This window comes from Elephas maximus, chromosome 2, assembly GCF_024166365.1.
Source record: "Elephas maximus indicus isolate mEleMax1 chromosome 2, mEleMax1 primary haplotype, whole genome shotgun sequence".
Taxonomy (NCBI): domain Eukaryota; kingdom Metazoa; phylum Chordata; class Mammalia; order Proboscidea; family Elephantidae; genus Elephas; species Elephas maximus.
The window spans coordinates 130,795,358-131,083,715 of NC_064820.1; the positions used below are offsets into that span (position 1 = coordinate 130,795,358).

Consider the following 288,358-nt stretch of genomic DNA (forward strand, 5'->3'; position numbering starts at 1 on the left):
GTGTATGACCTATTGAAAGGATTATTTCCTAATGTCTGACTTGTCTACACGATTTTAAGTTTGGGGGTGGAGGGAGTAAGGCAGCCGATTTTGTTCATACCTTGTTCCTCATTACCTAGCTCAGCCCTGACCAAGGGGAAATCCTCCCCCCACCCAAAAAAGACCCGAAGTGAATTTCGGACCAAGAGGTGTGGGAAGGTAAATATTAAATTAACAATTGAACGAATGAGTGCAGGGAGGGGTTAAATGATCTCAGAAAGTTGGCTCTCACGCCAGAGCCTACCTATTACATAGTCCCCCAAACACACAGGGTCACTTTTCTGTGGCTTTTTTTTTTTTTACATTTTGGCATTGGTTTTTTGTATCACACCTTTCACGCGTGACAGCCCTGGTGTGACCACCCTTAAAAAAGACGATCCGGGTGAATCTGAGATAAAGACTAGAGCAGCCGACAGGCGGGACAGCTTGGGGCGGAAGTGCCGGGTCACGGGCGGAAGCGGCGACGTTAGCGGCGGGGAGGCTCAGGTGGGTCCCGGTGGCCTGGCGCTGGCGGTTAGGCGCTTGCGGCTCCGCGGCCCCGAGCCAGATGCGGCGGGGGTGTGGGGGGCCCGCGAGCCCTTTGGTGGGTCGCACGCTGCCAATTTCGATTGTCTTTAGAGGGAATTTAATTACACCGGGAGCCATAAATCCATGAACCACCGGGGAGGAGGGGAGGATTAGAAGCATGTACGTGTGCGTGTTAAATAAGTGAGTATGAGAGTGTGTACGCACGCGCGCAGGCGATGTAACTCTGCGAAGTAAGCAAAATAACCGGCGGGAAAAGGCAAGAGAAAGCAGAAAACATCTCCAGACAGATCCCCCATCTCGGGTGTAATTGAATTCTGTGAAGTAACAATATAAGCATATTTGACACCCCGCTGAGATAACTGCCTTTTTAAATACAGTAAATATTTTCAAGCAGCCATATTGACCTTTAATTGAGGGTGTAAAGGTTGAAAAGTTCATTGGGGAACATTGTGAGCTCGGGGGCTCTCTGGATCCCTCTCTGGGCCTCCTCTCTGCCTTATTGGGTAAAAGCAACCCTCTGGGTGTTGAACAGTGAGAGAAGGCAGAGACTGTACAATGCTCAACAAATACTTCACCTTGTCATCATCACTGACAGATAGCAGCTCATACAATTTTTAAATAAGTCTAGGGGTAGAAAACAAGCAAATACAGTACCATAATGATGAAGGCAATAACAGTAAATTACTGCTAAGTGACTTTCTAGGGCTGTGGCCAGATGGGAATTTTTTGCCTGGATGATCTTTATTCTTTTTTTCCATAATGTTTTATATAGTAGGCACTTTGATGGTGCAGGGGTTAAGAGCTATGGCTGCTAACCAAAAGGTCAGCAGTTCGAATGCACCAGCCACTCCTTGGAAACCCTATAAGGCAGTTCTACCCTATCCTATGGGGTTTCTTTGGGTACCAGTCGACTCCACCACAGCAGGTTTTTGGTCTCCTTGTCGTCACAGTTCTTTATGGAGTCCGGGTGGTGCAGTGGTTAAGAGCTCGTCTGCTAACGAAGAGCTCGTCTGGTAGTTGGAATCCACCAGCCACTCCTTGGAAACCCTGTGGGGCAGTTCTACCCTGTCCTGCAGGGTCGCTATGAGTTGGAATCGACTGGATTGCAATGGGTTTGAGTTTTTTGTTGTTTTTGTTTTAGTGGCCTTTAAAAAATCCATGCTATGGCCCAATCTGACTCCAAGATTCTCAGCTCCTCAAGGCCAGGGATAGTGTGTTTTTGTTGTTAGGTGCGGTGAGGTCGGTTCCGACTCATAGTGTGCCTGTGTACTACAGAATGAAACACTGCCTAGTTCTGCACAATCCTCACAATTGTTGCTATGCTTGAGCCCATTATTGCAACCACTGTGTCAATCCATCTCTTGAGGGTCTTCCTCTTTTTCACAGACCCTCTACTTTACCAAGCATGATGTCTTTCTCCAGGGACTGATATCTCCTGACACCATGTCCAAAGTATGTAAGACATAGTCTCACCATCCTTACTTCTAAGGAGCATTCTGGTTGTACTTCTTCCAAGACAGGTTTGTTTGTTCTTTTGGCAGTCCATGGTACGTTCATATATTCTTCACCTACACCAGAATTCAAAGGCGTCAGCTCTTCTTCGGTCTTCCTTATTCATTGTCCAGCTTTCACATGTATATGATGCGATTGAAAACACTGTGGCTGGGGTCAGGCACACCTTAGTCTTCACGGTGACATCTTTGTTTTTCAACAGTTTAAAGAGGTCCTTAGCAGCAGATTTGCCCAATGCAATGCTTCTTTTGATTTCTCGACTGCTGCTTTCATGGATGTTGATTGTAGACCCCAGTAAAATGAAATCCTTGACAACTTCAGTCTTTTTTCCATTTATCATGATGTTGCTTATTGGTCCAGTTGTGAGGATTTTTGTTTTCTTAATGTTGAGGTGCAATCCATAGTCAAGGCCCTGTTATATCCCCAGCAATTTCTAGCACATTTCCCAACATAAGCAAGGTTGTGTAACTATACATTGTCTTGGTTATGCAGCCGCTACAGCCATGTCTTACTGTGCATAATGACTGAGTACATTGAGTTGGCCTTTAGACCACAGTCTTTAGTGATCGTCTTTCTGAGGCATAGCTTATAAAATACCTGTGACGCTATCTACCAATATTTGGAGCTGTATAGTTTGAGTGTATTGTAGGTAAGTAACAGGGAGAAATTTAAAATGCCTGGAAAAGGAGTTGGACCCTAGAAGCACTGAGTGATTACAGTAATATTCAGGCAAGGCAGAACTAATCACAGTTCTGTGAAACGTCATAGCCTAATAACTCAAGTTCTGCTCTGTGAGGAATTGCCTAGAACCAGAAAGGTCCTGTTGTGAAAATGAAGATTAGTGGGGCTGGTGGTTTAGACAGGAGGAATTCCCAAATTTTCTTTCTCTCCTGCTTGCTGTGGAAACCCTGGTGTGTAGTGGTTAAGAGCTACAGCTGCTAACCAAAAGGTTGGCAGTTGGAATCCACCAGGCACTCCTTGGAAACTCTACAGGGCAGTTCCACTCTGTCCTGTAGGGCCACTGTGAGTTGGAATTGACTCAATGGCAATGAGTTTTCTGCTTGCTGTGGTCAGTGGTGAATACCTGTCAAGGAAGGATCAATATATTTTTGTCCCTTCACCAGAGGAATATGTGGTTAGATGGTCTTCTGTAGATGGACTGATGGCAGGTAAGTAAAAAGAAATGAAGATTTTCAAACTTGGGAATTTATTAGACCATGTTTTTGTTTTGTTCCGTATGCCTGGCTTTCTCTAACTATTAAGTACCCAGAGGCATTGTGGAGAGATGCCTTCAAAATAAGGACTTTTTTTATTACTAAAGTTTTTGTATTTCATACACTTGTGTATACTCTAGCTGGCTGATGCATTCAGTTGCTCTCGTACCAGTACTTGGGGTTTCAAACATAGCAGAACATTGACGTGACATAATACAAGTTGTGAAGTTTTTTATGTTCCTTATTTTAAATCTAATTTTTGCCACTGTTTTATTCAAAGAGTGTACATCAGAGGAAGCCAAAAGCCAGCTGGAACAGTTTCTGCATGTGGTTTAATCCTGTTTGCAATTATTTTGAAGGGGAGAAACCATCTGGATCAGGGATGTGTAGTTACACAGATAGCAGGGACTAGATGAGCTTCCTCCATCCTTCCCTGAGTATTGCATAGCAAATTCTAGGGACAAAATCAATTGGAGAAAAATGTGCAAAATGAAAATTTTGGGCTAAGTTTACCATAGATATTATCCCACGCCCCTAACTTCTCATCCCAGTCATAGCCACAGGGAACAGGAGACATGAAAGCATTTCTCTCTTTTTATTCCAATCCTTATCACTGTTAAGGTTTCCAGAAATGGAGGCAAAACTCAAAGTACTTTCCATTTTTAGAAAGTATCCACCCCTAAGGATTTCAGAGCATTTCACCAGTACTGTCTAGTAACAAGTATTGTACTGCTATTGCCTTCATCAACTGTGGTACTGTATTTGTTTGTAAATCTTTCTCCTGCCAAAGGTGTGAGTTCCTTAAGGGCAGGTACAGTATCTTAACAACTTTTATATTTCTAGCACTTGGCACAGTGCCTGGCGTGTTACAAACACTTAGTACATGCTATGGAAATGAAAAGACAGTATCCCTGAAGGGAGGCTGGATTTATAATGCGTGTTAAAACATCACTGAGAATGCAACAAGGTAAAGAATATTTACCAGAGCTCCTTTCAAGGGGTTACTAGATGTAGTTGAAAGGAATGCTTTGATAAGCAGCTTTGAGTGGAGAGGAGCATATTTATGAATCCATTGTTGTTAGCAGATGTTCAGTCAACTCCTGCTCATGACAACCTTATGTATGACAGAATGAAACATGGCCTGGTCCTGCACCATCTTCACAATTGACAGTATGTTTGAGCCCACTGCTGCCGCCACTGGGTCAGTCCACCTCATGGAGGGTTTCCCTTGTTTTCACTGACCCTCCCCTTTACCAAACATGAGGTCCTTTTCTAGCAGTTGGTCTTTGCTAATGACGTGTCCAAAGTAAGCAAAAGAAAGTCCATCCTCACTTCTAGGGAACATTCTGGCTGTACTTCCTCAAAAACTGATTTGTCCACCCTTCTGGCATTCCACTGTATATTCAATATTCTTCATCAACACCACAATTCAAATGCGTCAGTTCTCCTTCGATCTTCCTTTTTCAGTGTCCAACTTTCACATGCGTAGACACCACCAAACAGCCTTCCATGGAGATTTGGCCTGGTCAGATGCAGGGCCTTTGTTGTATTGAGGGGAGTAGGCAAACTGAAAGGCTTCACCAGCCCTGTGATTCTACCCTTCCCCCAGGCCATCGGTGCTCAACTCTTCACCCAAATACCAGTTGAGCAGATATTTGAAGACTATCTGTTTGAATCAAACCAAACCAAACCCGTTGCTGTTGAGTCGATGCCAGCTCACGGTGACCCTATAGGACAGAGTAGAACTGCCCTTTAGGGTTTCCAAGGAGCACCTGGTGAATTTGAACTGCCGACCTTTTGGTTACCAGCCGTAGCTCTTAACCACTAGATCACCAGGTTTCCATCCATTTGAAGGGGTACCAAATTATTAGCCTACTTAGGGCACCTATATCTTGGTTTGGTCCTGCCTTAAAAATAGAAGCCCTATATGTGGTCACTATTTTAAGGCTAGGTTGCCCAATTAATATGGAAGGAAATACACAATTGTCTTTCCTACCTTAATAACAACATTCCAAAGGAGTTCAAAGTTGATAGCTTTTTGTGTTGTAATAGGGTAGACGCGTGGTATATGCTGCTTCCTTCAGTTGCCAGTGGGATTGCAACAGAAACCAGACTGTTAACTGGAAACAAATGAACTTCCTCTCATTGTTTCAGTACTTTTTCAGATTAATCATGAAATAATGGGAAATGGGTTCTAGTTTAGTCAGAAGGGATGATATGAAATTGAATTATTTAATTTTTTTTAACTCTTCTCAAAGTATGTAGTTCTTCCAGTCAGTAAAGAGAAAGGATACTGTTTACTAGAAATTCAGTCAGCTGAGGCAGCTTAGAACATAAGACTGAAAAAAAAAATTTAAATACAGCTGTGTTTTTCCAGGTTCAAATTGAAATTAATCTGAATTTTCTTAGATTTAGAGATACAAACCTCATTCTGATAGTAAAAGAATTCTACCCTCTCAGGCTGAGACCTCCCTCATTCTCTCCATCCTAATATTAAGCCATAAATGGAATGTGGTATTTGTTTTTTAGTATACTGTGGAGATTAGTGTATAAAGCTTTTGAGAGTTTTTGGAAGAAAGGAGGTTGAACTTGGAGATCCTTTTTAGTTCTGAAAATTTCTGTATTGGCCCCATTATGTATAAATATAGGCAATTGCTCAAGGAGAAAATACCAAGAAATAAATAAAAGACACAGTATGAAGGACTTAAGTTAAACTTTAGTTTCTTTATTCATAAAACAAGGGGATCTACAAAGTCACTTCTGAGTTCCAAAATATTAAGATATTCTGTCAGTGATAGCTGTTAAGCAACAAGATAGGAATTCAATAGGAATTCAGAGGATCGTTCTGTCGTTAGTTGCTGGCTCCAACTCATGGCGTCCTTATGTATAAAAACAAAATGTTGCCCATTCGGTCTTACATCATCTTGATGATTGTTATATGTTTGAATCCACTGTTGCTGCTATCATGTCAATCCCTCTCATTGAGGGCTTCCCTCATTTTTACTGACCTTCTACCAGACATGATGTCCTTTTCTAGCAATTGGTCTTTCCTGATGATATGTCTAAAGTAAGCAAGCTGAAGGCTTACCATCCTTGATTCTAAGGAGCATTCTGGTCATATTTCTTCTATGATAGGTTTGTTTGTTGTTCTGGTAGTCCATAGTATATTCAATGTTCTTTGCCGACACCACAGTATGAATGCATCAATTCTTCTTGTGTCTTCCCATTTCATTGTGCAGCTTTCCCATGTTTATGAGACAATTGTAGAAGCTCATATAACTGAGGGTTGGTGGGGCCTGACCTCAAGAGTGGATGGTTCCCAAAGTTGAGACTAAGCACTGTGATTCTGCAGCCTACGTCTTGCTGGCATTACAAGCCCAGGGCAGTGCTGGATTTAGTAACTCAGACGTCCAAGGCCGTTTGCTACAAAATGGCTAAGAATGAATGAAACATCTTTCAGGTCTTGTGTAGTCATGAGGATAATTTCATCTCTTTGATAAGATGAATTGAAAGTGGGTGGAGTGATAGTGATGGGTGGGATATTAGTGACAAGTGGAAGACATTGCCTGGGTGGATGGATTTTTAATAACAAACGGTTTTAGAAATGGGATTGGGTGCTTTTTAAATAGCAGGGAAACCAGCATTACTAGCTGAGTATAATAAGACTAGAATGCTTTAATAAAATTGCCTTCTTTTTGGGTCAGCATGATGTATCAGAGATATCTTCAAAGGAATGGGTCATTTTGGTTAAGAAGGATAATGTGGAAAGGAGGCTGTGTATTTCATTATGTACTTTGTTCCTGCCCCTTGAACTGGAATGGTTTTGCCCTTATCTTAATGCTGTCTTTATGGAATGAAGGAATTTTAAAATTGGTTTTTTAAACTGTATTAAGCCCTCATGTATGATATAACCCAACCACATTATTCAGGTTTTCTTGGCTTTTAGGAACAGCTTTGCAGCCATCATGTCATAATTGTACTGAACGTTGTTGCACATTCTGAATTCGGAATGTGCTGCCCTGGCTCCAGGCCAGATGCTAAGTCAGTGTCTTTGGGTCTGGGGATGGAGAGAAGGGGTGTGATGAGCACTGTGTACAAGCCCATGGTGTTCACAGGAATTAGCCCAGAATTCCCTGTGGAGTCCTGGTGCTAGAGGGAGTGTATAGAGGGAATATGTTACTGTTCTTGATTAGCATCATCATTTTCTTTTTCTCGGCCAACCGTTACTCCGGAAACATGGTCATGTGCACCAACCCCATTACTGAGTGGCCTCCTCTGAAGCAATGGTCTGGAAAGAGTGACTGCTGAGGTTTAAAGTTTCTTCTAAAACAAACTTCTCACACTAAAGATTCATGTCCTCTTCCACTTCCTGTTTGTTAGCTTGCCACACACCTAGACAAAGACAGCAGTGATTCAGGATGTGGAGAAGAATGCCAAGTTGAAGTGAGCCTGCTATCAAAAATAATTTTTAAAATGTGTTTTCTAATTAGAAGGAAAAATGCATTATTCTTCCTTTTGGGAGGAGCTTTTCCATATCAGATGATTGTCCAGCCACTCTAATGTCACCTTCTGGGTCCTTCTGACTCCAGGGCTGCCCAGTTGTGATTGAGGAGCAAGCTCCTTTATCCTTCTGCCTGGATCTACACATGAATTTTAGTCACTATGAGTTGGAATTGACTCAACGGCAATGAGTTTTGTTTTGTTTTAAGGGCCTACCACTTTAGGCTCCTACAGGTAAAAACTACTTCAGATTCTTTGTTCAGGGCTATTCTCATGGCATTACTTCAGGGTGTGATTTCCCCCTTCTCTCATCAGGAAGATATTTGAGGCTCAAAGCCTTTCGGCACAGTTTCCTGGGTCTCCGTAAAATGAGAAATTAGGAGGTGTACGGGACAAGTCCGCTACTCATCTGTCAGTTTGTTGTACCGTGGTGGCTTTAATGTTGCTATGATGCTAGAAGCTATGCCACTGGTCTTTCAAATACTAGCAGGGTCACCTATGGTGGAAAGGTTTCAGTGGTGCTTCCAGACTAAGACAGACTAGGAAGAAAGGCCCGGCAAACTACTTCCGAAAACTAGCCAAGAAAACCGTATAGATCACAACAGAATTTTGTCTGATATAGTGCTGGAAGATGAACCCCCTATATTGGAAAGCATTCAAAACACACAGTGGTTACAACAATGGACTCGAGCATACCAATTATCATGAAGATGGCACGGGACCAGACAGCATTGCTTTTTGTCATACATGAGATCACTGTGAGTTGGAGCCAACTCAACAGCAGCTACCAACAAAAACAGGCCAAGTGGTAGCATTTCCATTTTACAGTTGAAAACAGAACTTAAAGAGATGAGGATTAGCCCAATGTCTCAGACTAGTTAGTTGCCTGTCTCTTTGGGGTTTCTTTTTATAAAACCTTATCTAAAAATGCACTTGGGGATTTAAACATAATGACTTCCAACTAAAACTATGTGAAGAGTAATTTTAAAGCTGTAAATGAAGAATTATACCATTTGTGCTTAATTCCCATGATTGATGAGTTAGTGGGAGCTATTTCATTTAAATGTATTTTGACCTCTCTAGACAATTTATTCAAAACTACTACTTGGATCAAGTTTTGTCTTTAAAAATTATCAGTAAAGTCCAACTGTATTGGCAGCTTCTGTTTGCACATACATGGATTGAGGATATCCATGGGTAAAATAATAGTGAATGTTTCCCTCTTTGAAAATAAGGACAAGCATTGGGAAAGAGCAACTGGAAGGGAACTGGCTTTTGTGTTCTACTTATCAGAAGAAAATCTCCATTCTTTGAAAATTAAATTTGTTTGTAATTTTGTGAATCCGTAGTAAGGTAAGCCAATAACTGGAGCTGAGGTATTTGTTAGTCTAGATATTTAGCCTTACCTAGACTTAGGTTGGTAGGTAGACTGAGTGACATCGTTAGTGACAACCAAAAACCAAAGCCATTGCCATCAAGTCAACTCCGATTCATAGTGACCCTACAGGACAGGGTAGAACTGCCCCATGGAGTTTCCAAGGCTGTAAATCTTTATGGAAGCCACATCTATCTGCCACATCTATCTCCTGCAGAGTAGCTGGTGGGTCCAAACCGCCAGCCTTTCGGTTAGTAGCCGATCACTTAACTAACCCCTGTGCCACCAGGGCCCCTTTAGTGACATCCTTAATAGTGGATGAATATTTCAAATCTTTAATCAGTGATATCCTGTCTTAGAAATTTCTCTTTAAGTAGTGTTTACAATCTGAAATTTTCAGCTATTTTTTTCCTTTTTTAAATTTTATCGTTGAGGATATACACAGCAAAACATATACCAATTCAGCAGTTTCTACACGTACGATTCAGTGACATTGATTACATTCTTCGTGTTGTGTGACCATTCTAACCCTCCTTTTGTAAGTTGTTCCTCCCCATTAATATAAATTCACTGCCCCCTAAGTTTTCTATCTAATCTTTTGAGTTGCTGTTGTTGATCCCATGTAGATCTTAAAAGAGCATAATGCTCAAGGCAGACATTTTTTACTACTTAAGGTAAACTGTTGTTTGGTTTTGAGAAGACTTCAGGGGATATTTTTGGTTTAAGGTTTAAACATTATCTCAGGGTGATAGTTTCAGGGGTCCAGCTATTTCTTTTTTTATTTTATTTATTTATTTATTTTTAGTTTTGTAATTCTCTATTTCTGAAACTGTTATTACTAGAAATTTAAATCTTGTATTTGAGGCCAGTAAAAGCACATTCCAGTCAATAAAATCATTACTGTTATTAATAACAATGCCTTACTTTTACCAGTCAAGCCTTATTTCTCTGTACTGCTTTATAACCTGTGATTTTTATATTTATTATCTTATTTTAAGATACCAAGTCAACTTTTGTCTTCATTCTTCTCCCCCAGCCTCCCAGCCTCACCAGAAACATCCCTTTTGCTTAAGATGTTAAATTAGGCAGGAAGCAGACAAGGTACTTCATTTTAGGATAGGCATTGGTTGGAAGATTTAATTCCTTCCATGCTATATCAGGCACATCCTAGCTCATCTGATTTGTGATAGATTATTTCACTGTTCCTCTTCTAGTCCAAGCCCGCATCACTCTGCAAGACAATGGACCAGTCCCTCGTCCTGGAAATACTTTCTCCAGTTGGCTTTTGTGATGACACAGGCTCCTGGTTTTCCTTCTACCTTACTAACCATCCTTTTTGCCTCTTTTGCTGGCCCCTCTTTTCGCTACCTCTAAATGTTGATTGCCTCAGGGCTGTGTCCTGGGCTGTCTTTTCTCTTAATTTATTTAGACGATGCCATCTAGTTCCATAGCTGTAAATACAGCCCTCAAACGATAGAGTCTCATATTTTTATTTTCAGCTCTGGCCTCTGCTAAGTACCAAACCTGTATGTGCCACTTTCTACCTGAGCTCCATAATGTCCCAAACCATGCACTTGGTTCCATGCATCTGTCAATCTGTCCTTCCAGTTTTCCTCACTTTAGTAAATGGCACCGCCACCCACCCAGAGGCTCAAGACCAAAAACTGGGATTGTCTTGATGGCCGTCTTTTCTTTAATTCCTCATATCCATTTCACCAGCCAGTCTTATTGGCTCTGTTTCCACCTAGTCCATGCCATCATCCTCTCTCATCCAGACTACTGCAGAGGCCTCCTAACAGGGTTCTGCTTCCACTCTTGCCCCCCACAATCCATTCTTCACACCACAGCTGAAGCAATCTTTAAAAATATATGTGAGATCATGTTACTTCCCTCCTCTAAATCTTCTAATTGTGCTTAAATTCTCAATTCCTTAACAACGCATAGGTCTTACATCATCTGAGCCCTGCTGGCCTTTTTTTTTTTTAACCCCATTTCCTACCACTCCTCCCCTTGTTTACTGTGCTTCAGCCACAACATTCTTTTGTGTTTCTTCCAATGAGTCAAGCTTTTCCTCATCTTAGGGCCTTTGCACTTACTGTTTTCCCTCCCTAAAGCGCTCTTTCAAATCCTTATGCCTTCTCAACCTTTACTCCCAGCTCAAATGACACCTGCTCAGAGTTACTTCAAGAACCTACCTTAGTCACTGTCACCCTCTTCTGTACTTGTCACTCTTCCTCATATTGTTTGGCATTAAAGAGTTTCTTCATTGGAATGTGGACCCGTAAGGGCAGCTACCTTGCTTTCTTGTTCACCACTGTAAAAAGCACCTGTAATAGTACTTGATACATGGAAAACATTAGATAATTGTTGAATAAATGAATGACTCTCATCCTACTCCTAGATTATTGCAGTTGACCTCTATGTCTTTTCCGCCCCCTCTCTCCTTTCCTTTGCATTCCATCCTGTGTACTACTGCTAAATTAATCTTCTGAAACACTATCACATCACTCTCTTGTTCAAAACAGGGCTTTGAACTGGTTGTAAATGTGCAGGCATGGCCGACAGAAACAAGGCAGGACTTTGAGCCAGTTTGAAGGGTTCAGACATGGCTGAAGGAATTGTATGTGTTGCAGAGCAACCAAATCTCTTGCAGGTTGAGTGCGGTGCCCCACTCAAAGATGGCGGCCAATTGCCCTGCTTTGAATGTGTGCCGCTGTCCATAGTCCTTCAAATAATCCAATCTCCTGCATCAGGAGACTTTCAGGAGAGATGCAGGAGACTGGATTATTGGCAGGACTGTGGAGAGTGACACCCATTCAAAGTGGTGCAGTCAGCCACAATCTTTGAGCAGGGCACCAATGCCTGTTTCCTACTCAGGTCAAAAGCTGACAAGAGATTTGGTTCCTATGAAACATGCCCACTATCCTTGTTTCCATCAGCCATGGCTGAACTACTTTGAACCAGTTCAAAGCCCTGCCTTGTTTCCATTGGCCATGACTGAATCGTTTAGAACTGGTTTGAAGCCCTGGTTCAAAATCCTTCGGCAGTTCCCAAGATACATGCAACAAATCACACATTGCTTAAAACAAACAAACAAAAAAAAACCCAAACCTGTTGCCCTCCAGTCGATTCCAACTTATAGTGACCCTATAGGACAGAGTAGAACTGCCCCATAGAGTTTCCAAGGAGCACCTGGTGGATTCAAACTGCTGACCTTTTGGTTAGCAGCCATAGCGCTTAACCACTACGCCACCAGGGTTTCCACATATTATTTAGCCATCATTAAAGATCCTCCACAGTCGCATCCTAGTATGCCTTCCAAACTTGTTTCCCATTGTTCTTCAACATAAGTCTCTTTACCCCATTCAGGTTTTCCACCATCAAACGGGCCATGGCATTCCTAGCTGAGCACCTTTGTGTCTAACTCCAAATTTAGAATGCCTTCCCTTTTTTCTTCATATCCAAACCTTCAGTGATTCAAGATCCTTCTTTTGTGTGAATCCACCTCCAATCTCAACGTAATACTCTTCTTTTCCTTTCTCTTATAGCACTTGATGTCGCTCATCATATACCCGTTATAATCTGCCCTGTATTTCTAATTTACCTTTACATATACATGTCTTATCTCCCGATTAGATTTCTTTAACTCTTCATGGGTTAAGATAGTCTCTTATTCATTTTTAGCCCTTCTCTCCCCACTGTGGGACAAATGAGTGAATGGTATCACTGGTTTACTAATTGCTGTGAAGCCTGACATAATTTATATTGTTTCAGTTAAGAATTTAACTCCCTTTTCCTAAATTCACTGAAATACTTCTCTCTGTTGTTCCAGTTGTTTGTATCTAGTTTGTGGAGTTGATTTCTCCATGTGACAGCTTTATCTGGGAGGGAAAGTAATAGGCTAAACACCAGACAGAATGAAGAAAATTTCTTATGTCTTAGTTTTACCGAGAATTAGTAGGGGTTCAAGAGGAAATATATGAACTAAGTAGTGAATATGTAAAAACCATATACCTTCTGTGAAATGATTATTTATTGGATAGACAAGCTGCACACTTCAAACAGTTGAAGAACATTTTCACAGAGTAGTGTGCTGAGTACCAACAGTGGAATTGAGACATTCAGATACTTGAAAATCTGCAGTCATGGTAATAATTTGAAGGGAAACAAAAAGAGCTTTTGTCTCTAGGCACCCCTTTTGACCAGTTATTCTTTTCTAGAAACATTATCCACTGACTTCTCTGGCCCTCTGGTTGGCGAACTTGTTGGCACTGAAATCTGGAAGTAGAGGCTACAGGGAGTGTGATAAACGTGAGGTATGAGGAACTGGGTCTCATTCCCCAGGGCTGGGGCTTGACGTAAGCTCACGCGTAGTTTAATGTGCTATGTGGGAGCAAATCAGCGGTCAAAATGTGATAGTCAGAATGAAGCTGAGCACAATGCCCTGTACAACTGGGCCCGCAGGTGGGTGGTTAGCTTGGGATCTTTGCTGCCACATCTTGCATGAGTTGGCTCCACCTCCTTGCAGTTCCCCTGACCAGTTACCCTGATTGCTGAGGTTTAAAGAAAAGCACCTAAGATTCCACCCACACCAGTGAGTTAGGGGCCCTACTCCTGTGGCCTCATTCTACCACTGCTTGGCCCTTGGATTTGACTGCTCAAAGTACCTGCTCAATTTTCAGTTTTGTCCCCATACACTGCCTTTTCTTGTCTCTCTTGGATTCACAGGGGCCTCTCTTTCTTATCCTTGTAGCCAAGATACCAGGCTAGGCTCCCATTTGTTTGGTACAGAGGCTTGGACACAGCTGACTGACCAAACGCTCAGAGGAGCCCTGGGGAGGCATCATTTGTCCCTGTTTCCCTGGAGTGGGTAGAGCCCAGTGACCCAGGTGAGTCTCTACCTTACTATATAAACTTGCAGTCATCTAAAATAATGGATTTTGTTCCCAAAAGAGAGGGGTAGGGGTGTGTGTGTGTGTGTGTGTGTGTGTGTATAGTCATTTGGGTAAAAATAGGAACCATTATACTTCGATGGTAATGAATGTGAAATGGAGCACTTAACATCTCACATGGCACAAATGACTAAACGGAAGCCCTGAGCCTCTCTTTATGGAACACAGGTTCAGCAAGAGCTTCGGTAATAGTGTTTGGTTAATGTCAGCTCAGCATTAAATTTACATTACACTCCTGTGAAGAAGCTCCAGCATTACCTGTTAATAGCCAAGGCGGTACCTGGGCTTGTATAGCCCTTTAAATTTTGCACATGAACTAACATTTCAGCTTGCTGATGAGAGATCATGTGAACCTGGAGATTTGATGTGCCCACGGATTCTTTGTAGGAATAAAAATTCTGGTCAGTGAAGGTCAATTTCTCTACTCAAGCGAGAACAATGTTGTTTTCCTTCTAATCACACACACACAGGACTTAAAGTAGCCCAGAGCCCCATGTAAGTGATGTGCAGCCATAGCCTGGGCAGCCCCTCATGCAAGAAATGAATAATCCTTAATAAAGGCTCCAACAGCCCTGACTTCTTTCTGTGCTGTAATCAGTTGCTTTAATGGTGTGCCCTTCAGTGCTCACAGGGAAAAGGCTATAAAGTTAAGCTGTCGTCCTTATCTTGCTTCAAGGAGGGCTAAATTGGGCCAATTCAGTCTTCCCCCCATGTTGTATTTGATTCTGTCATAAAGACCACTGAAATCGGCCTCAGTTTTGTTGAAAGGCCAGCATTCACTTTCTCTTTCAGGGTGAGCTGTGCCTCTGTGAACGGCACTGGACTTGAACCAGCAGGAAGTCACCATCTTTATTGTTAGGCTGTGGAATTTGTTTTAGGCACATTCTAAATCCAGTCTATGCCTTTTGCTTTTTTTTTTTATGTCTGTGACAAAGGTGACCCAGTTGTATTTCTTTGATACTATGAACACAGCCTTTTTTGCTCATATCACAGAAGCATATGACAAAATACAAAGGATAAAACTATGTGTGTGTAGTAAGGGCACATATTTCATGACTAAATTGAATGACATAATCAAAAAAGTGTTGTCCTTTCACAGTCATGAGCTAACAGGCAGAGACTGTCTCTCAGGATATTTTTTTAATAGTGCTGAAATACCATTCAAAAATAATAGAACTAATGAAAATGTCACATTGACAGAGTAGCCCATATTAAGATTTTACTTCAAGAAGGCATTACTCGGTGAATGTGACATTGACAGCAATGGTGTTAGGGTTTACAGACTTAGTAAAATGTTCTAAGAAGAGTATTACAGAGTTGCAGCTGGAGTGTGTCATGTTTTCATTGTACTTTCTCTTTTCTAGAATTAAGTGGACACCAGTGTTCAGGATTTCGGCCTTAATATTCTTATTTCTGCCTAGGAAAGGGGTAGTGAGCTTTTTCTTCATATCAAACTCTAATGCAATTGTAAAATATAATGCTTTCAACGAAATAAGTTAATTTTACAATAGGGTAAAATGCATGTGCCTTAAGGCATTTGAAAAATATGCAGGTAGTAAAATTGCATAATGCTGGTGCATTCCTCCGTAAGCAAATATGCCATGTTTAAGTGATTAAAAACATCTAGAAAGGTGGAAATGGAGGCTAACAGTGGAAAGGGACTTAGGTTGTAAATAGATTGGTTGTAGCATCACTGAAGACTTTACTTAGCTCTCTGGGTTGGTTGAACAAATATACCAACAAATCTGGAATGAATAGCAGCTCTGTTTACTCTGACAGGTTTTATTTGTCTTGGGTGCAACCAAGACCACATGCTGTGTTTTGTCATGTTGGAAATACTGAAGCAGATTTCCATTGTGGAATGTGAGTTTTTTTTTTAAAGCCTTAACACCTCAGTCTCAACTCAGCTGGGTAAAAGCAATAAGTTTTCCTTTCCTTACCAGCCAGACATCAATAAATCTTAAATCCTCCACCAAAAGCATGTAGCTACGGTTCACTGTCCTGGTTGTAGTCTTAGGTCACTGCCATAAATGGCCTCATCCTTCTCATTTCTGCCTTTACTCTAACAAAGCCGATTTTTAAATTTTCTTTCTCCTCCGTTTGTAGTGCAGCTTCTTTAACTCAACACCCTGTGAGGGTGCGCCACTGTAGGCATAGGGCCTTCCCAAATCCAGTGATGTGGAAATTTCTACCTAGCCTAAACATAGTCAACATTCTGTTTTCCCCCTCATTTATATCCTGTGTGGACAAAACTATGTTTATAAGCTTTGTCTCCAACCACATCCAGTTACTGGAGTTATTAATTCTGCTGAATTTATGGAAAATGTGTATTTGTTGTTGTTAGCTGCTGTCGAGTAGACCACTGACTCATGGTGATCCCATGCACTATGGGATCAGACTGTTGTGATCCACAGGATTTTCACTGGTTGATTTTTCAGAAGTAGATCACTAAGACTTTCTTTCTAGTCTGTTTTGGTCTGAATGCTCCACTGACACCTGTTCAGCATCATAGCAACACACAAGCCTCCATTGACAGACAGGGACAGGCTGCATGTGAGGTGCATTGGCCAGGAATCAAACCTGGGTCTCTGGTGTAGAAGGCAAGAATTCTACCATCGTTTAACACTTACAATAGCACAGCATACTGTTAAATTGTGTACATTAACTTTCCACCTTGGGACAATGCTGGGTAGCCTATCCTAGTGAAAGTCTCATCACATTCCTTTCTTAATGCATTATTAGAATCGTTCAGTTAGCAGGGAGATCTGGAGAGAAGTGGAAGAGTAACAGTTTAAGAGTGTGGGAAAGACCATTGTTTTCATGGATTAGTATCTGCTTTTTTTGCTCCTATGATCCTTACTGTAGTTTCATATGGGTTGGTGTTTTTCTCCAGGGTCAATATCAGCCTGTTTAAAATGAGTTTAAGGCTATTCTAACATTGAAGATCCCAGGAACTAGTGGAGATTTGGCCTTTAACTAATACAGTCATCCTTTGTAGAGTGGGGGTAGGTTTGAGGTGGTACTGGAGGGGCTGGAACCACCTACAGTGCCCCAGCCCTGAGGAATGCTGCCCTCTAGGTATGAGATGAGATAGGCCCAAATATGACTACTGTGCACACTGAGTATCTTATCAGGATGGTGGTTGTTGTTAGATGCCTTCAAATTGGTTCTGATTCATAGTGACCCTATGTACAACAGAATGAAACACTGCCCGGTCCTAGTCCATCCTTACAGTTGTTGTTATGCTCGAGCCCATTGTTGTAGCCACTGTGTCAATCCATCTTATTGAGGGTCTTCCTCTTTTTTGCTGACCCTCTACTTTGCCAAGCATGATGTCCTTCTCCAGGGACTGGTCCCTCCTGATAATATGCCCAAAATGTGTGAGACAAAGTCTCACCATCCTTGCTTCTAAAGAGCATTCTGGTGTACTTCTTCTGAGACAGTCTTGTTCATTCTTCTGGCCGTCCTTGGTATGTTCGGTATTCTTCACCAACACCATAATTCAAAGGCGTCAGTTCTTCTTCAGTCTTTCTTATTAATTGTCCAGCTTTTATATGCTTTTGAGGTGATTTGAAAACACCATGACTTGGGTCAGGGGCACCTTAGTCCTTAAAGTGATATCTTTGCTTTTTTAACACTTTAAAGTAGCAGATTTGCCCATTGCAATGCATCGTTTGATTTCTTGAATGCTGCTTCCAGGGTTAGAGGTAAGACTAAAGAGAATGAGAAACTCTCTCTCTGACATTTTAACATTCAAACAGATATTTGAGCACCTAATATGTGCCAAGCGTAACTGTGGGTGCTTGGGGATATAGGGGTATATAAGTACCTGCTTATATGGAATTTAGAAGTAGTAGAGGGGACGTGTAGATAAATAACTTTAGATAGTGAAGCCTCTAAAAAAAGGACTTAATGTTTGCTAAAGTGAAAGGTCAGCAAAAATGAGAGAAACCATCAATGATGTGTATAATGGATTGAATCATGTCCCCCCAAAATACGTGTGAACTTGGTTAGGCCTTGTGTGGTTGTCCTTTATTTTATGATTTCCCTGTGTGTTATAAATCATAATCTCTGCCTGTGGTTAAAAAGGATTAGGGTGGGATGTAAGATACCCTTGCTCAGGCCACATCCCTGACCCAATATCAAAGGAATTTCCCTGAGGTGTGGCCTGCACCACCTTTTATCTTGCAAGAGATAAAAGGAAAAGGAAGCAAGCAGAGAGTTGGGGAAACTCATACCACCAAGAAAGCTGTACCAGGAGCAGAGCATGTCCTTTGGATTTAGGGTTCCTGTACAAAGAAACTCCTAGTCTGGGGAAAGATTAATGAGAAGGGTGACAGAGATGGCACAGGACTGGGCAGCATTTTATTCTGTAATACATAAGATCAGCATGAGTCAGAGCCAACTCAACGACAAGTAACAACAATAACAGATAGTGAAGTATAAAAGAAAACTATAGCAAGGTATGCAGACAAATTGCGATAGGCTGGCCAGCATCGGTAAGGTAGGTGGTTACTAAGACCTCTTTAAGGAGGTGGCATGAGCCCAGGCCAAATGAGGAGGAGCTACTTAAGAGCTTTCCAGGCAGAGCAACAGCAAGTGCAGAGGTCCTGATGAAGAAATGTCTTCGGGTATTCAAGGAATACAAAGATCTTTGTGGCTGGAGTATGGTAAGGGAGGGGAAAATGAAAGATGAAGTTGGAGAGAGAGAGAGTAAAGCAAGGTTAAGAAATGAATATCCCAGGAAAGAATTCATCTTGGGAAGCTTCATAAATAATAAAGTCAACTGTGCATATAAAGTTACATAAGTAAAATTATCATATTTGTAGTTTTAAGAACAAAACTGGAGGCTCAGTAGAATAACTAGGAATAAGTAGGTGTCTTATGTCAAGCAAGGTAGCAGGATGATGGAGCTTCAAAGCCTAGTGTTTGACTTGCTGCAACTAACAAATTGTTCTTGTTAGAATATCTCCAGAAGAAACACTAGTACACTCGTGTATGAGGTTTTTGAAAGTGATGGCAATCTCCTTTTAAAATAATTCTTAAGCAGTTGAGTAGATTTTTTTTTCCCTTGACAAGTTAACTCAGCCTGATTCTTCACTGTAGTTCCTCTAAGTACAGCTCAGCATTTCCCCATCTTTTGCAATGGAGAGGCATCGATCTTCCAAGAGGTAGCCTGAACCTTCAGCTGGGGACTTGTGCTGCTTACTAATAGTTTTCTTTATAGTGGCAGTGGTTCAGTGTTATTGAATGCTTGCCCGTAAGATAGTCTATCCCTGTGAATAAAAACCACCTTGGGAAACCTCTGCATTTTAGAAGATCTTCATGATGCTGGCAAAATGTGCAGGTGAAATTTAATTTTGTATTCAAATTAACAAACACATGCAGTTTGCTTACAGAAACCAAATAATTAGGTTCACAGCTATTCTATTTACATGAATAAATATGGATTTTCCACCTATTATAAATTCTGTTTTGTTTGGAAGACAGTGAATATTGAGGCATCATGGAGACTTGCCAAACATCTGGGCATCTGACACTCCTGGAATCCAAGAAACAAGCCTGAAGTCTTCAAATTCCATCATACAGCTTGCAGTGTACCGTTCGTATTGTAAAGAGCAAAGTGTAGAGTGTGTAAGTTTACTGGTTTATTTTTCTTTTGGCAGAATTAAGATGCTTTGGTTTCAAGGCAATAGAATACAACTTGCCAAATACTCTTTTGGATTCCTCTTGAGAAATCTCTCTGCCTCTAAGACTACTCTGCCTGTGCTGACCTTATTCACAAAGGTACAGAATGAAAAACTAAAATTACTACTATAAAAATGTAAAGTATTAAAATTGTTGGGTAAAGAAAGTTATACATTTAGGAAAGAGAAAACATACTGCAAGGAAAGGCAATAGAATGAACTTTCTTCAGACCTGCTCCCCAATTTTTCCATCATCATAATAGTAGTAATTCTATTTTTTACCCAGACACCTCATTGTTTCACAAATATGAGAGGATCAATTAATGTATTTAATGGTCATTTGACCCATACACTGACAAAATGAACTATCAGGTTATAATAGGATGCTTACAAATAAATCATTTAGAAGTACTGATTTTCCCCTCCCTTAACTAACATTAGTTTTAGGCCATGAATCTTTTTCTAAAGAGCTTTTTTTCCCCCCAGAAATTTATAGTAGGAACATTACTGATTTCCTTTTGCTGTTGACATTTGTGTGATTTATAATCATAAAAGAAATAAACTGCAAGGTAATAGAATTAACTTTAGTGAGTAATACTGCATTTCAAACAAAAAAGGCCTCTAATAGATTTTTCATGTTCCAGGCATTTCAGCAGTTTGAAAATATTCAGCAGTCAGTTATCTAATAACAAAGTTTAAGTAGTTTTTCAAAATGAATTTCTTATTGAAAATGCTTAATCTAAACTACTTCTCATGTCTTTAAGTATATATTGTACTGTTGGAAATGACTGAACAAAAATATTTCATCAGAGAGTCTACTATGGGAAATGTATGTGTGAATTCATCACAACAATAAAATAGTCCCTTAGGGCTGGTGGTGCTCACTCAGCCTAACTGTTCTGCACTGCTTTTCAATCTGAGCAGCAGCTCAGATAGCCAAAAATATTTTCAGCACATACACATACACACACAAACACACACACACACACACGCTAACTTATTCAACTCAATATATGTACTGAGTCCTTGGTCTTTGCCATTAGGCATATAATATCACTCTTCCCTTCAGAGTTCACAATCCAGTTAAAGAAAGAGATACTTAAACTATAGTATCAGATCTTTTTCAGATAATAGAAAGTATTTCCCAGAATGCTTAAAGGGACTTTATGGATTTGTCTGGTTTCAGAAGGAGCTTAACTCAGAAACTGAGCATGGTACCAGTCTCTTCAGCTCTGCTTCCTCTGGGTTAAGTCCATTCTTAGTCCAGTTCTCCTCATGGACAACTACAGCAATCTCAAGTCCCAGATTCCACATCTCAGAAACTCAGGCAAAAGTCCCATGGCTTTCTGTTGGCTCTGATTGGCCTATCCCTGAGCCAACCCTAGCCAAGAGAGATAGGATTCTGATTGCCTCGGACTAAGTCAGCTGTTCCACCCTTACTGCTCAGGGATGGAGTCAGCCATGAGGCATGAGCTAAGAGTAGTTTCTGTGAGTAAAATCACAGTACTCTTGTAATAAGAAAGGGGAGTAGGTGGTGGACTGAAGTAAAAACAGTTCGAAGGCAGTGTCTGACTACCTCCAACCCCACGAGGAGGAAGGAGAACCAAGATCAACAGTGCAAGGCTGATTCCCATGATGTGGAGGCCAGACAAGCCTCCTCTCTCCGTCATCCTTACTAATTCTGACACCAACCATCCCTTGCATAGCTGTCTCTGCTGGGTTTGATAATTCATGGCAATGCCCACACAGAACTCACAGACCATACCCAAAATTGTGGTATTTATTAGGGAAGTAACAGTTACAATTCAGGCTCAGGAACATGCAGGATACAGTTCTTCCATCAGGACAGCCTCTTCCCAACTGTGCTCACAGACATGCCTCTCCCTGGCCCTAGGCCTCTCCCTAAAGGTACTCAGCTTTCTCTCTCTGTGAGCCGGGAAGCCCACTGCACAGTCTTCTGCTGCAGGGTCTCTCCTGCTACTGCTTCTCACTGTCTTCAAGGTTACAGTTTGCTCTCTCTTTCAGTCTCCTACTTCCAGGAGCTTCTCAGCGCAGGGATCTCAGGTCCAAAAACATGCTCTCTGTTCCTGGCTGTTCTTCCTTGGCGGTGGTAGGACCCTCCTGTCTGCTCTATAACTGGCTCTCTTTTAAGGCAAAACTGACCAATCCCCTTGGTGGGCCACAAGTACCCTATCACACAGTCCTGCCCAATCACCTGGGTGGGAGTTACCAGATCATGGCTAGAAAGGCCACACAAATGTAATCAGTCGCACCACAACTGCCAACCCAATGAATGCCCACTGCATTGAGGGATAGAGTAAATAACAAGTGCTGTGTTGGTGCCATGGAGAATCCCAGAGGAGGATGATATTAATGCTGCTTGGAAGGCACTCTTGTTTCATAACTTTTAGAAAAATTAAAAGCTTTCTTCTCCAAATCTACAACCCTTAGTTCATTCCTTCTCTTTGTAGACATAAAAGTTAGTGATTCTATAAAAGCTTTAGTCCTTTAGCCTATAAAACAGACTTCCCACTCCAAAAAAAGTCACCAAAATCTTCAGATTAGTTGGATTTTCATATAAATTACAGCTAATATTAAATATTGAAATATTATTAAAACAAAAGATAACATTTATTTTCATTATTAGAATTAGCCTGGCTATTTTTTTGTGGTGTTTAAATGTTCCAGACCATGGGATCTTACCCTTTTTCAGTTTGTAGGCCCTTTAAAATCTGATGAACCTTTCCACATAAAAATGTATGTACACATAATTCATATGGATTTCCATAGACCTCAGGTTAAAAACAAAAACCTTGTCTAGGCTCTTCTAAATTTTTTTAATATAAGAGTAAAATTGTGATACATTTGTTACTTCTGCAATTTAGCATGTTCTCCTTTTCCTTTTAAGATCCTGTGTTTACTTTTTAAAATGATTATCTTAAAACATCACAGACTATCCATAATAATCTATTTATTGATAATGTTAATAATAACACGATACGCCTAATTCTCTGACCCAGGAAATTACAGCCAGGAAGACAACTTCTTTGTGAAGGAAAGTGGTCTTTTGATGATCTGGGTCCTCATTCCAAAACCAGTTGTGAGTTAAAATGGAGGAAGGAATGCTTTTCTGTATCACAGACCATCTCTTACCATCGCATTAAAAAGCAGGTTTTATATAAGCGTCAGTGATGCTGAGTCTATTTTAAGCTCATCAGGAGAACCTATAGCTAGTCCTTATTCACAGAGTCAAAGGCCGAGACACCTTTAAAACCTGCCAGTGATCCACAGTATTCTTGAGAGAGTTCTCCCAAGGTGGTTAGGTGTGCAACAGTGGGCACTGAAACCTGCTTGCGCTTCAGGTAAAGAATTAGTCTGGAAGCCCTATGCCTGATGAGAAAACAGGCAAAACGTTAATGAGTTGGTATCATCGTCATCCGGAGTAGAGGCTTTCTCCATCACAGAATAGACTTTAGGCCATTCTGGGGGTGTCAGCCAGGCCAACTGTCTGAGGCCAGGAAGGTGCAAGGGCCCAGGACCATAGATCAGTGAAAAATAATCCTCCCAGATACCAATTCAGTGAAGCTATATAGGGTTGCTATGAGTCGGAATCGACTCGACGGCACTGGGTGGGTTAGTAACAAATGTAAAGTAGTAACTTATTATATATTTATAAGTATATAAATATATATTAAATAAAATTTGTGGAAAGAAAACAAAGCAACCAAAAAATACTGAGAGCCCATCCACCATGAAAAATAAGCTATTTACAAAATTCTGTGGCAGTGTTATTCTTCAGAAGTAAAGCAGTATAATTGACCTGATAGACAACTGTCCTTTAAAATAAGTATAATTTGTTTCATCTGGTTTTTTTGTTAGGTTACATATCATTCTTTGGATTTAATGGCTTTTTTTTTTTTCATGTAGGATCCATGCCCCCTTTGTGATGAAGCCAAGGAAGTACTCAAGCCTTATAATAACAGGGTAATATAATACAGTTAGCTTTTATGTGTATGGAATGGATATTATATGTGGTATAAAGAATCTGCCCAGATCTTTTCTTTAGGAAAAGAGATTAAATGATTTTTCATTTAAATTTTCTTTCTATTCTTTAGAGAGAGATTTTAGTGCTGATTTCCATAAAACTCATTACCCCTAAGTGTTTTTCTCTGAGCATACTGGTTATCTTACTCTGACTCTTAATATGAGTCAAAGTTAACTAGCAGGTGCAGTATTCATGCTTTCTTTAAGCTTTTGTCTCCATTCCTTTTATCTTGTTGTGCATTTTCCATGGAAGTACTTTCATACAGCACACCATCACACCTTTTGCATTCTTACAACCAAAACACTCCTATCCTGAATCTCAGGCAGCTTTCTTGATGGGGTGTCCCAATTAGATCATTTTATTTCATTTGGAAATGAGTAGTGCCCTGATGGTAAATGTAACAGGTGTAATAGAAAAGTAGCCAAGATCACAAGTTAGGAAATATAATGAAACCAATCAGGTTGTGGAAATCAGGGGCATTTGATCACTATGAACTTAAAAAAATAAAAGCTCTTAGCAATAGAAAAGGTCTAGGGATCATTATATCACTACAATTGTTGCATTTTTCCATGTTCCCTAAAATACAGAGCTTTAATATGTCTTTGTTTCAGTTTATTTTACAGGAGGTGGACATCACACTTCCAGAAAATTCTGCTTGGTATGAAAGGTATAAATTTGACATTCCTGTCTTCCATTTGAATGGCCAATTTCTGATGATGCATCGAGTAAACATCTTAAAGCTTGAAAAACAGCTCCTGAAACTTGAGCAGCAAGGTGCCAGAGGCTGACTAATGCCCTCATGATTTTTCACCCCCTCTGTCCACAAGGCATCTTCCTGAGGAAATGACCATGGCCGCCACATACTCCTTTTGCCACTTTTACACAGCCCTGAAGGGTGTTCTGAACTCAGTGGGTGCCAAATAAACGTTGCCATTCCTCTTCTGATTGATAGAAGCACTAATATGGGAACTGTTTACCTGTTGGCATTTTATAAAATAAGAAGAGTGCGTTGACAGGGACGGGGATGATGGAGGGAGGGAGAAGTTGATTTGTCTTATTTATTTTCCCGTTTTGCATTAATGTGGAGGTACTTTACATTCACTGGCCAGTGTCGTTTAGAGGTAGAACACTGCGTCCCTGCTGCTGCCCTGGAGGGCTTAACTTTTTAATGAAAGAATAAATGCTCTTCTACTCAGTAGATAAAGTGAAATGTGATTGTTAATACACTGTGCACAGTCAATAAAGGTGTGTTTTAACGAATACACCTGCATGAAGCCTGTTTCAGTGGGGTTTAATAATACCCGTTTAAAATTAGAGTTCATTTTTGTTGGGTAGGAGAGAATAGTGATCCTAGCCGAAGAGGCTTCATTTGAGAAAAACAAAAGACAGACAACCCCCCAAAAGGTATAAGAATTTCAACGTGCTTTACGCATAGTCAGTGAATTGATTCGTAACATTTCAGGACTGCCTTTGATAGTTATCCAGTTATCATCAATCAAGTTCATTAAGCTTATTATAATAAAACAGTAGCTTTATCAAGTTTTAATATCTGGGGAAAATTCACTTCTAACCATAACTGGATGGATTTGTCATCTAAAGACAAAATACGCTTTTCACCATTTTATGTCAAGTGTTAAAAATACAGGTGGGCACCCTTATTTATATTTAGTCAGATTCAGCCAATATACAAATGGATCCATTTAAAAGTAAAGCTGGCTTTTCCTCTTAAAATCACATCATTGCAGTTTCATCTATAATGAAATTCTTTGATGAACTATTTTAATGAATCTGGATATTGTGAGTCATTTGGCTACGTTTTAATTTGAGCAGTGTGATTTAGTCTTAGAAACTATAGTCTGTTAGAGCTGGCACACCTTAGACTTTGTCCAGTCCAGCCCCCCATGTGAAGGGGAAGAATCTGAAATTCAGAGAATGCCAGAGACTTATTCTGAGATCACACAGCCAGTCAGCTGCAGGGCCAGGTTTTGCCCCCAGACCCTAATTGCAGACCACCTGGGTTCACATCAGGGACCTCATTGTATTATCTCCCTACAGCATCAACTATCTGGATCCACCACAAATTTAGAAGAAACTGTAAAAAGCCCTCTAAAGTAACGATAGAAAAAAAAATCCTATAATCAAATAGCAGTTTTTATAGTTTACAAATTTCTGGAACACGTATTATTTGGTATTGTAGATATTTTTTGAGCCTTGTGGTAGGCAGAATTCTAAGATGACCCCAGTTACCCTGCTATTCATGAAGTTTTCACTGGCCAAATTTTTTTAGAAGAATTGATCAACATTCAACCATTTCAGGAGGTAGCATATGATCAAGAACTGATGGTATTGAAGAAAGAAGTCCAAGCAGTACCGAAGGCATTGGCAAAAAACAAGGCTCTAGGAATTGATGGAATTCCAATTGAGCTATTTCAACAAATAGATGCAATACTGGAAGCAGTTACTTGTCTGTGACAAGAAATTTGGAATACAGTTACCTGGCCAACCTACTGGAAGAGATTCGTATTTGTGCCCATTCCAAATAAAGGTGATCGAACAGAATGCAGAAATTATAGAACGATATCGTTAATATCACATGCAAGTAAAATGTTGCTGAAGATAATGCAAGAACCATTGCAACAGTACATCAACAGGGAACTGCTAGAAATTCAAGCTGGATTCAGAAGAGGACACGGAACTAGGGATCTCATGCTGATGTCAGATGGATCTTGGCTGAAAGTAGAGAATACCAAATAGATGTTTACCTGTGTTTTATTGATGATGCAAAGGTATTCCACTGTATGGATCATAACAAATTATAGATAACATTGTGAAGAATGAGAATTTCAGAACACTTAATTGTGCTCATGTGGAACCTGTACATAGACAAAGAGGCAGTCATTCGAACAGAACAAGGGGATACTGCGTGGTTTAAAATCAGAGAAGGCGTGCATCAGGATTGTATCCTTTCACCATATTTATTCAATCTGAGAAGCTGGACTATATGAAGAAGAACACGGCATCCGGTTTGGAGAAAGACTCACTAACAACCCGCAATATGCAGATGATCCAACCTTGTTTGCTGAAAGCAAAGAGGACTTGAAGCACTTACTGATGAAGGTCAAACACCACAGCCTTCAGTATGGATTACACTTCAACATAAAGAAAGCAAAAATTCTCACGACTGGACCAATAAGCAACATCGTGATAAATGGAGAAAAGATTGAAGTTGTAAAGGATTTCATCTTACTTGGATCCACAATTACTGCCCATGGAAGCAGCAGTCAAGAAATCAAATGACACATTGCATTGGCTAAATCCGCTGCAGAAGACCTCTTTAAAGTGTTAAAATGCAAAGATGTTACTTTGAAGACTAAGGTGCACCTGACCCAAGCCATGGTATTTTTGGTCGCCTCATATGCATGCAAAAGCTGGACAATGAATAAAGAAGACCGAAAAGAATCAATGCCGTTGAATTATGGTGTCGGAAAAGAATATTGAATATACCACGGACTGCCAGGAGAACAAACAAATCTGTCTTGGAAGAAGTACAGCCAGAATGCTTTTAGAAGCAAGAATGGCAAGACTTCATCTCACATACTTTGGACACATTCTCAGGAGGGACCAGTCCCTGGAGAAGGACATCATGCTTGGTAAAGCAGAAGATCAGCAAAAAAGAGGAAGACCCTCAATGAGATGTATTAACACAGTGGCTGCAACAATGGGCTCAAACATAGCATTGATTGTGAGGATGGCACAGGACCGGGCAGTGTTTTGTTCTGTTGTACATAGGGTCGCTGTGAGTCGGAACCAACTCAGTGGCACTTAACAACAATAGCCATTACCCTTGTATAATCCCCTCCCTTTTGGAGTGTGGGTGGAACCTGTGAATATAATTAAATATCACTCTGCGATTATAGTACATTATATAGAAAAAGGGAGATTATCCTGGTGGGCCTGACCTAATGAGGTGAGCCCTTTAAAAACAGAGTTCTCTCTGGATGGTTGCAGGAGAGAAAGAGAAACACACTCCAGCTAGCCTGTCGGAACACAAACATCTAGGTTATGAACTCTCTAGGGGGCTAAACAGCAAGGAACTGAGTGGCTTCTAGAAACAGAGAACAGTCTTTGACCAACAGTTAACAGGAAAATGAGGATGTCCATCTTCAGCTTTGAGGAAATAAACTCTGCCAATAATCCATGATCTTGGAAGAGGGCCCCAGTCCCCTGGCCAGCACCTTGATTTTAGCCTGGTAAGACCCGGAGCAGAGAATCCAGCCACACCGGGCCAACTTCTGATCTACAGAAACTGTGAGATAATAAATTTGTGTTGTTTTAAGCTGCTAAGTTTATGATAATTAGTTTTCCACCAAGAGAAAACTAATACAAATCCCTATGTCCTGAAGCACAATGGTAGGTGTTGGACATACAAAAATGAATAAGACACAGTCCTTGTCTTTGAGACACTCACTGTCTCTTAGGGAACAGGGAGAGACAAGTTAATAAAGCACTACACCATAGTGTAGTGAGAGCCAGAACTCAGGTATATGTAAAGTGGGACAGCAGCAGGAGGGGGGCAAAAAATGAGACTTCAACAAGGTCTTGATGGTTGAACAGAAGCAATGGAAGGGAGTTTTAGGTAAGGAGGATATTCCATCCTGGGTGAACAATAATTGCGAAATATGAGAGTGTAGAAGGGCCTGGCAGATTTAGGAAATGGCATGTGGTTTCATGTGGCTGAAGTGAAGGGGAGGAGAGAGAAGGAGATGGACAAGATAAACTGGGGTCCAGAGGGGACTGCTGAGCTTAACATGCTTAAGGGCTGGAACGACTGTGACATACTAGGGCAGGAATGCCAGATGCCCCTGAGGAATCAGGAACCAGGGGTACGGACTCTGGATAAAGGAAGGAAGCAACGGAGGCCACCACTGCTGGGAAAAGAACATAATGCTCAAGGCAGACTTTTTTTTAATATATATATTTTTACTATTTTTTTTATTGGGAACTTCACATGAAGATTTACAGAACAAACTACCTTTTCATTAAACAGTACACATATTGTTTTATGACACTGGTTATGATATGTCAGCACTCTCCCTTCTTAACCTTGGGTTCCCTATTACCAACTTGCCTGTCTCCTCCTGCTCAAGGCAGACATTTTTTTACTAGTCAAGCTAAACTATTTGGGTTTAAAAAGAATTCAGGGGATAACTTATCCTTGAGAGAGAAGTGTGGTTATGTGGCTAAAATTACTGGAGATCTTCAATCATCTCTAGTCCCAACAGTTGGCAAACTGAAAGGCAGATATCTAAAACATGGCATCCAAAAGCTGATTTGATTATCCCTCTGTTGATATATACCTAAAAGTCTTCAGTCACTTACTATCGCCATTTTCAGGTGGTATTTTTTTCTGTTTGAGATGACTTTTGCAGGAATCAACTTGTTCTTATATAATGACTAATTTTGACCCAATAAGCTCATAATATTACCCCCCCAAAGGAAAAAAGTGACCCAACCTCTTTTCCTAAGCTAATGGTTTCAGAGAGAATAGAATAAATGTTGAGTTGGGACTTCATATTTTTGGAGCTCTGGTGGCACAGTGATTAAACACGGCTGCTAACTGAAAGGTCATTGGTTCAAATCCATCAGCCACCCTGTGGGAGAAAGATGTGGCAGTCTGCTTCCGTAAAGATCGCAACCTTGTAAACCCTTTGGGGCAGTTCTACTCTGTACTGTCAGGTCGCTATGAGTCGGATTCAACTCGACAGCAGTGGGGATTTTTTGCTTTTTTGTTTTTAGTTGTTTCTCTTAGAACAGCTACATTGCTGCTTTCTTCCAGATGTCTCATCATGACATATAAGGACTTACAGGAACACATAAGCCTTTGGCCAATTTATTTTAGGAAGCAATGGTTCACTCACACTGGGGCCCCACTCAGAAGGGTGGCTCCCGGAGGGTTTGGTAATAATAAAGGAATCTGACAACAGGAATCACAATATTGGCAGGACTTAGGAAATATTATTAAGAAACCACCAAAAACTAAGCCTGTGCCCGTCTCACAGAGCTTCAGCTTCTTTCTCTCCCGGTTCTCTCCTGGCTGACTAGCTCCCCTGCCTACACAAGGTTTCTGCATCTCGTAACTGCAGCTCGCTCATGCTCATCATTCCTGCTGACCTTTCCATTCAGCAGTACAGTGGTTTGAGTACCTCAGCTTCTCTATCCTAAAATCCCTCAAGAGGGATTTTACTCAACTTGTATTTTATAACCAGTCACCCAAGTCATAAATTGGGTGATGAAGCCTATACGAGGAGCCATGCTTGGGTCAGCTGCCCATCCACGGCCCAGTCAGCTATGAGGGGTAAGGTCATGTGGTATGCAAATTATAGTCATTGCCCACTTAGCAGACAGTAGAAGCAAGGCTAGCAGTGATCAGTAACTCTGGTATGCATCCAAAAAGTTTAAGAGTGTGTCATGTCATATTCAAGAGAAGTATAGTTTAGTAAGCTCATTTATATCTTACTCCATAAGATTCCTGTGGGAGTTATGAGAACTTGAGCCAAGGCATTGGCACTGCAGCAGAAAGAGATATCAAGAGACATTAGGAGTGTGGCCATCCAAAGTACAGTAATTGTCTCTCTTTGAATGGAGCAAAAGAAGGAGAGTCAGGAGTAGGAGGAGGAAATGGAATGTGTGGCTAATTGCCTCCATGAACAACTGCCTCCTTTGCCATAAGACCAGAACTGGATGGTGCCCGGCCACCATTTCTGAACACTTTGATCAAAGATTTCATAGAAGAATCCTGATCAAAACGGGGAAACTGTAGAACAAAAATACAATTCTTGTTGATTACAGATTTTCTGGAGCCATGGAGCTTGAATGAACTGCTGAAACTATTGCTTTGAGGTAATCTTCAATCTTTAAACCAAAAATATCCCCTGAAGTCTTCTTAAAACAATAATTTAGCTTAACTTGTAAAGAAAGTCTGCCTTGAGCATTATGCTTTTTTAAGATCTATCTACATGGACTGTTCGCAATACCCAAAAGGTGGAAACAACCTAAATGCCCATCAGTGGATGAATGCATAAACAAAATGTGGTACATATATACAATGGAACACTACTCATCCAGTAAGAGAAGTAAAGTCTTGATACATGCTACAATATGTATGGAGCTTGAAGACATTATGCTGAGTAAACAGTCAATCACAAAATGACAAATACTGTATGACCAGACTTATATCAAAAGTCAAGAACAGGCAAATGTATAGAAAACAAAGTTTATTAGTGGTTACCAGGGGTGGGAGGGGGAAAAGGGGGGTTATTACTTATGAAGAGTACTGAGTTTTAGTTTATGGTAATGGAAATACCACATTAAGGATAGGGTTGCACAGCCAATTATAATTGCTGTCAATAAGTTGTACACCTGTAAAAAGTTGAACTGGCAAAAGTTGTGTGATATATTGACAATGACAACAACAAAAGATTAACTTCTGAGGCTGCTTATGTACAACCAAACACCGTATGGGATTTAGTTTCCTGGTTTGAAGGTTTAGGGTCATGGTTTCATGGGACATCCCAGTTAATTAGCCTAATATTGTATTCATGGCATATTGCCTGGGGTCTTAAAAGCTTGCAAGCAGCCATCCAAGGTACAACTGGTCTCTATTTGCCTGGAGCAACAGAGGAAGGAGACTCAGTAACAGGAGGAGGAAACAGAATGTGTGACTGATTGCCTCCATGAAAAACTGTCTCCTTTGACATGAGATCAGAAGAATTGGATTGTGCCTGGCTGCCATTACTGAACATTTTGATCAAAGATTCTATAGAAGCATCCTGATCAAAAGGGGGAAAATGCATAACAGAATTTAAAATTCTTATGGACTCCAGACTTTCTGGAACCAGTGAGGCCAGATGAACCACCGAAACTATTGCCCTGAGATAATCTTTAAACATTGAAACAAAAATATCCCCTGAAGTCTTTTTAAGACCTATCCATATGGGATCAAATTAACAACAGCAACTGGAAAGATTAGATAGGAACCTTAGTGGGTAGTGAGTTTGTGTTAATGCGGGAGGAACAACTCAGAAAAGAAGAGTGAGAATGATTATAGAACTCAAATAATATAATCAATGTCACTGCATTATACACATAGAAACATAAATTGGTGTATGTTTTTGTTGTGTATAGTCTCAATAACAACAAAATTAATATTTGTAAAAAGAGGAGATATTAGGAATGAGGTTGACAGAACTTCAAAACTGACCTGATTAGGGGTGAGAGGGAAGGGAAACAGAAGATGAAGTCTGGGATGACTCTCAGTCTTCTTGCTTTGGCTATTCACATAGGTAGAAGAAGAGCCATTGAAGGTAAATGAGAATGAGAGGTGATAGAAGTAGGAGTGAAACATTATTTGATGCCTTACATTATTTGATGGTGCCAAGTACTAGTCTAAGTACTGTGGATAGGGCAGCAAGCAAGATAGTCAAGGTTGCTACTCTCATGGGGCTTACATTCTAAAATAGCCCAGTGTCCTACTCTCATGCGGCTTACATTCTAAAATAGCCAAGTGTCCTACTCTCATGCAGCTTACGTTCTAAAATAGCCAAGTGTCCTACTCTCATGCGGCTTACATTCTAGAGGGAGAGAGAGCAATAAAGATATCACATCTGTGGAAAATAACCATATCCCGAAAGTCAAGGGAGGGGCTTTTCCCACTGCAATTGACAGTTTCAAATATCAAGAGAAATAGGATGATAACTGAAAAGAAGACATTGGATTTGACATTTAAGAAGTCAGTGGAGTGGTCGAACTAATGGCCTCCAAAGATATCCAGGTTCTAATCCCTGGAATTTGGATGTCACTTTATATAGCAAAAGGGACTTTGCAGATGCAATTAAGGACCTTGAGCTGGGGAGATTATCTTGGATTATGTAGGTGGGTCCTAATTGCAATCACAAGTGTCCTTGTAGGAGGGAGACATAGGGAGACAGAAGAGGAAGTAGGAGACCTGATGACAGAAACAAGAGGTTGGAATGATGTGAGGAAGGGGTCGCAAGCCAAGGAAGACAAGCAGCCTCCAGAAGAAGAAAAGGCAAGAAAACAGATGCTCCCTTCAAGCCTCTAGAAGGAACCATTCCTGAAGACACCTTGACTTTAGCCCAGTGAAACAGTTTCAGAATTCTGGCCTACAGAGCTGTAAGAGAATAAATTTGCATTGTTTTAAGTCACCAAGTTTGTGGTAACTGGCTACAGCAACAAAAGAAAACTAATAAGAATGGTGACTTGACCTTATTGAGAACAATTTTAGTGATGGTAGGGGGTGCAGACTGAAAGAAAACTACAATAGAGTAATGAGTAAGGGGTTCAGAAAAGATCGCACAGTATCAGTCTCTCAGGGATTTTTCAAATATTTCTCATTTGACCATCTAAGAAAAAGCATCAGAGAGAAGAGCTGAAGACCTGATCTAACTGATTAGCTCAACACCCAAAAATGGTAGGCAATATTGGGGCAATACCAGGACAAAGCAACCATAACTTTCAGCTTCTCTTAGAAAAGCTAAACAAATGCGCAGCAGGATTCAAGGCAGCCTCACCACAGTCTTGGGGGACATTGAGGTCAATTGGTGTAGCATAATCCATATAGACAAAGTTCTATATCCTACCTTGGTGAGTAGCAACTAGGGTCTTAAAAGCTTGTGAGCAGCCATATAAGATAAAACAATTGGTCTCTTGCCGTCTTGTGCAAAGAAGAGTGAAGAAAACCAAAGACTCAGGGAAACAATTAGTCCAAACAACTAATGGACCACATGAACCATGGCCTCCACTAGCCTGAGACCAGAAAAACTAGACGGTGCCCAGCTACCACTACTGACCGCTCTGACCTTAGGTCATGGACAGAGCAGGAGAAAAATGTACAAGAGAATTCAAACTCATAAATAAGACCAGACTTACTACCGGTCTGATAGAGACTGGTGGAACTCCTGAGACTATGGCCCTTAGACATCCTTCAGACTTGGAACTGAAATCACTCCTAGAGATCACATCATAGCCATACAACAGACAAGCCTTTAAAATGAACAATAACACCAGTAAAGAATGTATACCTCAGAACAATCAACTATACGAAACCTAAAGGGCAGCACTTGCCCAAAAACGAAGTTATGAAGGATGGTTGGGGCAGGAAAGATGGGCGAACGGACAGGGTGAATCCAAGTAGGAAGCGGGGAGAGTGCTGACACATTCAGGGGTTTGCAACCAATGTCACGAAACAAGCTGTGTATGAACTGTTGAATGGGAAACTAATTATCTCTGTAAACTGTCACCTAAACAACAAAATGTTAAAAAAGAAAAAATTCAAGGCAGCATCCAGAGTGACCCTGACACTGGAGACTGTTTACCATGGCAACATGTCCTAGTCCACAGCCACACGCACCGTACTAGACTCTTGTTCATCACAGAGACCAGGATACTTTTATATTGTGACTCCAAATCCTGCACGTGGCACAGCCTAATCTCTCCATTGACACAAAATCCATGCCAACCATCAAGGTGGAGTTAGCAGAGAATGGCCTCTTTCCACCATTTTTGGTTTAGCACCAATGTTTTGCATTAACCTTCCCTCTCAAGTTCAAACAAGTTCTAAATTCTAAAGCTTTGATGAGCAGAAGAAGCTGCAGGAAAGTGAAAAAAGGACTAAAATCATAAAGGAAAATGTAGAAAGCAGCACATAGGAGCAGTGTCAGCCAATAGAGTAGAAGCAGTAAGAAGAATCCAGCCAAAGGCCCATACTGAATGTCAAGGGAGTCCTCTCTTCATGCTGAAATTTACGTTTCAGCTATTTCTAATGGACAATCTTCTACCCTCAGAAACAAGGTCCCACACCCAGTGCAGCAAGGTAGGCCTAATATAGTTGCAACTTTTCTTAATGATTCAGGAACACCCAAACACAGAAAGGATACTAATTAAAAGTAAGTTCTTTTTTTCAGCCTATGGCCCCATTGTGCTACTCACAATGACCAATGTGACTCCTTCAGAAATGCTGATGGTCTTACTGCAACATTGTATTGTACAGAAGAACATGGCAATGACCCTGAGTCCTTAGGACAAGGTCAACCCACGCCCTGACCACTAAGACGGGAGAGAAGGAAACCGACTTCAGAAAACATTTCCCTCAAAAATGAGTTAAAATTTCATCATGGGACTAGGTTAACTTTCAGCTGGGAAACTCTTTTATTCAGAACAACTTATTCCTTGACCAGGAAAGTGAGGCATTGTTGTATGTCCTTTGTTACCAACTTAATGCTAAGAAAATGGGCATCAGTTCACAGTGTGGGTAATAAAAAGGTGTTCAGCGTTGGAAAGTAACTGCCAGAGGAGCTAAGTTTTAAGATTTAATTCCACCTCACCTTCCGTTTTCTTTATAAAGTAATCCTTAAAATAAGGCTAGCATCTCTTTTAAGGTTTGAGGAGATCAATGCATTCAGAAACCACAGATTGTAGGATTTAGTTCCATTGTGATGCTGACTTCTAGTATTAGCCTTCTGTGCTGCATGACAGCTCTTGTCTTGCAAACTAGCAGGGATCCTGAATTTGGCAAGGATCCTGCTCTGTGGAGCATTTACAAGATAGGGTTTTTAGCAACATCAGATTTCTCTAAACCAGTAATAGAGAAAAGGTTGAGAGGGCAAAGGATGCTACTGAGTTCTCACCTAACAGCACAAAACAATAACCTCTCAGCTGTCACATGTAGGCCAATATGTCCAGGGTGGTCATGGCCAGTCCCATGATGAAATTTTAACTCATTTTTGAGGAAAATGTTTTCTAAATACATCCAGGGTGCTCATGGCCTTTGAGTTGGAAAAGTGTTTTTTTGTTGTTGTTGTTTGTTTTTTTAATCTCTTTACCTTCCCAAATAAATTTAATAGATAAAACAAAATTTAGATATTTCCTCCTTTGGGTCTATCCATTGAAAATGTTGTTTTCTATTTGTATATGTGTGAACACATGGAAAATACAATATTGTGTTTCTTGGTAGGTTTTATAACCTGTTCACAATGTGAGGCCAAAGGATGCCTTCAAGAGAAATAAAGGACACTGCTGTCATTCTAACTAAATTGTCCAGAGGGAGAAGAAAGGGTAGAACAGATCATTACAAATACTTAGAAAGAAGCATTGCTTTGCTGCTGGTGCAGAGCCTGTAATTATGTGTAATTCCCCACTTAGACTTTCTAGTTATGTTGAACACTCAAATGATGGGAAGAGAAAACAGAAAAGAGAAGATTTAAACATTCGAAGTAAGGTGCCGGTTTAAATGGAGACATCATCTCACCATAAAGGGCAGTTAAGAGTTTGGTAGTCTTGCTGGCATGCTATTATTATCAAATCTTTTTTTTTTTTTTTTAAATCATGGATTTGGTATCCTTATAAATCTTCCTTATTATTTTAAAGTCAAGAATGGTTCCTTCTGCTCACAAAACATGATCACTTTTCATCGACATTTTTTAACGCTCTGACTGGTTTTGCATATCTGGAAAAGATAAATCTTCAAACCCTGGAAATAAATCTTCTTTTTCCTCCCTGCCAAATCCATAATATGACCCCTTTCTATCACTGACAGCACCATCAGATAAGTGGACGTGCCTTGCTTGGTTAGAAGTGTGCTATGATTTTCAACAGGGATAAGAATGTAGTTAGAGACCCAGACTAAGCCATGTTCCACATAGGTTTCAGATTCTTTTCAGTTCTGTCCTGAAAGTGTCCCTGAAAACTTACCCATCTGATTGTGGGAGTGCTCATTCAGGGCCAACATCCTCCCAACTCCTGTCTCATGGCGGGGAGAAAGGAGACCTTCAGGGCTTGGGCTGCACAGGACATGAGAAGACGGGAGAATAGATAGATTCTAAGGAGTTCCTGGGTCGTACAAGTAGTTAAAGCACTCAGCTGCTAACCCAAAGGTTGGAGGTCTGAGTCTACCCAAAGGTGCCTGGGAAGAAAGGCCTGGAGATCTACTTCCAAAAAATCAGCCACTGAAAGCCCTACGGAGCACAGCTCTACTCTGACCCTCGTGGGGTTGCCGTGAGTCAGAGGCAACTCCCAGCAACTGGTTTAGGTTCTTCCTCCACTCCTCAAAATGGAGATGAGTTTATACCAGAATTGGTGCTCTGAACAAGCTGGGAAGAGGAGGCCAAAGTGAAGATGAGTAAACCACAGAATCACTCGGAGGCATCAGAAAATGAAGTTTGAGATCCTAGAACAGCACTGAATTTTTTCCTGTTCTCTTTTATCATTTATAAGTCAAATGTGGAACAGAAGAAGAGGAATAACATTTATGTTATTATATCCTACAGTTGTATACCATTTTCTATTTTTCCCCAACTTTTATTTAAAAAAAATATATTTTATTCTTTCAGCAACCCCATGATATAAACAGAGCCAGTATTATTATCTTTATTTTTGAGATGAGAACAGTGAGGCCCATAAAGGGGAAATATCCTTCAGAAGGTCATTCAGTGTCTCCTCTAAGACATTTGAAGGAATATACCCAATTCTGCTTTCATTTAATCCAGAACTTTTACCCTACTGGCTTTAAGCATCCCTTTCTGCCTTCTCCCTTTGGTGGTTCCCTTTTGAACATGAAACCTCACCAACTGTGGAAGGGAGATGGATCCATGTTCAGAGTTGCAGAGAACTGTTGTTTGAAGATCCCCAAGGGACCTGTCTCCATTGCTTACCAGCAAAACAGCCGTTTGAACCTGTGATGGAAGTCCCTTAGACGTGGCTTCTGGGATTCCTCCCACTTGAGACTGCTGTAATTAGCTCTGCTATAACAACTGTGATTGAACACGGCTTGTCGTAGTCATTGCTCACCAAGAGGAAGAGATGAGCCACTTCTCAGCGAGTGGTGTTCTAAATGGCGTTCCCTGGTTGGCGAACTCGTGTGAGGCACTTGTCAGAGACACTGTTCCCAACCTCTGTTAGCAGCAGGCAGTGTCATTGCAACACCTTCCGAAGCTGACAAAGGAGGCCTTAACAGGTCCCAGGGAGTGCACTGCCATGCACTGGGAGAGACTGTTTCTATTCTGACCTTGTCCAGGATCTGGCTGCCCTTCCTTCTTCCGGAAAACATAGGTGTGGCTTTGCATGATTAAGAGAAAAGGCAGTCTTTGTCTTCCTTCTCCTAAAGACTCCCATGGTTTCAGATCTTCCCAGTAGGAACACTTGTAAGTGAAAGTTATAATGGTACATTCAGCTTATGCTGTTCAGAGCCTGTGCCCTCATTAGAAGCAAAACGAAGTGCTGCTTACAAACACCTGCCCAAAGGGACAGGACAGAGCCAAATGGTAACGTGGGCGTTGGATGGGAGGTGTTGCCCTGGCAGTAAATCCAAGTTGCTCATACCAAAGGAAGTGTTTCTAGGGGAGCTATCTGAGCAAGAGGTAAATACTTAGTCATTCAGAACAGCCTATAAATGACTGCTGCATCTCCAAGAAGGGGAGGTTTGATTTAAAATAGCTCTCAGAACGGGACAGCATTTCTCTCTTCTAAGCTACCCTTTATTAACAATACGCATTCATTTGTTAAGAAACTTAAGGGTCTCTGTAATCAAAACCTTATCAATAAAGTGTTAAAGTGCTACAATTTGGTTGCTTGTAGTTTTTGCATTATGATTCTAAATAACTTATCAAAAAAGGACCCAAGCCTTTATTTGATCTGAGATACTATGCTGCACATATCCTGTGCCTTCTCACCAACTCCCCGTCAGTGTCACTGAGTTTTATGATTCTGCTTCTTAAATGTCTTACCAAGTCTGTCTCCTTGTTTTAGTCCTCACTGCTATACCATAGAGGACTTCATCCTCTCACCTAGGTATTGCAATAGCTTCCTAAATGGTCTCCCCTGACCATAGCCCTCCCACCCTATCACCCATTCACCTCTTCACCACTTCCAATTATCCTCCCAAATCACTCACAAGCCATCATGGCTCCCCATTGCTTACATAAATGAAAATCAAACTATAGAACTTAGCCCAGCAGTAGAACCCTGCATTGAGCCCCATCTACTATACCCTTCATACATCTTAAAGTCCGTCTACTCCAGACAACCTGCCCTGGCATGAAAGTGCCATCACTTTGAGCATAACTTTCCTTCCCTCCTCCCACTGTACCTTACAAAATGTAGTCAGGAAATTTTCCGCCAACTTCTTCCAGTTCAAATTAATTAATCATTCCTTCCTCCAAGTTCATATAAATTTATATAACAGCTTTATTGATATATGATTCACATGTCATACAAGTCACCCATTTACAGTATACAATTCAATGGTTTCTAGTATAGGTAGTCCCTGACTTACAACAGGGTTCAGTTCCGACCACTCTGCCATAAGTTGGTTCTGATCTAAGTTGAATACTTTTTTTAAGTTTTCAACATTATTGCCTTTTATTATCAGTATCTTTATAAATCCTATCTTTGTCTTTGGGGGGTTGGAAACACATATAAACTTACAGATATATTTTAATGCAAAAAAAACCAACCCATTGCTGTCAAGTCGATTCTGACTCATAGTGACCCTATACATAAACCATATAAAAATTTATTCTGATGATGGTGAAGAGTTAGACAGTACTGTTTTGTCAGTTGTGGTAATAACTCCACTTGTGGAAGGTTCTGGATCATCTGGATTATTCCTGGAAATGGGGATGGCGTTTTTAGTCAGAAAGTTAGTGAGAGTTTTCTGTATGGTCCTTTTCTTTTTTTCTTCATATATTTCCCGGTAACATCTCACTGTTTTCTCAATCTGCCTGACTTTCGTAAAGCAGTCAGTGTTTGGGTCCATGTTTTCAAGCAACTGAAGCCCCTGGTTCAGTTTAGAAAAAACTCCAGCTAATCCTTTGACTGTAAAATTTTTGACAACTTCTCTCCTTCCTGGTCCTCATTATTTCTTTCTTCAGTATTTCTTTCAAAATCCATTAGATTCTGATCTGTCAACTCCCCTTCTTCATGATCTATGAGCTGTTCCACATCAGCAATATCAAATTATGTGCTGGAACACTGCATGTAGTACATGTTACTAACGATAAGACAGCTGTAAGCATGCATCTTAGTCATCCAGTGCTGCCATGACAGAAATACCACAAGTGGGTGGCTTTAACACAGAGAAATTTACTTTCTCACAGTCTAGTAGGTTATAAGACCAAATTTGGGGCGTCAGCTCCAGGGGAAGGCTTTCTCTGTCTGTTGGCTCTGGAGGAAGGTCCTTGTCCTCAATCTTCCCCTGGTAGAGGAGCTTCTCAAGTGCAGGGACCCTGTGTCCAAAGGATGCACTCTGCTCCTGGTGCTGCTTTCTTGGTGGTATGAGGTCCCCAACTCTCTGCTTGCTTGTCTTTCCTTTTATCTCTTGAGAGATAAAAGGAGGTACAGGCCACACCTCAGGGAAACTCCCTTTACCTTGGATCAGGGAGGTGACCTGCGTAAGGGTGGTGTTACAATCCCACCCTAATCCTCCTAACATAAAATTATAATCACAATATGGAAGGGAAAGAAGCCCTGGATAAGCAAAGCATTACTGAAAAAGAAGAAGAAAGTGGGAGGCCTCACTCTACCTGATTTCAGAATCTATTATACAGCCACAGTAGTCAAAACAGCCTGGTACTGGTACAACAACAGGCACATAGACCAATGGAACAGAATTGAGAACCCAGATATAAATCCATCCACGTATCAGCAGCTGATATTTGACAAAGGACCAGTGTCAGTTAATTGGGGAAAAGATCGTCTTTTTAACAAATGGTGCTGGCATAACTGGATATCCATTCGCTAAAGAATGAAACAGGACCCATACCTCACACCATGCACAAAAACTAACTCCAAGTGGATCAAAGACTTAAACATAAAGACTAAAACGATAAAGATCATGGAAGAAAAAATAGGGACAACCCTAGGAGTCCTAATACAAGGCATAAACAGAATACAAAACATTACCAAAACTGATGAAGAGAAACCAGATAACTGGGAGCTCCTAAAAATCAAACACCTATGCTCATCTAAAGACTTCACCAAAAGAGTAAAAAGACCACCTACAGACTGGGAAAGAATTTTCAGCTATGACATCTCAGACCAGCGCCTGATCTCTAAAATCTACATGATTCTGTCAAAACTCAACCACAAAAAGACAAACAACCCAATCAAGAAGTGGGCAAAGGATATGAACACACATTTCACTAAAGAAGATATTCAGGCAGCCAACAGATACATGAGAAAATGCTCTCGATCATTACCCATTAGAGAAATGCAAATTAAAACTACGATGAGATTCCATCTTATACCAACAAGGCTGGCATTAATCCAAAAAACACAAAATAATAAATGTTGGAGAGGCTGCGGAGAGATTGGAACTCTTATACACTGCTGGTGGGAATGTAAAATGGTACAACCACTTTGGAAATCTATCTGGCGTTATCTTAAACAGTTAGAAATAGAACTACCATACAACCCAGAAATCCCACTCCTCGGAATCTACCCTAGAGATACAAGAGCCTTCACACAAACAGATATATGCACACCCATGTTTACTGCAGCTCTGTTTACAATAGCAAAAAGCCGGAAGCAACCAAGGTGTCCATCAACGGATGAATGGGTAAATAAATTGTGGTATATTCACACAATGGAATACTACGCATTGATAAAGAACAGTGACGAATCTCTGAAACATTTCATAACATGGAGGAACCTGGAAGGCATTATGCTGAGCAAAATGAGTCAGAGGCAAAAGGACAAATATTGTATAAGACCACTATTATAAGATCTTGAGAAATAGTACAAACTGAGAAGAACACATACTTTTGTGGTTACGAAGGGGGGAGGGAGGGAGAGGGTTTTTTATTGATTAATCAGTAGATAAGAACTGCTTTTTGTGAAGGGAAGGACAACACTCAATACATGGAAGGTCAGCTCAATTGGACTGGACCAAAAGCAGTTTCCGGGATAAAATGAATGCTTCAAAGGTCAGCGGAGCAGGGGCGGGGGTCTGGGGAACATGGTTTGAGGGGACTTCCAAGTCAATTGGCAAAATAATTCTAGTATGAAAACATTCTGCATCCCACTTTGAAATGTGGCGTCTGGGGTCTTAAATGCTAACAAGCGGCCATCTAAGATGCATCAATTGGTCTCAACCCACCTGGAGCAAAGGAAAATGAAGAACACCAAGGTCACACGACAACTAAGAGCCCAAGAGACAGAAAGGGCCACATGAACCAGAGACCTACATCATCCTGAGACCAGAAGAACTAGTTGGTGCCCGGCCACAATCGATGACTGCCCTGACAGGGAGCACAGCAGAGGACCCCTGAGGGAACAGGAGATCAGTGGGATGCAGACCCCAAATTCTCATAAAAAGACCATACTTAATGGTCTGACTGAGACTAGAGGAATCCCGGCGGCCATGCTCCCCAGACCTTCTGTTGGCACAGGACAGGAACCATCCCCGAAGACAACTCATCAGACATGAAAGGGACTGGTCAGCGGGTGGGAGAGAGATGCTGATGAAGAGTGAGCTAATTATATCAGGTGGTCACTTGAGAGTGTGTTGGCATCTCCTGTCTGGAGGGGGGATGGGAGGATAGAGAGAGAGGGAAGCTGGCAAAATTGTCACGAAAGGAGAGACTGAAAGGGCTGACTCAAAAGAGGGAGAGCAAGTGGGAGTATGGAGTAAGATGTATGTAAACTTATATGTGACAGACTGATTGGATTTGTAAATGTTCACTTGAAGTTTAATAAAAGTTAATAAAAAAAAAAAATTACAATCACAAAATGGAGACAACCACACAACACTGGGAATCATGGCCTAAGCAACTTGACACATATTTGCGGAGGGCACAATTCAATCCATGACAGGACGGTTCCTCATAACTCAAAGATGTCGAAAGTTGGGGACTATCTGTATAGTCACAGAGTTGTGTAACTATCACCACAATCAATTTTAGAAGATTTTCATCACCCCGAAAAGAAACTCTATACCTATTAGTAGTCACCCCCCATTTTCCCCAAACCCCTCCAGCCTGAGGCATCTACCAATCTACTTCCTGTCTCTATAGATTTGCCTATTTGGAATATTTCATGTATATGGAATCACACAATATGGGATCCTTTGTGTCTGGCATCTTTCCCTTAGCATAGTCTTCATAAGGCTTATCCATGTTGTAGCATGTATCAGTACTTCATTCTATTTCAGTGATGAATTACAATAAAATCACATTTTATCTATTCATCAGTTGGTGGGCATTTGGGTTGTTTCCACTTTTTAGCTATTATGAATAATCCTTCATGAAGAACTTTGATTGTTCTTTGTCATTATCATTTAATATGCATGGATGGTTTTGTATTATAGGGTCTTTGCTTGTTTTTGCCTGTGTCTGCATTAGGTCATAAACTTTTCGTGGGCAAGACAGTTATTTTCACTCTGAAATCTCCACGTAGCAAGTGTTAATAAATGCTTACTAGATGGATGAATGAATGGAGATTACAGATTTTTACTATGCCTATTATCATCAAATACGAGGTACTCAATAATAACATTACCGAAGAATGGCCAATAAATTATAACATTTAAGGACTGGTGGGTTTTAAACACACTTTAATCTATGCTATTTCCTGAAATTCCCTATAGGGATACTACAGTTGAATTCTTTTGCTAATAGTTGTGAACTGGGTAGACAGAAGCCTGAAGATACCAGACTTCTCTCCTGAATTGACGCTACAACATCTCACTGTTGCTCTGGGCTTGACTGAAGTTATTACTCTAGAATAATTACTAACACTAGCTGTACATCAGAATCCCCTATGGGGCTTTTTCAAGATACAAAATTATCTGGGTCCCACCCTTGAATAGGGGCCCAGGTACTCACATGTTGTAAAAGCTCTAGAGATGTTTCTGGTACATAGCCAGGTTTGAGAATTAATATTTCAGAAGAAACCCTGAGGTTAAAAAAAGAATATTATAGCACATGTATGAGCACTATACTCTCAGAGAGTGTTTTACTCATCCTAGGATCATGCCCATTAGTACTACCAAACATTTATAAGGCACTTTTTATTTGGAAAAAGCTTTGCAATTGTCTTTTATTAGCTAGGCTTTCATGCTGGGTGACCTTGTACAAATCACATAATCCCTTTGTGTCTTAAATTTCCTCAAATGTAAACTGTAGACGGTAATACTGATGTACCCTCAAGGGGTATTGTGGAGTCTAATAGGGACTATGAAGCACTTGGCAAACATAAAAATGTTACACGCATGCTTATTAGACAGCTATGAAGTCCTAGTCACAGCCTTTTAAAATGAAACAAATACTGAAATAAATACTTAAACAAGCCTTCCTGCAACCTTCCTCATCATCTGAAAGATCCTTTCCCACCACTAAAGTATAGCAATTTCCTTTACCACCAGGACTAATAAGCAGACACAGATGGTCCAGTCACAAAGGGCCAATGATGGCAGCAAATAATATAAAAGCTCTGAAATACAGTTAGTTAAATTTCTCTTACACATTACTTATAAAGAAATTAGAGTGCTTATAAATGCATTCTTCTGAAAAATATTCTTAGTAAATATTTGTACACATTCACACAACTTACCCACTTCTGATGTTAAGACTGAAGTTGTTTTCTACTATTGCTGATGGGTTTTGCATAGTTACATTTAGCCTCTTCTCATCTCTCCCAAGTGACTGAAGGAGTAAAAAAAAAAAAAAAAAAGAAGGAGTACGTGGTCAAAATGAGACCTATCTCAAGTTGAGGGTGAATGAGAGTGGGGAGGCAGAGACGGAGTTTCTAGCCTTGGAGACAGATCTTGTAAAGGTTTTGAGCCTACAGCTAAGGGCTCATTACAACTGTATTTTCAGCTTCTTGGAAAAGAGAGGCAGAAAACAAACATTTTTTTTTTTTTTTCCATTTTGCTTTGAAAGGGCCAGGTCCATTTTAACATTCCAGTTCACTTCCATTAAATGGGTTATGTGACCATGAGCGAGACTTAGTGCCCTGACCTCCTCCTCCATAGATGATTTGCCCATGAATCCTAGGCAAGCATGACTCTCCTGGGCCCTCTTGACCTTGACCATGCTCTTTCCTTAGACCTCCTAAGGGTTTAGGTTGTATTTCCACAGGCAGTTTTCTGCTTTGGTTAAGCTCAGGACCTGCTAACAATTAAATCCTATTTAACAAATATTTATTTAGTATGTATCCCTGTGGATAACACTGTAGTCAGTGCTGTGGATGTTATTAAAAGTTCCTTGAGACACTTATGTTGCTCTAACTAAAATGACCTTGTGTTCCTAAGTCAGGACAAAACCAACAACCTCCCCACAGAGACTCTCAGGGTTTGGTCAGCTGACATGAAGGTTTCCTGGGAACTCCTGGACTGGCCTTCAGCAGCTAGCAAGTTGAAATGCTACTTAACTTCTCACACATTTTTCTACCTATAATATCCATTAGAGCTCAATCAGATTCAGAAGCTCTATGAGCAAAGACTCAGTAAAGTTAGTCTCATTGGTTGGGAAAATGTTCTATTATGCACAGGAAATGTTTTTAAAATAAGATTAATTATAGCATGTTTCTACCTTAATGATCTTTTTTTATTAAGAGTCTCAGCATTTTTGTTGATCATTTTAGCTAGAGAAAGAAGCACACAGGCTTCATTTCAATAGTTAGGGGAAATGAATGCTAATACATGCCTTCAGCGGGATTCATGTAAGTGTCCCGAACACTGTCTTCCATCACTATGGGAAATTCCAGAAGTGTGCATTGTGGATTTTTCCCCTGTAAAGAGATGCAAATGGTTACAGTAAGTTATATGATTTCCTCTGAGTCTTTCAAAGTCCTGTTTTTCCAATATCTCAAGATAAGTGTTCCCCTGCCTTGCAGTTCTAGATGCTAAGGCATCATTAATTAATTTTATCGGTTTCCTCAGTGAAATATAGATCACCCATGTCCCAGCCCATTGCTTTCCTTTAAATCAGAGGGAAAAGTCACGGACTTCTAAGTCACAGGAGGAATCAGGTACAATTTTCTGGTCTAGCGCTTGCTTTGATATCGAAGGGAATCCTTGACATCTTAGATGAAACTTGATCAGTCTTTAAAGTTTACTTTCTCTCTTTCAGCTTCTGAAGGGGTGGAAAAACACTCAGCCATTTACTCATGATTATCCATGACTTGGGTCATAAAGTGCAGGCTGGGCAAAACCAAATGAGGCACTGGAGTGTTGGAAGACCAGGAGAACGTTGTATATTGGATTTAGCATTTTAAAATGTCCCATTTTGGTGGTTTCTTATTTGCCTTCCTGTAGAAGGTCAACATTGGCCTGTTATTCATGGAAGATATTTGTTTTAGAGGTAGACTTTTCTGACTGATCATAGAAAGGAATTTTCTTCAAAAAACAAACAAAACTCCTCCAAATCTGTGAAACATTTCATAATATGGAGGAACCTGGAAGGCATTATGCTGAATGAAATTAGTCAGTTGCAAAAGGACAAATATTGCATAAGACCACTATTGTAAGAACTTGACAAATAGTTTAAACTGAGAAGAAAACATTCTGTTGTGGTTACGAGAAGGGGGGAGGGAGGGAGGGTGGGAGGGGGCATTCACTAATTAGATAGTAGGTAAGAACTACTTTAGGTGAAGGGAAAGACAACACACAATACAGAGAAGGTCAGTACAATTGGACTAAACCAAAAACAAAGCAGTTTCCTGAATAAACTGAATGCTTCGAAGGCCAGTGTAGCAGCGGCAGGGGTCTGGGGACCATGGTTTCAGGGGACATCTAAGTCAATTGGCATAATAAAATCTATTAAGAAAACATTCTGCATCCCACTTTGAAGAGTGGTGTCTGGGGTCTTAAACGCTAGCAAGCAGCCATCTAAGATGCATCAATTGGTCTCAGCCCACCTGGATTAAAGGAGAATGAAGAACACCAACGACACAAGGGAATTACGAGCCCAGGAGATAGAAAGGGCCACATGAACTAGAGACTACATCAGCCTAAGACCAGAAGAACTAGATGGTGCCCGGCTACAACCGATGACTGCCCTGACAGGGAACACAACAGAGGACCCCTGAGGGAGCAGGAGAGCAGTGGGATGCAGACCCCAAAGTCTCGTAAGACAGGACTTAATGGTCTGAATGACACTAGAAGGGCCCCGGCGGTCATGGCCCCCAGACCTTCTGTTGTCCCAGGACAGGAACCATTCCCGAAGCCAACTCTTCAGACATGGATTGGACTAGACAATGGGTTGGAGAGGGATGCTGGTGAGGAGTGAGCTTTTTGGCTCAGGTGGACACTTGAAACTATGTTGGCATCTCCTACCTGGAGGGGAGATGAGAGGGTAAAGGTTAGAAGCTGGCGAAATGGACATGAAAAGAGAGAGTGGAGGGAGACAGAAGGCTGTCTCATCAGGGGGAGAGTAATTGGGAGTGTGTAACAAGGTGTATATGGGTTTTTGTGTGAGAGACTGACTTGATTTGTAAACTTCCACTTAAAGCACAATAAAAATTATTAAAAAAAAAAAAAAGGCTAGAAAACAAACTTCTCCACAAAAGCGGATCAATGGGAAGTACTCTATTTAACAGATGTTAAAATTTTCACTGTTTCAATTTTTGTCACTTAAATATCCACCCACCTCCTTAGAGCATCTCTTTATTTCATTGCAGAAAGATTTAAATCAGCAATCTGTTTCCTTTCTAAATATTTTTAGTTAACGATACTTCTTTTTCACTTGTTATTTTATTTTAGGCCTGATAAAATAGTAAATGTGCTAATTAGTTCTATCTAGAGAAAAAGCTATTTCTTAATGGGCGCAGCTTCAAGTTGAGATGGAGACCTCATAAGGGGCTAAGATTAATGGGTTAGGTTGCAGTACTAAGGGGAAGGGATTAGGGATCAGAACTGGCCAACTCCAGAGAGATTCTGGCTTAGTGAAAAGATTACACTGAGATCAGAATGTATTAAACACATTCACAAGACTAAAGTTATCAAAAAACAGACTTTTATTTTTAGTTTTAGAGCAGACAAAATACAGGGAAACAGTCTTTGTCTTTCATTTTGACCTAGGTTGACTTTCACATAAAATGATCTACATGTGAAGGAATTACTTTTATTTCTCTCCAATGTACTTAGTATTTCTAGAAGGACACTGAGTCAGGGTAAGGGGCATATTATTAGATGGGCATCCTGAGCAACTGCCCTGAGCCTGCACTCATTCTTCCTATGAGTCAGGAAGCCAGGAGTCCTGCTTTCAAATCCCACATCTGTTATTAGCTATATGATCTTGGGCAAGTCTCAACCTCTAAGCACATCAATTTTTTTTTATCCACTAAAGGAAGACTAATGATATGCATATATCACTGGAATCCTGTGAAGGTTAGAAAAGCCTGTGTATGGGAAAATACCTGTAGCCTAAGCATGTATTAACACTCAGCACATTAGATTAATGAGCGAATGGCAGACGTCAGGGCCTGAATCCAGCCCCCATTGCCCACAGGCTGAAATCCTTATATTCAGCTGGTAAAATCTACTCCTTTCCACTCTCCAGCCCTTTGCCCACAAATGCCCTGCTAGAGTCAAACATTCCCTAATACATCTTGAATTTGCCCACCTTTGTTTTTCTGTTTGTATCTTTCTCACCAACGGTAGGCTCCATCTGTCAAAATTCTACCCATCACTGAAGGGCCTGTCCCAAATTCCACTGCCTCCAGGAATCTTAGAAAATACTCACCTTTTCCTCTAAACCCTGGTCCTTTCTGTCTAGAGCACTCCTGGAGGCATAATCCATGAACTGCCCCAGCAGACTGCAAGTTCCTGCAAGACAGAAGCCACATATACAGTACCCACTGCTGTGCACCTCCACCAAACAGACCGAGGTGCTGGGCCAAGAGGAGGTGCTGAATAGATGCGGAATTTAATGAATGAACAATTTCTCACCCTGCCCCTGTGGTGCCCTTGGACAAAAACATCCAGCCTCTTTCAGTCTTCACTGCCTCAGCTGCGAACAGAGGATAACAGCATGGATGTACTCCCCAGGTGTGCTATGAAGAATAAACCAATGACTGAAAACCAATTTGAAAATGTAAAATAAAATGCTATATAAAAATGTTACATAATCAAAATCATTTCTCTCTGTATTATATTTGGCTTTATATCTTGGAATCCTTTGTGGGTTTCAGAATTTCAAAGATGCCAATACCATCTACGTTAGCACCTAAATTCTCTTGGGTAATAAATGATTTTGTGTATTATAGCTCACGGCTACTTTTCCCTGGCATACTTACATGTGAATCTGTCATAATCTGGGGGTATTCATATTAAATAATGATACAATTCATTTCTAAGGTATAATCCATTTTTCTTTGTTTGGCTGGCCAGTTACTATTCTTACATTGATGCCTCAAGGGAACTTAACTCCTACCTAAATTCAAAATTCAGATGAGGAACATGGTTTAGAAGCCCAAATCTTCTAAAAGCTTACAATTCAAGACCTGGAAAGTGGTTGGGGGTTTTGAAGCCCTATCTTGTTTTTTATGGTCCTCTTTGGAAACCCTGGGCATAGTGGTTAAGTGCTATGGCTGCCAACCAAAGGGTCGGCAGTTCGAATCCGCCAGGCGCTCCTTGGAAACTATGGGGCAGTTCTACTCTGTCCTATAGGGTCGCTATGAGTCAGAATCGACTCGACGGCACTGGGTTTGGCTTTTTTTTTTGTTTTGTCCCAAACTCTGAATTCCTCCTTCACTTTATTGTAACATACCTGCTACAAAGAGCTCACTGCAACCTGGCCTCCTAAACCAGTAGCAAGTTGCCATGGAGTCAACTCCAACTCATGGTGACCCCATGTGTGTCAGAGTAGAACTGTGTTCCATAGGGTCTTCAATGGCTGATTTTTCAGAAACAAATTGCCAGACCTTTCTTTGAAGGTGTCTCTGGGTGGGTTTGAACTGCCAACCTTTCTTTGGTTGGTAGCCACACACTTAATCATTCTGTGGCCACCCAGGGATTCCTAGGTACCAGGAAAGGTATGAATTATCCCTTTTCCCATGAAGGCAAGCCGATGCCAATTTAAAATGCCATTTTCTTTCTTAATGTGTTCAAGAAAGAGGTTGTCCTGTAGAAAAACAAATTTTCTTGGAATATCTCCAGTTGCTATAAAAAGAGGCTTTGATGTTTAGCACATAGCATGATATCATACCTAGAACAGTCCTTCAACTTAGAAACTCTGAGGAAGAGCAGATGGAAGGGATATCACACGGTTGTTGTGAGGATCAAGTGAGTCACTACAAAAGGTCTAAAACAGTCCATGGTACATAGTTAAGTGCTCAATAAATACTAGAGATTGTTATTAGCAACAGGGGATCTACTATGAGCCTGGCCCTATGCTAGGAGTTACATAGAGCCTCTTGTTTGAGTTTCACAATAAACCAATAAGGAAAATCTAACTACCCTCTAACCCCATCTCATTTGACTCAGAGAAGCTAAGCTACTTGTCCAAAGTCTCAAAGTTACTAAGGAGTGGAAAGAAAAATCCAAACCACAATCTGTACTGTTCCCAAAGCCCATAGTCTTTCTACTGTTTCTGAGAACTCTCTATTGTTCTTACTTTTGGAAATCCATTTTCCTTCCCAAATATATTGTTATGGATTGAATTATATCCCCCCACCAAAAGTTATGCTGAAATCTTGACCTCTGTACCCACAAATATAACCCTGTTTGGAAATATGGGTTTTCTTTTGTTATGTTAATTAGATCAGACCAGAGTAGGATGGGCCTTAAACCTGATCACTTCTCAATGGCTTTGTATAAAAAGAACAGACACACACAGAAGAGGAGACAAGAGGGTGGAGACAGATGCATGAAGAGCCCAGGAATGCCAAGAATTATCAAAAGCTACTAGAAGCTAAAAGAGACAAAGGACTTTCTCCTGGAGCTGATACTCTGAATTCTGACTTCTAACCCTCTTAACTGTGAGAAAATAAATTTCTGTTATTTAAAGCCACCCACTTGTGTTATTTGTTACAGCAGCACTACGTAACTAAGACACACGATCCTTACTTTCCCAACAGCTAATTCCTCAGTGTTACTCATTGTGTTATAAAGTTTTAAAATTGAGTACTTTTATCTCTTGCTGGAGTCTTTGCCAATTTATCTAGTTTACATCAGGCCATCATTTTCCAAGATCACTCTAGTCTTTTATCAGGCTTGTACTCAGTGGCATCCATTTTTAAGAAGTTCAATGTACTTTTTCTTCTGGGGAATGTGTGAAGAAATTTGAGTTTCTGTGGAATAGGAGCTTCCCCTTCTTACTCATTTCGTTTATCACACTTTAACTTAGTTCAAATTGTGGCAATATTATCTTTATATGGGCCAGTTGCTTTGTCATTCAGATGCAATGGGGTATCATTGTTTTGTGGGTGGCATCACCCTGGCTGCAGATACTGGGCAAGAGCAAGCTCTCTGTTACAAAAATATCTCCTAGTTGTGGTGTACAAACTAACACCACACTTTAGTTTGCCTAAAACACCTACATGGTATTTTGTAGACTGCACAGCAATTAATGTTTCAAACTCCCTTATCATTAGTTATCTGTCCCATCTCTGAAATTAATCAAAAGTATCACTGCAGTTTCATTGACAGGAAACTAAAACATGGGGAGGTTAGTGACTTGCCCAAGGCTTCAGAATGAATCCGTGGAAGAGCTGGTATTAGAATCTGCAGTTTTTGACTTTACATTTCTTTGCTAAGATCTTTAGCACAACCTCTTCAAAACGTGAACAATTTTCAATGTGAATATATGTTGAGAGAGATGGTAGAAAGTGGGGAGAGGGGAAGATACTATTTACTTAAGTAAAATTTTCCTCATCCCTAGATCTGCTTCTACAACCCTTTCCATTAACAGCTTCCAAAACATTTTGTAATCAAAGAGTAAGGTCCTTTTTCCTCATTTCCATTTACAGAATGAAAGTACAACAACCCAATGATATTAAAATAAATAGAAATTTTAAGTGTAAAGAGAAATTGTTCAGATCTCACTATTTTCCCATTTCAACATCATTTTGTTCTCCTTTTCAGCTGTCAGTACTGCTATAAATGCCATGCATTTGCAGTGTTTTGTTACCACTGTCCCGATGTCCCCTTAAGCAACTAAACACAGAGGGCCAATTCTGCCACTGCTGTTTTATCTCTGAAGGAGCAAGGGTACATGGAGGTTATGTGACTGCCAGGAGCACTCACCGTGGCAGCCACTCAGATTAGAACCCATACCTCCTACCAGCCACACTCTACTGAAATTTAGAAAGCTCCAAAATATTGTTTCCATGACAGAGCAGGGCAATAGTGCCTGAAGGCAAATTTGTTCAACATCCACAAAGCGACCAGCTCTGCTTCCATGGTCCCATCTCAGTCTCCTTATTCCCAAACCATTCCATAAACTTCCTCATCATTTTGAAGAAAACAAATTTTCTTTCGTAAAATACATTAGAACTAAACAGATGACTTCCATGTCCAGATTTTCATGATTTTCTGTATGTTTTTTTACTAAGATTATCATGGTTCTTGAACAAAACCAGATTTTCCCTTATAGAATGGATGGAACGGAAGAGAAAAGCAAATTTAGACTGCATTTATATTTCAACACCATTTTCTTTTGTAAGTGGTACTCAATCACCAAGAGCCTATCACAAGACTTACATTCGTTTGGTTGCCAGACCCTCTAATAATCTTTTGATTTGGGGCCATTGCCACATTCTCCAAGGGAAAACGAGATCTATTTCTTGTCCAAGAACCTATGGATGGTCATGTCTTATCAAACAGAAAATCATGAGAATCAGAACTTGGGAGTCACCTGTTTAGTTCTAATCTATTTCATGAAAGAGAATTTCTTTTATGTCCTTTTTTCATCATCTGATGTAAATACTAGGAAACCCTGGTGGCGTAGTGGTTAAGAGTTTGGCTGCTAATCAAAAGGCTGGCAGTTCGAATCTACCAGGCACTCCTTGGAAACCCTGTGGGGCAGTTCTACTCTGTCCTATAGGGTGGTTAGGGATCAGAATCGACTCAACAACGATGGGTTTGATTACTATTATATTTTTTTAATGTAAATACTATGGCAAGTACAGTCACCAGCCAGTGTTTGGTTCCTATTACCAAGATGATTTTTAAAATTATCATTAGCATTTCTGAAAAACCTTCACAGAGTGGTAATATGATAAACACTGTTGGCAAAATTTTTCTCTAGTTAGATCCAGGCGTGGGGAAAAAAAAATCCAAGGAAATATATTTCCTCCTTGAGAAGTTTCTGATAATTCTAAACAAAGTTGATTTGTTTCATGGCAGCCTTCAAGGGAGAGGCTTACCAAGGTTCATGAAAGCAAAGAGAAAACATAATTTGTAAAACAGATCAAAGTGGAGTGCTACTAGAACCAGGATAAGGAGTGGAGTCTTCTATTCCCTTGACCTTCTCTCCTTCTCTATCTGGCACTTCCAGTCCCTCTTCCCCCCTTCCTAACCTGGGCAGAGACCTGATGGATATTCCAGTAATGTGGTCTACATCTAACATCTTGTAGACAAAGGCCAGCTTGTCCATTCTCCCAAGCCACTCAGCCACACACTAAGTAACCACTGGAATTGAATCGGATAGTCTTCCTCACTGGTACCATTCCTTTAGTTCAGCAGATGAGGACAAATTAAATATGTGCAACTGCTGGATTACTAACTAGTTTTTCAGGGCCTGCTAAAGGCAGTCCAAGCCCTCGTCTTCTTACCCTTCTGACCACCTGTATTATATATCTTTCCTCATTGAGAGAGTCAGCTGTAGAGATAGAGTAGAAACTCAATCTACGGTGCAGTTAGCCTCAGAGCTGGGTAGCTATGAGCTGCCAACCTTTTGGTTAGTAGTCCAGCACTTAACCATTTGTGCCATCAAGGGACTCCACAGGGTGTAGGAAGCCCTTGAAATAACACCTGCAGAAGTCCATACTGCTTCAAACATCATTTCCATGAATAGTTGCCCACATCGAGATTAAAACTTTTAGAACTTCTAGGATGAGTGAGATAATGATCTTTAACTTAAATGGGATTGGGCTAGAAGCCAGAAGATCAGTGGCAAAGGTGAGGTTCAGGGCACCAGGAGGACTGACCCCTTTCCTGTCATGTGTTCTTTCATTCTTCTAATATGAATTGCCCCCATGTCTGTCAGTTTGTCATACTGTGTGGGCTTGTGTGTTGCTGTGAAGCTGGAAGCTATGCCACTGGTATTCAGATACCAGCAGGGTCACCCATGGAGGACAGGTTTCAGCTGAGCTTCCAGACTAAGGCAGACTAGGAAGGACCCAGCAGTCTACTTCTGAAATGCAGTCTACTTCTGAAAGGATGAGCCCCCCAGGTTGGAAGGCACTCAAAAGATGACTGGGGAAGAGCTGTCTCCTCAAAGTAGAGTCAACCTTAACGATGTGGATGGAGTAAAGCTTTCGGGACCTTCATTTTCCGATGTGGCATGACTCAAAATGAGAAGAAACAGCTGCAAACATCCATTAATAATCGGAACCTGGAATGTACAAAGTATGAATCTAGGAAAATTGGAAATCGTCAAAAATGTAATGGAACGCATAAACATTGATATCCTAGGCATTAGTGAGCTGAAACGGACTGGAATTGGCCATTTTGAATCGGACAATCATATAGTCTACTATGCTGGCAATGACAACTTGAAAAGGAATGGTGTTGCATTCATCGTCAAAAAGAATGTTTCAAGATGTATCCTGAAGTATAACGCTGTCAGTGATAGGATAATACCCATATACCTATAAGAAAGACCAGTTAACACGACTATCATTCGAATTTATGCACCAACCACTAGAGCCAAAGATAAAGAAATAGAAGATGTTTATCAGCTGCTACAGTCTGAAATTGATCGAACATGCAATCAAGATGCATTGATAATGACTAGCAATTGGAATGCGAAAGTTGGAAACAAAGAAGAAGGATCAGTAGTTGGAAAATACGGCCTTGGTGACAGAAACAATGCCGGAGATCAAATGATAGAACTTTGCAAGACCAACGACTTCTTCACTGCAAATACTTTCTTTCACCAACATAAATGGCAACTATACATATGGACCTCGTCAGATGGAACACAGAGAAATCAAATTGACTACATCTGTGGACAGAGACGATGGAAAAGCTCAATATCATCCGTCAGAACAAGGCCAGGTGCCGAATGTGGAAAAGACCATCAACTGCTCATATGCAAGTTCAAGCTGAAACTGAAGAAAGTCAGAGCAAGTCCACGAGAGCCAAAATATGACCTTAAGTATATCCCACCTGAATTTAGAGACCATCTGAAGAGCAGATTTGATGTATTGAACACTAGTGATTGAAGACCAGACGAATTGTGGAATGACATCAAGGACATCATCCATGAAGAAAGCAAGAGATCACTGAAAAGACAGGAAAGAAAAGACCAAGATGGATGTCAGAGGAGACTCTGAAACTTGCTCTCGAAAGTCGAGCAGCTAAAGCAAAAGGAAGAATTGATGAAGTAAAAGAACTGAACGGAAGATTTCAAAGGGCAGCTCGAGAAGACAAAGTAAAGTATTATAATGGCATGTGCAAAGAGCTGGAGACGGAAAACCAAAAGGGAAGAACACGCTTGGCGTTTCTCAAGCTGAAAGAATTGAAGAAAAAATTCAAGCCCCAAGTTGCAATAGTGAAGGATGCCATGGGGAAAATATTAAATGATGCAGGAAGCATCAAAAGAAGATGGAAGGAATACAGAGGGTCATTATACCAAAAAGAATTAGTCGATGTCCAACGATTTCAAAAGGTGGCATATGATCAGGAGCCGAGGGTACTGAAGGAAGAAGTCCAAGGCATTGGCAAAAAACAAGGCTCCAGGAATTGATGGAATATCAATTGAGATGTTTCAACAAACAGATGCAGTGCTGGAGGTGCTCACTCGTCTATGCCAAGAAATATGGAAGACAGCTTCCTGGCCAACTGATTGGAAGAGATCCATATTTGTGCCTATTCCCAAGAAAGGTAATCCATCCGAATGTGGAAATTATAGAACAACATCGTTAATATCGCACGCAAGCAAAACTTTGCTGAAGATCATTCAAAAGCGGCTGAGCAGTGTATCGACAGGCAACAGCCAGAAATTCAGGCTGGAATCAGAAGAGGACGTGGAACCAGGGATATCATTGCTGATGTCAGATGGATCCTGGTGGAAAGCAGAGAATACTAGAAGGATGTTTATCTGTGTTTTATTGACTATGCAAAGGCACTCGACTGTGTGGATCATAACAAACTATGGATAACACTGTGAAGAATGGGAATTCCAGAACACTTAATTGTGCTCATGAGGAACCTTTACATAGATCAAGAGACTGTTGTTTGGACAGAACAAGGGGATACTGATTGGTTTAAAGTCAGGAAAGGTGTTTGTCAGGGTTGTATTCTTTCACCACACCTATTCAATCTGTATGCTGAGCAAATAATCCAAGAAGCTGGACCACAGGAAGAAGAACGGGGCATCAGGATTGGAGGAAGACTCATTAACAACCTGCGTTATGCAGATGACACAACCTTGCTCGCGGAAAGTGAGGAGGACTTGAAGCACTTACTGGTGAAGATCAAAGACCACAGCCTTCAGTTTGGAGGAAAACAAAAATCCTCACAACTGGACCAATGAGCAACATCATGATAAACATAGAGAAGACTGAAGTTGTCAAGGATTTCATTTTACTTGGATCCACAATCAACAGCCATGGAAGCAGCAGTCAAGAAATCAAAAACTGCATTGAATTGGGTAAATCTGCTGCAAAGGACCTCTTTAAAGTTTTGAAAAGCAAAGAAGTCACCTTGAAGACTAAGGTGCGCCTGACCCAAGCCATGGTATTTTCAATCGCATCATATGCATGTGAAAGCTGGACAGTGAATAAGGAAGACAGAGTAATTGATGCCTTTGACTTGCGGTGTTGGCGAAGAATATTGAATATCCCATGGACTGCCAAAAGAACAAATAAATCTGTCTTAGAAGAAGTACAATTGGAATGCTCCTTAGAAGCAAGGATGGCCAGACTGCATGTTACATACTTTGGACATGTTGTCAGGAGGGATCAGTCCCTGAAGAAGGACATCACGCTTGGCAGAGTATAGGATCAGGGGAAAAGAGGAAGACCCTTAACGAGGTGGACTGACACAGTGGCTGCAATAAGGAGCTCAAGCATAACAACGATTGTAAGGTTGGCTCAGGACCGGGCAGTGTTTCCTTCTGCCGTGCATATGGTCGCTATGAGTCGGAACCAACTCGACGGCACCTAACAACAGCAACAACAACAATATGAATTGGGTGCCAACCTGTAACAGCTGCAGTTCTAGGCAGAGAGGCCCCTACCCATCCGCAGCTTACCGTCCAGGGTTTGCTTACATTCTAGGTCTCAGCCCGGAAAGCAAGAACACTCAATGTCTGCCGTTTGATTCTTCACAGTAGTATCTGCAGCTAATTGTGTGTGTGCTGCTGCGATGGTAAAGGCTTAAAGCCCGGCTGAAGAGATCAGCCGCCAACAAGATGAGCAGCAGTGACCTAACCATTTTCCAGGGCTGCCTGGGGCTCAGGCTCCTGGTATCCGCCTGATTAAGGAAGTGTCTGCGCTCGCTCTAGTCTCCATCTGAGTCAGCGACTTCTGAAGAGGAAGGGGGTGAGAGTATGCAGACAGGACAGATGTGGTACATTCTGCGACCTTCCTCTCCGCAAAGACGGGTTAGTTTGGTTTCTCCGGAGTCCTGGGGGACCTAGGGTACAGGGGGAGAAGGGGCCGCCGCTGCAGATGGCACCTCGCAGGACAACCAGACAGGAAGATGGCTCTCGAGGGTTCCGGCGCCGTCGAACGCCCGCGCCTCCCGCTTGCTCCCGGCTCTGCGCAAGTGCCCGGGACTTCCGAAGGCAGGAGGAGAGGGCCGAGGCGCCGGGCAAGTGCCCGCCGCGGGTATTGTGGAGGGCAGGAGTGGGGTTAGGGTGGAGGGCGTTTTATGAACTTCCCCGCGGGCATGCGGAGCCGGAGCTGTGTTTCGGAAATAAGAACAGACCAAAATCAGGACCTTTTCCGGGGAGCCCGGAGCTCTCAGTCCCGGGCCTCCACTGGCGGCGGGGTGACCCGGCCCGGGACTCACCCTTCGTGGGCCCTCGGTTTCCTCCGACTGCTGGGGCCCCTTTGGGGCCGCCGAGCTTCGCGCCTCCTGCGGGCGTCAGGTACCGGAGTCGGCCGTAGCGCAGTGGGGCTTCTCGCTCCACAGCGCGCCGAGACGCGGCTGCTCGGGGGCTCCCGGCGGCGTCCAGGCCTCTCTCCGAGAGCCAGGGGCCGTCCGTGGTCACCATGTTCCTCCAGAGGCACCCAGGTCCTGCGGTAGACGCTTCCGCAGCGCGTGCCAACGGCCTCTGTGCCTAGCCGCTGCGAACTTGACGGCCACGGGCGCGTCTCTCCGGCCAGCCCCCGGCCGTGGGCGATTGGTTAACGGACGCGGGGCTGGGCCAGGCACTAAGCACCGCCCGCGGCCGCCCCGGGCTCCGGCGCCGCCCCGATTGGCTGCCGGCTCAGCCAGTCACGGGCCGACGACCGCCCCGCCCCGCAGGGCGGGCCATGGCTGGCTCCGCCCCCCGCTCGCTGCCCGGCCCCCCGCCCTCCCGAATGCGGTCGGCTCAGCCGGGCGTTCCGCCTCATTCGCTGAGCAGGTCCCTGAATTGCCAGCGCGCTCCGGGCGGCTGCTGAGCCGAGGCGGCGACCGGGCTTGCCGAGCTCCCCTTGAGGTGTCCGCCTGAGCCGATGTGCCTGGGTCCGCCGGGGCGAGAGCGGATTCGGGGCAACTTGGGATTCAGGACCCGGAGCAGGGGCGTCGGTTTGTGATCGGAATTCGGCGGGGAGGGTGAGTAGCCGCGCGGAGGGCGAGTGGTTCCTCTCGGTGCTGTGCGGCGGCGGGCGAGCTGGGGGACGGGACGAGTCCGGAGCGCGTCGGTGGGTCCGTCGGGCCGTGGCCGCGGTGAGGAGGTCAGGGCCGGGCGGGATCTATTGGCTGCCCGTATCCCCACTCCCGAACTTCTTGTCTTCAGAGCATCCCAACTGGGCGCGGGACGCACTCTGCGTACGCACGAACTTGGCGCGTTAGAATTACCGTCTTTAGGTGGGTCCGGGACGCGTCCCCTGCCCTTCTGCGGCGGCGACACGGCGCTGGGGGCGGCCTCCGTGCCCGGGTGGTGCGCGGACAGCAGTTCCTAGATGGCGTGCGGACCGTTCCTGAAAAATTACCCAACGCAGAAGCCGATGCGGTGTGATACCCCGGCTTCCCGGTCCGAATCCCTCGGCTGAGCAAGCGCTCATCATGTGCGGGTGGGTCTTCAGCGGTCAGGCCACTTAAGTGACCGGCTGGATTCTGTGTCAGGGGCTTAGGTGTTTTGTAGTTATTGAAAGAAATTGACAGCGCGGATATTAAACTTTGTAAAGTAATTACTTTCTATTAGCACATGACTCTGCTTCCTTGCGGAGGTGCTGGGACCTCCGCATCCACCCGCAACATGTGTCCGAAGGTCTTGGTTAGGGCCGGGGGCGGGGGGCGGGGGGGACTGTCGTCTGTTCGAGTGCTCGGAGCCCCGGAAAATCCAAGAGGATACTGTGAAAGGGACCGCCAGGATCGTCGGCTGGTGTTTATTTAAGCACCTGTGTTGAAGTGGTGAAGTTGTGGCAGGAACTGACAACAGAGGATTCCAGGTTAAACCTGACACTTCGTTTGTGGCTCAGTGAGGGATAGATTTTCTTCCCCCCTTAATGGTAAGGAGGTATAAAGCACCTTGTTTTGCTGTGGGGGGGCGGGGCTACAATTACATACATGTAGTTAATGGGGCAGTTCTACTCTGTCCTGTAGGGTTGTATGAATCGGAATCGATTTGATGGCAACGACTTTGGTTTGTTTTTTTTAGTTTATGTTATGAGTGGACTAAATATAATTCAAGTTACTCTTTTCTTGTAATTCTTATTTGACATGAGTGCGAGCTTATTGAAAGTACTAAAGACTTGGGTACAGAATTTGGGACTATTTTAATCTTTGAAACCATAACAACATTGAGATACATAGTTATACATATGTATGTGTATGTATATACGTATAGTTGATAGGCGAGTGAGGTAGATGTATGCAAAGGGGAAACTCAGCCTTGAACTTCCCCTTGGTAATGGAGATTGATCCTCTGAGCTGTGGGGTCAATGGCGAGAATATGTGCATGTGTGTGTGAGTGAGAGAGTGTGGTGTGTAGGCAAACATGTCTGGATTTGCCTGTCTGGGTCACTGTATGTCCATGAACTTTACAAGCATTCAGTTCAGTACCATTCGGTGCAGATTCCTTGTTCCTGGTTTACAGCCCAGCAGCGGCCAGCCAGCCCATCTGTTAAAACGTAACTTGTACACTTCAGTGGGGGCCCTGAGGTGGAGCGTGGGTGGGGGCAGCCCTCCGCAGAAACAACATGCTGCAAACAAAGCCCCGTCTCAAGTTCTGTTTTCATTCAGTGTTCAGCCTGGACTGTGATTTTGGTGAAGGGGTACGGGGAGTGCTGTCTCTTCAGAAATGTCAAGCTGCATTTTGTGAAATAATTATAGCCACGCTCTGGGGAGTGGGGACCTTATAGGAGGGAAAAAAAAAAAAACAAAAAAACTCTAGAGAACAAATATGGTGCTTGTCACATCACCATGCAGCACTGGTTTACTGCTTTGCAGTAGCACGTATATCAGAAACAGTTTTTCTTTTGCTTTTTAAGAGAATGCATTAAAACTGAATTGTTTTGTGCAAAAAAAAAAAAAAACTTAACAGAAGTAAACAGAGCTTTCTTGCAGAGGCTGTTTAGTTTACTAGAGTTAGGACTGCCTTAGCAATTCCAATGAAACCTGTTTTTAGCAGTTTACAACTTGGATATAAATTCATATTCAGCCTAACCACTAGTTGCTGTGGTTCAGAATTTATAGTTTAAAAAATAATAAAAAGCCTTTATCACAAAAATTCTTATGACTAAAAGGGCATGGGAGGGTATAACAATTTAATAAGTTCCTGCATCCAAGTGACAGATACTTTAAAACACTATAAATCCCTTTAATAGCATAATTATTTTGGGTGACAAAATAGAGGCGGTATTATGGAGAAGCATAGTTGATATTTTTCCCAGTAATTTTATAATTACATTTTAGTAACAGTGTTCATTATATATGGGGAGGATAAACTAGAATGTTTTTTTAAGAACTCCTCACAAGAAGTATTGCTTTCATTGCTATGGCATTTTGGGGAATGCAAAGCCTTAATCTGTGCGTGTCTTTAAATTTCTGGTGGACTGTATAAATACATTAATGTTCACACCTTAGTGTGTTTTATCAGAATCAATTGTGTGGCTCCATAGAATTCTGTTCTTGGACTGCTCTTCAGTCCCAGGGACTCTAATTCAGGAGCCTGGAGTGGTATTTAGGAATCTGCCTTTTTGACAAGCACCTCCAGGTGATCCTGATGCCAGTGGTCCCCTCACCATAGTTTGAGAAACACAGGAATGATGTTTATGAGATAAAAGAATTATAGTCTTCGAGTTAATTAAGCATATGTCAGAAATTTCCAGGTGGCATTTACCAGGATTGTAAAATTTATGGATAATGCATTAAGTCTCTCTGTCCTCAACAATGGGCATCTTATGTCCAGTGTATGAAGGTGTTTTGGAATCCTCAGCAGTACCTATTCCAGATTGACCCCAGTTCTGACGAAGCCTGCCTGGGGCAGCAAGGTAATTCACAACCCCTTCCCAGTCTTAGGGCCTCCATCTCCTACTCTGAAGCCAGTGGGTTTCTGGTGTGCTCTGGGGTGACTTGCCAGACCTGACTCATAGTTGTTGGGCAGTTCTCTCTGGAGGATAGAAGGATGTTAGACCTTGAGAGTTACCTTTGTCTCTTTAAAAGCCCCCCAGCTTGAGGATTAGTACCAAAGTACGTATCTCCCACCTCAGCTGGGCTAGTACAGACTTACAACGGTCTCCTTGGGAAACTGGAGCTGGCCTGCCTCTCAGCCAGGTGAATGTCCCAGGCTATCCACCCAGAGGTCCAGAGATTCTCATTTTCTGAAAATCACTTCAGTAGTATTTTGAGCTATCCAAATTAATTACGTAGATAAATTTTCTCAGCGTCACAGAAATATGTTGTGAATTGATTGCTACCTTTCCTTTCACTGAAATCAGTGTGAATTTTGATTTAATTACTGCCAGTTGATTTTTTTTATCTATAGTTTGATACTGATATTTGGGTTCTATCTTTCCATTTTAAACTGGCATAATTCTCAATTTAAGACTTCTAGATAAGGCTTAAAAGAGAAAGGATCTATCAGATATTGTCCTTCCCTCTTTGTACCACTCATTGACCTAAAAAATAAAATGACTTCTCCTCAGAGGTCACAAGTACCCGGAATATTTACTTCTTGATGACGAAAGGACATGGATAGGCTGGGGCACTGAACTTGGATTTTTCCAGACCATTGGATCATCACTGGGACTTCTACAGAGCAATTACTGTTTTAAGAAGCACTTGGCAGCTGTGTTTATAGGTCTCTTATCTTAACAATCCTTTGAGTACAATGATCTTTTTTTTTAACTTTGTTACAGATGAGCATACAGCAGCCACAAAAGGATAGTAATATTTAGATCTTGTCTTTCATATTCAGAGATGACACCAATAACTGAGACGTCGTCCTTGCATTTTGAATTGTTTTTGATTTAGCATTGTGGTGATATGATAGTGTTCTGCTTAGTCATTCATATCATCTACAGTTTTTTTATTTACCTGTTTCTTCAAATATGTTTTTATATTGAATGTGACCTTAGGACAGTTTTCTTTGTAAAGTTAACCACTGTGTAGGATAATTTGTTCAACAACCCTGACCCTAACCAGCCAGCCTTGACCCAGAGAGGCAAATTATTTGCCAAAGGTCACAGAGCACCAGGGTGGCAAAGACTATGTGTAGAATTCCTTGGACCTGTATTTTAGATCTGTGCTGTTTGCCTGTTGAGTGATGTTATGCTGCTAAGGATGTTTTTACTCTGGCCGAAGACAGTTGCTTTGATATTTCATTTCCCCAGCGTTTGCATGATTGGGTGGACTTAGAAAAATTAAAAAGCCTAAGGTATATCACATCCCCTGATCGATGGAACCAATTTCTGTCCAGTTGAAAAACTGCAGTACAATGCTACTTATTTTGAAACTGGGTCATAGGTCGTTGCAAGCTTCTAAGCAACAATTCTAACTTTTTTTTTTTTGGCCATGGTATACTTTTGGCATCCAACTTTCATTTGACAAATTCTTTCCAAGTTTTTAATGTTTCTTTCTTTACTCTTAGCCCATGGTCAAATCTTCTTATAAAAAATTCATGTTTCAAATCTACTAATTCTTATATTTTGACCATTTTTACTATTTCTCCTCCCCAATGGCCCCTCAAGCTCTTACCTTTATCTTACTTTTTGGGTTCCAGTAACATCCTCTGAGCTGCAAAACAGTCATTGAGCTACTGAAATTTTATACTAGCTTTAGCTTTGTGGGTTTAGCTATGACACTAGTAAGAAAAAAAGAAGAAGGAGGAGGATACTATTAAAGTCATGTTGATATGTATGTCATATTAGATATCCCCAACTTAGAGTTTCAGTGGGAAATTTAAGATCCAGATGAATGAAGTGACAGATGTACTCATCTGTGACCCTACAGACACTCTTCTGGTACAGGCTGAAGACTATAACTGAAGACGGCACCCTGGGTTATAGAAGAAAAACAAATGTTAAGCTCTGAGAAAAAAACAGGACAAAAGCTGAATGGTCAAGGGTAGGAGTGGTCTGTGGAGAGTGGTGGGAAAGAAATACCTCTAGTAAACTGCCAGACAGGGTGGTAAGAAATTTATAGAGGTGCTGATGGTTTGAGGTTTCTTGGGGGCATTGATTCTGTTTTATATTGTCTTCACAACCAGCTCGCCCTGCTTGCTTTAAATAATTTATTATAGCAGCAGGCCTTCCCATGGTTAGTTTCTTTTTTATAAGTTTTCCTTCTCATATCTGGGTCTAATCAGAAGCATATATAATAGCATGGCTGCTCTGGAGTACTTAGGAAAATCATGATCAATATCACCACATTATAAACCCATGGCTGTTCTGTTTTATTTTGTAGTGTTTTCTTCCCTGTTCTATTAACTCAGTATCTATGTTTTAAACAATATTTTATTAATCTTTGCACAATGAGACTTCTGGGCTTATTCTTCTTGGCTGGAACTGTCTTTTGAGTAATCCATCATCAGACCAACATTGATCTAATGATGTATTTATTGCTCACTATTGCAGCACTGGCAAGAAACCCAGTATGGTTCTAAAAATTTGATTAAAAAGAAATCAAGTTTTTGCAAGGCGTAGCCATCCAATTATGTTAGGAGCTGCCAAGTATGTTTTATGCTAAAATATACACACACATTTCAAGTGAGTAAAGTGTGTTCTTTTCGAAGGCTTTTAATGCTTTTTGCTATGATGTAAATAGAACAAGAAGGTGTCTTTTCCAATTACGAGTACACTCCCTTTTTTTTTTTTGATTACGTACCTGAACATGAACGTGGATAGGTTTATCTTTTTCTTTGAAAATAATAAAAACAGTTGTAAGAACTAGCTCCCAGTCCTTAAAGAGTCTTTCAGGTAATCATTACAAATTAAAAAAAAAACAAAACTGAAATTAATTAATAAATATTGAGTACCTACCATGGGTAGCATCTCTTCTCAGCTTCACAAAACTTGGTTCAAGGCTCAAAATCCATCATATGGGGAAAAGACAGTCTTTTTAACAAGTGGTGCTGGCAAAACTGGATGTTCATTTGCAAAAAAATGAAACAGGACCCATACCTTACACCATACACAAAAACTACTTGAAAATGGATTAAAGGCCTAAATATAAAGCCAAAAACTGTAAAGATCATAGAACAAAAAATAGGATCAACACTAGAAGCCCTAATACATGACATTAATAGGATACAAATCATAACTAACAACATACAAGCTCCAAAAGATAAGCTAGAAAACTGGGATCTTCTAAAAATAAAACACTTAGGTTCATCAAAAGACTTCACCAAAAGAGTAAAAAGAGAACCTACAGACTGGGAAAAAATTTTTGGCCATTACAAATCCGACAAAGGTCTAATCTATAAAATACAGGAAAATCCAACACCTCTACAACAAAAAGAGAAATAATCCAATTAAAAATGGGCAAAGGAAATGAACAGACACTTCACCAAAGAAGACCTTCAGGCGGCTAACAGACACACAAGGAAATGTTTGCAATCACTAGCAATTAGAGAAATGCACATCAAAACCACAGTGAGATACCACCTCACCCCAGCATTACTGGCACAAATTAAAAAAAAAAACAAACAGAAAATAACAAAGGTTGGAGAGGCTGTGGGGAGACTGAAACTCTTATGCACTGCTGGTGGGAATACAAAATGATACAACCATTTTGGAAAACAATATGGCGCTTCCTTAGAAAGCTAGAAATAGAAATCTCATATGATACAGCAGTCTCACTCGTAGGAATATACTCTAGAGAAATAAGAGTCGTCACACGAATAGATATATGCACACCCATATTCATTGCAGCATTGTTCACAATAGCAAAAAGACGGAAACAACATAGATGTCCATCAGCAGATGAATGGATAAAAAAAACCATGGTACATACACACAATGGAGTATTACGCAATGATAAAGAACAGTGATCAATCCGTGAAGCATTTTATAACATGAATGAATCTGGAGGGCATTATGCTGAATGAAATAAGTTAATCACAAAAGGACAAATATTGTATGAGACCACTATTGTAAAAACTAATGAAAAGGTTTACACACAAAAAGAAACATCTTTGATGGTTACAAGGGAGAGTAGGAGTGGGGATGGAAAAACACTGAATAGACAATAGATAAGTGGTAACTTTGGTGAAGGGTAGGATAGTACACAATGCTGGGGAAGCCAGCACAGCTTGTACAAGGCAAGGTCATGGAAGCTCCAAACTCCCTGAGAGACTGAATTGCTGGGCTGAGGGCTGTGGGGACCATAGTCTTGAAGGATATCTAGCTCAACTGGTATATCATAGTTTATAAAGACAATGTTCTACATTCTACTTTGGTGAGTAGCATCTGGGTCTTAAAAGCCTGTGAGCGGCCACCTGAGATATTCCACTGGTCTTACCCCTTTGGGAGCAAAGGGAGAATGAAGAAAACTAAAGATACAAGGGAAAGATTAGTCCAAAGGACTAATGGACCACAAGTACCATGGCTGCCACCAGACCAAGTCCAGCACAACTAGGTGGTGCCCAGCTACCACCACGGACTGCCCTAATAGAGGGTCCCAGACAGAGCTGGAGAAAAGTGTAGAAAATTCTAGCTCACAAAAAAAGACCAGACTTACTGGCCTGACAGAGACTGGAGAAACCCCGAGAGTATGGGACCTTGGCACCCTTTTAGCTCAGTAATGAAGTCACTCCTGAGGCTCACCCTTCAGCCAAGGATTAGACAGGTCTATAAAACAAAATGAGACTAAAGGGGCACACCAGCCCAGGGGCAAGGATTGAAAGTCAGGAGGGGACAGGAAAGCTGGTAATAGGGACCCTAGGGTCAAGAAGGGAGAGTGTTAACATGTCGTGGGGTTAACCAATGTCATAAAACAATATGTGTACTAACTGTTTAATGAGAAGCTAGTTTGTTCTGTAAACCTTCAAAACAAAATTAAAAATATTTTCTAAACTTAAAAAAAAAAAAAAACTCAGTTCAAGCCTTCACACATTTGGGAAACTTTTCCATGTCCCCTCTTTGGCCTGGTGCCTTCTGCCAGCAGCGTCCTTATCTCCTGTTCTGTAATCTCCCCTCTCCAGACTGGGAGCCTCTTGAGGGCACACATCTTTCATCTTGAGTGCCTTCTCAAGAAAGGATGCTAGGTGCACTAGTGTCTACAAATAATTAAAGGGAACATGGCGAGGGCTCGAAAGGAATATGCACAAAAATGTTCACCAAAAATGTGAATGGTAGCAATCACTAGAATCTTAGTGCTGAAATTTCAGCTTTAGCACCAGTCTCAGCACTTGGTATAACTATCGTCCATTTCTGCCCCCTCCATCTTCAAAGTCCCCCTGCTTCATTGTGTTCTTCTCACTACCTCCCTCTTGTGTTGTCTTTAAGAATGTCTCTAACTCCCACCCTAGTCTAAGTCATCTCTCTTAATTGCTGTTTTGTTCCCATACCCTTTGTCATATCTTGAAAAGGCAGCTGACTAATTGGGCCCTGCTCTGAGACCTGGGACATACTTACTGTCATGTCTTTTGAAGTCCTGTTGGCATTCGGTGCAGATGGCTAGCTAACTTTGGTTGTGGGAGGTTTGAGGGGTCTTTGATGAGCAAGATGGTGCTGGGCCTAAAGGTTGCTGATGTTCAAAGCTTGGTATGATGTGGAAGCTTGACATTTGTTGAGGGAAGTTTTTTGTTTGTTTTAAAAACTCCAACAGAGTATTTTTATTTCAGAGACTAACATTTGTAATAGTTCTCATTTATAAATCTTCCTTTTGTTGAGAAAGCTGTCCCTACGTAATCACATTTATCAGATAGTATGATGGCTTTGGTAAGCACCAGTCCTGGGATCCAGGTTCTTGCAGTTTTGTTGACACCATGTCTCCAGGAGAAGTTATGAACCATCTGAATTAAGCTTAACTTCCTGAGGTGAGGACCGTTAGGATAGCCCTTTAATGTCAGATCTTACAGGGTTGGGAATGAGAGCAAGAGCTCAAGGACCCTGATTTTCTGTCTCATCTGGGAGACTGAGCCTCACTTGACAGAGTGCTTTCTTCTCATACTGCCCAAGAAAATATCATTAGAAAATTGAGTAATTCTGTCTAAAAAGCAGTTTGATGTCCAAGGCCACAGAGAAGGTGAGCTACTCTAGATTAGGTAGGTCATGGACTCAGACACTGATTTCTTTCAGATGGTGGAAATCAGGAGCACCTGCCCTGCGTAGCCCAGGGCTTCTGCTTTTACGTTTGGATCTGGGGGCCTTGGAGGACTTGAGGGAGGCTACGGATGACAGTGTCAAGGCAAACATCTGTGGAACAAATCACCTGGCTCCCTTCCCTGCAACTAGTGGAGGTTCTCCCTGCGGCGCTCTGCTTTGGCATTATCACAAATCTGATTTTCAGTGTCCTAAGTACCAAATCTATTTGTTCTTAAACTTCACAACTATGTTACACACACAGAAGTTCTCACAGAAAGTTCTTATCCCTTAACGTTTTTAGTTTCCCTAATTTCAATTTCTTCTTAGTTTACCCCTCATCCTCCAGTAATGTTACCCTTTCTTTAATGTTCTCTTTCCTTTCTTTTCAGGTAAGAACTTAATTTTATAAAGTCTCTCTTATAATCAGTATTACCATTAATCTTTTTCCTTACTGAAGTAACTCTACACTTTTTCTCATTCTTCAAGGACTCTTCTAAAGCATTCCAATGTGTCTTTCTAATGCTAATAAAAAGATCATAGTAATACAGCTCCTCTTCTTTTGGGGATATTACATGCTCTGGCAGCCTTACACAGTGCAAAAGTAATTAGTCTCACAAAACCTCACTTTTCATCATCCTTACTCATACTTGCCAATGACACCTCCCCTTACCTGCCTAGTTACTCTTACCTCCTCCTGCTCACTTTTTTATCATTAAGAAACAAGATTACAAGACTCTACTAGCAACGGGCATATTCATTATCAAGTAGATGAAACTTCCCACAAAACCAAAATAGGTGTACGCAGAAGGGTGAAAAGGGCAGACCTATCCTGATTTCTTTAAAAATAGGACATGTGGGCAAATGCATCTTTTGCTGACAAATTCTTAAGTTGTTAACTTGCCATGACCTATTTTTCTTTCGAGGCTGATTTATTGCCTTGTAGTTAATGTCAGGAGTTTTCTTTTTTTTTTTTCTCTTCTGAATATTGCCACGTGATTTTTTAGTTTTCTTTCCTTCATTTATTTTATGTTTTTAAAATTTTTGTGGTTTCAGCCTGCTTTTCCTGATTTACCTAATTAAGTTGTGTTGTTTCTAACCTCTTCTGACATTTTTTTTACCACTTTCCTGCCCCTGCCAATGTCTCACAGCTGCCATTCTCACATTGAATGAATTTCCATTTTTGGTGCAGATAAGTAATGAAGACATTAAGTGGAATCCTGATAGTGACCCTTTCAAGAGCTAAGGCACCATTTACCATTGTTTTAATTATGCTCTCTTAGCAAATTTTCACCAGTTATAATGTTCACCCCATTTCCCAAGTCATGTTTCTCAAATACTATACAAAATTATGAAATCTGTATGCATTACGTTTTCTGCTCTCCATGAAGTGCTAACTTTATAATTCTAGAATTTTCTTTTAGAAAAAATGCTTGTTAGACTAAACCAAAAAAAAACCAAACCCACTGCCGTTGAGTTGATTCCAACTCATAGTGACCCTATGGGACAGAGTAGAACTGCCCCACAGAGTTTCCAAGGAGCGCCTGGCAGATTTGAACTGCCGACCTCTTAGTTAACAGCCGTGGCACTTAACCACTACACCACCAGGGTTTCTAGAATGTTTAATTTGGTTTCAAGCCATACTGCTTTTTGCTTATTGTGAACCATTAGACATTTATGTGATGTTTTATTTTACTTCATTCCCAAACTCTGCCATCAGTTCCCAAGCAGTAATTCCACTCCATATCTTCCCTCCTCAGTCAGTTATCATCTGTGCTTTTTTGTAAGGCTGATAGTTTATTTGACTGGCCTCTGATATTTTCAATATCAAGATTACTCTACATAGCTGAAAAAATAACTAGTGTCTTTTGATTCTCAAGATTTCCCCCCTTCCTTTTCAGGAACAATCACAATATCACACTTGCTCTCTGGAGTGCTTTTCTCTCTTAATCCTCTTGTCTCAGTGAAGTGTGAAGCTGGTTCTGCTTCCTTAACGTCTGACCTATCTCTGGGAACTGTGATAGTTCTGTGTGATCACTTCACTGAAACTTGTAATTGGGTAAAGGCTTAGAATTAGTAGCCTTATGGAATAAAAGACCAATGAAAGGTGTGCTTCAGTTCAGTTTTGGGGAATGTCCCAGGGAGGTGGGGGATGAAAGTCAAAATTTTTAAACAGGTAGAGAAAGCCACACACACAGAGACCATTTGGTACTACCCATGCCAAAAGGAGCCCTAGTGGCACAATGGTTAAGTGCTTGGCTGCTAACCAAATGGTTGGCCATTTGAACCCACCCAGCGGCTCCACGGGTAAAAGACCTAGTGATCTGCTCTGGTAAAGATTACAGCCTAGAAAACCCTATGGGACAGTTCTACTCTGTCACATGGGGTCACTATGAATCTAAACTGACTTGAGGGCACCTAACAACACCAACACCCAGGCCAAAGCACCATCGTCCTGTTGTGATTTCTAGGGGTTTTTTTCCTTGGGCTTTTCCAAGTAACTATCCCAGTGTGGTAAATTAAAATGCATTCTTGGAGTTCACTGAGCTAGATTCAGAAGTCCTACTTTCAGTCCTGGACCTTCCTAGAGAAAAGAAATGAGTTATGTTTCCAAATGGAAATGTGCAATTGGAGATACTATGGTACATCTGCTAGGAGACCACCTGCTGCACGAAACAAAAGACCACAACTGAAGTTTACATCAACAGTGAAGAAATTTATTATCCCATGTGAGAAACAGCTGGTGGCAGAATCGGTTGATTCAGTGGCACAATGACATCATCAAGTATACAGGTTTCTTCCATCTTTTTGCCTCTGTTGTCCTGAGGGACCACTTCACTCTAACACTGGTTCCTTGCTTCATTGCAGGATGGCTACAGCTGTTCAGATGTCACTTGCAGTCACTTCAGACACAGCGATATCTATAGCACGGAAAAGGGATCCTCCCCTTTTGAAGTACATGAAGACATTACCTAAAAGAACCCCAGGAGACCTCTCTTCTGATCTTATTGGTCAGAACTAGATCACATGCCCATGTGTATACCAGTCACTGGCAAGGGACTCACCATGATTAACTGAGAGAGGAGGAGGTGGAACTTGAACAAAATCAGGATTCTGTTAGCAAGAAAGAAGTGTGTGTGTGGGGGGGATGGTGGTGATGGGGAAGACCAGACTAGCTGTTGGGAGGCAATTGTAAGTGTCTGTTACATGTTATGCCTAAGAAAATAATTATGAAATTTCCCTCTGACTGCTGTGTAGTTGGTGGGTACCATTGAACACATTTCTGGATAAAAAATGGCAAGGCCTAGGTAGACAGGGAGAGAAAAGCCACAATGTAGACTAATTAACGACAGAGAAATGAGCCAAGATCAATATTTGTTCTGATTAGAGTCGCAATAAACCCTAATGGATTCGAATATACTAATTCTAGTCTGTTTATACTCAATAAGTATATGATCTTTACTGAATAAAAAAGATTAAATAATTTGCTAATTTCTCAATTTTTCTGTATTTATGATGTATTATTTTGTAGTGTAGGCCTATTCGAAGTGTAGGTAAATTTTTTTTTTTAATTAATTTACATGTCATAGTATTAGGAAACCCTGGTGGCATAGTGGTTAAGTGCTACGGCTGCTAACCAAAGGGTCAGCAGTTCGAATCTGCCAGGTGCTCTTGGAAACTCTATGGGGCAGTTCTACTCTGTCCTGTAGGGTTGCTATGAGTCGGAATCAACTCGAGGGCACTGGGTTTTTTTTGGTCATAGTATTAGCAATGGAAACCCTGGTGGCATAGTGGTTAAGTGCTACAGCTGTTAACCAAGAGGTCGGCAGTTCGAATCCGCCAGGTGCTCCTTGGAAACTCTGCTGGGCAGTTCTACTCTGTCCTATAGGGTCACTATGAGTCGGAATCGACTCGACAGCAGTGGGTGGGAGTATTAGCAACAATGGTAATTGCTGATGATTGTAACTGGTCATTATTTATTGAACACCCTTTTATAAATTGGGAATTTAGCCTCCGAGCTGAAACCAACCCATTGGCGTTGAGTAAATTCCGACTCATAGTGACCCTGTAGGACAGAGTAGGACTACCCCATAGGGTTTCCAAGGAGCAGCTGGTAGATTCGAACTGCCGACCTTTTGGTTAGCAGCCAAGTTCTTAACCACTGCACCACCAGGGCTCCTGGCATCTAAGAAAACTTTCTTGATGGTAATTTGCCTAGGTCACATAGCTAATAAGTAGCTAAGCTAGGTCCATCTATCATGTCCCTTCCCTGCTCTCCATGGCTTCCCTTTGACTTGGAAAACAGTCCCAACACTATGCCGGCCTACCCGCCCTTAGGTGGTGGGCCCAGCCCATCTCTGTGACCTCATTAACCTCCCTCTTGCCCTCCCTCAGCCTTCCAACCACACTGACATCCTTGTTGTTTGTGCAATCAGCCAGTCTTATTCCCACTGCTGATTCTTTGCGTTTGCTGTTAGCTCTGCTTGGATTCCACACCCACGGTTCTTATAGCTAAGTCCTTCCCATTCAGGCCTTGGCTTAAATGTCTCCTCTTCAGGGCACCCTTGGGATTATCCTTTCTAATAGTATTTAGGATTCCCCACTCCTCCCTGTGAGCCCTGGTGACGCATTGGTTAAAGCACTTGACTGCTAACCAAAAGGTCGGTGGTTCAAACCCACCAGTTGCTTGCGGGAGTAAGGTGTGGCAGTCTGCGTCCGTAAAGATTTACAGCCTTTGGAACCCTATGGGGCAGTTCTGAAATTCTGTATCTGCCCCTTTTTTGTTCCCTTTATAGTATTTGTCACAATCTTGTAATTATATGATAGACTTATATACTTGTTTTTGCCTGTCTTCCAACTAATTTATTAAGTTCCATGAGGGCAGAGACTGGCTGTATTTGTAAAAATGGATGAATGAACAACTGAATAAGTTAATAAAAAAAAAAAAAGGAATGACTTTTTAAATGTTTTGACCTCTAATAATCCATAGTTAATCTTTATCTGCTGCGTTAGGAATGAGGTAGAATGTCCATTGTCACTTGATCTGAGTACATGTGCCTCAGATTTTTTCCTATAAAAGGAAACTAACAAAAACCTTCTTTTATTTGTTTATCTCTTTAAGGGTAAAATGAGATAGATACCAAAGTTCTTTGGAGAGAAGACACACTACAGTAGTACTGCGTAAGAGTTTCAAGAGAGGTTGATACAATCAAGAGAAATTTGAGTAACACTCTTAACTTTAGTTTTTGTATTAAAGTTTTAAGCATGCCAACTCCTTTAATTCAACTGAAACCCTTAAAAAAATGAAGGTATAAATCTATAAGGCTAAATTGTAAACGGGGAGAATTGTAAATGCATGATAATTTGCAGTGGCAAATTTACTTAAAATAAAATTGCTTTCTCTGATTACACATACTTTTTCATTTGAACTCATATCTACTAAAATAGTTTATTCTTAGAGCTGTGTTCTTAATTATTCTGAGGGTTTGGCGTTATGAGGGTACAAGTTGAGAAAGAGCTTTACCTCAGGTATTCATTTGGGAGGGATTGACAAAACAAGGGCAGAGTGCCTTTCTTGGATCCAAAGCCTCTCCTCTCAGTTTTCAGCTCAGGACCTTCTCTGCTAAAGTGCGGGTATTTGTGTGTTTTTTCTTTCCCTGTTACTGTGTAGGTTGTTGTGTCATCTGCTAAATGTGTTGTGAGGCATTATTTTCTGAGGCTTGCAGCTTTGGTGCCAGTGTGACTTTACCACTCAACTAAATAAATCATCATTTCAACTTTGATGGGATTTCCCATCCCCCTCCTACCTGCTCATCTTCCCCATGCCTTTGCCCAGGTGACCTCGCAAGCTGCTGTCTCTCAGCATAGTATCGGTCTCAACCTACTTTTACACTGCTTTCTGGCCTTCTCATGTTCCTGCTATCAAAAAAACCTGTTAGAGTTGCTTACTCTGAAATACACTTCTCAGTTAAATGCCCGTATCCTATCTAGCTCTTCTAGATTGTTTTCATGTTTTGCATGAGAGGCAAGTGAAAAAAAGTGAAGGGGAAAGAAAAGGAAGAGGATGTCTTGATGTTGTTTGCATTGGACTTTATTCTTGTGTGTCCTGGGGTGGGGAGTGGGGGGCAGGGGGCACCCTTTCCCTCCTCACGTTATAACCTTGATGGGTTTGGGCATGTGATTGTGTAAGAGCTCATCAGAATCTAGGTGAAAATGAGATTGGTAACTAAAGGCTGGGGCAGTGCATCATTATTATTTAAGTTAGGTGCATGGTCTGTGTAAGCCCTTGACAGCCTGCCTTTGACAGGGTGGCTTTCACATACAGTGATACACTGGGTTGGCCCTTTTATGGCTCATTGAAGGCTTTCCTTGTTTGTTTTTTTTTTTCTTGCTAAGCTGTGTGGGTGGGAAACAGCATGAGGTTATAGAAATGTATAGCAAAAGCAGTTGCAATGAGAAAGAATCCATAATGGGTAGCACATATTGCTGGAATGCTTCCCAAGCAGTTGGGGGCGGGGGTGAGGCTTCTTTGGCAGAGGCAAAGTAGAACATGTGCTTTTCCATGTGTGAACACTGTGCTTTGAAAGGTCCTGTATGATTCACAAAAGCAGCTGCTTTCAAGCTGGTGTAGCCACAGAGTTTTGGAAATTCACTTAAATAGGTGTAGTGCAGATCCTGACATCTATCTGTTTTGGAGATTTGGTGGACTATCTGGGAATTTACTTATTTACCTGTGATGTCGAACTAGTGTTCTGCATTAGAATGTTGGATCCTTTGTTAATTTCTTTAGCGTTTGTGGATCAAAGCTAACAAGAAAAGACTTAAAATTTTGAACAGCCATTTGCTATGTTATGTGCATGTATACATAAATTTGCAAAGGTGGCTTTCTTGTTAATTTTGAAAACTATGAATGACAATTTTACTTGGCCTAGTAAACCAACTTTTCTGAATTACTCTCAGGCATATTCTGTTTTATTATAAAGTTTTCTTGCTAAGTATTTGTAATCGTACTCAGCGTTTCTTTGTAATAAGCTTTTATTTTTTTGCCTCTGGTTTTACTGAAACAAATCCCATAACTCTTGTCTTTTTATACATTTCTGTTCCATCTCTGAGTATTAGTTGTTTACTCTTTTATCATCAATGATAAGTTATTTTCATGTTTCTAAAGATTTCAAACTCAAATGATACTAGCAGTGTTGTTTCTTGTCACTTTCAACAAAGGCCATTTGGGGCCAGTTCTTCAAAGAAGATAAGTAACTAGGATATGATTTGTTCACTTTTTGCCTGTTAGTTTTCATTTTATTAGATGCTGACATCATATAGCATTTTCACAGATTGCTTTAATAAAGAAGGTGAAAGCTTTCTTTTTAACGAGTTGTAACTTATTAAGTTTCTGAACGACAAAGCAAATAAAAAATATTACCACAATGCAAGACTGATGTGGCTATCTTGAGCTAGAAATCATTTGAAATGTTTCATGGCTACATTTTGTGCTAAATATAAAAATAATTGTGTTTCCCATGTGTAAGCCTCGGTTGGTGAAGCAAGTAGGTCACTATTGATGATAGAACATGAGACAGGAAATGTCACAGCTCAGATTAGAGGCCCAAGCAACATGTCTCACGGTGCTTGGTGCATTGTTCTTCCTAAGAAGTGGAAGGACTCAACAGGGTATAACTAACTTTAGCCCAATTTGGAAGTATTAGCAAGGATTGCCTTTTAATCTGTCATCCCCATTTGTTTCTAGATAACTCACTTCCCCAGTCCAGCAAAATAATTGAACTGCTTGGGTTTGCACATTGCAGGTCTCTGAGTGCCAATTAGAATGGCAGGCTTTACATTATAAAAGTATAAATGGTAGGCAGTAATCAGCTTTGTTGTTTTGTTGTGAGCTGAGGGGCAAAGTCAGGCCCCCAACTCACAGTGATTCCCTATGTTACAGAGTAGGACTGCTCCATGGGGTTTTCTTGGCTGTAGTCTTTACAGAAGCAGCTCACCAGGCCTTTTCTGCCACGAAGCTGCTGGGTGGGTTTGAACCACCAACCTTTCAGTTAGCAAAGCTGCTGAGTGGGTTAAAACCACCAACCTTTCAGTTAACACCCGATCGCAAACCACTTGCACGACCCAGGGTTCTTAATGATCAGCTATATACAGTCGTATCTGTAGATTTACCTGATGTTTGAAATTGCTGACAAGGAATAACCAAACGGTTAAAACGGAATTCTCTTAAAATCTCATTTATCTTCGTATTCGAGGTTGAGGTGACATGGGAATACAGGGGAAGGGTATACTCTCAGAAAATCCAGTTGCCTTTTTCCTTTCCTTGTGGGCAACAGGAGGAATATTTATTATTTATATGTGGGAATTTTTACTGCAGAAGTTGCTTCATTTTTGGTAACATATTTACATAATCTAATTTTTAAGCAAAAGCCTAGGGGGAAAAAAATGCTTTTTGTGTCTGCCCTGATGAGAGATAATACCTCATTTTTGGGAGCCATACCAAGATGGAACCTTGAATTCTGAGAGAAGCCATCTCCTCACGCTAGATTAAGCAGTTGAACACATGCCCAGAGAGCCTGCAGTTATTTGGATGAGTAGATGGAGGCATGCTGTGATGATTGAATTTAAGTCTGTCGTTATAGAGTCAGTATTCATTCACTTTGAGCACAGAGCCCTTCACAGAAGTACCCTGGTGTATGGATTTGTTATACTCTGCGTGGATGTTTTCATTTCTTGAATCTCAGAGACCTGTCTAGGCTCATACTTTCAAAGGTCATTAATGCAGATTAAAACATTCTACTTTTTAACTAGGATTATTTCATGCAGGTTATAACTTTTAAGAGGGGAAGTGAGTAGCGTGGAGACTCAGTGGAAAAAGTAGTTTGGCAGTTCTTCTAGTCTTTATTCCTTCTCCAGCTTCAACACAGGGATGGTATGTTGGGATAGAATTTGCAAGCACAGCCCTCACAGATACCCCTCTGGAATGAAAATTCTGGGAGTGGTTTCCAGTTGGCTGTAAGAGGCACGTTGGCTTCTTACTGGAGAAAACACAAGAGATACGGCAATCGGGTTTGGTTGCGCTATTGTGTGTGCTTGGTTCTCACCCATCATGAAGCAAGCTGGTTGTGAGCTGTAGAGTTCCCTCATTTTCTAAACCTCAGTGAGGGAGTGTCAGTTGACAGAGGCTGGTGGGAAAATTCTGGAAAATACTTAGGAATGTCTGAAATAGATTTTTGCTTTGAAATAAAAGTTTAGATTTTGGTTCCTCTTTCTAATTTCAGACGTGTGAATGACTGATAACTATTTAAAAGTTTTATGAGCTTTGGTGAACCTCTTCCTCATGAAATTGTTCACCTGCTTCTAGTTGTTGCTATAGGATTTCTCTTTGAAGTCAGTGTAAATGTCCGGGTCCCCCACTCTGCTTTGACCTCAATTAGAACCCTGAGGCCCGGTCCTGGCTCTGCTTCTAACTCGGTGGATAAAGGCTAAGTCACCAGATGCCTTTCTCTTCTGAGAAAGGAGTAAAGAACTGGATCATTTCTATGGGATTCTTCTAGTGCTAACACTATAAGTATGATTCTCCTCATCTTTCAAACCTGTGTGTTTGTTTTCTGTTTTCATGGACAGAGACGTAAAATTTTCTAGTTACCTTTAATTGTAAGGACAGTAACTCACCAGGTTACTAGTTGGTTGCTTATGTTGGTTTTTTTTTTTTTGCCAGTGTTGTACAGAGGAGTTCAGATGAATGTGTCTGATCACAAATTTGATGTAACAGTAACCAGTTGGTTTCATACTTCAAGGCAAGAAGCAGCAAGGCTTTTATGGGGGGTGGGTGGGGAGACTGGGGTTGGGAGCCTGTGGAGGAGCTAATTAGTTCCACGGAAAAATAGAGGGGAATCCAGTATGCAAATTGTAACAGGAAGTCAGTCAGGATTTACACAGTTCATAACCTCTGTCCCCTCATCTAGGAAATATAATACTGGTGCTTATAAACTTGTGTGCAAGGAATTAGCACAAATACAGATGTCATTTATAAGAACCATCTTGTAACTTTCTTAAAGGCCTAATGGAAAGGGTATTATAGCTTAAAATGAGATACAAATAATCCTGTATTTTAGTCTCTGTTATGATAGATAATATTGGTAGAATCTCTAAAATACAGAAAGCAACCTAGATTGGATTGTTTTTCCTTTTGCTAACAATAAGACTTTTTTCCCTCAAGAAAGAAATACTGAATGGCATTTATATTATGTCTACCTCCCTTTCCGCAAACACTGACATAGCCAATCAACTTAAATTTCCCAATGGTGAATTATTCTTAGCTTTTGTGAAGGACTCTCTGGTGGTGAGAGTTGTTAACCTCTGAGAGGAAATGGAAGCTTTGGAATCTCCCTCTTGAGAGCTGTCTTAGAAGAGGAGAGAAACTGGTTTTCATGGAGCAAATGTGACTGTGCAAATTCTAGAGCACACCTTTTGGTCATTATTCTTTGATTATTTAAAAATCTACTTGTGTTATTGGAAGTTAGTACCTTAAGAGCTTTTAGTTATGGGTAACCAGATAGTTCCTCCTAAATATTTATGGCTCTCCTTTCAGCCTTTTGAAATGGGCTTTGGTCACTGGACCAGGTTGATAGGTTCGTTGCCTAGAATGGGACTTTGTAACAACTGACTATAATCATTGTACACTGGACTTCCTGAGCTCCTGCCCCTCAGGATGGCAAATGTAGACAACCAAGTTCAAAGGGAAAAATCCAGGTGATAAAGACTCTAAATTTAGAAAACACTTACTTTCCACATAATAGAATATAACTTCTTTCTTCTTCCCACACAAAATAGAGCTGTCCAGAAGAACAGCCAGGAAAACTCATGACCCCATCACATCCCTCCCACTTGCAGCTGTTAAGGCTTCCAAGTGCAGATTGTGTGTGCCGAATAATTTTGCTCTGAGACACATCACAGACACATGTTTTGATGTTTGTCAAGGCTGCTAACTCCTAGGCCATTTGAGGAGTAGGTGAATGCAGGCTAATGGAGAGACAAGAGACTTGTTGACATTCTTCTCCCAACCCTGAGAGCATTCAGCCAGATTCTTCTAATTGACAACAGGAGAAAACACCTAGGAACCTTCCTTGATTCTTTACTCAATGCGATTGTGCATAGAGGGTTTCTCAAGAGCCCTCAGCAAACAAAAGTTTGGGAGTTACCCAGGAGTTCTTTGAGCAAACAGTGAGAGAACACGTTTATTTTCAGTTTTTGAATTGGAAATGGCAGTAAAACTTATCTAGACCAGGGTTTCCAGAGTGAGTTTGCAAGATAAACCATTGGGGAATGGGAAGAAAATACTAAGACTTATATTTATATTTCATATAAAATAAGAAAAAGTAAGTCTTTTGTATATGAATTGGCATTTGCACCCTGCCCTGTTCTCTAGGTCATAAAGCTGTGTGTTAGGTAAGGTATATGAGGTGTTCTGAGGGAGGACTGGGTTTCCCTTAACATGCAGGGGTCAACAGTGGTTCCCTCACTTGCTTGTAGCATGTTATGATATATTAGTATGGGTCCAGTTAAGTTAATTTGCAGAATATTAGTTGGTGTCAAACTAGCCCTCAATAAATGGGCAAGTAGTTTAAAAAAAGCTTCTGGAAAAAAAAATGTGGGTTGAAGATAACACTAATTGTGCAAACCAGCGCAAGTGAACAATATAAAAATGGAGGAGCTAGAACTTTCATTCTAGGACAAGCTCTTTGTCGACCAAGTTGTGAGTTAAAAACATTAACAATATAATCAGACATGACAAGAAGTTAGCCCCCAGATCTCAAAACTATAGAGATGACTAATTGAATATGGATTTATATCTACTATCGTTAAGACTAGGAAGCCCTGGTGGCACAGTGGTTAAGTGCTTGTCTGGTAACCAAAAGGTCAGCGGTTCGAACCTACCAGCTGCTCCACGGGAGAAAGATGTGGCAGTCTGCTGCCATAAAGATTACAGCCTTGAAAACACTATAGGACAGTTCTTCTCTGTCCTGTAGGGCTGCTTATGAGTGGGAATCGACTTGACAGCAACAGGTTTGGTTTTATCATTAAGAATGAACACGTTGGAATGACGTACTTTGCCTTGAGAAATTTCCTAATGATGATATGAAGGCACCACAATTAGAAAGATATTTACTTTTTTCATCAGTGTTTAAAGTCAGCTAATAGTCTTTACATAATTTCACTAAACTACGTGTTTTGAAGCCTCTTTTGAAATTTTTTTTTCCTTTTATGCAAAAGTAAGAAAGCTGCATATTTAGGAAACCCTTGTTTTTCCTCCTAATGCAAGACAAAGTGAAATAATATGTTGGAAACAATATCTATCAAAAATGAGTTTGTCAGCAAATGCTGTCGGGAGTATTATAGAAAATGTGACTGAAATCTTGAAGAAACAATTACTGCATTAGAACAGATTATGGAGGGTGAAAGGTTTGTTTAACATTTGGAAGATGCTGGATCTTTTTCTAACATATCTCAGCCTATCACATTTGTGAGATCCTGTTTCATTAGTGAAATACAGCAAGAGCTTCCTTTTGCTAAGCCACCACTGAGATTTCCTCACAATCTGTATAAAAATGTTTTATGACAAAAACGAAGTCGCATTTCCTCTTAAAAAGCAGCTGTTTCTTAGAGAAGGATTCCTGGGTAAGGTTACATGAGATAAATGCATTCACTGCATCATTTATAAGCAAGCAAGTGCAGCAAAAACGTTGACGCCAGAGGTATACAAAAATGCTGCAGGTGTTACTGACGTAGTTAATCTTTATAAAGACAAACCTTTAACATACTATATAGTAGAGTTCATACAATGCTTTGTATTGAGATAAATGACCATGAAATTCTTTCGTACCTCACAGAGGTTTGCTGGTTATCTTGTTGAAAAATAATTGAGTTGTCACACTTACAGATAAGTTATTTTCCTTTTTTTTTTTTTAAAGGAAGGCATTCTGTATTTTGATAACTATTTCTGTGATAAGAAACTTTAGTCATGTGCTACCTAGCCATCATTTTTTTTAAAAAAAGCTAAACATAATTAATTTGCCCTTTTAAGATAAAGGTGTTATTAAGAATAAGAAAATACCTGAATTTTGAAGAAACTAGTATTATAGAAAGAACATTGTGAAAAACAGTGTTTGGACATGTTTACATTTTATGTGTTTTTGTTGCTTAAAACTATGACAGCTATTAAAGTCCAACTGTATAAAATAAATGAACTTAGAACTAGACCTTCAAATTAGCATATCACAAATAGCCTGGATTTTCAAACATAATAAAGCATACTCAGTCTTATTGCTCTCAATGAAAATGATGATTATTTTATAAAAAGGGTTTGTAGTATTAGATATATTTAGACAAAATAAGTATTTTAAACTATTGCTTATATGTTTATCTCCTACTTTTGTAATCTCTGTGTTGTAGAGCCCTGATGGTGCAGTGGTTAAGAGCTTGGCTGCTAACCAAAAGATTGGCAGTTCAAATCCACCAGCTGCTCCTTGGAAACCCTACAGGGCAGTTCCACTCTCTCCTGTAGGGTCACTATGAGTCAGAATTGACTTAACGGCAATGGGTAGTATGTTTGTTTTATAATGTACCTAAATAGTATATGTGTGCATATCTAGTACATGAGCGTGGTGTATGTGCTCAAGAGTTGTTAGTGTCCAGATTCATGATCTAATAATTTTGGAAACTTGCTCTAGGCCAAAGATTCTTAATTTGGGGGCAAGAAACAGTCATATACACACATTTTGCCAAACAAAATTTTGCCCACAATTTCAGTGTGATTACATGCCCACTGTTGTCATGGACTATGCTTTAAAATCCCCTGAATGGGGCCCTAAACCCTCTAGGGGTTATGTGACTTAACCAGGGTCACACAATGACATAATCTGATCTTTCATCTAAGACTTCCTGAGCGTGTACGTCTTTTCAGGACTTGGTCTGGTTGTTGAGGAGCAAACACGAATTGGAACTCTCTCTGGGCCCTCAAAGAGTTCACAAGTTCATTGAGGACTCCAGCGTGCAAACCAGTACAGAGGATCACAATATGGTTTATATTTAGGAAAAGCTTGGTTTTTATTTGACCAGCATTAATTGAGTACGGACGGTGTGAGAGCATTAAGCTGAACTCCATAGGGGAACAGAGAGATCGTAAGGCAGCATTTGTGGAGAATTGAGTCCCAATTATTTGCTTCACCATCCAGTATTTTTTCTAATGCTTCTGAGGTTTTGTATTCCTGAACCCCACAAAGCCCTTCACTGGGGCTTTACAATTCTGTTTCCTTCATGCACTACATGATAAAGTACAGGTAAAGGAAAGTGGGGAAGGTGGACACACTTCTTCTTATTTCTGAGCAAACCCAAACTCTCTCCTTGGGTTTATGTGCACTAACATGTACTTTGCCTGTGGGATAGAGAGCTGAACTCTTGGATGAATTTGCAAATGGAAGAAAACAGGGAGTAGTAAGGGAGGTGTAGAGTTTTGTAAGCTTCATGATCTCTTTCCCCAAAGGTCTGAACCTGTGTAATGAGACAATAGAGCAAATTACGTGCCAAACCTTAATTTATTTCTATAAAAAAAGGGATGATAAGAATAAAATCAATGTAATTTTTTTTTTCTGCCTTGGTCATTACCTGGTAACGTTCTTGAAGGTGATATGGAGTTTTCCCTACAAATATCATGCCCTATGTATGGGGCTAAAAATAAACAGCACAGTGAAATGGGCAAGCATTATTGATCTGTGTCAGGGCCATTTTCCACTTTAATGTTTGCAAAAGGCAAACACAAAGTTTTACAAACCTATTTATAGAGAGCAGATCATTCATCGCTATATTAAAAAAAAGAAATCGAGAGGATAAAATCACAAAAGCAAAGTGGATTGTTGAGTAGGTTTTGGGTTATATTATTAAATAGGACTAGAAGGGATCTCCTTTGGAATTAGTGAAAGGAGCTATCCATCGTGTTCCTGTGGAACAAAGGAAAGCTGTGGAGTTGTGTTGGGAACTGTGTTGCCCAAGGGGATGCTTCTGGCCTGGGTACTGCCTCCAGTGGGTGTTTACCCTCACTGGCTGCTCCAGCCTCCTTCAGCCACCCCCTGCCCTGGAAGCAGGGGCTAAAAGAAATGGGGTTCTTCCCAGACCCCTTCTGCCTTTCAGTCCCTCTAGCAAGTTCCAGCTTCCTGTTGGCATTTACTATCTGTTTGTGTACTCATAAAGGAGCTCTTGTAGTGCAGCGATTAAGCACTCAGCTGATAGCTAGAAAGGTCAGCAGTTCGAACCCATCAGCCATTCCTTGGGAGAAAGATGCGGCAGTCTGCTCCCGTGAAGATTACAGCCTTAGAAGCCCTATGGGACAGTTCTACTCTGCCCTGTAGAGTTACTGTGAGTCAGAATCGACTCGACAGCAATGGGTTTTTTAGTTTTTTGTGTGCACGTAAGTGCATTTGCACACCTGTATATGAACATGTTTTTGTAGGATCCTCTTTGACATTTCATTCTTCATCTGTTTTTGTAAATTTTTTTCTCCACTCATTTACTACCAAAATTGTTTACTCCTCTAGTACCCGCAAAGCGTTATTTCTCTCCAGTTTCTTTCTTACCCCCAGTCACCAAGCTTCTACCCCTGGACTTTTTTTTTTTTTCCTTTCTTTTTTACAATTATCAGTTCAATTCAATGAGCATTTAATGAGTGCTGGACACCTGCTAGGTTCTGGGGCTACAGAGACAAATAAGACAGACTCTTCATCTTACAGTTCATCAGTCCAGTGGGGCTTGCGGTCATTGCTCCTCTCTCATCTCTCTGCCCTAGTTATCGATCTCTCCCTCCAGCCAGTTTCCTGCCAGCATACTCCACTGGAGTAATAGCTAAGCATTGGTTCAGTAGACATTAATTCAGTCTTAAACCCCCAGGTATGTCTGGTTTATGGAAAGAGCTGGGCTTGTAGAAAGGGGCTCACCCACCCTGAAATGTGGTGAGACAAGACGTTGGATTCTGTGTACGTTAGAAATGCCAAATGCTAATGGACCCGGCTACCTTCTGAACACTTTTCTGATATGATGTTGTTTCACCTGAGGGCAGAGTTGTCCAATCTCTGGAAAATGGCTCTTTGACAGTTTCCCCATAGATGTGGTGATCTTCGTGCCAATGCAGCAATAGATTGTAATGCTAAAATAGCTAGTAACCATTTTAAAAGCAATACATGCAGGGGAAAAAAAGAGAGAGAGAAAAGAAAACCCTGAATAACCATGGTAACTGTTTACTCCAAATTGCTTCCTGGCCCTGTGGCCATTTCTTCTCTTTAGATCTTTCATATGTCTTAAGTTTCTCTGCCTATCTAAGTACAGCAAATGATATTTTTTTCAATGAAGGAGCCACCAAGAATAGTGACAGGCAGGCACATCTTTCACAGTTACAAAACTACGTTGGTTCTGTATAGGCCAGACTTAAAACAGAGGTGGGGAAGGTACTTAAAAACTAACATTTTGAATATAACCCTCATCTCTGTTGCTCAGTCTTCTTATAGTCACCAGACAAGTGGTATCAGGGCTGAGATAACACAGGATCTTTTCCCTTCAAGGCCTTGCTGTTCAGATGGAATTCCTAACTGGTTCCAGTACTCATGATAGAGCTAACAACATCTTTCTGGTGGCTGGGTATCATTGGTTTCATAGCTTCATTCTTTAAATCCTTTTGCACCATGTCATTCTTCACTAAGTCTACATGATTCATCCTTGGTCTTCCTGCTTCTCATTTCATGCCCTCTGGAATGTGTCACTATGTGTAGTATCCATTCTGTAGTGGCATGCATCCAAAGGATTACTGCTGTCTTCCTTGAGCCTGGGGTCCTGGTAGTGCAGTAGTTAAGCACTTGGCAGCTAACCAAAAAGTTAGCAGTTCAAATCCACCAGTTGCTCCTTGGAAACCCTATGGGGCAGTTCTACTCTGTCCTATAGGGTCACTATGGGTTGGAGTCGACCGAATGGCAATGGGTTTGTTTTTTTTTTTTGGTCCTTGAGCCTTATATAAAATAACTCATTCTTGCCTTTTCAAAGTGTAGTGATGCTATGTGATCACTGGTACTACCAAATCCAAAATTATTCCCCATTTTCTTGCCTAGTCCTCAGGCCTTATAAAAGTTGCTGGGACCAAATTCACCAGGATTCCGTTTCATGCTATGGGCAACCTGATCACTAGCTGCTGTATAGGGGGACTAAAGCAGAAGCAAGGTAGCCAATTAGGAGGTTACTGCAGTAAATTAGGTAAGATTTGATGATGGCTTGGATAGGGTGGTGGTAGTGGAGATGGAGAGAAGTGTGTAATTTTAAAACATATTTTAGTGTTAAAACCAATAGGACTTGGTAATGAACAGGATATGTGGGGTGAGAAATGGAAAGGAAGCAAGGATGACTCCCAGGTTTTTGGCCTGATTAACTGGGTGCACAGTGGTACCATTTCCTGAGATAGGTAATACTGTGGGGAGAGATAGGTTTTGTAGATAGAATCAAGAACTATGTTTTGTCCATGTTAAGCTGTAGCATTTTATTAAAAACCTATTGCCATCAAGTTGATTCCAACTCATAGCAACCCTATAGGACAGAGTAGAACTGCCCTATAGGGTTTCCAAGGAGCACGTGGTAGATTTGAACTGCCAACTTTTTGGTTAGCAGTTGTAGCTCTTAACCACTATGCCACCAGGGTTTCTGTAGCACTTTATAGACAACAGTAAAATTCAAATATATGTAGAATTTAGATCTGAAGCTTTAGTCTAGGGTATCTGAATGAAAGAAGAATAAACTGACCCATTATTGTAAAATGACAAGAGTAAGCCTGAATTAACAAATTCCTACTTCCCTTGACAAGCAATTTAAAAGCTTTTGTAGTTCTACCAGTCCCTCGGTGATAATAGTTAATGCACTCAGCTGCTAACCAAAAGATTGGAAGTTCAAGTCTACCCACAGGCACCTCAAAAGAAAGTCCTGGCAGTCTACTTCCAAAAAATCAGTCATTGAAACCCCCTGGAGCACAGTTCTGCTCTGACACACATGGGGTCTCCATGAGTCAGGTTGATTTGACAGCAACTGGTTTTTTAGTGGTAGTTCTACCAATAGAACTTTTAAAAAGTACAAACTCAGAGTCATAAATCATCACTTTACTTGCTCAAAGGTAGTTACAGATTCCTTTGGTTCCGCCTGGTTGGAGATGTAAGGCTGGATGGGCTTTTAAGTGCACTTTCCTAGCTTTAATGAGTCCCCTTCGTCACAACTAATACTCCTTCCAGTGATGACTTGGTACTGTTAGGTTTACCTGGAGATGTAAGGAATCTTTGAGGGAGTCTGAGGTCCCTTAGCTCTGCTACCCTCCAACTCAGTGACCTTCAGCCAGTCGTGTAGCCACTCCAGGCCCATTGAACTCTCCAGTCTACGTCAGATCAGTCATGTTACTTTGGGCCCTGAAATTCTGTTTCTTCTAGTATTGAGAGGCACAGGCTGAGGGGAGGCATGGAGTGGGGGTGGGGGAAAGGCCTAGGAAACCTGTTTCCAAGAAGATTCTCACTGGGGCTGCAGGAGGGAGGTTAAAGAGGGAAGTATGCTAAAGAGGGGGTGGGGGCGGTAGAGATAGCACAAATAAAGTTGCTAAATGCTGTTAAGGATCTCTTTTAATTCAGTAATGACAATTTGACTTAAGATCATTAATATTGAAGTATATGTGAAAGCTGTTTCAAATGAGTCTGAGGTATTACTGTTGTATTATTTATATTATTGATGTTACGTTATTGTTATTATTTTGCATCTCTCTATTTCTTGGTTCCATAATATGGCTTTGATGGGGTGGGCTGATTTCTACTCAGTATGGTGTATTAGGGAACCCTGGTGGCACAGTGGTTAAAGTGCTTGCCTGCTAACTGTAAGATCAGCTGTTTGAACTCATCAGCTGCTCTGCAGGAGGAAAATGTGGCAGTCTGTTTCCATAAAGATTTACAGCCTTGGGGGGTTTGGGGACCATAGTGTCAGGGGACATCTAAGTCAATTGGCATAATAAAATCTATTAAGAAAACATTCTGCATCCCACTTTGGAGAGCGGCGTCTGGGGTCTTAAATGCTAGCAAGTGGCCATCTAAGATGCATCAATTGGTCTCAACCCACCTGGACCAAAGGAGAGTGAAGAACACCAAGGACACAAGGTAATTATGAGCCCAAGAGACAGAAAGGGCCACATAAACCAGAGACTACATCAGCCTGAGACCAGAAGAACTAGATGGTGCCCAGCTAAAACCGATGACTGCCCTGACAGGGAACGCAGCAGAGAACCCCTGAGGGAGCAGGAGAGCAGTGGGATGCAGACCCCAAATTCTTATAAGAGCAGACTTAATGGTCTGACTGAGACTAGAATGACCCCGGTGGTCATGGCCCCCAGACCTTCTGTTAGCTGAAGACAGGAACCATTCCCAAAGCCAGCTCTTCAGACATGGATTGGACTGGACAAAGGGATAGAAAAAGATGCTGGTAAAGAATGAGCTTCTTGGATCAAGTAGGCACTTGAAACTATGCTGGCATCTCCTATCTGGAGGGGAGATGAGAGGCCAGAGGGGTTCAGAGGCTGGCGGAGTGGACACGAAAAGAGAGAGTAGAGAGAAGGGGTGTGCTGTCTCATTAGGAGTATATAGCAAGGTGTATATAAATTTTTGTATGAGAGACTGACTTGATTTGTAAGCTTTCCATTAAAGGACAATAAAAATTTTTAAAAATTACAGCCTTGGAAACCCTATGGGGCAGCTCTACTCTGTCCTATAGGGTCACTATGAGTCGGAATTGAAGGCAGTGGGGTTGGCTTGGTTTTTGTGGTGCATTAATAATGGCTAAGTGTTTTGAGGTGAGGACAGTACCTTATTTGTTGTCCCTTTGGGCTAACAATCTTATAAAAGTAGGTGTTTGGTGTGTTTGTTGAATAAATAAGTTATGCTCTATGTTTCATTTACAGAGAAGTTGACCATCTGGAAACAAATGGCAAGTTTTGAAAATAAATCTCTCTTTGAAGGGGAGTACTACCCCCGGAGTGCGTAGGGCCAGAGCACCAGAGATTGAGTCACCTGGGAGACATTACCGTAAGGTGTCTGGATGAGCCTGCAAAACTGTAATGGAGGTGAAATAAATTTATGCCTGGGAATAAAACAGTGAGGGTCAAAGCTGAAAGTCACTGAGAGATTACCTCAGATGGATGGAAATCTGGAGCTTAAAGGCACAGGATGCAGGTCAAGCAATCTAGGACTTTGCCCTGTAAACGGACTCCCTATCCCCAAGGGGCGGCCTGCCTGGGGAGTTGTGCTGGGCTGGCTGGCTCTAATGGACTCATTGAAAGCTGGTCTGGGTGTAATTGCTATACAAATGGGCGTTGTATAAGAAAGAAAAAGTCTGGCATCTGGAAGAAGAGAGAAAGCGGACCCATTTTCTATATCATCTACATTAGATAAAAACTTCTTATCCAGGTTGGCCGTGTTTTATGTGTTTGCCCCAACTGAGGCCTGTAGCTCACAGACCTGATGGTATTATAGGATCAGTATAATAATTCCTGTTGTTCTGCTGACTTGGGTATTCACTGAGGGATTATTTGGGAGACAGACCTGAAAAGCAATTATGTGGAAAGTGCAGTATGCTGGTTCTCCTTGAAGGGGGTTGCTGAGAGGGAACTTTCTGGGAGCCTCTCCAGTGTCTTGGCATACATACTTTCCTCCTGATGTCTTACGGCGTGTGGTAATATTTCTTCCCAGTTTTTAGTCAGTCCATCACTTTGGGGCCTCTTTAGGTAACATCCACAAATATTTTGGAGCTTGCTCTTTTAACCACCATTCTTTATAGCTTCTCAGTTTGTTTTGGCCTGGTCTAGGGATTGGCAAGATGGGAGTGGTGCAGGCGAATGACTGAGACTTTTGTTCCTTAAAAGATGGCTTTTCTCAGTTGATTTCCGTCAAGATATCTGAGTTGTCCTCCTGGGGTGGATCTAAAAGAGTTCACGAGGCATACTCCTCCCCACCCTGTTCTTGACCTCCCCTCACCCCATCTCACCCTGTTCTCCCCAATGCGAGAAAGTGTGTTCGTGGCCATCTCCACATGATGGCCTCTGTGCCCTCAGCCATGGAATGCTGACTGTTTACATGGGGTTTGCTGAGAGCCAAGTTCAGGAAACAAGCTCTGTTGGTGCCAGGCCAAGTGCCCATCTAGCATAGCTGCTCTGGTTTCACTCATGATCCAAGCTGGAGCACAGTCTCCAAGTTGAAGAAAGCCAAAGAGTGGTTTGAAAAGGGACCAGGAACTTTGGACTTTATTCTTAGCTACTAGAGCAGAATTCGGGTCCACCATAAGTCAGCACTTTCTGTTTTCTGATGAGCAGGCTGGCCTGGTTGATTCTTGGTTATATGGCTCATCTGCTGCCACATTGGCCTCTTGGAAGCTGCTGCCTTTGTACTTCCACAATCTACCCCCTTCCCGGCGCACATGGAGTTTTCTAACTTACTGTATGATCTGCCCAAAAGAAAACAAAAAAATGCATGAATTCCATGAAGACCTAAAACTTCCCATGTTGTGAGATCTATTATTTCTTGTCATTGAAGAGGTTGTTTTGTGATTCCAGCGCAGAGAGTTTTTAGGGTATAGGGTATTTTTCTTTCCTCCCCACCCCCCGCCCAGTGTTTCGTCAGTTATTCTTACACTGCCTATAGGCGCCAATGGATTTCTCTAATAAAAGTGCTTCAATATTTTCTTTCTAGTGATAAGCAATCAGCAGAGTATTCATTCTCATCATTTTCCAAAGCAGCTGGCTGTGGCTATGTTTCTTTGCTATGCTGATAACATCACACAAATGATTAATTTCTGAAGAGTGGTAGAAATCAGGCCTAGGTTGACCAGATGTACCAAATGGATAAGAGAATTTTTGCTCATCTGGCATGATTTCTCAAAAGAGAGGGGAAAAAGTTAAGAAAAAAAGATAATCTTACCAGAAAAATAAGATATCCTGTTATCTTGGGTAAACTAGCATGTAGAAAAATAAAGTGTTATGCTACTGTTTCTGTTAGGAACAGGATCTGAATCTACAGAACAGACTGCCCTGAGGCCTCTGATCCTCCCATTTTAGGGTACCAGTGATGGTGAAAGATATCAAGCCTATTGATTAGGAAGGGGATTCTTCTCTTCTTGCTTCTGTCTTTACTCTTTGCAAAAGAAGGACAGTGTATTTTCTAAAAAAAAAAAAAAAAAGATTAGAGCACTAAGCAAATACATTAATAAAGAAAACAATCCATTTAAAGGGAGAACGGCCACTCTAATCAAATACTGTTTCAAATATGTGGCAAAGCTTTTTATCTCTGGCTCAAAAAAAAGGAAAACATAATTTGTTTTAAGATGTTTATATGCGTACAAGCATGCACTCAGACATGCATGTGTGGGGAAAGAGGGATCTCCTTAGGGTTTTCTCATTACTGAAGTTAGTTCATGGGTCTTGGCCCACATTTCTTCAGTCTTTCAAATTTTTGGTGGAAAGGCATCCCCTTTTATGTCTCAGAGGGGTTGGAATTTTTAGATTTTTGGACTCTTTCTTGCTTCCAGTATTATCTGGATTTGAAACAGAATTGAGAAAGGCAAGTGTCTGTTAGTCTAAAATCACCCTCAAAGACCAGACTAGTTGGCACCAGCATCTCTAGAACACTTCCCAGGACCATGGAGAGCAATCAGCAAACACTTTGGTATGCCCCGCTGAGCGGATGTGACTCTCAGACCCAACTCAAAAAAACCAAAACCAAACCCATTGCTGTCCAGTCAATTGCGACTCTTAGTGACCCTATAGTCAGTGCATGAGAAATACTGCATTTTATTTTCGTTAAATCAACTGAAATCAAACACTACATGCCTAATCTTCTGTATTGATTAAATTTGCTGTTATTGGGATTTCTTCCCCTGACCCCAGTCATGCAAATTTCCCTGGCTCTTAGACAGTGCCCATGTATCCAGAGACCTCTCCTTATCACCAGTCCCACCCTAGTCCACCCTATTTAACTGAGCCATGCAGTCTCCCAAAACCAAAAACCCACTGCCATCGAGCCGATTCTGACTCATGCAGTCTCCCAGCACCCATATATTCCTTTCTGGTTCAGTGTTTCTCAAGAATCCTGAAGGAATCTTGAAATGGGCCAGGAGCCCAGTAAGGGGTCCAACCTCCCTAGAGCAACATTCCGCCATCCCTTCTGAGGTAGGTCTACACCGCACTGACTTTCCTTCTCTGTCAGCTGAAGGGCTCAACACTTTTTTGTTCGTTTTTTTCTTCTCATTCCATTGTCCTATGTTTCCTCTGATTTACCAGTCTAAATCCTAATACTCTCCCCACGAGAAGTCTTCCCTGAGTGCCTGGCTTTCACATGATGTCTGTTGTCCTTCTCTTTGTCTTGTCACTGCACTCTATGGTTAGCTGCGGACAGATTGAATCATAATATACCCAGTAACTAGTTACTAAATTAAACTGTTTAAAAGCATTAATTTGAAGTTCTAGTCCCTATTGGCCCTTTTGCAACAGTAGCCACTAGTCCTCATACTAAATAGCAAGTCAGCCCCAGGAAGTACTATAAATATTCTTTAAATTAAGCATCATGATAAGCACACGTTGTTAAAAATGAACTCAAATGGCTTCTTGCACCCTATTGCTGTTGAGTCAGTTCCAACTCCTGGTGACCCCATGGGTTACAGAGTACAACTGCTCCATAGGATTTTCTTGACTGTAATCTTTATGGAAGCAGATTGCCAGGCCTTTCTTCCGTGGTGCCTCTTGAGGTTTCAGCCACCAACTTTTAGGTAGTAGTTGAGCACAAACTGTTTATACTACCTAGAGACCTTAACAAAAGGGTGTAAATTGAAAAGCAAAATTTTATGTTTCTCTTACCTCCCATTTTCTCCCCAAATATAACCAATGTTAACAGATTCTGTGTATCCTTCTAGAAGTTTATATGCATATGCAAGCATAAATGGGAGCCATTATGATACTTTTCTGCACTTTGATTTTTAAATAATTTAAGTAATATATCCTGGAGATCTTCCCATCTCTTCACACTTTTATATTCTTACTGGCTCTGTAGTATTCCATTGCATAAATAATGAGCCATTGATTTAAGCAGTCCTCTGTTGATGAACATTTAGGTGATTTCTGGTTTTTTGTTAGTAATGATAATGCTTCAGTGAATGTTTTCCTGCATTCATTTTTGGTTTTTTTTTTTTATAATACCACTCCCCAAGGGAGTTAAAGATCCTGGATTCATGCCTCACCACAGAAGGGCAAATGCTCCAATCCCTCTTGTGCCATTTTCTACTTTTCCTGTTGTTTCTCACTCTGGACTCTCCACAGCTCTGTCTATACTCAACCACAAGCTATCTGCTTAGACCGGGTCCCCCACTGAAGAGTCTTGTGGACAAGGCAGATAAGTTAAACATATGAAGCTGTAGCATGTGAGAGAATAGGATGTGGGAGGCTTATGGAGAAATGGAGAGGCCTGAGGCCTGAAGACATTGAAATTCCGAAAAATTTTAAATACCTGTGGCTTTCAGGTTCCAGGATGTCAGCGGATGATTATTGACTTAAATTCACACTCACAAGGCCCTTCATTAAAAGCAGCCCCTCAGCTGGGAATGTCTGCTATCCCACATGGTAACCTTCCTTCAAGGGCCTTTAATTCTACCTTTCCAGATTGTTTCAGTGTTCCCTCCACCTTGCTGCCATAGACTATACTTATGCCTCTGTTTATAATACATCACACTCTGCCTTCCATTTGAGTTATTTGGGTAGAGGTAATAGGCTGCTGAAGGGCTGGGTCTTTGAGTTTCTCACTCCTTCTGTCCTTAGCAGTTATTTCCGTATAGTGGGTTTTCAGTAAATGTTAGGCTGAATTGTCTACTGAGAGAGGCCTAGGAGGAAATAAAGCCTAGTTTCAAGTCACAGCCATTCAAAATGGAGACAGTATATTACAGCCATGGCATTCAATGAAAGATGAAACAAAAATCTTTGAATTTCCAGGACATGAGTATTTTTCTGCCAAAAAAAATTCTGTGCAACTCATCTATGAGAATATCACCAAATTAAGGAAGTCCTTTTTCTCAGTGCTAAGTCCAGTGGGAATAATAAAGATTAATCTGCTTCATCCTAGAAAACAGAAACACGGGCAGGCTCGAATTCTCAGTCTGAAATAATTTCCTAACGCCAGTGATTGTGGAGGCAGTGGCATCCAGGCAGTTAGAACTCCAGGCAGAATAAGGTGGGAACCCATGCAGCACCTTGCAAAATGAACAGTGCCTTAATGTGAGAATGTCAGAAGCTGTCACGTGAAGAACAGGCTTGAAAACATCCTAATGAGTAGCCCTGTGGGCAGTAGCATGTGTTGCAGCTGGCATATTGACTCGATTGATTTACATATTAGTGTGTCATTTAAACTGTGTCTAAGAGTAACCGACTACCAGGCCCAGTTCAGAAAAAACCTCCAGATCTTGAAGTAACTGGGACATTTATCAGCTGTGTTAAAGTCAGTCTTTCTTTAATCATGGGATGTTTTATGGTGAATTTTTTTAAAGTTGGGTTTTAAGGTATAACTTACACACAGTGAGATTCACCCTTTTCTAGTACATGGTTTTATGTGTTTTGACAAATGCTTACAATTGTGTAACTACCGCCACAGTCAAGATATGGAACAGAACCATCATCCAAAAAGTTCTCTCATGCCCTCTGCTAGTCAGCTCTCCCCCAGCTGCTGACCTGTTTTCTGACCCTTTAGTTTTCCTTTTCCAGAATGACATATAAATAGAATCATTTTGTCTAGCTTCTTTCACATAGTATAATACATTTGAGACCCATCCATGTTGTTGTGTGTATCAGTAGTTCCTTCTTATTGCTTAATAGTATTCCATTGTGTGGGTGTACCGTAATTTATCCATTTACCAGGTGAAGGACACTTGAGTTGTTTCCAGTTTCTGGTCATTAGGAATTAAGCCGCTACAAACATTCACCCATAGGCCTTTGTGTGAACATTCGTTTTCATTTCTCTTGCATGAATACCTAGGAATGGGATTTTTGGGTTGAACGGTAGGCGTATGTTTAGCTTTGTAAGAAGCTGCAGGTCCACTTCCAAAGCAGCTGTACTATTTTGCATTCCTGTGTTATCCACTGAGACTGTAAAGGTCTGGGACTAAGGTTACATCTACACCATCTTACGCCATTTCAGTAGGATTACATGTTTTAGGTAGATTGAAAGTCCTTTAATGGTGCTGGTTGGGTTGTTCTGCCTGGGCTATGGGTGCTGTGAAAGAAAGGGAGAGAAGTGGAGTAGGAATGTAGACTTCATCTCAGTGGGTTAAGCTTTTTTATTTATATATGGATTTTTTTTTTTTTTTTTTTTCCTCCCTGAAAATGATTAAAGTGAGCAAGTGACTGCTTGGCAAAACTCTGCCCTGATATTCAGGGGAGATTAGAGCAGTTTTACAGATAAGCTTGAAAATCTACTTGGCCACAAAGTCATTTCTCAGGCCCCAAGGCAGTCACCAGTGTTGTGCTGATGACGTATGATAATGTGGAGGACTGGGAACCTGAAGGTTGGCACATCTTTTAGAAGGTGATATTTGTAAGTTTTGTTCAAATGCTCAATTGCCTACTAACTGACTTCTTTGAACTTCTCACCAAAGTGCATTCAGAGTCCTGCCACTAGAAATAGTTTGCTTGTAAGGCTTCTTATCTGGGTTTCTTATAGTTGAAATAGAGAATTTTAGACTTGGCCTGTACATCTTGCTGTGACACCTCAGCTCTGAATCAGGAGGGGTATATCTGTGTGCTTTCTGGCTATTGCTATAATCAGTACCTTTTGTACTAAACAGGGAAATCAGTTCAAAAGCCATTTGGGTTGAATGCCTTGTCCTCCTATGGCCTATTGTAGGCCTTGGTGGTCTGCCTTAGAATCAGCTGGGTATCAAAAACAGAAGGAAGAAAACAATCAGTTACTTGTGGCCTGTGATGTTCCCTCGTAACCTTCAGAGTTCTGTGGTAACCGTATCAGTACCCTGACCTGGAAATCTGGCATAACCTTCAGGAGCCAGTAATGTGCAGTGTGTAAATGGGAATTAACTGCATGATCCTGACTAAGGGAAACTTTCAGCCTTGAGCCCTAAAGTCAATGGAGTTTTTGTATTTTACCCACAGCTCCACTTTAACAAACTGGAAAGGAGAAGAAAAACAAGTGAAAAATGGGTGTTTTCTGTCTGATTTTGCTCCAGGGGAATGCCCATTAAGGGACTGCCTATCAGCCACAGTGCTACAGGCCCCCCGCCCTATCCTGTGTCTCCTTCGAGGTGCCCTAGAAGGGGTTTGTAGCATCATTAGGGAGGTGCTTGTGTCTTATGCTGATTTGACATTCTTCTTAGAAATACCAGTTTGGAGAGGGTGGTAAAGACCAATAAATATGACACCCTGTGGTATGGAGAGGAAGAAATTTGTTTTGTTTCCAGCTATGGATTTGATTGCAGGTAAACTCCTTAGAACTAAGCTATCAGAATGTGAGAGCAGAATAGAAGCTGGGTGGATAGTACCGTATACCCTGAGGCACCCAGCAGCTTTGTGACTGTTCGCTCAGCATTAACTAAGCCCACAGGATGCCTTTCCCTTTGGTCACACCGTAAATTGTTCCCCCAGAGCTGCCCCTGTTTGCAGCCCAAGTGAATTGTTCAACTTTGTATATTCCACGTGGCCTGAATACTTTTTTTTTTTTTTACTACCCGATTGGAAGACCCTGTAGATCAATTCAGAAAGGCAACAAGTAAATGGAAGTATCTTTGGGGACTCTTACTTGGAACACATGCAGAGAGTTCACCAAGCTAGACATTTTATCAAGCCAAGGAGTACATTTGCCAAGGAAAAGAATCCAGTGATAATGGATGTAAGGAGAAGAAAACGCAGTAATGGAAGAAGCTGTCAGACCGTTAGATTTCTTTCTCAATAAAAGCAAGTTGATATTATGGCAGAAGACACAGAGGATCGTAGCATAAAATGACAGGGAGCTCTTCACGATGATCATCGATGTGCGTTAAGTGTTGTAGTTAATATATTCCTACTGGTGCTATCTGTAAAAATACTCCTTTTCTCTATATTGTTAAAATTTATGGTTTGCTGAATCATGGTAGTACTGAACACCCCACAAATCTCACTTCCCACCCAAGGGAAGGCATCGAGATGAGTCTGTGCCCTAGCATGTGAAGCATTTCCCATTCTTTTACTAAGATTTACAGTGGACTAGCCCTCACAGGCCGACAAGAACTACCATAAGAACTATGGCTTCTGGTGTGTGTGTGTGGCAAGGGGGTACTAAATTGTTACTTGTTTTTCTTTAAAAAAAAAAGACTTCCTTTGCATCCTCACAAAGAAGACAGTTCAGAAATTTCCAAATTGTCTTCCTGCTTGAGCCTCTAACTCTGCATTTGAAGTTGTTCCCCTTTAGTCTTATTATTACAGGCTTTTTTCTTTACTAAAGTATGTTGGTGATGTCAGTGGGAGTTACCTCCATAACGCTAGCGCCTTTTTCATCCCTGAGAGAATAATTTTGAAGAAGCTCCTTTTCTTTATTACCTTTTTAAGTTTTTGTGAAAATATTATATACATCACTTAAAAACTAAAACAGCACGAAAGTGCTTGTAATGAGAAGTCATGATCCCCTCCCGACCCTCGATCCCTTTCCTGGGACAACTATTTCTGTTTCTGCTAATAGACACTCGCTTGGTTACTTGCTTGATGTTTAATAATAAGCTAACACTGCTATTTCTTGATTCATCATGTCAATTATCTGTTGACTTTCTGCTATTTGTTCACTTTTATTACCCTTTTCCTTCCTTAGTTGATAGTTACTATTTTGATTATTCTTTTGATAATCTTTGTACCTTTAAATAATAGATGTGAACCTCTATTTCTTGTTCCATCAACTTACATAGTTGATTGACTCTCTAGTCTATTAGATGAAAATATTAATAATCTTTGTGGAAACAGATCATAGGCTCTCTTTAAAAGTCTCTTACGTTTTCTGAATCACCTCTTTTTCTTAGGAAATCAGATGTCACGTTTAGTTACTTAACTTCCTTTTAGACGCTTCTGTTTTGTTTTTAAATATGAGTCGTAAACTTTGATTATCCATCCATATGTAAGAACAAGGGACTGAGTTGATTATTCTTTTTTTTTTTTAATTGTACTTTAGATGAAGGTTTACAGAACAAACTAGCTTCTCATTAAACAGTTAGTACACATAATGGTTTTATGACATTAGTTAACAACCCCACGAAATGTCAATATTCTCCCTTCTCTACCTTGGCTCCCTATTACCAGCTTTCCTGTCCCCTCTTATCTACTAGTCCCTGCCCTTGGGATGTTGTGCCCCTTTAGTCTCATTTTGTTTTATGGGCCTGTCTAATTTTTGGCTGAAGAGAACCCCAGGAGGGACTTCATTCCTGAGCTAAAGTGATGTTTGGGCGCCATACTCTCGGGGTTTTTCCAGGCTCTGTCAGGTCAATAAGTCTAGTCGTTTTTTGTGTGTGTGTGAGTTAAAGTTTTGTTCTACATTTTCCTCCAGCTCTGTCCAGCACCCTCTACTGTGATCCCTGTCAGAGCAGTCAGTGGTAGTAGCTGGGCACCATCTGGTTGTACTGGACTCAGTCTGGTAGATGCTGTGGTAGTTGTGGTCCCTTAGTCCTTTGGACTAATCTTTGCCCTGTGTCTTCAGTTTTCTTCATTCTCCCTTGCTCCCAAAGGGGTAGGACCAGTGAAGTATCTTATATGGCTGCACACAGGCTTTTAAGACCCGAGACACTACTCACCAAAGTAGAATGTAGAACATTTTCTTTATAAACTATGTTATGCCAGTTGGGCTAGATGTTCCCTGAGACCATGGTTCCCACAGCCCTCAGCCCAGCAATTCAGTCCTTTAGGGAGTTTGGATGGAGCTTCCATGACCTTGCCTTATACAAGTTGTGGTGGCTTTCCCAGAAGTGTGTACTGTCTTACCCTTCACCAGTTACCACTTATCAACTGTCTTATTTAGTGTTTTCCCATCCCCACCCCTCCTCTCCCTTATAACCATCAAAGTTTGTTTCTTTTTGTGTGTAAACCTTTTCATGAGCTTTTACAGTAATGGTCTTATACAATATTTGTCCTTCTGTGATTGACTTATTTCACTGAGCATAATGCCCTCCAGATTCATCCATGTTATGAGATGCTTCACAGATTGTTCATTGTTCTTTATCGTGGTGTAGTATTCCATTGTGTGTATGTACCATACATTGTTTATCCGTTCATCTTTTGATGGGCGTCTAGGTTGTTTCCATCTTTTTGCTATTGCTACAGTGAACATGAGTGTGTATATGTCTATTTGTGTGATGACTCTTATTTCTCTGGGATATATTCCTAGGAGTGGGATTGCTGGATCATATGGTATTTCTATTTCTAGCTTTCTAAGGAATGAGTTGATTATTCTTAATGGATGGTGTAGGTTTGACATCCTGTTTAGTGCCATTCCTGAATAGGAACCTGCATGTGAAGCTGATGAGGTAGCTAGGGCCTTCCCCCCTGGTAGTTTCACTTTAGGGTCAACACTGAGAAGGGCTAGGTTTTAGGCAGGAGTTTATATGGGTGTGTGTGGTAAAGCTCCAAATTCCTGAGTGGAGGGCTTTACACTAGGTGATGTTGGCACATTCTCTACCTTCCTCATTCTTGCCAAGCAATTTTTTTTTTCTTTTGAACTAATTTTAGACTTGGAAAAAAGTTACAAAAATAGTAGTTTCTGTACATCTCCCGCCCAGCTTCCCCTAATGTTAATGTCTTACATAAAACCAAAAAAAAAAAACAAATCTCTTGCTGTCAAGTGGCTTTCAGGTCATGGTGACCTCACCTGTGTCGGCATAGAACTGTACTCCATGGGGTTTTCAATGGCTGTAATCTTACAGACTTAGAGTGCCAGGGCTTTCTTCTGGAGCACTGCTGGGTGAATTCAAACTGCCAACCTTTCAGGTAGTAAACCAAACCAAACCTGTTACCATCGAGCTGGTTCCAACTCATGGCAGCCCCGTGTGTTACAGAGTAGAACTGCTTCATAGAGTTTTCTTGGCTGTTATCTTTCTGGAAGCACATTACCAGGGCTTTCTTCCACGGTGCTGCTGTGTGGGTTTGAACTACCAACATTTTAGGTTAGTAGTCAAGGACAGACTGTTTGGATCACCACATAACCATAGTACAATTTCAAGGCAGTTTTTAAATTTCTTAATAGAGAAAGAGTCCTCTGGGCATATTTTGCCCAAATATTAGGCCTCCAACAGAGTGCATAGACCTAAGGTAGGGGATGGGGAGGGAATTGAGAGGTGCCCATAGGCAGCTGTATCTTACAAAGCACAGACTTCTAATTACAAAAAAAAAAAAACCCGTTGCCGCTGAGTCAATTCCGACTCATCGCAACCCTGTAGGACAGAGTAGAACTGTCCCATGGAGTTTCCAAGGAGCACCTGGTGGATTCAAACTGCCAGCCTTTTTGGTTAGCAGCTGTAGCACTTAACCACTGCGCCACCAGAGTTTCCCTTTAGCCTTTCTGAATTCTACACCCCTGCGAAATCTCTCTTGCAGCTCACTGGGGTTTTACTGGCATATCACCAGGTGGCTTGCTTTCACCCTCCTGCTTTCCCAAAGTTTTCTCCTGCATATTCTAGGCTCTTAACATTCTCCCTCTATTCTACTTGCCATCCTCTCCTGACCTCATGAGATTTGTTGAAATCTTTCTTCTTGACGTTCCTGTCTCAGTCGCTTCTCTGTTCTATCCCTCACTCTTCTGGGGTCATATTATTAACGCACAGCAGGACAAATGCCGGCACTCCTTCCATAGTCTACTACTAAAAACCAACGTTTATTTTTAAAAGAGAACCTGATTGTTTACGCAATCAAAGCTCCTCCACCAGATGTTGGTGTGTCAACAGAGACCAGCAGTCCTCATAAGATTAAAAAAACAAAACAAAACACATGATTCAGCCCAAGTTTGCTTGCTTTACTTACTACCTTAGACAAGTTCACCAGTGTTGATTTTTAGATATCTATTGCAAATGTAAAAAAAAAAAAATTTTTATTGCAATGTACTTATTTAAAATTTTTCAAATACTCATTTTATTTAAACTGACATATCTAAATGAAACTATTTTGCTATTTGTTTACATGAAAGTCCATCTGATTTTTAAATATTTCTAAAACACTCCGTTTTGTAATCTAATCCCTAATTATTTTGATTTTTAAAATCATAAAGATTTTCAAAGGGTTTATTCATCTCTATAATTCATATCACCTAGAACAGTGCTTTGTCCCAAATAGGTGCTCAAAAATTGTTTTTAATATACTTAAATTTTTCAAAAATACTCATTAGCTTTGTACAATAATGGCATAATTTAGTATGGTACTTTGGAGATTCAGAATGCTTTAGTTTTTAATATTTCATTCATTACTCACATCTGATGCTCCTTGTGGCAGGCATTTTTAGTCTTATTTTACAGGTAGGACATTGGGCTCTGAAATGTTAAATGACTTGCCCCTTTGCCCGAGGTCATACATCTGACAGTTTCAGAGCCTGGTTCGGACACCAGGTCTTCTAACTCCTAATCCTGTGCTCTTTATTTTGCATATGTTACAATACGCTGAACATATGCTTGGGTAACATTTGACAATGAACGTATTTCTATAAATCCCAGTGCCGTGAGATATGCTTGCAAATGGGCTCACGCATAGGGTGTGTTCTGCTAATGAACTAAAACTACATCTTTCTTAAGTAAGAAGGAAAGAGTCCTTGGACAGGCAGTCCACCCCACTGTGTCCCTTTCATGTTCTGTAGCCATGGACCAAATAGAGTCACCCATGAAAAAAATGCTCCCAAGGTCAGATTCTCTTCCTGGCCAAAAGTGTGTTTAAGGACCCAAAACCTTGCATTTTCAGAAACAGAGCCTCCTCTCATCCCCCACTTAAAATTTATCCATACATAAGAGACTTGCTCTAGTATTAATACAGAAACATCAAATTAAAACCTATCACATAATTCACTAATAACACACAGAGCTGTAACTCTATCCCATACCTCTCAAGGTATATCTTTTCAAAACTCAGGTTGCAGTTTAATTAAATGACTAGGTGAAAAATCTTCCCTTTCTTGAAAGACGCTCAGTGAGATGGGCTGAGCCAGTGGCTACAACAATGGGCTCAAACATAGCAACAACTGTGAGGACGTCATAGCACCAGGCAGCATTTCATTGTTAGGGTCGCTATGAGTCAGAACTGACTCAATGGCACCTAATAACAACAGATTAAAAGTAATGATGTCTCTGTGAAAAAAAAATATATCATTTAAATATAAATTCAGACTCACTGTCACTAATACATATGCCCCCCCCCCGCCCTTTTCTCTCTTTTTTACAAATGCTATGTGCTTTAATTTAGTAGGAAATGCATGTTACAAAAGCCAAGAGTAGTCCCCAAAAAGAGGCCTCACCATCCAGGGACCATTCACCACTGGTCTGAATTAATGTTCTCCTACCACCACCTGGGGGTAACCGGGGGGACAGTTTCTTCTCCAACACCCATCTTTGGTCTCCCAGCCTTCCTTTATTTTCACTGCTTTTCTGGGCTGCTTCTGAGACCTTCCTCCAGTCCCCCAACCCTCCAGCCCTCGCCTTTCCACTGGACTGTAGCCCACACTGTCAGCTTAAGTGCCTAACTAATCTTTGCTGCAAATTATGTATTATTAGACCAATTTCATCTCATATTATTCCACTTAGTTTGCCAGAGGTTTAAAGGATTAAACAATCCTTTGGGTATTTCCTGTTGTCCTTTTCTTCTTTTACACACAGAAGCATCCTTTGGACCTGGGGGTTAATAACCTTGGGTCTGTGGCTAGCTTTAGGGAACCTGTGAGTCCCCATTAGTGGAAAGCAGAATTATGTGAGCATAAGCGTGTTTTCCTGGGGAGTGGCACTGTAGTTTTTCTCAGATCCTAAAAGGGACCCATGACCCCCAAAATTGAAGAAGCATGGCAGCTATCAGAGACCTTGCCCTTGGAGCCCATGCTCTCGCCAGGTCCTTCTGTTTTCACTTGAGGCCTGGGCTGGGCTCTGGTTTTTGTCCGTCAGGCCCTGGAGAAGCAGCCTGTTCCCATTGACCTCTCCCGACCTGCTGGGTTTTGCCTCCTGTGCTGTCTCTCCAGTGCCCTGCCCGTCAGCTGGACCTAACGTTAGATTGACTGTTCCTTACCCCTTTCCAGATCCTCATCCTGCGTGTAAGGTATTCTTATCTCGTTTATTCCCTAAGCACCTTTGCTTTAAATGGTTTATCCTAGTTTCTTTTCTGAATGTAGAGTATCTGCAGAAGTTTCCGTCACCCCTCTGCCTTCTTATCAGTCTACCTGGCCCATCCCAGAGCCACTGTTCTCCTTAAAGGGTGACACATTTCCTTCTCAGGTGGTCACTTAGCTCAAAAGATGAGTAGCATCCCCATGCCCTGAGAAATCCTGGCATTGTCTTCCCTCACACCGAAACCAACCAAACCCATTGCCATCAAGTCAATTCTGACTCATAGCAGTCCTGTAGGCCCCCTACAGTTTTAAGACCCCCACATTTAAGTGTCACCTAGAGTCAGCTGCAGTTTATAAGTAGGCTTCACTTTGCCACCATCTGACTTAGTAACATCTGTCACTCAGTCTTAGGATAATGCCTGCTACATTTTCTTGTTAATTTTTAAATGTTGAAGTTGGGAATAATTATACATCACTGATTGAATATGAAAAAGATAAAACTGGAACATAGACTTCCCATGCTTTCTTTTGATTTGTGTTTTGTTTTGGTTAAGGCCTCTTGTAAGAGAATTTCTTATATCCTGTGCTCCTTCTGATTTGCCTCCTGTGAAGTGTCTGAGGTGCAGGAGAGAGCACAGTTAGCTAAGGTATCTGGCGCCTAGGCCATATGAGCCTCAGTGAGCTGACCCCAGCACCATAAATCATAAGCAGCAGCTAGGGTGGATTTGGAACCCTGAGTAGACTGCTGCTCCAGTTCCAAGTTAGCTATCCATGAGGTCTGCGTTCCGAGCTTGCTGACATTTTCTTTAGCCCTTGCTGATAATCCGAGTGGGAGATCCGAGCCCTGCCGTATTTAGATCCCTGACCCAAGTCAGAGTGCTGAGCTGCTCTGTTGCTGTTTCTGATACACGATCCTGTGCTGAGAAAGTGACCAGCCTGCGGCCTTGCAGACTCACAGGAAAGCCTAGTCCAGGGCAGCAGGGCCAGTTCCTGTCCTCAGGGACAGAGACACCATGGCACTGCCAGATCACTTTGCCCATCCCCACTCTTTTCAGAAGGGATCATCTGTCTCTTCATTAACTGGGAAGTAAGCCATTCTCTTGTGAAGCCAAAGCCAACTCCCTTTGGGGGCCCGTGGGGACTGCTGGAGCAGTCCCTGTGCCATCCAACTCTGTGATTTCTCTGCATGTTTCTTAAACCAGCGCTCCTACTGAAGAGGGACGATGGAAGCATATGAAGGAGTGGACATCTGACTCAACAAGAAGGCCCTTCCCCTGCTAAGAATCTTAAATGGGACTTTTCAAACTATTTTAGAGCCCACCATTCCCAGGCATTTCAGTCTATACTGTTGAAAGAACCTGTGGGAAAAGAAACAAATATTACTAGTTTTTAGTTAGCTGTGTGGGCGGGGTGTCAGGAACAACACATCACACTGCTTCCATGTGCCACTGCAACTTCCCACATTTTAAGAAACCAAAACAGCACAAAATGTTGAGAGCTGGATAAGACCCTGTGTCAGGATTTGTTTAAGGTATACAGCACCCTCAGTCAGCTGAGTCATTTTACCTCTCGTGAAAGGAGTTGTGCAGTGCTTGTGGGAGAAAAACAAAATGGTTCTTGGTTACCACCTAGCCATAGTAGCTTATTAGTGACAAAGGCAATGCAGAATAAGGCATATATGTCCCATTCCACCCTCTACTTTCTGAGTGCCTTCTGTGTGCAAGACACTCTACTTCGTGCTTCACATCTGAGTTACTTAATAGAGCATTTCTGTGAAGAAGGCATATTTATCCCATGTTACAGATGAGAAAATAGAGGCATAGAGAGTTAATGTGCCCAAGGTATCACAGCGCTAGTCTTTGGCAGAGCTAAGATTTGAACCCAGGTGTTCGGGCTGTAGAGACTCTGTTGTCCTCCTGCACCATGTTATTGTGGCAGTATTAGGTCCCTGAACTGCATATTAGAATCATCTAGGGAACCTTAAAAATAATTAAGTCAGAATCCCTGCAGGTAGGGCTCCAGCCACTTAGGGAAGACCTGCCAGGCTGGTCAGCTTCCTGTCCTGCACTGGGAAGACAGCCTGCCTCACCTTCATCTGGGAGCCCAGCATGGGTTCTAGCAAAACCACCAGCTCCGCCTGCTTTTCTTCCCCATCTCTGCCCTCCAGATGGTGTCTTTCACTTCAGTTCTATTCCATTTAGGGCTCAGCCATGGTATAGAGAAGATTGGAGTAGGAGGTGACTGCAGGAAGAGAATTGAGTGGCCAAGGTATGATGAGGTTAGCGAGGTAGTGGCAGTGGTTACAGGGGAAGGCAGGCAGGAAAGAGCTATGGAGGCAGAAGAGAGAGAACCTGTATCTGCACAATGATGAGTGAATTAGCCTTGAATGCAGTAAAAATGACTGAGGTTTAAAGTTAGTGTGGACCCTATTATAAGATCTCAAGAAAAGTTTTAAACACAGAAGAAATCATTTTTTGATGGTTACGAGGGTGGGGAGGCAAGGAGAAGAGTATCCACTAACTAGATAAGTAGACAACAATTATCTTAGGTGAAGGAAGGGATAACACACAATACAAGGAAAGTCAGCTCAACTGGACTAAACCAAAAACTAAGAAGTTTCATGAACACATGAACACTTCAAGGGACAGAGTAGCAAGGGTGGGGTTCTGGGGACCATGATTTCTGGGGACATCTAGGTCAATTGGCATAACAAAGTTTATTAAGAAAATGTTTTGCATCTCACTTTGGTGAGTGGTGTCTGGGGCCTTAAAAGCTAGCAAGCAGCCATCTAAGATGCAACAATTGGTCCCATCCCACCTGGAACAAAAGAGAATGAAGAACACCAAAGACACCAGAAAAATATGAGTCCAAGAGACAGAAGGGGCTACATAAACCAGAGACCCCATCAGCCTGAGACCGGAAGAACTAGATGGTGCCCAGCTACCACCAATGACTGCCCTGACAGGGCATACACAGAGGGTCCCTGACAGAGCAGGAAAAAAGTGGGGTGAGAACTAAAATTCTAGTAAAAAGACCAGATTTAATGGCCTGACTGAGACTGGAGGAACACCAGTCTTATAACCCCTGGACTCTCTGTTAACCCAGAATTAAAACGATTCCCAAACCTAACTCCTCAGACAAAGATTAGACTGGACTAGAAGACTAAGAGTGTGCTTCTTACTTCAGGTGGGCACATGAGACTAAATGGGCAGCTCCTGTCCAGAGGTGAGATGAGAAGGCAGAAAGGGCCAGGAGCTGGTTGAATGGACATGGTAAACCCGGGTTGGAAAGGAGGAGTGTGCTGACATATTATAGAGATAGAAACTAGGGTCACATAACAATGTGTGTATAAATTTTTGTGTGAGAAACTAACGAGCTGTAAACTTTCACTTAAAGCACAATAAAAATACAGAAATAAAGTTAGTGTGGGCAGATAGTTGTATCATTAACAAAAGTGGGTAAATAAAGAGGAATATTATGTTTGGGAGAAGAAAAATGCTGCATTCATGTAGTACATTCTGAGTTTGAGGTGCAATAGGAACTTGAAGTGGAGGTGTCTACTGGTAATTGAAAAGCTGAGATGAGAGAGGACAGGGCTTTTTCATTTTCCCAAAGCATCAAGGTTGATTCGAACTCTTTAAAGAAGGCGAGAAAGTTAATAGCACACATCCTTATGGAACATTCAAACAGTGCTCTGTGGAGAAAGGATAATATCCATAATGTGTGTGTGTGAATGGCACTTATTTTAATTAAAATATATATATATGTGTGTGTATATAAACATGGGTGAATCTTGAAGACATTATGTTAAGTGAAAGAAGCCAGACACAGAAGACCACATGTTATATGAGTCCGTTTATATGAAATGTCCAGAACAGGCAAATCCGTAGAGATAGTAAGATTAGTGGTGGCAGAGGGTGGGGGAAGGGAGGAGTAAGGACTGACTACTAATGGGTACAAGATGTCTTTTTGGAGTGGTAACAGTGTTCTAAAATTGATGATGGTGATGGTTGCACAACTCTAAATATATTAAAAACTTCTGAATAACACACTTAAATGGGGGAAATGTATGGTACGTGAATTATATCCCAATAAAAAATATGTATGTATGTATCCTGCTCTTGGAGCTCTGGTGGCTCAGCTACTAACCAAAAGGTCAGCAGTTCAGATCCACCAGCTGCTCCATGGAAACCCTATGGGGCAGGTCTGCTGTGTCCTGTAGGGTCACTATGAGTTGGAATTGACTCGATGGCAACAAGTTTGGGTTTTTGTGGTGGTTGTTTATATTGTACTCAAATTGTGGATTCAAGTAAAATGAAATTCTTGATAACTTTATTATTTTCTCCATTTGTCATGATATTGCTCATGGGTCCATTTGTGAGGATTTTTGTTTCCTTTTTTTTTATGTTGAGGTATAATGCATACTGAAGGCTGTGGTCTTTGACCATCAGTAAGTGCCTCAAGTTATGTGTCATGCAGATGACACAAACTTTCAGCAAGCAAGGTAGGGTCATGTGCATATGGCAGGTTGTTAATGATTCTTCCTCCACTCCTGATGCCACATTCATGTAGTCCAGCTTCTCGGATTATTTGCTGAACATACAGTATGGTGGAAGGATACAACCCTGATGCACACCTTTCCTCATTTTAAACCACGCAGTATCCCCTTGTTCTGTTCAAACGGCTGCTTCTTGGTATATGTACAGGTTCTGCATGAGCACAATTGTTTTGGGATTCCTGTTCTTTGCGATGTTATCCATAATTTGTTATGATCCACACAGTTGAATGCCTTTGAGTAGTCAATAAAACACAGTTAAACATCTTTCTGGTATTCCCTGCTTTCAACCAAGATTCATCTGACATCAGCAAAGATATTCCTCATTCCACATTCTCTTCTGAATTCCAGCTTGAATTTCTGGCAGTTCCCTCTCAGTGAACTGCTGCAACCATTTTTGAATTATCTTTAGCATAATTTTACTTGCAGATGATACTAATTAATTAATATAAAGTAATGTATACGCCTTATAAAATTAAAAGGAGCATGCCTGGCAGCCTGCAAAAAAGAACTAAATTTGAGTCTTTTAACATCACTCTAAACACAATATTTGATATTGTCTACACTTTAGTGCTCTGTTACTGTTGGCCTAGCTATCTGATGTGGTATTTTCTCTTGCTATTGTTTTAAAAAAAGTTAGGAAAATTCCCAATTTGCTGGTATGACGGGAGGGAAATTTTGTGCGTGCATAAACATAAATCTCTCTCCAAACTAAACACATGCACAACACCTTCAGTTTGAAGAGAACACTCTATTTAGTATTATTTCCCAAAGCCTTGCAAAGTAAGTTAATATTCTGTGTTCATTTTATTAATGTTTTTAAAGAAAATAAGGCCTGAGAAGTTTTCTTCAAATACAGCTTTTAGATCTGGAGCGAGAACAAATTCTTACAAGTCTCAAAGCTTCTGCCTTTGCGTGGCTTCCTCCATCAATCCCTCAGAGGTTTTGCTTTCCAAGAAGCAGGCTGAGGCCTTGAGATACTCTCTTGCCGGAATAGATCCAGATTTATTCGTGTTTTGCACAGCTTTGCTTGTCAGTGTAAAAGGAGAAATACCCGTTGCAGTTGAGTTGATTCTGACTCATAGTGACCCTATAGGACAGAGCAGAACTGCCTCATAGGGTTTCCAAGGCTGTAAATCTTTACGGAAGCAGACTGCCAGAACTTTCTCCCTCGACAGCTGGTCGGTTCGAACCTCCAACCTCTTTTTGGTTAGCAGCTAAGTGCTTTAACCACTGCGTCATCAGGGCCCCTTAGAAGAGAAGAAATAGAACAACTGTATTAGGAGAGGTTTCCATTCTTCCCAGAAACTGTTCTTCCTTGCTCACTGGATGGCTGCTATCCAGAGAAACCCACGAAGCAGTGGTTTGTTCACTGCTGCAGGCTGATCTCCTGCCCCTCAGAAGCATATGCAATGCAAGAGGACTTGCGGCTGGTTGTGGATTTTTCTGCAGATTCAGCAGAGCACTGCACGTTAACAGTCAGCTTAAAGAATGCTGAAGTCATGTGTCAGTGCATACCAGGCTAACTCTCTGCAGCCAAAACTTGACTTCAGGTAGGAAGTCACACAGAAATGTTACTACCTGCTCTTGATTCTCCATTTGGGGCCATGAATGGCATATTTCAAATCCACAGATAGTCCAAAAACAACCTTAGCCTTTCTTGCAACCACTTCCCTCACCAAACCTCTTAGTAAAGATAGTAATGAGCAGCAAAATTGGAAAATATTCATTTCACTTCTCCTCCATATACTTAATCTGCCCAACTGGCCAGAAGATGGTTCTGGATGTTCCATAAGTGAAAGCTGAGTTTGCAGACTAGGGGCCTAGAGGCCTACCCAGCCCATGAATGATGTTTTATTTGGCATTCACTGTGTTTTTAAAAACATTTGATTGAGTTGTCAACATTTAATTATTATCCACAGAACATCTACATTTCTGGCTTCTCTTAAGAAATCCCAAAATGTGGTCTCCCTGAACCCACATTTTCAAGTAAGAATGGTGCAGTGAGGCCAAAGGGCAGCTCTTCCCCTCATGCTGAGTGTAGCTCCCTTCCAGTGCTCACCAGCCCACTTACATCACCACTTCCGTTACCTACTAGTTCCTGTAGGCATTTGATTTGGGGACCTCAACAAGAGAAGGAGCTCAGAAGAGGGAAGATTTTGCTTTACTTGCAAATGTTCGTGGTGCCATAGTGCCTGCCAATATGAAATTTGAGCTACTGATGAACAAGATTATCAGACACATACCAGAGTCCTAGATTCAAACACAAGTGAAATGAGGTCAATTTAGTATACGGGACTTTAGTTCCATTTCTAATAGGGAGTAAAGACTATTTTAACTTAAAGCGGAGTTAGAAAAGTACAGAAAAAAGCACAATTAAATGGAAAACAGGTAACTTGAGTTTCTGATGCAATCCCTGCTCCCTTGCCAATACCTCAGTTTTCTTACCTGCATGCTGGAAGTGTTAGTAACTATCACCTGCTCATCTCATTGAACACTTATTCATTTTACAAAATTTATAGAGAGGGGCTGACATTGAGGATTTACAGCCTTAGAAGCGTGACTACACACTTAGTTTCATTTTCCTCATGTATAAAATAAGGATGATACTAGTAAACACCTTAGTGTTTGGTGTACTCTGAATACTCAGTACTTGTGAGCTTTTATTATTCATCAAGTACTAACCATTTGCCAACCTTTGTGCTAGGCTTTTGGGAATATAAAAACAACAACAAAGATGTGCCCATGTCCTGAAATAACTTTTGTCTAGTTGAGGAGGAAGATCCTGGGCTAGCAAGTGGAGACAGTAAGACAAAGAAGTTCTCCTCAAAGTGACTGTACTGTTGAACCATAAACATACTAGCGAGGCCATGACCTGTTACGACATAATACTAAATAAAAAAGTTTGATGTAGAGCACCTCCCTTTAGTAATATATATGTCTGTACATATCTAAATATGACGGAACAAAAAAGTCTTCAACACGAGACTTTTTATAGGGGTTCCACATCAAGCTTGTAAGTCAGAGGGTGTCTCTGACATTTGAGGGAGTCATCCCCTTGGTTGAGTCAGCCAAGACCCCCCTCCCAAGAAAAATGCATGCACACAATGGTTTCCATAACCTTCCAGGCTATTTTGGGAGCTCCAGGAGCCCACCTATGGAAGCAGACCCCACTTATGTCCTTGCTGAGTTTCTACACAGGATGTGGACTAAGTAGTCATTCTGGAAGAGTGGTCAGTTGCTAAAGAGACAGATGAAGCAACACATAGAAACAGGGCAGTTCTGTGTGAAGGCAGGAGGCTGAGTCGCATAGAGGTGAAATGGGCAGTGAGGGGAATTTTTGTTTGTTTGTTTTTCCCACCATATATTTCTTTCTTTGAGTCAAAACTGAATTAATAAGGCTCCTTATCTAACTTCTGATTTTAAAATACTGACTCATGTCTGTTCAAAGACCACTGTTGCTTACATATTTCTCTTCTGGGTCAAAAGTGAATTTGTAAGGTGTCTGGTCTAGTTTCCTTATTTTATTTTATTATTGTACTTTAGATGAAGATATATAGAATGAACTAGTTTCTCATTAAATAATTAATACACATATTGTTTTGGGACATTGGTTGTCAACCCCAGGACGTGTCAACACTCTCGCCTTCTCAACCTTGGGTTTCCCATTACTAGTTTTCCTGTCCCCTCCTGCCTTCTAGTCCTTGCCCCTGGGCTGATGTGCCCATTTAGTCTCCTTTTGTTTTATGGGCCTGTCTGATCTTTGGCTGAAGGGTGAACCTCATGGGTGACTTCATTACTGAGCTGTAAGTGTGTCTGAGGACCATATTCTCAGTGATTCTCCAGTCTGTCAGACCAGTAAGTCTGGTCTTTTTTTTTTTTTTAATGAGTTAGAATTTTGTTCTACATTTTTCTCCAGCACTGCCTAGGACCCTCTGTTGTAATCCCTGTCAGAGCAGTCAGTGATGGTAGCCAGGCATCATTTAGTTGTAAGGACTCAGTCTGGTGGAGGCCGTGGTCATTGTGGTCTGTTAGTCCTTTGGACTGAACTTTCCCTCGTGTCTTTGGTTTTCTTCATTCTCCCTTGCTCCCAAAGGGGTGAGACCAGTGGAATATCTTAGATGGCCGCTCACAGGCTTTTAAAACCCCAGATGCTACTCACCGAAGTAAAATGTAGGACATTTTCTTTATAAACTATGTTATGCCAGTTGAGCTAGATGTTCCCCGAGACCATGGTCCCCAGAGCCCTCAGCCCAGTAATTCGGTCCCTCTGGGAGTTGGGATGTGTCTGTGGAGTTTCCATGACCTTGCCTTGTACTGATTGTGCTGGCTTCCCTAGTATTGTGTACTATCTTAACAGAAGTGAGGGGAATTTTTAATGAAGAAACAACAATTTTTTTTTCACATGAAATATTCCTGTATCAACTAATGTAGTCAGAGCTAGCACTTTGTACATCTGTAATTAGTATTATTGTTGGCACTTTTTATTTTTTATTGTTGTATTATTGTTGCTATTGTTAAGTCCTGAAACAGTCTTCTATCCTGTTATCTTTTTGCCTTTTCTCTAAATTGCTGTCTGTCATCTTGGGCATGAAAGGGAGTCTCAATATTTCTTAAACCAGGCCATTGCCCTTGCATAGAGTTAATTTGGCTTATTGCTTCCATCTCCCTCCCCGTACTCTGGTTCTTTTCCTAGTCTTCAACCTACAGTTCCCAAGGTGCACAGAACTGATTATACGTGGGACTTGATTATCTGTTGGTAACCTGAACTGGGCTGGCCACTATGAGCAGACTCTGCCGTTATTGTTGGATGAAACGCTTTATCATATCCTTCCAAAACAAATCCAACTACAAAAATATTGGGAAATAATGTAGATTTACCAAGGGTTTGGGAGGTGGAGTGAAAAGAAAACTTGCCACATTCAGCAAAAATATCACATTAGACAATCCTCAGCTGCCAAAACCTCTCTCTTCAAAGGCCACCCCACTCATCTTTCCGTTCTTTAACTCTCCTCTTTTCATTCTTACTCTGTACTTTGGGCTCTTTAATTCAGATAGTATAACTCCTTCAGTTCTTCAATTTTGCTTCCTCATACCTATTATTTAATACTGCCTTAAATTATGAGAAAGCCACTGTGCTGAAAATAACGGTTTTGCTTGTAGCAGGCTGTAAGCAGCAAGCCTTCCTTAGTATCCATGTTATTTGTGGTGGGGTTGAGAGAAGGTTTACATAACAAATAATTCCCCCAAACCACAAATTGCCTTCTTCACTTAATATATCGAAGGCATCCATGATATTAAACCAAAACCAAACCTAGTGCCGTCAAGTCAATTCCAACTCATAGCGATCCTATAGGACAGAGTAGAACTGCCCCATAGAGTTTCGAAGGAGCACCTGGTGGATTCCAACTGCCGACCCTTTGGTTAGCAGCCGTAGCACTTAACCACCACGCCACCAGGGTTTCCATGATATTAGGACATGTAAATTTATTTCTCAGTTTTCAGGGGCTTCATAGTGTTCCATTATATGCATGTAACATGATATATTTAGCCATCCCTGGACATTTATCTGATATGTTGCTTTTTTTTTTTTTTTTTGGCTATTACAAATAATGCTACAATCAAAACATATTTTGCACACTTGAGTGAGTATGTCTGTAGGGTAAATTCATGGAATTGGTATTTCTATGTCATAAATATGTACATTGTAACATTTGGTGAATATTGCTGTGCAAAAATTTATCTTCCCATCACAAGTGTAAAAGAGACCATGTTTCAGTTTTTCCATAAACTGCCTCATTTTCTGCGTTTGTTTATTCATGTCCTTCTTTGATGCAGGAAGAGTTTAAGGTGGCTGGCAAGGAAATATAAGTAGAGATAGATGGGAAGAAAAAATGGAAAGCAAAGATAAGGACGTAAAATGGACTGGTGAATAAGGTTATTATAAAATTTCATTCCGTGCCTCAAGCAACCCTCAGATTTGGCACTAAGCATTCCAGCAGCTGATGCAAAAAAGGGAAAGCTGATCAATTATAGAATCCATGGCTAAAAACAAAGCCGTCGTTTGGGGGCATTGTAAAGAGGACATTGTATGATGCAACAAATTGTGTCTTCAGCATTGTGACCCTGTGTGATCCTCCAGCACCCCTGTATCTCCCCGTTTTCTCAGACCCAAAACATGTTGCCCGAGTATAGCCTGTTTTTAGGAGCATATGTGCCGATTAGGTCGGGTGGGGAGCAGTCTGGCCAAGACTGATAAGCCAGCCTCCTGCCGCTGAATGAGGCTGACAGCAGTGTACCCAAGAGGAGGCACCGTCCCTTGTACGCAGACCCTCCTTTCTCCTAAAGGACTCTGGGAATTGCCTGGGAGGATGGGTAGAGAAGAAAGTCTGTGTATGTAAACGAGGTCAGGAAAACACTTAAAAAAAAAAAAAAAACTGTTGACGTTGGGTAGATCCCGACTCATAGTGACCCTGTAGGAAGACACTAGTGCAGGGGAATTCCCAGGCTGGATGTGTGGCTGACAGCCAGGGAAGTGGCCAGAGTGCCGGGTGGACCTGTTCATGCTGCCCAGGGTGGAGGCAGGGATCCCCAAGGGAGTGAGGAACCAGGCACCAGCTGTACAAAGTGCAGATGCCAGAGAATGGGCTCCTGAAGGAGCTCGGGGTGTTTCAAATGTTTTGAAACTCTGACAGAGAGAGGAAATGGGGGAAGCCAGGGTGAGCTGAGTTGGGGTAGGGAGACTGGGCTAATTAGCTGCCTCAGGTGAGGGGTGGACAGAGAGTAGACTGAGGATGTGAAGAGCCTAGAACACACTGACTGATGAAAAGGAGGTCCACCTTTGAGGAAAATATGAGGGGGCTGAATACCCTGGAAAAAAGTGACATGGACCAGCAAAGAAGCCAGTTTGAGCCTTTATGTTTTTTATTTTGATGTATAGGATTATTAGTTTCCCTTGTGGTTACCTTAATATTTACCCCTGTTTTTCTAAGTTTAAACCAATCTTTTATTTCTTTATATCACCTTGACTTCCTCTCCATATGAAAGATCTGTGACATTTTTTAATCCCTCTTTTTTATTTTAATGTTGTCATCTTTTACATAACGACATCTCTGTTTCCCTATTTTTGGTGTTTTAGCTTTGATTTATTTTTGTGGTTTCCCTATCTGCGTTGATATCTGGTTGCTCTGTCCTGCATTCTAGCCTTGGCTTGTTATCTGATGTTATTGATTTTCAAACTGGAGGACTCCCATTAGTACTTCTTATAATTTTGGTTTGGTTTTTGCAAATTCTCTAAACTTCTGTTTATCTGGAAATGTCCTAATTTCACTGTCATATTTGAGAGACAGTTTTGCTGGATATATAATTCTTGGCTGGCAGTTTTTTCCTTCAAGGCTTTATATATATCATCCCATTGCCTTCTTGCCTGCATGGTTTCTGTTGAGTAGTCTGAGCTTAGTCTTATTGACTCGCGTTTGTAGGTGACTTTTCATTTATCCTAGTCACTCTTAATATTCTCTCTTTATCTTTGGTTTTGGCAAGTTTGATTATATTATGTCTTGGTGACTTTCTTTTGGGATCAGCCTTGTGTGGGGTCCATAGAGCATCTTGGATAGATGTCTTCTCATCTTTAACGTTATCAGGGAAGTTTTCTGCCAACAAATCTTCAATGATTCTCTATGTATTTTCTGTTATTCCCCCCTTTCTGGTACTCCAGTCACTTGTAGGTTATTCCTCTTGATAGAAAAAGAAAAAAAAAGTCCCATGTAATTCTTAGGGTTTCTTCATTTTTTTTAACTCTTTTATCTGATTTTTCCTCAAATATATTGGTATCAAGTGCTTTATCATCAGTCTCACTAATTCTGACTTCCATTGCCTTAGTTCTGCTCCTATGACTTTCTCTTGAGTTGTCTAATTCTGAAATTTTATAGTTAGTCTTTTGGATTTCTGTTTGCTGCCTCTCTATGGATTCTTGCAGCCTGTTAAATTTGTCATTATGCTCTTCTTTAACCTTCTTAAGTTCCTCTATTACTTTGTCCGTGTGCTCCTTGGCTTGCTCTGTGTTTTGCCTGATCTCCTTCCTGATCTCTTGAAGAGTTCTGTATGTTAATCTTTTGTATTCCACCTCTGGTAATTCCAAGAAGTCATCTTCATTTGGAAGATTTCTTGAATTTTTGTTTTGGGAGCTTGCTGAAGCCATCATGGTCTGCCTCTTTATGTGATTTGATATGGAGTGTTGTCTCCAAGCCATCAATAAGTTATTGTATTTAATTTATTTTATGTTTGCTTACTGTGTCACATCTTCTTGTTTTGTTTTGTTTTGAATATGCCCAACTAGGCTGCTCATGTGAGCTAATTTGATTATTGGCACCTCTGAAGCTCTAACATCCTGTCACCAGGTGGTTAGAGCTGTTACTAGGTATGTGAGCCCAGGAGTCCGTTTACTTTTCTTGTATGGATTCAGCTCAGGTATCCAGGTAGTCAGTCACCAAGAGTGTGGTACAGGCTCTCACCTGCAGTCCTAGGCAGGCAGGGGTTATTGGTGTAGGCACAGGTGTCTGACTGTGGTAGGGGTCACTCGCTGAGCAAGGCAGGGGGCTGACAGCTGCCCAAGTGTCTGGGAGGGAAGCATGTCCCTGTTCCCTAAAGCACATAGGTGGGTGGGTTTTACAGCTGCAATATGAGCACCCAGTGCTGTTGGCTGTAAGGACTGGGAGGCAGTGCATATTCTTGGACCCCTGCCTTGGGTGGCTAGATGGGAGGGAGTAGAACTAGAGACCAAGTAGAAAAGGAGCTGAGAGAGATCCCAACATGGACTTGAATTTGGAGTCAGGGTGAACTAGCAAGAAAAGGGAGTAACTCCAAGGGTCAGAGCTGGCAGGTCGGCTGGCAAAAATACAAAACAAAACTGAGTCACAGAAGTTTTTTGTCCCCAACTCCACTGAGCTGTGGATAATTTTACACTCAAGGTACCCACATACTATAGTATGAACAGCTAGGCTCGTCCTGTAGAGAACATGTTATCCGGATATATCAGGGACAGGGAAAAAGAAAAGAACATGTGCCTCGGTGCCATGAATAAAGGGGAAATATCCCCCTTTGTGATTCCCTAGGTGATAGTAGGGGAAAGTTACCCAAGGAGAGGTGTGGGGGAAAGGTAGTAGAAATCTGATTGAAGGGACTTTTTTTGAGCATTACCCTGGGGAGCCACAAAAGGGAGACAAGGATATAAGAACAGTAGGAAGCTACAATGGGAGTAAAAGAAACCTAAAGAATCATTGGGACAAGACTACTGGGGATACACTGTGACAAGGGGAGAAAACGAGGTACGTTTTCTAGTTAGAGAAGATTGATCCATTCAAGGGGCTTTAAAATAACTTGATTTTTTTTTTTCAAGCACATCCACAGGAAAGTTTGAGTTTTGAATCATCGTGAGTTTTGACCAGTGCAGATGTTCTGGATTTTAGCTTCACTCACATGGATCCTGGTCCACTGTTTAAAACCCTACTGCCCTTCTCATCAGTCTGCTACCTGGCTGCTTTTACTATACCTGGCAGCATTGCTTCCTCCTCTTCCGCACATGCAACCTCCCTCCAGGGTGTCTAGCTGATTGCACTGGCAGAATGTGGCTGATGAGGAAATATGATCCAAGCTTAGGCTGTTTTACCAGAATATTATATAAGTTAAAAAATAATTCAGATTTACATGTGGAATAACATGAAAATGTAATAGTAAAGTTTCAATGTTGGGATACCGTCTTCTATTTTAAAAGAGATTTAAGAATGAATATGTTAGCCAGATGACTTCAGCTGTCTCATGTAATTTAAATAGCTTTTTATTAAGACTTTCAAGTCACAGATGAAATTAATTTATTGGAATAATGTGCAGAACATGATTGAATATGTAAAATTTTAATAAGAAATGGAGCAAAGGTTACAAAAAGAGACCTATTTTCTTATTGTCTAGATAGCCACCAGACTTAAAACAAACCAAACCCATTGCTGTCCATTCCATTGCGACTTATAGCAACCCTATATATAGGACAGAGTAGAACTGCTCCAGACAGTTTTCAAGGAGCGGCTGGTGGATTCGAACTGCCAATCTTCTTGGTTAGCAGCCGAGCTGTTAACCACTGTGCCACCAGGGCTCCCTAAATAGCCACAATTTTCATTAATGTCATGACCTGAAATCTTGATGAAGACTCCTGAAATCCCTTTAAAATTTATTCATCCAATGAACAGTGCTGGAAAGGTCCCAACTTTGATCAATGTAATGATTTTGATTTCAAACTCCCACCCAGTTAAGATTCTTAATCATTTTCTTGTAACAGAGAGCTCTGACCAAAACACAGGGGTAGGAGTATTACACAAAGGTTTTTTCTCTTTTTCTTCATCTCTGATTACCCAGAGAACAACCACAGCAAAATGTGGAGGAGAGCAGAGGGCACTTTTGCTCAAAAGAACAGAATTCGGTAGTAGAACATACTGGTGAGGCTTCTCCTTCCCAGGGTGGTTTTCGTGAAGATTTTGTTCCCCTCAATTGGGTGTAGCCTTGACAGGAGAAGGTGGGGAGCCAGGAGCCTGGACCATCAGCCCCAACTCAGATGCTCTTAGGGCAGGAGAAGGCTCCCCATCCTTTTTTGTTTATCCTTTATTCCAGACCCCTGCCTTGAAAAATAGTTTTTGCTTAGTATGTAGATTAAAAAAGGAAAAAAATAAAAAAGTGCCATTGAGTCATTTTCAACTCATGGCAACCCCATGTATGACAGAGTAGAACTGTGCTCCACAGGGTTTTCAGTAGCTCATTTTTTGGAAGCAGATCAACAGACCTTTCTTCCAAGGTGCCTCTGGATGGACTTGAACTGACGACCTTTCAGTTAACAGTTGAGTGCATTAACCATTTCACTACGCAGGGACTCCACCTTATCTCGTATCAGTATGCAGTTCCCAGTGGTCTTGAGTACATAAACCTTTGAGTAAGAGCACTTATCAAAGTTTCTGACTTTTTTGAGGCCTGAATCCAACAGCTGCAAGTAATTTTCTCATGCTTCAGAAACAGTGAAAAACAATGGAAGAAACATGGATTTTGGAGTTAGACCAACCTGAACTGAAATCCTGGCATCTCCTCCACTTACTGAATATATAAACCAGTTGCCACCCAGTCAATTCCAATTCATGGAGACTTCATGTGTGTCAGAGTAGAACTGTGCTGCATGGCGTTCTCAATGCCTGGTTTTTTGCAAGTAGATCAACAGGCCTTCTGATCAAACCTCACCCTTTTTGTTACTGGCTGAGCAAGTAAACCATTTGTACTACCCAGGGATTCCAGTATATGAATACCAAGTATATATTTCTCTAAGATATCTTTTGGCGCTTCAAATTATAATGTTTTAAGATAATGTCCTTTTCTACCATGATCTTAAGCAGCTTGTATAGTGCTGAACTTCAAAAATGTATATAGCATGTATATTCTGACTAATATAGGTAATTTACTACTTCATAATTTCAGCAGCAACAACAGTCCACACTCAAACTTCTTCCCCAGCACTACTGAACTGGAGTCATTGCAAAGCATTTTAGGCAAAAGCGTTGTGAGAGTTGAGGATTGTTCTCCCAAAACTCCACCACCTTCTGCAGTTCTGGGGTTTTCTGCCTTGGCATCTAACTAGGCGAGAGGTTCAGGCACACTTGAATCAGAACCCGTGCGACCTGTGGGCTGCCGAATTTGCAGGTGGCGTTCTCCTCCAGGTGGAAGTCTTACTTCCTCTGGTTCACAGCACCTGGCAGGAGCCCCAGAGAGGTGGAATTCCACTGGATTGTGTTTGGGCCTCCAGAAACTACGGCAGAAGGTATTTACTGGGTTAGTATGACCCAACACACAAATATGTGAACACAGAGTAGTCACTTCCCACGGCAGCCAGAAGGAGCTATGCAGTTCAGGTTGTGAAATAGCACCTGTAGTTACTTAGAAGGGCGTTTGGAATTCACAGAGAGGTTGGTTTTGTTTTAAACTCTGCTTATTGCGCTAGTAGTAGACAATGGGTGTTGATTACGCTTTATTCTCCTTAATATAAGTGCTTCTCAAGGGAGGCGTTTGCCGTGTTTCTCCAGGGAGACGTGGTGACGTGGAATTAGGTCTTGAAACCAGGTGTATGGCAAAAATAAATAACCCTAGAGAAAAAAATACCGAAATTAAAAGTAAATGTGAAAATATGAGACTATGAACAAAAGTACATTTGCATTCAAGACAGGAAGATAGAAGAGAAAATATTTTAATACTCTGACATTATATGACGTAGAGAAATAGGTACATAATTTTTGTTGGGTATGAGGGAATGAGATAAATTACGCAGAAAGCAAATTTTCTCCATTGCTGGAGGGTACTTGGGATTGGTATCAAAGATCTCTTGAACTTGCACGTGGATTCAGTGTTGTTTTTTTACTTTGTCTCAACATACAGGTCCCAAATATTGAACTTGCTCCCCCATTTCTTTTTTTCATTTGAACAAGAGGCAGGTGAGAATAAATGCAAACATACAATTGTAAAAGCCTCTCTCTTCCTCCACGTAACTTTTGACAGCAGCTACAGACAATGAAACCTGCTGGGGATGCAAGTGGATCCTGGTAAGGTATTACCAGGTGGGAGGAACATGCTGGTGGAAGAATCCAGCCTTCATTTAATGAATGATGTCAACGCCTGTGATTTTGAATGGCATCCTTGGAAATCTCGGCCCCTCCCTAGGTGCCCAGGGCTAGGTGAGACAAGTAGGAAGAGAAGAGAAAGATTATATCTTGTTAATTGACCTAATCTCATCTCCTCCCGCATGACTATAGATGATTTATAACACAGAACTTCCTTTAATTTCATCAGACTGCCTCACCCAGAAACAATGTACGATGTAGGGTGGTGATTGTGAACAAGGAGATACTTTGCCCTTAACTCTTGTCATTATTTCCTCCATGAACTTAGGAAAAGCTGACGTGAACTCACTTTGTGTTTTTTTTTTTTTTTGTTCAGTGCAACTTTAATCGATCAAATTCTCTGTTCCAAACAGAGTGTGAAGCCCACCCATTATATTCCTAACTTTGTATTATAAATGTTGGACTCTGCAAAAGCCGCAACAGTAGTGGTGGAACGGTGTGGATAATGAAAGTTTTGGTCTTGGAAAGAAAAAGGAAAAATCTGTTCAGAATTGCAAAGCCAAGGAGTCTGGCAGTTATCCTCATATTTCTAGGTGATAGACAAATTGTTAGTTACCACATATGTAATTTATTAGTAATTGCTCTAATTTGCCTCCTAAATTTCTAAGTTGCCAGTTCACTGAGATCAACGATTTTGTATCCATAAAATAGAAATCATGTGATAATTTAATGAAGTAGCTAGCCAGTTAGGGCGGTTTCTGTGCAAATGCAGTTATTGCCAGTGTAGTTTAGAAAGTAAGGGAGAAATAAGTGTCCAACGTCTTAGCAACCTAGTGACTGATATCACTCACTGGGATGAAAATGTTACACACAAATTTTCCTTTTGTGGATGCATGGATACTAAGATAAATGGCTTCCCTTTTGGTTGTGTTGCACTCTAAAAGGAAAGGCATTCTTGCTCCATAGAGCATTGTAGGGACAGCTGTGTGATGGGTGCTGGAGCCCTCCGGTGGGTGGTCTGGGAGGCTGGAAAGTCTGCAAATGAAGGCAGAGCAGTGCTAGACCCTCAACAGGGATGCTGCAGGCAGGGTCAGCATAGGACTTTTATTTTTTATTCTCAAAGCAGATGTTCTAAGTCACTCAAAAAATAATGAACTGACTTCAGGTAGGACTAAAAGAAAGTAAACGCAAAAATGTTTTCTTGTGGCCAGCCTGTCAGGTCCTTGTCTTTTCCTGAGTCTCCTCAATTTACTAACAGAAACATTTTTTACCTACATTCTCTACTGAATAGCCAAAAAAGCTGAGGTCTCATTCTTCCGCATGTGCCATCAACAAAACCATAAAGTCCCTTCTGCGGCCTGAGGTCTGTTCTTGCTGATTTGTAAGAGGCAGGAATACAGCTTAACATTTGGTTCTCAGGTTTGAGCTTGTGGGCCTGGAAATGGCAGAAAATAGCAGAAAGAAGTTTTAGCTGACCTTTCAGAAAATTTGAATGGAGGTGACAGGACAAATATGAATTCATCAGGATGTTTTTGGAAAGCCACTCATTTGCCCAGCTTAGCTGGCAACCATCCTGGGACTGATAAAATTCCCTTGCAGTTCATCAGAATTTAACTTTGGCTCAATCTGTCAAAGTCACAACCACATCTCTCATGAGTATCATTTGGCCATAGGTCAAGTACATTATCACAAACAGAGTGGGTGTTCTTGAAAAGCATTCTTAACCCACAGCTGATGTCCACATACACTGAGCAATATAAAATGCCAGAAAATATCCGAAAAACAAAATAATTTAGATGATCCCTGCTAATTTTATAGAATTGAGACACTTTCCTAACGACCAAACGACAGTTGGAAAAATGACTGTGGGCCTGGAAACTGAAATGAGACTGTAAATGCCTGGAAATTTTAACCCGATTTGGAAACTACATTTATGGCATCTGAAATTCCCTAGTATACTGTTATATTCATCACCAAGGAGGACCACCAGATGAGCCTCCTGGCTTACTGCTTGCTTGATCAGTGTTAGGTAAGCATCTGGTCAGGATGGTCTGCCCATTTCTGTAAAGCAGTGCTACTCAAAGTGTGGTGAGGGGCCAGCAGCACCAGCAGCATCTGGAAGTGTATTAGCAATGCAAATGTGTGAGCTCCACCCTAGCCCACTGTAGCAGAATCTCTGTGGACGGAGCCCTTGAATCTGAATTTTAACAAGCTCCCAAGGTGATTCTGATGCTCACCCCGGTTTGCGAAGCACTATTCTTAGGGTCTCTGGAACAAACTGTCGCCAGCAATCGATGGTTTGTGGTTGTGCTTGAATGGCTTTCTTTCTGAAGATGAAGCAAGAGTGGCCATCTATGCCGTCCTGTCTTGGTTGGAAGCCAGGTCCCAGCTGCTGACTTTTTTCTTCTTTTTTCTACACAACTTTTCTCAATGCCTGGACCAGAACCGTGAAGCACCATACGCTGAAATTGTCTTAAGATTAGCAGTCTGTGTTTTTAAACTTGGAAATAGAAGAAGCTCCTCCTAACCATTTTTGGACAATTTTAATTTGTGTACTGAGGTTTGACCATACATATAAATAATAATATGTACTTTTCCAGAATAAGCTCTCTGGATATCTTAGCCATCTTCAATGTAGCAAAAAACTAGAACATAGATTTAAAAAAAAAAAAAAAGGCCTCTGATTATCCAACATATGTATCATAAAAACTCTGTACCAAAGCTCACAAATTTTTTTAAGAAGAGGAGAAAATATATGCAAATCATATATCTGGAAAGATTCTAGTATTCAGAATATATTTAAAAAACTTTAGAACTCAACGATAAAAAAGACAAATACCAGTAATTCAATTTTAAAAATGGGCAAAAACTTTGAATAGATGTTTCCCTGAAGAAGATATACAAATGACCAGTAAGCACATTAAATGATGCTGAACACCATGAGTCATTAAAGAAATGTAAATCAAAACCACAATATCACTTCACACCCACTAGGATGGCTATGATAAGAAAGATGGACTTAAATAACAGGTATTGGCAAGTTTGTGAGAAGTTAGAACCCTCATGTATTAATGGTGGGACTGTAAAATGGTACAGCCACTGTGGAAAACAGTTGGGCAGTTCCTCAAGAAGTTAAACATAGAGTTACCATCCAAACAAAAAAAACCAAACCTGTTGCCGTCAAGTCAATTCCAACTCATAGCAACCCTATAGGACAGAGTAGAATTGCCCCATAGGGTTTCCAAGGAGCAGTTGGTGGATTTGAACTGCCGACCTTTTGGTTAGCAGCCGAGTTCTTAACCACTGCACCATCAGGGCTCCAGAGTTACTGTATGACCCACCAATTCTAGCCCTAGGTGTATACCCAAGAGAATTGAAAACATATTTTTACACAAATGTTCATAGCAGTATTATTCATAGTAGCCACAAAGTGAAACAACCCAAATGTCCACCATCTGATGAATGAACAAACAAAATGGTATATTCATACAATGGGACATTATTTAGCCATAAAAGGAATGAAGTACTGATACATGCCACAACACGGATGGACCTTGAAAACAGTATGCTAAGTGAAAGAAGCCAGATACAAAAGGCCATATGTTGTATAAACCCATTGCCATCAAGTCGATTCCAACTCATAGCGACCCTATAGGACAGAGTAGAACTGCCTCATAGGGTTTCCAAGGAGCGACTGGTGGATTTGAACCACCAACCTTTTGGTTAGCAGCCGAGCTCTTAACCACTGCACCACCAGCACCCTGTATGTTATATGAGTTCATTTAAATGAAATGTCCAGAATAGGCAAATCCATAGAGACAGATTACTGGTTGGTAGGGACTCAGGGCAGGGGGAAATAAGGAGTGACTACTAATGGGTATGGGATTTCTTTTAGAGTGATGATAATGGTATAGAATTTGATAGTGATGATTGTTGCACAACTTTGTGAATACGCTAAAAACTACTGAATTTGTACACTTTAAAAATGTGAATTTTATAGTATGTGAATTATATTTCCACCTCCCCAGAACTCTGTACCCCTTTGCAGCCATTCGTCCCAATCTAACACCTACCTTGCCCTAGGCAACCGTTGATTGGATTTCTGTCACTCTTGATTAGTTTTGCCTCTAGAATTTCATATAAGCAAAAATCATACTGTGTAGGTTCTTGTGCTCAGCTTCTTTCTTTCAGCATGCTATCTGTAAGACTTAACCATGTTGTAGTTCATTCTGTTTTATTTGCTGAGTAGTATTTCTTTGTATAGATTTACCATAAATTGTCCATTTACCCTGTTGTTTCCTATTTGGGATTATGAATAAAAATGGTACAAGTCTTTTTATGGACATGTGTTTTCATTTCTCTTGGATAAATACTTAGCAGTGAAATTGCTGGTCATATGTTAAGTATATGTTTAACTTTATAAGAAACTGGCACATTCTTTTCCCAAGCGTTTGCACTATTTTACACTCTTACTAGCAATTCATGAGAATGCAGTTAGAGCCAATAATCTTGACCTATGAGTTAATAGAGAGAAAATTGTCTTTCTATCCTTTAATGGTTTTCCCCTCACATTTGCTGACTATTTTGTCTGCTGCTTTAGGAACTTCATCCTGTATGTCTTAGTTTCCTAGTGCTGGCATAACACCAATACCACAAGTGGGTCGCTTTAAAGAACAGGAATTTATTTTCTCACAGTTCAGGAGGCTGTAAGTCTAAATTCATAGCGTGGCTCTTGGGGGAGGCCCTTCTAAGTAGCTCCATCAGGTCCTTGAAGTTCCTCAGGTTCTTTGGTGTCTGTCTTTCCCGTGTGTGTGTCTCTGTGTCTATTCTCATTTTATAACTCACAAGTGATTGTGTTTAGGACCCACACACTCCTGTAAGATCTCATTAACGTAACAAAAGAAAACCCTTATTTCTAAACAAGATCATGTTTACAGTTTTGCAGGTTACGATTTTAACACATGTATTTTTTTGGAGGGGGGCACAATTCAATCCATAACACTGCATTTATATAAACCTTCCCCGTATGGTTCCAGACCCATCTTAGGCTTCAGCTGTCCTTACTATTATTATACTCTTAATTGCGTGGCACAAATGGTTAAGTTCTTGACTACTAGCCAAAAGGTTGGCAGCTCAAACACGCCCAGAGGAACCTCGAGAGACAGGCCTGGCAATGTGCTCCTGAAAGGTCATGGCCTTGAAAACCCTGTGGAGCAGTTCTACTCTGCACACGTGGGGTTGCCATGAGTTGGAATCAGTTCAACAGCAACTAGTAACAACAACGGTATCTCGACTAGAGTTTTAAGCACAAAATGTTTTTCTTCCAACACTGATAGCTGAAAGCTGTAAAAAGTGTTTATCTTTTTTTTTTCTAATTAGTAGGCAGTGTATCTGATTGAATTCTTGATCATCCAACATTTTGGTGATTTTTATTTGTTCACCCTTTTAAATGTCAATATTCTGTGGATGTTAGCACCTCTTTTCATGAAGAGGGGGCACTATAGTTTAGCGACAAAGAGCTCTAGCTTAAAGAGGACCAGCATTAGAATCTTGGCTTATTTCCATGGGCCCGTTCTTTAAATTACAGAGCCTTGGTTTTCTCATCTGTAATTTGGGTGGCTAGGGATTGTATTTAAACATATAGCATATGAGAGTTACAAACACAATAATCTCATGTATGTACAGCGTTTGGCAGTGTTCCTGGTCCATATTTATTGCTCAACAAATGAAAACCTAAAAAAGATGTGTTCTAATGTGTTTGAAGAAAGAACTCACCATAAGAAACACAGGCATATCAAAAAAAAAAAAAACTTGAAAGTAGAGACTCAAACACAAATATTTGTTGCAGCACTATTCACAATAGCCAAAACATGGAAACAACCTAAATGCCTAGCAGCAGATGAATGGATAAAATGTGGTACATACATGCAATGGAATACTACTCAGCCAGTGGGAGAAACAAAAAGTCTTGATACATTAAAAAAAAAAAAATTTTTTTTTGATACATACTACAATATAAATGGAGCTTGAAGACATTATGCTTTGTTAAATAAGTCAATCAAAAAAGGACAAATATTGTATTACCTTACTTACATAAAAAGACAAGAACAGGCAAATGTATAGAGACCAAAGTTTCTTAGTTGTTACCAGGGGCAGGAAGGAGGGGGAAAGGGAGAATTAACAGTGATGGAAAAATCACATTGATTAAGGTAGGGTTGCACAGCCGATTATTGTAATTGCTGTGAATAAGTTGTACAACTGTAAAAAGTTGCATTGGCAAAAGTTGTGTGATAGATATAGTTACAACAACAACAAAAAAAGCATACTTGCTGAGGCTGCCTATCTACAACCAAAAACCTCATGGGATTTTGTTCCTTGGTGTGGAGACTAGGGTCATGGTTTCATGGAACATCCTAGTTAATTGGCCTAATAACATGTTTAGTGCTTCTGTTCTACCTCCTAGTTCCATGCATAGTGCCTGGAGTCTTAAAAGCTTGCACACGGCTATCCGAGACACCACAATTGATCTCTGTTCACCTGGAGCAACAGAGGAAAAAGGAGTCAGAAGTAGGAGGAGAAAATGAATTGTGTGGCTGACTACCTCCGTGAATAACTGCCTCCTTTGCCATGAGACCAGAAGAACTGAATGGTGCCTGGCTACCATTACTGAACATTTTAATCAAAGATTCTGTAGCAGAATCCTGATCAAAAGGGGTAAAGTGCATAACAGATTTTCAAATTTTCATGGACTTTCTGGAGCCATAGAGGCTGCATGAACCCCTGAAACTACTTCCCTGAGATAATCTTTAAACCTCAAACCAAAAATATCCCCTGAAATCTTCTTAAAACCAAACAATAATTTAGCTTAACTAGTAACAAAATGTCTGCCTTGAGCATTATGCTCTTTTAAGAATTTCTACGGTATATGGGATCAAAGTGACAACAGCAACTCGAAAGATTAAATAGGAACCTTAGGGGGCAGTGAATTTATGTTAATGGGGGAGGAACAACTCAGGAAAGCAGGATGAGAATGGTTGTACATCTCAAAGAATGTAATCAATGTCACTAAATTGTACATGTAAAAAAAATGGTTAAATTCGTGTATGTTTTGCTGTATATTCTCAACAACTACAACAACAAACATACAGACAGATACACAGACACACAGATGTATTTTTAGAATATAAATTCCCTTACCTTTCTTGCTTTGAAAACATGCAGGAGCATGTTTTCTCTCTCCCCTTTGAGGTCAGACAGGCTCACATTCCACTAGCCTCCAACAAGTCCCGTCTTTTTCAGGGTTTTTCTTGACCCACCATTCACTTCTGCCAGGGCTAGCTCACCTGATCATAAGCCTGGAAACAAAACTGGCTCACTGTGTTCCTGTCTGCATCAGTTTACAGCTAATTTCAGACTGAAACATCCTGCTTCCTTCCAGAAGTTGGCTTTGGCCTGCCATGTGCTCAGGAGACATATAAGACCTATGGTCTGAGGGATTAAGATTCATTTGTTAAGTGGAGCCCCCAGCCTAGGGGTTGGAATCTCTCTTACCTCTTTTTCTTGAAAAACAACCCTTATAGGACAATAGGAAAAAACTCACTGGACTCACATCTTAAAATTCCAGAAAACCACTTTTAATTTTCCAAGGACCTAAACCATAAGAGAAGGAGACTCCCCCGTCTTAGGTTTTCCATTTAAATATTATTTTGCATCTGTTTCTCTTTGCACTTGTGCTTAGTGCCTTTATGGAGTCAATATTGGATCTTCCTCAGCTGTTGCATCTAGAGGAATCAAAGTCTGTCAGGAGATGAACGAATCAATGGATCATACCAATAAATGTTAATCAAGCAACCCAATGTGTTTATGTATAACTAGCAAAAAGAGCAATCAGGGAAACTCAGATTGAGCCAGCCTATGACATCGGACTATTTGGTTGAACACTATGTTGAGGCAAAATCTTGTTATCCTCCCCCTTTATATGTATTTTATATATATAAAATAGAGATATATATGTGTATATATAATTATATATATATTTATACATATATATAACTATATGATTTCAGTAATGGCAACAATAGTTAAACTAAATATGCCCTTGTGAGTCTGTAACTTGTTACCAGGTCCATTTTTTTATATGTATACCTAATTATGTATCTATTTTTATGTATACACTCATAGCGACCCTATAGGACAGAGTAGAACTGCCCCACAGAGTTTCCAAGGAGCGCCTGGCAGATTTGAACTGCCAGCCCTTTGGTTAGCAGCCATAGCACTTAACCACTACGCCACCAGGGTTTCCAAATTATATATACACATATATATATTTAGTTATACATATAAAACTACATATAACAAGGTCATACATATATGATGATCTTGTTGTTGTTAGTTGTCATTGAGTCATTTCTGACTCATGGCGACTCCATGTGTGCAGAATAGAACTGCTCCATAGGTTATTGAAGACTGTGACCTTTGGAAGCAGATCACCAGGCATTTATATATATGTATTTTTGGATCCACCAGCGGCTCTTCGCAAACCCTATGGGGCAGTTATACTGTGTCATAAAGAGTCGCTGTTAGTCAGAATCGACTCAATGGCAACGGGTTTGGTTTTTTGGTTTTATGTGTATGTGCGCGTGTGTGTGTGTAATTGTTATATTAGACTGGAAGGGAACTACCGTGGAACATCTAATACCCTCATTTTCCAGATGAAGAAATTAAAATCCAGGAAAGTGAAATGACTGACCCACAGAGAAACAGCCAGTTAATTGAATTTCAGAATCAATCAGCAGATATACATTGTGTACTTGAATTCCATGAACACTGGCAGTTTGTCCAAAGCTTTATTTCCTGACTTCTCACATTGCATAAAGACCATGTTAATGGCAGAGACCCATCTTCATTCATTTACATGCTGCTGCCTCCCTAACTCTGTAGAACAAGGAAATATATTGCATATTTATATTAAGTTTTGTAGATGACTTTTTGTTTACATTGTGAATGGGTAACCATGGTAGCTTTGTGTTGTCACTGTCAAGCCTGTCAATATAATTGTGTAGTGGTATCGCTGGAGTTGGGAAACAACAATTAATATTCTTCATTGTGTTTATATTTAGCAGTGACTGTCAATGGTGTAATTATAGGATGTAAACAAGCTACACCCAGAGTGAGCCCAAACGACTAAATGATTGCCTGGGGACCTGAGTTGCCCAATGCATATTGCACTCTGAAATGAAAATATCCAAGCACAGACAACTTTATTTTGACTATAAGTTTGGCTTCCTCCTATTACCACTTCAAGCCAAATTATATATGTTTGATGAGGCATAATTACTTTTTAGATCCAGAGAATACCAGGACAGAATACATCATGATGAAATTATAATTTGAATTTTAATCAAGTTTTGTTTATTCCCAAATACAAGCTAATGAAATAAATTCAGTACTATAGTTATACAAATAAATACGGGGTAAAAAAGGAACAAATTGTATTGCTAACCATAAATATTTTTTAATAATAGTAAGCATAACTGTTGGCATTTTTTTTTTCTGACTTTTCCATGAACCTTTTTTCATCAGCTTTATGGTGGTGGTTTCTGAAAGACAGATGTCTGACTCTGAGTTTTGGCATCTCTGTTTAGGGATTTAACACACTGAATTCAACCCTCTAACGATTCTCTAAAATTTAATTTTGATAACCGCTATGCAAATCCTGCAAGTAGATCAGTGTTCCTCATTTCTGACAACGAGACTGTCTTGAAACCTTTCCAACAAAATACCATTAGTGATGGGGAGGGGGGAATTTAGTGTGAAGGACTTTGGTTTTGCTCGATTCTGCGTGCTATATGTCTCTCTCCTTTTCATCCAGCACATCCGGGATTCAGACATTTGAACTAAATGTTTATAACAACAAGAGATGCCATTGAATCTATGAAGTCACGACTGGAATAACCTCTAACACATCATTTTAATATTTGTAGCAAACATGCCAACAGTTAACGAGAATAATATAATAGAGACATGGAGTTAACCTCAATAATGAGCCACTCTTCTTCATCCAAGCTACTTTTAATTCATTCTAATCCAAGTATTTATTGTATATTTATTTATCTTACTTGCAATAACGTATTTGAGTATATGAACAATTAGCATTTCATGAAGCTTAAGGAGTAAAGTAGAAACAAGGTGATATAATCTTTACATATTAAATTTACAGTATTTGCCACACTGCCAAACATTTTCATAACACATGGAAACTGGCAAAATATCATTGTCATAAGTGGCTTGAGGGTCTGGTAATACATTGTTTTTCTAAAGTATTTAAGTCATCAGAACTGTAGCAGGAGGTCAGCATCTAGTGTTGCTTTGTAGCTGGAGGCAAACCAGGAAGATCTGAGACTTACTTTTCAAAAACATTTTTCACAAGGGAAAAGATCAATAAATATTAATAAAAAAATTAAAGGAAAATTTTAGAGTTTGCATAAAATAAGCAAGAATGAGATTTATACTCTGCCTGGGTAAGAGTATTGAAAATCATTTTAATTTGCAAATGTTGATACAACTGCCATTTTATTTTCAGCTTCCAACAATTTTGAGTTTTTTTTTTTTTCACTTGAAACATTACCCCTAGGGGTGTTGTGACTGTTAAACTAATCTTTATTCATGATTTATACAGCCTGAACTCAAATCTCTGGAACAAAATTAATAAATCATGTGTCCACTAAGAGAATGGCAGAGACTGTAGACAATTTGATGAACAATTTCTACGTGAATGGTACCACTTAAGCCAACTTTTAATTTATGGAAATTTTCTATTTAAAATATAAAAACTTTTCGGGCATCCTGGAAACTGTAGAAATTCACTTTCTTACCTGATTTATTCCAAGATGGGCTGGATCAAACAGCAGTATGGTCAACTTGTCCTTTAAAAGATAATTAGCTCTCCCCACCCCCAAAAAAAGATAATTAGCAAAGACTATTACATGCCTTGACTTCATACCATACCCAAACTCTAACTTAAACTTCTCCTTCTGCGATTTATATCCACTTGTTCTTGCTGTTTTCTCAGAGGAGCTCTCAGGGCATAACTGAGTATCCTCTGTGGAACTATAGCTGAGCAATAACCTAGGAGACAAAGGTGCATCAGGAGTTAGTCTGGGAAGTGATGCTGGTTGGAATGGAATACCAAGCAGTGCTAGCTGTCTGTTAGTTACTGAGATGTTCACCATGGAGGAATAGTAGCTGGAGCTTTAAGAACATGTAGGAATTATTGGCAATGATCCCTTAAGATGCGATTATTTTTTAATAAACCTTATTTTTTACAAAGTTTTATATTTACAGAGAAAATGGAAAGATAGTACAGAGTTCCTACATGCCCAGCACCCACTCTCCCTTACTATTAGTATCTCACATTAATTTAGTACCTTTGTTACAATTACTGAACCAGTATCAATACATTGTTAGTAACTAACATCTATACTTTATTCAGATTTCCTTAGTTTTTACCTAATGTTCTTTTCCTGTTGTAGGACCCCATCCAGGTTATCAGAATGCATTTAGTTATCATGTCTCTTTAGGCTCCTCTTAGCTGTGACAGTTTCTCAGACTTTTCTTGTTTTTGATGACCTTGACAGTTTTGAGGAGTCCTGGTCAGATATATTGTAGAATGTTCCTCAATCAAGATTTGTCTGATGATTTTCTCATGAATAGACTGAAGTTATGGGTTTTGGGGAGGAAGACAACAAAGGTAAAGTACCATTTTTATCACATCATATTAGGAGTATGTACTTTTAACATGACTTATCGCTATTGATGTTGACTTTCATCACCTTGCTGAGGTATTGTTTGTCAGGTTTCTCCACTGTAAAGTTCTTCATCTCCCCCCTTTCCCCCACTCCCTTCATACTATACTCTACGAAAGGAAGTTACTATATGCTACCCACACTTAAGGAATCGGGAGTTATGCTCCACCTCCTTGAAGGTGGTGTATCTACATAAATTATTTGGAGTTCTTTTGCACAGGAGATTTGTCTCTTCTCCCTCATTTATTTATCCAGTTATTTACTTATATCAGTATAGATTTATAAAAATTTGGGAGGTTATAACCCAATACTGTTTTCTTTGTTGTTGTTGCTCAAATTGTTCTACCTTGGGGCATTGTGGGAACTCTTTCAGTTGGATCCTATGTCCCTTTGAAATAACTCCATCAATGTGGATTTTTTTTGAGTGATTATTTGTTTTTAAGTTAACTTGCACATAAAAATCAATCAAACAGTAGTTGTCAAATTTTCTCTATATGCCAGAAATCAATCACTTTCTATTATGTGAACAAGTAGCATTTTTAAAAAAATGACTCACCCTTAATTTTTCTTCTTCTATATGCTACTCAACTATAAAACCCTTTATGGATTCAAAGATTAGTTATTTTAAAGGCACTGATGGACAGATTGTAGCCCAGGTGGTACAGTGGTTAGGTGTTCAGGTGCTAACCAAAAAGTCGGTGGTTCAAGCCCACCAGCTCCTCTGTGGGAGAAAGATATGGCAGTCTGCTTCCCTAAAGATATACAGCCTTGAAACCCCTGTAGAGTAGTTCTACTTTGACCTGTAGGGTTTCTGTGAATCAGAATTGACTCCACAGCAATGGGTTTGGTTTGAGTTTAGATGGACAGATTAGGTCAGAAGTAACTAGGAATTTGGGGTAGAATATGAAGGAGCCCTGGTGGCACAGTGGTTAAAGTGAAGGTTGGTGGTTTGAACCCATCAGCAGCACAGTGGGAGAAAAATGTGGCAGTATGCTTCTGTAAAGATTACAGCCTTGGAAACCCTATGGGATAATTCTACTCTGTTCTGTAGGGTCTCTATGAATTAGAATTGACTCAACGGCAACAGGTTTGGCTTATGAAGAAATTTTCAGTGCCATCGAGTCAGTTCTGACTCATAGCGTAACAGAACAAACACTGCCCGATCCTGTGCTATCCTCACAATTGTTATGCTTGAGCCCATTGTTCCAACCACTCTGTCAGTCCATGTTGTTGAGGATCTTCCTGTTTTTCACTGACCCTCTACTTTACCAAGCATGATGTCATTTTCTAGGGATGGTCCCTTCTGATAACATGTCCAGAGTATGAGAGATGAAGTCTCACCATCCTTGCTTTTAAGGAGCATTCTGGCTGTACTTCTTCCAAGACAGATTTGTTCATTCTTCTTGCAGTCCGTGGTATATTCAATATTCTTCACCGACACCATAATTCAAAGGCAACAATTCTTCATTCTACCTTATTCATTGTCAGCTTTTGCATGGATATGAGGAGATATGAAGAATTAGATGACCAAAAACAAAGAGTACAGAATACAAATACAGTTGTTCGGTGCTGTTGAGTCGGTTCTGACTCATAGTGATCCCATGTACATCAGAACAGAACACAGCCTAGTCGTGCACCATCCTCATAATCATTGTTATGCTTGATCTCATTGTTGAAGCCACCATGTCAATCCATCTCGTTGAGTGTCTTCCTCTTTTTCACTGACCCTCTACTTTACTAAGCATAATGTCCTTCACCAGGGACTAATCCCTACTGATAACATGTCCAAAGTGTGTGAGACGTTGTCTCGCCATCCTTGCTTCTGAGGAGCATTCTGGCTGTATTTCTTCTAAGACAGGCAGTGGGCTTTTAGAAATAAAAAGAAAACGCTGTGAGAAAGAAAGCTTAAATCTGCAAACTAGGCTGTTTATTAAACTAACGTACACCTGTCAGGGATTGAATCATGTCCCCCAAAGATATGTGTGTCGGTTTGGCTAGGCCATGATTTCCAATGTTGTATGATTGTCAACCATTTTGTCATCTAGTGTGATTTTCCTCTGTATGGTAAATCCTATCTCTATGATGTTAATAAGATGGATTAGCAGCAGTTATGTTGATGAGATTTACAAGATTAGATTGTGTCTTAAGCCAGCCTCTTTAGAGATATAAAAGAGAGAGGCGAGCAGAGAGACAAGGGGACCTCGTACCACCAAGAAAGCAGTGCCTGGAGCAGAGCACATCCTTTGGACCCGCGGTTCCTGTGCAGAGAGGCAGGAACCTTCCTGGGAAAGATTGATGACAAGGACCTTCCTCCAGAGCCAACAGAGAAAGCCTTCCCCTGGAACTGACCCCCTGAATTTGGACTTCTAGCCTATTAGACTATGAAAGAGTAAACTTGTGTTTGTTAAGCCATCCACTTGTGGTATTTCTGTTACAGCAGCACTAGATGACTAAGACAACACCTTAATAGAGTCAAGAGTATCTAGGTCAAAGACCTAAAGGTTAGAGCATACTGAATGATACACTCTGGAAGCACATCATTAAAATTAGGAACAATCATTCAGTATTGCTCTAGAAGCCACACCCATCCAAGAAATAGAAGTCAGGGTTACCATTATTGGAAAGGAGGAGAAAGATAAACATTATTTTTATGTTCTATTTCTGTTTCCTTAGAAATATAAAAGAATCAACAAAAAGTAATAAAAATTCAGTAAGGTGACTGGGTACAAAATAAACCCAAATCAATAGCTTTCCTGTGTATGGCAATAAGTAATTACAAAATATAATGGAAAAGATCCCATTTACAAGAGCATAAAATACTCAGTGATCTATATTCAGAAAACTGAGATACTTTACTGGGGGAAATAAAAGAAAAGTTGAATAAATACCATGTTTCTAGATTGGAAGATTAAATATTCTTGAGAAGTCATTCTTTCTATATTATTGTGCAGGTTAAATACATTTTAAACAAAATCTCAACTTTAAAATGGTGATTCAGAAAAAAAAAATCATTTGCAAGAGTAAACAGTCAGAAATGATTAGTAAAATCTGGCGGGAAATAATGTTGGGGATCTTCCTTGACCAGTTATTAAAAGGAATTATAGAGCTATAATAATTTTTAAAATGAGTTGCTTTACAAGAATAGACAAATTCATGAAGCAGAACCTAGGGCCAGACTCTAGTATACATAAGAATTTACTATAGATAAAGGTGGCATAACAGTCTATATAAATGAAGAATTTATCAGTAAATAGCATTGAACCAATTGATAAACCATTTGGAGAAAAAGGTAGCTTTTAACATTACACCATACACCAAAATAAATTATAAGTGCATTGCAGAGTTTATGAAATCATAAAAGTCATAAAATATATTGGATGAAAATTCATCTGAACTTGGAATGAGGAAGGCCCTTGTAAGTACAGGAGTAATGGAAGGGACCACAGAGAAAATGATTGGTAGGTTTAACTTCTAAAACCTGTATGTCAAAAAGACTACAAACAAAATTAAAGGATAAATGACAGAATTTTTTAGAAGTTAAACATGGGGGGGAGAGGGAGCCATTGTTTAGGAAGAAGTGAGTTTTCTGTTTATGGTGATGGAAAATTTGTCAGCGATTATGGGTGATGGTTGCACAACATGATTCATTTAATTGGTACTAAATTGTACACGTAAACATGCTGAATTGTGTTATATATTTTTTTACAACACTAAAAAAAAGTTAAACATATGACAAGGCATTACTATCATATACATACAGAATTCTTAAACATCTCTAATAAAAAAGCAAAAACTCCAATAAAAAACTGGGGGAAAGACATGAACAGACAAATCAGAAAGATGAAATACTGTGGCAAAGAAACATATGATAAAGTTTTAACCTTTATGTAAAGAAAGACTTATTAAAGAGACTGTAAAAATAAAATATCATTCTTCACCTGCCAATTTGAAGAGATGTTTTAAAATGATGAAACCCAGTCTTGTCAAAGGTTTGGTAAAGATGAGCAGTTTTATTTACTGTCAGTGGAAGCAAAAGTTTGACAGGAAATGAAAATATTGAGGGGGTGATAGTAGAAAGAGAGTTAAGATTCTAGTCCAAGCTTTCCAAGTATCTTACAGTGTGAACCTGAACAGGAAGTATAAGATCTCTACATCTTTACTTTTTCATCTGTAAACAAAGAGGCTAGTTTAAAAATGTAGTCAGTGCAAGGGAAGGCACTGTGTAAGAGGAGATGAATGAATTCAGTGGAACATGCACCCCAAAAAAACCCACTGCTGTCGAGTCGATTCCGACTCATAGCGACCCTATAAGACAGAGTAGAACTGCCCCATAGAGTTTCCAAGGAGCACTTGGTGGATTTGAACTGCCATCCTCTTGGTTAGCAGCTGTAGCACTTAACCACTACGCCACCAGGGTTTCCGGAACATGCACAGCAGTTAAAAATGAATATATTAGATCCATATGTATCAACATGGATAAATTTTAAAAATCATGTTGGGTGAAGAAAACAATTTTGGAATATATATGGTATGGTACAACTGAAATTAAATACAATACAAATTTTATAATAAAATACAAATTTTAATTGTACCATAAGAGAAGGCCCAAGATTAAGGGAAAAAATGAGTAATTTCGGGACCATAAAAAAATTGTTTAAGAAAAGATTCCATTTAAAATCTCAGATATATTCATTGTAAGAGTGTAGAAACCCCAGAAACAGTCCCCATAATATGCAGGAACTTGATATAGAGTAGACAAGGCCTTAGAAATAAGCAGGAAAAGGAAAGATTATTCAAGAAATGATTTAGCTTTTTTTTATATGGGAAACAAAAAAGATTAATGCTTCACCCCATACAGATGGGTAATTTTAGATGGATTTAAGGACCTGAATGTGAAAAATAAAACTTTAAATTAGAAGGAAATATAAGAGAATATGTTTATGACTTTGGGGAAGAGATTAGTTCTCAATCAGTATACAAAAAGTACAGTTCATAAGGAAAAGATTACATTAAGAAGTAAAACTCCTTTATATAAAAGCCATTATAAATAAAACTAAGAGACAAACCCTGGACGGGAAAAATATATTTACAATACATAAAACAGAAAATATATTGCTTTCCAGACTTTATAGATAGAGAATTCTTACAAATCACTATGAAAAAGACAACAACCGACTACAAAAAACGGTGGCTAAAGATACCTTCAGGTAGTACACAGAGAAAGAGATTAAAAGCACCAATAAATACAAGAAGAGATGCTGAACCTCACTAACAATGAGAAGAAATGCAGACTAAAACAAAAAAGTTACCATACGTCACTCATCAGGTTGGCAAAAAGAAAGAATTGTGACTGTAGAGATGTTGACAGAAAGAGTAGAAAGGAGAATTTTCGCAGCCTACCGGGAATGTAGTCTGGTACACCACTTTGGAAAGCAAGTTGACAATACTTAAAGTTGAAGACGTGGTCAAGCAGTTTCACCCCTAGAAATATTCCTAGAGAAGCACTTGCAACAGAACTCCTGTACAGAGATCCTTCACCAAAGTATTCTTTGTCATGGGAAAACCTGCCTGTTAATGGAGGAAAGAAAAAATAAATTATAATATGTTCATATTTTGTTTCCTTAATTGCTGTGCCCCCAGCCAACAGGACAGTTCCTGCTGGTGCACATAAATATTTGTTGAATGAATGAAGACAATGGAACACACACAGCAGTTTAAAATGAATATGCTAGATCCATATGTATCAACACTGGTAGGTTTCAGAAACCTTATTGAGTGAACAAAATGAATTTGGAGTACGTATGCCATTGTACAGTATTAATACACATAAAACAATACTACATATATGTAGTAGAAATATGACATGGACTGGAAGAACACACAAAAAATTCATAATGGTGGTTGCCTCTGGGAAGGAAGGGAAGTTGGTAGGAAAGAGAAGGAGTAAAGAACGAGTATGGGAGTAGGGGATGGGAAACAGGTGATTCAATATACTTCTGTGGTCTTATTTCTTTTAATACGAAAATTTATGTGAAGCACAAATGAAAAATGTAAACTTTTAAAAATTCCATGTTATAAATACAGGGGTGTTTATTTTCTGTATTAAACTTTTTAAGTAAAAAGAATATTTTGTAGCTATAAAATGAGAAGAGGGAGCTAATAAATTGAAGTAAGGAATTTGTTTTTAGGTGCCATCAAGTCAGTTCTGACTTACAGTGACTGTACAACAGAACAAAACTGCCTGGTCCTGTACCATCCTCACAATCGTTGCTATGTTTGACTCTGTTCTTGAAGCCATTGTGTCAGTCCATCTTGTCAAGGGTCTTCCCCTTTTACACTGACCCTCTACTTTACCAAGCACAATGTCCCTCTCCAGGGACTAGTCCCTCCTGAGAACATGTCCAAAGTATGTGAGACAGTCTCACCATCCTCACTTCCAAGAAGCACTCTGGCTGTACTTCTTCCAGGACAGACTTGTTCATTCTTTTGGCAGTCTATGGTATATTCAGTATTCTTTGCCAACACCATAATTCAAAAGTATCAGTTCTACTTTGGTATTCATTGTTCAGTTTTTGCATGCATATGAGGCAATTGAAAATATCATGGCTTGGGTCAGGTATACCTTAGTCCTCAAGACCTCATCTTTGCTTTTTAACACTTTAAAGAGATCTTTTGCAGCAGATTTCCCCAATGCAATATGTAAGGAATTAAAAAGAGTGAAAATTAAAAATATGATGAGTGAAATAAAGTTATTTGCAGGGTTTAAAAGAAATTTAAATCTCCCAGTGCATAGAACAAAAAGACAAGGAGATGGAATATGCAAGAGAAAATTTAATGGGCATAAACACTCAATTCCAGAAGTCCAATATCCCATTAGTAAGAGTTCTAGAAAGAGAGAACAAAGACAAGGGGGAGGAATAAGTAGTTAAAGAAATAATGGAACATTTCCCAGAGCTGAGGAAAGGCAGAGCCTTCAAATTAAAAGAGCAAATTCTTGTACAATTTTAAACAAATACTGTAAGATGCTTATAATATTCAGTGAGCCGGAAGAAGTTACAAAGAAGTAAGAATCAGATTGGCATTTACTTCCCTTCAGCAGCACTGACGTTAGAAGAATGACTTCAAAGTTCTGAGAGAAAATTGTTTTGAACTTAGAATTTGTAGGTCGGCAGTTGGAATCCACCAGCCCCTCTGCGGAAGAAAGACTTAGTGGCCTGCTTCCGAAAAGACTACAGCCTTGGAAACTCCATGGGGCAGTTTTACTGTGTCTTATAGGGTTATGCGTTGGAATTGATTCGATGGCAGTGGATTTAGTTTGGTTTTTGAAGCTGTTAATCAGTATGAAGACAGAGTAAATTTTTAAAATTTTATTTATTTTGTGTTGTTGAGAATATACACAGCAAAACAGTTCCTACATGTACAATTCAATGACTTTGATTACATTCTTTGTTGTGTAACCATTCTTATCCTCCTTTTCTGAGTTGTTCCTCCTCCATTAACATAAATTCACTGTGCTCAAGGTTTCTCTGTCATCTGCTGTTGTCACTTTGATCCCATGTAGATAGTTCTTAAAGATTTTTTAACGTGTGCAAGGACTCAGAGAGTTGACTTTCCTTACATGTTCTCTGGAGGGAAAATTACTTGAGAATATTTTCTAGCAAAAGAAACAGGGAACCCAAAAGAGAGAAAGAAATGCATTGGTCCAGAAAACACTGACCTAATCAAATAGTGCAGTGGAAGAAATCCTAGAGTAGTGGCAGGTTTAGAAAAGATTATGTCTGAATCACAAACATGAAGTCGGAAAGCAACAGGAAGCACGTCTTCAAGAATGCAGATTTTCTGTAATAGTTTGATTAAGAAGCTGTGTGATTTTAGTGTTAAGCGGAAATAATATGCTGCTCCTGTCAACGAGTAGAAATAAAAACAAAGCAATTAGAGCTACCTGGAAAAACAAAAACCTTCATAAGAAAATACATAGTCCAATTATGAAGCAAATGCAAATATGTTTTGATTTTGAGCAATAGATAAAATATAATAAAAGTCGGATCTTGGGTTTTGGAACATTCTCCTTCAAGCAACATGGTCTGAGAGACTCAACATCTCCTTCTGTAAAGGTCCAATCATACTACTTAGCTCTGTGGTGAATAACATCTATAGAATCATGATGTTGAAATGCTGTTTGTTGGTCTTCATTTTTGGGAATTTATTTCTAGAAAATCTGTGGAAGACAATTATGATTAAAAACCCAGTTATGATTACAGAAAAATTAAATTATAGACCTTTAAGAATGCAAAATTAATGATTGGCTGACAGGATTTGGGTGATGGAAGAAGGAAGAGGAATGGAGGAAGGTGAAATGGTGAGGTTAAGAAATGCTGTCTTCAATTGATAGATCAAGAAATAAACGTTTGGACATATTTAAAATTAGTAAAGTGCTAGAAGTGAAAATACAACTAATGAAATTTGGGAAGAAGAGGAAAGAGGGATGCAAAGGTAGTGAGCTAAATTTCTAATAATTTTTTAAAAGCGAGTTAATAGATCCTGGTTAAAACTGATCAGTCAAAAGAGGAAGTAAGAGCACCAACAGGAAAGCTTAAGTTGAGAACTATTACATGTGATTCCTGTGGCTAGGGGTCAGTCGTACATGAGCCAAAGATGTTACTCCTCTGTTTATACACTAAGGAGTGAATTTGTATTACCATGAAAATATATTGCTTTATAATACATTTTAAAAGGGAGATTAAAAAAATGGAAGGTTTCCTTACTTTATTGGTTCCCTTCCTCCCCCTAAAAAAGAGAGCCTAGATGGAGAAAAATGCAAGAGCTTGCTGCTGAAGCCATTTATCTTGTAACTTTTGTATCCGTCTTAGAGTATTGAGGTCCTAGATTACAGTTGTGCCAAAACTCAGAAACCTACAGAGGAAACACTGGACAATGGAGAAAAACAGCCAAAGAACTCAAATAGAAACATTCAAGGTCAGTGCAGCACAGACAGAGCTGTTGTCGCAGTACTGGCGCATGAGTCAAACATCACCCAAAAATCAACAGGGAAAAGATGAGTCCTGTGAACCCAGTTAGCCGAGAAACAGACAGACCGGAAATTATTTGAGTCCACGATCAGTCTGAATCGACTCAACGGCAACGGGTTTGGTTTTGGTTTTTTTGGTTACACAGGTATAATCACAAAGGTGAAAATCGACAGTCAAGTTCATTGTTTACCTAATGCAAGTTACCATAGTTGAAGTATGACTCAAAATATTTCATGAAAAAAGACCTGCAAGTACTATAACATATATTTCTGCATTTTGAACTCCGTAATTATTTAAAAGATTATAATAATAAAAGCTAACATTTTATTTAGTGTTTTTATGGGCCAAGCACTGTGATGAGTGCTTTAGAAGTATTATTTTCATTTAATCTTCCAATGTGCTTTCTGTGTGTAATACATTTTATATTTCTTCCCAATTTGTGCTCCTACTATATAAAAAAAAATATATATATATCAATTGGTAACCACTTTTTTCATTTAAGAATAAATATCATTCCATATGATTCAGTATTCTTATACAATATCAATTTTAATGTCTACCTGGTATTAATTTGTTCATTTACTGAATTAATATTTGTTGAGGTGCAAGGCACTCTTGTAGACACTTGTACTACGTAAGTTAACAAGCAGATGAAAATCCGTGAATTCATAGAGCTTACATTTCAGTGGGAGTAAATATAACCCATTGCTGTCAAGTTGATTCCGACTCATAATGACCCTACAGGACAGAGTAGAACTGCCCCATAGGGTTTCCAAGGAGTGGTTGGTGGATTCAAACTGCTGACCTTTTGATTAACAACCTGAGCTCTTAACCACTGCATTACCAGGGTTTCAAACATAATAAGTGAAGTCTGTATTATACTGGAAGCTGATACTTGCTACAAGGATTAAAAGGTAAAGTGGGATAAGGGGAATGAGGAGTGCTGGGGGCAGTAGAGTGAACAGTTTTTGTCAGGGTGGGTGGATTCTAGGATTCAACTTGTGACATGTTAAATTTGAGAAGTACTTGCCCACACCAAAAATTAAAACCAAGCCCATTGCTATTGAGTCAGTTCCAACTCATAGCGATCCTATAGGACAGAGTAGAACTGCCCCATAGGGTTTCTAGGGAGCACCTGGTAGATTCAAACTGCCGACCTTTTGGTTAGCAGCTGTAGCTCTTAACCGGTACACCACCAGTGTTTCCTACTTAGCCACATAAAAAAAAAACAAACCAAACCCAGTGCCATCGAGTCGATTCTGCCACACGGAGATGTTAAATAGGCAGTTGGATATACCAGTATGGAGTAGAGGAAAGAGGTCTGGGTTGGAGCTATGATTTTGGAGTTAACCATGTTACTGGTTGAGGATTATGAAGGGAGTGTAGACAGAGAGGAAAAGAGGAACATGGACTGAGTCCTGGGGCTCTCCAGCATTAAGATGGTAGGGAGACAGGGAGGAACTAGTAAAGAGCATCCAGTGAGGTAGGAGGAAAACCTATCAAATGTGATGTTCTGAAAGCCAGGTGAAGAAAGTGTATCAAAATGGAGAGAGGAAACTTGTTACTGAGAGATCAAGTAAGATGAGGACTGAGAATTGACTATTGGATTTAGCACAGCATACAGATAGCTGGTAACCTCGACAAGAGCAGTTTCATTGTAGTGGTGGAGCAAAAGCCAGACTGGAATAGGCTTAAGAGAGAATGGAAAGTACAGAAGGAAACTCTTGAGTGTGATATAGCAGTTCATTATCTTGATTGTAGTAATGGATTCACTGATGTATACGTATGTCAAAACTGATAAAATTGTACATTTTAAATTTGTGCACTTTAAAAACACGTTACTGGAGTCAATTCCAACTCATAGCGACCCTATACCAGAGTAGAACTGTCCCATAGGGTTTCCAAGGCTGTAATCTTTACAGGAGCAGACTGCCATATCTTTCTCCCAAGGACCAACTAGTGGGTTCAAACCACCAACCTTTTGGTTAGTGGCTAAGTGCTTTAACTACTGTGTCACCAGGGCTCCTTCTTGTGCACTTTACGGTACCTCAGTTATACCTCAGGAAAGTTAGAATGGAGAGAGAGGGAGAATGGGAAAAAGGCAATGGAGAAAGCTTGTGTTTCAAGGGTATTTACTGCAAGGGGAGCAGAGAAATAAGGAGACAGCTGCAGAAGTGGGGTAAATGAAAGATTTCTTAAGATAGGAGAAATAACCGCACATGCGTAAGCTATTGGAAATGGTCCAGTAAGAGGGAGAAATTGATGATGTTGAAGAGGGGGCAGTTGCCAGAATGAAGCCCGTAGAGTAGTTAAGCCTGTAGGGAGGGATGGAGAAAGAGGAGCACAGGTGGCTCATTTATGGAAGCAGGTAGAAAGGAAGAGTCTGCCTATACAGACACTGTTAGGAGAGTAGATGGGGTGGTGGGAGTCTGTGGAAATTCTCTTCAGATTGCTTCACTTTTCTTCCATGTGGTGGGAAGCAGGTGATCAGCTGAGAGTGGAAAATAGAGAGATGTTGGAGGTTTGAGGGGAGAGAAGATGATGTGAAAATGTAAAAGAGAGTGAGAACGTGAAGGGAATGGAGTGAAGAAAGAAAGGATTGCTGGGCAGCATTAAGGGCTCATTGAGACTAGTGGTCATGAATTTAAAGTAAGACTATTCAACACAGTTGTTTGTTTTCTCCAGCCACTCCATGAACAAGGATCCAGGCAAGGAGTTGGATCGTAGTTTTGCCAAGAGAATAGATAAAATGAGAGAGACAAAGGAGTTTTAGTGTATGAAAAAGATTGATTATAATGATGGACCATATATTTAAACTGGTTTAGGGAGAAGGAGAGGGCAGCAGGGGGAAGGGACAGTGAAAAAGTGATAGGATCAATGGATTGGAGGTCCCGCTGAAGTCAAAGGATTGTTGGAGTTGGTGTACTGGTAAGGGTGGTCATCAGAGAGGGATGGATGACATAATACTGCATTACGTGGATATATAGAGTTTGTTTAACTGTTCGGATTCTTTTCTAAAATAAGTCTAGAGGGTCACTGAAGGTGTCTCCTTTACTTCTGTCACCCCTTATTTTCTGGTCATTGCTATTTGTCCTTGAGGACCCAGGGATTTCTGCAAGGTTTAACCTTTTCCTTCTCAGATTATTTAACCCTACCCTCACTAGGGTAAATTTTACTGGGTCGTTAGGGTAGGCACCTTTAATCCTGATCCTAACTGATCCTAACTCCCTGGCAGCATCTGCCCTTGAATGATATTGGGAATTCTGTGATTCCTTTGAGAGCCAGAAAGGAAGTGAGGGAAAATCAACTTACTAGCCACTTGTACCTCCCTCCAGGGTTTCCTCAGGGGCCCTCCGCCTCTTCCAGGACTGGGTCTTGGATAAAGGCTTGCTAGAAAAAGAGAGAGAGGGTGTTTTCCATTGACAACTGGGGTTCTCACACCCGGGTCCAGAAGTGGAAAGATAAAAGGGTTTAGGGTTTCTGGGTGTAGGCTGATCTTTCTGGGGTTCTCGCTGTATGGAATGTCATCTGCCGTTTTGTCCTAGAAGACATTCTGTATTTTCTGTTTCATCAGAACCACTATAGATGTTATTTATAGATAGACCCACCATCATGTTGTCCCCATATTTTTCTTGGTTTAAGTGATCTGTGGGTTAGGATCGTTAATGGGAAATCAGTTTAACAGGGTAGATAATTAAATACATTGGAGGGGATTAATTTAAGAGTTCATACCAGTTATTAGCTGGCTCTTGCCTTGTTTTCTTTAACATATATATATGAAGGAGTTGACTTTTAGGTTTGAATGCATTTTAACTGCGTTTGCCTCCTAACCAATGTCTTTTAAAGTATATTCTCCACTGGGATTTCCTTTTAATAAAGCTAAAATCTATTTAAAAGAAAGATTTTTTTTTCATGCTCATAAGATTTTCCTTCATAATGGGAAAAATCCTACCTCCTTTCTACATGCCCATATTGTTCCCCTTCCCACCTCCATCCCTACACAAGCCACGAGCCAACAAAGGCACACACCCACAAAAACACACAAATGCTTCCTGTCCAAGCAGCCTGCCCTTACAGGACACCTTCCTCAGCTCACTTCTGCCAGATGCAGATATTTAAATTATCCTTTGTAACATCACATCAGTACCCACATATGGAGATTCCATCCACATTTGTTAGTTCCCTCTCGTCTTTATGTCCTCTTTCTACACTAGAATCTTTCTATAATGATCACCAAGTTCCGTATTATTGACCTGTGTCGCTGGTGACACCGCATGATGAAATCCATGGGAACTTAAGAAATAACCCCTTGGCCCAAAGATCATTTTGCAGAACTCCATGTAACAGAGGCACTCACTCAGGTGCCACAATGTAAGACTGTCTTTTGACTCCTTGTTTCCTCATTTGTTCTTTCGTTCAACATATTTCTCCGTGGAACATGGAAGTTATCAAGGGCAAAGTTTTGTCTATTTGTTTGTATATTTCTTCACAAACCCTAGTCCAGTGCACACAGTGGATACTCAATAGAAATTATTAACAGACTGAGAAACTGGGCAGTCCCATGGAGACGGCCTCACAGAGCCTGGCAGTGACCCACTACGAGTGGGAGGGGCTCTCAGTAATATAGGTGGGGAATGGAATTGGGCAGTTCCTGGCTCACTGTTTTATTGATATGTTGTTGTTAGGTGTGGGCTAGTCAGCTCTGACTCATAGTTACCTCATGTACAACAGAACGAAACACGCCTGGTCTTTTGTCTTCGTCACAATTGTTATGCTCGAGCCCATTGTTGCAGCCACTGTGTCAATCCATCTTGTTGAGGGTCCTCCTCTTTTTCATTGACCTTCTATTTTACCAAGCATGATGTCCTTCTCCAGGGACTGGTCCCTCCTGATAACATGTCCAAAGTATGTGAGATGAATTCTCACCATCTTGGCTTCTAAAGAGCATCCTGGCTGTACTTCTTCCAAGACAGATTGGTTCGTTCTTCTGGCAGTCCATGGTATATTCAATATTCGTCACCAACGCCATAATTTGAAGAAGTCAATTCTTCCGTCTTCCTTATTCATTGTCCAGCTTTCACATGCATATGAGGTGATTGAAAATACCATGACTTGTGTTAGGCACGCCTTAGTCCTTAAAGTGACTTCTTCACTTTTTAACACTTTAAAGAGGTCTTTTGCAGTGTATTTGCTGCGATGTTCTCTCTGACCAAGTACACAGCTGTAGTGTTTAGGATATCTGTTCTCACGCTGCCTGCCACCTGCTACCCACCCCCACACACAGTGGATGCACTCCCAAACCCTCAGCTCCCGCCATGTGAGAAGCGGTACCATAATGACTGTGGTTTCAGAGACTCCCTGAACTGGATATATGATGTCCTTCTAAAGGGGAAAGACATCCTTTTGTTCTCTTGTTCCTACAACTTCCTTAGTGGAATCAAAGGTTTAAGAGGTTATTTTCAGCCACTTTTGTGAGGAAGTAAAGGAGGAAAGGGGAAAGTGAAGGAGCCTTGATGTTCTGTTGCAGCTTCCTGTAAAGAATGGGCTTTTAAAAATATCACTGGTGAAGATTAATTCCTTTGTCAATAAATGTTGGCAGCTAATCTAGTGCCAATTGCATATGCCTGGGAAATGACCCCTTTAGAAACTCAAGGAAACTAAATCATCGTGTGATGCTTGTTTTCTCCCAGACACTGACCAGGTATCTGCTATTATTTTACATTTTTTAAATTGCGAAGGAAAAAAGAAATACCAAACGGTTTTTGCAACTCCAAAGGGCAAATTGGATATGTTTGGACAGATGTTGAAAATAAATTATTCTAAAATCTATTCACATTTAGAATTATCTTTCTGGAGTACACCAAAGAAGAAGTCAGTTTCAGGAACTCAGTCCTTTTGGAGGCCAAGCCTTTGGGCAACAGCTTGCCTTGGGTAGTTTCAGTTTCAGAGCTTGACTCACAGTCAGGGGCCGGGCTTAGTAAAAAAAAGTGGGCATCAGAGGTCCTTAGTTGACTCCCACCCCAGCGCACACACACACGTCTGCACAGAAGAGGGTTTTGTCATTCCCGGCTGTCAGTTATCCCGGTTTCAAAGTGGCAGGTAAAGCTCTCTAACTGGTGCTATCTGACCAAAAGAGCATTAATTTTTATAAGGGACTCTGGAAGCTGAATGGAGTCCCTGGGTGGCGCAAATGGTTAAGCACTGGACTACTAACCAAAATGTTGGCGGTTCAAACACAGCCAGAGGCACCTTGGAAGACAAGCCTGGTGATCTGCTTCCCAAAGGTCACAGCCTTGAAAACCCTATGGAACAGTTCTACTCTGTATACATGGGTCATCATGAGTTGGAATCAACTCCATGGCAACTAACAACAACTGGAAGCTGAGAAGCCTTGGAAATCCAAAGGAATAAATCCTCAACAGATATTTCTAGCTCCTGAGGTGGGGGAAGGCCAGTCTGGCTCTGCTCGTCCTATCCCCCGTCCTCCAGCTCCCAGAGTTCGTACACAGGCTCCTATTGAAGCAGGGGCTATCAGACACTTTAACTGTGACCCTCAGGAATAAATTTTACACTGCTCCTCAGTTCACACTTACACAAAACAAAACTTACCTTGCTACCTACCGTGGTCTCTGATGTTTGTTTTTAAATTTAATTCAGTTTAATTCTATTTCATTTTTTAAAATGCTGCTCAAGACTCACTAAATTAATTTCTCCATCTACCAATGGGTTGCGACCCAGAGTATGAAAAACATTGCCTTAGACTAGCAGAATACCAGTGGTACCAATGTTTATGGCAGACAGGGGCTGCTGAAGCGATGACTCCACTATGGAGTGATCTGCCCCGGAGTTGGCTACTCTGGGCTTGGATACCTACGAGCAGCTCAAATGAGTCAGGCATTGTGCTGGACACTTTACCTGTATCTTCACAACCACTGATGAGGTGTGAGTACTATGGTTAGCCCCATTTTATAGATGAGGCTCAGCTGAGGGAAGAAGCGTGCCTCAGGTCACTGAGCTCTCAGAGCCAGAAATCAAAGCTGGTCTCTGACTCTAAATCCTACACTCTTAACCTTCACCCTGCCTGATCAAAGCCACTGGTGGACTCTCTTCCCCTTCCTTTTGCCTGGCTAACTCCTCTGATCATTTAGGTCTCAGCTTAAACCTCATTTCCTCCAGGACACCTTCTCTGAATGCTTCTGTCCACCCTCCCAACCTTCCCCGCCGCCACCCTGATAATTAGATAAAAGCCTCCCTATATGCTATCGGACCACTCTGTATTTTTTGTGTCCTAGCACCTGTGACTTTTTTTTTTTTTTTTGCTTCTTTGTCCAGTGATGTGCTGGTAAATGTTTAACAACTAGCTTTTTGGGAGGATGAGAGGGGTATGGGTCTGATCTGTAGCATTTGCTGATTTCCATGGTATAAATACACCCAGGCCAATTTCAAGCTGTCGTTAGGACTTCATTGAAGGTGGAGCTGGGAAGCGCTACTCAGAAGCAGGCTCTAGCGCTCTGCTGTATGTCTGTCTTGTCTTCTCTGACCTGGGAGAGGCGAGGGATCATCTTAATCTTGCTGACCACTGTATATCTTCTCAGAGTATAAAAACAAGAGAGGGAGAAGGAAGGAAGGGGTGCAAGAAAAGGGGGTAGCATTTTGCAAAATACTAAGATAATCAATCAGATTGCCTTTTCACAATGAATAAGGAAGAAATGGGAGAGGAAAGGATAAACGCTGTGTGTAATAAAAATAACCAACAATTAAAAAATAATAACCATTATAAATGCCTTATAGATTAGAAAATATTTCAACATACATTGTATCATTTGAGCCTTTTCACGGAAATGTTATAAGGATAAGTGTTATTTTGTAGATGAAGAAACTGAATCTCACAGAGGTTAAGAAATCTGTCTGCACAGTTGCATACAGTTGCAGCTGGAGCTAGGACCAAGTTCTCTTGAGTTCCAGCCCGATGTTCCTTAAACCTTATTCCGAATAGCTTCCCATATCAACATACCTGTTCACAGTGTGAAAGCAGATATTTGGACACATACAGGGGTTGGAGTAAGGAGAGTCACAGTGCCAGGAAGGGCGAAGACTGTATGGGTCTGATGAGTGTAATGTATATGTATGTGTGTGCACGTGCTGGTGCACACATGACACTGTCTTGGGAAAGGAACGCCCAGTGAGCGACAGAGCCATTAGCAGTGAGACGTTTAGTATTGTGAGGGGAGATTGTGAGTGGTTAACAGCAGGGATCCCAGAGCCTGATATATGGGTTCAAATTCTGGGCCTGCCACTTAGCAGCCATGTGACCTTGGGCAAGTTAACATTTTCTGCCTTGGTTTTCTAATAATAATAATTTTAAAATAATAATGATCCCTACCTCATAGGATTGTTAGGAGGATTATATGATAATTGCTTAGAGCAGTGCCTGGAATCTTAATAAGCACTCGCTTTTTTTTATTATTTTTATATCCTTTATTACTTTCTTTTTTCCTTTTTTTCCAGTGTTTTTCTGCATGACACTGAGACAAGTTAGCATTCTGTATTGGTGCAAATCATAGGAAAATAAAACCTTGACAGCAGTGTGATATAGCTAGTTTAAGTAGGGATACAACGCTATCCAGCATTCAAGCTCAGGAAGACTTCAGCAAGTAGTGTTTCTGCGGATGTTTCAAAACAGGTGTCAAAAGAATGTTCTAAGATATTCGTAGTGCTAGAATGAAAGGGGATGACCATGTGGGCTTTTCTCACAGATGATTCCCTTTCTCCGTGTGAGCTCACCAGTGGCTTAAATGGGCCAAGGCATCCTTTGTCAAATGTAGTTATAAGTCACACAGAGACATTAAGCTTTATTTCATATAAACAAGGAGGGGGTAGGAAGGAATCTTCTGTGGCTTACCCTAGACCATTTTCTTCCCATGTCTGGTGTGTAGTTATTTCTCTGTTTTATTTTTATATCTGCATCAATGTTCATTGCTTTAGATGGTAAATTCCTATAGGGCAGGGACCAGGTCTAGTTTTTCAGCCTAGAGCAGGGATTGACAAACCATGGCCCATAGGCCAGTTGGGCCCACTGCCTATTTTTGTACAGCCTGCTAAGAAAATAATTTTTACATTTTTAAATAGTATTTTACAAAAATCAAAAGAAGAATAGTATCTTATGTCATGTGAAAATTACATAAAATTTAAATTTCCATGTCCATAAGTAAGGTTTTATTGGAACACAGCTACATTTGTTCATTTAATATTATCCAAGTCTGCTTTCACGCCACAATGGCAGAGTTGAGTCATTATGACAAGAGAGTATGACCCACAAAGCCTAAAATATCCACTATCTGGTTGTTAACAGAAAAGATTTCCTGATCTCTGGCCTAAAACTAGTAGATCCCCTAAAAAAGTTAAGGTTTAATCAGTAAATGCTACGGTGGCCACGTTGAAGCTTTCAGGGATTTTATTGCTTCTTAAACCATATGGGGAACTGTAGAAACAGTACTGTGATGCAATGCTTTTTAAGCCACAATGTGATTAAATAGCTCAAAATGCTCAAGAAGGCTTCCTTTTGGTCTCTAAGTCAGAAGCACTAAGCAGGAAGACTGTAGCCTTGAGTCTCAGACAGCCATGATTCCACATACCAGGAATAATGACCACAGATGTGCAGGACTATTTAGAAGATTAAAGGAGATCATCTGTTCATTTTTATTATAAGATACCCTCATTGTGTCCTTAAACCTTACCGGACCGACCCTCACATTTCCCTCTAAGACCTCTTCCACAAGTAGAGAAGCCCTGGTGGCCAGAGAGTCAGTCTTAGATGGAAACAATGGTGGCCGTGGCATCAGAGTAACTGCTGGCAACTCCACCAGCAGAACCCCAGGCGCTTCCACGGCACTCTTGCCAATGAACCTACAAGTGAAGGAATGAATCTACTTAACTGGGGTTGAGGTCCAAATGTAAACAGTAACTCTGCCAGAATCGGACTTTACTGTTGTCCTAAACCTAAATGCAGACCAAACCCACTGCCATAGAGTCAATTCCTACTCATAGTGACCCTGTTGGGCATAATAGAACTGCCCAATAGGATTTGCAAGGAGCAGCTGGTAGATTCGAACTGCCAACCTTTTGGTTAGCAGTCTCAGTTCTTGACCACTACACCAACAGGGCTCCAGATACAAGCCAACCCATCAAACCCAATGCTGTCGCGTCGGTTCTGACTCATAGCAACCCTAAAGGACAGAGCAGAGCTGCCCCACAGAGTTTCCAAGGAGCGCCTGGTAAGTTCGAACTGCCAATCTTTTTTGGTTAGCAGCCATAGCTCTTAACCACTATGCCACCAGGGTTTCCAATGCAAGCCAGACCTGCCTTGTTCAGATTCTACCCCATGGGACACTATTATCACGTATAACGCATACTTTGGCTTAGGTTTTGAAAACTCAAGCACAATTCTGGAAACTGCTTCTAACAAGTGTGAATTTTCCCACTTATTTATTTTTTTTCTTCTATTTATTACACCTCCTTGTTGGGTGAATGGTGTCAAGATTTTTCTCCACAGTTTAGGAAAAGACAACAACTTAAAAAAAAAAGGTTTGAACTTCCAGTCTTACCTGCAGTGTTACAAAGCTTCTAAAATGCAGCTTAACACAAAAATGCTTAAGAGGACAGAGGTCTCACTTTTTATATGTTCCATTCAGCACCTGATATTACTAGGGTATTAGTAATTGTTCATTATTCTTCTACCAAATTCTGAACATACATTTTTTGAACTAAAATAAGGCACTTTTACCTGAATCATAAAGATTAACTCCTGTATCTGTTCAAATGATAACTCAGACTCAACACTTTCACTGTTTTAACTCTAAAACAAGGAATTGAAGCAACTTTTGTGAACTTACGGTTTTGTACTTTCTACCACCCACAGTAATGTTTTTTAATCTTTGAAAACCAAAACTTCTAATTCCCATGTACTTAAAAAGAAAGAAAGAAATCATATAAAGATGCACTATAACCGTAATGGCCATGTAGCATAAAAAAAGTCCTCACTGCTTAGCATGAAAGATTAATTGAGGCTGTGTCTGTCTTTAGGAGAAAAGGGGATAAACAAGGAGAGATCTGCTATCAGATATGGGGTAGAATTTTATTTGGATTTCCTTTCCTTTCAAGTGTTAGATTTGGGGCTTAAGTCCGTCTAGTCTAGAAGAATCTGTAGCTCCTGAGGTTACAACTGATTATTTTCATAGCATTGATGGTAATTTCTTTCAGTTCTTCCAAGATAATTCCTTTTTTTTTTTTAATTTTATTAATACTATTTTTTTTCTTTTTATACTATGTTCTAAAAAAAAAAGAATCGTATTGAAGGTTAATCTCCCAGTGCAGATGATGTAGAAAAGGATAAGGGATAAGAAGGAAGTGACAAAATGGTAGCAGCCAGGGGAGTGATAATAAACGTTCTCCCGCCCCAACCATTCCTAAGACATTTGGGCTCCCCTGGCCAAACAGTTTATACCATTTAGGGAAGCATTCTGTTCAAATGAGGAGGAAATAGATTGAAGGAGGGGGGATTATGTGGGTAAAACATTGATCTTAACCTTTTTGTATAGAGAAGAGCATAGGGTTGCTAATGACTAAATGATAATAATGGTGTTTCAGTTGAGGGTCACCTATTATAATCAGCCCTAGCATGAGGTTGTGTTTGCTTTAGAGTTGAGTGCTAACAATAGTTTATACATTTGCTGTTATTATTATTGTTATACAGATCCAAGAAGGGGAAAAACCTCTGACAATTTCTGTAAGATTTTCTAAGAAAAATAGCCATTTGCAACTTTAGCAACTAATATATCCATGGAATTCACTTTTATTCAATGAGACGACAATCTTAGACTTCCTGCCCACCCCCAAAACACCTGACTTTAATAGCAAAAGGAGATCATGTGTGGTTTTCCTTGTCGTTTGTAAGAAATATAAAAGATTATTTATTTTGGCTTCTGCAAAACGGAAAAAATATTACATTTTCTTCACTGTAATACATATGTGAAGTTATTTCCTTCAAACCAGATTCTAATTTTCTGTAATTCAGTAGGACAGTGCACAGAATTGTCTTGCCTACAGCTCTGAAATACTGTGGGGGAAAAATTAAATCATTGCATAAAATCAGAATTGGCTGAGCTATAATGCTTAGAAAAAATGTATGATGATTCACAGATACGAAGAGAAGTTTCATCTGCAGTGTGAGGCTTTGGGAATGCTAAGGAATGTGATTCAGCTTTAAGTTTTTAGTATTTGTTTTATTTATTTATTTATTTATTGCCTTGTACATTAACCGCTAGCTTAAAACAAAAAAGACTCCCAAGTTCTATAGAATCAGATCAGCAGAGCTGAGAATTCTCTTATACACTCATCTAAGTTAGTACGATGTGGATTGAAAAAAATCGGAGTCAATGTCAGTGACAGCTAGTGCAACTTTATATTGTAAAAGTTCTTCATGAAATCTTGCAGCCGTTACACACTATTTTGCCCAAGCGTTAAATACCAAGGGTTCTTCTTGTTTCAAAATGTGAACCTTAGCAAAAGAACATGTACTTTTCCCTTAAGCATTCAACCCTACTCAGTGTTATTAGGAAACTTGGAAGTTTTTGTGTGGAATATGCTTGTCATACCTGGAGAATCACCTCCTTTTTAAAACTCTAACTTTAGGAGGAAAAGGTTTTTCACTTCTTTTATTCCCCTTGCCCTACTCTTTCCTCTCTTTTTAACCCTCACTACAAAAGGAATGACAAGGCACCTTGCATAGTACATGCATTTTAATCAGTATAAAATAACAACAGAAGTAAGAAATCACAGAACTTGGGGTCAGAAGTGGAGTTAATTAGATTCTTCCACTAACTTAATGGTCCTGAGAAAATCATAAAATCCCTCTGCTTTGGCTTCCTCATGTATGAAACAGGCGAATACCAGTTCTCGTAAGGCCGCATGGTTTAAATAAGCAGTTGATGGCCAGAAGGTTTGGATATATAAATTCCAAATAGGAATGATAAATGCTGCTTTATAAAAGCCTGGCTATTATTTCAACTAGCTCCTATTTATAAATTTGTCTTCTCTAGCAAGATGTGACTTATGGTAAAGTATATGTATTTTTATTTGAAGTTGGTATATTTCTGGTGAAAAATTCCAAAGCCATGCCTGTCTAGGTAATCTTGTCTCTCCTCTGTTGACATCTGTGGCTTGCCGCCAGTTGGGGGAGGCAAGTTCGTCAGCAGAGGATTCAGTTGTGAACTTGACGGTGAGGACCGGTGATGATCATGCATTACGTCTGTGCAGTGCTTTGTACTTGAACATACTTGTTATTTGACCAATTCATTTTATTCTGACGATACCCAGTGTAGCTTTCAGCAGCTGACTTGGCTATGGTGTTTTACTGATGAAAGGACTAAAAGCTGAGGGAGAGTAAATGACACATCCATGGTCCCAACGCCAGTCAGCAGCAGAGCCCCAGGCCTCTGGGGCCCAACCCAGGCACCTTCCCACTAAACCAGCTGTTTCCTTGAGCAGACTGCCATGGAGAGAGGTGGTTGAATTTCCTTCCCTGGAGATCTCTAATGTCATTTCTACACCTCCAGAATAAAGGAGATCCTCATGGTTGCTTTTGGATAATTTATGGTGAGGACATTTGCTTTTCTGAGTTTTCAGTTTGGCCTGCTCTAGTTTGGTTTCTGTGTTTCTTGTGTGTTTTCTCAGGAGGTAATTTAATATCCTTCTTCTCTTGAGGGTTATAAAATGTTATTGTTTGACCTTTTTTTCCGATTTAAAATAGAAATATATTTTGTTTTAGAAAATTAATAGAAAAAGCATACACAACAAAAATAAAAATCACTCATTACCCAGAGAGAACCATTGTTACATATCAGTATAGTACCTTTCTCTTGTTGGTAGTTGAAACTACAGGTATAAATACTTTTACATCCTGCTTTTATAAAATACTTTTATATCTATTTTACATGGCCTTATATTTTCCAGTGCCATTAAGCATTTGTCATAAAGGTAATGTTAGTGGCCACACTGATAATGTACTATACCTACGTATTCTATTTATTTAACCTTTCTGCAACTGTCCTGGCTCATAGTGTGCTACTATGAAGGAACACTGCCTCTTATAAAAGAGCTCTGCAGATTGTAGATAGGTCCTTGTTTGCATTTCCGATTATGTCCCTAAGAGAGATTCCTCAAAGAAAAGGCTCAGACATTATGTCCTAAAGGAAAAGGCACAAGTATTTTAAGGCTGTTGAAACATACTGCCAAATTGCTCATGTCATCTCTGCCCAGCACACCATCAGTCATCCACTCTTTTAGTGTGTGATCAGATACTACAGGTTACTATTTACATAACCTGAGTTTTACTAAAAAAGAATTGGCTTACATTTTACTTCATGAACTTGAAAGCCGTATACCAGTTGCCATCAAATCAGTTCCAACTCATGGTGACCCCATGTGTTTCAGAGTAGAACTGGGCTCCCTAGGGCTGTCAAGGCTGTAACCTTTCAGAAGCAGATCGCCAGGCCTTTCTTTTGAGGTGCCTCTCGGTAGGTTCAAACTGCCAACCTTTCAGTTAGTAGTAGAGCATTTCACCATTTGCACTACCGTGTGTGTCTATCCTTCTTAGATTATCAGCTCCTTGGTGTTTCCTGCCACCTTTGCGTGCCCATCTATTCCAGCCAGCAGCTAGAAGAGACTGTTTGAAATAGCAACAATTTTTTTTCTTTAGAACAAGAGTTGTTTCTGATGGTTTCGCTACTGCATACCATTCAGAAACAGAATGGGCAAGCCTTCCTCAACTTGTGAACACCATATGTTGCAAAAAACAGATACTGAATTATGTGATGGTTAGATTCTAAAACCAGCTCACGAGAGCCCAATCACCTAGTAGTCGTGTTGTTGTGTCATCAAGTCAATTATGTATGACTTGTAAGAACCCTGTATGACAGTAGAACTTCCCCCATAGGGTTTCCTAGGCGGTAATCTTTACAGCAGCAGAGTGCCGGGTCTTTTCTCCCGTGGAGCAGCTGGTGGATTTGAACCACTGACCTTTCAGTTAGCAGCTGAGCACTTTAACGATTGAGCCACCAGGACTCCTTAATCACCTAATAGTGCTTCTTTGTATGGAAGTAATGGTACTAATTCAACTATAACCACCTGTTTTATCCCCAGTGGGAAAATGCGTCCAAACCAGCTTCCACTGTGCTTCCACCTCACACAGTAAATCAGGAACCTGGGCTTGGGTAGACAGGGCAAGGTGATCTTTGAGCTCAGAGTCCCTCATTTTTGCACTTTCACAGTGTCCTGAATTAATGGAAAAATGGGATTTGGTTTACCTCTGAAGTATTTTGCGTCTTTATCTACTCATTCAGTCATTTATTTGATCATTTGTTCTTTCTCTCACTCTTTCAACAATATTCTCCATGCCACCTCAAGGGGACTGTGTGCATATGGGCAAGTGGGGAAGGGAATTAGAAATGCTTTGTTGTAGAGATGCTTGCAAGCCATTCCTAAGTTAAGAGTTCAGATTCATTATAATCCTAATTTGTTCTCTGGAGCAAACAGAACTCTGATACCCAAACCAAACAGACACCACAAGAAAAGAAAATTGCAGGCCAATATTTTTAAGAATATAGATGCAAAAATCCTCAACAAAATACAAGTGAACAGAATCCAATAGTGTATTAAAGAGCCATTTACCATGACCAATAGGAATTTTTTCCAGGAAAGCAGGGATGGCTCAACATTATTAAGTTATTCAATGTAATACACCACATCAATAGAACAAAGGAAAAGAATCACATGATCATCTCTGTGGATACAGAAAAAGTATTTGATAAAACCCACCACCTTTCTTGGAAACCGTGGTGGCATAGTGGTTAAGTGCTATGGCTTCTAACCAAGAGGTCGGCAGTTCAGATCCGCCAGGCGCTCCTTGGAAACTCTACGGGGCAGTTCTACTCTGTCCTATAGGGTCACTATGAGTTGGAATCGACTCAACGGCAGTGGGTTTTTCGGTAACACCTTTCTTGATGAAAACCCTAAAGAAGGTTGGACTAGAAGGGAAATCCCTCAGTATGATTCAGGGCATATATGACAAGCCAACAGCCAACATTATACTTAATGGAAAAAGACTGAGAGCTTTCCCCTTGAAATCAGGAACAAGACCAGAGTGCCCGCACTCACTGCTTCTATTCAATATCGTATTAGACCCTAGCCAGAGCAGTAAGACAAGAAAAAGAAATAAAAAGTATCCAGACTGGAAAAGAAGAAGTAAAATTATCTCTATTCATGTATATATATGATCCTATATATAGAAATATATATATAGAAAGGAAACCCTGGTGGCATAGTGGTTAAGTGCTGCTGCTGCTAACCAAAAGGTCAGCAGTTCGAATCCACCAAGTGCTCCTTGGAAACTCTATAGGGCAGTTCTGTTCTGGCCTATAGGGTCGCTATGAGTTGGAATAGACTCGATGGCAATGGGTTCGGTTTTTTTTTTTTTAATGTGTATGTATAGAAAATCCCAAAAGTCCACAGGAAAACTTCTAAAGCTAATGGAGGAATTTCAAAATTAGTTGAGTTTCTATATATCAGCAATGAGAAATTCGAAGAGAAATTAGGAGAACAATTCCATTTACAATAGCATCTAAGAGAATAAAATACCTAGGAATAAATCTAACCAGGAGCATGAAGGACTTATACAAAGAAAACTAAAACACACTGGTGAAAGAGATTAAAGAAGACTTAAATAAATGGAAAGATGTTTCGTATTCATGGATTACCCACCCAGTGCCATCAAATGGATTCTGACTCATGGATTGGAAGACTTAATATTGTTAAGATGTCCATACTATCCAAAACGATCTATAGAGTCAATGCAATCCTGATCAAAATTCCAACAGCCTTCCTTACCGAAGTAGAAAAACCAGCCATCAGCTTTATATGGAGTGACAAGAGGCCCCGAATAGCTAAAGCAATGTTGAAAGAGAACAAAGTAGGAGAACTCACACTTCCTGATTTAAAAAAATACTATACAGCTACAGTAATCAAGATAGCCTGGTACATAGACCAATGGAATAGAATTGAGAGTCCGGAAATAAACCCATACATCTACAGTTAACTGATTTTTGTCAAAGATGCTAAATCTCTTCAATAAATGGTGCTGGGAAAATTGGACTTCCACATGGAGAAAGATAAAACAAACCCACGCATGCCTCACACCATACACAAAAACAAATTCAGAATGCACTAAGTATCTAAATATGCAAACTAAAACCATAAAATTTTTAGAATAAAAAGCAGGGACAACACCATGAGGGCTTGTTTTTAATGATGGATTATCTAATATAATAACAAAAGCACAAACAGCAAAAGATGAAATAAATAAAATGGGACTTCATAAAAGTTAAAAACTTTTGTTCATCAAGAGACTTCCCCCAAAAAAGTAAAAAGACAAGCTACTGACTGGGAGATAATCTTTGGAAACCATAGATCTGACAAGAACCTGATAACCAAAATATATATAAAACTTTGACAATTTAACAAAAAAAGACAAATAACCCAATTATAAAATGAGCAAAGGACTTGAATAGACATTTTATTAAAGAGGACATTCAAATAGCCACCATACACATGAAAAGATGCCCAGCATCAGTAGCCATCAGAGAGATGCAAGTCAAAACCACAATGAGATGCCATTTTACTCCCACTAGGATGGCTAAGATAGAAAAGAAAACAAAACAACAAACGTTGGTGAGGACGTGGGGAAATTAGTACCCTTACCCGTTGCTGGAGGGAATGCAAAATTTTACAGCCATTTTGGAAAACAGTGTGGTAGTGCCTCAAAAAACTGAAAATAAAAATTCCATATGGCCCAGCAACTCTACTCCTAGGTATATACCCAAAGGACTTGAAAGCAGAGACTCAGAGACTTGTACACCAGTGTTTTATTACCCGCTATTTACAATAGCCAAAAAGTGGAAATAACCTAAATACCCTTTAACAGATGATTGGATAAACAAAATGTGGTACATACATATAATGTAATACTCTGTCCTATAGGGTCGCTATGAGTCGGAGTCGACTCGACGGCACTGGGTCTGGGTTTACTCAGCCGGTAGGAGAAAATAAATCTTGATACATACTACAGTATGGATGGAGCCAGAAGACATTATGCTCAGTGAAGTAAGTCAATCACAAAAGGACAAGTATTGTATGACCTCACTTAAATAAAAAGAGAAGAAAAGACAAATGTATAGAGAACAAAGTTTATTAGTGGTTATCAAGGGTGGGAGGGGAGGTAGCAGTGATGGAAATATTATGTTGATTAAGTGTGGGGTTGCACAGCCGAGTATTGTACTTGCTGTCAATAAGTTATATACCTGTAAAAAATTGAATTGGCAAAAAAAAGGAAAGAAAGAATAATTGCTGAAGCTAATTATGTACAACCAAAAACCTCATGGGATTTGGTTTCTTGGTTTGAAGGTGTAGGGTCATGATTTTATGGGACATCCAAGTTAATGTTTAATGCCTTTGTTCTACCTCCTAGTTCAATGTGTGTAGTGCTTGGGTCTTAAAAGTTTGTAAGCAGCCATCCAAAGCACAAAAATTGGTCTCTATATGCCTGGAACAACAGAGGAAGAAGGAGAGTCAGGAATAGGAGGAGGATATGGAATGTGTGGCCTATTGCCCACATGAACAACTGCCTCCTTTGCCATGAGACCAAAAGAATTGGATGGTGCCTGGCTACCATTACTGAACATTTTGATCAAAGATTCTGTAGAAGAATCCTGGTCAAAAGGGGGAAAATGCAGAACAGAATTTCAAATTCTCATGGACTCCAGACTTCCTGAATCCATGAAGGTTGGATATACCCCTGAAACTACTGCCTTGAGATAATCTTTAAACCTTAAACCAAAAATATCCCCTGACATCTTAAAACCAAACAATAGTTTAATTTAACTAGTAAAAAATGTCTGCCTTGAGCATTATGCTCTTTTAAGAACTACCTATATGAGATCAAATTGACAACAACAACTCAAAAGATTAGATAGGAACCGTAGGGGGCAGTAAATTTATGTTAATGGGAGAGGAACAACTCAGAAAAGGAGGGTGAGAATGGGTGCACAACTCAAAGAATGTAGTCAGTGTCACTAAATGGTACAGGTAGACACTGTTGAATTAGTGTATGTTTTGCTGTGTATATCCTCAAAAACAACAACATAAATCATGTAAAAATAAAAAATAATTAAAAAAATATAGTTCAGATTCATGATCTGCCTGCTTTTTTTCCTAGATGACCTCTAGATACAAGTGCCTGATTTTGAGTTCAGTAATGCACATAAGGATTATCCAAGATTCAAGAAAAAAATTAAAATGTAGACTACCATTAAATAGCAGAGGGGATACCAGACTGCTTAGAAGTTAGGTCAGATAGAGGGCATTTCATTTCTAAGTAGGAGGTCTGTACCAGCCCTATGATCGTGTGACTTAATAACCTGGATCAGAATTTGATATCAAGATAGTGAATTCATTTATTCGTTCAGTGAGTCAGCAAATATTTTTAAGTGCCCTTATATCCCAGGCACTGGTGGAAAAGCAGTGAGTTCTAATAATGTTTTAAGAGAAAGTGGAGGAAGGGCTGCGAGGGGAGGGAAAATCTATAGAACATGCCTTTTACTCTCCAACTTCCCAGTGACTGCGTTGCCATTAAGGAAGACTGCTCATGTAGAGGAACTGCTTACGTTTTTGCAGTTTAAAAAATTATGTACTTTACGGAAGCAGATTGGAGCTTTATTCCTTGCAACTAATAAAAGAGGCTTGTGGGAGTCGGAAAGAAATAAAGAGAATGACTTTACAATCGTTGGTAGATACGCAGGTATCTTTAGATGTCCTTTTTACTCTTTTTAATGAAAGTATCCGAAAAACCTCCATAGTAATTGGTAATTCACCTTGGAACTCATCTTCATTATTTGTGTAATTTTTAATTCTCCCAGCTTTAATTTCATGTACATCAACACCACTCAAGGGCTTAAAGATACTGAAGAGAGTGCCATGTTTACAGCAGAAAATTCTGTTCTTGAATTTACCATGGTGATCATCGTTTGTAAATCTAATGAGACCAGTTTATGAACAAACCATGCTAGAGAAGTCAGCTTGCCTCGTTTGCATACGTGCACACTGTCATCACGGATTAGCTTTGGTTGTGTTTTCCCCCTCAACAGACAAGACAGATACTTCATGTCACCTTGCTAGTAGAGCTTAATAGAAATCATGATGCAGTGTATACCAGTGTCTTTCAAGTGCCCAGAGTCCTTGTGACCCAGATATTCAAAAGTTGTCAATTTCCCCTTCAGCATATCCCTGTTTTATTAAAGAAGCATACATTTCTCCCTTATGTCCTAGTAAACATCTAAGTGGGCGCTGTGCTGAGCACCATGTAAACAAGATGAAGTGCTTGGTTTCTAGAAATGTCAGGATCTACAGATGGAAGTGGTGAAGTGGTTAAGAGCTCAGGCTGCCAACCAAAAGGTCGGCAGTTCAAATCCACCAGCTGCTCCTTGGAAACCCTACTCTGTCCTATAGGGTCGCTATGGGTCACAATCGACTCAACAGCACACAACAAAAACAGATGGAAGAGGAAGTGCAAACGCAATCTGATTCTCTTTGTTGTTAGGAAAGTGCAAAGACATGTCCTTTTCGGAAAAGAACAGGACCATTCATTCCTCCGTATCCATGCTAAATGCTTCCCAGCAGCTACCTTATACCTGGGGAAAATGGTACCTGGCTCTTGGGCAGATAGGGAGGGTAAAGGAAGAGCTCCAAAAGAGGGCACATATAATGGTCCACCTGACTCCTCAGAGCATCGTATTTGCCCTCACGGCAAAAGCAAAGACAGTTACCTCTTCTGTGTTGTACTGGTGTTGTGTTTTAAAGTAATGTTCTCCATTCTCTTCACCCTCCAATAACACCTAATTTCTTTAGGCTCCCTGTGTGCCTAGTATGTGTGTGCAGTCTGCCACAATGTTCCCCAGGCAAGTTCTGGCCTGCCCTCCCCAGGCCAGGATCACACCATCTGGAGGCAGAATTCATCAGACCCACCTCTATCTCTTTTCCTTAAATAACAGTCCAAGAGTAATGAGAGATACAAGTGAGTGGGCACCAACCAGGTAAAGCACTTTATATACCCTTGTGAGCTGATTGCACAATTACTCTGAAAGGAAGTCACTTTCTCCTTTTTCACAGATGAGCAAATTGACAGGTAGAGAAATTAAGTAACTTATCTGAGATTGAATCCTAGTAACCAGTAGCAAAAACCAGTATTCAAAGCTATGTGCCTGATTCCTAAGCTCATGTTTTTTTTCTGCTCTTCCTCTCTGCGTCTCAAAGTACATCATTCCGTGTTGCTTCCCATGTTAGTTTCAATATTCTGATACATGTTTGTTGGCTTGAACAGAAACACCAAAAGCAATAGTGTGCCCTGAAGACATTCGAGACTGCCGTGGCCCTCACGCAGTAACTGCAGCTAACAGTGTTTGCTGTGTGCCATGCTCCGTGCTAGGCTTCATTTAATCCTGCAGTATTACAGAAAGCCATATGGGACAGTTCTGCTTTGTCATATGGGGTCACTGAGTCAAAAATCAACTCTACAGCACACAACAACAATCATGAGACAGGCACCATTTTATCAGTTTTACAGATGACAAAATGAAGCACAGAGGTTAGATCTTGTGCTTGAGGAGACATAACTGATAAATGGAAAAACCAGGATTCAAACACAAGGTGTCTTAACTCCAAGGCTCACATGCAGAATCACTGCACCAAAAAGCCTTCCCCCACTTTGTTTGTGAAAAAGAGAACTGTAATACCTTTTACCAGTAAAGCGAGTGACTTCTGGCTCCTACCCTCGTCAAGCTGACTTCCCACCTGGTATGGTGACAGCTGTTTTCCTCCCGTTGTGCTCTTATTAGAACTTTGCAGTAGGGATTATGCTTCAGTAGTCCCTAGGCTCTATGGCTAGGTTCAGATGGTAAGGTTTTATGGTGACTTGTTGGTATAAAAATAAACTCAGTTGTCATCAATTTGATTCTGACTCACGGCAACCCCATGTGTGTCAGAGTAGAACTATGCTCCATAAGGTCTTCGGCATCTGATTTTTCATAAGTAGATTACCAGAGCTTTTTTTCAAAGCACCTCTGGGTGGACTCAATTCTCCAACCTTTTGGTTAACAGCAGAGCATGTTAACTCTTACTACCCAGGGACTCCAGCATAAAAGTGGTCTGTGCATTTGTTAATTGCCATTCAGTCAGCTTTGATTCATGGTGACCCACGTACAACTGAATGAAACATGGCCCCGTTGTGCACCATCTTCACAATCGTTGGTATGCTGAAGTCCATGGGTGAGTGCCTTCCAACCTAGCGGGGGCTCACTCTTCCAGCATTGTATCAGATAATATTCTGTTGTGATCCATAGGGTTTTCATTGGCTAATTTTCAGAAGTAGATCACCAGGTCTTTCTTCCTAGTCTGTCTTAGTTAAGAAGCTCAGCTGAAAGCTGTCCACCATGAGTGGCCCTGCTGGTATTTGAAATACCAGTGGTGTAGCTCCCAGCATCATGCATCATGCAAGCCACCACAGTATGACAAACTGACAGATGGTGGTGGTCTATGCATAGGGTCTATAATTTTGTGTGTGTATGTGGAGGTGTTGGGGGGGACGTATGCTTCTGTTTGCATTAGCCAAGAAGTCAGGACCTAATAATATGACTGGAGATGCAAATATCCAGAAAAAAACACTATTTTGTAACCCTTAGAATAATTTATAAGATCCTCAGTAGGAATTGAATTGCTTTTATTTGTTTATTTAAAGTGTGCACTCCCCTTTTGCCTCTGTTTCAAGAGAGAGTATTTATACTTTTTCAGCATGTGTGAAAGTCGTCCATTTACCCAGTCATGAAAAATGCTTTCTGGCAGTGCCTTGGTTCAGTAGTTCTCAGTGAGTTCCAGTGAAGCCAGGAAAAACCTGCCTATCTCCTGCCCAGCCTCCCTGGCAGGCATTTCCTAATCCATTCCCCTTCTTCTGAGAGCCGTGATCCTCACACTGATGTCTACAAGGCCATTTAGGAATCTCCTCCGATTCCATCCTTTAGTTAACCCTCATTTTACTGCTTTGCTATTCCACACTCAATTTCAAACTAAATAGAAATGCAGATGGGTACATGAATATCTAAGTTTCCCAAAATACACATTTTTCATGAGTGCTTCCCTCTTGAAGTGTATGGACGGAGCCAGCATATTATCTTCCCATTATCACTCTGTTTTAATGTCTAACTTTCAGACGCCTGTCAGTAAAACAAGGCGATAATGAGCAAAAAGTGTCCCTGCCCTTAAAGAGCACAAAAAGAAAGACCCAGGATTCCTGTCAGTCTTAGAGACATTTGTCAACCATTGTTAAAGAATATTTATAAATGCCTCGGTGGGGAATACCTATGAATGGCCTACAGGTCGTCACCCTTATCAGTGAGAAGTAAAAGGAAATGTTTTTCATGCATGTGCAGATTTTACCCATAGCGTGGATTCTTGGCCCAGTGAAAGCTGGCCCCATGTGTTAATGTGTCACCACTGCAGCGCTTGAGCAGGGTGTGGGCATGCCAGGTGACACCAGTAGGCTTCAGTTGGCAGGAATGGCTTCCTAGTGGATCTCAGACAAAGCCCAAGCCGATGCAGTCGTGACCTCAACTCATCTAGTCAGTCTGTAGATGCGTTAGTTCTGTCAACCGTTTCCACAGGTTCAAGGCATCTTCAGATGTGCTTAGTAAATAACACGAAGGCAGCGGTCTACAAGGGCAAATGACACCAAATGATCTGTGCAGCAATAAGCAAAAGAAGGGATATTTTGGAATTGTTCTTATTTTTCCTAAGGGATCAGTAAATACCTACAAAGAATGTTGGGCCTAAGGAAAGAATATATCAATTGTATCAACCATAAGGACAAGACTCTTAGATACCAAAGCAGGCTGAGGGAGATAGTACCTGGCCTTCCTGTTGAGAGTGTTCCTTGATGGCAAAGACCAGGCCCCTCATTTATTTTGTATAAGTCACAATCCAGTTCTCTACACTCAAGAAGAAGGGTTTGTTATGGGATGGCAGTTTCTTTTCTTTTTATTTCAAGTTAAACAAGTAGACCTTTAAGAATAATATAAACAACAGAAACAGCTCATTAGTTACTATAAGACGTAACTAAGGCCAATTCCTTACTCAGAAAATTGGCAGTCAAACCAATTAAGCTTTGATCTTGCCTTTTCTGTACAAACTGTATTTTAGGATAGCCAAATCTTACTGGTTGATGAAGGAAAGTTCTTTTTTACATAAAAATTCTAGCTACTAAATGTGGAAGAGAAGTTAGAGTTAGAAATAATTGATTCAGACAATGATCATCAGTGGATGAACTATTAGACCACTGGAAACATTGATGTTAGGTGACTTCAGAGTGATCAGGCTGCCTCCACCAGAACACACTAAAAGTAGGACAGCCGCCCAGTACATGTCTCCTGATGTGATGCAGTGAGAAATACCTAGCACTCCCTAGGAATTATTTAATCAAGAGTAATCATAAGTTCCTAGAAAATGCAGGGGATAGAGGAACAAGTTACACAACACCACAGAAAACAAATCAAGAATGTGGGATATTGGGACAGGGCTTGTTCAGGTTTCTTCAACAAGACAATGGGATGGGGGGAAGGGAGGGGGCTGTACAAGAGTAAGAGGGACTTAGAAGATATAACATCCAAATGTGACATGTACAACTTGTTTGGATCATTAAAACAAACCAACTATAAAACTTTTTTTTTGAAACAATGGGGAATGATACCAAGGAACTAAGTTTGTAAGTGATAACGGCTTTGTGGTTATATAAGAAAATGTCCATATTTTTAGAAATTCATAATGAATTAGGGGTCAAATAACATGACTTCTGAGATTTGCTTAAAATTTTTAATAAAAAACAGAGTAAGGAAGGAAAAAAAGAAAAGAGGGAAAGGTGAAACTACTGTGATAAAATTTTGATTAAGTGTTAAATTAGGATGATGGGGATGGGCATACTATAGTATTCTCACTGCTTTTATTTGTTTGAAATTTTTCATAATTAATTTTTTAAGAAAAAGAATAACATCTCTCTTAGGGATGGTGATGGTGGTCTACTGCCTATAGGCAAGAAGAGCTGGGACTAGGAAAAGTCATTATCTGATGACTCAAAAATGTGTATATGTGTGTGTATTTTCCCTCAATTTTTTTGAAGATCTCAATTAAAAAAAAAAACTAGCTCTGTTAGATTTGGGGGTTGGTTACTAGAAACCATTTCATTGACTTGCATGAGGCAATTGGAAGAGAATTTCGGAAACACATCATCTTCAGTGTTAAAGTGAATGCTGATCTTAGCTGGAATAACTTGCTTTCTTCAGCATCTGCAGTGGCTGGTCCCCAGGGGCTTATCTGACTACATGTGTTTTTCACATTTATTAGTGAAATTGGAGATTCAAGAATAAAACGCAATCCTCAGGAACATTGTGTTAATTTGTGATACACTAGAGATTTTTTAGCCCATAAACCAAATGAATGAGTTCCGTGGGGACATAACTGTTATTTTCACCCTGGAAGGCAGTAAAGACCCATGGTATTTATTAAGCACTTAGAAAGTGGAAAATGAATAGTGCTATGAAAATACTAAAATACACTCACTTTTGCTATTAATAGTGTAATTTTTTTCTTTTTTGGTCTTTTGGAAGGAAAACTACCATCAGATGAAAATTTGAAAGTAAGGATAGATCTCTGTATATAATATTTGGCTGTTTTATCTTGGATAAGAATTTAATTGTCTCAATATAAAGTTGTTTTTGTTTCTGTGAAACAGGCTGACTCAGGTTAAGGAACCTCACCCATTTTTATTGATAGGTCTGAATATACAAAGAAATGAACAGACCAGAAATTTGACCCAGGACCGTCTTTCTGTGTGGCTGAAGGGCTTAAGGGGTTCTGGGAGGAAGACAGCCCCTGTGTTAGTTGATACACAGCAGCATTTCTCACAGTCTTTAAACACTCAGCTCCCCCGGAGTTAAGGAGAGTGCAGGCTGGTCCTCTGCTGAACAAGTCTGGAGGAAGCCATACTCTGCCAGGTGGAGGCTGTGAAAAGAGGCTGCTCTGGACCAAAGTGCAGTGGGATGATTCAACAGCTAAGGTCAAGATGTGTGTTACGCAGGTACCACAGGCAGGCAAGTTCCAGTCAAAGGAGCAAATGCAGGAAAGGGGTATGGTGCTCCATCTAGAAAAAAACTCTGCCTCAGAGGTTCCTGTGAAGAGGTTAGTAAATGCATTGCATTGAGGCAAGTATTCAGTATCATAACCAAGGAAGAGGCCTCATTTTCCACCAATTTCATGGTTCTTAAGAATCTAGGATGTAAAAACAGAAGAGATTAAGTAATAAAATGATCTAAGGTAGCTTAGTAATTGGCTGTGTGTAACTTTATTCTTCTGCTTGTTTGTATCTTTATTATTTAAAAGACTGAACCCGTTTTAGGAAGCAATAAAGAAGAAACTATGATTTGTGTGTGTATGTGTGAGTACATGTGTTGTGGAGGGAAAGGAAGGTGGTGTACAAGGACCAAGAGGAGTCATTCCAGGGTATTTTTCTGTGATTTGTACCTACGCTTATACAAGACTATCCAAGCAGGTATCAACGGTTCTGTACCCACCAGAGATGTTTGCTTGGAAAGATGAGTGCGTAGAGAGGAGGATTCCAGAGGGCTGGTCTAGGCGGGGGGCCTAGAGATGGGATCTGGAAGGAGCCACTTCTGCACTGGCCCCCAGCTGTCCTGAGATGACACTGTGGCACTGTAGCCTTAAGCACTATCCTTTACCATACACCCTCTGTCAGGTCCGCAGTGTCAGGGGAGAAACCAAGGCTCAGCCGCAAGTAACTCACTCCCATGGGTAAGTGGCCGGGTGGCAGGTGCTTCAAAGCCAGGACTCCACACCCAAAACTGGGGCTCTCTCCTTCTCTTCCAAAGGCTCCCACAGGGTCTCAACTCAAAGGCCAAATATATAAAAGGGCAATGCAGAAACATCCAGAGATTCTGATAGATTTGTGGTCTATACGAGTGGTGTTTTGAGGACTCATATGGAAAGCATATGATAGAGTCCTCTGTACTGCCAAGAACAGGGCTGAGAAGCAAAATCCAGAGATTTCAACATCTTTACTCTGCACTTGCCTTAATAGTTTATCCTTGGCAGAGTCCCTTTGGTTATCCTTGTATGTAAATTCCTGGTGGTGTCGTGGTTAAGTGCTACGACTGCTAACCAAAGGGTTGGTAGTTTGAATCCACCAGGCGTTCTTTGGAAATCCTATGGGGCAGTTCTCTTCTGTCCTATAGGGTCTCTATGAGTCAAATTGTCTCAGCAGCAACGGGTTTTTTTTTGTGTGTGTAAATGGCGGGTAAAGCAGCCAAATGTCTCCTGGGCCTCTTGGCCTGAAATCACTGCAGGGAGACACGCAGAGGAGCAGGCTCCAGAGCCTGGTGGACTGCAGAGCTTAGACACTTCCCTGTGACAGGGCAGGAGTGCAACCTCTAAGACTTTGGTCTGGGCAAGACAGGGAAGAGGAAACCCTAAGGAGCCCTGGCTTAAGCCAGCAGCTGGCTTTATTCTAGGTTGAGGGTTACTCTGGTTGAGAATTACTACATCTGTATAGCTGATCCTAGATTGTTTGTGCAAAGGAAGATAAAGTACAACTTGGAAGTGAATCACAAATCAACTTCATTAATGCTAAGCATTCCCTTGAACACTGATGGAAAATGTGTACGAAACTAACAGCAAATCGGGAACTTCTACTACTTAGAGAGTGTTTAGCTCTCATCTATAGCCGAAATGCTTTTCTTCTGTATTATCAGATGTCCCAGCCAGCATGCTCTCTCCATACCTTCCCTTATGCATTCTGGACAGGTAGCTGTTTGATAAGGAACCCAGGTGGTGCAACAGTTAAGCGCTCAGCTGCTAACCAAAAGGTTGGCAGTTCAAACCCACCCAGCAGCTCTGTGGGAGAAAGACCTGGCGATCTGCTCCCATAAAGATTGCAACCAAGAAAACCCTATGGGGCGGCTCTGCACAGTCACACGAGGTTGTTGTAAGTCAGAATCGACTCCATGGCACCCAGCGAAGACAACAGCTGTTTGATTGGCACTGGGCATACTCAATATCCTTTGAAGAATACACTTTTTTTTTTAATCTCTTTTTAAATGAGGCATTTGTTCCATGAATGCCTCATTTATTCTAGTTTTCCTGATCCCCTCTATTTTTTTAACTTGGTGTTTAAACTTTTCTAATGTGCCTGAATGTTCCCTAGCCCCCAGAACTCCGGATGAGGGTCCAGGTACAGTTCAGCAAAGCTCGTCTGTCTAGCCCTGCTCCCCCCTCCCTCAGCCAGGCTCCGTGTGCATGAGCCAGTTGTTATTTACAAGTGTAATTCAGCTGTATTGTGTCTTTGAACACACAGGGTAGTTGTGGGATTTTAAATTGCCATTTTCATCTATGTAATTAAAGTTAAATGAAAAAAATTGATTGCTTCCAAAATCTGAATTAATTTCATGAGTACTTCCTGAGAGGAAAAAATATATATACACGTACACATACACAAATTATATATAAAATCATTGTTGATTGGTTTGACTTCAGCAAAACTAGAGGATTTTATTTGACTGAAGAGAAAATGCACCCAGTACCCATTGCCATCACGTTGATTCCGACTCATAGAGACCCTACAGGACACAGTAGAAATATCCCGTAGGGTTTTCAAGGCTGGGCTGCCATGAGTCAGAAGCAACATGACAGCAGTGCATTTTAATCTTTACAGAAGGAGACTGCCACATATTTCTGTCATGGAGCATCTGGTAGTTTCGAACCGCCGACCTTTCAGTTAGCAGCTGAACACTTAACCATTGCACCACCAGGGCTCAGTAAGAGAAAATAATGTTAAATGAAAATATGTATATTTGGTCTGATACTTCCTGTGGCCAAGAGTCAGAATTAATAACACGATGGAAAATGATAAATAACTCTGAATATAACTTAAAAGTTGTGTACCTGGAATGTGTTACTGAAACTATCTTGGGATCCAACTTGCCTTATTCTGGTCTGTTTTCCCCCCTCTTTGGTTCATTGTTGGTGTTTACACATTCCTCAAGAAAACGCCATTACCCCCAAATCAAAACCCCCTCATCCTTGGAAACAAACATTTCATCTGCTTACTCTGCTCTGTAAATGTGACAGTGAGCACAGAGCAGAAAATAAAGAGACAACAAAAAGAGTTTTGTTTTGTTTTCTGGGTTTTTTTTCCTTAATTCATTGGGCCAGCCAGTGTTTTACTGTGCAGACTCATCAAGTGCCTGATGGACATGTTTATAAAGACTTGGATGGTCACTTTATTTGGAATGACAAACTCTCTGCTCTATATAATGAGGTCAGTGAAGCATCCAGAAAAGAAATGTATAATTTGGTAGCATGGGTCTGTAAGCACAGCCCTGCTGCAGCTATTTAAGTTTAATGAAGCAGCTACTTTGCCGCTACACATTCTTAGTGAATAGCCTCCTTGGCGTGTTTTTGAAACTTAAATGTTGCTGGTCATCACGTCCCAGCAATCTCCTTGGAGAGCCTTTGTGCCCTGTTCTCAGAAGAAATATACTGCTTTTACATGTTAATGGTTTTGAAATTAGTCATTTGCTCCATTTTCATTGGAAAGGAAGGTCAGTTTGTGATTTCCCGCCTCCCCTCATTTTCTCTGAACATTCAGGATACTCTAAGTTCATCAGCCATGCAGTGCACTGTCTGCTTATAACACGCCTGAAAAGCCAGGGAAATGTTCTATCAAAGAGCGCTCCTGTTCTCAGAAACCATTCTTAGAATTCAAAGTCTAAAAATCTAACTCAGAGGGGAAAGTTGCTCAGCAGGCCATCTTTGCTGTTCTTTCTCATTTCCATCACTGACTTGTATTGCCTGTGCCTTGGTCTCATTAGAAGAGGCTGTGTCCCTGAGTATGCAGCATCTGGCAGGAGGCTAAGGGACATTCTAGAGATCCTTTTTGTAGTAGATTCACTCCTTTGAAACTGAGGTCAAGCTTCTGAACCCTGTACTGGTGTTAATACTGCACAGCTCTGAGGGAGACATCTAGCCAGTCCACAGTTACGTGGTTTCTTTCCCCCAAATTTAGAGCATCAGGTGGTTTCCCCTGAATTTGCAAGGGCATCATTGGTATGGAAAACAATCAGGTCCTCATGGCTCTGCAGCCCTAGAAGGGGTCTGGGAATACTCTAGACTGCTTGGTGGCCTGCACTTTTCCTTGGGAAACACAAGGTTGGATTTGAGATGGCTCAACCCTGCACCCTCAGAAAGTTCTTAGTAGCACCTAGTAAGTTCTCTGGAAAAAATAAAAAGAATGAGTGAAAGAATGAATAAATGAATTTGCTTCTTTGGTTTGTGTGGTTGATCAAATCTGGTTGGAGGTGACACAAGATCCTCCCAGGACATACTGGGATCTGAGGAGCCTACTTCTTAAAGTCTCTGGAATTGAGTATTAGGACTGAATTGGGAGGTCCAGCCTTGCTCCAAACTCCACTCCAACCTTGGGCCTGCTCAGACCACTGCCTGGGTCTGAGCAGGCCCGGCCCACATGACCAGGTTCTTGCCAGCCAGGGCACAACACACTCTAATGTTCTTGTGAGTAATTTTTATGCCCAGAGATGCCAGTGTAACAGATTTCTCCCCTCAACAGCTTCTAGTCCTGCGCCCAAGAGATTAAAGTTGACTTGGCACTGAAAATACCGTTCTGATACAAGTAGCCCTAAAAAGGGACTTGGGAGGGGCTGTGCTTTATTTTCTAAGGCACCCTGGTACCCCAGCGGTTAGAACACTCAGCTGCTAACCAAAAGGTTGGTGGTTCAAACCCACCCACCACCCTGCGGGAGAAAGATGTGGCAGTCTACTTCTGTAAAGATGTACAGCTTTGGAAACCCTATGGTGCAGTTGTACTCTGTCCTATAGGATCACTATGAGTCAGAATAGACTCGATGGCAATGGGTTTTGTGTTTTATTTTCTAGTATATTTAGGGCATGCTCCATTAGCTAAGATAATGGTAACTGCTGTTAACAAGTAGCATCAAGTATACTTGTAACAAGTATCAAGGTACTGCAACAAGTATCTCAAACATAGTGGAGTTTTTCATCATATAGCTTTATTAAACATTTTCATGGAAGAGCGAAACCTGTGTTTGGGGATCTGAAGGAGACGGGGCTAGGGATAATGAGAAACTGGTGTGCAAGAAAGAGGCTCCATTGTGCTTCCCAGCTGAGAGGGATGCAGTGGTGCAGTGTCAGAGTTCAAGTTCAAATGTGATACAAAATTGCAGCCTGTTGTTGGCTGACCAGCTATGGGGGAGGATGATTTTAGAAGCATTTCTAGACAGAAATGGGATGGTGCACAGGCAGAGAAAGATCAGAAATTAAAATTAATGTAGTAATAAAATGCTGCCTGGTCTGTGTATGGCGCGTTCTGATTTACAAAGCACGTTCACATGTATTATCTCATTTTAGGCCTCACAAACAATCGGATGAGGTAACTCATAACTCAGGAAGCATGAGCACCCTAATTTCAAATACGCAGGAAATACGAGTCTGAGAGGCTGGGTGATTTTTCCTGGTAGGTGGTGAGCCAGGACAGTCTTGGGTGTTCCACCGCTCAGAGCAGAGCTTTTCCCTACAACCCCATGATCATTAGAGAGGTTTGGGCGAGGGCTGCAGAGGTGAGCAGGGCTCCTGTTCCTTCCCTTCCCCCACAGTCTGTGGATGCATCCTCATGATGCCAGCCATGTTCCCATGGAAATCACTTATAATGACACCCTGTTCCAGAAACAGCAACGATTAGCTGCAGCATGGTTGGTCTCTGCTTTGTAAAACCTGTACTGTGTCTTTTGCAAGGGTCATAGCATAACAGACAAGCTCTTCATTTTAACAATTCTCTAATCAGGCTTTCATTTATTTAGCCACTCCCTCCATTTCTTCACCGTCTCCCTCTGGGCCACCTACTCCCACTCCTCCCACTGTGTGCAGCTGAATTTGGCCAGCGCCAAATCATTTCTTATTTGCAGCCTGTGAAGGAAAATGTACAAGGTGTCAAGCCTGGCTGACAAAGGACCTGTCTTACCAGTGCAATTTGAGATTTCAAGTTTATACATACAGCACTCCTCCTCGGCATTGTGGTTTTTGTCCAGAGAAATCCCAGGTCTCAGATTCTCGGGTGCATTAGGAAGCTACTTTCCCACAAGAGCAGGACACTGGTATTGATAAACAGTTGAATGGTGCTTGAAATTTTGCAGAAAGATCAGTGGAAGACCTGTGCTACGCTGCAAACCGACAGCTCAGCTCTTTCTAGCATCCACAGCAACAGCCTGCTGTTTTCCCAGGTGGCTCAGAAGGAGACAGAGAAATGCAGTGGGCCATTTGTCACTGCCCAAGTGCAACATATGCATGCCAATTGGTGCAGAAGTCTGCTAAGCCCGCTCTTGCCCCATGCCTGGATGTAGGCCTCTGGGCTTCCTTTCCGCTGAGATCTGTGGAGCCCATTCTCCCTTCCCTCCTCCTCCACCTGCGCAGGTGATTTAGATCCACTCTTGTGGATTTGAGACCAAGTCAACCATTTCCACCAGAATGCAAGGTGCTCATGCTTGTGCAGCCCCTCCCACCTCGCTTGCAATTCAAGGCATGGTCTTTTAGGATTGTTGGGATCCAGAAATTAGGTGCTGGACTTGTCACTGGCTTGTCAGGTTTGCCCACTGCCAGTCTTAGTATTTCAGGGTTACTCTGGTGTGTGGTGTTCAGTGGACATGCTGGTACATTCTTCAGTGAATGCTGGACTAGAATATCACTTTAAGCAGGTCCTAAGTTGGGTGGGAATCCCTGATTGAGGTAAATGGTTAAATGATCAGCCACTAACCAAAAGGTTAGTAATTCGAATCCACCCAGGGGGCCCTCGGTAGAAAGGCCTGGCCACCTACTTCCAAAAGATCAGAGCCTTGAAAATTCTATGGAGCACAGTTCTACTCTGAAGCACATGGGGTCTCCATGAGTCGGAGTCAACTCATGGGCCACTGGTTTGTTTTTTTTTTCCTTTGATTTTTTTGTTGGTTTGTTGTTGTTGTTAAGTTGGGGGGTGAGGTCTGAGAGGATCTTGAGTGAAGAGTTCTGCAGAGATGGCACAAGAGAAAGAGCCAGGGCTTGCCTGTAGAAGAAGGAAAGGTAGAGCCGCCTTTTATTCCTCTCTGCCAAACTCTGTGCTTGGCACCAGCTGTAAATGAAAAAAAGTGATAACATGGCTGATGAGATCTCTTTTGTCTTTGAGAAATGAAATGAAGTATATTATCCAGAAGTGAAATTACAGATATAAAAGGAGTTTAAGGGAAACTCTGCTTTTAGAATTCTTTAAGGGCATTTTATTGCTGATCTAGGTCATTCGTTTACAACTACTTCCTTTGATGAGGACTTAATCTAGGTTACAGGTGAATGAGTTGGGGGTGTGATGTACCTGACCCCCCAACCCCATTTACATACTCTGCACACCACCTCCTAGATCCATCTGCTGCAGGGAAGGAGCATTTGGCCCTCTGAGTTGGAGTTATGCAAAACCCAGAGATAGACTCTCAGGGAGCACCCAGCCATCACCATTCCATGCGGCAAGAAGGTCACTGTGTCTGCCTTTCCTGCCAGCACACCCCGGGCTCTTAATCCATGGCCGCCTCGTGAAGCCAGAGCACTGTGCCAGCAAGCTACACTTTGTGACTGTGAGGCATCATGAGAACTTAAAATCATGCCAGTGGGGCTTTCTAAGGCCAGACCAGAAGACTGGGTTAGACAGCTTTAGAAAAGATTGGGTTTTTTAACATCCTTTTATTCTGTGCCCTGAGAGCTACCATAATGCAGTTAAAAAATAAAATAAAATAAAAAAGAGCTAGCTATCTGGCCCCAGCTACAACTCAACTCCACCCTGCCAACCCTGCCAAAAAATAAAACGGCATCCACCCAAAACATTGACTGTATTATCCAAGTAGTGAGATTATTTTATTGTTTTCTTTGTGCTTTTCTATAATATGCAATTCTGACTTTTGTTTAAAAAAAAAAAAATCTATCTTAAAAAACAAAGCTCTACCAGCTAACTAATTGTGTTCCTCAAATGCTTAGTACTTGGGAGTTAAGAATCTCAGCAGAGTCCTGACAATAGCGGGGAAGGGGCAGCCCCTGCCACCTCGTGAGGCCTTAGGCGAGGGCTCCTGTCTGCAGTGGGGACTGCTTGGAGGGGCAGACCACAGACCTGAGAGTACTGGTGGCAGCCAAGGAGGATGGGGGAAGGAAGGATGCTGGAGCGAGGCCAGCCAGACACCTCAGCAGCAAGGAGGGGATTACACTCACATCCAATTGCCTCAGACAGTCAAGCCTGCTTGACATATGGTTACCGGGACAGAAAGTGTCAACTCAAGTTCATCCAGAAACACTGGTGTCTTACCCTGAGAACGCCCAGTCCATGCAACATTGTCTGCCCTGTGCTGGGAGTTGGGAAGGTCCTGTTTTCCAGACTTGTAGGGATCAAGTAAAATGTAGTAAGTAGTGACATATGTGTGGGAGAAAACAACCCTTTGAGGAATTCCAAAAACCCTATTGGGATTTAGGGGGGAAACAGACAAGATTTTGATTTTTTTTTAAACTTGAGTCCTTGAACCACCAAGACTTGTTTTGTTTTGTTTTTAAATGAAACTATTTTAAAATTATAAACTATGTGAAGGTACAAACATACATGTACCCACTCCCCTGTTTTCTGATCTCTCTTAGATGGCAATCCTGTATGAATGTGGAAGCCATTAGCAGAGTAATTGCCGTCTGTTACCATGACAACCAGCCGCTGCAGTCACCTGCCCGAAGTCCTGCCAGACTGCACCAGCTCGGCCGTGCCCGTGGTGAAGACCGTGGAGGATTGTGGCAGCCTAGTGAGTGGGCAGCCACAGTATGTCATGCAAGTTTCAGCCAAGGATGGGCAGCTGCTGTCAACAGTAGTGCGGACTCTTGCCACCCAGAGGTAGTACCACAGTTAAAATTAATGAATCTGTTAACTGATCCAGAGAACTCTTTGTCAGGTGGAAACTGCTAAAGGGGATGTAATTAGTGCTTCAGGTCTTTGTATCAGGCTAGAGGAGGTGCTGGGGAAAAAAAAGGAAAAAGAAAGGACTGCACAGTTCTGTCGTTGCCGTTTCTATAGCAATGGGGTATAAAGCTAAAATTCATGTTGTCTGGTTTCCTGCTTAAAGTCACACTTGCAGAGAGCCAGGCGGGGAAGGATCCCATGAGAGGAGGCGTGAGGTTGCTTGCTTTACATTTGTTATTTTGACATTGCTATGGTATTTACGCTCTTGTTGTCTCCAAGTGCTAACAAAGGGCTACCTCTGTGAGAACAGAATGAAGAAGGCACCTGAGTTCAGATGATTAAGCCACAATGATTCTGATCTGTGATCAAAACTTCCAAAGTGACATTCCTTGTCTGCATGCTGATCACCCCCACTTGATGGGAAGCACTGTCCCAGGCTGCTGCCTGGACAGTGCCAATGCCTTTTCTCTGGCACAGCCCCATTTGGGGACGTCTTCTCTTGTCCCCTCCTTCACTCCTCTTGGGCCTCCATCCAAGACCCCTCCTTTCCACCCCATGAAGTGCTATTGTCCCAGTGCATCTTCTCTGAGTGACGAACCAAAACAAAGGCAAGGGATCTGAACAGCAGGGACAGGGCTTATCTAGGCTGAGACTTTGTCCTCAGGAGTCTCCTCTTTTGCTCTTGTTGCCCAGTGGCAGATTGGGAGTCAAAACTCTTCTTGCTACAGGCCACCAGGCTAATGGGTGCTCCTTGGCTTCTCCAGCCTTCTTTCAGAACAGGTAAGTGAGAATTTAACAATGTGAATGTAAAATGTATATCAACACTGGGCTTGTCCCCTGGTGTCTGACACTTCCGACCCTGAAACCTTAGCAGTTGACCCTGGTCTGAGTGATTCGCTCCAAACCTCAGGTGCAGATGAGGCCCACAGGTTTGTACCTGTGCATGCAGCAGGTCTGCTGGTGGCAACACAGCATTTCTCGCCACCCCAGCTGGGGCTGGACGAAACAGTGGCCCTCAGACGCACAGTCACACACCCACGCAGGGTATAGACATCAGCCATACACCTTCTACTTTAAATCTGAGAGGCTATCACAAAGAAAAAAATAGGAAAAAATTGTAATATGTATTTTTCCACCTCTCGAAGAACTTCTTAAAATTGTTTGGAACTCGGAGATGATGAGTTGGGTGAACATCACAGCGCCTCTGAACTGAGACTGGGTGGTGATGTGCGTCAGTCACCTCACCATCCAGCAGCTCCTTTGTTAGGAAGAACAGCCTGCGTAGTTGAGGTGACTGAGACCCATGAGCTGCTGCTGCAGGTTTGTTCCAGAAGGTTTCAGACTTTTATGTGCCCGTGGATCAGTGTGAATGAAGGCCAGGAGCAATGAAGGGGAAGCACAGACTCTGTAAACTTTCTTTTTCTGCCTCTAAGCATGAGTTAGTATTTTGGGCAAGTGGTGAAGAGGGAGGGGTTATTGTTTCCTCTTTCAATCCTCTTTTGCCTATGCTCATTCCCAGGATCAGTCCCCAAAAGGCTGTGGGGAAACAGCAGTGTTTCCATTTGAACCAAAGGTGATGTTAAAGAGAACGATGGGAATGAGCCTGGCTCACTGTCATCCTTAGTGGGCAGGGGGCAGTGGGCGGAGAGGCTGGTCCTAGGGTTGGCACATACAAAGATGACGTATTTTACAATTTAATGCCAAGTGAAGAACAGCACCAGTAGTGTAAGGAGTTATTGATCTCCCACAAGACACAGTATCCATTGAGAAGTGAGGCCACTTCTTCCATTTAATCCCCCCATTGGCCCCTGACTTATGTGATAGGAGCATGTGATTTTATTTTCCTGAGTCTTTGATTTTATTTTCCATGAGTAAAAATAGCTAACATTAGCTGGGCATTTACTATGTTTAGTCCCAGAGGCACCTCAGAAGAAAGGCCTGGTGATCTACTTCTGAAAAACCAGCCACTGAAAACCCTGTGGAGCACAGTTATACTCTGACACACAGGGGGTCACCATGAGTTGGAATCTAAACTTTCAATGTGGATGATCTTTTCTAATTATCGTAGTCACCATATCAGGAAGGCATCGTTCTTTGTTCCCATTTAAGAGATGATGAAACTAAAGGACAGAGGTGAAGTTACTTGTCCAAAGTTACGTAGCCAGTAAGCAGCAGAGCTGAGGTTCAAGCCCAGACAGCTGGACCCCAGAACCTGTACCTTGTACCACTGAACTGTGTTGCCTTCATGAAATGGAAACCCTCGTGGCGTAGTTGTGAAGTGCTACGGCTGCTACCCAAAAGGTCAGCGGTTCGTATCCGCCAGGCACTCCTTGGAAACTCTATCGGGCAGTTCTCCCCCATCCTATAGGGTCGCTATGAGTCGGAATTGACTCGACGGCAGTGGGTTTGGCTTGGGTTTTGGTTTCATGAAATATGCAGACTGGTTTTTCCAAATTAAAGGCAGAACTTGAGACTGAGCCCAACTCAGTAGGGTCTACTCACTGCTCGCTTTGTGTTTAGTCTCTTTGGCCTCCCTGAGAGCACCCTACTAACCAACCGACCAACCAGCCAACCAACCCTTTGCTGTCGAATTGTTTCCGACTCATAGCGACCCTATAGGACAGAGTAGAACTGCCCCATAGGGTTTCCGAGAAGTGCCTGGTGGATTCAAACTGTCGACCTTTTAGTTAGCAGCTGTAGCTCTTAATGCCACGAGGGTTTCTGAGAGCAACCTAGGAAAGCTCAAGAGACCCTGCTCTGACTTAATGCCATTGTATGTGGCAGCTTTGGTGTTTGCCAACAGTTAACATCTTGCCTCTCATTCTCCCATGTATTGGAAGGAGAAAGGAAACAAACTTCTGGGTATGCAAAGGTGTCATGACGTGGTTCAAAAGACACAATTTGTCTGGAAACTACGATTGGTGGCATTTCAAAACACTTTCTTAACGGTGTGGGGTGAGTTTTTTTTTTTTTCAATCTTTTGTTTGTTAGTTTCCCAACTTCATCCATGCTCAAGGCAAAAATAACTTGTTGCCAGTTTTTGCTCACTTTTGGCTCTGGGCCACACCCAGCTGCTTTGATATTGGCCACCCTCTATTTCTTTATGTTGGCAAAAGTAGAAGGGACGAGTGTTCCAGATGATCCAAGACCCTAGCACTCGCCCCCCTGCCCAGTGCAAAGGTAGCTCTAAGGGGTGTTAAAGCGGGCGTCTATTCTGAGCAGCTCCCGCTGGGAAGGGTCCAAAGGACGCAGTGCTTGAGGGCCGTTCCAAGGTGGTCGTTTCCAGCCCGATGACTGGCAAGTGCCCCTCCTTCTCTTGCAGCCCTTTCAACGACCGGCCGATGTGCAGGATTTGCCACGAAGGCAGCAGCCAAGAGGACTTGCTCTCTCCATGTGAATGTACAGGGACTCTGGGGACAATTCATCGGAGCTGCCTGGAGCACTGGCTGTCATCCTCAAACACCAGCTACTGTGAACTCTGCCACTTCAGGTTTGCAGTCGAGCGCAAACCCAGGCCGTTAGTGGAGGTCAGTAAGTGGGGCGCGTCCTGAAAACTTAGCTCTAATGAGCAAATGATGTCTGCTTTTATGCCCAGATCACAAACCCCGTGCAGCTTCACTGAAGCACGGTAAGAGCTCTGTGTGCGTGTGAGTGTGTGTGAAAGAGGGAGAGAGAAATAGAGCGCTCAGGAGCCAGCAGTAGGACCGTGACCTCCGTGATGGTAGACACAAGAGAATATAGGAAATCAGGGTGAGAATAAAGGGGAAGTTTAGAGACATGTTTCTAGGTCCCTATGAGGTGGAGGAAATAGATCAAACACTTTTTCTCTTTGGACACCATCTGCCCAACTTGAAGTAAGAGATAAATGAGCATTTGGCTTGCATATTCTGAGAGGTATTCACAAAAAAGTATAGTTGCATAGTATAATGGATATAGACCCAGATTTTCTGGATTTAAATCTGACTGTACTACTTTCAGATCTGTGACCTGGGTAAGTTACTTCACCTGCTGGAATTATTAGGAGGATGAAATGAGTTAGTATTTATAAAGTCCTTAAAAGAGTACCTGGCACATAATGCAAGTGTTTGGTTAAAAAAAAAAAGAAAACCTCTGGGAAACTTTTTTTGAGCTAATAACCTAATGTTGGAATTACTTTTCTTAAAAAGCAGTGCTGTCAACCCAGCCTTTAAAATAGCAGAACATTCTCCTTCATGTTTTAGGAGGCACATGATTCTTTTAAACCGCAGGTCCGATCTTGTATTAGCTAGAGAAATTGGAAAATGCAATTAGACTATTTCTGTGCCCCTCCCGCCCCCAACTTCTAGTAGTCAATTAAAAATTGAATATTGGAAACAATAAATATTCTGATATATTAGGAGCAGACCTAGCTGAAAGGGGCCAAGACATTGACATGTAATCCAAGCCTGCTCATAACCTTCCCCTTATTTCAGCAGCTAACCCATTGTGAAACTCTGGAATTGAAACTAAAGCTAGAAACCTTTTTGGAGACTTTCTATTTAAGCAGTGTGTTAGCACCTAGATACTTATTAAGGCTTTTCAGAGCCCTGTATATACAGTCTCTTGGTTTTGACCTTGAAAACTTAATCAGGACCTATACTAGGGGCCCATTTCAGCTATTGACTTACTTGCCAAAAGGCAAACAATTTATTTGACTTGGCCTGATAGGCTGTGCTTTTTTTATGACTATGGATCAAGTGATCTCTTAATTTAGCCTTCTTGCTGCTTGACACCCATTTTCAGAAATTCATATTTGTAAAGTGCCCATTGGGGATTTGGGCCTATGCCAGATTCTTTGAGATTTAACATTTCAGACCTTCTCTGCAGAGGGGGAAATATAATGATGAAGATTAAATAAAATAAACAAAGGAGGTGAAAATTTCTCAAGCCCAAAGGCAAAAGCAAAAAGAAGCCAATTTCTCTTTTCCAGAAGCTTTTTGGAGCCTCCCCAGTTTCTCCAGGGAAGCTGGGTTCCCAGAGTAAGGAAACCCTGCTTTCCAATGGCCTCCATCCAGAAGTCTACTTTATTAGCATCTCCCCAGTCCAGAAGACCTTTACTTTTCCTTGGTACAGATCCCAGTGTGTGTGTGAATAGCAGGGTGTATACACATGCTTTGTGTATGTGCACACCATAGTTTTTCTCAAATAATATGCATGTGTTGAATCACCAAGTGAGCCCTTTCAATCTCAGAAAGGGAAACATGCACCCACACATAGAGGTTTCATCAGAGTTGCCTATGTCAGCCACAGACAGACTCCAGGATCTTAGACAACTGTCATTAAACGAGGAGACAGGCAAATGACCTTGAGAACGTGTGAGGTATTCTGCAAGATTTAGGGCCTCGCCTAAAAAAACTTCACCCAAACGGTCACTCGTGGTGAAATTTTCATTGCACAAATGGAATGTGACATTTTTCAGAGTTAATGATGATGGAACAAGTTGAAAGTGAAAGGCAAACTTTCTCAAGCTGGGGGAGGCTGGCCGTTTGATCATCCCATGGCGAAATGAACTTGCTGTTTGACCACAAGCAATAAAAAGAAGTTGTCTTTGGTTTCTCAGCTGGAGGACAAAAGAGAACCAAGTGCAAGCAGATTTTTAAACAAATGACATATTACTAGCTGACTTGTCCCATCTTACCAAAGGGCAGTTATTCATAGTGAGCATTGTTTCTCGTTATTTTTACCTGGAGACAAACGTGTGTCTTTTTCTTAGTAAATCAGTGAGACCTGCCTGTTTCATTTAAGCTCTATGAGTACTGTTACTTTATTTCTCATTTTTACTCTTTTAATTGCTTAAGTCATTGCTTTATTTACCAATTGAATCTGCCTTCTCATTAAAGCAAGAAAGTTCCATAATGTTTAATATCAAAATCAATGTGACAGTAACAGCTCCTGTTGCTAGAGGAAGCTGTTGAAAGGTCATTTATAAATTTTATTTGTTAGCATGCAGACATTAACCTTGGCTGGAATTAGGCCTAGCACATCCACTCTTCAGTACACTTACTCCTTCACTCACCGTAACACTTAATGTCCTTTATACCACTGTTCCTCAGATTCTTCCCGTTTACTTCCTTACCCACATTCTCGGAGACAGCAGTTGTGTGTCATACACAGGCTACTACATAATCTTGTTTCTCCCCACAAGGGTACATTTCTATTTATAACGGCGCAATCAATAGGCTGGTTTTTATTGTTGTTGTTGTTAGGTGCCGTCAAATTGGTTCTGACTCATAGCAACCTTATGCACAACAGAACGAAACACTGCCCGGTCCTGTGCCATCCTTAAAATTGTTGTTATGCTTGAGCTCATCGTTGCAGCCACTGTGTCAATCCACCTTGTTGAGGGTCTTCCTCTTTTCTGCTGACCCTGTACTCTGCCAAGCATGATGTCCTTCTCCAGGGACTCATCCTTCCTGACAACCTAGCACCTCCAAACTAGACATCACCTCCCCACTTTACCACTGACCATCTGTGTGACTTGGTTCCGTTTCTCTGAATGGCAACCTGAAAGAGAGGGAGCTAGGGGCTCTGCATGACATCTCTTGTTCTTTATAAGGCTAAAGTTCTTGTGCAAAATAATAATAATACATTCTACACATAAAATGGATACTTTGTATGGTATGTCATTTAGACCACAATAAGTTGATTCTCTGTGTGTGTGTGTGTATATACTTATCTATCTACCTACCTACTTAACTCCCTTACCTGCATGGGCAGACTAAATCTTTTGGTCTCTTTTGCTAAGTTCATTCCCAATTTTATACCCTAAATATTTTCTTGGTGTTAAGAAAGCCAAGCTAGTTCCAACCAAAGAGAGTTACATGGCAATCATCTAGCTTATTCAGATGTGGGTGAATTTCCTCTATAGCCCAGTTAATACAAACCTCATAAGGTCTTTTCAATCATGCAAAGTTTGGAAAGAAAGCATCCAAACTATACATAGCAAAAGGGAAGAGAAGAAATAACACAAATGCATTTCACACCTCCACAGCTAGCACTTCTCTCATAAAGGCTACATATTTCTTATTGATGATGGGAAGTATACCTGTGACTATTTGTAAGATGAATTATCTCCAAGAATAATGGCCGAGTAGAACATAGTAAATAGATAGTCACTAACCATAAAAGAATTCACCAAATGACCAGCCTGAGTGGTTTTATGTTCTCCTTCCTGCTCATTTTTAGTTTTCCTCATTTCTCTTTGTAAGTTGAGCTCTGATACCATTCTTTTTTAAAACCAAAAAAACCAAACCTACTGCCATCAAGTCAATTCCGACTCACAGCGACCCTGTAGGACAGAGCAGAACTGCCCCCATAGGGTTTCCGAAGCTGTAAATCTTTCGGAAGCAGACTGCCACATCTTTCTCCTGCAGAGCAGCTGATAGGTTCAAACCAACAACCTTTCAGTTAGCAACCGAGTGCTTTAACCACTGTACCACCAGGCTTCCTATTCTTTTTAAACTAAGGGTCCAATACATCAAGCCAATAGAAACACTACAAATTGTTCTCAAAAATCTGTGCCTTAACTCCAGCCTATTACCATTATTGCATTTCTGATGAACCATTTTGCTAAGGAAGCCCATCATTTTTCTATGTGCAGATAGCATGCTTGCAAAATCAGTTTCTCATGGTGGGAATACTTGCCACTAGGGTTTCCTAGGACGTGTAACAGTGGCACCTATCCTTGTCAGAGAAACTCGGGGAGTAATAGATCAGCTGAACAATGTCGTGATTAAAATGAAACAGCCAGGAAACGGCGGAAGTCTGGAGAAAAGGTTTCATAGGATCTGATCTTCCTCAGATCAGGGAGACATGGTGATTTTTCACAGACAGAGTGATTAGGTTTCCGTGTTTGTATTTCCTTTACACAGACCCAGCTGATTGATAAGAATTGTGTGAACGATTTAAAAGCTGTTCCCTATGAGTCAGAGGTTTAGCTAAATTGAAACAGAGTGTTTTCAGACATATCAGTTACTCAGAATAATGGAATGTAAAGCTAGGCAGATGAGGATTAAGGGTTTGTACAAACTTTTTTATTTATGAATCTTTTTATTGTTTAAGTCACTGGAGGGAAATGGTTTTAAAGTGTGCCCTGAATTCAGTGTAATCTCCAGCTACACCGCAGGGAGCAGAGTTGAACTGCTGTCGAGCAACCATTTTGTCCCTTTGTACTTGCTTTTTAATAGATTTAGGACTTCACTTAAATCCTCCTAATACGTATATTTCAGTGTGTTTTGTTTTGTTTTGTTTTTAAATACGTTCATGTAAGTAAAAACATGAGCTTTTTGTTTCAGAATACTCATTTCCATCAGCAAACCTTTATAGTATTCGGGTAAATAGGGTCCTTTACCATAGGGGATATAACCTGATTTGAGGAGATTCACAGATGTGAGGACAACCATTCCATTCATTGTAGAAAGACGGGAAAGCTCCGCTCTTCGTTTTAACCCGCGAATGCAGCCCAGGGAGTAAGGTGGCGAAACCATAGTCACAGAATGTGATAGGCAATCAATAAAAATCCAGAGGCATAGCAAGGGGGGTGGGGCAGGGGGGCACTTGCTCCCAGGGGCAAGTCCAAGGGGGCTCCAATCAAGGCTGGCCTGCAAAAACTTGAGATTGCCCCTGGGCACTCATTACCCTCGCTACACTTCTGTAAAAGTAAATCTGTTGCTTATGTACTCCAACAAAATTGAAAACCTAGAAGAAATGGACAAATTTCTAGAAACACTACCTACCTAAACTAACACAGAGGTAGAAAATTTGAACAGACCCATAACAAAAGCATAAGTTGAATATGTCATTTTAAAAAATTCCCAACAACAACAAAAAAAAGCCCCAGCCCAGATGGCTTCACTGGAGAAGTCTACCAAACATTCAGAGAAGAATTGACACCAATACTACTCAAACTATTCCAGAACATAGAAAAGGAAGCAATACTCCCAAATTCATTCTATTAAGCCAGCATAAACTTGATACCAAAACCAGGCAAAGACACCACTGAAAAAGAAAATTACAGACCAGTATCCCTCATAACTATAAACACAAACATTCTCAACAGAATTCCAGTCAACAGAAATGAACAGCATATCAAAAAAATCGTACATCATGTTCAAATGAATTCATACCAGGGATGCAAGGATGGTTCAACATTAGACATTCAATCAACATAATCTACCACGTAAATAAAACAAAGGAAAAGAGTCACATGATCATCTCAACTGACACAGAAAAGGCATTTGATAAAATCCATCATCCTTTCCTGATAAAAACTCTCAGCAAAATAGTAATAGAAGGGAAATTCCTCAACATAATTAAGGGCATATATGCAAAACCAACAGCCAACATTATTCTCAATGGAGAAAGATTGAAAGCATTCCCCTTGAGAATGGGAACAAGACAAAGATGCCCTTTAACACCACTATCACCACTCTTATTCAATATTGTACTGGAAGTTCTAGTTAGAGCAGTAAGGCAAGGAAGGGAAATAAAGGGTATCCAAATTGGAAAGGAAGAAGTAAAACTGTCCTATTCACAGATGGCATGATCCTACACATAGAAATCTCAGAGACTCTACAAGAAAGGCCCTAGAACTAATAGAAGGATTCAGCAAAGTGGCAGGGTACAAGATCAACACATAAAAATCAGTTGGGTTCCTCTACACTAACAAGGAGGACTCTAAAAAGGAAATCAAGAAATCAATACCATTTACAGTAGCCCCCAAAAGGAGAAAATACCTAGGAATAAACCTGACCAGGGACATAAAAGACTTATACAAAGAAAACTATAAAACACTACTGCAAGAAATTAAAAGAGGTCTACATAAACGGAAAAACATTCCATGCCCATGGACTGGAAGACTTAACATTGTGAAAATGTCAATATTACCAAACACAATCTATAGAGGTAATGCAATCCCAATATAAATCCCAACAGCATTCTTTAATGAAATAGAAAAACTAATGTCCAACTTTATATGGAAAGGAAGGAGGCTTTGAATACTTAAAGCAATATTGAAGAAGAAGAACAAAGTAGGAGGCCTCACACTTTCTGATCTCAAAACTTACTATACATCCGTGGTAATCAAAACAGCCTGGTACTGGTTCAGGCGCAGAGACCAATAGAATAGAATTGAGAACCCAGAAGTAAATCCATCTATCTACAAGCAGCTGATCTTCAACAAAGTGTCAAAGTCCATTCAATGAGGAAGAACAGTCTCTTTAACAAATGGTGCTGGCAGAACTGGATATCCATATATGTAAAAATGAATCAGGAACCATACCTCACATATGCACAAAAACTTACTCAAAATGGATTAAAGACCTAAATATTAAAGCTAAAACTATAAAGTTCCTGGAAGATACACAGGGACAAAACTAGGGGGCCTAATTTTTGTCATAAATAGCCTATCAAACACAACTAAAAATGCATCAATGGCAGAAGATAAACTAGAAAACTGGGACAGCCTAAAAATTAAATACTTATAATCATCAAAAGACTTTTCCAAGAGAGTAAAAAGAGAACCTACAGACTGGGGAAAAGTCTTTGGCAATGACATATCCACTAAGGGTCTGATCTCTAAAATATGCAGAAAACTTCAACAACTCAACAACAAAAAGACAAATGGTCCAATTGAAAAATGAGCAAAGGACAGAACAGAGGACATTCAGGTGGCCAACAAATACATGAAAAGATGCTCTGGATCATTAGCCATTAGAGAGATGCAAATCAAAACTATGATGAGATACCATCTCACCCCTGCAGAAATGGCAATGATTTAAAAAAAAACAGAAAACCACAAATGCTGGTGAGGTTGTGGGGGAAGTGGAACTCTTATACGTTGCCAGTGCGATTGTAAAATGGTACAACCACTATGGAAAACAGTGTGGTACTTCTTCAAAAAGCTAGAAATAGAAATATTTTATGATCCAGCAATCCCACTTGTAGGCATATATCCTAGAGATATAAGAGTAGTAACATCAATAGACATATGCGTCTGATCTACCATGCGGATCAAAAAACACCCCTTTGGGAAAAAACCCTCTCCCATTTACCCCAATCCTTCCCGCTCTACACCGAGTCACGAGCCAGCTTTGGTGATAGCCCCTTTCCCTGGGCCAGAAATAGGACTGGTCATGCGCCCTGAGCCATTCTCCCCAACTTGGAGAAGGAACAAATTAACCCACAAGGAAAAAATAATCTGCCAGCTCCCCTAAGCCGGGAACTCAGGGAAGAAACAGCTCCTTTGCCTAGGCACAGGCATAAGGGATCCAGAGACTCTGAATGCCTTTCATCCCTGCATAGACCTGTGTGGGCCCATTTTAACAGCTTAGGCCCTCATTAGCATAGTGTAACAGGGTATATACGTGAAGTCTAACTTCAACTGATTCAGCTATATGGTGGAGAGGCAGGTTTATGACTTTGGACGGCGCTCTATTAAGCAGGGTCCTCACCTACCGACATCAGGGGCCTGAGAACTGGTGGTTCCACCCATACCACCTACTCACCTGTGACAGGGATCCAAGGATAAGTGGTGCCTCCCAGACCTTACAACCAACAGCATTGGATGTCCATAGTCCAGCTGCAAAACCCACCCACCGACTCACTCTAGGGAACAGGGACATGCTTTCTTCACAGACACTCAGGGGTGGTTGTCAGCCCCCTGCCTTGCTCAGCAGGAGATCCCCTAATGCAGCCAGACATCTGTTCCTACACCAATCCCCCCTGCTCATATAAGACTGTTTGTGACAACCTGCACCACACACTTGGTGACTGACTACCTGGACACCTGAGCTGAATCCATACAAGAAAAGTAAACGGACTGCTAAACCCATATGACTACTAACAGCTCTAACTACCTGGTGACAGGATGTTAGAGCTTCAGAAACACTAATAATCAAACTAGCTCACTCAAGCAGCCTGGGCATATCAAAACAAAGCAGGAAGGTAGGACACAGTAACCAAACATAAAATAAATAAATACAGTAACTTATTGATGGCTTGGAGACAACAGTCAATACCAAATCACATAAAGAGGCAGACCATGATGGCTTCAGCAAGCTCCCAAAACAAAGATTTAAGAAATCTTCCAGATGAAAAGAATTTCCTGGAATTGCCAGAGGTAGAATCAAAAGATTAATATATAGAACTCTTCAAGAGATCAGGAAGGAAATCAGGCAAAATACAGAACAAGCTGAGGAGCACACAGACAAAGCAATACAGGAACTTAAGAAGATTAGAAAAGAGCATAATGACAAATTTAACAGGCTGCAAGAATACATAGAGAGATGGCAAACAGAAATCCAGAGGAATAACTACAAAATTTCTGAATTAGACAACTCAATAGAAAGCCATAGGAGCAGAATTGAGGCATTGGAAGTCAGAATTAGTGAGATTGAAGATAAAGCACTTCACATCACCATATTTGAGGAAAAATCATATAAAAGAATTTTAAAAAATGAAGAAACCCTAAGAATTACATGGGACTCTATCAAGAGGAATAACCTACGAGTTATAAAGTACCAGAATGTGGGGTTGGGAGGGGGGCAGATAACAGAAAATACAGAGAGAATTGTTGAGAATTTTTGGCAGAAAACTTCCCTGGTATCATGAAAGATGAGAAGATATCTATCCAAGATGCTCATCAAACCCCATACGAGGTAGATGCCATAAGAAAGTCACCAGGACATACTATAATCAAACATGCCAAAACCAAAGATTAAAAAGAGAATTTTATGAGTGGCTAGGGAAGAATGAAAAGTCACCTACAAAGGAGAGTCAATAAGGCTAAGCTCAAACCACTCAGCAGAAACCATGCAGACAAGAAAGCAATGTGATGACATATATAAAGCCTTGAAGGAAAAAAATTACCATCCAAGAATTATGTATCCAGCAAAACTGTCTCTCAAATATGAAGGTGAAATTAGGACTTTTCCAGATAAACAGAAGTTTAGGGAATTTGCAAAAACCAAACCAAAATTACAAGAAATACTAAAGAGAGTCCTCCGGGTAGAAAATCGACAACATCAGATAACAACCCAGGCCTAGAACACAGGACAGAGCAACCAGATATCAACCCAGATAGGGAAGTCACAAAAATAAAGCTAAAATGCTCAAAACAGGGAAACAGAGACATTGTTATGTAAAAGATGACAACATTAAAACAAAAAAGAGGGACTAAAATATGTAGTCCTAGAACTTTCATATGGAGAGGAAGTCAAGATGATATAAAGAAATAAAAGATTGGTTTAAACTTAGAAAAATCAGGGTAAATATTAACGTAATCATAAAGGAAACTAACAATCCTACACACCAAAATAAAAAACAAGAAAAACATAAAGACTGAACAAACACAAAACCAACAACAATGAAAAAGAGGAAAAGAAAATATATAAAGAAAAACAACTCAGCATAGAAAATCAAGTGGAAAAAAAAACTGTCAACAACACAGAAAAAAAGACATCAAAATGACAGCACTAAACTCATACCTGTCAATAATTATGCCAAATGTAAATAGACTAAATGCACCAGTAAAGAGACAGAGAGTGACAGAATAGATTTTTTTTAAAAAGATCTGTCTATATGCTGCCTACAAGGGACAGACCTTAGACTTAAAGACACAAACTAAAACTCAAAGGATGGAAAAAATATATAAAGCAAACAACAATCAAAAAAGAGCAGGAGTGGCAGTATTAATTTCTGACAAAATAGACTTTAAAGTTAAATCCACCACAAAGGATAAGGAAGGACACTATATAATGATTAAAGGGTCAATATACCAGGAGGACATAACCATAATATTTACATACCCAACAACAGGGCTCCAAAATACATAAAACAAACTGTAACAGCATTGAAAAGACAGATAAACAGCTCCACAATAATAGTAGGAGACTTCAACACACCACTTTTGGTGAAGGACAGAACATCCAGAAAGAAGCTCAGTAAAGACACAAAACCAAAAAACCCACTGCCGTCGAGTCGATTCCGACTCATAACGACCCTATAGGACAGAGTAGAACTGCCCCATAGAGTTTCCAAGGAGCACCTGGTGGATTTGAACTGCCATCCTCTTGGTTAGCAGCTGTAGCACTTAACCACTACACCACCAGGGCTTCCCAGTAAAGACACAGAAGATCTAAATGCCAGAGTCAACCAACTTGATCTCATAAATATATACAGAACACTCCACCTTATAGCAGCCAAGTATATTTTCTAATGCACATGGAATATTCTCCAGAATAGACCACATATTAGGCCATAAAGCAAGCCTTAACAGAATCCATAACATCGAAATATTACAAAGCAACTTTTCTGACCATAAAGCCATAAAAGTAGAAATCAATAACAGAAAAAACCAAACCCAGTGCCATCGAGTCGATTCCGACTCATAGCGACCCTATAGGACAGAGTAGAACTGCCCCATAGAGTTTCCATGGAGCGCCTGGCAGATTCAAACTGCTGACCGTTTGGTTAGCAGCCATAGCACTTAACCACTACGCCACCAGGGTTTCCAACAGAAAAAAGCAAGGAAAAAAAAATCAACTGCATGGAAACCGAACAACACCTTGCTAAAAAACTAGTGGGTTTTAGAAGAAATTAAGGACAGAATAAAGAAATTCATAGAATCAGACAAGAATGAAAACACTTCCTACCAGAACCTTTGGGACACAGCAAAAGCAGTGCTCAGAGGTCAATTTATAGCAATAAATGCACACATCCAAAAGGAAGAAAGGGCCAAAATCAAAGAACTATCCCTACAACTCAAAACAAATAGAGAGCAGCTAAAGAAGCCCTTGGACACCAGAAGAAAGCAAATAATAAAAATTAGAGCAGAATTAAATGAAATAGAAAATAGAAAAAAACAATTGAAAGAGTTAACAAGACCAAAAGCTGGTTCTTCGGAAAGATCAACAAAATCGATAAATCATTGGCCATACTGACAAAAGAAAAACAGGAGAGGAAGCAAATAGCCTGAGTAAGAAATGAGATGGGCAATATCACAACAGACCCAACTGAAATTAAAAGAATCATAACAGAATACTATGAAAAATTGTACTCCAACAAGCTTGAAAATCTAGGGGAAATGGACAAATTTCTAAAAACACACTACCTACCTAGACTAACACAGAGGTAGAACAACTACACAAACCTATAACAAAAGACGAGATTGAAAAGGTAATTTAAAAAACTCCTAACAAAAAAAAGCCCTGGCCCTGACGGCTTCACTGGAGAATTCTACCAAACTTTCAGAAAAGAGTTAACACCACTACTACTAAAGGTATTTCAGAGCATAGAGAACAATGGAATACTTCCAAACTCATTCTATGAAGCCGTCACTACCCTGGTACCAAAACCAGGTAAAGACACCACAAAAAAATAAAATTACAGACCAATTGCCCTCATGAACTTAGACACAAAAATCCTTAGGAAAATTCCAGCTAATAGAATTCAACAACATATCAAAAAAAAAAAATTCACCATGACCAAGTGGGATTCATACCAGGTAGGCAGGAATGTTTTAACATTGGAAAAACAACCAATGTAATCCATCACATAAATAAAACAAAAGAACCACATGGTCTTGACAAAGTTCAACACCCATTCATGATAAAAACTCTCAACAAAATAGAAATCAAAGGGTAATTCCTCAACATAATAAAGGACAATTGTATAAAGCCAGTAGCCAATATCATCCTAAATGGAGAGAGTCTGAAACCATTCCCCTTGAGACCGGGAACCAGACAAGGATGCCCTTTATCACCACTCTTATTCAACATTGTGCTGGAGGTCCTAGCCAGAGCAACTAGGCTAGATAAAGAAATAAAGGGCATCCAGATTGGCAAGGAAGAAGTAAAAGTTTCTCTATTTGCAGATAATATGATCTTATATCCAGAAAACCCTAAAGAATACACAAGAAAACTACTGGAACTAATAGTTCAGCAGAGTATCAGGATACAAGATAAACATACAAAAATCGGTTGGATTCCTCTACACCAGTAAAGAGAACATCAAAGAAGAAATCACCAAATCAATACCATTTACAATAGCCCTCAAGAAGATAAAATACTTAGGAATAAATCTAACCAGAGACATAAAAGAGCTATACAAAGAAAACTACAAGACACTGCTGCAAGAAACCAAAAGAGACCTACATAAATGGAAAAACATAACCTTGCTCATGGATAGGAAGACTCGACATTGTGAAAATATCTATTCTACCCAAAGCAATCTATAGATACAATGCAATCCCGATCCAAATTCTAAGGGCATTTTTTAATGAGATGTAGAAACAAATCCCCAACTTCATATGGAAAGATAAGGGGCCCTGGATAAGTAAAGCATTACTGAAAAAGGAGAACAAAGTAAGAGGCCTCACACTACCTGATTTTAGAACCTATTATACCGCCACAGTAGTCAGAACAGCCTGGTACTGGTACAACAGATACATAGACCAATGGAACGGAATTGAGAATTCAAACATAAATTCATCCACATATGAGCAGCTGATATTTGACAAATGCCCAAAGTCTGTTAATTGGGGAAAAGACAGTCTCTTTAACAAATGGTGCTGGGATAACTGGATATCCATCTGCAAAAAAAATGGAACAAGACCCATACTTCACACCATGCACAAAAAACTAACTCAAAGTGGATCAAAGACGTAAATATAAAATCTAAAATGATAAAGATCATGGAAGAAAAAATAGGGACAACACTAGGAGCCCCAATACTTGGCATAAACAGTATACAAAACATTACTAATGCACAAACACCAGAGGAAAAACTAGATAACTGGGAGCTCCTAAAAATCAAACACTTACGCTCATCAAAAGACTTCACCAAAACAGTAAAAAGACAACCTATAGATGAGGAACCATCGACGGCACTGGGTTTGTTTTTTATAGACGAGGAAAAAAATTTTGGCTATGACAGATCCTATCAGCATCTAATCTATAAAATCTGTAAGATGCTTCAAAACCTCAATAACAAGAAGACAAATAACACAATTAAAAAAATGGGCAAAGGATATGAACAAAGAAGACAATCAGGCAGCTAACAGATAGATGAGGAAATGCTCACCATCGTTACCCGTTCGAGAAATGCAAATTAAAACTACAATGAGATAACATCTCACCCCAACAAAGCTAGCATTAATCCAAAAAACACAAAATAATAAATGTTGGAGAGGTGGTGGAGAGACTGGAACTTATACACTGCTTATGGGAATGTAAAATGGTACAACCACTTTGGAAATCGATTTGACACTTCCTTAAAAAACTAGAAATAGAGCTACCATACCATTCAGCGATGCCACTCCTTGCAATACATCCTAGAGAAATAAGAGCCCTCATGCAAATAGATATATGCACACCCATGTTCACTGCAGTGCTGTTCACAATAGCAAAAAGATGGAAACAACCAAGGCTCCCATGAACAGATGAATGGATAAACAAATTATGGTATATTCACACAATAGAATACTATGCAATGATAAAGAACAATGATGAATATGGAAAACATCTCATAACATTGATAAATCTGGAAGGCATTAATGCTGAGTGAAATTAGTCAGTTGCAAAAGGATAAATATTATATGAGACCACTATAATAAGAACTTAAGTAAAGGTTTAAGCACAGAAGAAAACATTCTTTGATGGTTACGAGGGTGGGGAGGGAGGGAGAGAGATGGGTATTCACTAACTAGATAGTACTAGACAAGAATTATTTTAGGTGAAGGGAAGGACAACAGACAATACAGGGAAACTCAGCCAAACTGGATTAAACCAAAAGCTAAGAAGTTTCCTGAATACAACCAAACACTTTGAGTGCAGAGCAGCAGGGGTGGAGGTCTGGGGACATCTAGGTAAGTTGGCATAACAAAGTGTATTAAGAAAACGTTCTGCATCCCACTTTGGTGATTGGCGTCTGGGGTCTTAAAAGCTAGCAAGCAGCCATCTAAGATGCATCAATTGGTCTCAACCCACCTGGAGCAAAGGAGAATGAAGAACATCACAGGCACAAGGAAAATGTGAGCCCAAGAGACAGAAAGGGCCACATAAACTAGAGACTCCATCAGCCTGAGACCAGAAGAACTAGATGGTACCAGGCTACCACCAATGACCGCCCTGATCGGGAACACAGAATCCCTGATAGTGCAGGAGAAAAGAGGGATGCAGACCTCAAATTCTAGTAAGAAGACCAGACTTAATGATCTGACTGAGACTGGAGGGACCCCAGAGGACATGGCCCCCGGACTCTCTTTAGCCCAAAACTAAAACCATTCCTGAAGCCAACTCTTCAGACAAAGATCAGACTGGACTATAAGACATAAAATGATACTGGTGAGGAGTATGCTTCTTAGCTGAAGCAGACACATGAGACTATGTGGGCAGTTCAGAGGCGAGATTAGAAGGCAGAAAGGGACAGGAGCTGGTTGAATGGACATGGGAAATACAGGGTGGAGAGGAGGAGTGTGCTGTCACATTAAACGTAGAGTGACTAGGGTCACATAACAATGTGTGTATACGTTTTTGTATGAGAAACTGCCTTGAATTGTAAACTTTCACTTAAAGCACAATAAAAGAAGGAAAAAAAAATAGTAGGACTTGTTTGAGCCGTTTAACAAATGCAATGATACATTTGACAAATCCTAGCTCCCTACCCAGGTATCAGTCCTCATCCAGGTTTTGCACTGTGTGAGTTATCATATGCACACTACCCAGCAAGGAGCAAACTGTGCTCTCTAGGTGCTTGGTGGGGAGATGTTGGCCTGGGTTAGAGAAGTGTAGTAGATGAGACAGACAGGGCCAAATCGAAAAATCTGGATCCAGCTAACAGTTGTCAAGCTTTTAGGAAGCCAAGCACTATACATAAGACATGTCATCTTCACCATAAGTTTTGGGGATAAAGGTCATATTGCCTATTTGGTAGATGAGAAAACAGGTTCAGAGTGGTTATGTTGGATGGTCATAATCCCTTAACGAGTGAGAAGGAAGAAGGTCTCCTGGCTCTGAACTCAGACATCTCCCTCCCACTCCACGTTGTGCTCAGGAGGGACAAACCGGAAGAGAAGGCCACATCCAGGGTCTGTGAGATGGAATGTGGGAGGGGATTGGTTGAATCCACTGGGAGGTCCCACATTGTATTCTCACACCCAACGCAGATTGCTGCCACTTGAGCTCAGGGAAGAGAGGGCACAGGCCCCTCCTGCTCCACCACCCCAGGCTTAAGTCTCTCTGTTCAGCTATGTCTGCCTGAGGCAACTCTCTCTCTCCCCTTCTCCAGGTCAGCTGAATAAGGAGTTGTAGCATTAAGAACAAAGGAAATGTAAAGTATCCAAAAGGGGAGTATGTGGAGGGACCTTATGTGTATTTTATGGATAACGTATTGAACACTGTCCCACAGGATGAAATCTATGCCAGTGACATTTCCAAGCAGGGCTTGACACCACGACTGTGGCTGCTCATTCTGTAACTGTAGTGCGGCCAGCGCTGGGCTGGCAGCAGGGAGCCTTGGATGCCTGTCTTGGCCATCAATGACCAGCAGTGAGAACTTGAACCAGTCATTTTCCCTCTTCTATGCCTCAGTTTCCTCACCATTGAAATAAGGCAGGGGTCACGAACTGGCAGCCTCATTTAAGCACCACAGATGTGTTTTATTGGATCAAGTTTTTTTGTTGTTGTTGTTAGAGTAATTTGGCTGCCTGTAAGTGGGACGTTCACTCACCAGTTCCCCCAGGCCCTGCCCTTTTACTTCTACCCACCCAGCCCTCATCATGCCCTCACATTACCTGCCTGGCATTTACATTTGAGATTCCAGGATAGAGTGACTATTTCCACCTTTAAAAGTTTTCTCTAATACTATATGCATTTCTCTATGCCAACATCTTTCTTTCGGAGTATTCTAGAGTAAACCTAATTGTCTTACTGGCCCCACATTGTGAGCTGAAATGGCTGATTCAGGTAAATGAACCTCTAAGAAACAGTAGACTGGCATGGACGGTGCTGCCAACAGTGGGTGTAGTACCTTGTGTCTGTCATATGCCTTAAGGTCGGCCAGGTACTTCCCTGATCCTTGATAAGGTCGCTAAGCAGACCTTCCATCAGACTACCCTGTCTCCACGTGGATTTGTGGCACCATCCTTTGTGCCAGAAGTTTAGATGACAAGTCTGATGCCCAAACCTTGGTGCCCAAATCCTTGATGCTGTTGTTCAGTCTTGAATTTTTCTCTTGGTTTTGGTGGCTAATTTGGCAGTTGCTTCGTTACTTAAAGCTTAGTTACAAAGATGTTGCTTTAAGGTATCTATTAAATTCACAGCTTGCTTCATTAAAAATCACTTCATTAAGAAGCAAGCCAACCGAAGTGTTCACATGGCTGCGCCAGATGGAAGTGAGTTAACTGCTTGGTGCCTGTGTTTTCAGTCCATCCACTGCTGGTAAAGGATCAATTTGGAGGGGAAAATCCAGGTCCAAGCTTAGAAAGAATTACATGACCAGACTCTATTATTTTTAACTGCACTGATACTTGCAGTGAACTTGGGTTGAAATACAAATTAGAATCCATGTTCTCAAGAGGACCTGGTGGCTGCCCCCTTGCCTTCTCATCTGAGGGCCCCTATGAACAGAGACACAAAACACGAGCAATTGTTTCACTTATTTTTTTATTTATAAAAATACAGAGGAGGACGAAGAATAATATAACAAGCAAGTATGTCTCCATCACCCAGAATTAACAAACATTGGCATTTTGTTAGTGACATACCTTTCAAAAGAACAGCCTCTTATGGGCAGGGAGAAGCTGTAGCCTTCATTAAAATTCACCCTCAGGTATTCTCAAATATAAGAGAACATCTAACAAAAGCTTTTCTTAAGTTCATCCGGACCAAGAGTAAGAAGAAAGAGGCAAAATGAGACATAATCCTGAAAGATTCCCAGGCCCTTTGGATTAACTCTAAATATAAGTACAAATCATACAAGATGTGTTGGCAGCCAAGGAATTCACTTCTTTGAAAAGCAAACAATTAGAAGTTATTCTATGGGAATTAGTGGTGGAGGTGAAAATGTTGCTGTGCAGCTGGCAGGAGAACTGTGTAAAGGCAGTTGACAGAAGAGCAGTGAAATGTCACTGAATAACTACAGCTGGTAATCATCTTTTTCCAAAGTCCTGCTGAAATAACGAGGCACAATTAGCACTCGGGAACTGCCCTGTACTGGGTGCAAAGCACTTGGTTGAACTAAAGGGAAGGTAGACTTAAATTGCAGAAGTCGGGGTGCAGATTTCAGAAGCAGAGTTACAAAGCATGCATAAAACTCCCTGCTGAGGCCCTCTGCCAGCCCTCCCCTTGCCTCTTCAGTTTCTAGTGTAAACAACTCCAGAGAACAATGCACGTTTTTTAACTAAAGAATGGTGTGAAATGGGTGGATTATCCAATAGGCAAGGTAAGCACAGGCTTACTTATGCTTACTTACTAATCTATAGTGAACAATTTCACATGGGTTTCACCGTGCCACATCAAAGTGAAACCCATGTGAAATTGTTCACTACAGATTAGTAAATAAGCACAAGTAATCCCATGCTTACCTTGCTTACTGAGTCATCTGCCCCGTCAGGGATTGTAAATTGGAAAAGAGGCTTTGATTCTCTAGGAGGGTGCTGTGGGGTTGGGAGAGAGACAGATGCCAGCCATACCTAGAAGCAGAATCTTTGATGTGGTGAAAAAATGTGAAATTGTTCACTACAGGTTAGTAAGCAAGCACAGGTGTGAGCCCGCACTTACCTTGCTTATTGGATAATCCGCCCCTGGTGTGAAATATTGTTAGCAGCACGTGATTATGAGTAAATTCTGCCTCATGGTCAATTGTATTCAAGTGAGGAAAGTGGACAAGTGTCTTCAGTTAGGCAATGAGAGATCAGTGGTTCTGCATTCACTGAATAGCACCCCTGCTATGCTTGCTTGTGCTAAGAGCTTCATTTTCCAGATGAGGCAGGATCTTGCTGTGAGACTCCAGTCCAGTGCCATTAATTAATTTTGAGTCCACCTGTTTTTATCTTTTAGATGTTTACGTTCCAAAATTTTTTTCTTCTTTAATTATGTTCAACGATTTCCTAGGCAAAGGGGACATATTATGTGCTATAGACGAAACTGGGGTTTATATACACTTTATATAATTCTTACTTCAATGTATCAGGTATTTCTATGATAACAAAGATACTTTCCCCATTTTCTAGACATGAGAGCTGAGGCTCAGAGATACTAGGCCACCTTTTAGAGATCTTAAAGAACTTTCAGCCACAGGGCTAGTAAGTGGAGATGGCAGAAGAAGAATCCACGTCTCTCTGGCTCAAAGTCCACCATAAGGCCATAAGGCTTCTTCCTCCCCAGCTGTAGTCTTTCTGGCCCTCTTTGGTTCCAGCATGCGTAAGCACACTCAAACACGCATGCGCACACAGGATTGCAGCCTTTACCAACACCCAGCCTTTGCTAGGGATTAGATGTGCTTCAGAAAGGAGAGGATGATTTAAAAAAAAAAAAACAACTGGTTTCTTCTTGACATTGAATTCTCCTGTTAAATTCTAAGCTGTGCCAAACAATGCTGGGATAGTAGAATGGTGTTTCTTCTCTGTGCCTCTTTATTGTGGTGTAGTTGGGAGACAAAGCCTTTGAGTATGCCACCCTCTTAGAAACCACAAAGTTTTTCTTCATTTCCAAGGGACTTTATGTAGCCTTTCTTTTTTCTTCTCATCTAGTTACTCATTCTTTACATTCGGGTCTTCATTTTACTAAGTGATCATGTCACCCGTTTCTTCTGAGATTTCTCCTAAGGGAGAGATGTTATTAGAAAACTTGGTGAACTCAAAATTGTTAAGAGCCTTTTTCCTCCTTTCATGAACAGCTGTGAGGATTAAACACTCATAATGTGACTGTACAGACTTGTGAGGTAAATGTCTTTAAACGCTATCATTTAGATAATTCAGATTGACAAATTTTTTTTGCAACTCCTGAAGGGAAACACTGATGGTTCTCTTGAATTATTTGTATAATTGGCTCAATTCTTTGCTAAACTTGTTTGACAGGTGCAGCAGGTTTTAGGAAAGATAAGAAAAGACCCCTGTGGAGTCTTCAGGCTTTGCTTTCCTCCTCCATTTTTCACCGAATATATATTTCTATGCTGTGCCTTTTCACTGCCATTCTTGAAAAGATAGGGACCCTGCAAGATTGTTTGGGTTAAAACTGTTTTCTTTGCTGTCTGTTATTACAGAGTTAAAGGGATAGGTTTACACTGTGTTGGGTAGATGAAGGGAAAGTTGTGTTTCTGTTTGTAGGACAGTAAAGAGGGGGAAAAAGCTTTTGAAGCTTTTAGTTCAGAACACTGAAAAACAGGTTTAATTCTGCCATGTGACATGTAATAAAATGTGTAAATTTCTGTTTGTGGAGATTGAGTTTAGATTAAAGGAAGAAGATACAAAATATCTTCTACTTATTTTATTGCTGCTTCGCCTGCAGCAGTGCTATTAGAAACAGACGGTTGGAATAAATAGTGTGGTTCAAAATCTTTTAGGGCTCTGAGGGAAACTGGCTAATACGGCGTATATGAAATGCTGGCAATTAGGAGCAACAGGAAAGTTGTGGAATGGAATTTATAGGTATTTAAGGACCTGTATCTGGGAAGAATCAGTCAAAGCATAAATTGAGAGATGAATGGAAAATAGTTGCCATTCTAGAAAATAATGCAGTACTTCCTAACAATTTGGCTACTTCCGAGGGCTTGCTCTTTGCGTCGTTACTAGTAGATGACGGGAGGAAAGGGGTGGGGGGAGTGGAAGTCATAAAATGGCTCTAAAATTTTTCTAAACATTGGCTCATCTGCTTAAAATCAATGACTTTAATGTTGAAACCCAGAAGTCATTCATTCATCAAAATATACACATTTTCAGCTCTTTATAAGACATATCTGACAGATGGATGTCTGAAAAATAACCCCATTAGATGAGAATGTGGAAAGGCAAAAGGAAATATCTACAAGAGAAAATTTATGCAAGATGGAGAAATTCTTTAGGGAAATCTACAGAACACTTCAGGTTTTATTAACCAAGGAATTTTCCTGTCTCAGACTTTTTTTTTTAACAGCTTTGCTGTTGTTCTTTTGTGCTGTCAAGTCAATTTCTACTTACAGCAACCCTATAGGATAAGTGGAACTGCTACATAGGGTTTCCTAGGCTATAATATTTACAGGGGCAGATCGCCAAGTGTTTTCTCTTGTGGAACGGCTGGCTGGTGGGTTCGAACCACTGACCTTTCAGTTAGCACTGAGCACTTGGCCATTCTGCCACCAGGGTTTCTGTTTTAGCAGCTTTATTAAGATATAATTCACATACCATACAATTCACCCATTTAAAGTCTACCATTCAGTGGCTTTTAGTATTTTCACAGAGGTGTGCCACCATCACCACAATCAATTTTAGAACATTTTCATCACCCCAAAAAAGAAACCTCACACTCCTTAGCCACCACTAAGGATGGCCCCAGTTCTCCCTACCTCCCCAGCCCTAGGCAACTCTAATCTACTCTCAGCCTCTATGAATTTGCCTGTTCTGGACATTTCATATAAGTGGAATCTTATCATATGTAGTCCTTTGTGACTGGCTTCCTTCATTTAGCATAATATTTGCAAGTTCCAGTCTCAGATTTTGGAGAAAAAGTATCTTAACTTTCCTTGCTATAATTTTATTTGGTATTTTCTGATTCCTTCTCAACTTCCTGTTTACCTTAGCATACTACTTACTACTAAAGATAATACAGATTTTCACTGAGTCCTTGCCACGTGCCAGTGTTCTAGGCACTTTAACACTCTCTTCTTTGTATGTATGTCCATCTCCATTTTAAAAACCCAATCTCCATTTCAGAGGAAAGGAAATTGGCACAGAGAGGTTAATGGGTTTTTCTCTCTCAAAGTTTTACCTTTTCCTTATCACAGTTTATATGATGAAACCATCTTCATTTTTCACTCTTTTATTTTCTGTAATTGTACATTAACTTTTTATATTATCTGAATTTTTCCATTTGCTCAGTAAGAGCCTTTTTCTTCCTTTAAACACATTGATTTCCTTTACTTTCTTAATTCTGCTGCCCTAGATCATCTAAAAATATGTGATTAAATATTTGCATCTCACATTTTTCCCCTAGGTTTATTTTTTATTTTACTTTATTTATTTATTGGGGAGGGAGTATTAGGCTAGAACAGTGCCTCTTACCCTTTCTTGGGTCTCAGACATTTTTGAGAATCTAATAAAGCTTGAACACTCTCCCCTGAAATGCACAGACACCCAATGTCCAATATACTTCCAAGGGGCTCACAGATTTTCCAGAGCCCTACTCCATAGGTTAAGGACTCGATCTAGAGCGATAAGCATGTAAGCTGCAAGGGAGCACATAGATTTTCCAAAAATGTTTCCCGTACCCTTAAAATGTCTTAAGTATGAAAAGTTAGGGAAGCTTCTCAGCACTTCATTGATGTATCCACTAGGCTGCATTATGCTTCTGTGGGTCGTGACAGTGGGTAGGATTTGCTAGTCTTAGTGGGAGAGATGGGTGATTCAGTGAGACACACACACTAGGCTAGTTATTAACTTGAGCTCTTCCATGGTTGGCTTGGTTCTGCCATGAGGATACCTGGGGGCACATGTCTCAGAATCACTCAGGCTAAAAATGCATGTGGGTTTCCCAGTTGGAGAAGAGCTTTCCCACAGACAGCAGCTGTGTTCATCCAGCTGCTCTCCTGCTTGGCCTTTTCCAATGTCATGACCCATGTCATTTGAGCTGTTAACCCCTTCCCTCTTAAGAATGTGTTCCCTGAAGACAGTCAAAGAGATTTGTAGCAAAGTGATCTACAAACATTGAACATAATCAAGAAAAGTAATATCAGCAAAATAGAAAACGTTGTCCTCCCCTCATATAACTCTGTGGGCTACCTTAATCTGGTATGCTGATAATGTGGGCACCATACCTAATTGAAAAAAAAAAAATTTTTTTTTTTTTTTTCAAAAACAAAAATGAAGGATATCCTAAAAGTCCAGAAGGCCAGTAAAAACTGATGTCCAGGATGCCTGGACAGAAAAGGGAAGATTCTTTACTCTAGATGTGAGGAGCCTAAGAAGAATCATGCCTGAAACCTTGGAAATCACGAACAGCTTAGACAGTGTGAACATGGAATGTGTGCCACGTTCCAAATCACTTGAATGATAATGAGCTCCCTTTGAAACTTGAGAATGGGGAGTTTTTTTTTTTTTTTAATTGTGCTTTAAATGAAAGTTTACAAATCAATTCAGTCTCTCACATATAAACTTAATATACACCTTACTACATACTCCCACTTACTCCCCCCCCCAATGAGTCAGCCTGCTCCCTCCTTCCAGTCTCTCCTTTCATGACCATTTTGCCAGCTTCTAACCCCCTCTACCCTCCGCTCTCCTCTCTAGTCAGGAGATGCCAACATAGTCTCAGGTGTCGACCTGATGCAAGTAGCTCACTCCTCATCAGCATCTCTTTCCAACCCATTGTCCAGTCCAATCCATGTCTGATGAGTTGGCTTCGGGAATGGTTCCTGTCCTGGGCCAACAGAAGGTTTGGGGACCATGACCACCAGGGTCCTTCTAGTCTCAGACCATTAAGTCTGGTCTTCCTATGAGAATTTGGGGTCTGCATCCCACTGATCTCCTGCTCCCTCAGGGGTTCTCTGTTGTGTTCCATCAGGGCAGTCGTCGGTTGTGGCCGGGCACCATCTAGTTCTTCTGGTCTCAGGATGATGTAGTCTCTAGTTCATGTGGCCCTTACTGTCTCCTGGGCTCATAATTACCTTGTGACCTAGGTGTTCTTCATTCTCCTTTGATCCAGGTGGGTTGAGACCAATTGATGTATCTTAGATGGCCACTTGTTAGCGTTTAAGACCCCAGACGCCACACTTCAAATTGGGATGCAGAATGTTTTCTTAATAGAATTTATTTTGCCAATTGACTTAGATGTCCCCTGAAGCTGAGAATGGGGAGTTTTGAACAAAAAAGAGGTACAACTACACACTGCAGTTCATGAACTTAACCCATTGCCTCAAGTGGAGACTTGAGAGATTCCAAACCTATTACTTGCAAGGGTGTGTCTAATGTCAGGAGGTCAGACAGGCCCTCCTAAATATTTAGGGCCCTTTTGGCAGTAACACATTGCACTGTAGGAACCATGAATCTAAATGATCCTCTGTTCTCCTGGTCCTTTTACCTAGCAGAAGTTTTCTCCATTTTCAAAGTGTTCCTATTCTTGCTTTTTTAGGAGCATGTAGCCAAGGGGAGAATGCAAATATCTCTTTTAACCTCTATTTTATGTGTACTGTATTTCATTGAAATCCTTCTACCATAATCTGCTTGGATAGTTTTCTTACATTCTCACTAAACCTAAGGGACATCGATTTCTAAGTGTGGTCCCACTTTTCAGGGCCTGTTTTTGAATTTTATTTCCCTGTGTTCCTGTAAACATCCCTAATTATCAAAATGTTATCCTTATTGGTGTTATTCCTCACATTCTCATCTTTTGTCTAGTATTCTCAGGGCTTGGGTTCTTACTTGGTGTACTGTCCTGATACCTTTTACCCCATGAGCCTGCACTTCTACTGGCAGTAATTATTCAAACGCTCTGGAGCCTGGGCTGCAAAAGCTAGGCAGCAGAGTGGGTGTTAGAGGCTCGCAACCTTTAGAGTCTGGAGAGGCCTGTGGAGGCTCAGGGAGCTAATAAGAGCGAAAAAAAAAAGCAGGGATCAGGGGAATGGTACCTGATAATTCTACCTTATTTATAAAAGATTACACAGTATGAGTCCATTGTCTCCTAAAGTAAATAATTTCTATTTCTGGCATTGTGCATTTTATCTATCATATTCTTCTGGAAATTTCTGCTTTCTGGATCTCTGTCCTCGTTGTTGTTTATCTCCTCTTCTTATGTTTCTGGCTTTACATTGATGACATATGCCACATAATTCTGCAGTATCTCCCTGTATTTCAGATAAGCAATCTCCATTTGGCTGTGATCCCTTCTACTCGTAATCTAAAATAGTTAGAAACGATTCCCATTTCGTTTATATCGGTAGTAGCAAGTGAATATATAAAATTATTTTGTCATCTAATCCTGCTGTGCTGCTAATCTTATCTCTAGAAAATTTCAGACCGTTGGTGTGAACGTGTGCAGCATTTGTTTAAATAAAATCAGATCAAAATTAAAAGTTCACAGACACAAATATAGTGTTTATGGAGCATTACAGCCCATTAATTGGTTTATTGACCTAAGTCCTCCAGGAAACATCAGAAATCTCCAGGGTATACTTGAATATGACTTACATATCAGCTAAATCACAGCTGTGAATGCCAGAGCAGCTGCTAAACATGTGTCTGTGGCAAAAATTACTTTTACTGTGCTTGGTCAGAAAAGTCCAGGTGAATAGTTTTATGTATGTATGAATGAATACATATGTGTGTATGTATCTGATTCTACTAAAAGTGAGCCTCTGGTCTGGAAGGATTTATCTGTCTCTTCAGCTGATAACCTGTTGAACACAAATTGGGTATTCTAGGAAATAGGGATATAGCTGTGGAAAGGCTTTACCTTCTAGGTAGGTTGTTGTTGTTGTTAGGTTTTGACTTGGCAACCCATGCCCAACAAAATAAAATATTGCCCAGTCCTGCACCAACGTCACAATTCTTGGTATGTTTGAGCTCACTGTTGCAGCCAACGTGTCAATCTACTTCATTGAGTGTCTTCCTCTTTTTTGGTGACCCTCTTTACCTAGCATGATGTCCTTTCTCCAGGGACTGGTTCCTACTGATAACACATCCAAAGTACAGAAGACAAAGTCGTGCCATCCTCCCTTTTAAGGAGCATTCTAGCTGTACTTCTTCCATGACAGATTTGTTCGTTCTTCTGGCAGCCCATATTCTTCACCAACATGATAATTCAAGGGATCAGTTCCTCTTTGATCTTCTTTATTCGTTGTCCAACTTTCTCAAACATATGAAGTGATTAAAAATACTGTGGCTTGGGTCAAGCACACCTTAGTCCTCGAAGTGACATCTTTGCTATTTTACACTTTTTTTTATGCACAATGCATTAATTTTATTGAATTTAAATCTTTTAAATAATATAGTAAGAAAGTGTTTAAGCACTACTTCATGTTGTCATCCATTTGAAGAGGCCACTGCAGAAATGGGAAATATTGATAGTTTTTTTTTTTTTTTAACATGAAACAACTAGTTTAATTATAAGAGTGCTAAAAAGCATATATGAGAGATTATAATACAGTAAAAAAAACACTAGCATGGTAAAAAGGAAATGACATCATTCAGTTTCATGGCTTGCAAACCATAAAATTCATTAAAAGATAGTTTCTCCAATTTCAAGATTCTAAAAATATTTTTAAGAACAATATCATTTTTTTTAATAATTTTTATTGAGCTTTAAGTGAACGTTTACAAATCAAGTCAGTCTGTCACATTTAAGCTTATATGCACCTTACTCCATACTCCCACTTACTCTCCCCCTAATGAGTCAGCCCGCTCCCTCCTTCCAGTCTCTCCTTTTGTGACAATTTTGCCGGTTTCTAACCCTCTCTACCCTCCCATCTCCCCTCCAGACAGGAGATGCCAACACAGTCTCAAGTGTCCACCTGATACAAGTAGCTCACTCTTTGTTAGCATCTCTCTCCAACCCATTGTCCAGTCCCTTCCATGTCTGATGAGTTGTCTTCGGGAATGGTTCCTGTCCTGTGCCAACAGAAGGTTTGGGAACCATGACCGCCGGGATTCCTCTAGTCTCAGTCAGACCATTAAGTCTGGTCTTTTTATGAGAATTTGGGGTCTGCATCCCACTGATCTCCTGCTCTCTCAGGGGTTCTCTGTTGTGCTCCCTGTCAGGGCAGTCGTTGGTTGTGGCCAGGCACCATCTAGTTCTTCTGGTCTCAGGACGATGTAAGTCTCTGGTTCCTGTGGCCCTTTCTGTCTCAGGCTCATAGTTATCGTGTGACCTAGGTGTTCTTCATTCTCCTTTGCTCCAGGTGGGTTGAGACCAATTGATGCATCTTAGATGGCCGCTTGTTAGCATTTAAGACCCCAGACGCCACATTTCAAAGTGGGATGCAGAATGTTTTCATAATAGAATTATTTTACCAATTGACTTAGAAGTCCCCTTAAGCCACAGTCCCCAAACCCCGGCCCTTGCTCCGCTGACTTTTGAAGCATTCAGTTTATCCCGGAAACTTCTTTGCTTTTGGTCCAGTCCAGTTGAGCTGACCTTCCGTGTATTGAGTATTGTCCTTCCCTTCACCTAAAGTATTTCTTATCTACTAACTAATCAGTAAATAACCCTCTACCACCCTCCCACCCTCCCCGCCTCATAACCACAAAAGTATGTGTTCTTCTCAGTTTATACTATTTCTCAAGATCTTATAATAGTGGTCTTATACAATATTTGTCCTTTTGCCTCTGACTAATTTCACTCAGCATAATGCCTTCCAGGTTCCTCCATGTCATGAAATGTTTCACAGATTTGTCACTCTTCTTTATCGATGCATAGTATTCCATTGTGTGAATAAACCACAATTTATTTAACCATTCTTCCGTCGATGGACACCTTGGTTGCTTCCAGCTTTTTGCTATTGTAAACAGAGCTGCAGTAAACATGGGTGTGCATATATCTGTTCGTGTAAAGGCTCTTATTTCTCTAGGGTATATTCCGAGGAGTGGGATTTCTGGGTTGTATGGTAGTTCTATTTCTAACTTTTTAAGAAAACGCCAGATAGATTTCCAAAGTGGTTGTACCATTTTACATTCCCACCAGCAGTGTATAAGAGTTCCAATCTCTCCACAGCGTCTCCAATATTTATTATTTTGTGTTTTTTGGATTAATGCCAGCCTTGTTGGAGTGAGATGGAATCTCATCGTAGTTTTAATTTGCATTTCTCTAATGGCTAATGATCAAAAGCATTTTCTCATGTATCTGTTAGCTGCCTGAATATCTTCTTTAGTGAAGTACGTGTTCATATCCTTTGCCCACTTTTTGATTGGGTTGTTTGTCTTTTTGTGGTTGAGTTTAGATTTTAGAGATCAGGCGCTGGTCGGAGATGTCATAGCTGAATATTCTTTCCCAGTCTGTAGGTGGCCTTTTTACTCTTTTGGTGACGTCTTTAGATGAGCATAGGTGTTTGATTTTTAGGAGCTCCCAGTTATCTGGTTTCTCTTCGTCATTTTTGGTAATGTTTTGTGTTCTGTTTATGCCTTGTATTAGGGCTCCTAGGGTTGTCCCTATTTGTTCTTCCATGATCTTTATCGTTTTAGTCTTTATGTTTAGGTCTTTGATCCACTTGGAGTTAGTTTTTGTGCATGGTGTGAGGTATGGGTCCTGTTTCATTTTTTTGCAAATGGATATCCAGTTATGCCAGCACCATTTGTTAAAAAGACTATCTTTTCCCCAATTAACTGACACTGGACCTTTGTCAAATATCAGCTGCTCATACGTGGATGGATTTATATCTGGGTTCTCAATTCTGTTCCATTGGTCTACGTGCCTGTTGTTTTACCAGTACCAGGCTGTTTTGACTACTGTGGCTGTATAATATACTCTAAAATCAGGTAGAGTGAGGCCTCCCACTTTCTTCTTCTTTTTCACTAATGCTTTACTTATCCGAGGCTTCTTTCCCTTCCATATGAAGTTGGTGATTTGTTTCTCCATCACATTAAAAAATGACATTGGAATTTGGATTGGAAGTGACCCATTTTGGTAGACATTTTTAAGTAAGACATTTTTACTATGTTAAGTCTTCCTATCCATGAGCAAGGTATGTTTTTCCACTTATGTAGGTCCTTTTTAGTTTCTTGCACTAGTACTTTGTAGTTTTCTTTGTATAGGTCTTTTACATCTTCGGTAAGATTTATTCCTAAGTATTTTATCTTCTTTGAGGCTACTGTGAATGGTATTGATTTGGTGATTTCCTCGTCGATGTTCTTTTTGTTGATGTAGAGGAATCCAAGTGATTTTTGTATGTTTATCTTATAACCTGAGACTCTGCCAAACTCTTCTATTAGTTTCAGTAGTTTTCTGGAGGATTCCTTAGGGTTTTCTGTGTATAAGATCATGTCATCTGCAAATAGAGATAATTTTACTTCCTCCTTGCCAATCCAGATGCCCTTTATTTCTTTGTCTAGCCTAATTGCTCTCGCTAGGACTTCTAGCACAATGTTGCATAAGAGCAGTGATAAAGGGCATCCTTGTCTGGTTTATTTAACACTTTTAAGGAGTTTTTTTGCAGCAGATTTCCCCAATGCAATTTATTATTTGATTTGTTGGCTGCTGCTTCCGTGGATGTTGATTGTGGATCCAATTAAAATTAAATCCTTGACAACTTCAATATTTTCTCCATTGACCACAATGTTGCTTATTGATACAGTTGTGAGGATTTTTGTTTTATTTATGTTGACGTGTTATCCTTACTGAACACTGTAGTCTTTGATCTTCATCAGCAACTGCTCAAGTCCTCCACTTTGAGCAAGCAAAGTTGTGTCATCTGCATATCACAGGTTGTTAATGAGTCTTCCTCCAATCCTGATGCCCCGTTCTTCTTCACATAGTCCAGCTCTTCAGATTATTTGTGCAGCATACAAATTGAATAAGTATGCTGAAAGGCTACAACCCTGACTCACGCCCTTCCTTATCCCAAACCATGATGTATCCCCTTGTTCTGTTTGAACGACTGCCTCTTAGTCTATACACAATTAAGTGTTCTGAAATTCCCATTCTTCACAATGTTATGCATGATCCATTATGATCCATACAGTCAAATGCCTTTGCATAGTCAATAAAACACAGGTAAACATCTTTCTGGTATTCTCTGCTTTTAGCCAAGATCCATCTAACATCAGCAATAATATCCCTTGTTCCATATCCTCTTCTCAGTTTGGCTTGAACTTCTTGGAGTTACCTGTCAGTGTACTGCTGCAACCATTTTTGTATTATCTTCAGCAAATTTTTACTTGTGTGTTATATTAATTATATTGTTTGATAATTTCCGTATTCTTTTGGTTCATCTTTCTTTGGAATGGGCACAAATATGAATCTCTGCCTGTCTATTGGCCAGGTAGCTGTTTTCCAAATTTCTTGGCATAGATGAGTGAGGGACTCCAGTGTTGCATCTGTTTGTTGAAACACCTCAAGTGGTAGTCCATCAATTCATCGAGCCTTGTTTTTCACCAGTACCTTCAGTGCAGCTTGGACTTTTTCTTTAAATACAATCAGTTCTTGGTCATATGCTACCTCCTGAAATGGTTGAATGTCAACTAATTCTTTTGGGTACAGTGACTGCATCTTTCCATTCTTTCCATCTTTTGATGCTTCCTGGGTTGTTCAGTATTTTGCCCACAGACTCCTTCAGCATTGAAACTCAAAGGTTGAATTTTTTTTTTTTTCAGTTATTTTTAAGCAAGAGAAATGCCAAGTGTATTTTTCCCTTTTGGTTGCTTAGCTCCAGGTCTTTGCACGTTTCATTATAATACTTTACTTAGTCTTCTCAAGCTGCCCCTTTGAAATCTTCTGCTCTTTTACTTCATCATTTCTTCCATTCACGTCAGCTACTCTACATTCAAGGGTAAGTTTCAGAGTCTTTTCTGGCATCCATTTTGGTCTTTTCTTTCTTTCCTGTCTTTTTAATGACCTTTTGCTTTCTTCATGTATGATATCCTTGATGTCATTCCACAACTCGTTGGTTTTTGGTCATTAGTGTTAAATGTGTCAAATCTATTCTTGAGATGATCTCTAAATTCAGGTGGGATATATTCAAGGTCATACTTGGCTCTTATGAACTTGTTTTTATTTTCTTCACCTTTAACTTAAACTTGCATATGAGCAACTGATGGTCTGTTCCACAGTCAGCCCCTGGCCTTGTTGTGACTAATGATAGTGAGTTTCTCCGTCGTTCTTTTCCACAGATGTAGTCAGTTTGGTTCATGCGTATTCTATCTGGCGAGGTCAACATGTGAAGTTGCCATTTATGATGTTGAAAAAAGGTATTTCCAATCAATAAAATAAAATAGGATGCTGGTCTTGCAAAATTCTACCATGCAATCTCTGGCATCATTTCTATCACCAAGGCCATATTTTCCTACTATTGATCCTACTTCTTAGTTTCAGACTTTCCCATTCCAATCACCAGTAATTATCAATGCATCTTGATTGCATGTTTGATCAATTTCAGACTGCAGAAGTTGGTAAAAATCTTGAATTTCTCCATCTCTGGCATTTGTGATTGGTGCGTAAATTTGAATAACAGCCGTGGTAACTAGTCGTGCTTACAGGCATATGGATATTATCCTATCACTGACAGCTTTGTACTTCAGGATAGATCTTGAAATGTTCTTTTTGAAGATGAACATGATGCTGTTTCTCTTCAATTTGTCATTCTCGACATGGTATACCATATGATTTTCCAACTTAAAATGGCCAATACCAGTCCTTTCAGCTCACTAATGCCGAGGATGTTGATCTTTCTCTCATTCCATTTCATTTTTGACAACCTCCAGTTTTCCTACATTCATAGTTTGTACATTCCATGTTCTGATTGCTAATGGATGTTTGCAGCTGTTTCTTCTCATTTTGAGCATTACTCCATCAACATGATTAAAGTCAACTGTACTTTGAGGAGGAAGTTCCTCCTCAGTGGTATTCCGAGTGTCTTCCAAATTGAGGGGCTCATCTTCTAGCACTATATCAGACAGTGTTCCACTGCTATTCATAAGGTTTTCACTGACCAGTTTTTTCTGAAGTAGATCGCCACGTCCTTCTTCCAAGTCTGTCTTAGTCTAGAAGTTCTGCTGAAACCTGTCCAACATAAGTGACCCTGCTGGTATTTGAAATATTGGTGGGATAGCTTCCAACACCACAGCAACATGAAAGCCACCACAGTACAACAAACTGACAGACAAGTGGTGGTCTGTCTAGAGGGCGTAGGCACAGAATAAACAAGTAAACAAATAAGATTATTTTTGACAGTGATGAAAGTTATAAATGAAAATAATTGCTGTGGTAAAGAATGACAGGGGTAAGGGTATATGTGTGGTGGTTTGTGAAGGCCTCTCTGAAGAGGTTACATCCAGGAACGATGTGTTGGGTGACAAGGAGTCAGAATGGGGAGAGGAGTTCCAAGCAGAGGGAACAACCACTGCAAAAGCCCTAAGGCAGGAACTAGTTTAGCTCTTTTTTTTTTTTCTTCCTTGTACTCTAGATTAAAGTTTACAATATTTTGTGACATTGGTTGCCAACCCCATGACACATAAACACTCTCCCCTTCTTAACCTTGGATTCCTCATTTCTATTCGTCCAGCTTTTCTGTACCCTCCTGCCTTCTCATCCTTGCCTCTGGGCTAGTGTGCCCATTTAGTCTCATATACATGGTTGAGCTATGTGTGTTATTGTTTGTTTTATGGACCTGTCTAATCTTTGGGTAAAGACTGAAACTCAGGAGTGACCTCAGTACTGAGTTAAAAGGGTGTCCAGGGCCATACTCTTGGAGTTTTCTCCAGTCTCTGTCAGACCAGCAAATCTGGTCTTTTTTTGTGAGTTAGAATTTTGTTCTATATTTTTCTCCAGCTCTGTCCAGGACCCTCTATTGTGATCCCTGTCAGAGTAGTCAGTGGTGGTAGCCAGGCACCATCTAGTTGTGCTGGTGGAAGCTGTGGTAGCTGTGGTCCATTAGTCGTTTGGACTAATCTTTCCATTGTGTTTTTGGTTTTTTTTATTCCCCCTTGCTCCAGATGGGGTGGGACCAGTGGAGTATCTTACATGACTGCTCACAAGCTTTTAAGACCCGAGATGCTACTCACCAAAGTAAGATATAGAATATTTTCCTTAACAAGCTGTGTCATGCCAGTTGAGCTAGATGTCCCCCAAGGCCATGGTCCCTAGCCCTCAGTCCAGTAACTTGGTCCCTCAGGGAATTTGGATGTGTCTATGAAGCTTCTATGACTTTGCCTTGGTCAAGTTGTGCTAACTCCCCCAGGATTGTGTACTGTCTTACCCTTCACCAATGTTACCTCTTATCTATTGTCTAGTTAGTATTTTTCTCTTCCTACCCTTCCCCTCCCTCATAACCATCAAAGATTGTTTCTTTCTGTGTGTAAACCTTTTCATGAGTTTTTATAATAGTAGTCTCATACAGTATTTGTCCTTTTGTGATTGATTTATTTCAATCAGCATAAGCGCTCTAGATTCATCCATATTGTGAGATGTTTCACAGATTCATCACTGTTTTTTATCATTGTGTAGTATTCCATTGTGTGTATGTACCATAGTTTGTTTATCCATTCATCTGTTGATGGGCACCTAGGTTGTTTCCATTTTTTGCTACTGCGAACAATGCTGCAATGAACATGGGTGTGACTACGTCTATTCGTATGGTCCCTCTTATTTCTCTAGGATATATTCCTAGGAGTGGGAGTGCTGGATCATTTGATATTTCTGTTTCTAGCTTTTTAAGAAACTACCATATCATTTTCCAAAATGCAGTTTGGTGTTTTTGAAACTGGAAAAGACACTACAGAGAAGCCATTGTATGAGAGGCCCAAAGGGCTAGATCTGAGGTATTTAAACTTCTGTAGGTCATGAACCCGTTTGTCAGTCTAGTGAAGTCTGTGGATCCTATCTCAGAATCATTCGTTAGTTGCATAAAATAAAATACATAGGAATGCAAAGGAAATCAATTACATTAAAATACAATTGTCAGAATATTTAAAAGACAAATGTTTGTTATAAAATGTGTGTGCTTCTTTATTAACACATTAAATAACAAGGTTTTGCAGCAGACCTAATAACTAAATTGGAAGTAGTGCTATTTCAAGATATCTGCAACAGCCGTAATGTGATATGAACATACCTATGATTTCTATTGGCGACAAAGTCACAGGTACTACTAATACTACTTAGCCTTTCTACAGAACTCAAGGAAATGCTAAATTTCAATTAGAGGTTATGAAAATAAAGGTTTATCTCAGGGTGCATCTATGTCAACTGGCATAACATAGTTCATAAAGAAAATGTTCTACATCCTACTTTGGCGAGTACTGTCTAGGGTCTTAAAAGCCTGTGAGCGGCCATCTAAGAACGTCTGTTGGTTCCATCCCATCCAGAGCAAAGGAGAATGAAGAGAACCACAGACACAAAGAAAATTATCCCAAAGGACTAACGGATCATATGAACCACAGCTTCCACCAGCCTGTGCCCAGAAGAACGAGATGGTGCCCAGCTGCCACCACCAACCACTCTGACAGGGATCACAATACAGAGTCCCAGACAGAGCAGGAAAAAATTTTGTAGGACAAAATTCAAATTCACAAAAAGACTTACTGGTCTTACAGAGACTGGAGGAAGCCCTGAGATTTTGGTCCCAAGACACTCTGCTAACTCAAAACCGAAGCCACTCCCAAAGTTCACCTTTCAGCCAAAGATTAGACAGGCCTATAAAACAAACAATAACACATGTGAGGAATGTTCTTCTTTGTTCACTCAAATATCGGAGACCAAATGGGGAACTCCTACCCAAAAGCAAAGACGAGAAGCCAGGAAGGGACAGGAGAACTAGACGAATGGACACGAGGAACCTGGAGTCAGAAGGGGGAGAGTGGTATCATATTGCAGGGATTGCAACTGATATCACAAAACAATATGTGTATAAATTTTTTAACTTGAGCTGTAAACCCTTATCTAAAGCACAATAAAATTTATGACAAAAAGAAAATAAAGGTGTAATCTTTTTTCCCATCCAAATTCACAAATAGTATGAATTCACAAACACCTGGGCTAACTCGCACAGGGCTTGTAGGCCATGGTAGGCATTAGACTGAGTGTGGGGTGAGCCACTAGGACATCTTAAGCTGGAGAAAGGACATGATCTGGCTGCTCTGTAGAGACTGGATTATAGGGTATAGGAATGGAAGCAGTGGAAAAGTTAGGAGGCTGTACTGTGGTTTGGTTGAAAAATGGGGGTGGCTTGGAAAAGAGAAATGGCACTAGAGATACAGCATTGTAAACATTTAAGATATACTCTGGAAGAACTGACAGATTTGCTGATAGGTTAAATATAGGTGGCAGAGAAAGGGAGAAATTAGGATGGTGTGAGACTGTTTACTAGAGCAATTTGGTGGTGGTGATGTCACATACTGCTGTGAGAGGGCCTGGCAGAGGAATTAGTTTGTGGGAGAGCTGGGGTGGAATCCCTTGTTCTACCGTGGACTACTAAAGTCTGAGATGTTTATTATACAAGTGGAGATTCATCAAGTAGTCAACTGGATACACAAGCCTGGAGCTCAGAAGAGAGTTGGACTGAAGGATGATACTTCAGTTGAACCTGATGCTTTGAAAGGAAATGTGAACTTCAGAGTTCTGTAGCATCACTCTGACAACTAGCGAGGACCCTTCACTCCCCTCAAAGCTGCATTTTCCTGACTCCATTGAGGGAGACTTCTGTTTTATGAAGTGAAAGGACTGGATAAAGGTTACACAGCATTTGGGGGACAGGGAGTAGGAAGGTGGTACAGCTGAAGGCAGGACCTGAACTCCTGCTTCCAAGCCTATGTTTTATCCCCGTGCAACACTATCTTCAATTTTATGCGTTGTAGGAGTGAACATATACATTAGGATCGAGATTTTATGTAGTACAAAAGCAAGTTAAAGGAAAAAGTTGGAAGAGCATTAGGCTGAGACGTTTCAAATTCTGGCTCTTGCACCATCTGGTCATTAACAAGTAACTTAACCTCACTAAGCCTTAATATCCTAATACAAACATGGGAATAATAATACCAACTGGTGTTTTTAAATTCAGCAAAAATATCTGCACCTAAAAGATACTCAATGCATATTTTTGGTTGAACTATAGTTGAATAATTTTTAGATGGGCATTTGGAGTTGTCTGTTTCTCAAATATTTCAAGGTAGTTTTCTTCTAGAAAAAAAAAAATTAGTAATTGTGACTAAAACAATATGAACGACCTTGGATAATTTACTGAATTTCCCATACTGTTTCGTGACCTATTGGAAAATAGATGGTACATGGTTATTTACATCTTAGAAAGAAAGCTAGAACAAAAACTACAAGTTTTTCACATTATAGCAAAAAAAGCAATGTATATATACGATATTTTTCTTGGAAACCTAAAAAGAACTATGTATAAGGAATGCTGTGTCTAGTCTATGAGGCTAAAAGCAGTGATCTTGACGACTTGATGTTTACACACCAATAGCATTTCTCCTTATCTATCAATTTAATTAGCCTAATATTGTAGGAAGACTGAAGAAGAATTGATGACTTTGAATTATGGTGTTGGTGAAGAATACTGAATATACCATGGACTGTCAGAAGAACAAACAAATCTTTCATGGAAGAAGTACAGCCAGAGTGCCCCATGGAAGTAAGGTTGGCGAACTTTATCTCACGTACGTTGAACATGTTTTCAGGAGAAAGACATCATGCTTGATAAAGTAGAGGGCGAGCAAAAAAGGGGAAACCCTCTAGGAGATGGATTGACACAGTGGCTGCAACAGTGGTCTGAGGCATAACAACGATTGTGAGGATGGCACAGGACTGGACAGTGTTTCGTTCTGTTGTACATGGGGTCGGTCTGAGTCAGAACTGATTCTACGGCACCTAACAACAACAGTATTGTAGGATACTTTCTGGTCAGGGCTTCTGGCATCTCAGATGTTTGTTCTTTTTATTTTCATTAAGCATCTACTATGTTCCAGCACTGCACTTGGATCAGAGCATACAAGAATTACCAAAAGTGAAGTCCCTGCCATCTTGGAGCTTTCACTGAAGTGGGAAAAAGAAAAATGAACAATTAAACAGACAAATAAATAAATAGCATCATTTCAGAGTGTTGTATGCTCTGAGATAGTATTTGCAGGTACAAGGAGTATTTTCAATGAGTAGATGTCATTTGAACTAAGACGTAAAGGATGAGAAGGAACCAGCCATGCAAGAATATGGACAAAGCTTGTTCTATCACGTGGGAACAAGTAAAGGCTGAAAAGGAAGGGGGAGAGGTAGTAGGAGCTGTGGTCAGACAAGTAGGCAGGGATGAGTTCAGGTCTTTTATCCCCAGGTAAAGAGTTTGGACCTGAGCTTTGAACCAGTTCATTACGGACTTTATTCTAAACACAATGAGAAACCACTGGGGAGTTGTAAGCAAAGGAATAACATGATCTGATTTCTCTTGTTCCAAAATTAGATTGTAGGGTCCCAGAGTGCAAGCAGGAAGGCTGTTGCCTCCCAAGTAGATGATGGTGACCTGGACTGGGATTGTGGCAGCAGTGGGAATGCAGAGAAGTAGACAGATTCCATTTGTATGGTGAAAGTAGTCAGTCCAATAGGATTTATAGAAGGGCTAGATATGTAGGGTAAGACACAGAAAGGAATCAAGATGACTGAGCAGCGGGAGGAGGGGGTGGTGTTTCATTTACTAATATTGAGAAAGAAGACTTGGAGAGAAAAAGAACTGTGAGGTAGGTGCTTAATCTATTTTGGACAGATTAAGTTTGCATTGTCTATTAGTCATCTAAGTGGAGATGTGAATGGGCTATTGAAAATGCACGTCTGGAGCTTTGGAGAAAGACCAAGGTTGGGAATTTACATTTTAGGGTCATAAGCAAATCTCTAAAGTTCTTATTTGAGATGGATTACTTCAAGCCTGGTTTGATGGATATCTGAAGCAAGCATCTCCTTAGGTCCCCTGGAGTTAGAATTGCCTTCTGTGTGACTTCAGCTATGCTGATATTTCATTGACAGGTTGTAGAGTTCAGGGATTTAAAACACTGCTAGGATTTTGTTTGTTTTTATTCTTTGCTTTGTTTCAAGTTAACTGTAGTACATGGTTTTCAGGTTTCAGGTTCAGTTTTAAATCATGCAAAGGACTTGTCATATATCTGCTAATCATCACACTGTACCATTCACATTCCAGCTCCCTAGGCAAGTGAGACACTTTAGTGTGGGATGTATTGGGCTCTGAGAATAAGATCCATTCCAAGAAAGGCAAGCACTAGATTAATAACCCTGCCAAGTGTTGGGTTAACAGGAGACACTTAGGCAGATAAACCTATAAGACCATGCCTTTTTTTTTTTCCAGCTCCATAAATTTGTTATGGTTTCCCCACTATCAGTTTCTTTCATTCTCATGATGGTTTCTTATTAAGGATATTCATGGGGAAGGTTGAAATCAGTAAGAGCTATTAGCCACCAAAGTGTAAACCTGATTCTGGTACAAACTGACCTGCACATGTCCTATCTACAGATTAACTCAGACCCTGGGAGGCAGAATCTAATATCCTATTACATCTTATCTGTCAGTTTGTCATACTCCGGTGGCTTGCATATTACTGTGATGCTGGAGGCTATGCCACGAGTATTTCAAATACCAGCAGGGTCACCCATTGTGGACAGGTGTCAGTAGAGTTTCAAGACTAAGACAGACTAGGAAGAAGGGCCTGGCAATGTACTTCTAAAAAAAACTGGCCAGTGAAAACCTTACCAATAGCAGCAAAACACTGCTGTAGTACCAGAAGATGCACCCCTCAGGTTGGAAGGCATTCACAGTACAGCTGGGGAAGAGCTGCCTCCTCAAAGTAGAGTTGGCCTTAATGACATGAATGGAATAAAGATTTCAGGACCTTCATTTACTGATGTGGTGCAACTCAAAACAAGAAGAAACATCCATAAATAATCGGAATATGGAATGTACGAAGTATGAATCTAGGAAAATTTGAAGTTGTCAGAAATGAAATGGAATGCATAAAGATCAATATCCCAGGCATTAGTGAGCTGAAATAGACTGGTATTGGCCACTTTGAATTGGACAATCATATTGTCTACTACGCCAGGAATGACAAAGAGGAAAGCACCGATTCATCAAAAAGAACCTTTCTAGATCTATCCCAAAGTGCAGTGCTGTCAGTGATAGGATAAAATCCATAAGCCTGAAAGGAAGACCAATTAATACGACTATTATTCAAATTTACACACCACCTATTGCCCTGAGATAATCTTTGAACCTTGAACCAAAACTATCCCCTGATGTCCTCTTCAAACTGAATTATCCAAACCAAACCTATTGCCAATTGCAACTCATAGCAACCCTATAGGACAGAGAACAACTACCCCATAGGGTTTCCAAGGAGTAGCTGCTGAATTTGAACTGCTGACTTTTTGTTTAGCAGCTTAGCTGTTAACCACTACACCATGAAGGCTCCAAACTGAGCAATAGTTTAGCTGAACTAGTAAAAAAAAAAAAAAAAAAAAAAAAAAGGTCTGCCTTGAGCATTATGCTCTTTTAGGAACTATCTATATGAGATCAAACTGATTGGATAGGAACCTTAGGGGGCAATGAGTTTATGTTAATGAGAGAAGAACAACTCAGAGCAGGAGGGTGAGAATGGTTGAACAACTCAAAGAATATAATCAATGTCACTAAGTGGTACTTGTACAAAATGTTGAACTGGTGTATGTTTTGCTGTGTATGTTCTCAACAACAACAAAATAAAATTTAAAGAAAAAAAATTTACGACCTAACCACTAAAGCTAAAGATGAAGAAATTGAAGATTTTTATCAACTTCTACAATCTGAAATTGATCAAAAATGCAATCAAGATGCATTAATAATTACTGGTGACTGGGGATATTAAAGGTGGAAATAAAGAAGAAGGATTAGTAGTTGGAAAATATGGCATTGGTGACAGAAACAATGCTGGAGATTGCATGATAGAATTTTGCAAGACCAAAGACTTATTCATTGGAAATACTTTTTTCCAACAAAATATACACATGGACTTCAACAGATGGAATACACAGGAATTAAATCAACTACATCTGTGGAAAAGGATGTGGATGTGAGAAGCTCACTATCATCAGTCAGAACAAGGCCAGGGGCTGACTACAGAACAGACCATCAATTGCTCATATGCAAGTTCAAGTTGAAGCTGAAGAAAATAAAAACAAGTCCATGAGAGCCAAAGTACAACCTTGAGTATATCCCACCTGAGTTTAGAGACCGTCTCAAGAATGGATTTGACATATAAACACTAATGACCAAAGACCAGACGAGCTGTGGGATGACATCAAGGACATCATACATTGAAGAAAGCAGAAGGTCATTAAAAAGACAGGAAAGAAAGAAAAGACCAAAATGGATGTCAGAAGAGACTCTGAAACTTGCTCTTGAACGTAGAGTAGCTAAAACAAATGGAAGAAATGATGTAGTAAAAGAGGTGAACAGAAGATTTCAAAGGGCAGCTCAAAAAGACAAAGTAAAGTATTATAATGAAAAGTGCAAATACCTGGAGTTGGAAAACCAAAAGGGAAGAACACACTTGGCATTTCTCTTGCAGAAAGAACTGAAGAAAAAATTCAAGCATTGAATTTCAGTATTGAAGGATTCTGTGGGCAAAACATTGAACAACCCAGGAAGCATCAGAAGAAGTTAGAAGGAATGGAAAGATGGAGTCACTGTACCAGAAAGAATTGGTTGACATTTAATCATTTCAGTAGGTAGCATATGATTAAGAACCAATGATATGGAAGGAAGAAGTCTAAGCTTCACTGAGCCTTGGTGAAAAACAAGGCTCCAGGAATTAATGGAATATCACTTGAGATGTTTCAACAAAGATGCAGCACTGTAGGCGCTCACTAGTCTATGCAAAGAAATTTGGAAGACAGCTACCTGGCCAACTGACTGGAAGAGATTCATATTTGTGCCCATTCCAAAGGAAGATGATCCAACAGAATGCAGAAATTATCAAATAGTATCATTAATACTACAGGCAGGTAAAACCTTGCTAAAGATAATTCAAAAGCAGTTGCAGCACTACATCAGCAGGAAACTGCCAGAAATTCAAGATGGAGTCAGAAGAGGATGTGGAATGAGGGATATCGTTGCTGATGTCAGGTGGATCTTGGCTGAAAGCGGAGAGTACCAAAAAGATGTTTACCTGTGTTTTCTTGACTATGCTAAGGCATTTGACTGTGTGGATTATAACAAGTTATGGATGACATTGTGAAGAATGGGAATTCCAGAGCACTTAATTGTGTGCATGCGTCACCTGTACATAGATCAAGAGGCAGTATTTGAACAGAACGAGGGGATACCATGTGCATTAAAATCAGGAAAAGTGTGTGTCAGAGCTTTATCGTTTCACTGCACTTATCAATCTCTGTATTGAGCACATAATCTGAGAAGCTGGACTGTGTGAAGAAGAAGGTGGAATCAGGATTGGAGGAGGGCTCATTAGCAACCTGTGATATGCAGATGGCACATCCTTGATTGCTGGAAGTGAAGAGGACCTGAAACCAAAAAAAAAACCAAAACCCAGTGTGCCATCGAGTCGATTCCGACTCGTAACAACCCTATAGGACAGAGTAGAACTGCCCCATAGAGTTTCCAAGGAGCACCTGGTGGATTTGAACTGCTGACCCTTTGGTTAGCTGCCGTAGCACTTAACCACTATGCCACCAGGGTTTCTGAAGAGGATCCGAAGCATTTACTAATGAAGATCAAAGACTACGGCCTTCAGTATGGATTATACCTCAACATAAAGTAAACAGAATTCCTCACAACTGAGCCAATAAGCAACATCGTGATAAACAGAGAAAAGAGTGAAGTTATCAAGGATTCCATTTTACTTGGTGCACAATCAACACCCATGGAAGCAGCTGTCAAAAAATCAAGACACGTTGCATTGGGCAAATCTGCTGCAAAAGACCTCTTTAAAGTGTTAAAAAGCAAAGATGTCACTTTAAGGACTAAAGTGGTCCGGACCCAAGCCATGGTGTTTTCAATCGCCTCATATGCATGCGACAGCTGCACAATGAATAAGGAAGACTGAAGAAGAATCAACGCCTTTGAATTATGGTGTTGGTGAAGAGTATTGAATATACCATGGACTTCCAGAAGAACAAACAAATCTGCCATGTAACAGTTACAGCCAGAAAGCACCTCAGAAGGGATGATGGTGAGACTTCTTCTTTTGTACTTTGGACATGTTATCAGGAAGGACCAGACCCTGGAGAAGGACATCATGCTAGGTAAAGTGGAGGCTCAGGGAAAGAGAGGAAGACCCATAAGGAGATGGATTGACACAGTGGCTGCAACAGTGGGCTCAAGCATAGCAACAATTATGAGGATAGTACAGGACTGGGAGGTGTTTCATTCTGTTGTACATAGAATCACTATGAGTGGGAACCTACTCAATGGCACCTAACAACAACAACATGGGCAAAATATTGAATGATGCAGGAAGCATCAAAAAAATGGAAGGAATGCACAGAATCACTGTATGAAAAAGAACTGGGTGAAGTCCAACCATTTCAGCAGGTAGCGTATGATCAAGAACCTACAGTACTTGAAGGAAGAAGTCAAGGCTGCACTGATAGCATTTGTGAAAAACAAGGCACCAGGAATGACAGAATACCACTTGAGATATTTCAACAAACGGATGCAACACTGGAGGCACTCATTCGTTTATGCCAAGAAATTTGGGAGACAGCTACCTCACCAACCAGCTGTAAGATATCCATATGTGCCCATTCCAAAGAAAGGTAATCCAACAGAATGCAGAAATTATCGAACAGTATCATTAATATCACACAAAAGTAAAATTTTGCTGAAGACAACTGAAAAACCATTGCAGCAAGACATCGGCAGGTAACCAAATTCAAGCCAGATTGAAGAGAGGATATGAACAAGGGATGTCATTGCTAATGTCAGATGGATGTTGGCTGAAAGCAGAGAATACCAGAAAGATGTTTACCTGTGTTTTATTGACTATGCAATGGCATTGACCGTGCGGATCAGAACAAGTTATAAATAACATTGTGAAAAATGGGAATTCCAGAACACTTGATTGTGCTCATGCGTCACCTCATATGCACGTGAAAAGTTGGGCAGTGAATATGGAAGACTGAAGAAGAATTGAAGCCCTTGAATTATGGTGTTGGTGAGGAATATTAAATGGTATGGACTGCCAAAAGAAGGAACATATCTGTCTTGGATGAAATTTAGCCAGAATGCTCCTTAAAAGCCAGGATGGTGAGACTTCATCTCACATACTTCGGATGTGTTATCAGGAGGTACCAGTCCCTGGAGAAGGGCATCATCATGTTTGATAGAATAGAGGGTCAGTATCAAAGAGAAAGAACCTCAAGGAAACGAACTGACACAGTGGTTGCAACAAGGGGCTGAAATATAGAAACAATTGTGAGGATCATGCAGGAGCAGGCAGCAGTTTTGTTCTGTTGTACCACTGGGCGGCACCTAAGAACAACGTAACAACGCACCCTCTTTTCTCTCCTACTGTCCAGGTAGGGATTTAACATACTGACAATGTAATTAGATTCAAGCCACAGTGAACCCACCTTGAAAGTAACCTCTATTGCCTGGCTCACCTTGGATGTAAATTTACAGCGAGTGAGCAAAGCTGTGTCACTGGTCGTAGAATGCTCGTTTAATTCCCCCTACTATCTCAGGCCCTGCAGCCCCCATTACAGTGGGGGTTTGTTTTTTGTATTTATTTCCAGGAGTAAATCAACCCCATGGTTCAGGGACAAGTTAGTGATTAGAGTAAGGTGTGCATGGAAAAACAGGCTGCTCACTGCTAGGGCTTTCAATAAGCACCATCTTTGTCTGCTTCATGTTTTTGGTGGAACCAGAGAACAAAAGGAAGAAGGGTGCCTTGGGCTCTGCACAAATCCCCTGGAGGCCATACTAGCGAGCCTCCAAGGTAACAGATGCCATGCAAATCGTATTCTTAATCATAAAAATAGACCTTGGTTTTTAAAATACAACCAACCACCAAGTATAAGCTGAGAATTAAGGTTAAGCTGAAGTCCCTGGGTTTCACAAACAGTTTGCACTGGACTACTAACCTAAAGGTTGGTGGTTTGAACCTACCCAGTGGCGCTGAGGGAGAAAGGCCTAGTGGTCTGCTCCCCTGAAGATTCAAAAAAAAACCATTGCCATTGAGTCAACTCTGACTCATAGTGTCCCTATAGGGCAGGGTAGAACTCCCCCACAGGGTTTCCAAGGAGCGGCTGGTGGATTCAAACTGCTAACCATTTGGCTACCAGACAAGCTCTTAACCATTGCGTACAACCAAGAAAATCCTGTGGAGCAGTTCTCCAACACATGAGGTCTCCATGAGTGGGAATCAAATTGACGGCAACGGGTTTGGTTTGTTGTTTTTTATTTTAAGGTTAAACTGTAGACCCTTCAAGAATGGTATTTCAGCTGCAAAAGCACTCCAGAAATGACAGGATAATTTAACTGGTATCTTATACCAGGGGAACAATGAAAAGTAAATATTCCTTCTGGTACTGATAAGAGCAGTTAAAGTGTGATCGTCATCTTCTGTCTCCTTACCCCCTCCACACTTTGTTAAAACTAAGAATGATGATATAGTACAGTGATCAGGAACCCTGTCTTCAAAGCTAGACTACATGGACCAAATCCAACCTTGTACAAGTTATTGAACTTCTCTATGCCTCAGTTTCCCTATCTATAAAATGGTACCTCTTTGAAAGATTGCTGAGAAGTAAATGAATTATTGCATGTAAGCATGTAAGATACTGCCTGGCATATTGTAAGGACTGAATAGACATATGCTAGTATCATTTATTCAGCATTAAGTGTTATGGGACTGGCACTGTGCTAGATACAAGTGCTATAAAGATGAGGACCCAGACATGCAAACAAGCCTGCCTTCTGCCTCTGCTTGCTCTTTATTGAATGTTGAGGAGATAAGGCTAGTACTACCCATTAAAAAAAAAAATTGGTTGCCGTCCAGTCGGTTCCAACTCATAGCAACCCTATAGGACAGAGTAGAACTGTCCAATAGAGTTTTTAAGGAGTGGCTGGTGGATTCAAACTGCAGACCCTTTGGTTAGCAGCTAACCTCTTCTTTTTTTTTTTTCTTTCCAGCCAAACTTTTGCCACCAGGGCTGGAATAGCTACAATAACAATGTATAGAAGATATAACTGATAAGAGAGTTAGAAGACATAGAAGAGTCAACCATGTAACTTGACAGTAATTCAGACCAACCTTTTGTCTATCATAAATTAGGCCAAAACACATGACAGTGTGGCTGAGATTAAACGTCCAGAAATTGGACCTCTTTGTGGTTTGGTAAAAGAATTAACGTAGAACATAGAAGAGCAGCCTAAGAATATTTTATAAAATTATCATGAAAAGACCCTGGCCAGCCGACCAGATGTTGAGCTGGGTACTTGGCTGTACCCAATAAACAGCAGGACTTACCATGTCCCACTTAGCTGAAATTTTGCGGAAACTAGCACCCCTACCCTCCCCTGGAAAAAAAATATTTTTTGTTCAGAAAAAGGAACATAAAAGTGAAGCTAGTTTGGATCCTACCTCTAACACCAACTTGCTATATCTCCTTAGGTGAGTTATTAAACTCTCTGTGCCCAGTGTCCACATCGGTAAAATAGGGGCAATTTAACACCTACTTCACAGGGTTGTTGTGAGGCTGTAATAGGTAACAAACCCCAAGCTTCTAGCACTGAGCCTGCCCCATCTACAGCAGATACTCAGCGATTGTTTTTTCAATGTTATAGTTTCCTGTTAGCTGGACACCTACCTCCCCAGCTCCCCTATCTCGCCCTGTCTCTCGTTCTCTGTGTGTGCATGCTTGTGTCTGTCTGTCTCTCCATATGTTTTATACACAATTAATATATGTATCTACACAAGTTATCCATGTTCATTTAAAAAAAAAAAAAAAGAAAATACATACAAAAAGAAAAAAATTAAAGACCACTCATAATTCTACACCAATAGTAGCCACTATTTTGCTGAGTATCCTCCTGGTCTTTGTCTATGTAAATATGGAAATATACATCATTACAAATACAGTATACTGTACATTTTATCCAGAGCCCTGGTGGCACAGTGATTAAGAGCTCGTCTGCTAACCAAAAGGTCAGCAGTTCAAGTCCACCATCCACTCCTTGGAACGCTTTGGGGCAGTTCTACTCTATCCTGTAGGTTTGCTATTGACTCAATGGCAATGGGTTATACATTTTGTCCAGTAGAATTATTTTTCTGTTCAGCAAAATAGCACGTCAATAAGGTGCATATTACCATTTTAAATTAGTATATGATATTCTATTTTAAATAAGTTTCATAATTTATTTAACCAATTCCCTATTGCTGGAAATTTAAGCTGTAACCAGATTTCCTTTGTTAAAAACTCTGCTTGTATCAACGCTCTTGTATCAGCGTGTTTGGATACTTTGGCAGTGGTTCTTACCAGGGCACTGGCAAGTTTTTTTCTCAACAACAGATTATTACCACTGTTTTGCTCACAGGGCCTGCATTTGTGTAAGTGATAAATAATACTCGGGATCCTGAAGAAGTCTCAGATTTTAATAGTTCCTCTTTAAAGAATTCCACACTAAATATCACCAGCAAAAGACAATGTAACGAGTAAGCTAAGCCAAAAAGCAGTGTTAATAAGAGTTGAGGTTTGGGGTGATCATGGACATATAAAATGATCCAGAAGTTTTTCAGGAATACAGAAGATCAAAGAACAATTAGAAATCAGGCAACTGGGTAGCAATAGTAATTCCTAGGCGTTAAAGTGCAAGGCTGCTAACCAAAGTGTTGGCAGTTGGAACCCAGCAGCCAGTCTGTGGGAGGAAGATGTGGCAGTCTGCTGCTGTAAAGATTTCAGCCTTAGAAACCCTATGGGGCAGTCTACTCAGTCCTACTGGGTCACTGTGAGTCGGAATCAACTCAACAGCAACAGCTGTTTGCCTGATGTAAAATAAATAAGACAGAGGTTAGTAGTGGTTCATAATTACTTCCTGAATCATTTCATTGGGTCATGTCAGTGGCCACACAGATGAATAAAGCACTAAATTTCTTTTAATAAAATGTTTCCAGAATTTCCAAGCAAAAGAAATTGAGTACTAAGTCTTAACCAGTGAGGTCAGGGTATCTCCACACATCCGTAGCATTATTTATTGAGAGCCTACTCTGTTCCATCAGATGGGGGTACAGAGAAGAGTACACGAGGCCTTCAGATTTGCTTCTAGGGAAAATCTAAACTTCAAGGGGAGTTCAGTTGCTACAATGTGGGCACCATTGTTTAAGACTCTGGATTTCTGAATGTCTTGCAATTTTAATTTTCAAATATTTCCTTGATAGCACATCTGAATTAGAGAGATTCTGACTGTTTTCGTAGTTCAGCCTCCGAATTACCTGTGGCAGACATTTTTTTTTTAGACATTTAACCTTGCTGAGGCTCTGAAAAGTTGGGATAATAATGCCCAGTTTCTGCTTTCCATTTTATAGCAATACTTGCAGTATTTAGGCAAGAAAATGTTAACTACTAAGAGCTATTTAAATTTCTTTGAAGCTGCTGAGATGTCTGAGGTGGTATGGCAACACATGGCAGGGTTAATATCATTTGCACTTGATCATTTTGGTATTTATATTAAATATATATAATGCTGTATTTATATTCACAGACAGGTCAACTCCCCATTATCTATTTTAATGTTATCCATGTCCATTTTAGAGCTTCTTTTAGCATCTCATCCCGTTTTTTAGGCAGTTTATACCTGGAAGGTGGTATGTTGGGGATTCGAGGTCATTTAATATTTGCGAAGCAAGCATTCAGAGAAGAGTAGCTCCTAGACAACTTTCTTTTGTACCTTGTACTTCTTGCCTCTTCTGCTTACTTCATGAGGCTTTTGCCAGCCCTTACACTTGTCCTCTTTGCAGCTCTTCTTTTTCTTCCTTCGTTCCTTGACTATGGCCTTCCCTTCTGTCTGTAAGTCAGCTTCACACACTCTCTCGCCCTTCGTGGTCCTTTCCCTCCCACCAATGGTTTTATGAGAATTGCCGCCCTGGCCACCTGGGGTGTTTCCTTAGCAGCCTCAGTGCTCCCGTTTGGCAGGCCAGCCCATAGCAGTGTTGCACATGCTTCAACAGCAGACAGTGCTAGGCCCCCGCTTGGTTGGGGGCGAGGGTGAGATGGAAGGCAGAGCTAGTCAGTGTCTCTCCCCACCCACACCCCATCACCAGTGTTTGACCCAACTCCTTCTCAGACTCCTTGGCCTCTGTTGTTACTCCATGGGCCAGTGAGATGGGAATGTCATATTATTTGGGGACATGTTTGAATGCTAATCTGAAGAAAAGCCATCAAGCCTCATTACCAGTGTGTACTGACATCAGTATATAAGCATTGGCTCTTCCTAGAATAAATTATGGGAAAAATTCAGTAGACATTCAGCAATTCCCTAAGTAGAAGGACAACAGCATTGTTTCTATTCCTGGAGGAATTTTCTAGTCTTCCCCATCCTGTTGTGGGATTGGTTTAGTCAAGATGATAACACAATTAGATCTCAGGGACAGTCTTAACTGAGGAAGTCCACAGTCCTAAAAGGTCATGAGGAGGCATTACTGAGTTCACGGAGTCAAGTGAGTCTCATTCTGTGTTGGGGGTCCCCAAGACCACCCCCAGGCTTGATTATTTGCTAGAAGGACTCATGGGACTCAGAAAAGCTTTTAGACTAAGAGCTACAGTTTATTACAGGAAAAGGATACAGATTAAAGAAAAGGTACACAGAGTCAAGTCCAGGAGAAACCAGGCACAAACTTCCCGGTGTCCTCTCCCAGCGGATGCACAGGGAGGCACATAATTCTCCCAGCAGCCACATGTGAGGTGCTGTCAACCAGGAAAGTTCACCTGAGCCTTGGTGTCCAGGATTTTTACTGGGGAGTCAGTCACAGGCATATAGCACCTGTGTGACTGACCTCAGCTACTCAAACTCCAGCTGTCCGGAGCAAAAGTAAGCATGTACCATAAATCACATTGTTAGCATAAACTATCTGATCAAACTGGTACTACTGTGTGGCCCAAGGCTTCAGGCACACAAAAGCTGACAGTCACCATAAATCACACTGTTAAAATAAAGTATATAATGAAACTTGGGCCATGTAGCCCAAGGCCTCAGGCATACAAAAACACTCTCATCAGGCAGAATATTCTTCCAAGGGCTAGTCCTGAAGACAGACCTCTCCTGGAAAAGTGCAGTTTGAGCAGCCCAGGCCTGCTGAGTTAACCTTTTCTGTACACATGTCCAGAGTCAAGACACTGGAAGGCTTTAGTCATATGACAGAATTTCTAGTCCCTCATCTGTTATTTTCCAAGAGTAACATTGTCTCCACATAGCGTCTTTCTGATTCAGAATAACAGCCACTGACCTTTTTTCCAAAAAGCCAGTCATCTACAACAAGGGCAGTGTAAATTATCATTGTTGTTATTGTCATAATTACTGTTATTCAGTGGGTGGGGGCATGGGAGTGAGCCCCTAATGGTTCCTTGTGATCTTAGAATAGCTCTGAAGTACCCTTTCCCAGATTCTGAAGACAAAGACAGCTTCAGAGCAGTGCATCTCAACTCCACACTGGCATTTAACCTTTTCCCTTGCTTTTCTCTGTCTCCCTTTCCCTGGCAGTGGCTCAAAAACCCAGGCCCCCAGCATGAGAAGCGGACTCTGTTTGGAGACATGGTGTGCTTCTTGTTTATAACGCCCCTGGCTACCATCTCGGGCTGGCTCTGCCTGCGGGGCGCCGTGGACCACCTGCACTTTAGTAGTCGGCTCGAAGCCGTTGGACTGATTGCACTCACTGTCGCACTCTTCACTATTTACCTCTTTTGGACACTAGTAAGTATGGCCCGGGGCCCAGGGGTTCAGGCCAGCTGGAGCTGGCAGCCCCACAGCTGGCACAAGCCTTCCCTCTTGTCTACAGCACATCTTACCTTCTTGGTAGAAGACAGATATTCAAATGCTGGCATTTCGTTTATTACTGCATGTGAGTGTGTGTGTGCGCGTGTGTGTGTGCACACATGCACGTCCATTTCTATGGAGAGCAGATCAAATAAAGAAAAAGCCAGAGCTTCTGAGAGTTCACAGTGAAAGACACACACTGGACATTCTGTCCTCAAGCAGTCTAGGACTCCATCTGTTTTAGGGCGCAGTGTTTTCTTTCTCTTGTTTATGTTTCTCACTTGTGCCGGGATTGTCATATATTAGGAATGATGCACTTGGCTGCACTGATGATGAATCCTCCCTGCCGATTATTTTCTTCTTATGTCCTGACACAGCCTTAAGTCTTTGTTGGATGTGGTGCTGCACTTAGCCTGATGGTTATTCCGTCTGTTCAGATATTGACTCTGTTGCCCATAAAAACACTAATTTATCTGGCTGAGAAGCTGCCACCAAGGAAAAACCATTTCCCAGTAAGTGTTCCCGCCGTACCTGAAGAGGAAATTTTAAACGTCCCTGGTTTTTCACCTTTCAACTTTCTGCCGTTAGTTGATTGCTCGGGCACCAGTTGACAGCACCCACGAAGTGCACCATTGGATCTCTGTCTTTAGGCTCCCCATTGGGACCTGCAGGAAAGGACATCACCACCTTCTAGAATAGTTTCAGAAACAGGGCCCCCGGCTTCCTGGCATTACTCTCTCCAGTGCTGCTTGTTTCTAATCTGAGCACATTCCATTGTTATCCAATATGTATTTCCTGTCTAAAGTGTCCTGTTCCCATATCCCATAGCAGTGTCAGCACCTGGAATTGCTTCTAGCCTTCACAATTACCCCTTCCTCTGCCTCCAAAGCCCTGTTCCGCTGGCTGCCACTCCTGCAACCCTGACCGCAACCCCCAGTTCGTGTCCCTCTTGCTCGTCACGTGATCCTTCCAGCTCTGTACCAGTGGCGTACCTAGTGTATTGCACTGGCCCTGGGCACCTGGCGCCACTGAGCAGTTTCTTTTAACCCAGTATGGCCCAACATCCTTCCTCAAGCTTGGTAATGTGTTAATTAAAAGATTAACAAGCTTGACTTGTATTTTTGAGCTGATATTATGGTAAAGTTATCTAAAAGAGAGGTGTCAGATGTTTGGACAGGGGCGCAATTTCAATGCTTGCCATAGGCACCAGTTATGCCTCTGTAATACCCCCCTCAGACAAGAGTGTTCAGACAGTAAGGGGGCAAGTGCACATCTCAGTGTTTGACTTGAGTCTTGGTAAATACAGAGTGTTCTAATGCTAGGACCTTTATCAGACTCCTCCGGTTAATTTAGACATTCTGTTCTCAGGCTCATGAAGCCCCAAACTAAACTCGTACTGCCTCCTTTAAGACTCCATTTTCGAAGTGTGTCTTGGTTCATTGTGAATTAAGCAATTCATCTGATTCAGAAGTCAAAAGGTCATTGTGACGGGAGGAGGGCTAGAGATAAGAAATTAAATTGTCTATCAAGCCCTTTCTAACTCCCTATCAACTGTACCACCTTGATAGAGTCATTTCCCTTCTCTGGGCCTTGTCCTCTCTTGTAAAGTGAGGGTGTTAGCAGAGCCTGTCCCGCCAATGTCCAATAAGAGTCACGTGAGAGAGTACATGTGAAAGCACTTTGGAAAGTAATTAAGAGTAAGACTTTACTAGCTTTGGCTTTACTAGTCCCTGATTTTTCTCAGAAGGGTTTCTAAAAGGAAGGATAGATGAATGTGTAAACCTAAATGCTGTGCTTTCAAAACCAACTTAAGGCCCTTTTAAAACCTGCTTTGTAAAGTGTTCTCTTACCTAACCAGAAGGAGCCCTGGTGGCACAGTGGTTAAGCACTTCGCTGTTAAGCTAAAGGTCAGCAGTTCAAACTCACGAGCTGCTCCATGGGAGATAGGTGGGGCAGTCTGCTTCAGTAAAGATTTACTGCCTTTGAAACCCTATGTGGCAGTTCTACTCTGTCTTATAGGGTCATTGTAAGTTGGAAAGAAAACCCTGGCTGCATAGTGGTTAAGAGCTACAGCTGCTAATCAGAAGGTCAGCAGTTTGAATCCACCAGGCGCTCCTTGGGAACACTATGGGGCAGATCTACTCTGTCCTATAGGGTCGCTATGAGTCGGAATCGACTCATCGGCAACGGGTTTGGTTTTTTTTGCTTTTTGGTGAGTCAGAATCCACTTGACAGCAACAGGCTACCTAGCCAAAAAGAAAAAAAGAGGGGCAGACTGACAATAGAGAAGGAAGGAGGAAATAGAAGAAAAAGATTAACTAGAGAAAACTGGGTAGAGCCTTGGTCCTTCTCCCATCTCGGGTGGAAGGAACGTTTGGCTGGGAAAGGTGCCTAGGCTGGGATTTTTTAAGAGGGTGATCACATACTTCATTTCAGATTTAGTATCCTAATAGCTGTGTAACTTCAAATAGGGTACTTAACCTCTCTGATCGTCCTTCCTTGGATGCAAAAAAAAAAAAAAAATGAAGGAAATAATTGATAACCCCTGGGTCAGTAGGTTATTGTGAGGATGAAGTGGGATAACATTTGAGAACATACATCAAAGTACCTGGCAGAGTGTGCTGCAGTCGACTCCATAAAGCTTGGTTTTCTTCTTTTGGTGTCCTTGCTTTCCCCCAGCTCCTAGCTTCCTCCAGCCCTCTGTAAAATGCAAAGTAGCAGGAGGAAAAGAAAGGCATTTCTCCCCTTTGACTGGTGTGAAAAACGTGCTGCGGACTCAGCTCAGCAATAGGTTACTGAATACAGAATAACTCCTTCCCAGATAAATGCTGTACTGAGCAGCCCTGGCAAGAGCCGTAATTCAGAAGCTGACAGCGCTTGGAAACTGCCCTACGGCAGAAACCCATTGTAAACAAGCTGTCAAGCTTAAGGAGAATATGCTGTGAAAATGTCTTTGATAAACAAATACAGTGTCAGTCCAAGCCTGCTCCTTAGAGGAGCCGTGTCTGGAAGGGCTTCCATGGGTGTTCTGAAGAGGGACCGCACTCAGTCCCAATGCCTGAAAGTGCCTTTTGAGTTTCTCTATGCCTCACATGGTCACAAGGGCCAGCCTTGACGCAAATAGGGGAGTTCTACCTTCTAGAACCTGCCACGTGGAAACACAAACTCCCAGGGGATCCAGGAAGCCAAAGCCTCCACTCTGAGCTCAGAAGGAAAGGTGCCCAGGAACATCATTGTTTATGTCACATGGTTTGACACAAATGGGCAGACAAAAAGAGAGCTCAATGAGAACTGAATCTACACTGAGCATTAGGAAGTTGTCCATAAAGCAATTTGTATTAGCCCAGTTTCCAGTAAGAGAATCGAGGCACCGTGGTACGTTGACCCGAAGGACGCCCTATTCACGGCATCAGGGCTGCAGCCAGGGCTCAGCATGTAACCTTAGGTTAAATCAGTGAATGAAATGAATGAGTGATCCAGTTCCTCAGGGGCTGCCAGTCCATGGGTTAATCATTTAAATTCTTTGTATAAAGAATTTAAATGATTAAATCCCAACACAGATACCATGGAATAGTTTAAACGCCTCCCCAGACAGCCTGATGGGCAGTTTGAGAGCATTCAGTGTGACAAGGTGTGGGGTACCCGGAATTTCCCCATGGCCAACTTACATCGTCTACAGCCCTCTTCCAGTTGCCATCAAGTCAGTTCCAACTCGTGGTGACCCCATGTGTTACAGAGTAGAACTGCTCCATAGGATTTTCAAGGCTGTGACCTTCCAGGAGCAGATCACGAAGCCTTTCTTCTAAGGTGCCTTTGGGGGGAGGGGGGCTGCAAAGTTCTTGGGTGGATAAATGGTTTATCCTTGACCAATACCCTAAAAGTTGGCAGTTCAAACCCAGCCCGTGGCACCATGGAAGAAAGGCAAGGCAATCTGCTTCCATAAAGATTACAGCCAAGAAAACCCGTGGAACTCAATTCTACTTCGTAACACACAGAGTCACCATGAGTCAGAATTGACTCAATGGCAAAGGGTTTGGCTTGGTTTACAGTCGCCTCCCAAGATGCAGCCAGAGATAAGTGAGCTGTGTTCATTTCTGGGAAGGCAATTTACCAAAGCCCTGGCCCCATCAGTATGCTTCAGTTGCACCATAACTTCAGAGAGAAAGGGCAAGATAAAAATACCTAATTCAAAGATTTTATCTTGTAGTAACTTTACAGCAAACCTACTCACAGCCTCAGTCACCTCCCTGATTGGGAGAGGGGGGTTACCAACATTTTCTGACCCTTCTTATCCCATTCAGATAGTCGCAACTCTTTTTACAGACTTTGCCCATGATAGGAACTTAATAAATATCCTTTAGATGAATTAAATGAATTACAAGAACCCCACCCCATAATGTGTAATTTTTCTAGAATAGTGGCCCTAGACTCTTGCTTCCTCCTCTTCCCCTCTAAACCTCAGAAATTAGTTAAACAAAGTTCCCAACATTTCTACTGCTGTAGCTTCTTTTCAGTTTATGTCGTTTATTCTTTCCTCACTGCTTCTTTATTCCTCTAAATCAAACCTTTTATTCTTTTACAGTCCACTGGGGGAGGGAGTGTCTTGGGGTATCTAGCAGCAGGAGCAGGTATTAACCCAGGGCGACTGCAAACCAGTGGTCTCTTCTGCACTGGTGTTCAGCTTCCTCTATTTTCTCTGATCAGGAGTCATCTTCAGATGATGCTTTCTTCTTATTGATTAAATTTGCCTGCAGACCGTGGGTGGTTAATACCAATTAAAATAGATTAATGCATAATAAGATCTCATTCATTTGGCTAAACAAGTGGGCTGGTTTTTTTTATTCTGGAGCCAAGGAACCAGGAGACCTGCTAAATCATTGACTCCCTGTGTTCCCTAAAGTAGTGCTTCTCAAGCCTGAAAGTACATGCAGATCACCTGGGGATCTTGCTAAAATGCAGACTCTCACTCCTTAAGTCTGGGGTGGGGCCCAAAATTCTGAAATTCTAACAAGCTCCCAGGTGACCTAGGCTGCTGCTGGTCCATGGACCATACTACATAGCAAGACCTTAGAGCAAATAGCCTACTCCTCTTTTTTTTCCCCCTAGTTTCTTTATATCTAAGAAGGGTGGCACAAAACCATCAAATTCTTTTCCATATTTAACATGTGAAAAATAAGATGCCAAGAAAACTAACATATGAGCCAGGCACTGTGCCAAGCACTTTACATGTGTTATCTCAGGTATTTTATTCCATTTTACAAATGAGGAAGCTGAAGCTTGGAGACAGCAAATAACCCCCGGGTGTGTCTGGCCCCAGCTGTGGCCAGCTCCCTACACTGTAGTGGAAAATACAGCCCACGTTCACCCACGGCTACTTCTCTGCTTATTAATGCCAAGTGTGCACAGCTTTTTAACATCCTGGACAAAGGGACTTTTGATTTGAAATTCCGCTTTCCTGCAATATTTCCAGATCCCAGATTTCTTGTATTGCCAAAGCTCTTCATTAGCACTTGTCTATGTTTTACCTCTTTCCTACCCTTGGCCCTGAACAGCTGGCTTTCCAACTTGCCTCTCTTACATGTACGAGTAGCAACAAGCAGCAGCAGGATAGAAGATACAAGAGAATCAAGTTAAAACAAACAAACAAAACTCACTTTGGCATGTTTGAGGCCTTTTAGAAAACACATCTGTGTGAGTTTGAAAGCTTATATTTTCATACCCAAATCTCTCTGGTGCTCAGCCTGTGGCATCTGCTTTGTCCGCTTTGTAGCCTCGGAAATTTGAGCGAGTGGGCTTGAGTTTCATGATCTTGCCATGAGACTGACAGGCCCTTCTGATCAAGGGTCTATGTTCTCCTCCATCTCCAGAAACACTGGAAAAATATGCCACCCTGAGCTCATGGGCAGCTGCCTTCCCAGCACTTACCTGGTCATCTCAATGCATGCAGATGGAACCTACTCCCGTTTTTAAAGGCCATTTTCTTCAGCTTCAAAAATACAGACTCTGATTGCCTGAGAAGTGCATCAACCCCATATGTCAGCCTTCTCCAAAACCAACCACAGATTTAAGTTTCTCAGTCCAGTATATTTACATGCGAAGCAGACACTTCCGGGGTATAGTTATATCACAACTGGCTATGGGATTCAGTGCTCATACGATCGCGTATTCTATAAGGGAGGCTTAAGTTTAAAGCAGTGTTGCATCCTGAAAGGGTAGAACATTTATTCATTCAGCAAACTCTATTGAACAACTTACTAAGTGCCAGGCACTGTGGTCGGTGCTGGGAAACAAAGGTGAATACAACACAGGCCCTGCTCTCAAGAAGCTTCTAGTGTAGGTGGAGAGAAACAAGTACACTGATGCACAGTGCACTCCAGGCCATGCTGAGACAGGCACAAGGTGCTGTGGACACTCGTGGAAGTGGTACCTATCCCAGTCTACGACTCAAGAAGAGCCTGTCAGGGGAGTTGGTGCCTGCATTATGTTCCTAGGACTGCTGTAACAAAGTGCCACAAACTGGGTGGCTTAAAACAACAGAAATGTCTTACAGTCTGGAAGCTACAGGTCCAAAATCAGCATATCAGCAGGGCTGTGCTCTCTCTGAACACTCTAGGGGAGGATCCTTCTTTGCCTCTTTTTAGCTTATGGTGGTTGCCAGCAATCTTTGGCATCCCTTGACTTGTAGACACATAACTCCAATCTCTGCCTCCATCTTCACATGTGCTCCATGCCTTTCTCCTAGCTTCCGGGGTTGTCAGCAATCTTTGGTGTCCCTTGTAGACGTACAATTCCAGTCTCCGCATCCATCTTCACATGGTGTTCTCCTCGGTGGGCCTTCTCATGGCCTTCTCATAAGGACTTCAGTCATTGGATTAGGGCCTGTCATAATCCAGTATGACCTCATCTTAACTAGACCACATCTACAGAGACCCTATTTCCAAATGTGGGTGCATTCACAGGTACTGGGGGTTAGGACTTAAACATATCTTTTGGGGGAACACGGTTCAGTTCACAGCAATGCCCAAGCTGAATCTTCTCACTGGAAGCCTTAGAATTCTGGAGCTAGAGGCAATTAGGGATCACCCATTGGGGCGACCAAGTGCAACTGTGCGACTTGTCCACAACACGAAAAAAGCCCATCTTTCATATTGTATTCACTGTGAATGGGGTCCTCTGAGTTGCGCAGGCGTGTATATGAATCCTCTCATTTTACAGCTGAATCTGGGGACCAGAAAGGCACACTGCCCAGGGTCACACAGCTGGGTGAGAGCTGGCGCTATATCTGCTCTGCCTGGCTCCGTCCAACCACCGTCCTCCTTTACAATTAAGCTTTGAGGCCTGGAATACCACTACCTTGAAAATACATCCAACTTTAGAAAGAACCTCATTTTCCTGTTCATATCTTGACTTTACCCAGTTTGAAGAGAAGCAAAGGAAGTCACCCATGTGAGCCCTACCCCTGAGCATACTTGGGTGTTCTGTGGTTGGTGCCCCAATCTCCCAGCACTCAGCTCCTTATGAGAGCAATTTCACCTGGGGTTCTTGCCTGCTGCTGTGCTGCCTCCAGCTGTTTTAAATTACCTAGTTTATTTCTTGGATTGATGATCAACTTCTGCTTAACTGAAACCTTCACTTATTTTTCCTTTCCCACCCAGGTGTCATTTAGGTACCATTGTCGATTGTACAACGAATGGCGTCGGACCAATCAGAGGGTGATTCTCCTCATTCCAAAGTCTGTCAACGTACCTTCTAACCAGCAGTCCTTGTTGGGCCTCCATTCAGTCAAGAGGAACTCAAAGGAGACAATTGTTTGATGCTTGCGTGGGTGGTTAGTTGACTAGTTTCCGGTCTGGAAGTTTCTGCACTGGGGCCATGAACTGAGCCACCCCTAATCCCTTCCTTAAGGCTGTGGGTCTGAGAACAGCCAGAGTTGTGTTAGCACGTTGCCCCAAGCAACAAACTCTGCCGGAAGAAAGCAAATGCTGTTTTACTTCAAATCATGGATGCTGCAATCATATGATATTTGCTAAGCTGCCAAACATGTTTATTTAGCAGATACTGTATGGAATTTTCTCAACACTTCTTTAACAAATGAGGAAGGTGGTCCTGCTAAGGATGAAATTCTTCCTTTTTTATTACTATTTCAAATATATATATATATTAAACTTAGACATAATCGAAATCAAAAAGCCAATGGAAAAACTGGTTTCTTGGTTTGGATGGGTTTTGTTTTGGCTAGTTGATTTGTTTCCTGGTTTGTACTGTATATTCTTTGGGGCAGTTTGATAACTTGAGTGGTCTTTTTCATCTCTCTCACATCTCTCCTCAAGGAGACAGCATACCGACTTCAGAACAAGTCAAATTGGAAGGATGTTTTGTACTAAACCTCATTTAATTATTACGTTTTTAAAGGGAAAAAAAAAAAGGCGTGGGAACTCTCCACACAGTGAGCTGTTTATTTAAATACCATTAAAGAGTAAAAAAAAAAATTATGGTGAGAAGCACGCTCCTTTCCACTTGTTTAGTACTGACAGCTGATAGAAGCTATTTTCTAATAATAAATATACAGTGTGTGAAAGACAAACCCCACTGATTGCAGCACTCTTGTTTTATCCTAAGACCTGCAAAGTTTCCCAAAGTAGCTTTGAAAACAAGAAAAAGAAAAAAGGTTGGTGTTCTTACTCCCATCTCGTGTGGTACATGTCTTAATTCTGCATTTGTAATGAACTGGAGGATCATTAGACATTTCTAGGAACTCTGGACCTGTTTTGCATATCAATTAGCATTCTCCCTGCTCTATTGAATTTCTAGCTTGACAGGTAGATGTGGCAAAAAAAAAAAAAAAGCCGGTCCTGGCAGCATGCTTTTAGTCGAAGACCCCTTTGTCTGGTTTTCAAAAAAAAAAGCCTCACACAGTGCCTCCCCCAACCATAAGCCAGTTCTGTTACACGCTGATACAGACATTTTCCAAGGGCTACATGTTCCTTTTGTATCGATCGCTGCGTAAAGGTCTGATCAGGACCCTGCATCGTGCGCCCACTGAAGCCAGGGAGCTGATGTGTCTTCCGAGCAAAGCCTTTTGCGTGGGTTGGCGCTCTGGCTCCCGGCTGTCTGCCCACCCACACACACTGCAAGGAGTGGGCGGAGCACGGCTTCAGGGGGAATGCTTAAAATATGGATTTCTAGAACATGACCCACATTCTGAATATGATTCCAGCATTCTGCTTCTTGCTTCCCAAGTGGGAGAGCTGAAAGTGCAAAGGAGCGGGCAGCAAGGAGGGTAACGGTTTTCGTCTACAGGTTGATCATGCTGATGCAGGTGTCTGTTTTGTCAGCCGAGCCCTCCGTTCAGGGACCCGCCCCCCCTTCCGCGCTGCCTGGGGAGGGACACAGCTGTATGCTCTTAACTGCACAACTCAGATGTACTTTATGGCTTGTGACAATAGATTTCTTCCCTTCCGTGTTTTGCTTTGACACTTCAATTCCAGTAATATACATCTCAGCCCTTCTGTTTACTCGACCCTGATCACCCCTCTGGGCTGTCATTAGCTGCGCCACCATCAACCGATTCTTAATTGACCTTTTTAAAATGCTGGACACCACTGGCTGCGTGCAGCTGTCACACATTAAATTTCCGGAGTAAAGAGTCCAACTTGGTAACTGGTGAACTACAGTCCTGTAATATCCTCGAGAGATGACAACCACCCAGCCTTGGTCTCTGGGCTGTCAGGTTAACCAGTGACGCCTCTAAACTGGACCAGCACCAATATTCAGGAGAGGACCATACCCTTTCTCTTCTCTGCTTTCATGAATCCATAAATTAAGGGAGACAAGGGGTGCCAGGATCATTTCCTGTGGAGGGTTAGCTGGAGCGGATCTCTGCTTTCTTTTAATGACAATATCAGAGACGGGCAAGTCCCAGGCAGGTAGTCCTGTGCTGGGAAAAGTTGGCATTTTAGTACTGTGCCATGCCTCTTTGCCCCACATTTGCATCCACACCCTGGGAAATAAAGCAGAATCCTAGATACAAGGAGTAGGTTGTATGCAGGGTGGTGGGCAGGACGTTCCTGTAGCTCGGAAGAGCATCGGTGCCTCCCTAACCAACCACCATCTTGGGACCTCCTTGTGAGAGACTCTGGTCTCCATCATCACCAGCGGCCATCTGGGATTCTGAAAATTCTTGGAGGATACTCCTCCCCTCTTGGTCTTTTAACCCTGAGGCTGTTAAAGGTAGGAGAGATTAGGGGCTACAGCGTATGCACAAGGGTACCCAGTCTCAAGGACAAGAAGACAGGTGGAGGCTGCGATCCAGCCTCTGCTCCAGTCACCAGGCCACGATCCATTGAAAGAAGAAGGGGAGTATCTGCTTCTTGCTAATTGGCGCAAAGGTGCCCTATAGTTTAGGAGTGGCCATGCTAACTTTGTACCCTTTCTTAGCCTTTCGCTTTGTGAAGATCAAGAACGAAGCAGAGGGAAGGATGGGGGAGCGGGGCGGGTAAGGGATCCCAGGGGCTTGCTGCTTGCCTTCCCCACAGTCCTCTCTCATCCATGCTCCTTGCAGGGACCCTATCCTAGCCACTGTTCTTAAGGATGTTATGTGGTGACAAATGTGTGTCACCATGAAGCCAGAGGGAAAATTAACAACTAGAGTCCAGTGTGCCTTTGCCTGTCCTCTGTGTGTGTGTGTATATGTGCGCGCGCGTATTCTCATTTGGAGTAAGGACAGAGAACACAGAAAGCATTCACAGAAATTCTACAACTCCTCAGAGACTGAGCAGAAGCCCAGATAAGCTGTAAAATCTGATTAAGAAAAAATAAATGGCATAATTTGGAAGTTACTTGTCTTTCATTGTCCTGGTCTTCCTTTCCCTGCACTGAGTGCCTGGGCCTGCTGTGGATTATCACTTTCAGCTGGGCTGTAGCTACAGCCCTTTCATTTTCAGTTAAAGTAACTCATCTGGATGTGTGGAGAAGCCAAAGGAGAAAATGGAAGTGAAACAGCAGCCCAGCTGACCCAGCTTGAGCTTCCGTCTCTGCCTGGGGCCTCTTTGTTCCCCTTTTGGCACTGCCCTCTGGTAGAGGCTCCAAGTCTTATGTCTTGGACTTCCTCACACTCCACACAGCACAGACACTTGGTCTTCAGCCTCCCAGCACCAGGGAATGCCCTAAAGCCAAAAGAACCTGAAAAGGAAAGACCTGGGAAATGGAATCGGTAACTGCTTTCTTTCCACCTTAATTCAGAGTGTTCCTAGAAGTTGCCTGAAGATCGCAGTGCTAGTGCTAGATGTGAAATGTATTGTTGTGATTCTGAAGCCTTACAGGGGATGAGAGGTAGGCCAGCGAGTGGAGATAGGTCCAGAATTACTTTAGGGTGAGAAGAGGGGGACCATAATGGACCTGGCTTGATGCCGACCTTCCTGGCTATGCACACAGACAGAGTTGACTTCATGAATCCTGGTGCTGGCTGAGCCTGGGGTCATGAGAACTTGGCTCTTGGGGTAGTGATGCCTGGGCAACTGCAAACTCTCTCCAAAATGTGTCAGTTCTGCAGAAATAACACGGGCTGTTATGTTCTTTGGCCCACCTTTTTTGGCTTCACAAAAGTCTCAGTGTCTAGGAGTTGGCATTGGGACCTACTGCCTTTCCCTCACTGTTGTAGTTGTTCTGGGAGTGATTTGGCTCTTTTTTACGCTACCCAATGAGATAAAATGGGAGGAGAACCAGCTATGGAGTCAGAGTACCTGGGTTTGAACCCTCACCTCTGTAGTGCAACAGCTGCAGATTATGGACAATCCTGCCCCATTCCCATGATCCGTTGTAAAACATGGGGTTTTCATTGGCTGATTTGCAGAAGTAGATCACCAGGCCTTTCTTCCTAGCCTGTCTCAGTCTGAGAGCTCTGCTGAAACCTGTTCAGCATCATAGCAACACGCAGGCTTCTGTTGACAGACAGGTGGTGGCTGCATATAGGTGCATTGGCTAGGAGTTGAACCCAGGCCTCCCGCATGAAAGGCAAGAACTCCACCACTGAACTACCAATGCTGCTTTTTCTTTGTAAACCGGGGGTAATACCTACCTCAGACAGTCCTTATAAGATTTGAACAAGACAGAGTATGTTAAGGGCTTAGTTCTCAGCAGTTCATGAATGACTTCACTGTTTCTAAGGTCTGGGTTATTTTGCCCTAGCCCGAATTTTGACAAGTGATTTTGGTAAAAGATATGAAGAAACAAATTGCTTCAAATTCTTTTTTAAAAGAAGAGAAAGTAAATTTAAATAATCAACAAATATTTATTGAGCACTCTGCCTGGGAGTAAAAAAGACTGTGAATGATTCTTCTGGAGGTTGAAAGTACTGACTTGGTCGAAATATTTGAATTCTGTCTAGATTTCAATTATCCTTCCATTTCCCAATAGCAGCGCTAGTCACTAATTGAGAATTTACTGCAGATGAAACATTTGCTAATTCTGGATCTAGAGCTGCGGAGGAAAACAAATACAGTCTATCAGTTGTCTGTGTTCCCAGAAATGAGGGGACTCATGAGTCACTGAGCTCATACATCTAGCACTTTCGTGGAGGCTTTACATTCTGTGCACAAAGACAACACAGTCAAAAGGGAGAGGCAGCTCGGGGGCCCTGCTTCCTTTTGGGACATACCCTTCACCTCTGGGACAGAGTGTCCCCATCAAGGAAATGAATATATGGACCCTATCCAAAAAAAGAAAAAAACAAGCCCTTTGCTATGGAGTTGATTCTAACTCAGGGTGACCCTTTCTGTTACAGAGTAGAACTAAACTGCATGGGGTTTTCTTGGCTGTAATCTTTATGGAAGCAGATTGCCAGGTCTTTCTTTCACAGCACTTCTGGGTAGGTTCCAACTGCCAACCTTTTGGTTAGCTGCCAAATACAAACCATTTACTCCACCCAAGGACCTTCCATGGACCCTGTCAGAGGCTTTATTTTATATTGTGGACATCAGGTGCAAAGAATTCAGTTAATCATATTCCTTGTTCCGTGATACAGTTTCTGTCTCTAGGTCTGAATAGACAGATTCAGCGAATTTGTACATAATGCCAGGCACTTCCTATGAGCCATGCACCACTCAGGACTTTGAAAATACCTCATTTAATCCTCATAACAACCTTATAAGGTGTATATCATTATTAAGCTCATTGTTTCAATTATCTATTGCTGCATGACAAATCACCTCAAAACTAAGTGGTCTAAAGCAACCATTTTATTGTATCTCACTGGGTTAAGTAGGCAGTGCCTCTTCTGGTCGCACTTGGGCGTCTCACGTTATTGCGGTCAGATGGCACAGGTGCTCCTCCATGGGGCCTGTCTCTCTGCATGGCATCCCAGCTTCCAGGGCCTTGCTTTGTCCACTGATCCAAGAGGGAAGAAGCTTCTGGTCTGCTTAGTGACTCTGTTTGGAAGATGGGGCATGTCACCTGCATTCTATTGGTCAAATAATCACAGGCCCCACCTTTTGATATAGGGAGTAGAGGAATTATTTGGAGCCATCTTTGGAGATTAGCTCCCAGATCCTTTTTACCGATGGGGAAACTTAACCAGAGAGGTTAAGCTACTCACCCAATGTAACAAAGCTAGTAAGGGGCAAAGCTGGGATTCAAACCCAGCAATCAGGCCCTGGAGCTCATGCTTTTAATCACTGAGCTATGCTGCCTGTCTGCTTCTTGTTTTATAATATTTTTCCCTTCATCCCTAATCCCCACTCACCTCTCCTTCCTCTGTTGGTGCCCACTCTAATAGGTTTTCTTATACTGAGTATGTATGGATCTTTGCAAAACACGTTTTCTGAATATATGTCTTAATTTATATAAAAGGTATTATATTTTTATTAGGTATTACTATAAACCTCATTAATTTTTCTGTTTTTACTTAACACTATTTTTAAGACTTCTCCATGCTGTTGCATGTGTATCTAGTTCATTGCTTCCAGTGCCTGTGTGGGATTCAATTTTAATTTTCCACTCCCTAAACCTTCAACTTTGATCCCACTAACAATGCTGTGATAGACATCCTCTTATGTGACTCCTTAGGAGGGGTTGGAGAGTTTCTCTGGATCAGTATCCATCAATGAGAATGCTGGGTTATCGGATATAGACATTTCATTATTTTCGTATTGTTCTCTAAACAACCAAAAAAACCCAAACCCACTGCGGTCGAGTCGATTACCGACTCACAGCGACCCAATAGGACAGAGTAGAACTGCCCCTATAGAGTTTCCAAGGAGCGCCTGGTGGATTCCAAGCACCGACCTTTTGGTTAGCAGCCGTCGCCCTTAACCACTACGCCACCAGGTTTCCATTAGAAGGCCTATATGTACTACTTTAGACACCCACCGATAGTAGTTGACTTTTTCCAGTTCTCTGCATTCTTTCCCACATCAAAAAAAAAAAAAAAAACCCGAGCCAGTTGCCATGGTATTGGTTCTGACTTGTGGCAGTGCCACATGTGTAAGTAGAAATATGTTCCATGGTGTTTTCAATGGCTCATTTTTTGCAAGTAGATCACCAGGCCTTTATTCTGAGGCACCTCTGGGTGGACTAGAACCTTCAATGTTTCAGTTAGCAACTGAGCACATTACTATCTGCACCACCAGGGAACTCCTTTCCAACACTCACTGTTATTTAGTTGCTCATTTTAGCAAATCTGATGGTATAAACCTGTGTCTTTTTGCTTGTATCTGCTCAAATTTACATTTTGCTAATTCTAGTGGGGCTGAGCATTTTTAAAATACTTCTTAGCAGTGTAGATTTCCCTTTCCCATTTTCATATTGGGATCTGTATCTTTTCCTTTTTAGTTTCCCTAGTTGGTTTGATGCACTGCAAAATCTGTCATTTGTTCAACTCTTTCTTAACTTTGTGTGTGGTGTGTTTTGTCAAATCTGGTTCCATGTGGTTTGTACTATGGGAGGTCTTACTTAAATTTAGGAAGTCCTTTCTCATTCCAAGATTATAAATTATTCCCCCACATTTTCTTCTTTTAGCTTTATAGATTGACCTTTCACTTCTAGGCCTTTAAACTGTCTGGAGTTCATCTCTGTATATGGCATAAGGTAAGGGATCCAACTTTCTCTCCTTGTTGCAGGCATTTTTCCCATCACTACCTACTAAATAATCTCCCTTTCCTCATGCATTTGTGGTATCACCTGTATCACATATCCAAACCAAAAACCGTTGCCATCAAGTTGATTCCAACTCCTAGTGACCATATAGGACAGAGAACTGCCCCATAGGGTTTCCAAGGCTATAAACTGTACAGAAGCAGACTGATACATTTTTCTCCCATGGAGTGGCTGATGGGTTCAAACTGGCAAACTTTCAGTTCTCAGTCGAGCACTTAACCACTGCACCACCAGGGCTCCTTATCACATAGCCATTTCCATGTAAACTTGGGTCTGTTTCTGAGTAGTCAATTTATGGGTTTAGTTTATTCCTGCATTCCCTCACTGTTTTTCTTAACATGGCCTTGTAGTTTGTCTCAATATCTAGTGGTATGAATGCCTTCCCAGTTCCCTGCCTACTTTGCTCTTTTTTCAAAATTGACATAGTTATTTGTGGACAGACTTTTTAATATTCTGTGTAACTTTTAAAAGTTCCGTTAAGCCATTTATAAGGTCCTGATGGGATTTTTATTTCAATTGTAGTGAATATATAAATTATTTTCATATGAAGTGACATCTTACAATTTTAAACAACCCCACATGATGGTCAGAGTGTATCACTATTTATTTAGGTGTTCTTTTGTGTCCTTCAATAGAGTTTTAATCTTTATCAATAAAATTCATGTGCTTTGTTTAATTCCCAAATAATTTGTAGCTGTTGTTGTTATTGTGGTCCTTGGTGGCACAAACGATTTGCCCTTAACTGCTAGCCTAAAGATTGCCAGTTCAAACCCATCCATCTGTACAAGGGAAAGGCCTAGCAATCTGTTTCCATAAATATTACAGCCAAGTGAAAGAAGGGACATTACAGCTGACCAGATAGGAATAAAAAGAACCATAACAGGATATTATGAACAACTGTACAGCAACAAACTGGATAACATAGATAAAATGGACAAATTTTTAGATGCACACGACCTACCCAAACTGACTCAAGAGGAAACAAAGTGTCAACAGATTCACAAAAAGTGAAGAGATTGAATCAGTGATCAAAAATCTCCCAACCCACCCCACCCCCACACAAAAAAAGAAAAAGTTCTGGACCAGATGGCTTCACTGGGGAGTTCTACCAAACATTTAACAAAGAACTGACATCAATATTTTCAAACTTTTCCAAAAGATGAAGAAAGACAGAATACTCCTTAATTCATTCTCTGAAGCAAATATAACCCTGATCCCAAACCAAAGACACCACAAGAAAACTGCAAGCCAATATCTCTTATGAATATAGATGGAAAAATCCTCAGCAAAATAACTAGCAAACAGGATCCAATAGCATATTAAAAGAGTCATACACCATGACCAAGTGAGATTTATTCCAGGAATGCAGAGATGGTTCAACTTTAGAAAATCAATCAACATAATACACCACATCAATAAAACAAAGGAAAAGAACCACATAATTGTCTCTATGGATGTAGAAAAAGCATTTGATAAAATCCAACACCTTTCTTGATGGAAACCCTAAAGAAGATTGAAATAGAAGGGAAATTCCTCAGTATGACTCAGGGCAACATTATACTTAATGGGTAAAGACTGAGAGCTTTCCCTTTGAAAACAGGAACACGACAAGGGGCCCACTCTGACCACTTCTATTCAATATTGTGTTAGAAGTCCTAGCCAGAGAGATAAGGTAAGAAAAAGAAATAATATTATCTTATACAAGACAAGGTCATGGAAGCTCCATAGACACATCCAAACTCTCCGAGGGACCAAATTGCTGGGTTGAGGGCTGTGGAGACCATGGTCTCAGGGAACATCTAGCTCAATCGGCATAACATGGTTCATGAAGAAAATGTTCTACATTCTACTTTGGTGAGTAGTGTCTGGGGTCTTAAAAGTCTGTGAGTGGCCATCTAAGATACTCCACTGGTCTCACCTCTTTGGGAGCAAGGAAGAATGGAGAAAACTAAACATATAAGGGAAAGCTTAGTGCAAAGTACTAATGGACCACATCTACCACAGCCTCCACCAGACTGAGTTCAGTACAGTTACCACCGCTAACTGCTCTGACAGAGATCACAATAGAGGGTCCCAGACAGAGCTGGAGAAAAATGTAGAACAAAAATTTTAACACAAAAAAAGACCAGACTTACTGGCCTGACAGAGACTGGAGAAACCCAAGAGTATGGCCCCCAGACACCATTTTAGCTCAGTAATGAAGTCACTCCCAAAGTCCACCCTTCAGCCAAAGATTAGGCCCATAAAACAAATGAGACTGAAGGGGCACATCAGCCAAGGGGGCAAGGACGAGAAAGCAGGAGGGAAAGCTGGTAATAGGGAGCCCAAGGTCAGGAAGGGAGAGTGCTGACATGTCATGGGGTTGTTGACCAATGTCATAAAACAGTATGTGTGCTAACTATTTAATGAGAAACCAGTTTGTTCTCTAAACCTTCTTCTAAAGTACAGTAAAAAAATTAAATTACAAAAAGAAATAAAAGTTATCCATGTTGGGAAAAAAGAAGTAAAATTATTTCTGTTCATGGATGATATGATCCTATATATAGAAAGTCCCAAAAAGAGACTGCAAGAAAACTTCTAGAGCTAATAGAGAAATTTAGCAAAGTCGTAGGGTACAAGGTCAACGAACAAAAATCAGTCGGGTTTCGATACACCAGCAACGAGAAATCTGAAAAGGAAATTAGAAAAATAATTCCATTTACAATAGCATCTAGAGAAAAAAACACCTAGGAATAAATCTAACCAGGGCTGTGAAGGACTTCTACAATTGCAATTATAAAACATTACTGGGAGAGATTAAAGAAGATTTAAATAAATGGAAAGGGGTTCCATGTTCATAGATCTGAAGACTTAATATTGTTAAGATGTCAGTACTACGCAAAGTGACCTATAGATTCAATGCAATCTCAATCAAAATTCCAACAGCCTTCTTTACAGAAATGGAAAAACCAATCCTCAACTTTATATGGAATACTAAGAGGTCCCAGATAGCTAAAGCAATGCTGAAAGAGAAGAACAAAGTAGGACTCACACATCTTGATTTTAAAATATACTGCTACATGTCGCAACTGACTCAACAGCACTGAGTTTTTACAATAATCAAAACAGCCTGGTTCTGGTATAACAATGGATACAGAGACCAATGGAAAAATATTAAGAGACCAGAAATAAACCCACACATCAACAATGGTCAGCTGATTCTTGACAAAGTTACTAAGTTCATTTTATGGGAAAAGAAGAGTCACTTCAATAAATGGTGTTGGGAAAATTGGATTTCCACTGCAGAAAAATGAAACAGGATCCATGCCTCACAGCATACACAAAAACAACTTTAAAATGGATTAAGGACCTAAATGTGAAAACTAAAATCATAACATTCTTAGCAGAAAATGCAGGGGCAACGTTGTCAGGCCTAGCTTTTAACAATGCATTACCTAATGTAATAAGAAAAGTATAAACAGGAAAAACAAAATAGATAAATGAAAGCTCATAAAAACTAAAAACTTGTTTATCAAAAGACTTTATCAAAAATATGAAAAGAGAGGCGGAGCCAAGATGGCGGAATAGACAGATTCTTCCGGCAAGCCCTCTTTACAACAAAAAAAAAAAGACCTGAAAAAAACAAGTGAAACGAGTATATTTGTGACAAACTGGAAGCCCTGAGCTTCAAAGGCAAGCTTGGAAGACGAACTGAGTGGCAGGGGGAGGAAGAGACCGTTAAGAAACGGAGAGGAGTTACCAGACCTGAATCGCAGGGAGCCCTCAGGCACCATTCCCAGAGCAGCAGAAGTGGGCTGGTACTAGCGTTCAGCTGCAGTTTCCTCAGGGAGAAGCAGCCCAGCCACACAGCCTACTCAAACCTCTGGAACCTGAGGAGAACGATGCTTACGGCAAAAGCTAAGTACTTGGGTATATTTTAATGCGCCCCCCCCCACCTGCAAACTGGCTTCTGCAGCTGAATTCCCTGGGCCTGAGATAGACACTGTTAAACACCTAGAGCCATCTTCCCAGCCTTGGGGAAGGAAAAACTTTGCATTTGGGGGAAAAGATAATTTGCTAGCTCCACTAATTGGGGGAGCCCAGGACAGAAGCAGCTCCTCTCCAGGCATAAACTGTCCATGGACTTTGAGCAACTTTCCCTTCTGCATGGACCTGTGTGGGCCTATTTCAGGAGGATAGGCCCTTGTTGGCAAACTCCAACCATTTCAACTGTGAGGTGGAGAGGTGGGTGTTTGATGTTTGACATTGCTTTGCCTATTAAACAAGGTCCTCACCTACCCACATCAGGGACTTAAGAACTGGTAGCTCCACTCAGGTCACCCAGCCACACACGACACAGGTCCAAAGATAACTGATACCTCCCAGTGCTTACAACCAAAAACTTTGGGTGCCCATGGTCTGTATGCAGAACCCATCCATCTGCATGCTCTAGGGAACAGGGATGCACTTTCCTCAGAAACACTTGGGGGTCAGTTCTCAGCCCCCTGCCTTGTTCAGAGCGTGATCCCCTGCTGCAATCAGATACCGGTATATGTGCCAATTACCCCTACCCCTCTAAGACTGTAGGACAGAGCCTGTACCACACACTTGATGATCAGCTACCTGGACACCTGAGCTGAATTCGTAGAAGAAAACTAAATGGACTCCTAGACTGGTGTACCTGATAACAGCTCTAGGCACCTGGGGACAGGATGTCAGAGCTCCAAAGGAGAAAATAATCAAGCTAGCTCACTCAAGCAACCCATAGGGGCATACCAAAACAAAACAAAGCAAGAAGCTATGACACAGTAAGCAAGCATAAACTAATACAATAATTTATAGATGGCTCAGAGACAACAGTCAATATCAAGTCACATAAAGAAACAGACCATGATCACCTCAATAGGCTCTCGAAACAAAGAATCCAGGGATCTTCCAGATGAAAGTGCATTCCTGGAATTACCAGATGCAGAATACAAAAGTTTAATATACAGAACCCTTCAAGACATCAGGAAGGAAATGAGACAATATGCAGAACAAGCCAAGGAATGCACAGATAAAGCAATTGAAGAAATTATTCAGGAACATAATGAAAAGTTTAATAAGCTGGAAAAATCCATAGGCAGCAATCAGAAATTCAGAAGATTAACAACAAAATTACAGAAGTAGACAATAGAAAGTCAGAGGAGCAGAATTGTGCAAGTAGAAGCTACAATTTCTGAACTCAAAGATAAATCACTTGGCACTACTATATTTGAAGAAAAATCTGATAAAAGAATTTTAAAAAATGAAGAAAGCTTAAGAATCATGTGGGACTCTATCAAGAGAAATAACCTACGAGTGATTGGAGTACCAGAACAGGGAGGGATAACAGAAAATACAGAGAGAATTGTTGAAGATTTATTGGCAGAAAACTTCCCTGATATCGTGAAAGATGAGAAGATATCTATCCAAGATGCTCATCGAACTCCACATAAGGTAGATGTTAAAAGAAAGTCACCAAGACATATTATAATCAAACTTGCCAAAACCAAAGATAAAGAGAGAATTATAAGAGCAGCGAGGGATAAACGAAAAGTCACCTACAAAGGAGAGCCAATAAGAATCATCTGAGACTACTCAGCAGAAACCATGCAGACAAGAAGACAATGGGATGACATATTTAAAAAATTGAAGGAAAAAAATGCCTGCCAAGAATCATATATCCAGCAAAACTGTCTCCTAAATATGAAGGTGAAATTAAGACATTTCCAGATAAACACAAGTTTAGGGAATTTGTAAAAACCAAACCACGACAACAAGAAATACTAAAGGGAGTTCTTTGGTTAGAAAATCAATAAAATCAGGTATCAACCCAAGACTAGAACACTGGGCAGAGCAGCCAGAAGTCAACCCAGATAGGGAAATCAAAAAAAACAAAGCAAGATTATTTAAAAAAAAAAAAAAAGTTCAAAACAGGGTAACAGTGATGTTATTATGTAAAAGAAGGGAACATTAGAATAATAAAGAGGGACTAAGAAATGTAATCATACACCTTCCCTATGGAGAGGAACATACAGCAATACAAAGAAATAAAAGTTAGGTTTAAATTTAGAAAAATAGGGGTAAATAATAAGGTAACCACAAAGTAGACAAACTATCCTACTCATCAAAATAAAATACAAGAAAGAAATAGAGACTCAGCAGAAACAAAATCAACAACAACAAATATGAGGAAAGGACAATATATGATCTACTCAGCACATAAAATTAAGTGGGAAAAAGAAACTGTCAACAACACACAGACATCAAAATGATAGCACTAAATTCATACCTATCCATAATTACTCTGAATGTAAATGGAATAAATGCACCAATAAAAACAGAGTGGCAGAATGGATTAAAAAAACAAGATCTGTCTATACGCTACCTACAAGAGACACACCTTAGACTTAGAGACACAAATAAACTAAAACTCAAAGGATGGAAAAAAATATATCAAGCAAACAGCAATCAAAAAAGAGCAGGAGTGGCAATATTAATTTCTGGCAAAATAGACTTTAAATTTAAATCCATTAGAAAGGATAAGGAAGGACACTATATAATGATTAAAGGGACAATACACCTAGAAGATATAACCGTATTAAATATTTATGCACCCAATGACAGGGCTGCAAGATACATAGAACAAACTCTATCAGCATTGAAAAGTGAGATAGACAGCTCCACAATAATAGTAAGAGACTTCAACGCACCACTTTCGGTGAAAGACAGGATATCCAGAAAGAAGCTCAATAAAGACACAGAAGACCTAAATGCAACAATCAACCAACTTGACCTCATATACAGAACAGTTCACCCAACAGCAACCAAGTATACTTGCTTTTCTAGTGCACATGGAACATTCTCTAGAATAGACCACATATTAGGTCATAAAGCAAGCCTTAGCAGAATCCAAAACATGGAAATATTACAAAGCATCTTCTCTGACCATAAGGCCATAAAAGTGGAAATCAATAACAGGAAAAGCAGGGAAAAGAAATCAAACACTTGGAAACTGAACAACACCCTGCTCAAAAAAGACCGGATTATAGAAGACATTAAGGATGGAATAAAGAAATTCAGAGAATCCAGTGAGAATGAATACACTTCCTATCAGAACCTTTGGGACACAGCAAAAGCAGTGCTCAGATGCTAATTTATATCAATAAATGCACACATCCAAAAAAGAAGAAAGGGCCAAAATCAAAGAATTATCCCTACAACTTGAACAAATAGAAAGAGAGCAACAAAAGAAACCCACAAGCACCAGAAGAAAACAAATAATAAAAATTAGAGCTGAAATAAATGAAATAGAAAACAGGAAAAAAACTGAAAGAATTAACAAGACCAAAAGCTGGTTTTTTGAAAAACTCAACAAAATTGATAAACCACTGGCCAAACTGACAAAAGAAAAACAGGAGAGGAAGCAAATAACCCGAATAAGAAATGAGATGGGCGATATTACAACAGACCCAACTGAAATAAAAAGAATCATAGCAGATTACTATAAGAAATTGTATTCTAACAAATTTGAAAACCTAGAAGAAATGGATGAATTCCTAGAAACACACTACCTACGTAAACTAACACAAACAGAGGTAGAACAACTAAATAGACCCATAACAAAGAAGAGATTGAAAAGGTAATCAAAAAGCTCCCAACAAAAAAAGGGCCCTGGTCTGGGAGGCTTCACTGCAGAGCTCTACCAAACTTTCAGAGAAGAGTTAACACCACTACTACTAAAGGTATTTCAGAGCATAGAAAAGGACAGAATACTGCAAAACTCATTCTATGAAACCACCATATCCCTGATACCAAAACCAGGTAAAGACACCACAAGAAAAGAAAATTATAGATCTATATCCCTCATGAACGTAGATGCAAAAATCCTCAATGAAATTCTAGTCAATAGAATTCAACAACATCTCAAAAAAATAATTCACCATGACCAAGTGGGATTCATACCAGGTATGCAGGGATGGTTCAACATTAGAAAAACAATTAATGTAATCCCCCACATAAATAAAACAAAAGACAAGAATCACATGATTTTATCAGTGGATGCAGAAAAGGCATTTGACAAAGTTCAACACCCATTCATAATAAAAACTCTCAAAAAAATAAGAATAGAAGGAAAATTCCTCAACATAATAAAGGACATTTATACAAAGCCAACAACAGCCAATGTCACCTTAAATGGAGAGAGCCTGAAAGCATTCCCATTGAGATCGGGAACCAGACAAGTATGCCCTTTATCACCACTCTTATTCAACATTGTGTTGGAGGTCCTAGCCAGAGCAATTAGGCTAGATAAAGAAATAAAGGGCATCCAGATTGGAAAGGAAGAAGTAAAAGCATCTCTATTTGCAGACGACATAATCTTATACACAGATTCCCTAAGGAATCCTCCAGAAAACTACTGAAACTAATAGAAAAGTTCAGCAGAGTATCGGGATACAAGATAAACATACAAAAATCAGTTGGATTCCTCTACACCAACAAAAAGAACATCGAAGGGGAAATCACCAAATCAATGCCATTTACAGTAGCCCCCAAGAAGATAAAATATTTAGGAATAAATCTTACCAGAGATGTAAAACACTTATACAAAGAGAAGTACAGTACACTTCTGCAAGAAACCAAAAGAGAATTACATAAGTGGAAAAACATGCCTTGCTCATGGATAGAAGACTTAACATTATAAAAATATCTATTCTGCCAAAAGCGATCTATACATTTAATGCAATTCCGATCAAAATTCCAACGACATTCTTTAATGAGATGGAGAAACAAATCACCAACTTCATATGGAAGGAAAAGGAGCCCTGGATAAATAAGGCATTACTGAAAAAGACGAACAAAGGTGGAGGCCTTACTTTACCTGATTTTAAAACCTATTATACCGCCACAGTAGTCAAAACAGCCTGGTGCTTGTACAGCAACAGATACATGGACCAATGGAACAGAATTGAGAATCCAGACATAAATCCATCCACATATGAGCAGTTGATATCTGACAAAGGCCCCAAAACAGTTAAATGAGGAAAAGACAGCCTTTTCAACAAATGGTGCTGGCATAACTGGATATCCATCTGCAAAAAAAATGAAACAAGACCCATACCTCACTCCATGCAAAAAAACTAATTCAAAATGGATCAAAGACCTAAATATAAAATCTAAAATGATAAAGATCATGGAAGAAAAACTAGGGACAACGTTAGGAGCCCTAACACATCACATAAACAGTATATAATACATTAAGAATGCAGAAGAAAAACTAGATAACTAGGAGCTCCTAAAAATCAAACACTTATGCTCATCCAAAGAATTCACCAAGAGAGTAAAAAGATTCCCTACAGACTGGGAAAAAGTTTTTAGCTAGGACATTTCTGATCAGCACCTGATCTCTAAAATCTACATGTTACTGCAAAAACTCAACTACAAAAAAGACAAATAACGCAATTAAAAAATGGGCAAAAGATATGAATAGACACTTCACTAAAGAAGACATTCAGGTAGCTAACAGATATATGAGGAAATGTTCACCATCATTAGCCGTTAGAGAAATGCAGATCAAAACTACAATGAGAATTCATCTCACTCCAACAAGCCTGGCATTAATTCAAAAAACACAAAATAATAAATGTTGGAGAGGCTGTGGAGAGATTGGAACACTTTTACACTGCTGGTGGGAATGTCAAATGGTACAACCACTTTGGAAATCGATTTGCCGCTTCCTTAAAAAGCTAGAAATAGAACTACCATACAATGGAGCAATCCCACTCCTTGGAATATAAAAACCACGAACCCTTGGAATATATCCTAGAGAAATAAGAGCCTTTACATGAACAGATACATCCACACCCATGTTTATTGCAGCACTGTTTACAGTAGCAAAAAGATGTAAGCAACCAAGGTGCCCATCAACAGATGAATGGATAAATAAATTATGGTATATTCACACAATGGAATACTATGCATCGATAAAGAACAGGGAGGAATCTGTGAAAAATTTCATAACATGGAGGAACCTGGAAGGCATTATGCTGAGTGTAATTAATCAGTTGCAAAAGGACAAATATTGTATAAGACCACTATTATAAGAACTTGAGAAATAGTTTAAACTGAGAAGAAAACATTCTTTTGTGGTTACGAGAGGAGGGAAGGAGAAAGGGTGGGAGAGGGGTATTTGCTAATTAGATGGTAGATAAGAGCTACTTTAGGTGAACAGAAAGACAACACAGAATACAGGGGATGTCAGCACAACTGGACTAAACCAGAAGCAAAGAAGTTTCCTGAATAAACAGAATGCTTCGAAGGCCAGTGTAGCAGGGGCAGGGGTTTGGGGACCATGATTTCAGGGGACGTCTAAGTCAATTGGCATAATAAAATCTATTAAGAAAACATTCTGCATCCCACTTTGAAGAGTGGCATCTGGGGTCTTAAACGCTAGCAAGCGGCCATCTAAGATGCATCAATTGGTCTCAACCCACCTGGATCAAAGGAGAATGAAGAACACCAAGGACACAAGGTCATTACAAGCCCAAGAGACAGAAAGGGCCACATAAACCAGAGACTACATCATCCTGAGACCAGAAGAACTAGATGGTGCCCGGCTACAACCGATGACTGACCTGACAGGGAACAAAACAGAGAACACCTGAGGGAGCAGTGGGATGCAGACCTCAAATTCTCATAAAATGACCAGACTTACTGGTCTGACTGATACTGGAAGGACCCCCAGGCCAGGGACCATTCCCGAAGCCAACTCTTCAGACATGGATTGGACTGGACAATGGGTTGGAAAGGGGTGCTGGTGAGGAGTGAGCTTCTTGGATCAGGTGGACACTTGAGAGTATGTTGGCATCTCCTGCCTGGAGGGTAGATGAGAGGGTAGAGGGGGTTAGAAGGTGGCGAAATGGACAGGAAAAGAGAGAGTGGAGGGAGAGAGCGGGCTGTCTCATTAGGGGGAGACTAATTGGTAGTATGTAGCAAGATGTATATAAGTTTTTATGTGACAGACTGACTTGATTTGTAAACTTTCATTTAAAGCACAATAAAAATTATTTAAAAAAAAATGAAAAGACAAGCTACCAGCTGGGAGAATATCTTCAAAAACCACGTATCCAATAAGGATCTAATAACAAGTTATATGTAAACCTTCAACAACTTAAAGAGACAACCCCATCATAAAATGAGCAAAGGATTTGAATAGACAATTCACCAAAGAGGACATTCAAATGGCTGCGAAACACATGGAAAAGATGTTCAACATTTAACCGTCAGAGAGATGCAAATCAAAACCACGATGAGATACCATTTTCCCCCTACCAGGATGACAAAGATAAAAAAAAAAAACAGAAAATAACAAATGTCAGCAAGGATATGGGGAAATTGGAACCCTTACCCATTGCCGTTGGGTATGAAAAAGGGTACCTCCATTATGGAAAACATTGTGATGGCTCCTCAAAAAAATAAAAATAGAACTACTATAAAAAACTATAAAAAACTACTATATGACCTAGAAATTCCACTCCTAGGTATATACCCAAAAGACTTGAAAGCAGAGACTAAAACAGAGACTTGTACACCAATGTTCGTTGTGGCACTATTCACAATAGCCAAAAGGTGGAAACAACCTAAATGCCTATTAACAGACAAATGGGTATACAAAAATGTGGAACACACATGCAATGGAATACTATTCAGCCAGTAGGAAAAGTGAAGTTTTGATACATGCTACAATATGGATGGAACGGGACATTATGCTCAGTGAGATAAGTCAATCACAAAAGGACAAATATTGTTTGCCCTCATTTATATAAAAAGGCAAAGGCATTCGACTGTGTGGATCACGACAGATCATGGATAACATTGCGAAGAATGGGAATTCCAGAACACTTAATTGGGCTCATGAGGAACCTATATGTAGATCAAGAGACAGTCCAAACAGAACAAGGGGATACTGTGTGGTTTAAAGTCAGGGAAGGCGTACGTCAGGGTTGTATCCTTTCACCACACTTATTCGAACTGTATGCTGAGCAAATAATCCAAGAAGCTGTACTGTATGAAGAAGAGTGTGGCATGAGGGTAGGAGGAAGACTCATTGACAACTGCATTATGCAGAGGACACAACCTTGCTTGCTGAAAGTGAAGAGGTCTTGAAGCACTTAAAGATGAAGATCAAAGACTACAGCTGTCAGTATGGATTACACCTCAACATTAAGAAAACAAAAATCCTCACAACTGGACCAATAAGCAACATCATGATAAACGGAGAACAGATTGAAGTTGTCAAGGATCACATTTTTCTTGGATCCACGATCAATAATGATGAAAGCGGCAGTCAAGAAATCAAACAACCCATTGCATTGGGCAAATCTGCTGCAAAAGACCTCTTTAAAGTGTTAAAAGGCAAAGATGTCACTCCAAGGACTAAGGTACACCTGACCCAAGCCATGGAGTTTTCATTCACCGGATATGTATGCAAAGCTGGACAATGAATAAAGAAGACCAAAGAAGAATTGATGCCTTTGAATTATGGTGCCGATGAAGAATATTGAATATACCATGGCCTGCCACAAGAATAAACAAAGCTGTCTTGGAAGAAGTACAACCAGAATGCTCCTTAGAAACAAGGATGGCAAGAATTCGTCTCACAGTCTTTGGACATGTTGTCAGGAGGGACCAGTCCCTAGAGAAGGACATCATGCCTGGTAAAGTAGAGGGTCAGCTAAAGAGAGGAAGACCCTCAAGGAGATAGATTGACACAGTGGCTGCAACAATGGGCTCAAGCATAACAACGATTGTGAAGATGGTGCAGGATTGGGCAGTGTTTCGTTCAGTTGTACATAGGGTCTCCATGAGTCAGAACCAACTCGATGGCACCTAACAACAATGATATAAAAAGAGAAGAACAGGCAAATGTATAGAGACCAAAGTTTCGTAGTGGTTACCATGGGCAGGAGCGAGGAGGAAAGGGAGGGTATTACTTATGGAGTACTGAGTTTTGGTTTATGGTGATGGAAAAATCACATTAAGTGTAGGTTTGCACAGCCGATTATTGTATGTGCCGTTAAGTTGTACACCCGTAAAAAGTTGAATGGGCAATAGTTGTGTGGTAGATATGTTTACGATGCCAAAAAAAAAAAAGTTGATGAGGCTGCTTATGTACAAAAATATCATGGGATTTGGTTCCTTGGTTTGGAGGTTTAGGGTCATGGTTTCATGGGACATCGCACTTAATTGGCCTAGTAACAAGTTTAGGACTTCTGTTCTACCTCCTAGTTCATTGTGTAATACCTAGGGTCTTAAAATCTTGCAAGCAGCCATCCAAGGCACAATTCGTCCCTATTCTCCTGGAGCAACAGAGGAAGAAGGAGAGTCAGGAATAGAAGGAGGAAATGGAATGTGTGGCTAACTGCCTCCATGAACAACTGCCTCCTCTGCCATGAGACCAGAAGAACGGGATGATGCCCAGCTACAATCACTGAACATTTTGATCAAAGATTCTATAGACGAATCCTGATCAAAAGGGGGAAAATGTAGAACAGAATTTCAAATTGTAATGAACTCCAGACTTCTAGCCATGGAGGCAGAATGAATCCCTGAAACTATTGCTCTGAGATGTTTGTTAAACCTGAAACCAAAAATATCCCCTGAAGTCTCCTTAAAACCAAACAATAGTTTAGCTTAACTAGTAAAAAATGTCTATCTTGAGTATTATGCTTTAAAAAAAAAAAAAAAATTCTTATTGTGCTTTAGATGAAAGTTTACAGAGCAAATTAGTTCCTCATTAAACAATACACATATTGTTTTGGGACATTGGTTGGCAACTTCACAACATGTCAACACTCTCCCCTTGAGCATTATGCTTTTTAAAGAACTATCTATATAGGATCAAACTGACAATAGCAACTCAAAATATTAGATAGAAATGTTAGAGGGCAGTGAGTTTATGTTAATATGGGAGGAACAACCCAGAAAAGGAGGATGAGAATAGATGCACAACTTGAAGAATGACACGAATGTCACTGAATTGTACATGTAGAAACTGCTGAGTTGGTGTATGTGTTGCTATATATATTCTCAACAACAATGACAAATTTTAAAAACAAAAAAAAATTATAGCCAAGAAAACCCTGTGGAGCAGTTCTAGTCTGTCACACACAGGGGTGCTGTGAGTCAAAATTAACACAATGGATTTGGTTTTTGGTTTTGTGGTTGCTATTGTACATGATATCTTATTTTCTATTTTATTTTTTAGTCGGTTGGTGCTGGTGTTGAGTAACATTATCCTGTACTAGCACCTTTGCTGAAATTTGTGTTAGTTCTCACAGTTCGTTGATTCTGACATTGTCTTTATTCCCTTCTCAGCTCCTTCCTATCTCATTGCTTTGGCCATGCTATCTCTTCCATAGCAGCCATGCTAACAGGTTTATTTGCTGGTTTCCCAATCTTCTTATGCTCACTATTATGTTATTTGGTGTACATTTTTATTACATAATTTTATTAAGCTATTCCTGTTCCTTTCTGTCCTAATGCTCTGGGTTTTGTTTTGTTTTGTTTTTTTTTAATCTTAACTGGGCATTTTATCATATGCTGTTTCTGCATATGTGTGACTTTCTATTTTAATCCAATATAGTAAGATACACTAATGTTAAACTATCTTCACTCCTGGATAAATTTTACTTAATAAGATTTTCAGTAGCTATCTATTATGCTGAAAACCAAGAGTTCACACTGATAGCACCAACTGAAATCCAATACCACAGGGTTCAATCTCGTTTTTCTCTATTTCCACATTTACATTCCCCTTTCCTAGCAGTGGGTCCCTAGCAGTAGGTTTTGGGTTCCCTAGCAGTAAGAAACCTGGCTCTCCTTGTCCTTATTTACTTATTTGATCACTCCCCCTGCATGTAACCAATCTCCTGTCTCCACAGCTATCCACTCCCTTGCATGGACGCCCTCCTCAGCACTCTGGATCTTCAAAACTCCCTTCACGGGGACCACTCCTCATCTAGTCCCACTTTGACGCTCCAGCAGGGAAGCACTCCCAGTGGGTGTTCCTCACCTTCTTGCAGTCTCTTATTATTATCCTCTTCGTTTGGTGTTTTGTTCATTTCTCTCTCATTGTTTTGTCTAGCCAGCCATAGCCAGACAGAGCATTGGAGAAGACTGCTAACCCAGGCCCTGGTGCTCCTTTCCCTCTGCTTTATTTAGTGGGGAATCTGGGCTAGATATCACTTGAAAGAAATAGGGCTGTGCTACTAAAAATGATAGTGTTGAAGTCTGCTAAGTCCTTTCTTATTGTGAACTTCTGGGTAACCTCATCTTGCTGCTTGACTCTTAGGGACTCGGCGTTTGCAAAAGGGCAATGAAATGCTTCGCAGGGAAGTACCTGCACAGTGTCGGTCTGTCCTATATCGGGAACAATTAAGCACCTGCTCTCCCTGGCACTCCCTCCCCTCCACAGTTCTCAGAAAAGGAAGCAGCTGTGACTTTCAACCTACTGCAAATAAGTAACGCTTAGTAGAAATATGAACTGCATGTTATTCTGAGATTTTTTTTTAGGGCCTAAAGGCTGCTGCTGACGTTAGGATTTTTTTTAAGTCAATCTTGAGATTTGTGAGAGAAAATCTCTGGGAACTGCAGTGAGGGCCACTCTGCAAAGGCCTGTCACAGACCAGCCAGAGGGGATGGAGGCACTTCGCGGCCAGGTAGGCAGCAGGAAGGCCTGCGATGAGGACGTCCCTAACAAGGGGCAAGCTGCATTTTTACAGTATAGAAACTAGAACCATGTCTTCCTACCCTCTACACAGGAAGTTTAAACAGGCTTATCAGTACTTTGCAATTAACTTTACTAATACACACACATATTCAGACAGTCCCTACTGACTTAGGGACAACCGATTGTTGTTTTTGTTACCTGCTGTTAAGTTGGCTCCAAGTCGTAGCAACTCTATGCACAACAGAACGAAACACTGCCCAGTCCTGCACCACCCTCACAATCATTGCTCTGCTTGAAACCATTGTTGCAGCCACTGTGTCAATCCATCTCATTGAGGGTCTTCCTCTTTTTCGCCGACTCTTTACTTTACCAAGCATGATGTCCTTCTCCAGGGATTGGTCCCTCCTGATAACATGTCCAAAGTACATAGAAGAGAGCATTGTGGCTGTACTTCTTCCAAGACAGATTTGTTCCTTCTTCTGGCAGTCCATGGTGCATTCAATATTCTTTGCCAATGTCATAATTCAAAGGCATCAATTCTTCTTTGGTCTTCCTTATTAATTGTCCAGCTTTTGCATGCATTGAGACGATTGAAAATACCATGGCTTGGATCAGGTGCACCTTAGTCCTTAAAGTGATGTCTTTGCTTTTTAAAGAGGCCTTTTGTAGCAGATTTGCCCAGTGCAATGTGTCCTTTGGTTTCTTGACTGCTGCTTCCCTGGGCAGAAACTCTGGTGGCGTAGCAGTTAAGTGCTACAGCTGCTAACCAAAAGGTCAGCAGTTAGAATCCACCAGGCACTCCTTGGAAACTCTATGGGGCAGTTCTACTCTGTCCTAGAGGGTTACCATGAGTCAGAATCGACTCGACAGCAACAGGGTTGGTTTTTGTTTTTGTTTTCCATGGCATTGATTGTGGATCCAAGTAAAATGAAATCCTCGACAACTTCAATCTTTTCTCTGTTTATCATGAAGTTGCTTATTGGTCCAGTTGTGAGGATTTTTGTTTCCTTTACGTTAAGGTGTGATCCACACTGAAGGCTGTAGTCTTTGATTTTCATCATTAAGTACTTCAAGTCTTCGTTTTCAGCAAGCAAGGTTGTGTCGTCTGCATATCACAGGTTGTTAATGAGGCTTCCTCTAATCTCAATGCCACATTCTTCTTCGTATAGTCCAACTTCTAGGATAATTTACTCAGCATACGAATTGAATAAGTATGGTGAAAGAATACAACTCTGACACACACCTTTCCTGACTTTAAACCACACAGTCTCCTCTTGTTCTGTCTGACTGCCTCTTGGTCTATGTACAGGTTCCTCATGAGCACAATTAAGTGTTCTGGAATTTCCATTCTTTGCAATGTTATCCATAATTTGTTATAATCCACACAGTTGAATGCCTTTGCATAGTCAATAAAATACACATAAACATTTTTCTGGTATTCTCTGCTTTCAGCCGAGATCCATCTGATATCAGCAATGATAGCCCTCATTCTCCATCCTTGTCTGAATCCATCTTGAATTTCTTGCAGTTCTCTGACGATGTACTGCTGCAACCATTTTTTAATTATCTTGAGAAAAATTTTACTTGTGTGTGATTTTAATGATATCGTTTGATAATTTTCACATTCTGTTGGATTGCTTTTCTTTGCGGTGGGCATATTTCTTTCAGTCAGTTGGCCAGGTAGCTGTTTTCCAAAGTTCTCTTTATAGTCGAGTGAGCACTTCCAGCATTGCAGCCGTTTGTTGAAACATCTTGATTGGTATTCTACCATCAATGCCTGGAGTCTTGTTTTTTGCCAATGCCTTCAGTGCAGCTTGGACTTCTTTCTTCAGTACCATCAGTTCTTTTTTTTTTTTTTTTTTTCTTTTTATTGTACTTTAGATGAAGGTTACAGAGAAAATTAGTTCCTCATTAAACAACTAATATACATATTGTTTTGGGACATTGGTTGCCAAACCTATGATCTGTCAACATTCTCCCGTTGTCGACCTTGGGTTCCCCATTTCCATTTGTCCAGCTTTCCTGTCCCCTCCTGCCTTCTCATCCAATGACTGGTGTGCCCATTTAGTCTTATATGCATGGTTGAGCTACATGTATTATTGTTTGTTTTAAAGACACAGTTAAGAACAGATCTCGTTTGTAACCCAGAGACTGCCTGTATACTCTTACAGAGCTCAAAAATGTCACTAGGTTTACACCATCATTTCCCTTCCTTTTCACTGTCCCTGCCTAGAAAATTCAGGGCCAACCATACTTGATGCTTCCTATTCAATAAGTGCAGCCCTGGTGGCACAGTGGTTAAGAGTTTGAGTGTTAACCAAAAGTTTGGCAGTTGGAGTCCAGCGACTTCTTGGAAACCTTATGGGGCAGTTCTACTTTTTTATAGGGTCACTATGAGTTGGAATTGACTGGATGGCAACAGATTTTTTTTTTTTTTTTTTTTTCATTAAGCAGGGAGCCGTGATGGCACAGTGGTTAAAGCACTTAGCTGGTAACCAAAAGTTGGCAGTTCAAACTCACCAGCTGCTCTGTGAGAGGGTCTACGGTGTAAGCAATCTAAGACTGCCATCTGGGTGTTGGTGGATCTCTTCTGCGGTCCAGGGCAGCAGGACTCAGTCCTTGTGGGCAATGTCTTACAGCAAATGTGAATACATTGAAGGAGAAACTAGTGAGTTAGGAGGTCTGCTGTGTGAGGAGAAATTCCCCAAAGGCACAAATGATACACCAGGGGCAGGTGGCTCCAGCCAGAACAGCCTCTGGAACTGCAAAATCCTGGCAAGGCCTTGGCCTGAACTTCCTCCCTTTGAAGCTAGTGGTAGCTGGTAGGGCAAGGAGGAAAGAAGCTAACATTTATTTGTTAATCTACTTCATCCCAGATGAGAAGAACTAGGAATCCGACTCAGCCAAAGTCTGCAAATGTTAAGGGACTTTCAAATGTGCACCCTTTTTGAGGGGGTATAGATGGAATTAATGTTTTTAATGTAAAAAAATGCCATGGAGTTGACTCTGACTCGTGGCAATCCCATGTGTGTCAAGAGTATAACTCTGCTCCCTGGGGTTTTCAACGACTGATTTTTAGAAGTAGAAGCAGATCACCAGGCCTTTCTTCCAAGGTACCTCTCAGTGACTGGAACTGCCAACTTTTTGATTAGCAGCCGAGTGCATTAACCATTTGTACCTGGTGAAATATGTAGTGGCAGTTGGTGATGGCCATGTTCATGACTTGGGTCCCCTCTGTATATCTCTTACAGATTAATCTCTGTTTATGCAGGCAAGTCTTCCAGAACTGAGCACAGCTGATTGTGATCTCTCAATGCCATTTTCCTACCAAAAGGAATCAGGTCTGAGAAATGTCTGACTCTACGTCAGGGACAGGAAATGTATAAGGCAAATCTGGAACACCTTTCATACCAGAAAGCAAGGAAGACTACCCTGGTGGTGTCAAAAGGACACAGGACAGAACTTCGAGAGTTTCCCACTAGCCTAAGATGGAACAATGTGAGCATCAAAAAGAGTAACAAATTGAGAACCCAGATATGAATCCACCCACCTATGGTCAGCTGATTTTGACAAAGGACCAAAGTCCATTAAATGAGGAAAAGATAGCATTTTTAACAAATGGTGCTGGCAAAACTAGATGTCCATCTATTAAAAAAAAAACAGGATTCACACCTCATACCATACACGAAAACTGACATGAAATGGATCAAAGACCTAATATAAAACCTAAAATGATAAAAGATCATGGAAGAAAAATTAGGGACAATGCTAGGAGCCCTAATACATGGCATAAATACAATATAAACCATAACTAAAAATGCACAAACACCAGAAGATAAACTAGATAACTGGGAGCTCCTAAAAATTAAACACTTATGTTCACCGAAAGACTTCACCAAAAGAGTCAAAAGAGAACCTACAGATTGGGAAAAAAATTTCGCTACAACATATCCAATAAGGGTCTAATCTATAAAATTCTTCAACTCTTCAACAACAAAAAGACAAATAATCCAATTAAAAAATGAGCAAAGGATATAAACAGACACTTTGCCAAAGAAAACATTCAGGTGGCTAACAGACACATGTGGAAATACTCCTGTTCATTAGCCATTAGAGAAATGCAAATCAAAACTACAATGAGATACTATCTCACCCTGACATTACTGGTACTAAACAAAAAACGGAAAATAGTAAGTGTTGGAGAGGTTACAGAGAGATTGGAACTCTTACACACTGCTGGTGGGAACAGAAAATGGCACAACCACTATGGAAAAAGATATGGCGCCTCCTTAAAAAGCTTGAAATAGAAATACCATAGGATCCAGCAATCCCACTCCTAGGAATATATGCTAGAGAAATAAGACCTGTCACACAAATAGACATACGCATACCTATGCTCATTGCAGCATTATTCACAATAGCAAAAACATGGAAACATCCTAAGTTCCCATCAACAGATGAGTGGATCAACACATTATGGTACATACACAACAATAAAGAATAATGATGAATCTGCAAAACATCTCACAACATGAATGAATCTGGAGGGCATTATGCTGAGTGAAATAAGTCAATCACAAAAGGAGAAATATTGTATGAGACCACTATTATAAAAACCCAAGAAAATGTTTACACACAGAAAAAAAAAATATTTGAAGGTTACAAAAAAGGGAAGGGGTGAGGAAGCAAAATCACTAACTAGACAGTTGTTGCTATGTGCCGTCAAGTCAGCTCCCACTCAGAGCAACCCCATGCACAACAGAACAAAACACTGCCCGGTCCTGTGCCATCCTCACACTCTTTGTTATGCTTGAGCCCATTGTTGCGGCCACCGTGTCAATCCATCTCCTTAAGAGTCTTCCTCTTTTTCACTGACCCTCTACTTTACCAAGCATGATGTCTTTCTCCAGAGACTGAACCCTCCTGATAACATCTCCAAAGGACGTGAGATGAAGTCTTGCTATCATCACTTCTAAGGAGCGCTCTGGCTGTACTTCTTCCAAGACAGATTTGTTCCTTCATTTGACAGTCCATGGTATATTCAGTATTCTTCACCAATGCCATAACTCAAAGGTGTCAATTCTTCTTCGGTCTTCCTTATTCACTATGCAGCTTTCACATGCATGAGGCGATTGAAAACACCATGCCTTGGGTCAGGCGCACCTTAGTCCTCAAAGTGACATCTTTGCTTTTTAAGACTTTAAAGAGGTCTCTTGCAGCTGATTTGCCCGATGCAATGCGCCATTTGACTTCTTGACTGCTGCTTCCATGGGCGTTGATTGTGGATCCAAGTAAAATGAAGTCCTTGAAGTCAATATTGTGTCCGTTTATTATGATGTTGCTTATTGGTATTAGTCCAGTTGTGAAGATTTTTGTTTTATGTTGAGGCATAATCCTTACTGGAGGGTATAGTCTTTGATCTAGACAATAGATAAGTGTTATCTCGGTGAAGGGAAAAACAACACACAACATAGGGGAAGTCAGCACAACTTGACCAAGGCAAAGTAGTAGAAGCTTCCTAGACACATCCAAACACCCTGAGGGACAGACTTACTGGGGCTGAGTGCTGGGAACCATGTTCTCGGGGAACATCTTAGGTCAACTGGTGTAACACTTCATAAAGAAAATGTTCTACATCCTACTTTGATGAGTAGCATCTGGGGTCTTAAAAGCTTGCAAGCAGCTGTCTAAGATACATCTATTGGTCTCATCCTGTCCAGAGTAAAGAAGAATGAAGAAAATCAAAGACACAAGGAAACTATTAGTCCAAAGAACTAATGGAGCAAAAGAGTCATAGCCTCCACCAGCCTGAGCCCAGAAGCTATCACTACTGACTGCTTTCACAGGAATCACAATAGAGGGGGCCAAATAGAGCAGAAGAAAAATGTAGAACAAAATTCAAATTCAAAAAAGAGACCAGACTTACTGGTCTGACAGAGACCCCTGAGACTATGGCCCACGGACACCCTGCTAACTCAGAATTTAAGCCGCTCCCAAAGTCCACCTTTCAGCCATAGATGAGCTTATAAAACAAACAATAACACACATAAGGAAGTGCTTCTTAGTTCAATCAAGTATACGAGACCAAATGGGCAACATCGGCCCAAAAGCAAAGAAGAGAAGGCAGGAAGGGGCAGGAAAGTTGGATGAATGGACATGGGGAGCCCGGGGTAGAAAGGGAAAAGAGGAGAGTGCTGATACATTGTGTCAAAAACAGCTTGTATATAAATTCTTGAATGAGAAACGAATTGGTGCTGTAAACTTTCACCTAAAGCACAATTTAAAAAAACAAAACAAAAACAACTGCAGGGGGCGGAGCCAAGATGGCGGACTAGGCAGACGCTACCTCGGATCCCTCTTACAACAAAGACACGGAAAAACAAGTGAATCGATCACATACATAACAATCTACGAACCCTGAACAACAAACACAGATTTAGAGACGGAGAACGAACTAATACGGGGAAGCAGCGATTGTTTCCAGAGCCTGGAGCCAGCGTACCAGTCAGGTACGGCACAAGCACAGAGACCTGCTCCACCCCCCTGAACTAACCCCGGGAGGGGGACTAGCCGGTTCCACGGGCGGCGTGGGACGCAGCCGTTAGGAGAAGTCCCCGGGAGGCAGTGACTGATCTTGGAGCAGAAAGAGCAGCATCCGAGCCGGGGAACCGTCCCGCAGGGATTTGGACTGCACGCAGGTACGCCATAAACACGGAGAGTTGCTCCACCCCCTGAACTAACCCCGGGAAGGTGACCAGCCGGGTCGCGCGGGCGGCGTAGGACGCAGCCGGTAGGAGAAGTCCCCGGGAGGCAGCGACTGGTATTGGAGCGGGGAGAACAGCGTTCCAGCCGGGACACTCGGTCGCGGCACAAGCACGGGGAGCTACTCCACCCATCTGAACTAACCCCGGGAGGGGGCCCACCTGGTTCACGGGGGCGGCACGGCCACGCGGCTGGAGGGACGAGAAGTCCCCGGGAGGCAGTGACTGATTTTGGAGTCGAGAGTGCACCGTCCCAGTAGGGGAGCCTTGACGCTGGGCGTGGGGCTGGAAGCGGAGGATCTGACCGTGACTCCAGTGGGCCAGACCCCCTGGGGGCAATCTCCACACAGCTAGCACACATAGGCGACGCGCCCGCGGGAATCTCAGATATAATAGTCATTCCAAGCAAGACAAGCAACTCTGGCTATATTCTGAGGTGCTACTCTCCTATCTCTCTGTTCCCTCCCCCACCCTCCCCAGGCGGCTTCATTAACATCTGAATAGCCTGAGCCAGAGGGAGAACTCTGATAGGGATCTGACTGCTGTTTTTTTTTAGCGGATTTTCTGGAAAAACTAGTTTCCCAGTGATGGCTCGGAGACAACAATCCATATCAAACCACTTAAAGAAGCAGACCGTGACAGCTTCTCCAACCCCCCAAACAAAAGAATCAAAATCTTTCCCAAATGAAGATACAATTTTGGAATTATCAGATACAGAATATAAAAAACTAATTTACAGAATGCTTAATGATATCACAAATGAAATTAGGATATCTGCAGAAAAAGCCAAGGAACACACTGATAAAACTGTTGAAGAACTCAAAAAGATTATTCAAGAACATACTGGAAAAATTAATAAGTTGCAAGAATCCATAGAGAGACAACATGTAGAAATCCAAAAGATTAACAATAAAATCACAGAATTAGACAACACACTAGGAAGTCAGAGGAGCAGACTCGAGCAATTAGAATGCAGACTGGGACATCTGGAGGACCAGGGAATCAACACCAACATAGCTGAAAAAAAATCAGATAAAAGAATTAAAAAAAATGAAGAAACCCTAAGAATTATGTGGGACTCTATCAAGAAGGATAACCTGCGGGTGATTGGAGTCCCAGAACAGGGAGGGGGGACAGAAAACACAGAGAAAATAGTTGAAGAACTTCTGACAGAAAACTTCCCTGACATCATGAAAGACGAAAGGATATCTATCCAAGATGCTCATCGAACCCCATTTAAGATTGATACAAAAAGAAAAACACCAAGACATATTATCATCAAACTCACCAAAACCAAAGATAAACAGAAAATTTTAAAAGCAGCCAGGGAGAAAAGAAAGGTTTCCTTCAAGGGAGAATCAGTAAGAATATGTTCTGACTACTCAGCAGAAACCATGCAGGCAAGAAGGGAATGGGACCACATATACAGAACACTGAAGGAGAAAAACTGCCAACCAAGGATCATATATCCAGCAAAACTCTCTCTGAAATATGAAGGCGAAATTAAGATATTTACAGACAAACACAAGTTTAGAGAATTTGCAAAAACCAAACCAAAGCTACAAGAAATACTAAAGGATATTGTTTGGTCAGAGAACCAATAATATCAGATATCAGCACAACACAAGGTCACAAAACAGAACGTCCTGATATCAACTCAAATAGGGAAATCACAAAAACAAACAAATTAAGATTAATTAAAAAAAAAAATACACATAACAGGGAATCATGGAAGTCAATAGGTAAAAGATCACAATAATCAAAAAGAGGGACTAAATACAGGAGGCATTGAACTGCCGTATGGAGAGTGATACAAGGCGATATAGAACAATACAAGTTAGGTTTTTACTTAGAAAAATAGGGGTATATAATGAGGTAACCACAAAAAGGTATAACAACTCTATAACTCAAGACAAAAACCAAGAAAAACGTAACGACTCAACTAACATAAAGTCAAACACTATGAAAGTGAGGATCTCACAATTTACTAAGAAAAACGCCTCAGCACAAAAAAGTATGTGGAAAAATGAAATTGTCAACAACACACATAAAAAGGCATCAAAATGACAGCACTAAAAACTTATTTATCTATAATTACCCTGAATGTAAATGGACTAAATGCACCAATAAAGAGACAGAGAGTCACAGACTGGATAAAGAAACACGATCCATCTATATGCTGCCTACAAGAGACACACCTTAGACTTAGAGACACAAACAAACTAAAACTCAAAGGATGGAAAAAAGTATATCAAGCAAACAATAAGCAAAAAAGAAGAGGAGTAGCAATATTAATCTCTGACAAAATAGACTTTAGACTTAAATCCACCACAAAGGATAAAGAAGGACACTATATAATGATAAAAGGGACAATTGATCAGGAAGACATAACCATATTAAATATTTACGCACCCAATGACAGGGCTGCAAGATATATAAATCAAATTTTAACAGAACTGAAAAGCGAGATAGATACCTCCACAATTATAGTAGGAGACTTCAACACACCACTTTCGGAGAAGGACAGGACATCCAGTAAGAAGCTCAACAGAGACACGGAAGATCTAATTACAACAATCAACCAACTTGACCTCATTGACTTATACAGAACTCTCCACCCAACTGCTGCAAAATATACTTTTTTTTCTAGCGCACATGGAACATTCTCTAGAATAGACCACATATTAGGTCATAAAACAAACCTTTGCAGAGTCCAAAACATCGAAATATTACAAAGCATCTTCTCAGACCACAAGGCAATAAAACTAGAGATCAATAACAGAAAAACGAGGGAAAAGAAATCAAATACTTGGAAAATGAACAATACCCTCCTGAAAAAAGACTGGGTTATAGAAGACATCAAGGAGGGAATAAGGAAATTCATAGAAAGCAACGAGAATGAAAATACTTCCTATCAAAACCTCTGGGACACAGCAAAAGCAGTGCTCAGAGGTCAATTTATATCAATAAATGCACACATACAAAAAGAAGAAAGAGCCAAAATCAGAGAACTGTCCCTACAACTTGAACAAATAGAAAGTGAGCAACAAAAGAATCCATCAGGCACCAGAAGAAAACAAATAATAAAAATTAGAGCTGAACTAAATGAATTAGAGAACAGAAAAACAATCGAAAGAATTAACAAAGCCAAAAGCTGGTTCTTTGAAAAAATTAACAAAATTGATAAACCATTGGCTAGACTGACTAAAGAAATACAGGAAAGGAAACAAATAACCCGAATAAGAAATGAGAAGGACCACATCACAACAGAACCAAATGAAATTAAAAGAATCATTTCAGATTATTATGAAAAATTGTACTCTAACAAATTTGAAAACCTAGAAGAAATGGATGAATTCCTGGAAAAACACTACCTACCTAAACTAACACATTCAGAAGTAGAACAACTAAATAGACCCATAACAAAAAAAGAGATTGAAACGGTAATCAAAAAACTCCCAACAAAAAAAAGTCCTGGCCCGGACGGCTTCACTGCAGAGTTCTACCAAATTTTCAGAGAAGAGTTAACACCACTACTACTAAAGGTATTCCAAAGCATAGAAAATGACGGAATACTACCCAACTCATTCTATGAAGCCACCATCTCCCTGATACCAAAACCAGGTAAAGACATTACAAAAAAAGAAAATTATAGACCTATATCCCTCATGAACATTGATGCAAAAATCCTCAACAAAATTCTAGCCAATAGAATCCAACGACACATCAAAAAAATAATTCACCCTGATCAAGTGGGATTTATACCAGGTATGCAAGGCTGGTTTAATATCAGAAAAACCATTAATGTAATCCATCACATAAATAAAACAAAAGACAAAAACCACATGATCTTATCAATTGATGCAGAAAAGGCATTTGACAAAGTCCAACACCCATTCATGATAAAAACTCTTACCAAAATAGGAATTGAAGGAAAATTCCTCAACATAATAAAGGGCATCTATGCAAAGCCAACAGCCAATATCACTCTAAATGGAGAGAACCTGAAAGCATTTCCCTTGAGAACGGGAACCAGACAAGGATGCCCTTTATCACCGCTCTTATTCAACATCGTGTTGGAAGTCTTAGCCAGGGCAATCAGGCTAGATAAAGAAATAAAAGGTATCCGGATTGGCAAGGAAGAAGTAAAGTTATCACTATTTGCAGATGACATGATTATATACACAGAAAACCCTAAGGAATCCTCCAGAAAACTACTGAAACTAATAGAAGAGTTTGGCAGAGTCTCAGGTTATAAAATAAACATACAAAAATCACTTGGATTCCTCTACATCAACAAAAAGAACACCGAAGAGGAAATAACCAAATCAATACCATTCACAGTAGCCCCCAAGAAGATAAGATACTTAGGAATAAATCTTACCAAGGATGTAAAAGACCTATACAAAGAAAACTACAAAGCTCTACTACAAGAAATTCAAAAGGACATACTTAAGTGGAAAAACATACCTTGCTCATGGATAGGAAGACTTAACATAGTAAAAATGTCTATTCTACCAAAAGCCATCTATACATTTAACGCACTTCCGATCCAAATTCCAATGTCATATTTTAAGGGGATAGAGAAACAAATCACCAATTTCATATGGAAGGGAAAGAAGCCCCGGATAAGCAAAGCACTACTGAAAAAGAAGAAGAAAGTGGGAGGCCTCACCTTACCTGACTTCAGAACCTATTATACAGCCACAGTAGTCAAAACAGCCTGGTATTGGTACAACAACAGACACATAGACCAATGGAACAGAATTGAGAACCCAGACATAGATCCATCCACGTATGAGCAGCTGATATTTGACAAAGGACCAGTGTCAATTAACTGGGGAAAAGACAGCCTTTTTAACAAATGGTGCTGGCATAACTGGATATCCATTTGCAAAAAAATGAAACAGGACCCATACCTCACACCATGCACAAAAACTAACTCCAAGTGGATCAAAGACCTAAACATAAAGACTAAAACGATAAAGATCATGGAAGAAAAAATTGGGACAACCCTAGGAGCCCTAATACAAGGTATAAACAGAATACAAAACATTACCAAAAATGATGAAGAGAAACCCGATAACTGGGAGCTCCTAAAAATCAAACACCTATGCTCATCTAAAGACTTCACCAAAAGAGTAAAAAGACCACCTACAGATTGGGAAAGAATTTTCAGCTATGACATCTCCGACCAGCGCCTGATCTCTAAAATCAACATGATTCTGTCAAAACTCAACCACAAAAAGACAAACAACCCAATCAAGAAGTGGGCAAAGGATATGAACACACATTTCTCTAAAGAAGATATTCAGGCAGCCAACAGATACATGAGAAAATGCTCTCGATCATTAGCCATTAGAGAAATGCAAATTAAAACTACGATGAGATTCCATCTCACACCAGCAAGGCTGGCATTAATCCAAAAAACACAAAAGAATAAATGTTGGAGAGGCTGCGGAGAGATTGGAACTCTCATACACTGCTGGTGGGAATGTAAAATGGTACAACCACTTTGGAAATCTATCTGGCGTTATCTTAAACAGTTAGAAATAGAACTACCATACAACCCAGAAATCCCACTCCTCGGAATATACCCTAGAGATACAAGAGCCTTCATACAAACAGATATATGCACACCCATGTTTATTGCAGCTCTGTTTACAATAGCAAAAAGTTGGAAGCAACCAAGGTGTCCATCAACGGATGAATGGGTAAATAAATTGTGGTATATTCACACAATGGAATACTACGCATCGATAAAGAACAGTGACGAATCTCTGAAACATTTCATAACATGGAGGAACCTGGAAGGCATTATGCTGAGCGAAATGAGTCAGAGGCAAAAGGACAAATACTGTATAAGACCACTATTATAAGATCTTGAGAAATAGTAAACCTGAGAAGAACACATACTTTTGTGGTTACGAGGGGGGGAGGGAGGGAGGGTGGGAGAGGGTTTTTTTATTGATTAATCAGTAGATAAGAACTGCTTTAGGTGAAGGGAAAGACAACACTCAATACATGGAAGGTCAGCTCAATTGGACTGGACCAAAAGCAAAGAAGTTTCCGGGATAAAATGAATGCTTCAAAGCTCAGCGGAGCAAGCGCGGGGGTCTGGGGAACATGGTTTGCGGGGACTTCTAAGTCAATTGGCAAAATAATTCTATTATGAAATCATTCTGCATCCCACTTTGAAATGTGGCGTCTGGGGTCTTAAATGCTAACAAGCAGCCATCTAAGATGCAGCAATTGGTCTCAACCCACCTGGAGCAAAGGAAAATGAAGAACACCAAGCCCACATGACAACTAAGAGCCCAAGAGACAGAAAGGGCCACATGAACCAGAGACCTACCTCATCCTGAGACCAGAAGAACTAGTTGGTGCCCGGCCACAATCGATGACTGCCCTGACAGGGAGCTCAGCAGAGGACCCCTGAGGGAGCAGGAGAGCAGTGGGATGCAGACCCCAAATTCTCATAAGAAGACCAAACTTAATGGTCTGACTGAGACTGGAGGAATCCCGGCGGTCATGCTCTCCAGACCTTCTGTTGACACAGGACAGGAACCATCCCTGAAGACAACTCATCAGACATGAAAGGGACTGGTCAGCGGGTGGGAGAGAGACGCTGATGAAGAGTGAGCTAATTATATCAGGTGTACACTTGAGATTGTGTTGGCAACTCTTGTCTGGAGGGGGGATGGGAGGATAGAGAGAGAGGGAAGCCAGCAAAATTGTCAAGAAAGGAGAGACTGAAAGGGCTGACTCAAGACGGGGAGAGTAAGTGGGACTAGGGAGTGAGATGTATGTAAACTTATATGTGACAGACTGATTGGATTTGTAAACATTCACTTGAAGCTTAATAAAAGTTATTATAAAAAAAAAAAAAAAAAAAACAACTGCAGTGAATTGTGACACATCATCTGTGTTAACATTCCTGAGTTCATATGATGCCTACAAAAAACAAAACTCTCACCGGTCACCTTTGGAGGACACTAAAGAACCAAATCATTATTCTGATAATTGTTTTAAAAAAAACAGTGTCTTGTGTGCACGCTCCCTCAGGTTTAATTGCTGAAGGAAAGTTCTTTTTCAGAGAAGAATTGCACCTAACAAATGTAGAAATAATGATAGAATCTTAATGTTATCAGCGATCTAAGTAATGGGCATTAACAGATGCTGACACCATTAGCTGCTGAGGACCTTCATCATGGAAGGGTCAGACCCGCGGCACCTAAACCCACAGTTGTCTTAACATCACACAAAAAAGAGACAATCTGACACTGTGCCTCCCGCCGTGGTGCCAGAGGAAGTACAAACACCCAGGGGCTACTCTCGCCAAAAAATTGAACCTGAATCCGATCAAGCACCGATGCCTAACTATTAGTTCATGGAAAACGGAGGGATAAAGAAATATGTTACATGACATCGAGGCTGGGTTTCTCACCAACAGCACTACTTGCTTTTTGGGCCAAATAATCCATTCGAAAGACTTAAAAGCTGTATCAACAAATGCAATGTGTGGACCTTGTTTCAATCCCAATTCAGACAAGCCAAATGTAACAAAACAAAAAAACCATGAGACTATCAGAGAAATTTGAGCACTGGATATCTGATCATATTAAGGAATTATTGTCATTTTTTAGATAATAGAATTATTCTGATTTTAAAAAAACATCCTTGTCTTTTAGAAACATGTTCTGAAGAGTTTATAAAGAAATTATGAAATATTTGGGGTTTATTTTAAGATGACCCAGGGGATGGCAGAGCCAAGGGCAGGAGTATGGATGAAACTAGATTGACTGTTTGGGGATAGTTGTTGAAGCTGGGTGGTGGGTATACGGGGTTCATTATACTATTCACTTTTATATATGTTTAGACTCCTTTGTTGTAATAAATTTACCAAAAAGAGTCAAGCACAGCTCTGTGTGAAAGAACTCACCAGCTCCACACAGACCAGCGAGCTGAGAGGTGGGGTTGTAGCAAGGGCTTTAGGAGCGAGGAGGCTCCACATTATCACAAAGATCAAAGGATGGGTTTGAGTAATAGGCTCAAATATGAATCGTGGGCTCAAAGTTTTTAACCTCAGGGGGCATAGCATCTGTGTTATGTAAAAACTATTCTGATGTTTGGCACACGAGTACAACTACATGAGCTGTACACCTTGGGCAGTGGGCTGACTGTGCTGTGGTTACTGAGAGGAAAAGGTGACGTGGACGTTAGAGAGGCCTCTGGTTCTGTGCCAAGAATGATGTTTTCGGTCACTCACAGGCAAAAGGCTGACTAGCTTCAGATCATCGGATTAAAACAAAAAATAAAAACTCACGTCTTGCTGAGATTGGAGGATGCCAGTGAGATGGTCACCTGACTAGACAGTCCTACCGGTGAAACAAGGTGCCCATTGCACTCCAGAAACAGAGCGAAGTGTGGACGAGATCCTTTGAAGCCTGGGTCTACTTTTATAAAATGTGTGGGTGCACTGGCCCACGCACGAGTTGTTTTGGAGGTGGTAGATGGATGGGGCTTTAGTGGTGACACGGGTGTGTTTCATTAACTTCTTATTGGCGTTCCTTTTGCATGTCACAAGGTTAAGGTGGTAAATATGGGAGGCACTCAGATTGCCAGGGCAGCTGAGAGTGAGCAGGTCAGCCTGCGCAATGCTTCCCTGGCCCCAGACTATACAAGGCTCCCGACTGTCCAGTAGCGGCCAAGTGCCAACTTCACCCTTCACCCTAGCAGGCTGGGAGAGGGACCACTGCGTAGGACATCTTTTGTCATTGTCTCAACATGGAACGAGGAGGGGGTGCCTTGTGGGTCACAGCCGATAACTGACACCTCTGCTACCAAAAGGATGAAAGGGAGAGAAAGTTTTGTGACTCAAACTCCTCTGAGGCCCAAGTGAATAAAAAACATCTAGACAGAGGACAAAAAATGGGGCTCGTCTCCTAGAGGAAAACTTACCAATGTAAAAAGTTATCCTTAACCAGAAAATACCACTACACACGCACAGCATGGAAAGAATCCTGGACAGACAGGTCAATTTAGTCTGTTGTCAATATGGGTGAGTCTCAGAATAAGCCCCTCTGAAACTTCTTTATTCCGCCCCCCGCCCCCCACCCCGCCTTCCCCCTGCCACACTCCTAACCAGGGCTTAGAATTGTAGCTCCCATTTGAACTGCTGCTGAGAATTTGCATTTCTAACAAGTTCCCAGGAAGTTATATAGAAAAAAAAAAAAATTTTTTTTTTTTTTTTTAATAGAAGAACCCATTTTTGTTAGGAGCAGAACAAACCGATTTGAAGCCCTGCACCTAACAAAACTCCATGTGGCCAAGTTCAGCACCACCCAAGGAAGAAGTGGCTGCAAAAGAGTTGCTTGAGGAGGAAAAGAATGAGGCAGTAGGCGTCAGAAGCCAACTGTCGGCCCTAGGGAGGACATTCAGGAAATAAGAGGCTGTATGCCCCACCAGGTCAAGGGACTAGGAGGTGAGGACACATCTGTCTCTACAACCTCCTGGTAGCTCTTCTGAACATAACAGGGGTCACCAGCCCCCAGATGGAACAATTTGCCATATGATACAAGTCAATTAGTGGGCAGCACACCCGTTTACATTTCCTGCTCCGCCCTATCTCTTCTCCGAACTGAATGAGCCCCTTCAAACATCAGGCTTCTGGAATCCTGTCGGCTTCCTCATTCCCCCCAGATATAGTATCAGTGCGTGTTGTTTCCCAACTATAACCATCCAAGTCATTCACATCAGGTCAGCCCTTTCCTACCACGTCTGTGGAGGAGCACACACAGGAAAACAAACTGCTTCAGAAGAGCAAGGCGCCTGTGGTACCCCATTATGGGTCTGATCTCATTATCGTAGCTTAGGATTCATATGCCAAGAATGACAAAAGAGCCCAACTGCCTCCCTTTATTTCATAATTCACTGTTTCCCAACTTTCACTCGTTCATTTTGGGAAAGAGCTGGCAAAAAACCCCATGGTATTTCTTCTAGCAACCTGGGTGGGAAGAGAGGAGAAAGTCGATTCTGGTTGGGTTACACACATACTGCTTTAGTATGCCAGGGGCTTTGCCTGTTAACACTTAAATCCCCTTTCCCTGATGAAGGCTTGCATTATTAGTTTTAAAAATGAAAATCTGAAATAAACCTACAGCTATCATCTAGCACAAGGGAGAGCCTGTCATCTGAGTCCCATGGATCAAGCACAGAGGGTCGGTACCCGATGTGTGTTCAAGGATTAGGTGTGTCTTTCCAAGAATGGGATGATTCAAGGAGCAGTCTGTCAGCCCTGTGAGCTGGGAAAGGGCTAAAAGAGAAGGATGGCCAATGGGCACAAGCCAAAAGACTTTCTCAGTGTTTGGGTCTCAATGAAAAACTCAGAAGTGATGGCCAAACATGTTCCAGAAATCCTCTCTCCCATTTCCCACTTGAGCCCTGAGCACATGGGGTACCTTGGCAGTCACTGACATTTTTGGCTTTAAACAAAGGAACAAAGGTGCCAATGTGGCCGACCTGTCCCAAGTATTGACAGCATTCACAAATGCCTCCTTTTCTGTTAGAAATGGAAAGGGACCCAACAGGGACATTGCACCTCTGCATAGCAGAGACAAGCCACATGTCTCAGTGTTTAAAGTGAAGAGGAGAACTACACTGAAACATGGTTTGGAACAAATAAGTACAATGGAGACCATTTCAGGAGGGAGTTGACATTTGTCTACAATGAAAAAATCTAAGTGCATTTCCCAAAGCATCTAACTGGGAAATAGCTACTCTCTCCTGTAATATTCAATTTTCAAAAGAAGACTTTTAAAAAAGTAAATATTGCTTATTCGCCAAACTTAACATTGCTTTCACCTCTGTCTTCAATTAGGTGTAGGGTGGGAATGGGGCTGGTTGTGATTCCCTCACAAATATGGGTCTCTTCTGTGGGTGACGCACAAAGTCTATCTTTGGGTGCCTTAAAGCCCAGAAACTCCAAATTATCCACGCACTTACCCAGATCATATCAGTTACAGCAGGGGGAGCCAAGTCTCAAAGAACCCCAGTAGGACGCTGAACCTTACCCAACTGGTTGGAAGAAGTATGTGATGAACCTCAGCATGCTCCCCTCCCATAAAAGTACTCACCTGTACCCTTGAGTTCAGCACTTGGGAATTTCACTTTCAGGACCACCAGGAAAGAGCAGGGAAACAGGTCCAGGGTGCAGCCCTGTGGTGCCCTGCCCTTGCCAGCTGTATTCCTCTTGTGGTCTGATCACTCTAGTCCCCTCTGTTGTGTCTCTATCTGCACAATGGAGCCCTGGCTGAAGTTGGGACTGATTCATACATCCTAGAGCAAAATGGTCTTCAGGGCCATGGTTGTATCTCTTAGTTCATGCTATGAGTAGTAATGGTCAAGTTTTAATAAGTTCAAAGAATCCCAGTAGGAAGCTAAACAACGTGAGCCCCGTCTTTGCCTCATCCATCTTTTTCCCAGAGGGGGGCTACATGAGGAGGCCACCCTTGTCACAACCACGGGCTTGCTCAGCTGAGTTCTTCCAAGGCAATAAGAGCCATCTTTGAAACTCAGCCTCTGACCAGACAAATCTTTCCTAGTGGTCATTTCCTGTAAGAGACCAGCTGCCCCAAAGCCTGCTGTATGTGGTGACTTCCTTTTATAACAGTGCTTATTACAGTTGTAGTTTTACCTATCCGTGTGACTATATGATAGGCGCCTGTCTCTCACACTGCCTGATGAGTTCATTAGGGCTAGGACAAGATTTCCTTTTATTCAACATCCTATCACCAGTGCCTAGTACACAGGCTGGGTGTGTAAGTGCTGAAATGCTTGTTGGATTCATATTTATTCATGAAATGAGCAAAATGTGGTGCTTTCAGTGTTCCCAATGACTTCCCTTGTTTAACCACTCAAACGAGTAAGTTTAGGAGTAACGTTAACTCTAACCAACATTATTTTCACTTGTAAACTTGCATAAGCCAACTAATTAACAACCTTGTCATTTCATAACAGAACAGTTATCACCTTATTTCCCACCTTAATTTCCCTAATCAAAATTTTTGAAGTAATCATTTGTTTTAAATACTATTTATTTAGTTATTAAGCACCTACTATACTGGCTCCAGCAATTGACAGAATACCAATTAAGATGTCTCAACAAACGGCTGCAGCCGCTGGAGGAGCTCACTCGTCTATGCCAAGAAATTTGGTAGATAGTCCCCTGGCCAACTGACTGGAAGAGGTCCGTATTTGTGCCCATCCCAAAGAAAGGTGATTCAACAGGATGCAGAAATTATCAAAAAATATCAATATCGCACACAAGTAAGACTTTGCTGAAGGTAATTCAAAACCGCTTGCAGCAGTACATTGACAGGAAACTGCCAGAAATTCAAGCCAGATTCAGAAGAGGACGTGGGACAAGGGATATCATTGCTGATATCAGATGGATGGATCTCGACTGAAAGCAGAGAATACCAGAAAGATATTTACCTGTGTTTTATTGACTATGCTAAGGCATTCGACTGTGTGGATCATAACAAATTAAGGATAACATTGTGAAGAATGAAAATTCCAGACCATGTAATTGTGCTCATGTGGAACCTGTATGTAGACCAAAAGGCAGTCGTTCCAACACGACAAGGGGATACTGTGTGGTTTAAAATCAGGAAAGGTGTGTGTCAGGGTTGTATCCAGTCACCATACTTATTCAATCTGTATGCTGAGCAGATAATCCATGAAGCTGTACTATATGAAGAAGGTGGCACCAGGATTGGAGGAAGACTCATTAACAACCTGCAATATGCAGATAACACAACCTTGCTTGCTGAAAGTGAAAAGGACTTGAAGTACTTATTGATGAAGATCGAAGACCACAGCCTTTGGTATGGATTATACCTCAACATAAAGAAAACAAAAATCTTCCCAACTGGACCAATAAGCAACATCACAATAAACACAGAAAACTGTGAAGTTTCAAGGATTTCATGTTACTTGGATGCACAATCAACACCCACAGAAGCAGCAGTTAAGGAATCTTTGATGCATTGTATTGGGCAAATCTGCTGCAAAAGACCTCTTCAAAGTGTTAAAAAGCAAAGATGTTACTTTGAGGACTAAGGTGCGCCTGACTCAAGCCATGGAATTTTCCATCACCTCATATGCATGCAAAAGCTGGACCAAAGAAGAATTGATGCCTTTGTATTATGGTGTTGGTGAAGAATGTTGAATATACCATAGACTGCCAAAAGAATGAACAAATCCGTCCTGGAAGACGTACAGCCAGAATGTTCCTTAGAAATGAAGATGATGAGACTCCATTTCACGTACTTTGGACATATTATCAGGAGGGACCAGTCCCTGGAGAAGGGCATCATGCCTAGTAGAGGGTCAGCAAGAAAGAGAAAGACCCGCAACGAGGTGGACTGACACAGTGGCTGCAGCGATGGGCTCAAGCCTAACAACTGTGAAGATGGCACAGGCCCAGGCAGTGTTTTATTCTGTTGTACTTAGCATCACTATGAATCGGAACTGATTCAAAGGCACCTAACAGAAACTATATCGGTATGATCTTTTTACAGTCTAATCCTCTTATCAACTCTTTATAATAGGACTTTTGTTCCTAGTTTACAGATAAGTAAACTGAGATGCAGGGATGTTAACTTTTTTAAGATTTACCACTAAATGACAGCAACTGCTGCTCATATCAGGGGTTTTCCGCTCATAGAGCTAGTTTAAAGGCAAAAACAATGCCGCGAGAAGCCTCATCACTGTGGGGAAGCAGAAATTTTGGACATACCCATGACTACACTTGGCATGTTTTTAAGAATGGTCAATTCTCCATCACCAAAAAAAAATTTTTTTAACCTCCTTTCTAATCAGAGCTGAATCACCATTTCCAACAATTCCTGTTATTCATATCCGCCCCCCGCAACTAAGATAACTGGGAGGTACTTGTACACACTCTGAGTCATTTCCCACAATCCCCATTGCTTCACTGAGACCCAACCTGCCTTTAAGTACTTCCCGGGTCCTCAAACCACCTCTAAAGGAGACTTTTATTCAGGACACGGAATTTCCTCTCTGATGTCAGAGGAAGTGCTTCCTGAAACAGCCAGCTCGGGAAAGGGCAGTGGCTTTAAGTCTCATCCGAGTACCGAGAATACAATATGGTGGGAGGCAGACGGAGAAATTGAGCAACAGCTTGTGCTACAAAAAGTTGAATCCATTTCCCGTTCCTAAGTCTTATCCTTGGGGGGTGATAGGCACGAATGAGCTAATACACATGAAAGCATTTTCTAAATTGTGCCACGCAAACAGTATTTATTACATTTGCCATTAATTTGAGGAACATTAGAAACATCAAAGATTTAAAATGGGGATTTAGGGATTATCTGATGGTAGGAATTGTTCTCATTCATTTTTTGACATAGTACTGTTTTCATTTGTAAACTGGCTATGTAAATTAATCTGAGAGATGCCTGTGATAGTAGGATAGATGTGATTGTCAAAGACACAAACCTGGTGATTAGACTAAGTTTCTCAGGAAAAGGACTGGATCTCTTATTGTGATATTCCTGGTCCCTTGCTAGGCAGTACCTGGCAGAACTAAATTTCCAGTGGTTACTGAATGAATAAATGAATGACAGTGAATAAATGACAACCTCTGGGCCTGTTATCCAACTGTAAAACAAGGATGACTTTTATCTAATGTGGTATCACAAGCTTTAAATAAGGTAACGGTTGATGTTATAGCCCTGAGCAGAGTGCCTTGTGAACATTCAGTGTTTGATTCTTTCCCTTTCTGCCTCCTTCCTGTTTGTGGTTCTCACACTGCTTTTTGTAGTTCTCCTCTACTGTGTGAAGACGACACTGCCATATGCTTCATGTTCCCCACACAACGAACAGGGGCCTGTCAGAGCAGTGCTGCATTTCCAGAACCCTGCGCCTGCCGGCTTCCCTCAGTTGGGTTCCCAGCATTTCCTCGGCTGCATGATACAACTAAGGGTCCCGCTTCAGATCCCTTTAGGGGTTTCTGGTGTGCAGAGGACTCTGAGTCACCCAGTGCATTCACCTCTGGTGCCCAAACCTTTCCTTCTCCACAGAAGGATTCTAACCATAAGCACTGCCCAGGTTAAGTCCAGGCCCACTTAGAATGGTCAGACCAGTGCTATGGGCACTCGGCAAATGCTTTCAGCCTTTGTTTTTCTTCTGCAGGGTTCAAATTTCTTAATGATTTTCCTCTTAGCAGGACAAAAACTTGTGAGAAACGGTCTAATACAGCAGCTGGGAAAATATTCCATAGGAAAAATTTGGCCTCAGAAAGAGCTCAGGTTCAGTCCCTTCTTGGCACCAGATAGAAGAAGCAGTATAACAAAGAAGTGGGGAGCTGGCAGCAAAGAGGAAGGCTGGGTCAGAAGCCCAGTCTCTGGAAGGGAAGCAACCAGCTGCTAGAGTCCAAGTCAAAAAGTAGTGCTTATTAAAGGGCTGTAAGAGCTGGGAGGCTCCCTGCGTAAATATAGGGAATCAAGGGAGAATGAGAAGGAAAAAAGGAGGGGAAAACCAGTGAACGGGGAATCATGATTTGGTAAACTAGATAATGAAGAAGTCATCTGAATGAAGATCATTCTCAACCACTTAGCTAGAAAGTCAGTTCCCTGCCAGAGCTGAGACCTACTCAACACAATAAGATACCTGTGTCTCTCTGGGGTGGTTACACAGTACACACTGTAGCTAACACTTTCAGCTAAACTCATGGGACTCAGGACTACATGGAGGAAGGCTGTGGAAATACCTGAATGTATTCAACAGACCAAACCAGACAATTTGAGCATAATTAGCCAGATTGAGTCACAAAGTACTAAGGAAAATCAAATGCTAGTGAAGGTACCTCTAACCCTATTATATGGTGAGAACTGCCCCAAAGCTAGGATCTGTGTAGAAATTCAGAAGGTGAGCAGATGCTAGGGTGGGAAAGATGATTAGGGCATATAAGCTGTAAGCCAAGTGGGTCATGAAATAGGCAAGTGAAAGAAGACCTAAATAAATGGAAAGGCATACGTGTTCATAGATTGGAAGACAATATTGTTATGATGCCAATACTACCAAAGTGATCTACAGATTCAATGTGATCCCTATCAAAATTCCAAGAGTTTTTTTTTGGGGGGGGCAGAAATCAAAAACCCAATCCTCAAATTCATATGGACTGCAAGAGGCCCTGAATAGCCAAAGCAATCTTGAAAAAGAACAAAGTAGGACTCACATTTCCGACTTCAAAATGTGCCATAAAGCTACAGTAATCAAAACAATCTGGTACAGGTATAAAGATAAACATATAGACCAATGGAAATGAACTGAGACCCAGAAATAAACCCACACATCTATGGTTGATTGATTTTGACAAGGGTGCTAAGTCCATTCAATTGGGAAAACACAGTCTCTTCAATAAATGGTGCTGGGATAACTGGATCTCAACATGCTAAAGAATGAAGTTAGACCTGTACCTCACACCACATATGAAAATGGATCAATGACCTAAATAGAAGAACTAAAACCATAGAACTCTTAGAAGAAAACACAGGAGTAAAGCTTTAGGACAGGACCTTATTTTTGGCAATGAATTCTTAGATATGAAACCAAAAGCACGAGCAACAAGAGAAAAAACAGATAAATAAGACTTCATCGAAATTAGCAACTTTTATTCAACAAGGGACATTATCAAGAAAGTAAAAATACAACCTACAGAATCGGAGAAAGTATTTGGAAACCATGTATCAGAGGCTTAATATCCATAATACATAAAGACTCAAGAAAAAAAAAAAGAACAATCCAAAGGACTTGAATAGACATTTCTCCAAAGAAGATATACAAATGGTTGGTAAGCACATGAAGAGATGCTCAAGGTCATTAGGGAAATGAAAATTAAAACCACAAGGCAATGAGATACCACTTCACACCCACTAGGATGGCTATTATCAAAAAGTAAATCAGCAGTTACCAGTGGCTGGGGGGAAAGAAGAGTTATTGTTTAAAATAATGATGGTTAACTACACACAAATACACAAAGTGAAATAAAAGCTAATGCAGAGACACCTTTAGGCTCCAAAGAGTTTGAAATCAACAGCTAGGTGATTTAGGATAATCACTTATCATTTGGAGGAGCACACACAAACCAAAACCAAACCCGCAGTCATCCAGTTGATTTCAACTCACAGTGACCCATAGTGACCTGGCCCACAGGGTTTCCAAGGCTGTAATCTTTATGGAAGCAGACTGCCACATCTTTCTTCCATGGGGTGGCTAGTGGGTTTGTACCACCAACCTTTGGGTTAGCAGCGTAGCACTTACCCACCTTGCCACTAGGGATCCTTAAAGAATAAAAAACCCTAAAAGGGGCCAGGAGCTGCATTACTCTAACAGAAAACTTGGCTGGCATTTAAACAAGAATTCCAATTCCAACTGGTGGAGGAAACATTCAAATAAAAAATCTGGGCTAGTTGTGTTTTACTGTTATGAAGTAATTAAGTTACTGAACATGCTGTCTCAAATTGAGAGGTGCATTTTGTCTCATTTTGCCATCAAAGGACAGGATTTACTATGCTGTTAAAAGTGAAGGAAAATACATTATTGTGGCAGTGAAGAGCTGGAGGTAGGAAATGATTTCACTCTCCAGGCACAGTGCATGGATCCAGAGCGAACTGACTACTGGTCTACCTCTGACTGTTCTCTGCCCTCACTCTGACCCTCTGAAACAGCAAAGCAACATCCATTCGTAGTACTGCTCCTCGTTATTAACCATTCTTCCCATTCAACACTGTTCACGTGAAGCTCTTCTCTCAACAACTTGAACTATGATTTATGTGAGTTTTCCATGTGTTACACCTAAATATTTTCCTCCTCCCCATCAATTTGGCTCTGAATATCTCTTCAGTAAGGCAGCCAAATGGGAGAAACACAGAATCCTAAATACTACCTTCTTCAGTGTCTTTGTTTGCTGGGGACAGGGAAGTGGAGTCAGTCCCAATTTCAGAATTCTGGGTTTTGTCATGCATGTATCATATAAATAAACAAACTCCTAACCCTAGGGTTCGCTCCCCTCTGGTGGTACCTCCTAAAATGCATATTCCTTCTGCCACTCACCCAATACGGCTAAAAAGAGTAGATTTATCTGCAGTTTGCTTAGAAGCCAATGATCCAAAAGTATGGATTATTTAAAGATATTTTTCAGTTTTTCTTATTTTGTTTTTAACATGCTTTTTGGCCAGGGGAAAAGGGGACATTCAAATAAATTTCTTTGTAATTTAAGATTTGATAAAGGAACAGGGGGTGAGATTGATTTAAGATAATATGTCTCAAAAAATATATACAAATGCATACACAAAGAAGTGTGTGTGTGTGTGTGTGTGTGTGTGTGTAATGGAGGACTAATCTGACACAGACAAATCCTCCTTCCACTATTCAGTGGGTAAAATATTACTAGATTTTTGTTGTAATATAGAGCCAAGCTTAAAAGAAAGAACAGGAAATGCCCAGGTGCCGTAAAGGAACATAAAGGAGTTGAAGTCTGAAATACCAGCCTTAGGGATGGGAGCTGAGGACAGGCAAATTGGCTTTGAGTCCACGCAAGAAAGAGGACGTAGAACCGACACTGCCACATAAGGCACAGACCCTCAAAGCGCTCCTCGAATCCCCATACACCAGAACACTGCCAGCCAGCCCAGGCACAAACTTCAGCTCGGGCTTTGGGGCAGCATGTTGAAAAACAAACACCCGTGCACAAGTCTTGTAACAGATTTATACTACAAGGTGAGGAGGAAAAAAAGATTGGTTCCAAACCCTGGCATCACTGGGGCCCTTGCACAGACAAGCCTCAAATTACTCTGTAGCAGCACCAGCAAAACTGTGGGACACAGCCCAGTCACAGAACAAACCACCCTTGCTGAGGGTAAGTTCACTTGCCTGAAAACCCCATGGGGAAGCAAACCACCGTCAGGGAGAGTTAACAGATGCAGCTTATATAAAAATTAGCACTACACGAACCGAAGAAAATAGAGACTATAAAATAAATGACTAAAATGATTTTAAAAGAATAGACACTATGATGAAATTTTAAAAAGTATGAAAAAAGAACAGTTAAATTTAAAAAGAGAAGTCAAAGACAACTTCAGAAATAAAAAGTACAGTCCATGAAATTGGAAATGGAATAAACTACAGATTAGACAGAGCTGAGAACAAAATTAGTGAGATAAACACAAAGAAGTTAAAGAGAAGTATTAAAAAAAAATCTGAAAGAGGATAGATTCAATATAAGCCTAACTGAAATCCCAGAAGGGAAGAACAGAGAACAGGGGTAAGCTAGTCAACAAAGAACATCCAGAATCCTTTTAATGAAGAAGAACATTAATAGCTGAACAAGAGGAATAAAAATACATCCATATCTAAACATCGAGATGGAATCATAATTATCAAAGATAAAACAATGAATTCATGAGGGGAATTCATACTTGTTATAAAATATTTAAATAATTCAGAAATATACTTATGTTATATCCATGTCTTCCATTGATGCAGATACATTAATGCACACAAAAAACTATTAGATTTCAGAGCGAGCAGAAAACGCTACCCAGTGGCCCCTGACACTCTGTCCTGTGGTAAAGAGTTCAGCTCAATTTCAGAAAACCTTAACTTATTCCAAAATCTGTCAGCTTCATTACACTCCATCTATGGCCACACATCCAGGGACATTAAACTGTTTATGTAAAGTGAGCCCTAGATTTTTACTCTAAATTTCACCAGCTATATTGCAGCTGTTAATTTTTCTTAATGCCAATTAAAAGTGTTGATTTTTACTACCCAATTCATCCACCAATAAAGTACCTAGAATGTATTTTGATGACAAGAACCCCATCTTGTGGCAAAATGTTTCGCAACCAAGTTTGGCCATACAGTGGCATTCTCACTCTGAAGATAAATCCACGTCAAGAAGATATCATTTTATCTGCTTCACCAGACAGAATTTCTAACCCAGTATTTATCTTGTGTCTGCAACGGCACCAGACTATGCAGTAAATCTGTGGAACACGGTAATTCTGGGGCTTTGTGAGTTATTTTCAAGTGAAAGCTGGAAGTCTTTGCGCTGCTTACTGCAGGAATATTTTAAGAGAAAAGCAAACACTGACTCTGGGCTAGCTTCTGAAATATTATCATCTGTTCATCCCAGGTATGGTTCAGGTAACCACTTTCTGCAAGATGAACTCACTTAACTAATGCAATCACAAGACAAAAATTCCCCAAGACCCCCGACAAACCACACCTAATTATCACCATACATAATAAAGCTACTCCAAACCTGTATTTCATTTTATTCCGTTAACTCTCTAAGAGTTTAGCTTTTAATGAATCCATTTCCCCACTCCCTATTATAAAAGACAGTAAGACTAGATTATAGAAATACTGTCTTCATTTTCTCCTTTAAAAGGAATGTCTTCCTCATTGTCTTCTCCCACTGTCTCTTATGTTCCCATTTTGCTTTCCAACTTAAAAGAGGTTTTGAAGAGCCTTATTACTAATGAGCTAAAAAATATCACGTACAGAGCACAATGCATAGCTCAATAAATATTAGCTATTATTATTGTTTTTATTGTTATTACCATTATTCTTAATGACAATATAGCACTAAAAAGAATAAAAGAGATCCCAAAACTGCTTTTTTGTCCATTTATCTTGCTCATAGTCAAAGCCTTGATGAAAAACCCAGTTCAAACAGGAAGCCAAATTATTAAAAACCAAACCCAAATAATATTTTTCTGCCCTCAAAGCCCCTGTTCTTTTTAAAGAGGATTAAAAAAGACAGTAGATTAATATTAAAACAGCTTTTTATTTGTTAATGTCACATAAGAAATAAGCAAGTTAAACTATCTTAAAAAACACAACTAATGCGTTTTAATAGAGAAGCCCTTCCCTCCGCCCACACCACCCTCCCTGTTCCCCTTGTGAATTAAGAATCTAAGAGAAGTAACCATAAAACAAAGTTTTGTGGAATCCTTCATCCAGAGTTGCTTACATGATGATTAGGTTAATATTGCCTTCTTACAAAATTTCTCTTTTCTATTTAAAAAAAATTTTGTAACCTTGATTGCTTATTACAAAAAAATTCAGTACAAAATTCAATATATTGAAAACTGCTTTCCCCTCCCCCTCACAGCACCGTTATATAGCAGAGAATAATCAAGAGCAGATTGCTTATCTAGATGGAGCAATCTTCAAATTAACCCAGACACACAGTGGTTTATTCCCACCCTCCCTGCCCCCCCCCGCCCCCATCCTGCATAAGAACTTAAAAAACACACACACACACATACAAAAAATGTCAAAAAAAACTGGAGGGACCCTTTCCAAACAACAGTACACAGTTAGTTCAGTGTCAATAATTCACATCTTGCAACAAAGTATATGGATATGATTTGTTTTACAAAACTTTCAGTGTCAAAAAAGGAAATTAAGGCCATCAGATTTCGCAGCTTAAAAATTCACATAAAGAAATATAAAAATATTCTGTGCTTCGAGAAGGCTCTGCACTGTATGTAGGTAAGGACTACCATACTTTATTTTGAGGAAGACAGTTGACTTGAGAAGTTTACATAATTGCACAGCTTCTGTTGGATGCTCTTGGGGTTCCCTGATGGGGAAAAGAGAAAGAAATTTAGTGCTAAGAAGATGGATCACGATATTTTAAAGTAAGACAATTTTTTTTTTTAAAATAAGGGATACTACAAATCCATACAACTTATTTCAAATGGACCCTTCACATTTCCTCTCATTTATCGTTTTTAACCTTTTCTGATAGGCCTCTTCCCCAGAATACTGCAACAAATTTCATAACTGTGATTCTCCACTCCGGCGGCGCATTCAGAACCTGAGGGTCTTAAGAAAAATTCTGATCTAGGTCTTTAGATCAATTAAACGAGAATCATTCGTTTAACTGGAGAAGGGCATCTATGTATTAGTGTGTATATATAGATGCTAATATATATACATCCCTAGGTAACTCTAACATGCAGTTGAGTTTAAAACCACTGTTTAATAGACTCCATTTATAAAACAGGAAACGGGAGGTCAGTGGACTCTATCCTAAACAACCACATCAGTGAGTGCAGCTTGCCAGATTCTGAATGTCCACATCCCAAGGCATTCTGCATTGGACTCATCCTTGAAGTGAAGTCAAAATGGCCCCTGG

The 288,358-nt window shown here is 40.9% G+C and overlaps 3 protein-coding genes across 10 annotated transcripts in view; 2 read left to right on the top strand and 1 right to left on the bottom strand.

Annotated features, from left to right (window-relative positions):
- Positions 1-472: 472 nt before the first annotated feature.
- C2H5orf63 (chromosome 2 C5orf63 homolog) lies at positions 473-25,563 on the top strand. 6 transcript variants are annotated; one of them, XM_049873471.1, is made up of 6 exons: positions 483-525; positions 13,389-13,484; positions 13,897-14,057; positions 19,787-19,907; positions 23,735-23,791; positions 24,464-25,563. In XM_049873471.1, exons 4-6 carry the CDS (start codon positions 19,794-19,796, stop codon positions 24,638-24,640), a joined length of 348 nt encoding a protein of 115 aa, XP_049729428.1. In that variant the 5' UTR covers positions 483-525; positions 13,389-13,484; positions 13,897-14,057; positions 19,787-19,793; the 3' UTR covers positions 24,641-25,563. The 6 variants fall into 6 exon arrangements, with proteins under 6 accessions (XP_049729432.1, XP_049729428.1, XP_049729418.1 ...); XM_049873461.1 differs by having other exon boundaries at positions 13,922-14,057; XM_049873477.1 differs by having other exon boundaries at positions 13,389-14,057; positions 24,476-25,563.
- Positions 25,564-58,554: 32,991 nt separating this feature from the next.
- MARCHF3 (membrane associated ring-CH-type finger 3) lies at positions 58,555-238,954 on the top strand. The gene is made up of 5 exons (XM_049873478.1): positions 58,555-58,797; positions 175,293-175,536; positions 178,925-179,129; positions 228,205-228,414; positions 236,133-238,954. The coding sequence occupies exons 2-5, from the start codon at positions 175,349-175,351 to the stop codon at positions 236,289-236,291; spliced, it is 762 nt and encodes a 253-aa protein (XP_049729435.1). The 5' UTR covers positions 58,555-58,797; positions 175,293-175,348; the 3' UTR covers positions 236,292-238,954.
- Positions 238,955-287,706: 48,752 nt separating this feature from the next.
- LMNB1 (lamin B1) overlaps positions 287,707-288,358 on the bottom strand; it is a 72,615-nt gene continuing 71,963 nt past the window's right edge. For all 3 annotated transcript variants that reach the window (XM_049873479.1, XM_049873482.1, XM_049873480.1), the window contains one exon: positions 287,707-287,800. In XM_049873479.1, coding sequence (XP_049729436.1) covers positions 287,759-287,800 — 42 coding nt within the window. In that variant the 3' untranslated portion in view covers positions 287,707-287,758. The remainder of the gene's footprint in view (positions 287,801-288,358) is intronic.

What these genes read in the sequence shown, in the direction of transcription:
- MARCHF3 (XM_049873478.1), top strand. Translation starts at nt 175,349, where the DNA reads ATGACAACCAGCCGCTGCAGTCACCTGCCCGAAGTCCTGCCAGACTGC. An exon ending in AACCCAGGCCGTTAGTGGAG is followed by an intron (nt 179,130 to 228,204) that starts GTCAGTAAGTGG and finishes TTTCCCTGGCAG; the next exon opens with TGGCTCAAAAACCCAGGCCC. An exon ending in TTTACCTCTTTTGGACACTA is followed by an intron (nt 228,415 to 236,132) that starts GTAAGTATGGCC and finishes TTTCCCACCCAG; the next exon opens with GTGTCATTTAGGTACCATTG.
- C2H5orf63 (XM_049873475.1), top strand. Translation starts at nt 19,794, where the DNA reads ATGCTTTGGTTTCAAGGCAATAGAATACAACTTGCCAAATACTCTTTT. An exon ending in TGCTGACCTTATTCACAAAG is followed by an intron (nt 19,908 to 23,734) that starts GTACAGAATGAA and finishes TTTTTCATGTAG; the next exon opens with GATCCATGCCCCCTTTGTGA. An exon ending in TCAAGCCTTATAATAACAGG is followed by an intron (nt 23,792 to 24,463) that starts GTAATATAATAC and finishes TCTTTGTTTCAG; the next exon opens with TTTATTTTACAGGAGGTGGA.